At 47.5% G+C, this 288,358-nt stretch overlaps 4 protein-coding genes across 4 annotated transcripts; 3 read left to right on the forward strand and 1 right to left on the reverse strand.

Annotated features, from left to right (window-relative positions):
* Positions 1-69,361: 69,361 nt before the first annotated feature.
* On the forward strand, positions 69,362-188,422 carry LRRC24 (leucine rich repeat containing 24). The gene is made up of 6 exons (XM_040433322.1): positions 69,362-69,437; positions 81,854-82,246; positions 182,161-182,338; positions 183,377-183,655; positions 183,864-184,032; positions 186,150-188,422. The coding sequence occupies exons 3-6, from the start codon at positions 182,171-182,173 to the stop codon at positions 187,154-187,156; spliced, it is 1,623 nt and encodes a 540-aa protein (XP_040289256.1). The 5' UTR covers positions 69,362-69,437; positions 81,854-82,246; positions 182,161-182,170; the 3' UTR covers positions 187,157-188,422.
* A 54,820-nt stretch (positions 188,423-243,242) lies between these two features.
* On the forward strand, positions 243,243-253,811 carry LOC121002049. Its single transcript, XM_040433351.1, has 2 exons — positions 243,243-243,444; positions 251,681-253,811. Exon 2 carries the CDS (start codon positions 251,728-251,730, stop codon positions 252,922-252,924), a length of 1,197 nt encoding a protein of 398 aa, XP_040289285.1. The 5' UTR covers positions 243,243-243,444; positions 251,681-251,727; the 3' UTR covers positions 252,925-253,811.
* Positions 253,812-272,794: 18,983 nt separating this feature from the next.
* LOC121001618 (fucolectin-5-like) lies at positions 272,795-275,460 on the reverse strand. Its single transcript, XM_040432781.1, has 3 exons — positions 275,382-275,460; positions 273,173-273,382; positions 272,795-273,075 (listed from the first exon to the last, which is right to left on the reverse strand). Exons 1-3 carry the CDS (start codon positions 275,458-275,460, stop codon positions 272,795-272,797), a joined length of 570 nt encoding a protein of 189 aa, XP_040288715.1.
* A 2,742-nt stretch (positions 275,461-278,202) lies between these two features.
* On the forward strand, positions 278,203-288,206 carry LOC121001621 (the record flags this gene model as incomplete). The annotated part of the gene is made up of 4 exons (XM_040432785.1): positions 278,203-278,287; positions 284,313-284,770; positions 285,702-286,421; positions 286,932-288,206. Coding segments are annotated over exons 1-4 (2,538 nt in total), but the record flags the coding sequence as incomplete, so codon positions are not given.
* Between the last annotated feature and the right edge of the window lie 152 nt (positions 288,207-288,358).

The following is a 288,358-nucleotide window of genomic DNA, read 5'->3' on the forward strand; positions in this document are numbered from 1 at the left end:
ATAATACTGCTCCTATGTACAAGAATATAACTACTATTATACTGCTCCTATGTACAAGAATATAACTACTATAATACTGCCTCCTATGTACAAGAATATATCTACTATAATACTGCTCCTATGTACAAGAATATAACTACTATAATACTGCTCCTATGTACAAGAATATAACTACTATAATACTGCCTCCTATGTACAAGAATATAACTACTATAATACTGCTCCTATGTACAAGAATATAACTACTATAATACTGCTCCTATGTACAAGAATATAACTACTATAATACTGACCCCTATGTACAAGAATATAACTACTATAATACTGCTCCTATGTACAAGAATATAACTACTATAATACTGCCTCCTATGTACAAGAATATAACTACTATAATACTGCTCCTATGTACAAGAATATAACTACTATAATACTGCTCCTATGTACAAGAATATAACTACTATAATACTGCTCCTATGTACAAGAATATAACTACTATAATACTGACCCCTATGTACAAGAATATAACTACTATAATACTGCTCCTATGTACAAGAATATAACTACTATAATACTGCCTCCTATGTACAAGAATATAACTACTATAATACTGCTCCTATGTACAAGAATATAACTACTATAATACTGCTCCTATGTACAAGAATATAACTACTATAATACTGCCTCCTATGTACAAGAATATAACTACTATAATACTGCTCCTATGTATAAGAATATAACTACTATAATGATCTTTTTATTTTAAAACAGGCAACAAAATATTACAATACACTTACAATAAAATCATAGAAAAGAATAAATATAAAGTGACATCACAACACATTATACAATTGCTGACACATGGATGTTCCTCCAGTAGACGTTATTGCGGTTATTTTTCAGGTCTTTCTTATATATCATCTTCAGACTTTCTAGGATATTATATAAGATTTTATCACAGGTCAGGAGCTCTCTGTTGATGACCAGGCAGCACCGCGCACACCACAGATGGTACATGGTCACCACATTCACTACATACAGGGAACTTCTGCTGTATTGTCTGAGATCTGGGGGGAAGTCTCCATACAAGAGCTGATTATACGGCTGCCCCACTAGATGTGGTAACTGAAGGGACAGTGACACGGCCTCCCATACCTGGACACTGAACGGACAGTCCAGCAGAAGATGCTCCATAGTCTCCAGTACCTGATGGCATTGCTCTCTAGGGCAGGATCTGTCTGGCACATTTCTACACTTTAGATTTTCCCTGACATACATTTTTCCATGAAATGCCAGCCATGACACATCCTTCATGTGAGCGGGGACTCTGGGGTCCTCCAGGATTTTCACAGCCTGTTTTACATCCAGGTTCGGGGCGTTCCTCAGCTGGATATGGGCACTAAACTGAGATATCAGCAGGTTCTTATACATCTCTTTCCTACTGAACTGCTTTACCTCACCATACAAGATTTTCCATTTAATGATCTTGCTAATTGCTTGTACCGCGTACCAAGAAACGTTATTCTTAATGCGCCCCGAGATCCTCTTAATGGGGTCACCTACCGACCACACAGACACAAACTGCTGGATCTGGTTCTTAAACAGACGACTCCACGGCTTCACCTCTAAACTCTTACAAAATGAGAAATTCTTCATCAGAAACATGAGGTTAAAGAAGAGCTCTGGGCAGGGCATGGACAGGCCGCCCTCCTTCTGGGGAAGATAGACAATGTTCCTCCTGACTATATTCACCCTATTACCCCACAAGAAGTGGAAGAAGATATTGGTCAGTCTGGTAAGTAACTTATCGGGCACTGGGAACACCACACTGACATAGAGGAATAGCGGGAGCAGGAAGCTTTTCAGCAGGCGGATCTTCTCCTGATAAGTCAGCTTCCAGTGCCTCCAGCACTGCACCTTCTGCTCACACCCCGCCAGCTTCTCCTCCCAGTTCACCTTCCCATCATCTACAGTTCCAAAATGAACCCCCAAAATCTTTATCTTGCCCTGCACTGTTCTAAAGGGCACTGAGAAGACCCCACGGTCACCCCCCAGGCACAACGCCTCGCTCTTATCCATATTCACAGCAGAATTCGACACTAGAGAGAAAGCTGCTATCTCCTGTTGTAGGGCCACACAGTCCTCACTAGACGAGACCAGAACCGTCACATCGTCCGCATAAGCACAGAACTTTATGTTCACTCTTTTACTCTGTAGGTGACATTCCAACCCCAAAAGATTTCTATTATCCTGCAACTTTCTTAAAAAAGGATCCAGACTGAAGACGTACAATAATGGGCTTAGAGGGCAGCCCTGCCTTACACCAGACATGATCCTAAAGGGCTCTGCCAAGTGACCATTAATCAGAGGCTGGCTTACCGCCTCCTTATAGAGAACCTGCAGCCATTGTACAAAGCGTGCAGGAAGGCCGTACTCCAACAACACCTGGTACAGGTAGTCATGATGGACTCTGTCAAAGGCCTTGCTCTGGTCTAACCCCACCACATATGCTCCTCCACTGTGCTGCCTGATGTAGGTCACCGCTTCCCTCACCAGCAGCAATGAGTCCTCTATAGTCCGGCCTTTCACACCACACGTCTGGTTGGAGATGATCAGGTCATCTGCCACCGTACTCAGCCTGTGATACAAGATCTTGGCCAAGACTTTATAATCAGTGTTTAATAAAGACAATGGACGCCAGTTTTTTAAGTCTTTTAGATTTCCTTTCTTTGCCAGGAGAACCAGAACAGATTTATACTGTGACTGTAGAAGTTCCCTGGCAGAGAGACAATCATTATAGACCTGCGCCAGGTCTGGGGCTAATATATCTCTGAACTCCTTATAGAATTCACTGGTCAGACCATCCAGGCCCGGGCTCTTCTTGGTTTTTAAGGAGTCAATGCTCCTCTTCACCTCCTCCTCAGTTATTGGCTCGGCCAAGCCATCTGCTTGTGCATGATCTAGTTTAGGGAGTTTGACGCCTTTCAGGTAAGTTCTGATACTGTCACCACTTATCTGACGGCCATTAAACAGATTTTTGTAATAATCTCCAATAATCTTGTGGAGTTTACTTTGATCTGACTGCTCTGGCCCCTCCTCATCTAACAGGCTGGTCATAAGCTTCTTATTAACCCTGTTTTTACAGGCAATATAGGGGTCTGGGTTGTGAACCCCCCAATTATCGAACTGCCCCTCTGCTTTGAGAGACTTGAGGCGGTCATACTGCAGCTCTCGCATCTCCTGCTTTATCTGGCTGACGTACTTACCATCTATCTTCTCACCACTATTGATCTTACCATATAACCTGCTTAACTTCAGCCTCAGTGCAGAATACCTCATATACTCCACATTACTACGCCTCCTCGCAGCACGTATCAGAAACTGCTTGATATCACCCTTCATACACTCCCACCACTCCGCTGTGTCATCACACATACACTGGGTGGTCCTCCGGTCATTATAGAAGGTGGTAAAGGCCTCTCTGAACCCTCTCTGAAAATCTTGCAGCACCGAGCTGTTCACCTTCCAGTAGCCCCTACCACAGACCACGGCCCCGGCCAGATCCAGCGTGACACTCACCATACTATGGTCAGAGAACTCTATGGGACTCGTCCTGTAGTCAGAGCTCCTAACTTCACGTTTTATATACACCCGGTCTATTCTACTGGCGTTACCGGCCTTATGGTAAGTGTAGGCTCTATTGGAGCCACGCAAACCATAAGGATCCACTAAATGAGCCTGCTGGACAATATTGTTAAGGAAGTTCTCATCATATCTCAGTTGCTTATGACTACTGGAACGGTCCACATTACAGGAGACACTATTAAAATCCCCACACATTATAAACACCCTGGATGTAAAACAATATGGCTTCATCTGCTGGAATAATTCCCTCCTCTCCTTTCTAGTCTGAGGAGCATAGACATTAATGACTCTATAGTACACAGTGTCCAGTATAAAATCCAGCATCAAGCAGCGGCCCGAACAGATCTCCAGGACTCTCTCCACCTCAACTTCTATCTTATTGAAGAGAATCGCCACACCGTCATTTCTCTCCAGCCCGAAGGACCAGAAAGATGCTCCCTGTCTCCAGTCTCTCTTGGCTGCAAACACCTGAGCATTGCTCTTCAAATAAGTCTCCTGTAAGAAGAAGATATCAGATCTCTCCTGAGACAGACGCTGGTAGATCGCCTGCCGCCTGTTCTTAGTCTTTACACTGTTCACATTTATAGAGCTGATTCTCAGCCTCATCCAGGTCACTTAGGTTTTCTTATTCTTTTTCCTCTTTCCACTACTGTGACCTTTAGAACCCCATCTTTTGGTGGACACTGAAGGGTCAGGTTCATCTTCCAGAGGGTCACCATCAGGGTTATGTGAAGAAACATAGTCCATTTCAACCTTTTCTTCTGACTCTTCTTCCCCTAGCGCCCCGTACTGCCCGGAGGTTATGGCCAGCACTGGCGGATCCGGGGTTTTCTTTGCTGTAGTGCTGTTCTTTCTTTTTATAGTCTGAAACCCGTCTTCATCCACAGAGGACCTCCTGAGCTTCCTGAGCCCTGCAGCTGGGCCATCAGGCTTTGTAGACGTAGAGGGCAGTTCTTTAGGTGGTTTGACAGCTAGTTTACTGGTCACTTTACTCTGCAGATGAGAATTCTCTTCAGTGGCTGGTACTTGTAGTGCTACAGATGGTACTTTAGCTTCCACAGCAGGATTTCAGGATTTCAAAGTCTTTTCAATAGCTGGTACTTGTGGTTCAGCAGATGTTGGTACTTGTAATGGAGTAGTTTGGCTATCAGTCTCCAACTCTGCCGGTACTTGTAGTGCATCAGCAGGGTCAACACTCTCTACAGCAGGGTCACTAGCATTACTTCAGCAGGACGATTACCAGTTTCTGGGGCTGTATCTGCTCTTGCAGTGACATCCTCCTGACCTTCCTCCATGGCCTCTGAGAAGATCTCAACACTGCCTTTATTATGATCTGCATGCGACATTCCCGGAACGTATGACCAGATCCTAAACACAGGTTACAGATGACTGGACCTGTACAGTCGTCCTTTGAATGACCAAACTGTCCGCAAAATGAGCACTTTATACGGGAGCAGTTGATGGCGAGGTGCCTGCCCCCACATCTGTGACACAGCCGCGGCTGACCGGGGTAGTAGCATATCCCTCTCTCTGAGCCCAGGTAGAAGGAGTGCGGCAGATGTCTGGTCACACCATTGTTCTGCGCTAGTTGTACCATCACGGTGTATCCGCCATTCCAGATGTCCTCCTTATCATAGATTTTTCCGGGATGACTCTTCAACATACACTGTCTGCTCAGCCAATGCTCCAGATCTGCCAGCGCCACCACCTCAGACTGGAACAAGATGGTGGCCTTCACTACCTGAGGCTTGGACAGCTGGATCACCTGTAGATGCTCCCAGATTGACTGCTCCTTCGTGTCATTGTATATGTTCCAGAATAAGTCCAGATCATACTGAAGCTTAAAGCTGATGTCATAGATCCTGCTGGAGGGGATATGGATCAGGGCGTACACCTCAGAGGCCTTAAATTTCATGAAGTCCTTCAGAAGAACTTTCCCTATATACAGTCTGGAGGGGAGGCTATCTTCTGGACCCGTATACTTAATCCGTACAGCATTCCTTCTCTGAGGTGGAGGGTTAGCCGGCCTTGTAACATTGGAGAACAGTCTCCTGAATTGTGGACGGTCAGCAGGAGGATCAGTGCTGGGCCTCTCCTCTACAGGCTTACTGACTCCAGATTGTCCTGCAGATCCACCTGTGTCTGCTCCAGACTGCTGTGCACCCGACACTGCGGACGGCTGAGGGTCCTGTATACTGACCTCCATGTCTGCTCCAGTCTGTGTAGTCGTCTCCTCTGAAAGCTGATCGAGCGGGGTCTCATCCACAGCACTGAGCAGGGTCTCAATCACAGCACTGAGCGGGGTCTCAATCACAGCACTGAGCGGGGTCTCCTCCACAGCACCTAGCGGGGTCTCCTCCACAGCACTGAGCAGGGTCTCCCCCACAGCACTGAGCGGGGTCTCCCCCACAGCACTGAGCGGGGTCTCCCCCACAGCACCGAGCGGGGTCTCCCCCACAGCACCGAGCGGGGTCTCCCCCACAGCACTGAGCGGGGTCTCAATCACAGCACTGAGCAGGGTCCCGTCCACAATGTCCATACATGAAGCACTCTCCTGCTCACACACAGGGTTGCTGCTCTCATTCACTTCAGCAGAGTTACAAGCTGAGTCCACTGCAATTAACTCCTTGTTGGATGGCTCACTTTGCTCCATAGTATTCCCAGCATTTTCAGAGACTGACTGCTCAGACCCCATACATAGTGACCCTGAAAGCAGTGACCCTCCAGGCGCTGCACCCACACATCTCTGAGGGTGTCCTTGCTTCACCATATTATGCACATTGCTGTAATCTTTCCTTTTTATTTCTATGATTTCTTTCATCTTCACATTCTGGGCTCTGGCCTCCCTCTTTTTCTCCATTGCCCAGCTTTCCACTTTAGGTATTGTGTTTTTACCTTTATCTAATTTATCTTTTAATATATCCAGTTCACGTGTGCAGTCATCCAGGCATTCATACTTCATCAGCTTTTTCTTGGGATCAGCCTCTGTCTTTATCTCATCTCTTAACTTAGAAATGCGCCTTTCCAGTTTAAATAAACTTGTCTTTGTCACAGTTGTACTAAATCCAGAAGCACTACAAGATTCAGTTGACTCACCAGCCACCATTTCCAGATCATCGCTTCCAAGATCTCCATGCTGCAGGCCACACTCCAAGCTCTGGGCTTTCCCAGGATCATCAGCCCAGCTCCCCTCCCCTCCACCTGGGTCAGAAGCCATGCCCCCTCCCTGCAGGGAGCTCAACAGCACACGTCTATCCTCTCCTATGGACAAGAATAGAACTACTATAATACTGCTCTTATGTACAAGAATATAACTACTATAATACTGCTCCTATGTACAAGAATATAACTACTATAATACTGCTCCTATGTACAGGAATATAACTACTATAATACTGCCTCCTATGTACAAGAATATAACTACTATAATACTGCCACCTATGTACAAGAATATAACTACTATAATACTGCTCCTATGTACAAGAATATAACTACTATAATACTGCTCCTATGTACAAGAATATAACTACTATAATACTGCTCCCATGTACAAGAATATAACTACTATAATACTGCCTCCTGTGTACAAGAATATGACTACTATAATACTGCTCCTATGTACAGGGATATAACTACTATAATACTGCCTCCTATGTACAAGAATATAATTACTATAATACTGCCTCCTATGTACAAGAATATAACTACTATAATACTGCCTCCTATGTACAAGAATATAACTACTATAATACTGCTCCTATGTACAAGAATATAACTACTATAATACTGCCTCCTATGTACAAGAATATAACTACTATAATACTGCTCCTATGTACAGGAATATAACTAGTATAATACTGCTCCTATGTACAAGAATATAACTACTATAATACTGCCTCCTATGTACAAGAATATAACTAGTATAATACTGCTCCTATGTACAAGACTATAACTACTATAATACTGCTCCTATGTACAAGAATATAACTACTATAATACTGCTCCTATGTACAAGAATATAACTACTATAATACTGCCTCCTATGTACAAGACCATGACTACTATAATACCGCCTCCTATGTACAAGAATATAACTGCTATAATACTGCCTTCTATGTACAAGATCATAACTACTATAATACTGCCTCCTATGTACAAGAATATAACTACTATAATACTGCCTCCTATGTACAAGAATATAACTACTATAATACTGCTCCTATGTACAAAAATATAACTACTATAATACTGCTCCTATGTACAAGAATATAACTACTATAATACTGCTCCTATGTACAAGAATATAACTACTATAATACTGCTCCTATGTACAAGAATATAACTACTATAATACTGCTCCTATGTACAAGAATATAACTACTATAATACTGCCTCCTATGTACAAGAATATAACTGCTATAATACTGCTCCTATGTACAAGAATATAACTACTATAATACTGCTCCTATGTACAAGAATATAACTACAATAATACTGCTCCAATGTACAAGAATATAACTACTATAATACTGCTCCTATGTACAAGAATATAACTACTATTATACTGCTCCTATGTACAAGAATATAACTACTATAATACTGCTCCTATGTACAAGAATATAACTACTATAATACTGCTCCTATGTACAAGAATATAACTACTATAATACTGCTCCTATGTACAAGAATATAACTACTATAATACTGCTCCTATGTACAAGACTATAACTACTATAATACTGCCTTCTATGTACAAGAATATAACTACTATAATACTGCCTCCTATGTACAAGAATATAACTACTATAATACTGCCTCCTATGTATAAGAATATAACTACTATAATACTGCTCCTATGTACAAGAATATAACTACTATAATACTGCTCCTATGTACAAGAATATAACTACTATAATACTGCTCCTATGTACAAGAATATAACTACTATAATACTGCCTCCTATGTACAAGAATATAACTGCTATAATACTGCTCCTATGTACAAGAATATAACTACTATAATACTGCTCCTATGTACAAGAATATAACTACAATAATACTGCTCCAATGTACAAGAATATAACTACTATAATACTGCTCCTATGTACAAGAATATAACTACTATTATACTGCTCCTATGTACAAGAATATAACTACTATAATACTGCTCCTATGTACAAGAATATAACTACTATAATACTGCTCCTATGTACAAGAATATAACTACTATAATACTGCTCCTATGTACAAGAATATAACTACTATAATACTGCTCCTATGTACAAGACTATAACTACTATAATACTGCCTTCTATGTACAAGAATATAACTACTATAATACTGCCTCCTATGTACAAGAATATAACTACTATAATACTGCCTCCTATGTATAAGAATATAACTACTATAATACTGCTCCTATGTACAAGAATATAACTACTATAATACTGCTCCTATGTACAAGAATATAACTACTATAAACTGCTCCTATGTACAGGAATATAACTACTATAATACTGCTCCTATGTACAAGAATATAACTACTATAATACTGCTCCTATGTACAGGAATATAACTACTATAATACTGCCTCCTATGTACAAGACTATAACTACTATAATACTGCTCCTATGTACAAGAATATAACTACTATAATACTTCCTCCTATGTACAAGAATATAACTACTATAATACTGCCTCCTATGTACAAGAATATAACTAATATAATACTGCTCCTATGTACAAGAATATAACTACTATAATACTGCTCCTATGTACAAGAATATAACTACTATAATACTGCCTCCTATGTACAAGAATATAACTACTATAATACTGCCTCCTATGTACAAGAATATAACTACTATAATACTGCCTCCTATGTACAAGAATATAACTACTATAATACCGCTCCTATGTACAAGAATATAACTACTATAATACTGCTCCTATGTACAGGAATATAACTACTATAATACTGCCTCTTATGTACAAGAATATAACTGCTATAATACTGCTCCTATGTACAAGAATATAACTACTATAATACTGCTCCTATATACAAGAATATAACTACTATAATACTGCCTCCTATGTACAAGAATATAACTACTATAATACTGCTGCTATGTACAGGAATATAACTACTATAATACTGCTCCTATGTACAAGACTATAACTACTATAATACTGCTCCTATATACAAGAATATAACTACTATAATACTGCTCCTATGTACAAGAATATAACTACTATAATACTGTCTTCTATATACAAGAATATAACTACTATAATACTGCTCCTATGTACAAGAATATAACTGCTATAATACTGCTCCTATGTACAATAATATAACTACTATAATACTGCTCCTATGTACAAGAATATAACTACTATAATACTGCTCCTATGTACAAGAATATAACTACTATAATACTGCTCCTATGTACAAGAATATAACTACTATAATACTGCTCCTATGTACAATAATATAACTACTATAATACTGCTCCTATGTACAACAATATAACTACTATAATACTGCTCCTATGTACAATAATATAACTACGATAATACTGCTCCTATGTACAACAATATAACTACTATAATACTGCTCCTATGTACAATAATATAACTACTATAATACTGCTCCTATGTACAATAATATAACTACTATAATACTGCTCCTATGTACAACAATATAACTACTATAATACTGCTCCTATGTACAATAATATAACTACTATAATACTGCTCCTATGTACAACAATATAACTACTATAATACTGCCCTGTGTGTATAATGAATGTGTCGTATACACATTTCACCCTCCAGACATTTTTTGCTCCCAGATATTTGCGGTCAGTCTACCTTTTTTGTTTTGGACAGTGAAGAGTTAATGGCGGTGATTAGTGGCGGGCGTCCCTCCGGTGTCCGTGGCAGGTTTCATGCTGCCCTGACATGATCAGTATCCGGGCCCCTGGCTGTTCCTCCTCTTATCAGCAGAGATCGTGCTGTGACAGCTGCCCGCCGCTGTCTCCCCGAGGACTGTCAAGAGGCAGCAGAATGAGAAATGAGTCTTGTCTATGGCAGAAATCAGCCAGCATCGACATGCGGGTGGGGGGGCTGCGAGCGGCCGGGTCCGGTCTTATCTACAACGTCAGTCCTGTGTCTGACACAAGGATGAATCAATACATGTAACACGTGTGCAGCATCTCATGTAACTACCATGTAACGTCACTACCAGCAGTATGGGCGCCTCTACACATGCAGTACATACACATCTGATATACAGTCTATTGAGAAAGTCCTTGTAAAAGGAAATATTAATTATTGATATTTTGGGTATTCTTAATAATTAATATTCATAAGTAGGCATGAGTCGTTGTGGCGAAACCAACCTCGCCACTGGGTTTTGGAGAGGACTGGCTGCTGGCCTCTTGCCCCTGGATTATGGGCCATATACTAACTTTTAAACCCCTGAACCTATTCAAGTGAATTTTGGATAGGTTTGTCCCCAAGTTATACTGTTTAAATTGATGTAAGTTATATGTATGGCCAATGTAAACTCACAAAGTTGTAACAATCTATAATAATTGTAACTTGTCAGCTTGGGAGGAAAATGCTGGGTGTGTTTCTATTGTGCCATTGTCCCATTGTATGTTTAAATGGTGATGTCTGTTCTGTAGTCCTCACATGTGTATTGGCGATCTCCCTTTGTCCTCAGAGATAATTGGATTGCTCCTCAGGTTGTCTCCGGGACAGAGAGGAGGAGACCATGATGCATTGTGGGGATATGTTGTATTTGTCCTATGTCACAGTCTTCATTCTGGTCCTCTGGGGGTGTGAACGATTGGTTGCTGTAGTTACATTGTATGTGTTGTAAATTATTGATTGGTTGTATTTCAAACCCCTGTGGGCAGTACTATGTTTGTGGTTTATGAATAAAAGAGGCTGTACGTGAAGTACAGTCAGACCACTGCTTGACCCTCAACACGGAGCCTTGTCTCGTTATTGGGGGGATCCGCTGTATGCTGTTTAGAGATTGATTGCCAGGAGTGTAAGCTGATTCCTGTTCGTCTGCTAGCAGCTATTCGTGAGGTTCCAGTTTGGAGTGCTATTTTGTATCCCGTTCGGGAGTTTGGTGTATCCTGCAGTAGCTGTGCCTGTCTCTCAGAAAGGGGCTTATCGCCTAAACGGATTATAACCCCTTGTCTGCTGAAACGGTCCGTTACAGTCGTCTATTGATGAATCCGCCTATTTATACTTTAAATGAAACCTTACCTCTGTTGCACTTACACTTTCCCTGAACTACAGTACAGACCAAAAGTTTGGACACACCTTCTCATTCAAAGAGTTTTCTTTATTTTCATGACTATGAAGGCATCAAAACTATGAATTAACACACGTGGAATTATATACATAACAAACAAGTGTGAAACAACTGAAAATATGTCATATTCTAGGTTCTTCAAAGTGGCCACCTTTTGCTTTGATTACTGCTTTGCACACTCTTGGCATTCTCTTGATGAGCTTCAAGAGGTAGTCCCCTGAAATGGTCTTCCAACAGTCTTGAAGGAGTTCCCAGAGATGCTTAGCACTTGTTGGCCCTTTTGCCTTCACTCTGCGGTCCAGCTCACCCCAAACCATCTCGATTGGGTTCAGGTCTGGTGACTGTGGAGGCCAGGTCATCTGGCGCAGCACCCCATCACTCTCCTTCATGGTCAAATAGCCCTTACTTTCAAAGTTTTCCCAATTTTTCGGCTGACTGACTGACCTTCATTTCAGTAATGATGGCCACTCGTTTTTCTTTACTTAGCTGCTTTTTTCTTGCCATAATACAAATTCTAACAGTCTATTCAGTAGGACTATCAGCTGTGTATCCACCTGACTTCTCGTCAACGCAACTGATGGTCCCAACCCCATTTATAAGGCAAGAAATCCCACTTATTACACCTGACAGGGCACACCTGTGAAGTGAAAACCATTTCAGGGGACTACCTCTTGAAGCTCATCAAGAGAATGCCAAGAGTGTGCAAAGCAGTAATCAAAGCAAAAGGGGGCTACTTTGAAGAACCTAGAATATGACATATTTTCAGTTGTTTCACACTTGTTTGTTATGTATATAATTCCACATGTGTTAATTCATAGTTTTGATGCCTTCAGTGTGAATCTGCAATTTTCATAGTCATGAAAATAAAGAAAACTCTTTGAATGAGAAGGTGTGTCCAAACTTTTGGTCTGTACTGTACGTGCGCTATCTTACTACTGCTACTATGGCGGCGACTACTACAATAAATGACTACACGCTGTACTTTGTATAATAAAATTAATTTATTAAAACAATTACACGTATACGGTCTGTTGATATACACTATTGTGGCGAAAATAACCTCGCCACTGTGTTCTGGAGGGGCCTGTTTGCTAGCCTCTTGCCCCAGGATTATGGCCCATACTAACTTTGAAGGAGAAGACAGACCGGCTGCACAGCTTAAATCTGTGGAACTGTTTTGGGCAGGAAAGCCATGCTTGCGGTCGGCCAAATGTGACCTCCATGGAATTCGGGAACCCCAGCTCGGATCTGGGTGATTTTTGGATATGTTGTTCACCCAGATCAGAGCTATCCATGGATTTATACATTATGGGGCTATGTGGGGTTTTGAGGTGTGTGACAGAACCATTTGTCTGTGGAATTGTATTGTATGTTATGTGAGGGTACCCAGATAGCTAATTTTATTGTATTTGTGTAGTCTGAGTGCCATTCACCTAATAATATGCACTCAGACTTGAGCTATCTGGGGATATGTTAAATGTCTGTGTTTACTGTAAGGGTTGTGACATTGTATGTTTAAATGGTGATTCCTGTCCTGTTGTCCCCACATGTGTATTGGCGATTTCCCTTTGTCCTGAGAGATAATTGAATTACTCCTCGGGTGTCTCCAGGGCAGAGAGGAGAAAACCATGATGCATTGTGGGGATGTATTGTGTCTGTGTATCCTGAATTGCTGCATATCTGTCCTGTGTCACAGCCTTACATCTGGTCCCCTAGGGGAGTGTCCACCAGATGGGGACCTGCATAAATACGGGCGGGCAGCCCTCAATAAAGAGTTGCTGTTTTACACTCAACATAGAGCCTCGTCTCATGTGTGTGAGGATTGCTATACGTGTATACTCCCCTGGCTATTACTCCTAGCTCTTGGAAGAGCTGTTCCTGTTCCTGGTGTCCTCGGGAGGCACTGGGAGCATTTATCAACGGAGGTACCCGGTCGGGGTGCCAGGAGATCCGTTACAACTATAACTATATATATTTATATCAAAGGACATATAAATATATATACTTATGGTCGCACACAGAATAAATCAGAACAGCACTATAATACACCTTAACTACTCTACACACAGTGCAATATATTCCACAATTCCTCCCCAAATCTACCTATGACTCCTTATTCACACATGTAGCAACAGCCCACCCAACCTGATTGCACTCTGTCCCTATGGGGGAGACACAAATGGTGGCACTGCAAGGGTTAATACATGCAGGCCAAGGCAGTGAAACACAATATGGCACTACAAGGGACATGCAGGCTATGGATATGTTCAAGAGGCAGTGGGAATACAGGGCAGTGACTGCAGGGGTACAGGGTTAGTGGGTTGTAGGTATAGGGCTACAAGGCCAGCAGGGTAGGGGTTAAATGAAGATAATGCAGAGAGGGTAAATGAGGTAGGGAATAAGGAGTTAAATGCGTTGGTGGTATAGTGGTTATTGATACTTAGCCAGCTTGTTGTCCAGGGGATGATTCTTCTATGTCAGGGGGCTGCATGGCTCAACTGAAGAGCGCAGTGCCGCCGTACTATTTAAATCCGGCAGCACTTGCTCCTGTGCAGCTTGTGCTGTGGTGTGCGCGCACGCCACAGGCAAGGACACGTGGGCCAGCGCGGCAATATGACGTCGCCGCACCAGCCCGCGCGTAGCTGCATGCGCCGGCAGAGGGACGCGCAGCGCTCTTCCCGGCGTGAGAATGCTTTCATCCTCCTCCCTGTAAAGCACCTGCATACCCCAAGTGCTGTAATTACCGCACCGGGGGCATGTGACAAATAGAGGCAGGGGAACATTTGTTCCCCTATCTCTGTTTGTTAAACATCTCCAGCAGGGCTGGAGATGTTTATCAAAAGGCAAAAGGATTTTGATGATCCCTTGCCCTTTGAAGTGACCCAAGGCTGGCCATAATTGTCCAGCCATCTGGCGTTACTCCCTCCCGCAGAAATGCAGGAGGATTATGCTGGAGGGGGAGGGGCACTCGGATTGGGGGGGGGGGCAAGATTGGCCACATTTAGATTTATATAAGTATATACCATGCTCAAAAAAATAAAGGGAACACTTAAATAACACAATGTAACTCCAAGTCAATCACACTTCTGTGAAATCAAACTGTCCACTTAGGAAGCAACACTGAGTGACAATCAATTTCACATGCTGTTGTGCAAATGGAATAGACAACAGGTGGAAATTATAGGCAATTAGCAAGACACCCCCAATAAAGGAGTGGTTCTGCAGGTGGTGACCACAGACCACGTCTCAGTTCCTATGCTTCCTGGATGATGTTTTGGTCACTTTTGAATGCTGGTGGTGCTTTAACTCTAGTGGTAGCATGAGACGGAGTCTACAACCCATACAAGTGGCTCAGGTAGTGCAGCTTATCCAGGATGGCACATCAATCGAGCTGTGGCAATAAGGTTTGCTGTGTCTGCCAGCGTAGTGTCCAGAGCATGGAGGCGCTACCAGGAGACAGGCCAGTACATCAGGAGACATGGAGGAGGCCGTAGGAGGGCAACAACCCAGCAGCAGGAACGCTACCTCCGCCTTTGTGCAAGGAGGAACAGGAGGAGCACTGCCAGAGCCCTGCAAAATGACCTCCAGCAGGCCACAAATGTGCATGTGTCTGCTCAAACGGTCAGAAACAGACTCCATGAGGGTGATATGAGGGCCCGACGTCCACAGGTGGGGGTTGTGCTTACAGCCCAACACCGTGCAGGACGTTTGGCATTTGCCAGAGAACACCAAGATTGGCAAATTCGCCACTGGCGCCCTGTGCTCTTTACAGATGAAAGCAGGTTCACACTGAGCACATGTGACAGACGTGACAGAGTCTGGAGACGCCGTGGAGAACATTCTGCTGCCTGCAACATCCTCCATCATGACCGGTTTGGCATTGGGTCAGTAATGGTGTGGGGTGGCATTTCTTTGGAGGGCCACACAGCCCTCCATGTGCTCGCCAGAGGTAGCCTGACTGCCATTAGGTACCGAGATGAGATCCTCAGACCCCTTGTGAGACCATATGCTGGTGCGGTTGGCCCTGGGTTCCTCCTAATGCAAGACAATGCTAGACCTCATGTGGCTGGAGTGTGTCAGCAGTTCCTGCAAGACAAAGGCATTGATGCTATGGACTGGCCCGCCCGTTCCCCAGACCTGAATCCAATTGAGCACATCTGGGACATCATGTCTCGCTCTATCCACCAACCTCACGTTGCACCACAGACTGTCCAGGAGTTGGCAGATGCTTTAGTCCAGGTCTGGGAGGAAGGAGATCCCTCAGGAGACAGTCCGCCACCTCATCAGGAGCATGCACAGACGTTGTAGGGAGGTCATACAGGCACGTGGAGGCCACACACACTACTGAGCCTCATTTTGACTTGTTTTAAGGACATTACATCAAAGTTGGATCAGCCTGTAGTATATATAGAAAAAGTATGTGAACCCTTTGGAATGATATGGATTTCTGCACAAATTGGTCATAAAATGTGATCTGATCTTCATCTAAGTCACAACAATAGACAATCACAGTCTGCTTAAACTAATAACACACAAAGAATTAAATGTTACCATGTTTTTATTGAACACACCATGTAAACATTCACAGTGCAGGTGGAAAAAGTATGTGAACCCTTGGATTTAATAACTGGTTGAACCTCCTTTGGCAGCAATAACTTCCACCAAACGTTTCCTGTAGTTGCAGATCAGACGTGCACAACGGTCAGGAGAAATTCTTGACCATTCCTCTTTACAGAACTGTTTCAGTTCAGCAATATTCTTGGGATGTCTGGTGTGAATCGCTTTCTTGAGGTGATGCCACAGCATCTCCATCGGGTTGAGGTCAGGACTCTGACTAGGCCACTCCAGAAGGCGGATTTTCTTCTGTTTAAGCCATTCTGTTGTTGATTTACTTCTATGCTTTGGGTCGTTGTCCTGTTGCAACACCCATCTTCTGTTGAGCTTCTGCTGGTGGACAGATGGCCTTAAGTTCTCCTGCAAAATGTCTTGATAAGCTTGGGAATTCATTTTTCCTTCGATGATAGCAATCCGTCCAGACCCTGACGCAGCAAAGCAGCCCCAAACCATGATGCCCCCACCACCATACTTCACAGTTGGGATGAGGTTTTGATGTTGGTGTGCTGTGCCTCTTTTTCTCCACACATAGTGTTGTGTGTTTCTTCCAAACAACTCAACTTTGGTTTCATCTGTCCACAGAATATTTTGCCAATACTGCTGTGGAACATCCAGGTGCTCTTGTGCAAACTGTAAACGTGCAGCAATGTTTTTTTTTTGGACAGCAGTGGCTTCCTCGGTGGTATCCTCTAATGAAATCCATTCTTGTTTAGTGTTTTACGTATCGTAGATTCGCTAACAGGGATGTTAGCATATGACAGAGACACTTGTAAGTCTTTAGATGACACTCTAGGATTCTTCTTCACCTCATTGAGCAGTCTGCGCTGTGCTCTTGCAGTCATCTTTACATGACGGCCGCTCCTAGGGAGAGTAGCAGCAGTGCTGAACTTTCTCCATTTATAGACAATTTGTTTTACCGTGGACTGATGAACAGCAAGGCTTTTGGAGATACTTTTATATATGAGGAGGTAAGTTCTAGACTTGACAGCGGTGAATCAATGGATGTCGTATATCTGGACTTCTCCAAAGCATTTGACACTGTACCACTGTATATAAAATGAGAATGCTTGGACTGGGAGAAAACATCTGTAAGTGGGTAAGTAACTGGCTCAATGATAGAAAACAGAGGGTGGTTATTAACGGTACATACTCAGATTGGGTCACTGTCACTAGTGGAGTACCTCAGGGGTCAGTATTGGGCCCTATTCTCTTCAATATATTTATTAATGATCTTGTAGAAGGCTTGCATAGTAAAATATCAATTTTCGCAGATGACACTAAACTGTGTAAAGTAATTAACACTGAAGAGGACAGTATACTGTATATATACTACAGAGGGCAGTATACTGTATATACTACAGAGGACAGTATACTGTATATATACACTACAGAGGACAGTATACTACTACAGAGGGATCTGGATAGATTGGAGGCTTGGGCAGATAAGTGGCAGATGAGGTTTAACACTGACAAATGTAAGGTTATGCACATGGGAAGGAATAATGCAAGTCACCCGTACATAGTAAATGGTAAAACACTCGGTAACACTGACATGGAAAAGGATCTAGGAATTTTAATAAACAGCAAACTAAGCTGCAAAAACCAGTGTCAGGCAGCTGCTGCCAAGGCCAATAAGATAATGGGTTGCATCAGAAGGGGCATAGATGCCCGTGATGAGAACATATTCCTACCACTTTACAAATCACTAGTCAGACCACACATGGAGGACTGTGTACAGTTCTGGGCTCCAGTGAACAAGGCAGACATAGCAGAGCTGGAGAGGGTCCAGAGGAGGGCAACTAAAGTAATAACTGGAATGGGGCAACTACAGTGCCCTGAAAGATTATCAAAATTAGGGTTATTCACGTTAGAAAAAAGACGACTGAGGGGAGATCTAATTACTATGTATAAATATATCAGGGGTCAGTACAGAGATCACTCCCATCATCTATTTATCCCCAGGACTGTGACTGTGACGAGGGGACATCCTCTGCGTCTGGAGGAGAGAAGGTTTGTACACAAACATATAAGAGGATTCTTTACGGTAAGAGCAGTGAGACTATGGACTCTTTACTGTAAGAGCAGTGAGACTATGGACTCTTTTCTGTAAGAGCAGTGAGACTAGTGACTCTTTACTGTAAGAGCAGTGAGACTATGGACTCTTTACTGTAAGAGCAGTGAGACTATGGACTCTGTACTGTAAGAGCAGTGAGACTATGGACTCTTTACTGTAAGAGCAGTGAGACTATGGACTCTTTACTGTAAGAGCAGTGAGACTATGGACTCTTTACTGTAAGAGCGGTGAGACTATGGACTCTTTACTGTAAGAGCAGTGAGACTATGGACTCTTTACTGTAAGAGCAGTGAGACTATGGACTCTTTACTGTAAGAGCGGTGAGACTATGGACTCTTTACTGTAAGAGCGGTGAGACTATGGACTCTTTACTGTAAGAGTGGTGAGACTATGGACTCTGTACTGTAAGAGCAGTGAGACTATGGACTCTTTACGGTAAGAGCGGTGAGACTATGGAACTCTCTGCCTGAGGAGGTGGTGATGGTGAGTACAATAAAGGAATTCAAGAGGGGCCTGGATGTATTTCTAGAGCGTAATAATATTACAGGCTATAGCTACTAGAGAGGGGTCGTTGATCCAGGGAGTTATTCTGATTGCCTGATTGGAGTCGGGAAGGAATTTTTTATTCCCCTAAAGTGAGGAAAATTGGCTTTTACCTCACAGGTTTTTTTTGCCTTCCTCTGGATCAACTTGCAGGATAACAGGCCGAACTGGATGGACAAATGTCTTTTTTCGGCCTTATGTACTATGTTACTATGTTACTAACCCTTTCCAGCTTTATGCAAGTCAACAAGTCTTAATCGTAGGTCTTCTGAGAGCTCTTTTGTGCGAGGCATCATACACATCAGGCAATGGTTCTTGTGAAAAGCAAACCCAGAACTGGTGTGTGTTTTTTATAGGGCAGGGCAGCTGCAACCAACACCTCCAATCTCATCTCATTGATTGGACTCCAGTTGGCTGACACCTCACTCCAATTAGCTCTTGGAAATGTCATTAGTCTAGGGGTTCACATAATTTTTCCACCTGCACTGTGAATGTTTACATGGTGTGTTCAATAAAAACATGGTAACATTTAATTCTTTGTGTGTTATTAGTTTAAGCCGACTGTGATTGTCTATTGTTGTGACTTAGATGAAGATCAGATCACATTTTATGACCAATTTGTGCAGAAATCCATATCATTCCAAAGGGTTCACATACTTTTTCTTGCAACTGTATATATATATATGTAATGTGGGGATTCGCTCTGGTAGGCAGCTGAGCAGACGCAGTATAGAGGCAACCACAAAGTCTTTAACTTAAATAGTTCCGTGTTTATTCACACAAAAGGCAAAACCAAATAACAGTTTGCAGTATTGGTGTATGTTCACAACATGGAAAGTCCACAGAACACAAACCTTCACCTGGTTAGCAGTTTTTCATCAGCCATCCACAGCAGGCTTTAGGGGCCTGTTTTCCAGCAATGCGGCTCTCAGCCCTTTAGCACGGCACACCTCATGCAGATCCCAAAACCACAGCATCTCCATAGCTTCACTGTGAAGTGGAGAATAATCCACACAGCTGAGACTGCTGGCTGGGTTTTTATCCCAGCCAAAACCCGGCCTGGAGCGTGGGGAGTAGCCACCCACCCACTATGCACTTTGGCTGCTCCCAGTAAGAGCCGGCCCGGATCGGCTCTACAGCCATACTAAATAACAAATAGTGTCAGTCAGCACTAGCTGCCGCTGACACTTAAAATTACCGGCCCTTACCTCACCGAGGCCAGGAATCTCAGTGACACATACCTTGCGCCTTCCTACAATATATACACACAGCAGACCATGCCCAAAACCTGGGCACGTACCCCACATATATATCCTGGGCATATTATCTTTTTCTGCTTCTGTGAACACAAAATATAACAGTTATATGACATCCAAAACATGAAGTCACAGTACGTAACTCTTCTTTTGTCTCTAACACATAAACATAGGAACTGTATTAAGGCTATTGGCAGGCTTAGCTGTATAAACATATAAGCTATATTAGCAACCTAGGACAGGTCTTAGCTGGCCAGCTACACTCCCACCAAAATTACCTAAAATTCTATGTTCTTAGTGGTAGGACTTGAAAAAGAATTTTCCATCAGGTTCTCAACTTCCAAATGTCTTTTATCACTCTCAAATAGAACAACTATCTTCTGTATAGGACGTTCCAACTTGAGTGGAGTAGTGAGAAGTTTTCTTTTTTTGTCAAGTTTTGAGTCTCCTATTTGTAACAACACTCTTCTTACTAGTTTGTCTTCATCCTTTTGAACTTCTAGAACTTTGGCCAATTTCCATGGACTTCTAGGTAAATCTTCTTCTTTCACTAACACTATGTCACCAACTTGGACATTTCTTCTGGGTGTTTGCCATTTACTTCTTAGCATAACAATGGTTAAAGTGGCTGCAGCGCTCACCTCTGCCTTTAATCCACGAAGCACGGAAAAAAAGGCCAGAACTGGGCCTTATAGGATATCCAATAAAAAGAGGAAGTCCAGCTTCTTACGGAATAAAAAATAGTTCTTTATTGGCTCATCATATAAAATCACAGGAAAATGACATAGTGACGCGTTTCGGGCTACAAAATCCAGCCCTTTATCAAGACGTCTTGTGTCAATGTGATGCCAATGTTCTGGATTTGTTATTTCCTGAATTTTCTTACCTCTGTACAAAGATATGGAATCTTCGAGCTTCGAACTTGTGAGTCTGTCCAAAAATATTCTTTGTCTATTTTCAATTCCAATTCTTCTCTGAGAAACTTGCTTGCTGATGCTGAAACTACAGCTGCTGTCAGTTCAAGTCTTGTTAATGTCTGAATACTGGTAGGTGCAACTCTGGTCTTCCCAATAACCAGGGCACAGTGTATCTTTTCTTCTCCTACTCTGATATAGGAGCACTGACCATAACCATAACTACATAACCATAACTACTGGCATCGGAAAAGTGATGAAGTTCTATTTTCTTGTACTTTCCGAAATCATGAGGTACAAAAACATCTGGGTATCCGAACTTCTCTCAAGTTTTGCAAGTCTATTATCCAACTCTCCAACCTTTGCTTCAAATTTTCAGGTATGGGCTCATCCATCCTAACTTCTGTCTACATAATTCTTGCAGTATTTCTTTTGCTCTGAGGATTACTAGGGCCAAGAATCCCAATGGATCAAATATAGAAGCCACTGCGGAAAGAATGGTTCGTCTAGTTGCAACTTTCTCTTCAATAGATACTTCAAAGAAGAACTTGTTGTTCTCTACATTCCATCCCAATCCAAGTACGTTCTGAACTGGAAGATGATCATAATTGAGATCTACATTCTTCATTGTTGCTGCACGTTCAGAGTCACTGATGGATTCCAGAATTTCTCTGTGGTTTGAGATGAATTTGTGAAGGCGCAGGTTTCCTCTTGCTCATAACTCTTGGCTTTCTTTCACTAGTTTGATTGCAGATTCTGTAAGACCATCATCTACATAAAAGTTTTTCTTCAGAAAATTTGTTGCTGATGGGCAATCCTTTTCATTCTGATTAGCCAGATACTTCATACCATAATTGGCGCAACCTGGAGATGATACTTCTCCGAACAAGTGTACTTTCATTCTGTATTCTGCTGGCTCTGTATCTCCGTCCTCCCACCATAGAAACCTCAGGAAGTCTCTATCTTCATTCTTCACATGAAACTGGTGGAACATCTTTTCAACGTCACACATGACCGCTACAGGATACTTTCTGAATATACAGAGTACTCCAGGAGGAGTGTTTGTAAGATCTGGTCCTTTTAGTAGATGATCATTCAATGCAACACCATTGCACTTTGCTGAGCAATCAAATACTACTCTAATCTTATCTGGTTTCTTTGAGTGGTAAACATCTTGATGTGGGATGTACCACACTTCTCCTTCTTTAGGCTGATTATTAACTTTCTCTGCATGTTCTTCTTCAAGGATGCCTTCCAAGAATTTCAAATAATCCTGCTTGAGTTTGGGATCTCTTCCAATCTTTTTCTTCAAACATTTCAATCTTGCTAGGGCAAGATTTCTGTTATTTGGCAGAAGAGGTCGTTATCTAAAAGGTAAGGGCATTTCAAGATGACCTTGTTGATTTTGCTGAATACTTTCTTCTAGAGTGTGTACGAACTTTATGTCTTCTTGAGATAAACTCTTTTCTTTGGAACTTATGTCTGCAAAGTCGGATTCAAGGATCTTGATTATTTTTGCTGGACTTACAGTTGGTAACTCTTGGACAGATATTCGATGACACAATCCTGTCACCTGTCTTGAGTTTGCGATCTGCTGTTTTCCTCCAACAACACCCCATCCTAGATCAGTTTGAACAGCATAGGCTTCATGTAGTGGTATAGGATGGTGTCCTTTGCAAACGCTGCATGTGGCCTTATTCTTACACTCCTTAGTAACATGGCCTTTTCTTAGACATCCGAAACACAGTTGGCTATCCAGTACAAACCTTTTTTTTTTTTCTGGGGACTTCGCCTTCAATTGTTGGCACTTATGTATGGAGTGGTTCTCTCCACAGAACATACACTTAAAGGTAGTCACATAGCGATTCCATCTAGAAGCCACTTCTTCAGGTAGCTTAGTTAGCATCCTGTGGTTTTCTAGATAATCGTTCAGTACTTCTAGTTCTCGTACATGTGGGATGGCATTGCTGCATGCTTGCAGGAAGTCACCATACTTTTGGAGTTTGAAGTGTTCTTTAGGACCTATTTTAGGCCAGTTATTCAGTTTCTCTCTAAAGGCTCTTTGTAGTAAGAAAGGATGACCATATCTTGCATTCAATTTTTCCCAAGCCTGTTTGTTGGCTTCTTCGTCTTTTCTATAGAGTTTACCTTCAAGAACTTCCTTGGCTTCTCCACCAACATATCTCTGAAGGTAGAATAACTTGTTAACTGGACTGAAGCAATGATGCTCAATGATCATTTCAAAACGTGCCTTCCACTCTATGAACGTCAGTACGTCTCCTGAAAATACAGTGGGTTCTGGAACGGGAAGTCTAGCTATGACTGTTCTCTGGTCTTGCTGGGACAATGGTTGTAACACTCTCCTGAGCATTGCAGTGACATCTAGGAATAGAATCACCCGGTTCTATTTTCTCACTTTGTTCTGAACTAAGTGAGTCCTTTTCTTCATCTTTTCCGGTAGAGATAGAGGGTAAATTCACACACCTTTTTCCTAACACTGGACTAGGCCTCTCTGTCTTTCTGAGCAGGGATGGCAGGATTATAACTTATTTCTTCACTACATGCTGGAGATTTCCTTCCATTCTCCTGGGCATATGAAGGAAAGTAGGAGTCTGTTTCTTCACTTAGTACATATTTGAACCTATGATTACTCTGACTCATATCCTCCTCATGTACTCTGAGTCTGGCTTCTATGATCTTAACTTCTTTCTGCCTTTCAAGACTTTTCATCTGTTGGCGCTGTGCCTCTATTTCAGCTTCCATCTGATGATGTTGTGCATCCTTTTCAGCTTCCTTTTCAGCCATCAGTTGGTGCTGCGCCTCGATGGCAGATTACATTTCAATTTCTGCTCTCTTGACAGCAAGTTGTTCAGCTAATTCCTTTCTTTTGGCTGAAGTATTTGAGGACTCTGATATATGGGTGGCGCTTCTGCTAGCGAAGGAAGTCACACTTGAGATTGTGGTACCACCTAAGGACCGAGAATAGTCTCTCATAAAAAGCTTGTTCATTCTACTTCTTGCTTTAACTTCATCATAGTTTTCTGCAGATTATAGTTCTCTCATGAGCTTTACCAAATCTTTAGTGACCGCAGTACATGTGTCCATGTTCCTTACAATATCCTGGGAAGGTATCGTAAATGACCGCAGGTTGACATATGCTGCCATGAGCTCTGATTCAGATTCTTCTACCGTCTCTACCATATCACTCAAGTTCCCTTTTATACTTTCTTGCTTTACCTTTTTACGAATATCTTTAATGTATAATTTCCATTTATCATACATTCTGGCAAACTTTTTTCCTTTTAATGCTGCTTCTTGCTCCAAATTTTCCAGTATCTTTGGGGTCAATTTTCTGGCAAGTGATGAACGTCTTAGTTCACTAGCTTGAGCTATATTTGTTTGAGGCAAGACTAATGCTATATCAGACTCTTCTACCTCAGACAGGTTCCCTTGCTCTTCAACTTCTACTCTATCTATCTTTGTATCCTCTAACAGTGGCATGGCAATACTAGGTTCAGACATTTTACTTTAAATGCAATACCGACAATCAATACGAATATTAAGAGTCCTTTCACTTTAAATGCAATATTGACAAATGCATATACAAATGACTTTCACTTTAAATGCTTTAGAGTCCGTGTAATACAAACTGTCCTCTATTTTTATTTAAAGTCTCTTATTTCTGAACACAAAAATGTCTCTTTTTGCCAAAGCCTATATGCAATGATAAGTAATAAAAGGAAAGCTCTGACCTTATTCTGAAGAGCAGGAACAAATGCCAATCTTAAGGGAGACGTGTCCTTCCTTGATGTGATGCGATGCTCTGTGCAGACTTGCGATGCTTTGTGATGACTTGCGATGATCTGTGATAACTTGCGATGCGCTGGCTGCGATACGCTGCTGCAGGCTTTGGGCCTAGTGGCGGGAAACTAGCTGACTGCAGTACATGGCCTCTTCGTGGATAGCGGTGCAGGCACTCTAGCTCTGGACTTTGGCCTCCCACCATGCGTCTCCTTCTCTCTCTAGGGATCACAGGAGATTTGGCGCTCTTTCTCTTACTATCTTGCTTTTGCCGTTCTGCCACTTTAAGAGTCGGCTGCAGTTTGACTAATGCACACATTCTATGGCCTCTATGGTAGCTCCGCTGAGATGTCTTTGCTTGCTCCCTCAGGGAACAGTTGCTGCGCGGCGGTATATGCTGGTGCTCCGCTGCTCTAATGCGCTCTTTACTGTGCAAGTCAGTGCTCCAGACTAAAAAAAATTATCAAGGAGCCATTGGCTCCTAACCTGAAGAATTTAGGAGCCAAATTAGATTTTTAGTCGCCAAATTTAAAATACATATAATTATAATATAACAGATACTGGAGATCCTGGTAGACCGATGAACACGCCAGTGTGAATAGAGCCCTAACGTCAGAACCTGATCAGAAAAGGAATAATTTGAAAAACCGAGGCCTCCGCTATGTTGTCATGACACGTGGGCTCTGGCTCTTCCTGTTACAGCACCATGGAGACTCACCTCAGCTCCACCCAAATTCACCTGCCGTTCCTGTCTGTTTCTCCAGGAGTCTGAGATGACAGCAGGTCACCTATGCCCATGTCCCGCCGCAATATTCAGCTATAGCGCGGCAGCCCTGTTGCAAATGGTGACAAGGCTAAAAAGTCTTGTCGCCATCTGCAAATTTTAAGGCGCATTGGCGACCATTTTGGTCGGCATCTGGAGCGCTGCAAGTTGAGGAGCGCTATCACTTCACCCTCTGAGGATTATAGTTCCACTGTGGCAGGTGCAGCACTATGAAGTGCCTTTTGCGCTGTGGCATTGGAAGAATTTTGATATCTCTGACTTTTAGTCTAACCAGACTGTATATTACTCTGTAATTCCTCTAGCACCGTTCTATGGAAACAGTAGGTTTAACCACCTCAGGACCGCCGTACGCAGGATTGCGTCTTTGCGGCGGTCCTGTTGTTCTGGGTGGACGCGCCGGTGCGTCCTCTCGCGAGACGCGAGATTTCCTGTGAACGCGCGCACACAGGCGCGCGCGTTCACAGGATCGGAAGGTAAGAGAGTGGATCTCCAGCCTGCCAGCGGCGATCGTTCGCTGGCAGGCTGGAGATGTGATTTTTTTAACCCCTAACAGGTATATTAGACGCTGTTTTGATAACAGCGTCTAATATACCTGCTACCTGGTCCTCTGGTGGTCCCCTTTGTTTGGATCGACCACCAGAGGACACAGGCAGCTCAGTAATATGTTGCACCAAGCACCACTACACTACACCCCCCCCCCCGTCACTTATTAACCCCTTATTAGCCCTTGATCACCCCTGATCACCCCATATAGACTCCCTGATCACCCCCCTGTCATTGATTACCCCCCTGTCATTGATCACCCCCTGTAAAGCTCCATTCAGATGTCCGCATGATTTTTACGGATCCACTGATAGACTGATCGGATCCGTAAAAATCATACGGACGTCTGAATGCAGCCTTACAGGGGAGTGATCAATGACTGTGGTGATCACCCCATATAGACTCCCTGATCACCCCCCTGTCATTGATTACCCCTCTGTCATTGATCACCCCCCTGTAAAGCTCCATTCAGATGTCCGCATGATTTTTACGGATCCACTGATAGACTGATCGGATCCGTAAAAATCATACGGACGTCTGAATGCAGCCTTACAGGGGAGTGATCAATGACTGTGGTGATCACCCCATATAGACTCCCTGATCACCCCCCTGTCATTGATTACCCCTCTGTCATTGATCACCCCCCTGTAAAGCTCCATTCAGATGTCCGCATGATTTTTACGGATCCACTGATAGACTGATCGGATCCGTAAAAATCATACGGACGTCTGAATGCAGCCTTACAGGGGAGTGATCAATGACTGTGGTGATCACCCCATATAGACTCCCTGATCACCCCCCTGTCATTGATTACCCCTCTGTCATTGATCACCCCCCTGTAAAGCTCCATTCAGATGTCCGCATGATTTTTACGGATCCACTGATAGACTGATCGGATCCGTAAAAATCATACGGACGTCTGAATGCAGCCTTACAGGGGGGTGATCAATGACAGTTGGGTGATCACCCCATATAGACTCCCTGATCACCCCCCTGTCATTGATCACCCCCCTTGTCATTGATCACCCCCCTGTCATTGATCCCCCCCCCCCCCCCCCTCTGTAAGGCTGCATTCAGTCTTTTTTTTGGCCCAAGTTAGCGGAATTTTTTTTTTTTTCTTACAAAGTCACATATTCCACTAACTTGTGACAAAAAATAAAATCTCACATGAACTCACCATACCCCTCACGGAATCCAAATGCGTAAAATTTTTTAGACATTTATATTCCAGACTTCTTCTCACGCTTTAGGACCCCTAGAATGCCAGGGCAGTATAAATACCCCACATGTGACCCCATTTCGGAAAGAAGACACCCCCAGGTATTCCGTGAGGGGCATATTGAGTCCATGAAAGATTGAAATTTTTGTCCCAAGTTAGCGGAACGGGAGACTTTGTGAGAAAAAAATAAAAAATATCAATTTCCGCTAACTTGTGCCAAAAAAAAAAAATTTCTATGAACTCGCCATGCCCCTCATTGAATACCTTGGGGTGTCTTCTTTCCAAAATGGGGTCACATGTGGGGTATTTATACTGCCCTGGCATTCTAGGGGCCCCAAAGCGTGAGAAGAAGTCTGGTATCCAAATGTCTAAAAATGCCCTCCTAAAAGGAATTTGGGCACCTTTGCGCATCTAGGCTGCAAAAAAGTGTCACACATCTGGTATCGCCGTACTCAGGAGAAGTTGGGGAATGTGTTTTGGGGTGTCATTTTACATATACCCATGCTGGGTGAGATAAATATCTTGGTCAAATGCCAACTTTGTATAAAAAAATGGAAAAAGTTGTCTTTTGCCAAGATATTTCTCTCACCCAGCATGGGTATATGTAAAAAGACACCCCAAAACACATTCCCCAATGTCTCCTGAATACGGCGATACCAGATGTGTGACACTTTTTTGCAGCCTAGGTGGGCAAAGGGGCCCACATTCCAAAGAGCACCTTTCGGATTTCACTGGTCATTTACCTACTTACCACACATTAGGGCCCCTGGAAAATGCCAGGGCAGTATAACTACCCCACAAGTGACCCCATTTTGGAAAGAAGACACCCCAAGGTATTCCGTGAGGGGCATGGCGAGTTCCTAGAATTTTTTATTTTTTGTCACAAGTTAGTGGAAAATGATGATTTTTTTTTTTTTTTTTTTTTTCATACAAAGTCTCATATTCCACTAACTTGTGACAAAAAATAAAAACTTCCATGAACTCACTATGCCCATCAGCGAATACCCTGGGGTCTCTTCTTTCCAAAATGGGGTCACTTGTGGGGTAGTTATACTGCCCTGGCATTCTAGGGGCCCAAATGTGTGGTAAGGAGTTTGAAATCAAATTCTGTAAAAAATGACGAGTGAAATCCGAAAGGTGCTCTTTGGAATATGGGCCCCTTTGCCCACCTAGGCTGCAAAAAAGTGTCACACATCTGGTATCTCCGTACTCAGGAGAAGGTGGAGAATGTGTTTTGGGGTGTCATTTTACATATACCCATGCTGGGTGAGAGAAATATCTTGGCAAAAGACAACTTTTCCCATTTTTTTATACAAAGTTGGCATTTGACCAAGATATTTATCTCACCCAGCATGGGTATATGTAAAAAGACACCCCAAAACACATTCCCCAACGTCTCCTGAATACGGCGATACCAGATGTGTGACACTTTTTTGCAGCCTAGGTGGGCAAAGGGGCCCACATTCCAAAGAGCACCTTTCGGATTTCACTGGTCATTTACCTACTTACCACACATTAGGGCCCCTGGAAAATGCCAGGGCAGTATAACTACCCCACAAGTGACCCCATTTTGGAAAGAAGACACCCCAAGGTATTCCGTGAGGGGCATGGCGAGTTCCTAGAATTTTTTTTTTTTTGTCACAAGTTAGTGGAAAATGATGATTTTTTTTTTTTTTTTTTTTTTTCATACAAAGTCTCATATTCCACTAACTTGTGACAAAAAATAAAAACTTCCATGAACTCACTATGCCCATCAGCGAATACCCTGGGGTCTCTTCTTTCCAAAATGGGGTCACTTGTGGGGTAGTTATACTGCCCTGGCATTCTAGGGGCCCAAATGTGTGGTAAGGAGTTTGAAATCAAATTCTGTAAAAAATGACGAGTGAAATTCGAAAGGTGCTCTTTGGAATGTGGGCCCCTTTGCCCATCTAGGCTGCAAAAAAGTGTCACACATCTGGTATCTCCGTACTCAGGAGAAGGTGGGGAATGTGTTTTGGGGTGTCTTTTTACATATACCCATGCTGGGTGAGAGAAATATCTTGGCAAAAGACAACTTTTCCCATTTTTTTATACAAAGTTGGCATTTGACCAAGATATTTATCTCACCCAGCATGGGTATATGTAAAAAGACACCCCAAAACACATTCCCCAACTTCTACTGAATACGGAGATACCAGATGTGTGACACTTTTTTGCAGCCTAGGTGGGCAAAGGGGCCCACATTCCAAAGAGCACCTTTCGGATTTCACTCGTCATTTTTTACAGAATTTGATTTCAAACTCCTTACCACACATTCGGGCCCCTAGAATGCCAGGGCAGTATAACTACCCCACAAGTGACCCCATTTTGGAAAGAAGAGACCCCAAGGTATTTCGTGATGGGCATAGTGAGTTCATGGAAGTTTTTATTTTTTGTCACAAGTTAGTGGAATATGAGACTTTGTAAGAAAAAAAAAAAAAAAGAAAAAGATCATCATTTTCCGCTAACTTGTGACAAAAAATAAAAAGTTCTATGAACTCACTATGCCCATCAGCGAATACCTTAGGGTGTGTATTTTCCGAAATGGGGTCATTTGTGGGGTGTTTGTACTGTCTGGCCATTGTAGAACCTCAGGAAACATGACAGGTGCTCAGAAAGTCAGAGCTGCTTCAAAAAGCGGAAATTCACATTTTTGTACCATAGTTTGTAAACGCTATAACTTTTACCCAAACCATTTTTTTTTTACCCAAACATTTTTTTTTAATCAAAGACATGTAGAACAATAAATTTAGAGCAAAATTTATATATGGATGTCGTTTTATTTGCTAAATTTTACAACTGAAAGTGAAAAATGTCATTTTTTTGCAAAAAAATCGTTAAATTTCGATTAATAACAAAAAAAGTAAAAATGTCAGCAGCAATGAAATACCACCAAATGAAAGCTCTATTAGTGAGAAGAAAAGGAGGTAAAATTCATTTGGGTGGTAAGTTGCATGACCGAGCAATAAACGGTGAAAGTAGTGTAGGTCAGAAGTGTAAAAAGTGGCCTGGTCTTTCAGGGTGTTTAAGCACTGGGGGCTGAGGTGGTTAAAGAGCACAACAAATGCTTCAAATAACTTCTTTATTAACTTCAACTTTTCTTCATATATAACACTGCCGCCTCTGCAGCAGATAGTCCATGTACAAAACACGTGTTGAAAAGATATCACAAAATGGCGGTATGCATAAGATGGCGGTTCAACTGTTCAATCTTGTCATTCAACATAAAATGGTGGATATATTTCTCTCTTCAGTAACTCTACTGTCACCTTAAGTTATTTAAGCACTTGATGATCTCTCTGAGAGGTATATCTGAGGTCTAACAGTTCTACTTCCTCAACTGGGTTTGCAGTTTGCAGTAACTATTTGCAGATTGGTTGAGTATGATCTGGTGTGGTTGTATGCAATTTGGATTGCAATATGGAATTTGAATTTGGATTGTGAACTTTGTAGTTTGCAATTGTATGGTTGCAATTGAATTTGGTTTAATTTGGTGGGACTGTAAGTAAACACATATATATCTAATTCAGTATACAGTTCTAAACACAATACTAACAATATGAACATTATATAACTGTTCTAAATACCTATTTTGGCCTCTTGTTACCATAAAACTGGACTCTGACTGGAACTGTGTGTCTGTTCAGCTCCTCTCTCTGGTGAATAATGATTCTAGCAGCAGGAGCTGGGGTAATTTCCCAGACAGGCTGTGTGTGAGGCTGGCTGTGATTGGTGAAAACTCTTGCTGTATGAGAAGCTGGCTGTGATTGGTCTAGACTTCTGCCCAGCAACAACAGATTAACACTATGCTTTCTGTTGTTTCTGCTGTGTCACTGAGCTTACCTCACATACAATATGAATCTTAAAGGCATATTATCTTTTTCTGCTTCTGTGAACACAAAATATAAGTTATATGACATCCAAAACATGATGTCACAATAAATAACTCTGCTTTTGTCTTTAACACATAAACATAGGAACTGTATTAAGGTTATTAGCAGGTCTAGCTGTATACACATACACTCACCTAAAGAATTATTAGGAACACCTGTTCTATTTCTCATTAATGCAATTATCTAGTCAACCAATCACATGGCAGTTGCTTCAATGCATTTAGGGGGGTGGTGCTGGTCAAGACAATCTCCTGAACTCCAAACTGAATGTCAGAATGGGAAAGAAAGGTGATTTAAGCAATTTTGAGCGTGGCATGGTTGTTGGTGCCAGACGGGCCGGTCTGAGTATTTCACAATCTGCTCAGTTACTGGGATTTTCACGCACAACCATTTCTAGGGTTTACAAAGAATGGTGTGAAAAGGGAAAAACATCCAGTATGCGGCAGTCCTGTGGGCGAAAATGCCTTGTGGATGCTAGAGGTCAGAGGAGAATGGGCCGACTGATTCAAGCTGATAGAAGAGCAACGTTGACTGAAATAACCACTCGTTACAACCGAGGTATGCAGCAAAGCATTTGTGAAGCCACAACACGCACAACCTTGAGGCGTATGGGCTACAACAGCAGACGACCCCACCGGGTACCACTCATCTCCACTACAAATAGGAAAAAGAGGCTACAATTTGCACGAGCTCACCAAAATTAGACTGTTGAAGACTGGAAAAATGTTGCCTGGTCTGATGAGTCTCGATTTCTGTTGAGACATTCAAATGGTAGAGTCCGAATTTGGCGTAAACAGAATGAGAACATGTATCCATCATGCCTTGTTACCACTGTGCAGGCTGGTGGTGGTGGTGTAATGGTGTGGGGGATGTTTTCTGGGCACACTTTAGGCCCCTTAGTGCCAATTGGGCATCGTTTAAATGCCACGGGCTACCTGAGCATTGTTTCTGACCATGTCCATCCCTTCATGACCACCATGTACCCATCCTCTGATGGCTACTTCCAGCAGGATAATGCACCATGTCACAAAGCTCGAATCATTTCAAATTGGTTTCTTGAACATGACAATGAGTTCACTGTACTAAAATGGCCCCCACAGTCACCAGATCTCAACCCAATAGAGCATCTTTGGGATGTGGTGGAACGGGAGCTTCATGCCCTGGATGTGCATCCCTCAAATCTCCATCAACTGCAAGATGCTATCCTATCAATATGGGCCAACATTTCTAAAGAATGCTATCAGCACCTTGTTGAATCAATGCCACGTAGAATTAAGGCAGTTCTGAAGGCAAAAGGGGGTCCAACACCGTATTAGTATGGTGTTCCTAATAATTCTTTAGGTGAGTGTATAAGCTATACTAGCAACCTAGGACAGGTCTTAGCTGGCCAGCTACAGTGCCTCCACACAATCCTGTCTCTGAGCTCTACAGGCAGTTCTCTCCTCCTCATGGCTTGGGTTTTGCTCTGATGCATTGTCAGCTGTGATAGCTTATAGAGACAGGGCTGTGTCCTTCCAAATATGTCCAATCCACAGAATTTACCAAAGGTGACTCTAATCAAGGTGTAGAACGTTTCAGAGATGATCCAGAGAAATGTCACGTGTCAGAGGAAAGGGGCTGAAGACTTCTGTCCTGAGTAAAGGGCCTGAATACTTATGTCCTGAGTAAAGGGCCTGAATACTTATGTCCTGAGTAAAGGGCCTGAATACTTATGCCCCGAGTAAAGGGACTGAATACTTATGCCCTGATTATAGCACAGTACATACATACCTCCCTGTACACATGCAGTACATACATACACTCCCTGTCCACATGCAGTACATACAGTGCCTTGAAAAACTATTCTATGACTTTTTTGGGGGGGTATTTTGGTGCCTCACAACCTGGAATTAATATGGATTGTTTAAGGATTTGCATCATGTAATTTACAGAACATGCTGACAACTTTGAAGATGTTTTTTTATTTTTTATTGTGAAGCAAACACAATAAGTCAATGTGCATAAATATTCACCCCCCTAAAGTCAATACTTTATAGAGCCACCTTTTGCGGCAATCACAGCTCCAAGTCTCTTTGGATAAGTCTCTATGAGCAGTCGCCACATCTTACCACTGGGATTTTTGCCCATTCCTCCTTGCAGAACTGCTCCAGCTCCTTCAGGTTGGATGTTTGCGCTTGTGAACAGCAATCTTTAAGTCTGACCACAGATTTTCCATTGGATTGAGATCTGGGCTGTGACTCGGCCATTCCAACACATTTACATGTTTTCCCTTGATAAAGACGCCCTAAATTAGGGCATTTAAGATACACTCTGGTGTTCCAAATCAATGTACCCCCCCAGGGGTTAATATCCACGCGTGGCTGAGAGACTAGACGCTGACACATAGATGGTCAATGCAATCTCTAACTTTATTACATGGGGTAAGCCGTATATACATCTTCAGAAGAGGGCAGTCCTCTCTGAGGCTAAAACATTGTTTCATTGGTCTAAAAGGAAGAAGAGATAAGAGAGAGGAGATAATACACCTGCATCTGCGCACTGGGCCCTACTTTGGAATGTGAACTAATGTAAACATCTGGTTACCATCGCCATTTTGTAATGGCTTCTATTCTAACAATAATACTGCATACGTCATATGTGACACTTCAAAGAGGTGCTTCTCTATAGGCAGTGAATAATATATACATATCATCAAGACATATGATTGGCTTACGCATTCCAACACACTCTATGGGACACCTGTAGAAAGATGAGAAACCAGACACCTCTCACAGCACAGCTCTTTGCCCCCCTCTCTTCTACAGTCTTGAAACAAAGAAAGGGGTGGGAGGAAGGCACTCGGAAAAGAAAAAGTTAACTCATTACAGTCCTAGAGATACAAAATATAGAATAAAATTCACACATCTTTAACACCCTTAAACCACTTAAGTGTTGCTTTAGCATTGTGTTTGGGGTCATTGTCCTGCTGGGAGGTGAACCTCCGTCTTAGCCTCAGATCACGCACAGAGTGGGACAGGTTCTGCTCAAGAATGTCCCTGTATATAGCACCATCCATCTTTCCCTCCACTCTGACCAGTTTCCCAGTCCCATCCCCCCAGCATGATGCTGCCACCATCATGTCTCACTGTGGGGATGGTGTTCTTTTGGTGATGTATTGGGTTTGTGCCAGACATAGCGTTTTCTTTGATGGCCGAAAAGTTACATTTTAGCTGAAAGTAATGGCTTTCTTCTGGCCACTCTGCCATAAAGCCCAACTCTATGGAGCGTACGCATATTGCCGTCCTATGTACAGATACTCCAGTCTCTGCTGTGGAACTCTGCAGCTCCTCCAGGGTTATCTTAGGTCTCTGTGCTGCCTCTCTGATTAATGCCAACCTTGCCCGGTCCGTGAGTTTTGGTGGGCGGCCATCTCTTGGCAGGTTTGCTGTTGTGCCATGTTCTTTCCATTTGGTTACAATAGATTTGATGGAGCTCCTGGGGATCATCAAAGATTTTGATATTTTTTTTTATAACCTAACCCTGACTTGTACTTCTCAACAACATTGTCCCTTACTTGTTTGGAGAGTTCCTTGGTCTTCACGGCAGTGTTTGGTTAGTGATGCCTCTTGCTTAGGTGTTGCAGCCTCTGGTGTGTATATGTAATGACAGATCCTGTGACACTTAGATGACATCATTTCACTAATTATGTGACTTCTGAAGGTAATTGGTTGCACCAGAGCTTTTTATGGGCTTCCTAACATAGGGGGTGAATACATACGCACAGGACAATTTTCTGTTTTCTATTTCTAAACAATAGTTTTATTTATATATGTTTCTAATTTTGCTTCACCAACTTAGACTATTGTGTTCTGATCCAACACATAATATTCAGATTAACAAAACATTAAACTTAAAGAGGACCTTTCACTAGAATAAAACATCTAAACTAACTATACAGACATGGAGAGCGGCGCCCAGGGATCTCGCTGCACTTACTGTTATCCCCGGGCACCGCTCCGTTCTCCCGGTATAGCCTCCGGTATCTTCATAGTTAGGCTCCACCCAGGGAAACCTGCCGGCGTCTCATTCTTCCATGCTGTAGCGCTGGCCAATCGCAGCGCTCAGCTCATACCCTGAGAGAAAAAAAGCCTCTCAGGCTATGAGCTGAGCGCTGCGATTGGCCAGTGCTACAGCATGGGAGAATGAGACGCCGGCAGGCTCAACTGGGTGGAGCCTAACTATGAAGATACCGGATGCTATACCGGGAGAACGGAGCGGTGCCCGGGGATAACAGTAAGTGCAGGGGGATCCCTGGGCGCCGCTCTCCATGTCTGTATAGTTAGTTTAGATGTTTTATTCTAGTGAAAGGTCCACTTTAAGGCTGTAATGTACCATAATACGAAAAAAGTCATGGAGGGTGAATACTTTTGCAAGGCACTGTACATACACTCTCTGTACACATGCAGTACATACATACACTCCCTGTACATATGCAGTGCATACAGACACTCCCCGTATACATGCAGTACATACTGTAACATTGTCTGTGGTAAAGTACTGGAGGGGGTTTTACAGATTGCTCAGATGGGTGAGATAGAAGGAATCCAGAAGGTCATATGATTTTAACAAAGTATAGTTTGCTGAAACTGGTTTATTCAGACTTTATTTATAGGATGGATTTTTTTTGCAATAGTAGTTAGAAATAGTAGAGGGACCTACCATTCCACCCCACTCCAGTACAGCTATTACCTCTAGCCTGACATGTTCTCAGGTGCAGTCACTGTCAGAGCCTTGAAGATGGAAGATCTATCTCCTCTGAAAGCCTGATCTCCTTGTGACTTGTGCCTAGCTGAGGCAGATACACCGTTTGGTAAGTGCCCAGATGGGAAAGGTCTTTTGAATTTGTGATTTGTGTTTATTTTTGGTGCCGTGGCTTCACCCAAGTGATTGTACAACTTGGTGGTCCTGGAGTCTCCTGGATGCTAAATAAAATAAAGTAGACTGTTAAACACTGCTGAGTCAAGTGAAGTTAGTCACCGCTGGCCCTGTTCACACACGCAGATCTCTACAATTGGTAGAGGTATACAAATTAAAAGTTGCTAAGGACAAGGGCATGATAAAAAAATTTATGACATCAAGGCCTACCTGTCACGAGGGTATCAAGAGCCACGTCTGACTCCGTTATACCCGGGGTCAGGAAGTCGCAGCGGGTGGCTGCGCGCTCTATATCTAAAGATCACGTTGTTTCTTAGTGATTGTTTTCTGTGTTTGCCTTGCTATCCTTTTTGTCTCTCTCAGGGATCCGTAGCTTCTCCTCTTCAGCTGTTTCGTGTCTGCCACTCCCTACCTCCTTATATTCTCCCCTCACACTTCTCTAGTTGCCAGTTATAGAGCTTCCTGCCTGGACATCTATACTGACCCACTGGAGTGGTTAATCCTGGTTGTCGTTCCAGAGTACTACCCTCCGGATCCCTGTTGGGCTTCTTGTTGTCTCCTGTTGTCGCCCACCTGGGAATATATGTTGAGTCTGTGTTGTCTGTCCTCCCCTTGGTGTTTTCCCTTAGAGTCAGTGGTGCGGACTAGTGTTCCCATCGCCCTGTTCACTACCTAGGGCTCAGCTCAGGGAAAGCCAGGGCTTTAGGCACGTGATCGGCGTACGGGTGAGGAACCCGTCTAGGGACGTCAGGGCAGCCAGGTGCCAGCCGCCAGGTGAGTCAGGGGTCACCATCTTCCCTCTCACTTGGGCAGGGCCTTCCTCGTTCCCTCCCTCTGTGTCACGTATGTGATAGCCACGCCGACCGTGATATTATAACTGGCCCTTACTTTTTGAGAAAAAAATAAATAAAAATTTTTATAATTTTTTGTTTGTTGTTTTTTTTTTCTCTCTCTACTTAGAATCCAATATGGATCCTATTGATGCCTTGGCAGAACAGCTTCAAAGCCTGTCTTTGGAGGTGGCAGGATTGAAGGCGTCTGTTCTCCAACAACAGCAGCAAATGCAGCAGACCGCACCCCCAGCGGTTGCTATGGGTAACCAGGTTGTCACTGAGCCCAAGGTTGCTCTTCCCGACAGATTTTCTGGGGGAAGGGACAAATTTGCGACGTTCCGTGAGGCCTGCAAATTATATTTTAAGTTGCGCCCTTACTCCTCAGGTAATGAAGAACAGCGGGTAGGGATTGTCATTTCCCTGCTTCAGGGGGACCCACAATCCTGGGCGTTCTCGTTACCCAATGGTTCCCAGGCTCTCCGGTCAGTGGAGGGATTTTTTGGGGCTTTGGGTCTCATATATGATGACCCTGACCGAGTCGCCCTGGCTGAGTCGAAGTTACGGAGACTCCTACAGGGAGATCGGTCAGCAGAGGAATATTGCTCAGAGTTCCGTAGGTGGGCTACGGATACTCAGTGGAACGACCCGGCTCTCAGGAGTCAGTTCTGCTCTGGGTTATCTGAAAGGGTTAAGGATGCACTGGCGCTCTATGAGACCCCCCTTTCCCTTGATGCTGTTATGTCCCTCTCTATCAGAATAGATAGACGTCTTAGGGAGAGATCGAAAATTCCGGAGCAATTGGTAACCCCTCCCAAGCAGCAGTCAGCCTGTACTGACTTAGATGAGCCTATGCAGCTAGGCGGAACTTCTCGTCAGGCCTGTCCTCCTGAGGTTCGCCGTAGGGGGGGGGCTTGTTTTTTCTGTGGGGGGAGGGGTCATTTCATTAATGTCTGTCCCTCCTTTCTCAAAAACAAAAGACCGTCGGAAAACTACTAACCCCGGGCTGTGCGGAGGATGTCAGCCGGGGGGTATACGTTTCCTCCATACGAACATCTCAATTTGTGTTACCAGCGGTCATTGTTTTTGGTGTTAAGACGGAGTCTGTTTCTGTTTTTCTTGACAGTGGAGCAGGGGTAAACTTGATAGATGCCCATTTTGCCCGCACTATGGGTTTGTCTCTCTGTACGCTGCAGAGACCTATTCCCGTATTCGCTATAGATTCTGCTCCTCTGTCTCAGAGAAACCTCACCCACATTGTTCGTAATTTACACCTTCGGGTAGGGGACCACCATAATGAGTGTCTTTCATGTTACGTTCTGGAGGGCCTTCCCTCTCCGGTGGTATTGGGTCTTCCCTGGTTGGTAGCGCACAATCCAGTGGTGGATTGGCAGGCCAGGGAGATATTGGAGTGGAGTGAGCATTGCAGAGAGAATTGCTTAAATAACAATTGCTTAATCGCCTCCATAGCTTCCCTACCTACATTTATTTCGGACTTTGAGGACGTTTTTTCTGAAAAGGGTTGTCAGAAACTACCACCTCATCGTCCTTATGATTGCCCGGTTAACCTGATTCCCGGGGCAAAATTACCCAAGTCCAGGTTGTATAATCTTTCGGGTCCCGAGAGACAAGCCATGAAAGATTATATCTCCGAGAGTCTGGCTAAGGGACACATCAGACCCTCTTCTTCACCCGTGGCTGCAGGGTTTTTCTTTGTTAAAAAGAAAGATGGGGGCCTGCGTCCTTGCTTAGATTTCCGTGAGTTAAACCAGATAACCATCCGTGACCCATACCCTCTTCCTCTCATTCCTGACCTTTTTAATCAGATTGCGGGTGCTAAGTGGTTCTCCAAACTTGATCTTAGGGGGGCCTACAATCTGATTCGTATCAGGGAAGGGGATGAGTGGAAGACAGCTTTTAACACCCCTGAGGGGCATTATGAAAATCTAGTTATGCCTTTCGGTCTGACCAATGCCCCTGCTGTCTTCCAACATTTCGTTAATGATATTTTTAGTCATCTCATCGGCAGGTTTGTAGTCATTTACCTAGATGATATCTTAATTTATTCGGCTGATCTGAAAACACATGAGGTGCATGTCAGGCAAGTACTGCAGGTCCTACGGACGAATAAATTATATGCGAAAATTGAAAAATGTGTCTTCGCTGTTCAGGAATTACAGTTCCTGGGATATCTATTATCTGCTTCAGGTTTCCGCATGGATCCTGGGAAGGTCCAGGCAATTTTAGATTGGGATCTTCCTGAGAACCTTAAAGCCCTACAACGGTTTTTGGGTTTCGCTAATTTCTATAGAAAGTTCATTAAAAATTATTCAGTGATCGTTAAACCCCTTACCGACATGACTAGGAAGGGGACGGATGTTTCCAAATGGTCTGACGCCGCTAAAGATGCATTTTCCTCTCTAAAGGAGAGGTTTACCTCGGCACCTGTTCTAATTCAACCTGATGTCTCCCAGCCTTTTATTGTCGAGGTAGATGCGTCAGAGGTGGGAGTGGGAGCTGTATTGTCTCAGGGTCCATCTCCTGGCAAATGGCGTCCTTGCGCTTTCTTTTCCAAAAAATTATCTTCTGCGGAGAAGAATTATGATATTGGAAATAGGGAACTGTTGGCGATTAAACTGGCGCTTGAAGAGTGGCGTCACTTCTTAGAGGGAGCAATCCACCCCGTCACGGTGATTACGGATCACAAGAACCTTCTGTACCTAGAATCGGCTAAGCGTCTCACCCCTAGACAAGCTAGGTGGTCGCTATTCTTTACCAGATTTAACTTTGTAATCACCTATCGTCCTGGGGCAAAAAATACCAAGGCAGACGCATTATCTCGTAGTTTCCCTGGAGGGGGTAATGTTTGTGATCCGGTACCTATTTTACAAAGAGGAGTGGTTGTCTCTGCTGTACACTCTGTTCTAGAGGGAAAGGTGTTAGAAGCTCAGGGGGACGCCCCGGCCTCTTGCCCCTCAGAGAAATTGAGCCTAACAGGAAGGTGAACCTTAAAGGCTATGGACACCTTTGGGTGCAATGTTTTTTTAATGATTGTATTTTACTCATTTTGAGATAAAAATACTTTTTTAATTGGTCTTTATTACAACTATTGAGCCATTCTGTCACAAAGGGTTAACTGTTTGTCTAGCTGTGGGAATGGTACTTTCACTTTGTGCCATCACCTAATAACCCTTATCTCTAAACTACTAAGAGGTCATAAACACTTATTTAAGCCACATTCTTATCAGTAAGATAAGAACTGAGCTATAATGAGTGTTTATAAGGTCAGAGAAAAGGAGCCCTCAGCTCCCTGCCTGACGGAAGATACAGAACCAGCTACTAGATAAACTCAAAGCTGTGCAGGGAAAATGGCTCAATATTTTTTTAAATAAAGACCTATTGAAAAAAAGTTTTTTTTAGCTCAAAATGGGTGCAATCCAAAAAAAATAAATAAACAAATTGCCACCAAAGGCATACAGGACACCAGAAGCACACAGAGAGGTGGTATCCTCTGAGGTCAAGCGCATACTTGATAAGGAGTCATTGAGGTTTCTACCAGTGAGTGGTCCAGACCAACTGTACTATTCCCAAAGCCCAATGGCCTGGAGAGTCTGTAATGACTTTCCAAAATTGAACAATGTTTTAAAATTTGATGCCAACCCCATGCCCAGAGAAGATGAACTGATTGGGAGGTTGGGTTGTGCAAGGTATATGACAGCTCTTAATCTCATGAAGGGTTACTGGCAGATACCATTGTCAGATGAGGCCAAGTCTGCGTTCTCCACTCCAGAGGGGCTGTTCTAGTATGTAGTGATGCCATTGGGATTATATGGAGTCCCTGCTACATTTCAGAGTTTGATTGACTTAATCTTGAGGCCACATTGTGAATATGCCAACGCTTACCTTGATAATTTGGTAATTTTTAGTTTGGACTGGTAAAGTCACCTCTGTATGGTACAGGCCACGATAGAGTTCCTGGTTCACACAGATGCTTCTGATACAGGCTTGGGAGCGTTTCTGTCAAAAGTGGTGAATGGTGGGGGGCGTGTCCAGAGGCCAACTAAGATGGCCGCTTAAGCGTTCGGCTCCCGCCTGCACCACTGCACTTAGGCTAGCGACACCTGAATCACCGGCCTCATAGGGAAAAAAACAGCTCCCCGGAGGTCCTCTCCTCCTCCCCGATTTCCCTCGCCACCCAGGATGCTGGAGGAGTGCTCCCAGAACGGCTCTCCCTGCGCGACGCTTCACTCAGCAGGGAGCCACCACCCTGGCATAACACTCGAGCGGGAGCGCGGAAAGACCCACCGGAGGGCAGAAACCAGACACCTTCCATCTCAGAGGTGGCCACATTATCAGGGGACCCTGTGCTCCAGAGGACTGGACTGGAGCTCTCCCCAGCTGCAAGAGAGTTCCTACCTCCCGCTCCTAAGCACCCAGGGGACAACATGGAGCACCTGGAGGGCAGTGAAAAGCAAAGAACGGAGGACTCAGGTACTGTGCCCTCACCCACCCCACGGATCTCAGCCTCCTCAGGCTCCCCTAGGAGACCACATATGGCCCTTTCTAAGGACCCCTGGTCTGCCCCTCCTGAGGGTACCACATGTGCCCTTGCCGTTAACCGCAGCAGCTCTCCATTCCCCAGAGACACCTGGGCTACATCACCAAGCCTTCCTCCGCTGGCTGCCATATCCTCCCCCGTTGCTTCTGATCCCCCACATTCCTGGAAAGTATACCTCAGCCAATTCCCTACAAAATAGGACTTTCGGATGCTCATATCTGAAGTTAAGGGGGCCTGCAGAGCGGAGATCGCCGCTGTCCGCACCGATATTAAGCATATTGTCGATCATGTGGACAGTACATCTCAGCCCTTCAGGAGTCTGTAACATCTCAAACAGTGGCTCTTAGGGAAATGGGTCGGCAACTAGAGGACCTTGACAACAGGGGTTGTAGAAATAATATTAGAGTCCAGGGTCTCCCGGAGGCAACTGGAGATGAGGACCTTTTTGTCACTTTGGAGGCTATTTTTAATATATTTCTTGTAGAGCCACCCTCGCACAAGATTAAATTGGACAGAGCCCACAGAGCGCTCAAACCCAAGGGCATCGCTGCTCGTCCCAGGGACATAATCTGCTGTGTCCATGATTACACTCTCAAAGAAGCCATTATGGCAAAGGCCCAGGCTCTACGCAATTTTGAATTTGACAGAGCCCCAGTGCGGCTTTTTCCTGACCTTTCCTGGCTTAGGGCTCTTTCACACTTGCGTTCTTGTCTTCCGGCATAGAGTTCCGTCGTCGGGGCTCTATGCCGGAAGAATCCTGAATGGAGAGAAATCCGTTCAGGATGCATCAGGATGTCTTCAGTTCCGGAACGGAACGTTTTTTGGCCGGAGAAAATACCGCAGCATGCTGCGCTTTTTGCTCCGGCCAAAAATCCGGAACACTTGCCGCAAGGCCGGATCCGGAATTAATGCCCATTGAAAGGCATTGATCCGGATCCGGCCTTAAGCTAAACGTCGTTTCGCCGCATTGCCGGACCCGACATTTAGCTTTTTATGAATGGTTACCATGGCTGCCGGGACGCTAAAGTCCTGGCAGCCATGGTAAAGTGTAGCGGGGAGCGGGGGAGCAGTGTACTTACCTTCCGTGCGGCTCCCCGGGCTCTCCAGAGTGACGTCAGGGCGCCCCAAGCGCATGGATCATGTGATCGCATGGTTCACGTCATCCATGCGCATGGGGCGTTCTGACGTCATTCTGGAGCGCCCCGGGAGCCGCACGGACTGTAAGTATACCGCTCCCCCGATCCCCGCTCCTACTATGGCAACCAGGACTTTAATAGCGTCCTGGGTGCCATAGTAACACTGAACGCATTTGGAAGACGGTTCCGTCTTCAAATGCTTTCAGTACACTTGCGTTTTTCCGGATCCGGCGTGTAATTCCGGCAAGTGGAGTACACGCCGGATCCGGACAACGCAAGTGTGAAAGAGGCCTTACCCTGCAAAAAAGAAGACACCTGCAGCCTCTTCTCACATTGCTACGAGACCGTCAAATAGCATACCGGTGGGGATTTCCATTTGCCTTGTCAGCGCATCAACAAGGTAAGTGTCAGGGAACCAGGGGGGCCGTTTCGCATCGGGTTCGCAGGCGCGGGCGGCGGGCGAAGATAGCTCCTCCTCTTTCTCCTGACAGGACACCTGACGTCAATGTGGCCAGTGCGCCTGCGCGAGTCGGACGCCGGGTGCGCGTACGCGGTACACAAGCCGTGTGCGCAGGGATACAAGCGTAGTGCACATGCTCCACTCCAGACCACAGGTGCTACTCAGGCTGGGGGAGGGCTTCAGCCTCCGTCACCGCCCTCAGCCTTATGATTGGCTTCTGACTAAGGAAGCCTCCTGGTTGCCCGGCAACCAGGGGGGCGGTCCTGGGTTCACTGTGTACTTAAAGCCAGTTAGAGCCTTGACTCATTGCTGAGTTATTCAACCTTATGGTGAACACCCAGCTCCCTCCTGTGAACCTGTTGTTTAATCTGACTTCCCAGCTACCGACTCCTTGCCTGTTTCCTTGATTACGAATTCTGCTGCCCGCCACGACCTGGAACTGGAACCGACTACCCGATTGGATTGACCTTTTTGTACTACGCTAATTTTTGGGATTATTTCGTCCCTGCCAAAGGATTCCATACCTGATCCACTATTCCAGTCCTGACATAATAACTCAGCCAAACCATGGAATCCGCGGGACCTGCAGACGGTGCCCCTTCTTTGTCCGAACAACTGACGATGATGGCGCAAGCCCTTCAGGACATGCAGGCCAGCCATGCACACCTATTAGGGAGAATGCGTGCCCAGGAGTTGCGCCAGGCCCAGTTCACTGCACTACCACCCTCACCTCCTCCCGCTCCACGCACCTCACTAGAAGTAGTGAACAGTGAACCAGCCGTAGCTCTACCAGAACGCTTTTCTGGAGACAGGAAGAAATGCCGTTCGTTTATTATTTCCTGCGAGCTACTGTTCTCCTTGAAACCCCGCACTTACTCCTCGGACTACGTCAAAGTACGGACAGCTATCTCCCTGCTCACGGGACCCCCACAGACCTGGGCCCATCAGCTCCTGCAAACTGATAGCCCAGTGCTGTCCTCTTGGGGCTCCTTTGTTTCCGCCATGCAGGCACTCTTTGACGACCCCCTGCGTGCTTTCACCTCTAGGGACACTCTCCGTTCCCTGCGACAAGGAAGGCGTCCAGTGGAGGACTACATTACGGAGTTCCGGGAGATCGCACCAGATACCGGACTCAATGAAGTGGCCCTTATCGACCAGTTCCGGATCGGACTGTCGGACCAATTAAAAGACGAACTCGCCCGTATCGGGGTCCCGGAGGTCCTGGAAGGGCTGATGAGCACGGTTACCCAACTGGACCGCCGTTTCCGGGAACGAAGGGCGGAGAGACAGCACACTTTGCCTCCTCCTGCACGGCGATCCAATCCTCTTCCCGTTTCAGTCCTTGGGCAATCCTCCACAGTGGGAGACCTCACCCCGGACGAACCAATGCAGGTCGGAGTAGTCAGGGGTCCTCCACTCTCAGCAGTTGAGAGGTCCAGAAGGCGGACTCTAAATCTCTGCCTCTACTGTGCCAAATCCAGGCATATGTTGAGAGACTGTCCTGTCAAACCACCTACAGGTAGGACTGTCAGTTCCGCTGTGTTCTTGAACATACCTGTATACCACGGTTCTTCACATCTAACTCTATGTGTTTCTCTGCAGCTGAACGGAACTGGCCATGAACTCACGGCCTTAATCGATTCGGGCGCAAGCAGCTGTTTTTTTTATTCAAAACTTGCCACGCAGCTAGGAATACCCTTGCGCCCCAAGGAACACCCATCCCGACTCCACATGGTGGATGGCAGTACATTAAAAACCGGACCTGTCTCTTTGGAATCACACCCTCTTACCCTTTCCATTGGTCGCCACCACCGTGAAGAGATCGTGTGGGACATCGTACCCTCTCCTTTATTTCCTGTTATCTTGGGCATCCCATGGCTTAGAAAGCACAACCCCCAAATAGACTGGGCCCTGGGACGTGTCACATTTCAGTCCTCTTATTGCATCTCCCACTGCATCTCCTCTGCTCCTGGCTCTCTGCTGGTCCTGGCCTCATCTTCCCGGGTATTACCTGCTAAATACGAAGAATATGCGGATGTCTTTGAGAAAGCAGGGGCAGACACCTTACCTCCCCACAGACCTTATGACTGCCCCAGTGATCTACTCCCCGGGGCCCCGCTGCCGTACGGACGGTTATACAACTTGTCTGAGCCCGAGACCCAGGCGCTGAGGGATTACATTGAGGAAAGCCTGGCGAAAGGCTTCATCCGCCCGTTCACCTCCCCAGTCGGTGCAGGTATCTTTTTTGTGGGGAAGAAGGACGGGGGTCTTCGGCCCTGTGTGGACTACCGGGGCCTTAACAACATCACCAGGAAAAATAAATACCCTCTCCCTCTCATCCCTGATCTCCTGGACCGAGTGAAGGATGTCAAAGTCTTCTCCAAGATCGACCTCCGGGGGGCCTATAATCTTGTGCGGATCCGTGAGGGCGATGAATGGAAGACGGCTTTTCGTTCCAGATTCGGCCATTATGAGTATCTGGTGATGCCCTTCGGGCTTTGCAACGCCCCAGCTACCTTCCAAAGCTTTATCAACGATGTCTTCCGTGACCTTCTGGACACATATGTGGTAGTGTATCTGGATGACATCCTTATTTTTTCCCACACACTCCAGCAGCATGAGAGACATGTGAAGGTAGTCCTCCAGCGCCTTCGGACACACCGACTCTATGGGAAGCTGGAGAAGAGCATTTTTGAGGTTCCTTCTATTGAATTCTTGGGATACATACTGTCCCCCGGAAAAGTGGAGATGGACCCCAAGAAGTTTCAGGCCGTCCTAGAATGGCCTATCCCACGAAACCGACGAATGGTCCAACAGTTCATCGGTTTCGCGAATTTTTACCGTCGCTTCATCCGGAATTTCTCGGCCATATGCGCTCCTATTATGGTCCTAACCTGGAACAACGTTCCATTTGTATGGACCCCTGCCGCTCATAAGGCCTTCCAAACCCTCCAAAGGCTTTTCACACAAGCTCCGGTACTGGCGCAGCCTGACACTGCTCTCCCCTTCTACCTGGAGACAGATGCCTCAGAGAAAGCCGTCGGGGCAGTTCTCTCCCAAAGACAAGGGGAGAAACAACTCCTACACCCAGTGGCGTTCTACTCCCGCAAGTTAACCAAGGCGGAACAAAACTACGATGTGGGCGAGAGGGAACTACTGGCCATAAAAAATGCGCTGGAGGAGTGGCGGCATCTGCTGGAGGGAGCCAAGCACCCGGTAACTGTCTATACTGATCACCGTAACCTAGAATACCTTCGTACTGCTAAGAGGTTACGGCCCCGGCAAGCCAGGTGGGCCCTCTTCTTTTCCCGCTTCACCCTCCAGATAACATATCGTCCTGGATCAAAGAATGGGAAGGCCGATACCCTCTCCCGTCTTCACGACACTGATGCCGTGTTTTCACCTCCAGAAACCATCCTTCCAAGCACCTACTTTTTGGCCACACAACATTCATTACTCGAAGAGATCCGACAAGCCAGCGTGACCTTACCGTCAGAAGCAGCACACCTGCCACAAAGGCAGGGTCTACGTTACCATCAGGGAAAGATCTACGTGCCTACTTCCCATCGGGTGCCGATCCTGCAACATCATCACGACCACCCAACCGCAGGTCACAGGGGAATACGCAATACCTTAGAGTACGTGCAAAGGCAGTTCTGGTGGCCTTCTCTAGCGGCGGATGTACGTTCCTTTGTGGGCTCATGCACCATCTGTGCCATGCACAAGAGACCGCACACCCGGCCAGTCGGCCCACTACAACCTCTACCCGTGGCAACAGTGCCCTGGACGGACCTCGCCATGGATTTCGTGGTGGACTTACCTCCTTCACAGGGCCACACTACGATCTTGGTTGTAGTAGATAGATGCACCAAGATGGCCCACTTTATTCCAACGACCGGCCTTCCAACAGCCCAACATACCTCAAAATTGTTTTTACAGCACGTGTTCCGCCTACATGGACTCCCCTCCTCTATTGTATCTGATCGGGGTTCGCAGTTCACCTCCCGTTTCTGGAGCCAATTTTGCCGCTGCCTCCACATCACCCGCAACCTGTCCTCTGCTTATCATCCCCAGTCCAACGGCCAGACAGAGAGGACGAACCAAACCTTGGAGCAATATCTCCGCTGCTATTCGTCATACCTACAAGACGACTGGGTGGACCTTCTCCCTCTGGCAGAATATGCATACAATCAACAGCAGCATACCTCTATGGGACTCTCGCCCTTTTATGCGAATTACGGGTACCATCCCTTGACTCTTCCAGACCTTCCGGTGGACATTCCCGTACCTGAAGTGGCCCAGCACCTCCGTCGTCTCCGGGGTTTGCTACGTACCCTAGTGCGGAAGCTCCGCACTACCCAGCAACAGCAAAAGACTCAGGCCGATCGGAGACGCACCGAGAGCCCCAAGTACAGAAGTGGGGATAGGGTATGGTTATCTTCTCAGCACCTTAAACTGACCTGCCCGTCCAAAAAATTGGGCCCTCGCTATTTGGGACCATTCACCATCGCCTCAATGGTCAACGACGTCGCGGCGAGACTAAACCTGCCTACTTCATTTACCATCCATCCGGTGTTTCATGTATCACTACTGAAACCCTACCGTGCCAACACCCTTGTGGGCAGAGTGCCGGTGCCACCCGCTCCCATTCAGGTGGATAACAATGATGAATATGAAGTCCAGGGGATCTTGGACTCCCGCAGACGCCGTGGAGTCTTGGAATACCTTGTCCACTGGAAGGGATATGGGCCAAAGGAGCGTTCCTGGGAACCAGCAGGTAACCTTCATGCAGACGCCAAGGTCCGCGCATTCCACAGGGCTCATCCTGATCGGCCATCCCAGGTTCGCGTCTGGCGGCCGCTCCTTCGTGGGGGGCTCTGTCAGGGAACCAGGGGGGCCGTTTCGCATCGGGTTCGCAGGCGCGGGCGGCGGGCGCAGATAGCTCCTCCTCTTCCTCCTGACAGGACACCTGACGTCAATGTGGCCAGTGCGCCTGCGCGAGTCGGACGCCGGGTGCGCGTACGCGGTACACAAGCCGCGTGCGCAGGATACAAGCGTAGTGCACATGCTCCACTCCAGACCACAGGTGCTACTCAGGCTGGGGGAGGGCTTCAGCCTCCGTCACCGCCCTCAGCCTTATGATTGGCTTCTGACTAAGGAAGCCTCCTGGTTGCCCGGCAACCAGGGGGGCGGTCCTGGGTTCACTGTGTACTTAAAGCCAGTCAGAGCCTTGACTCATTGCTGAGTTATTCAACCTTATGGTGAACACCCAGCTCCCTCCTGTGAACCTGTTGTTTAATCTGACTTCCCAGCTACCGACTCCTTGCCTGTTTCCTCGATTACGAATTCTGCTGCCCGCCACGACCTGGAACTGGAACCGACTACCCGATTGGATTGACCTTTTTGTACTACGCTAATTTTTGGGATTATTTCGTCCCTGCCAAAGGATTCCATACCTGATCCACTATTCCAGTCCTGACAGTAAGACAGCAACTCTTCGCTCCTTTTCAGATCTGCACCCTTTCTGTGAGATGTTGGGACTTCCTGTACCTGCAGTGATGGACTGGGAGATTGAACCCCCTCTCCCACCGCCGCCTCGGGTCTGATCCCAGGTGGCAAGGAAGAGAAGAGCGGGACCGAACGCGGGTTCATCCTCATCTGCACGGGGTCCCTCATCACCAGGGCATCGGTCACCTGACTGACCCCTATAACCTAAGTGGAGGGGGACGACCCTGATTCTGCCTCTACACTTCTCACACAAGCAGTAGTTTTCTTTTATTGCAGATATTCCACAAACCTAAGTCCTTATCGGCCTTTTGTATTAGCTATTTAGCCAGTTAATCCTTTAATGTTATCTTGTTTTCTTTTTTGTGGTGCGGGCCTACCCGAGCACTGGTTGACCTTAGAAGGTCTCGTTAGTCGGTATTTGCTCCGTAAGGAGCCTCTGTCAGTTGATCTCTGACACTGTGACCCCGGACGAGGCTCAGATTGTTGCCTCTAGCAGGGATATACATCCCTGGGAACCACCATTCATTGCTAGCGATATGTTTTTGCGTTTTGTCCTGTCTTGTGTTGTCTCTTGTTTCCATCCTCCTTTCTAGTCACACCACACTCTCAGGCCAACACATCTCCGACTCCTGGTCCCAGCACTGGAAGAGAACTTACCAGGCTTGAGGTTATTCAGCTACCGATCGAGGGACTGGCAGAGTTACATCTTGTGAATACTGGTGTGCTACATTCTTCCTGCACTCCACTCCCTCATACACCACCATGGTGCAGTGCGTAACCCTAAATATAAAGGGACTCAACTCCAACGCCAAGGGGAGGCTTGTGCTATTGGAGTTGAAATCCCTATAGGCAGACATAGTGTTTCTCCAAGAAACCCATTTTGACAGAAATTCTTTCTTTCGTTTTGCAACTCAATTATATCCCACTGCATACTCGCCCACCCAATTTGGATTTTAAGATTTTTACTAAAATATTGGCCTCTCGTCTGGATGCTTTTCTCCCCTCATTGATCCATAAAGATCAAGTAGGTTTTGTCCCATGTCGACAGGGCAGCGGAACATTGACTTGACGGAGGTGGTTGATAGCCCGGCGGAGGAGGCATTGCTTCTTAGTTTGGACGCTGAAAAAGCGTTTGACCGCCTGAGCTGGCCATTTATGCTTGCGACCTTGAAGGCATACGGTCTATCTGGCCGTTTTGTTCAGGCCATCTGGGGCTTATACTCCACCCCCGCGGCTACAATCAAGCTTCCGCACGCTGAGTCTCGAGCTATACACATAGCCAATGGGACAAGACAGGGTTGTCCCTTATCCCCCTTACTATTTGCAATGTGTATAGAACCTCTAGCGGCTAGAATTCAGGCTTGCCCAGATGTTAAGAGTATTATGGTCAGGGATAAAGAGTTTAAGCTGTCACTATATGCGATGTCCTCCTCACCCTCACTAAACTCCATATCTCCCTCCTGAATCTCCACTCCATATTACAAGAGTTTGGACGACTGTCGGGATATAAGGTCAACACCCATAAGAGGTTCGGACCCTGGAATATACGACTGCTATGTTTCAGGATAGGGTAGATCTATTCCATGCCATTTGGGATGTTTGGGACAATTACTGGGATAATAGGCAACACTGAGATGTGCCTAAGAGGATTATGTAACCCCCCTCCCCTCATCCCTTCCTCCTGATGTGTCTTTGTTTATATTGTCTATGTCTTTCTTTTCTCTGTTCTTATATTCTTAATGAAAGTGGATAGGATTCAGTGGGGATCACACACACCCTTGTAACAGATTTATATAGCTACTTCTTCAGGAATGTCCTTTTAACAGTAGGATACCGTCAAGTTGTTTCTTCTTTTTAATTTATTTTCAAATATCTGAGTACGACAAGATATTGGATTTTCATATAGCTTTTCATCTGATTTGCATTGCACATATCATCCGATGTTATATTACATGTTCTTTTGTCAAATACTAAGTATTTTCTGCCTGTTCACTTTGATTTGTACAATTGTGCACACAGTTGAAATTGACTTGTAATGTTGTATTCCAATAAAAATACAATTATATATATATATAAAAAAAAGTGGTGAATAGTGAGGAACATGCTGGAACTGGTTTATTCAGACTTTATGAGCTGTATTTTATTTTATTTTTTGAATGGTAGTTAGGATTGGTAGAGGGTCCTACCATTCCACCCCACTCCAGTACAGCTATTCCCCCTAGCCTGAGGTGTTACCAGGTGCAGTCACTGTGGAATAAACGGAGCCTTGGAGCTGGTAGACCTGTCTCAGCTGAAAGCCTGATGTCCCTGTGACTTGTACCTAGCTGAGGTAGATATACCGTTTAGTAAGTGCCCAGACAGGCAAGGTCTTTTAATTTGTGTATTTTTGTGATTTGTGTATTTTTTGTGTCATTCCTTCACCCATGTGATTGCACAACTTGGTGGTCCAGGAGTCTGCTGGATGCAAAATAAACTTATGTGGACTGTTTAACACTGCTGAGTCAAGTGAAGTCATTCACCACCAGCCCTGTTCACACACGCAGAGCCCTTCAATATGTACACGGAGCACACGTGCAGTGCATACATACACTGCACACATAGGGGGAGATTTATCAAAACTGGAGCAAAGGAAATCTGCCTTAGTTTTCCATAGTAACCAACTAGATTGATCCTTTCATTTTCCAAAGGAACTCTGAAAAATGAAAGGTGGAATCTGGTTGCTATGGGAAACTAAGACAGATTTCCTTTGCATCAGTTTTGTTAAATCTCCCTCATAGTACATAATGCAGTGTGCAAAGGTTTGGACACCTTGGTCAAAAAATTCCTGTTACTGTGAACAGTTCAGCAAGTCGAAGATGAAATGATCTCCAAGAGACATAAAGTTAAAGATGAAACAAACTTTTCTACATTTTAAGCAATATCAGTGGATTATTTTGGTTTTATACAATTTTAGAGTAAAAAAAGGAAAGGAACACCTTGTAAAAGTAATGGAACCCATTGATTTGAGAGCTCAGATAACTGTGACTGAGGCCTTAGACCTTAAATATCCTGTTAGGCCTCTTTCACACGGACGTCGCGTGTGAGGGCCGGACAGGATGCGGGTGCGTCGCGGGAAAATGCACGATTTTTATGTGCGAGTGCAAAGCGTTTTAATGCGTTTTGCACGCGTGTGAGAAAAATCGGCATGTTTGGTACCCAGACTCGAACCCGGACTTCTTCACAGAAGTTTGGGTTAGGTGTTATGTAGATTTTATTATCTTCCCTTATAATATGGTTATAAGGGAAAATAATAGTATTCTTAATACAGAATGCATAGTACAATAGGGATGGAGGGGTTAAAAAAATTAATAAATCATTAAACTCACCTCATCCACTTGTTCGTGCAGCCCGGCTTCTCTTCATGTGATGGACCATGTGATGAGCGCAGGGATGTCACCAAAGGTCCTTTTCCTCCCAGGTCATCAAAGAAGAAGAAAGAAGAGAAGCCGGCTGCGCGAACAAATGGAGGAGGTGAGTTTAATTATTTTTTATTTATTTTTACCCCTCCATCACTATTTTACTTAGCATTCTGTATTAAGAATGCTATTATTTTCCCTTATAATCATGTTATAAGGGAAAATAATAAAGATCGGTTCCTCATCCCGATCGTCACCTAGCAACCATGCGTGAAAATCGCACCACATCTGCACTTGCTTGCGGATGCTTGCGATTTTCACGCAGCCTCATTCACTTTTATGGGGCCTGCGTTGCGTGAAAAACGCACAATATAGAACATGCTGCAATTTTCATGCAAAGCACAAGTGATGCGTGAAAATCACCGCTCATGTGCACAGCCCCATAGAAATGAATGGGTCCGGATTTAGTGCGGGTGCAATGCGTTCACCTCACGCATTGCACCCGTGCGGAAAACTCGCCCGTGTGAAAGAGGCCTTAGTGTTAAGATTTGTTCACAATCATCATTAGGAAAGGCCAAGTGATGCAAATTTCAAAGCTTTATACCCGGACTCTAACCCAAAAACAGCAGCCATGGGTTCTTCAACATTTTGAAAATGAAAATGGTTGAGGCCCACAAGGCAGGAGAAAGCTATAAAAAATTGTCAAAGTGTCTTCAGGTTGCCAATTCCTCAGTTCGAAATGTTATTGAGAAATGGCAGTTAAAAGGAACAGAGGAGGTTAACAAAAGGTCTGGAAGACCAGGAAAAATGTCGGACAGCCAAATCAGAAGCCCGCTTTACTGCAAAAGGCATTCAGGAAGATTTACCAGCCTCTGGAGTTGTGGCATATTGTTCTACTATTCAGAGGCACCTGCACAAATAAGTCCTTCATGGAAGAGTCATCAGAAGAAAACCTTTCTTGCGTCCACTCCACAAAATTCAGAGTCAGAAGTTTGCAAAAGAACATCTAAACAAGCCTGATGTGTTCTGCAAACAAGACCTGTGGACCAATGAAGGTAAAGTAGAAACCTTTGGCCACAATGAGCAAAGGTATGTTTAGAGAAAAAAGGCCCCAGAATTTTATGGAAAAAACACCTCTCCAACCATTAGGCACGGGTCGAATAGATTATCCTTTGAGGTTGTGTTACAGCCAATGGTGGGGGGACATTTCACTGGTGGAGGAAAGAATGTATTCAATGAAATTCCAGCAAATTCTGGAAGCAAACATAACACCAGCTGTAAAAAAAATGGAAATGATCCTAAACAAACCAAAAATCCACAATAGACAACCTCAAAAGGTGCAGGCTGAAGGTTTTACCATGGTCCTCAAAGTCCCCTGATCTGCTGAAGGTATTACCATGGCCCTCACAGTCCCCTGATCTGATGAAGGTTTTACCATTGCCCTCACAGTCCCCTAAACATCATTAAAAATCTGTGGCTAGGCCTCAAAAGAGCAGAGCATGCAAGACGGCCCAGGAATCTCACAGAACTGGAAGACATCTGCAAGGAACAATAGAGGAAAATCCCTCAAACAAGAATTGAAAGGCTCTTTGAGGCTACAAAAAGCCATTACAAGCTGTGATACACACAAAAGGGGGCGAAACTAGGTACTAACCATGCAGGGGGCCCAAAGTTTTGCCTTATGTCTTTTTCCTTCTTTGTTATTTTGAAAATGTAAATTATGAAAATAAAATATATTCTTTTTGCTTGTTGCATCATCTCAGATAATGGGGGCATATTGCTAGGATATGCCCCGATTGTTCTGATTGGTGCAGGTCCCACTGCTGGGGCCTGCACCTATATCGTGAACGGAGCCCCGAAAGTGGTGGAGAATGCAAAGCGCATGTGCAGCTGCCCTCCATTCACTTCTATGGGGCCACTGAAAATAGCCGAGCACAGGCTTGGCTATTTCTGTCAGGCCCATAGAAGTGAATGGGAGTGGTGGCTGGTCATGTACGGTGTGCTCCAATTCACTTCCATGGCAAGAGCGCTTGGTGGTGGCTGGACCCAGTGGTGGGACCCGCACTTATAAGACAATGGGGGCATATCCTAGCGATATTTCCCCATTGTCTGAAATGACAATACCCTTTTAAAATACAAAGGGAATGTGATATCTGTGACTTTATGCCTTTTGGCATTTGAACAAGTATTTTTCACCAGGGGTGCCCAAACTTTTGCATGCCACTGTATATATAGTACTACCACACGCATTTGTAGTCTTACTACAGTGTGGAGTTACATACCTTCAAACATACATTACCTCAGTATATGTTTTTGCAGTGGCCAGGTTTGGGGTGGCCCCAACGCTACATCGGGTCCCCCAGACACTGTTGAGGTGTCACCACGTGTTGCTGCTCTCCGGAAGCAATGGTAAGGAGTGGTGCACCCCAATAGGAAATAAGTCCAGAGAGTCAGGGTCTGCAGTAATCAGGGGGCTACTTTACTGGAGGAATTCAGGTGCCAAACAATACAGGCGAGGCATAGGGCCGGCTTCTCCAGTCTCCTCCCTAGGACCAGGCATAGGGCTGGCTTCTCCAGTCTCCTCCCTAGGACCAGGCATAGGGCTGGCTTCTCCAGTCTCCTCCCTAGGACCAGGCATAGGGCTGGCTTCTCCAGTCTCCTCCCTAGGACCAGGCATAGGGCTGGCTTCTCCAGTCTCCTCCCTAGGACCAGGCATAGGGCTGGCTTCTCCAGTCTCCTCCCTAGGACCAGGCATAGGGCTGGCTTCTCCAGTCTCCTCCCTAGGACCAGGCATAGGGCTGGCTTCTCCAGTCTCCTCCCTAGGACCAGGCAAAGGGCTGGCTTCTCCAGTCTCCTCTCTAGGATCAGGCATAGGGCTGGCTTCTCCAGTCTCCTCCCTAGGACCAGGCATAGGGCTGGCTTCTCCAGTCTCCTCCCTAGGACCAGGCATAGGGACGGCTTCTCCAGTCTCCTCCCTAGGACCAGGCATAAGGTTGGCTTCTCCAGTCTCCTCCCTAGGACCAGGCATAGGGCTGGCTTTTCCAGTCTCCTCCCTAGGACCAGGCATAGGGCTGGCTTCTCCAGTCTCCTCCCTAGGACCAGGCATAGGGCTGGCTTCTCCAGTCTCCTCCCTGGCAGAAGAAGGGTTTGATGCTGAGGAAAGGCCTGAGCTAGCTGTCCCTCTCTCAAAAGGCTGTTACCCTGGACAAAGGCTGGTGATCCAGGGTCTGTTGCAGAGTATCCCCATCTCAGTGTCTTCTTCTGGTCACTCAGTAGTCTGACAGAGTCTCCCCTCCAAGCACTGATCCCTAACTGCAGAACACTAGGGGCTCTGACTGCTCTCCTTATATACCATCTCTAGCTAGACTAGAACCTTCTAGTGGGAGGGGTGGAGTGGAGAAGCTCAGCACAAACAGATACAATGTTACACTTTCCGTCTCTCATAGACTTACATTAGAGCTTCAATGTTACTCAATGGCAATGACACAGAAGATTTTCCAGACACAAACAGGCGTTCAGACATAACAACAGAGCTAACACCAGACATTCACAAGGTCAGACTGTCTGGTTTTTGTGGTAACAACGTCTGGTGTTTTCCCTCCAAAACATGCTCTTCTTTAAACCCTATGGCAGCTGTGGGAAATTACCAGCTTCATATACAAAGTCTCTAAAGTCTCTCAGTATTCATTAACCCTTTCCACAGCGCTGTGCAAATACAGTGTAAATTAACAGGATATATATCGCAGCACATATATAAAATGCAGTTACACAGTATTAAACACTATATGTCAGTGCAAGTTAACCCTTTAAAGTGAAATAAAGTAAGGAGTTGATGTCTTTGCAAAGGGGAAACAGGGGCAAATGTCCAGACACCTAGTAACTGCACATACATGTGGTGTCATATATACACATCTACTGCACACAGTCATGGGATCGGAACGTCCACTTTACGAGTCAGAGGATATTGGAGGCAGTTTCTGAATTAAATTCCTGGTAATATGCTCACAGGACACGGACATCTTGCTGGACAAGAAGAGGTTAGTGTCAGGAAGCTGCTGCCAAGGCGCAGACACGCATGATAAGAGTCTAGCTTCCCTCTGTACACACTAGTCAGACCGCACATGGAGTATTGTGTACCGCACTGTGTATGAGGAAGAGATGGCGGGACTAGAGGGGGTGCAGAGGAGGGAATTATAGGAACGGGCGGAGCTCAGGACAAGACAGGTTATCAGACTTGGGGTCATTAAAAAGACGCCTTAGGGGCGACCTAGACGGCACAGAGGAGCGGCTGCAGTGACCAGGACAAGATGGCGTCCTCTGTGGGATAATGTTTCATCATCGGTGGGATTCTTCACTGTAAGAGCGGTGAGACCGCAGCGCTCTGCAGAGGAGGCTGTGAGGAGGGGCCGGGATGTGTGGAGCGCAGAAATAATATTATAGGTTACAGACGATGACCCCGGGGTATTCTGACTGACGGACGGGAAGGAATCGGCTGCTCTCTCATAGGAGCTTCTCTCGTCCTCTGGATCCACACTGGATCACAAATCATACACCAGTATACACATACACTATATACCAGCATACACTTACTACATGGATACACACCATATACCAGCACACACTTACTACATGGATACACATACACTATATACCAGCACACACTTACTACATGGATACACACCATATACCAGCACACACTTACTACATGGATACACATACACTATATACCAGCACACACTTACTACATGCATACACACTATATACCAGCACACACTTACTACATGCATACACATACACTATATACCAGCACACACTTACTACATGGATACACATACACTATATACCAGCACACACTTACTACATGGATACACATACACTATATACCAGCACACACTTACTACATGGATACACATACACTATATACCAGCACACACTTACTACATGAATACACATACACTATATACCAGCACACACTTACTACATGAATACACACTATATACCAGCACACACTTACTACATGCATACACATACACCATATACCAGCATACACTTACTACATGCATACACATACACTATATACCAGCACACACTTACTACATGCAGACACACTATATACCAGCACACACTTACTACATGGATACACACTATATACCAGCACACACTTACTACATGCATACACACTATATACCAGCACACACTTACTACATGGATACACACTATATACCAGCACACACTTACTACATGCATACACACCATATACCAGCACACACTTACTACATGAATACACACTATATACCAGCACACACTTACTACATGAATACACACTATATACCAGCACACACTTACTACATGAATACACACTATATACCAGCACACACTTACTACATGAATACACATACACCATATACCAGCACACACTTACTACATGCATACACATACACACCATATACCAGCACACACTTACAATATGGATACACATACACTATATACCAGCACACACTTACTACATGAATACACACTATATACCAGCACACACTTACTACATGAATACACATACACCATATACCAGCACACACTTACTACATGAATACACATACACCATATACCAGCACACACTTACTACATGCATACACATACACTATATACCAGCACACACTTAGGCCTCATGCACACGACCGTTGTGTGCATCCGTGGCCGTTGTTCCGTTTTCCGTGAATTTTCTGCGGACCCATTGACTTTCAATGGGTCAGTTGAAAACTCGGAAAATGGACCGTTGTTCATCCGCGGCCGTGATCCGTGTTTCCTGTCCGTCCAAAAAATATGACCTGTCCTATTTTTTTGACGGACAACGGTTCACGGACCCATTCAAGTCAATGGGTCAGTGAAAAAACATGGATGCACACAAGATTGGCATCCGCGTCCGTGGTCTGTGGCCGTAGGCTACTTTCACACAGACGGGTCCGCAGATCCGTCTGCATAAAAGCTTTTTCAGAGCTGAGTTTTCACTTCGTGAAAACTCAGATCCGACAGTATATTCTAACACAGAGGCGTTCCCATAGTGATGGGGACGCTTCTAGTTAGAATATACTACGAACTGTGTACATGACTGCCCCCTGCTGCCTGGCAGCACCCGATCTCTTACAGGAGGCTGTGATCCGCACAAATAACCCCTCAGGTGCCGCACCTGAGGGGTTAATTGTGCGTATCATAGCCCCCTGTAAGAGATCAGGTGCTGCCAGGCAGGAGGGGGCACCCCCCCTCCCTCCCCAGTTTTAAATTCATTGGTGGCCAGTGGGCCCCCTCCCTCCCCTGTATTACTGTACATTCATTGGTGGCCAGTGGGCCCCCCCTCCCTCTCCTGTATTACTGTACATTCATTGGTGGCCAGTGCGGCCCCCCCTCCTAATTAAAATCCCCCCCCCCCATCATTGGTGGCAGTGGAGAGTTCCGATCGGAGTCCCAGTTTAATCGCTGGGGCTCCGATCGGTAACCATGGTAACCAGGACGCTACTGCAGTCCTGGTTGCCATGGTTACTTAGCAATTTTTAGAAGCATTATACTTACCTGCGAGCTGCGATGTCTGTGATGGCCGGGCGCTCCTCCTACTGGTAAGTGACAGGTCTGTGCTATAGGCAATGCGCCGCACAGACCTTTCACTTACCAGTAGGAGGAGCGCCCGGCCGTCACAGACATCGCAGCTCGCAGGTAAGTATAATGCTTCTAAAAATTGCTAAGTAACCATGGCAACCAGAACTGCAGTAGCGTCCTGGTTGCTATGGTTACCGATCGGAATCCCAGCGATTAAACTGGGACTCCGATCGGAACTCTCCGCTGCCACCAATGATGGGTGGGGGGATTTTAATTAGGAGGGGGAGGGAGGGGGGGCCCACTGGCCACCAATGAATGTACAGTAATACAGGGGAGGGAGGGGGGCCCACTGGCCACCAATGAATGTACAGTAATACAGGGGAGGGAGGGGGGGCTGCACTGGCCACCAATGAATTTAAAACTGGGGAGGGAGGGGGCTGTGCCTCCTCCTGCCTGGCAGCACCTGATCTCTTACAGGGGGCTATGATACACACAATTAACCCCTCAGGTGCAGCACCTGAGGGGTTAATTGTGCGGATCACAGCCCCCTGTAAGAGATCGGGTGCTGCCAGGCAGCAGGGGGCAGTCATGTACACAGTTCATAGTATATTCTAACCTGAAGCGTCCCCATCACTATGGGAACGCCTCTGTGTTAGAATATACTGTCGGATATGAGTTTCACGATCTAATTCAAATCCGATGGTTTATTCTAACATAGAGTCGTTCCCATGGTGATGGGGACACTTCAAGTTAAAATATACCATCGGATTGGAGAAAACTCCGATCCGATGGCATAATAGGGACTCCTGACTTTACATTGAAAGTCAATGGGGGACGGATCCGTTTGCAATTGCACCATATTGTGTCAACGTCAAACGGATCCGTCCCCTTTGACTTGCATTGTAATTCAGGACGGATCCGTTTGGCTCCGCACGGCCAGGCGGACACCAAAATGACTATTTTGGATCCTCCAAAAATCAAGGAAGACCCACGGACGAAAAAGCGGTCACGGATCACGTAACAATGGAAATCCGTTTTGCGGACCGCAAAAAAAACCTGTCCGTGTGCATGAGGCCTTACTACATGGATACACATACACTATATACCAGCACACACTTACTACATGGATACACATACACTATATACCAGCACACACTTACTACATGAATACACATACACTATATACCAGCACACACTTACTACATGCATACGCATACACTATATACCAGCACACACTTACTACATGGATACACATACACCATATACCAGCACACACTTACTACATGCATACACATACACTATATACCAGCACACACTTACTACATGCAGACACATACACTATATACCAGCACACACTTACTACATGAATACACATACACTATATACCAGCACACACTTACTACATGGATACACATACACTATATACCAGCACACACTTACTACATGGATACACATACACCATATACCAGCACACACTTACTACATGCATACACATACACTATATACCAGCACACACTTACTACATGCAGACACATACACTATATACCAGCACACACTTACTACATGCATAGACATACACTATATACCAGCACACACTTACTACATGCAGACACACCATATACCAGCACACACTTACTACATGGATACACATACACCATATACCAGCACACACTTACTACATGCATACACATACACTATATACCAGCACACACTTACTACATGCATACGCATACACTATATACCAGCACACACTTACTACATGCATACGCATACACACCATATACCAGCACACACTTACTACATGCATACACATACACACCATATACCAGCACACACTTACTACATGGATACACATACACACCATATACCAGCACACACTTACTACATGCATACGCATACACTATATACCAGCACACACTTACTACATGCATACGCATACACACCATATACCAGCACACACTTACTACATGCATACACATACACACCATATACCAGCACACACTTACTACATGCATACACATACACACCATATACCAGCACACACTTACTACATGCAGACACATACACACCATATACCAGCATACACTTACTACATGCAGACACACCATATACCAGCACACACTTACTACATGCAGACATATACCAGCACACACTTACTACATGGATACACATACACCATATACCAGCACACACTTACTACATGAATACACATACACTATATACCAGCACACACTTACTACATGCAGACATATACCAGCACACACTTACTACATGGATACACATACACACCATATACCAGCACACACTTACTACATGCAGACATATACCAGCATACACTTACTACATGCAGACATATACCAGCACACACTTACTACATGGATACACATACACCATATACCAGCACACACTTACTACATGAATACACATACACTATATACCAGCACACACTTACTACATGCAGACATATACCAGCACACACTTACTACATGGATACACATACACACCATATACTAGCACACACTTACTACATGGATACACATACACTATATACCAGCACACACTTACTACATGGATACACATACACTATATACCAGCACACACTTACTACATGCATACACATACACTATATACCAGCACACACTTACTACATGCATACACATACACTATATACCAGCACACACTTACTACATGCAGACACACCATATACCAGCACACACTTACTACATGGATACACATACACCATATACCAGCACACACTTACTACATGCAGACACACTATATACCAGCACACACTTACTACATGGATACACATACACCATATACCAGCACACACTTACTACATGGATACACATACACTATATACCAGCACACACTTACTACATGGATACACATACACCATATACCAGCACACACTTACTACATGCATACACATACACACCATATACCAGCACACACTTACTACATGAATACACATACACACCATATACCAGCACACACTTACTACATGCATACACACCATATACCAGCACACACTTACTACATGGATACACATACACTATATACCAGCACACACTTACTACATGCAGACACACCATATACCAGCACACACTTACTACATGGATACACATACACCATATACCAGCACACACTTACTACATGCAGACACACTATATACCAGCACACACTTACTACATGCATACACATACACTATATACCAGCACACACTTACTACATGCATACACATACACTATATACCAGCACACACTTACTACATGCAGACACACCATATACCAGCACACACTTACTACATGGATACACATACACCATATACCAGCACACACTTACTACATGCAGACACACTATATACCAGCACACACTTACTACATGCATACACATACACCATATACCAGCACACACTTACTACATGCAGACACACTATATACCAGCACACACTTACTACATGCATACACATACACTATATACCAGCACACACTTACTACATGCATACACATACACTATATACCAGCACACACTTACTACATGCATACACACCATATACCAGCACACACTTACTACATGGATACACATACACCATATACCAGCACACACTTACTACATGGATACACATACACACTGTATCCTATCATACATTACTTGATACATTAGTACTGCTCCGGTGTAGATGCATATGATGCAGATTTTGTAGAACATGGTTCTTGGCAATAAGTGATATCTCTCCCCTCATTCACAATTTTTAGGATGCTTTTTCGTACTGTAATTGCATTCTCTTTTTACCTATATAATACTGCCATATAGAGAAGAGGTAAAAAGTGAAGTCTCTGGTAGTTCAGGTCAGTGAAAGTTTATATGTTCTACTGTCAGGTTACTCCTAAGACTCCAGTCTACAGGACCCCATGCAGCGACCCCCACAGAAGGAAACACAGAGACTGTAGCATTTTCCTCTTCCTCCCTCTTACAGCATGCAGTGTCACACACAGGCCGGGGATGTAGCATGATCCCCCTCCTTTACTCTCGCAATATGAGCCTCCTTTCTGCAGCTTCATCCCCCCCTCCTCTCTCACAATATGAGCCTCCTTTCTGCAGCTTCATCCCCCTCCTCTCCTCTCACAATATGAGCCTCCTTTCTGCAGCTTCACCCCCCTCTCCTCTCTCACAACACGAGCCTCCTTTCTGCAGCTTCATCCCCCTCCTCTCACAATATGAGCCTCCTTTCTGCAGCTTCATCCCCCCTCCTCTCTCACAATATGAGCCTCCTTTCTGCAGCTTCATCCCCCTCCTCCCCTCTCACAATATGAGCCTCCTTTCTGCAGCTTCATCCCCCTCCTCTCTCACAATATGAGCCTCCTTTCTGCAACTGTCTCCCCCTCCTCCCTATTCACAATATGAGCTTCCTTCTGTAGCTTACTCCCCCTCTAATGAGCAGCATCCTCCCCTCTCACAACATAAGAAGCATCCTTTTGCAGCTTCCTCCCCCTCTTCCTCTCTCACAATGTGAGACTCCTTTCTGCAGCTTCATCTCCCTGCTCCCATCTCACAATATAAATCCCCATTCTACAGATTTCGCCTCCTCCTCCCCTCTCACAATATTACCTTCTTTCTGCAGCTTCATCCTCCTCCTCCCCTCTCACAATATTACCTTCCTTCCGCAGCTTCATCCCCCTCCTCCTCTCTCACAATATGAGCCTTCTTTCTGCAGCTTCATCCCCCTCCTCCCTGTCTTCACTTTACTGTATTACTGATTTCTACAAGGTATTTATAAGAACAGGTGAACTTTAAGGAATGTCGCCTTATTCCACTGACTGGGAATTTCAAGGAATTTCAGGCGGCTTCGGACATCTATTTCCAGTGATGTCGGACTCCTAGACTTTCTAGTGAGTTCAGCACAACTTACTTCCCTCTTAGTCGTTCTCCGGCAGAAGTGAAGGGCAAATCATTTCTGTACTTTGGTGCCAATTTTGGTTTGGCCGAGAGCCAGCATCATGGTCACATTGAGCTGCGCACATCCTGAGGCTCAGTGCATTCCTGCGGGGGGCGCTGCTGTTCCCAGGGTTCTAGCCGTGACCCTATAGAAACAACATGTAATGAGCTCAGGTCATCTATGGGCGCCGCACCACTCTGACCCTGGTACTAGACCGGGTGATGCCAGTCTCATCACTTGGCAGGTTGTCATGTATACCTCATTATAACCCCTATCATGTGCTCCAGGATGGAGGGGATGATGGGTGTCACAGGAAAAGCCATTCTCTGGATCCCACCCAAGGAACAGACCGATTCCTGTTAATGTCAGATTTCTATTCTGCTTGTAACCCCTTCACTGCCTCTCCCCCTCTCACTGCCTGTCACTGTCTCACTGCCTGTCACTCCCTCTCACTGCCTGTCACTGTCTCGCTGCCTGTCACTGTCTCACTGCCTGTCTCTCCCTCTCACTGCCTGTCACTGTCTCGCTGCCTGTCACTGTCTCACTGCCTGTCTCTCCCTCTCACTGCCTGTCACCCTCTCTCTGTCTGTCTCCCCCCCTCTCACTGCCTGTCTTTCCCTCTCACTGCCTGTCTCTCCCCCTTTTACCTCCTGTCACCCCTCTCACTGTCTCTCCCCTTCTTTCTGCCTGTCTCCCCCTCTCACTGTCTGTCTCATCCTCTCACTATGTCTCCTCGTCTCAGTATCTGTCTCTCCCTCTCTCTGCCTGTCTCTTCCCCTCTAGCTGCCTGTCACCATCTCACTGTCTGTCTCCCCCTCTCACTATCTGTCTCTCCCCCTCTCGCTGCCTGTCTCCCCTCTCTCGCTGCCTGTCACCCTCTCACTGTCTGTCTCCCCCTCTCTCTGTCTGTCTCCCCCTCTCTCGCTGCCTGTCACCCTCTCTCTGTCTGTCTCCCCCTCTCTCGCTGCCTGTCTCCCCGTCTCGCTGCCTGTCACCCTCTCTCTCTCTGTCTGTCTCTCCCCCTCTCACTGTCTGTCTCTCCCCCTCTCGCTGTCTGTCTCCCCGTCTCGCTGCCTGTCACCCTCTCTCTCTCTGTCTGTCTCTCCCCCTCTCACTGTCTGTCTCTCCCCCTCTCGCTGCCTGTCACCCTCTCTCTCTCTGTCTGTCTCTCCCCCTCTCGCTGTCTGTCTCTCCCCCTCTCACTGTCTGTCTCTCCCCCTCTCGCTGTCTGTCTCTCCCCCTCTCGCTGTCTGTCTCTCCCCCTCTCGCTGTCTGTCTCTCCCCCTCTCACTGTCTGTCTCCCCGTCTCGCTGCCTGTCACCCTCTCTCTCTCTGTCTGTCTCTCCCCCTCTCGCTGCTTGTCACCCTCTCGCTGTCTGTCTCTCCCCCTCTCGCTGCCTGTCTCCCCCTCTCGCTGCCTGTCACCCTCTCTCTCTCTGTCTGTCTCTCCCCCTCTCGCTGTCTGTCTCTCCCCCTCTCACTGTCTGTCTCTCCCCCTCTCGCTGCCTGTCACCCTCTCGCTGTCTGTCTCTCCCCCTCTCTCTGTCTGTCTCTCCCCCTTTCACTATCTGTCTCTCCCCCTCTCGCTGCCTGTCACCCTCTCGCTGTCTGTCTCTCCCCCTCTCACTATCTGTCTCTCCCCCTCTCACTATCTGTCTCTCCCCCTCTCGCTGTCTGTCTCTCCCCCTCTCACTATCTGTCTCTCCTCTCTCACTGTCTGTCTCTCCCCCTCTCGCTGCCTGTCACCCTCTCACTGTCTGTCTCCCCCTCTCACTGTCTGTCTCCCCCTCTCGCTACCTGTCACCCTCTCTCTCTCTGTCTCTCCCCCTCTCACTGTCTGTCTCTCCCCCTCTCTCTGTCTGTCTCTCCCCCTCTCACTGTCTGTCTCTCCCCCTCTCTCTGTCTGTCTCTCCCCCTCTCACTGTCTGTCTCTCCCCCTCTCGCTGCCTGTCTCTCCCCCTCTCACTATCTGTCTCTCCCCCTCTCACTGTCTGTCTCTCCCCCTCTCGCTGCCTGTCTCTCCCCCTCTCACTATCAGTCTCTCCCCCTCTCACTGTCTGTCTCTCCCCCTCTCGCTGCCTGTCACCCTCTCACTGTCTGTCTCTCCCCCTCTCTCTGTCTGTCTCTCCCCCTCTCACTGTCTGTCTCTCCCCCTCTCGCTGCCTGTCTCTCCCCCTCTCACTATCTGTCTCTCCCCCTCTCACTGTCTGTCTCTCCCCCTCTCGCTGCCTGTCACCCTCTCACTGTCTGTCTCTCCCCCTCTCTCTGTCTGTCTCTCCCCCTCTCTCTGTCTGTCTCCCCCTCTCTCGCTGCCTGTCACCCTCTCACTGTCTGTCTCTCCCCCTCTCTCTGTCTGTCTCTCCCCCTCTCGCTGCCTGTCACCCTCTCACTGTCTGTCTCTCCCCCTCTCTCTGCCTGTCTCCCCCTCTCGCTGCCTGTCACCCTCTCACTGTCTGTCTCTCCCCCTCTCTCTGTCTGTCTCTCCCCCTCTCTCTGTCTGTCTCCCCCTCTCTCGCTGCCTGTCACCCTCTCACTGTCTGTCTCTCCCCCTCTCTCTGTCTGTCTCTCCCCCTCTCGCTGCCTGTCACCCTCTCACTGTCTGTCTCTCCCCCTCTCTCTGTCTGTCTCTCCCCCTCTCACTGTCTGTCTCTCCCCCTCTCACTGTCTGTCTCTCCCCCTCTCACTATCTGTCTCTCCCCCTCTCGCTGCCTGTCACCCTCTCACTATCTGTCTCTCCCCCTCTCACTATCTGTCTCTCCCCCTCTCACTGTCTGTCTCTCCCCCTCTCGCTGCCTGTCTCTCCCCCTCTCGCTGCCTGTCTCTTCCCCTCTCGCTGCCTGTCTCTCCCCCTCTCGCTGCCTGTCACCCTCTCACTGTCTGTCTCCCCCTCTCGCTGTCTGTCTCTCCCCCTCTCACTGTCTGTCTCCCCCTCTCGCTGCCTGTCACCCTCTCTCTCTCTGTCTGTCTCCCCCTCTCGCTGCCTGTCTCTTCCCCTCTCGCTGCCTGTCTCTCCCCCTCTCGCTGCCTGTCACCCTCTCACTGTCTGTCTCCCCCTCTCGCTGTCTGTCTCTCCCCCTCTCTCTGTCTGTCTCTCCCCCTCTCGCTGTCTGTCTCTCCCCCTCTCACTGTCTGTCTCTCCCCCTCTCGCTGCCTGTCTCTCCCCCTCTCACTATCTGTCTCTCCCCCTCTCGCTGCCTGTCACCCTCTCACTGTCTGTCTCTCCCCCTCTCTCTGTCTGTCTCTCCCCCTCTCGCTCTCTGTCTCTCCCCCTCTCACTATCTGTCTCTCCCCCTCTCGCTGCCTGTCACCCTCTCGCTGTCTGTCTCTCCCCCTCTCACTATCTGTCTCTCCCCCTCTCACGATCTGTCTCTCCCCCTCTCGCTGCCTGTCACCCTCTCGCTGTCTGTCTCTCCCCCTCTCACTATCTGTCTCTCCACCTCTCGCTGTATGTCTCTCCCCCTCTCGCTGTATGTCTCTCCCCCTCTCACTGTCTGTCTCTCCCCCTCTCGCTGCCTGTCTCTCCCCCTCTCGCTGCCTGTCACCCTCTCTCTCTCTGTCTGTCTCCCCCTCTCGCTGCCTGTCTCTTCCCCTCTCGCTGTCTGTCTCTCCCCCTCTCACTATCTGTCTCTCCTCCTCTCGCTGTCTGTCTCCCCCTCTCACTGCCTGTCTCCCCCTCTCGCTGCCTGTCTCTCCCCCTCTCCCTGTCTGTCTCCCCCTCTCTCGCTGCCTGTCTCCCCCTCTCACTGTCTGTCTCTCCCCCTCTCACTATCTGTCTCTCCCCCTCTCGCTGCCTGTCACCCTCTCGCTGTCTGTCTCTCCCCCTCTCACTATCTGTCTCTCCACCTCTCGCTGTCTGTCTCTCCCCCTCTCACTATCTGTCTCTCCACCTCTCGCTGTATGTCTCTCCCCCTCTCGCTGTATGTCTCTCCCCCTCTCACTGTCTGTCTCTCCCCCTCTCGCTGCCTGTCTCTCCCCCTCTCGCTGCCTGTCACCCTCTCTCTCTCTGTCTGTCTCCCCCTCTCGCTGCCTGTCTCTTCCCCTCTCGCTGTCTGTCTCTCCCCCTCTCACTATCTGTCTCTCCCCCTCTCGCTGTCTGTCTCCCCCTCTCACTGCCTGTCTCCCCCTCTCGCTGCCTGTCTCTCCCCCTCTCTCTGTCTGTCTCCCCCTCTCTCGCTGCCTGTCTCCCCCTCTCGCTGCCTGTCTCTCCCCCTCTCTCTGCCTGTCTCCCCCTCTCGCTGCCTGTCTCTCCCCCTCTCGCTGTCTGTCTCCCCCTCTCACTATCTGTCTCTCCCCCTCTCTCTGTCTGTCTCCCCCTCTCTCGCTGCCTGTCTCCCCCTCTCGCTGTCTGTCTCTCCCCCTCTCGCTGTCTGTCTCTCCCCCTCTCACTGTCTGTCTCTCCCCCTCTCGCTGTCTGTCTCCCCCTCTCTCGCTGCCTGTCTCCCCCTCTCACTGTCTGTCTCTCCCCCTCTCGCTGTCTGTCTCTCCCCCTCTCACTGTCTGTCTCTCCCCCTCTCTCTGTCTGTCTCCCCCTCTCTCGCTGCCTGTCTCCCCCTCTCTCTATCTGTCTCCCCCTCTCTCGCTGCCTGTCTCCCCCTCTCGCTGTCTGTCTCTCCCCCTCTCGCTGCCTGTCTCCCCCTCTCGCTGCCTGTCTCCCCCTCTCGCTGCCTGTCTCCCCCTCTCGCTGTCTGTCTCTCCCCCTCTCGCTGCCTGTCTCTCCCCCTCTCGCTGCCTGTCACCTGCAGGTCTCTAGAACCTGGGAGCTCCTGGAGAATCTGCTGCTCCTTGTTTATCCCTCGCAGGGGGCGGGGCCTAGTGCTGACAGAACATCAAATGTATCAACAATTAAAGGGCAAGAACAAACCATGGTCCTGGGTACCTGATGGCTGGGAGTTATAGGGGCTGATCACTATGGGGGTAGTAGTTATTGGGGTGGTTGGAGTGGGGTTGCAGTTATTCGGGTGATTACCATGTGGGTGGTAGTTATTGGGGTGATCACTGTGAGGGTAGTAGTTATTGTTGTGATCACTATGGGGGTGGTAGCAGTGAGGGTGATCACCATGGGGGTGGTAGTTATTGAGTTGATTGGAGTGGGGGTTACTGGGGTGATCATGATGGGGGTGGTAGTTATGGGGGTGGTAGTTATGGGGGTGATCATGATGGGGGTGGTAGTTACTGGGGTGGTAGCTATTGAGTTGATTGTAGTGGGGTAAGGGTTGCAGTTATCAGAGTGATCACTATGGGGGTGGTAGTTACTGGGTGCTGAGAGGATGAGTATCCGGGGGCTCAGGGCTGAGTGCGGCCGGTCCCCGGATTGGGGGGGGGGGGGGGGGGGGGGGGGGGGGGGGGGGGCGGTGACGCGGCGGCTCCGGTTGGCCGGGATCTGTGATGTCACCGGCGCTGTCTCCAGTCGGAGGAGGCGGCTGCGGCTGAGCTGTCAGAGCTGCTCCGGGCATGGACGAGGGAGACACGGGCAGAAGGTGAGCACCGAGCGGGGACCCCGAGAGCCCAGGCCAGGGGGTCCTAAAGACCTGTCCGTACACCCGACACCCTGCACTGAGCCGTCCTGCTGCACCTTGTCTGCTCCCTACACACACAGCGGCGCCCCCCCCCGTAGATGTACACACACCTGTCCCCCCTCTCTGGTAGATGTACACACACCTGTCCCCCCTCTCTGGTAGATGTACACACACCTGTCCCCCCCTCTCTGGTAGATGTACACACACCTGTCCCCCCTCTCTGGTAGATGTACACACACCTGTCCCCCCTCTCTGGTAGATGTACACACACCTGTCCCCCCTCTCTGGTAGATGTACACACACCTGTCCCCCCTCTCTGGTAGATGTACACACACCTGTCCCCCCTCTCTGGTAGATGTACACACACCTGTCCCCCCTCTCTGGTAGATGTACACACACCTGTCCCCCCTCTCTGGTAGATGTACACACACCTGTCCCCCCTCTCTGGTAGATGTACACACACCTGTCCCCCCCTCTCTGGTAGATGTACACACACCTGTCCCCCTCTCCGGTAGATGTACACACACCTGTCCCCCCCTCTCTGGTAGATGTACACACACCTGTCCCCCCCCCCCCGTAGATGTACACACACCTGTCCCCCTCCTCTCTCCGGTAGATGTACACACACCTGTCCCCCTCCTCTCTCCGGTAGATGTACACACACCTGTCCCCCCCCCGTAGATGTACACACACCTGTCCCCCTCCGCTCTCTGGTAGATGTACACACACCTGTCCCCCCTCTCTGGTAGATGTACACACACCTGTCCCCCTCTCTCTGGTAGATGTACACACACCTGTCCCCCCCCCCCCCCGTAGATGTACACACACCTGTCCCCCCCTCTCTGGTAGATGTACACACACCTGTCCCCCCCCCCCCCGTAGATGTACACACACCTGTCCCCCTCTCTCTGGTAGATGTACACACACCTGTCCCCCTCCTCTCTCTGGTAGATGTACACACACCTGTCCCCCTCTCTGGTAGATATACACACACCTGTCCCCCTCTCTCTGGTAGATGTACACACACCTGTCCCCCCCCCCCCCCCGTAGATGTACACACACCTGTCCCCCTCTCTCTGGTAGATGTACACACACCTGTCCCCCTCCTCTCTCTGGTAGATGTACACACACCTGTCCCCCCCCCCCCCCCCGTAGATGTACACACACCTGTCCCCCTCTCTCTGGTAGATGTACACACACCTGTCCCCCTCCTCTCTCTGGTAGATGTACACACACCTGTCCCCCCCCCCCCCGTAGATGTACACACACCTGTCCCCCCCCCCCCCGTAGATGTACACACACCTGTCCCCCCCCCCCCCCGTAGATGTACACACACCTGTCCCCCCCCCCCCCCCGTAGATGTACACACACCTGTCCCCCTCTCTCTGGTAGATGTACACACACCTGTCCCCCCCCCCCCCCCCCGTAGATGTACACACACCTGTCCCCCTCCTCTCTCTGGTAGATGTACACACACCTGTCCCCCTCTTTCTTGTAAAAGTATACACACCTGCCATGTTGTGGATCTTTCCGGTTTTGCTTGCGCTCTTTGTATATGGGGTGTGTATATTTCCTCCGGCCCCTGCTCTCTTTGCCGGCTTTGTCCTCTCCATTGTTTCCCGGGTGGGACATGTTTGGGACCTCTCAGAAGCTCTGCACATAAGCAGCACACATGGCAGCAGTTGTACCTGAGGTGTTAACGCTCGGCTTTTCTCCTCAGTAATGTGGTCATTCATCATACTCCATTAATGCTGTTGTGGCTGTCTGTATCCGGCCATAGCTATTGTATTAACCCTTAAGGTGCCGGAGGAGAGATGTGATCCAGGCGTCCATCTATATGAGCCTCGCTCTGTCACCTGGACATGGTCACAGTCCCACAGAAGAACCTGAATGTGACTGCTGTGAACGTACACGTTATGGTGACACAACCGATAGAGATCATATCCTGACGTCTGACTGGGCTCGCCCAAGGCGAAACTCGATATCAGCCACAAATGTAGGCAGCTCCTGAGCATTCAGTGGTATTCCAGCTCACCCTTCCTTTAAGGCCTCTTTCACACGACAGTATGGCTTTTTCAGTGTTTTGCGGTCCGTTTTAAACGGATCCGTTTTTTGTTTCCATGTGTTTCCGTTTCCGTTCCGTTTTTCTGTATGGCATATACAGTAATTTCATAGAAAAAATTGGGCTGGGCATAACATTTTCAATAGATGGTTCCGCAAAAAACGGAACGGATACGGAAGACATACGGATGCATTTCCGTATGCGTTCCGTTTTTTTGCGGACCCATAGACTTTAATGGAGCCACGGAACGTGATTTGCGGCCAAATATAGGACATGTTCTATCTTTCAACGGAACGGAAAAAACGGAAATACGGAAACGGAATGCATACGGAACACATTCCGTTTTTTTTTGCGGAACCATTGAAATGAATGGTTCCGTATACGGACCGTATACGGAACGCAAAAAACGGACCGCAAAACGGAAAAAATAAACGGTAGTGTGAAAGAGGCCTAACAGATTGTTTCCTCTCAGTGGACTTGTATGTCAGACTTGGTAATGACATGGAGAGCAGAGACTTTTCTAGTGGATGTCGTCTCCAGCTCAGATAACACTGTTTTCTGGCTATTTTGACCACTAGGTGGCAGTAGTGGTTGTGGCATTACTGCCACCTGCTGGTGGTCAGTGGTGATTTGGAGCTGCAGTGAGGGTCGGGAATTCTACAATATGAATATTTGAAATTTTCTTGTGGCTGGGATTTTCAGAACAATGTGAGTGTGACCTGTGACCATCACTAATATATTACCGGTGTCATTATTCTGCAGAAATCGGACAGGCGGTCACAAGTTCTCTGCTCCTGCTTTATGTAATGACAAAAAAAGTGAGAACACCATCAATCGTCAGTTTCTCTGCTAATTACAGACGGGCAACAATTGTGTAACCCAGAGTGTTCTTAAAGGGCAACACCATTTACTACATGTAGAAACTGGAATACCGCCAGACTGTGTCTTAATCACAATGAAGAGGGTTTATCACATGGGGTTTTCTAACTCTCCTGTTCTTATTGTCACCTAAAAAATACATTTACTTATGAGGCAAATGGAAAATACGGGAAAGGAAACTGACCAAACACTATTACAATACTGTCCACTATGTACACGAATATAACTACTATAATACTGCTCCTATATATAAGAATATAACTACTATAATACTGCCTCTTATGTACAAGAATATAACTACTATAATACTGCTCCTATGTACAAGAATATAACTACTATAATACTGCTCCTATGTACAAGAATATAACTACTATAATACTGCTCCTATGTACAAGAATATAACTACTATAATACTGCTCCTATGTATAAGAATATAACTACTATAATACTGCTCCTATGTACAAGAATATAACTACTATAATACTGCTCCTATGTACAAGAATATAACTACTATAATACTGCCTCCTATGTACAAGAATATAACTACTATAATACTGACCCCTATGTACAAGAATATAACTACTATAATACTGCTCCTATGTACAAGAATATAACTACTATAATACTGCTCCTATGTACAAGAATATAACTACTATAATACTGCCTCCTATGTACAAGAATATAACTGCTATAATACTGCTCCTATGTACAAGAATATAACTACTATAATACTGCTCCTATGTACAAGACTATAACTACTATAATACTGCCTCCTATGTACAAGAATATAACTACTATAATACTGCTCCTATGTACAAGAATATAACTACTATAATACTGCTCCTATGTACAAGAATATAACTACTATAATACTGCTCCTATGTACAAGACTATAACTACTATAATACTGCTTCTATGTACAAGAATATAACTACTATAATACTGCTCATATGTACAAGAATATAACTACTATAATACTGCCTCCTATGTACAGGAATATAACTACTATAATACTGCTCCTATGTACAAGAATAAAACTACTATAATACTGCTCCTATGTACAAGAATATTTCTACTATAATACTGCCTCCTATGTACAAGAATATAACTACTATAATACTGCTCCTATGTACAAGAATATAACTACTATAATACTGCTCCTATATATAAGAATATAACTACTATAATACTGCCTCTTATGTACAAGAATATAACTACTATAATACTGCTCCTATGTACAAGAATATAACTACTATAATACTGCTCCTATGTACAAGAATATAACTACTATAATACTGCTCCTATGTACAAGAATATAACTACTATAATACTGCTCCTATGTACAAGAATATAACTACTATAATACTGCTCCTATGTACAAGAATATAACTACTATAATACTGCCTCCTATGTACAAGAATATAACTACTATAATACTGCTCCTATGTACAAGAATATAACTACTATAATACTGCTCCTATGTACAAGAATATAACTACTATAATACTGCCTCCTATGTACAAGAATATAACTACTATAATACTGCTCCTATGTACAAGAATATAACTACTATAATACTGCTCCTATGTACAAGAATATAACTACTATAATACTGCTCCTATGTACAAGAATATAACTACTATAATACTGCTCCTATGTACAAGAATATAACTACTATAATACTGCTCCTATGTACAAGAATATAACTACTATAATACTGCCTCCTATGTACAAGAATATAACTACTATAATACTGCCTCCTATGTACAAGAATATAACTACTATAATACTGCCTCCTATGTACAGTACAGACCAAAAGTTTGGACACACCTTCTCATTCAAAGAGTTTTCTTTATTTTCATGACTATGAAAATTGTAGATTTACACTGAAGGCATCAAAACTATGTGTAACGGTCGCGTACACACACACACAGGGGGGAGGGAAGTGACCACTGCGCTCCACCCTTACCCCTGGCCCTGCCTACTTGCCTCGCGAGTCCTAATGACAGGGGACAACTGGACGGCAATCCCTAACTTGGATTAAGTGCAGGGATGACAGACAGACAAACAACAGAACGTGAATGGACCGAGTCAATACCAGGAAAGCTACAAAGTACAAATGGAGCAAGCAGAGAGTTGTCAGGAGAAGCCGGGGTCATAAATACCAGGAGAGACGTGAAGTACCAAAGGAGCAGGCAGAGGATAGTCAGGAATTCAGCAGGAGGTAAGTACGCCAGGAAAGACCAAATCACAGGTGCAACCTAAATTAACACGCAACCTGTAGCCAGCAGGCTGCCTGTATTTATAGTGGGGAGTGAGGGTCATGTGATGTGGCCAGCGTCACATGACCGACAGAACAACCAGTCGAGCACCGAGTGATCAGCTCGGCGCTCAAGGCAGACTAGGAGCCGGGAGCCACCCAGCTAGTAAAGCCACCCTGGGAATGAGGTCAAACACAGATCCTCATTCCCAAAGCTAAGCAACACTTCTGCGGGCAATGGGGGACCGAGTGCACCTTCGGAACCCCGTTACAGTACCTCCCCTTTTACGAGGGGCCACCGGACCCAAGACTTCAGGCGATGGCTTTTCAGGGTGTTCTAAATGAAACTTTCGAACAAGTCTAGGAGCATGAACCTCCCTGGCAGGTACCCAAGATCTCTCTTCAGGTCCATACCCCTTCCAGTGAATCAGATACTGCAAGGAATTACGCACCTTCCTGACATCCACTATTTTAGACACCACATACTCGACAGCATCATTAACAAGAACCGGCGGAGGCGAGGCTTTTGATAGTACTACCGGTTCAAAATATTTTTTAAGTAGAGACTTATGGAACACATTATGAATGTGGAATGACTCGGGCAGCTCCAACCTAAAAGATACCGGGTTAATCACTTCCGTGATCTTATATGGTCCAATAAAACGAGGAGCAAACTTTTTAGAATCTACCTTAAGAGAGAGATTATTGGAGGACAACCATACCTTATCCCCAACCTGAAAATTCACCCCCCTTGAACGTCTCCTATCGGCCTTGAGTTTCTGAGAACTTTGAGCCTTTTTTAAGTTCGATTGAACCCGGGCCCAAACTGTGCACAGTTAAGAGGAGAGCCTATCCGCCTCAGGGTTAGAGGAGGAGACGGATGACCCAGAATGAAAACGGGGATGGAAAGCATGGTTACAAAAGAAAGGTGAAACCCCAGCAGAAGAATTGACACGGTTATTCAAAGCAAATTCAGCCAATGGAAGAAATTTCACCCATAATTGCTGGTCATCAGCAACATACGACCTCAAGAATTGTTCGACAGACTGATTAAGGCGTTCAGTCTGCCCATTACTCTAAGGGTGGTAGGCAGAGGAAAAAGACAATGAAATTTTACATTTTTGACAGAAGGCCCTCCAGAATTTGGACCCAAACTGCACACCCCTGTCAGAAACAATATTTTCCGGGATACCATGCAATCGAACAATTTCTTTCACAAAAATAGACGCCAGGGTTTTGGCATTCGGGAGTTTAGACAGGGGAATGAAATGGACCATCTTGCTAAACCTATCGACCACTACCCAAACTACAGTCTTACGCTCCGCCGGCGGTAGGTCAGTTATAAAGTCCATCGAGATATGGGACCAGGGTCTACTGGGAATGGGTAGGGGTCGTAGGTTACCACCACAGCGAGTCCTAGGTGTCTTGGACCTGGCACAAACCTCACAGGCTGACACGTAGGACTTGACATCCCTAGTTAGAGTGGGCCACCAATAAGCTCTAGAAACCAGATCCTTAGTGCCCTTAACACCCAGATGTCCACAAAAGGCAGAATCGTGACACTCACCCAACAGCTGGAGACAAAATTGTACGGGAACAAACAACTTATCTGTTGGGGTGGATACCGGTGCCAGATGTTGTTCAGACCTAATGCGAGCCGAGATATCCTGGGTAAGAGCTGCTAAGAAGATTTTTGCTGGGAGGATGGATTCAAGTGGTACCTCAGTAGGTTGAAAAGCCTGGAAGCTCTGAGATAATGCGTCCGCCTTCACATTTTTACTTCCCGGCCTGAACGTGATGGAAAAATCAAAATGAGTAAAAAACAGAGCCCATCTGGCTTGACCGGGATTCAACCTCTTAGCAGACTCGAGAAACATAAGGTCTTTATGGTCAGTGACAACAGTTACACAATGCCTTGCCCCCTCCAGAAAATGCCTCCACTCCTCAAATGCCCATTTAATGGCCAGCAGCTCCCTATTCCCTATGTCGTAGTTTCTCTCCGTGGGAGAGAATTTCCTGGAGAAGAAGGCACATGGTCTCAGATTAGTGAGGCTAGCAGGACCTTGTGAAAGGACTGCTCCTGCGCTGTCCTCGGACGCATCAACCTCCACAATAAAAGGTTTCTCCTGATCAGACTGGATCAGAATGGGAGCGCTACTGAATGCCTTTTTTAATTTTTCAAATGAAGAAATGGCCTCAGTAGACCAATTCTCCAAATCCGCCCCTTTCTTAGTAAGGTCGGTCAACGGTTTAGCAATTACGGAAAAATTCATAATAAATTTACAATAGTAATTGGGGAAACCTAAGAACCGCTGTAAGGCCTTTAAGGATGAAGGTCTTACCCATTCCTTAATTGCTAGTACCTTACCAGGATCCATCTTGAAGGCGTGAGGAGTCAGAACATGCCCTAGAAACAGAATCTCCTGTACACCAAAGACATATTTCTCTTGTTTAGCGGATAGCTGATTCTCCCTCAACACCTCTAATACTCGTTTAACATGAGACACATGGGATTCGAAGTCAGGAGAGAATATCAAAATGTTGTCAAGATAGACAATACCAAATTTACCTAAGAACTCCCTAAGAATGTCATTCATGAAGTTTTGGAACACAGCTGGGGCATTGCTGAGTCCAAAAGGCATCACCTGATATTCAAAGTGTCCTACCGGAGTATTGAACGCCGTCTTCCATTCGTCTCCCTCCTTGATTCGGATTAGATTGTATGCCCCTTTCAGGTCAATTTTGGAAAACCAGGTTGCCCCCAGAACCTGGTTAAATAAATCCGGAATCAATGGGAGGGAGTATCTATTCTGGACAGTGATTTTATTTAATCTCCGGTAATCGATACATGGCCTAAGACCACCATCTTTTTTCTTAACGAAGAAAAACCCCACCCCCATAGGAGAGACAGAAGGTCTAATATGCCCTTTACCAAGGCTCTCCTTAATATAATCTTCCATGGCCTTGCGTTCGGGCATAGAAAGATTATAAATTCGTCCTTTAGGAAACTTGGCCTCCTCTACTAGCTCTATGGTACAATCATAAGGTCTATGGGGGGGGGGGGTAGAACCTCCGGGGTTGGTGATGAGAATACATCAGAATATTCTCTAACAACAGAGGGTAAAGTATCAGACTTTACTGAGACCCCAGCCTGTACCACGGACAAGCACGAGTCACACTTAGGCCCCCATCTCACCAACTCCCCATTGGACCAATCTATAGTGGGGTTATGTAGTCGGAGCCAAGGCAACCCTAGTACCACCTCAGCAGGTAGGTTCTCCAGGACTAGAAGCGAACATCTCTCTGAGTGGCACACACCCACGGTTAGAGAAATCTCCGAGGTACATAAGCTCACCGTACCACCAATAAGAGGAGTAGCATCAATAGCCATGACATGGATAGGAGTTGGTAAGGAAAACATAGGAATACCCAATCTTACAGCATACACAGAGTCAATAAAGCTAGCCGCTGAGCCAGAATCAATAAAGACCTTACCCGGCCATTTATCTATTCCCAGAGAAATCGTAATGGGTACCGAAAGCTTACATTTAGAAAATTCAGGGTGTACCTGGTCTTTAGGTTGCCTTGCCTTAGGAGACTTGACAGAGAGGACCTTCTTAGGACACTGGTTGATCCAATGGTCAGGCTCTCCACAGTAAAAGCATTCTCCACGTCTGCGGCGAAGATTCCCTCGGGTCATGCCAACCTGCATGGGTTCCTCGGTGGAGACCTCAGCATTGTCTCTGGGATAGGCCTCTGGCTGGACCACCATCTGGGAAGAGAACTGTTGTTCCTGTCGTCTCTCTCTAACCCGTCGGTCAAGTCGGACAACAAGGGTCATCATCTCCTCTAAGGTCTCTGGAAGTTGATAACTGACCAGAAGATCCTTTAATTTATCAGACAGACCTGACCTGAACTGACTCTTCAGGGCTGGTTCGTTCCATCCTGAGGGGGGACACCACCTTCTGAATTGGGTGCAATAATCCTCCGCTGGTAAATTGCCCTGAACCAGTGCCTTTAGAGCCGTCTCGGCTACTAGAGCCCTGTCTGGTTCATCATAGAGGGTACCCAGGGCCTGAAAGAACCCCTCCACAGAATATAAACAACTGGCGCCAGCAGGTAAAGAGAACGCCCAGTCCTGGGGATCACCCTGTAATCGGGAAATTATAATGCCCACGCGTTGACTCTCGGGGCCAGAGGACACAGGGCGCAAACGGAAGTAAAGTTTACAACTCTCCTTCAAAGAGAGAAACTTCTTCCGGTCTCCAGAAAAGGGTTCTGGGAGCTTAATCTGGGGCTCAAAATGCGGACTGGAGGCCTGAGGAGTGGAAGAACCTTGCCCTAACTCAAATGAACTGAGTTTTTCCCCTAACTCCTGCACCATCTGCGTCAGATTAGAGACATGGTCAGTAAGGGTCACCAGAGGATTCATAATACAGTGGTTATTGGGCCTGTTAATCTGTAACGGTCGCGTACACACACACACGGGGGAGGGAAGTGACCACTGCGCTCCACCCTTACCCCTGGCCCTGCCTACTTGCCTCGCGAGTCCTAATGACAGGGGACAACTGGACGGCAATCCCTAACTTGGAATAAGTGCAGGGATGACAGACAGACAAATACGTGAACGGACCGAGTCAATACCAGGAAAGCTGCAAAGTACAAATGGAGCAAGCAGAGAATTGTCAGGAGAAGCCGGGGTCATAAATACCAGGAGAGACGTGAAGTACCAAAGGAGTCAGCAGAGGATCGTCAGGAGGAGGCCTGGGTCAGAATACCAGGAGAGCAGCAAAGTACACAAGGAGCAGGCAGAGGATGGTCAGGAATTCAGCAGGAGGTAAGTACGCCAGGAAAGACCAAATCACAGGTGGAACCTAAATTAACAGGCAACCTGTGGCCAGCAGGCTGCCTGTATTTATAGTGGGGAGTGAGGGTCATGTGACGTGGCCAGCGTCACATGACCGACAGACCAACCAGTCGAGCACCGAGTGATCAGCTCGGCGCTCAAGGCAGACTAGGAGCCGGGAGCCACCCAGCTAGTAAAGCCACCCTGGGAATGAGGTCAAACACAGATCCTCATTCCCAAAGCTAATCAACAGTTCTGCGGGCAATGGGGGACCGAGTGCACCTTCGGAACCCCGTTACACTATGAATTAACACATGTGGAATTATATACATAACAAACAAGTGTGAAACAACTGAAAATATGTCATATTCTAGGTTCTTCAAAGTAGCCACCTTTTGCTTTGATTACTGCTTTGCACACTCTTGGCATTCTCTTGATGAGCTTCAAGAGGTAGTCCCCTGAAATGGTCTTCACTTCACAGGTGTGTCCTGTCAGGTTTAATAAGTGGGATTTCTTGCTTTATAAATGGGGTTGGGACCATCAGTTGCGTTGAGGAGAAGTCAGGTGGATACACTGCAAAACTTTGAAAGTAAGGGCTATTTGACCATGAAGGAGAGTGATGGGGTGCTGCGCCAGATGACCAGGCCTCCACAGTCACCGGACCTGAACCCAATCGAGATGGTTTGGGGTGAGCTGGACCGCAGAGTGAAGGCAAAAGGGCCAATAAGTGCTAAGCATCTCTGGGAACTCCTTCAAGACTGTTAGAAGGCCACTTCAGGGGACTACCTCTTGAAGCTCATCAAGAGAATGCCAAGAGTGTGCAAAGCAGTAATCAAAGCAAAAGGTGGCTACTTTGAAGAACCTAGAATATGGCATATTTTCAGTTGTTTCACACTTGTTTGTTATGTATATAATTCCACATGTGTTAATTCATAGTTTTGATGCCTTCATAGTCATGAAAATAAAGAAAACTCTTTGAGTGAGAAGGTGTGTCCAAACCTATAATACTGCCTCCTATGTACAAGAATATAACTACTATAATACTGCTCCTATGTACAATAATATAACTACTATAATACTGCTCCTATGCACAAGAATATAACTACTATAATACTGCCTCCTATGTACAAGAATATAACTACTATAATACTGCTCCTATGCACAAGAATATAACTACTATAATACTGCCTCCTATGTACAAGAATGTAACTACTATAATACTGCTCCTATGTACAAGAATATAACTACTATAATACTGCCTCCTATGTACAAGAATATAACTGCTATAATACTGCTCCTATGTACAAGAATATAACTACTATAATACTGCCTCCTATGTACAAGAATATAACTACTATAATACTGCTCCTGTGTACAAGAATATAACTACTATAATACTGCTCCTATGTACAAGAATATAACTACTATAATACTGCTCCTATGTACAAGAATATAACTACTATAATACTGCTCCTATGTACAAGGATATAACTACTATAATACTGCCTCCTATGTACAAGAATATAACTACTATAATACTGCTCCTATGTATAAGAATTAAACTACTATAATACTGCTCCTATGTACAAGAATATAACTACTATAATACTGCCTCCTATGTACAAGAATATAACTACTATAATACTGCTCATATGTACAAGAATATAACTACTATAATACTGCTCCTATGTACAAGGATATAACTACTATAATACTGCCTCCTATGTACAAGAATATAACTACTATAATACTGCTCCTATGTATAAGAATATAACTACTATAATACTGCTCCTATGTACAAGAATATAACTACTATTATACTGCCTACTATCTACAAGAATATAGCTACTATAATACTGCTCCTATGTACAAGAATATAACTACTATAATACTGCCTCCTATGTACAAGAATATAACTACTATAATACTACCTCCTATGTACAAGAATATAACTACTATAATACTTCTCCCTATGTACAAGAATATAACTACTATAATACTGCTCCTATGTACAAGAATATAACTACTATAATACTGCTCCTATGTACAAGAATATAACTACTATAATACTGCCTCCTATGTACAGGAATATAACTACTATAATACTGCTCCTATGTACAAGAATATAACTACTATAATACTGCTCCTATGTACAAGAGTATAACTACTATAATACTGCTCCTATGTACAAGAATATAACTACTATAATACTGCCTCCTATGTACAAGAATATAAATACTATAATAGTGCTCCTGCTATGCTGCTATTATACCGCCTCCTCCTGTATTTATTATGTGATTGTAATTTATGTAGTTTTCCTTCCTCCTCAGGTTGGTGATTTCTCGTCCTCGGAGCTTACAGTCCGTGTGATAGTGAGACCTTTTTGTTTTTATTGTGTCTTGGCGCTGCTCCATCCTGTCTGTGGGGATACAAGGCCTGCATACAGCACTGTTTGGCGGTACATAATCAGGTATCTGTCCTCGCTGCAGTTGGGATGTGGATTCTCCTGGAACTTGATCTGCAATGTTCTTGACTTGCTGGAGGGCAGCGAAGGTTGCGGTGAGGTGGAGACAGTCAGCATGATTGTGCCCCCGGCCTCGTCGTCTTTGCACTTCACCATCATTGGGAATATGGAGATTTTCAGGAAGTGCGGTCTGTCCAGCTTCAATTGCTCTGTGCATCTGCAGGACTGAAGTTCCTATAGGATCAGCGCCTCACAGGAGGTAGGTGGCACCAGAGGCCTCAGTTGTCGCCACTTTTGAGTGTGATTTTCGCAGCCTCAGCATTTTGGTTTCGTTACTGTTGCTTGGCTATTTCTAAGTTTTAACTGTATGTAGGAAAGCTGGGTGAGGTGCGGTATGGTCGGTACTTGATCCTGTATCCATTGGCTGATATATCAGTGTGTGGGCGATAACATATACAGTCATGTGAAAAAATTAGGACACCCTTTGAAAGCATGTGGTTTTTTGTAACATTTTTAATAAATGGTTATTTCATCTCCGTTTCAACAATACAGAGAGATTAAAGTAATCCAACTAAACAAAGAAAAGTGAAGAAAAGTCTTTTCAAGATCTTCTGTAAATGTCATTCTACAAAAATGCCTATTCTAACTGAGGAAAAAGATAGGACACCCTTGCCCCTAATAGCGAGTGTTACCTCCTTTGGCTGAAATAACTGCAGTGAGACGGTTCTTGTAGCCATCTACCAGTCTTCGACATCGGTCTGAGGAAATTTTACCCCACTCCTCAATGCAGAACTTTTTCAGCTGTGAGATGTTTGAGGGGTTTCTTGCACGTACAGCCCTTTTCAAGTCACCCCACAGCATCTCAATGGGATTCAAATCTGGACTTTGACTTGGCCATTCCAGGACTCTCCATTTCTTCTTTTTCAGCCAATCTTTGGTTGATTTACTAGTATGTTTTGGGTCATTGTCATGTTGCATGGTCCAGTTCCGCTTCAGCTTTAATTTTCTAACTGATGGTCTCACATGTTCTTCAAGCACCTTCTGATACACAGTAGAATTCATCGTGGATTCTATGATGGTGAGCTGACCAGGTCCTGCTGCAGCAAAGCAGCCCCAAACCATGACACTTCCACCTCCATGCTTCACAGTTGGTATGAGGTTCTTTTCTTGGAATGCTGTGTTTGGTTTACGCCAAACATGTCCTCTGCTGTTGTGTCCAAATAATTCAATTTTGGACTCATCTGTCCAAAGAACATTATTCCAGAAGTCCTGGTCTTTGTCAACTTTATCGCTGGCAAATGTCAGTCTGGCCTCGATGTTTCTCTTGGAAAGCAAAGGTTTCCTCCTTGCACACCTCCCATGCAAGTTAAACTTGTACAGTCTCTTTCTGATTGTAGAGGCATGTACTTCTACATCAACAGTAGCCAGAGCCTGCTGTAGTTCTCGAGATGACACTTTAGGGTTTTTGGATACCTCTTTTAGCATCTTGCGGTCTGCTCTTGGGGTGAACTTGCTGGGGCGACCAGTCCTGGGCATGTTGGCAGTTGTTTTGAAAGCCCTCCACTTGTAGACTATCTTCCGGACAGTGGAATGGCTGATTTCAAAATCTTTTGAGATCTTTTTAAATCCCTTCCCAGACTCATAGGCTGCTACAATCTTTTTTCTGAAGTCCTCTGACAGCTCTTTTGCTCTCACCATGGTGCTCACTCTCACTTCAACAGTCAGGAGCACACCAAACTAAATGTCTGAGGTTTAAATAGGGCAAGCCTCATTCAACATGCAGAGTAACGATCTACTAATTATGTGCACCTGGTGTGATATACCTGTGTGAGATCTGAGCCAATTTAAGAGGGAATACATGTGAGGGTGTCCTATCTTTTTCCTCAGTTAGAATAGGCATTTTTGTAGAATGACATTTACAGAAGATCTTGAAAAGACTTTTCTTCAGTTTTCTTTGTTTAGTTGGATTACTTTAATCTCTCTGTATTGTTGAAACGGAGATGAAATAACCATTTATTAAAAATGTTACAAAAAACCACATGCTTTCAAAGGGTGTCCTAATTTTTTCACATGACTGTAACTGCAGACTGTAGCCTCACTTCCAGCCTGATTTCTCTGATGTGATGGATGGGACGTGGCAGTATATGTGGACAAACAGTGCTGCCATTTCTGCTCACTTATTACTGCTATACAGCGCAACGTTAATACTGCCATATACAAAATGTGCAGAACCCACATATAGTGCCTGAAAAAGCCCACAGAATATTGAAATTCAGCCCCCAAGTAATGCTACTCCATAATCAGCATAAAGAAGTCTTCAGCCCTAGAGCTGAAATCTCACAGCATTCCCTAATGGTTCAGTGTCAGCTTAGAAGATGCTTTGCTGATTTATCATATTTTTTGCTTTATAAGATGCACTCAGACCCCCATCAGAGCTCATATCAGCCCACTCAGACCCCCATCAGACCTCATATCAGCCCAATCAGACCCCCATCAGACCTCATATCAGCCCACTCAGACCCCCATCAGACCTCATATCAGCCCACTCAGACCCCCATCAGACCTCGTATCAGCCCACTCAGACCCCCATCAGACCTCATATCAGCCCACTCAGACCCCCATCAGACCTCGTATCAGCCCACTCAGACCCCCATCAGACCTCGTATCAGCCCACTCAGACCACCATCAGACCTCGTATCAGCCCACTCAGACCCTTATCAGATCCCAGAGTAGCCCATCAGACCCCCATCAGGCCTCAGATTAGCCCATCAGGCCTCATATTAGCCCATCAGGCCTCAGATTAGCCCATCAGACCTCAGATTAGCCTATCAGACCCCAGAGTAGCCCATCAGACCTCAGATTCAGACCTCAGATTCAGACGCCAGATTAGCTCATCAGTACACCCAATCCGACCTCACATTAGCCCATCAGTACTCCCAGACCTCACATTAGCCCATCAGTACCCCCAGACCTCAGATTAGCCCATCAGTACCCCCAGACCTCAGATTAGCCCATCAGTATCCCCAGACCTCAGATTAGCCCATCAGTACCCCCAGACCTCAGATTAGCCCATCAGTACCCCCAGACCTCAGATTAGCCCATCAGTACCCCCAGACCTCAGATTAGCCCATCAGTACCCCCAGACCTCAGATTAGCCCATTAGTACCCCCAGACCTCAGATTAGCCCATCAGTTCCCCCAGACCTCAGATTAGCCCATCAGACCCCAGATTAGCCCATCAGTACCCCCAATCTGACCACAGATTAGCCCATCAGTACCCCCAGACCTCACATTAGCCCATCAGTACCCCCAGACCTCACATTAGCCCATCAGTACCCCCAGACCTCAGATCAGCCCATCAGTACCCCCAGACCTCAGAATAGCCCATCAGTACCCCCAGACCTCAGATCAGCCCATTAGTACCCCCAAACCTCAGATCAGCCCATCAGTACCCCCAGACCTCAGAATAGCCCATCAGGTACCTCCAGACCTCAGAATAGCCCATCAGTACCCCCAGACCTCAGAATAGCCCATCAGTACCCCCAGACCTCAGAATAGCCCATCAGGTACCTCCAGACCTCAAAATAGCCCATCAGGTACCTCCAGACCTCAAAATAGCCCATCAGGTACCGCCAGACCTCAGAATAGCCCATCAGGTACCCCCAGACCTCAGATCAGCCCATCAGCACCCCCAGACCTCAGATCAGCCCATCAGGTACCTCCAGACCTCAGAATAGGCCATCAGTACGCCCAGACCTCAGAATAGTCCATCAGGTACCTCCAGACCTCATAATAGCCCATCAGTACCCCCAGACCTCAGAATAGCCCATCAGTACCCCCAGACCTCAGAATAGCCCATCAGGTACCTCCAGACCTCAGATCAGCCCATCAGGTACCTCCAGACCTCAGATCAGCCCATCAGGTACCTCCAGACCTCAGAATAGCCCATCAGGTACCTCCAGACCTCAGAATAGTCCATCAGGTACCTCCAGACCTCAGAATAGCCCATCAGGTACCTCCAGACCTCAGAATAGCCCATCAGGTACCTCCAGACCTCAGAATAGCCCATCAGGTACCTCCAGACCTCAGAATAGCCCATCAGGTACCTCCAGACCTCAGAATAGCCCATCAGGTTCCTCCAGACCTCAGAATAGCCCATCAGGTACCCCCAGACCTCAGATTAGTCCATCAGTACCCCCAGACCTCAGATTAGCCCATTAGTACCCCCAGACCTCATTTTAGCCCATCAGTTCCCCCAGACCTCAGATTAGCCCATCAGACCACAGATTAACCCATCAGACCCCAGATTAGCCCATTAGTACCCCCAGACCTCAGATTAGCCCATTAGTACCCCCAGACCTCATTTTAGCCCATCAGACCTCAGATTAACCCATCAGACCCCAGAATAGCCCATCAGTACCCCCAGACCTCAGAATAGTCCATCAGGTACCTCCAGACCTCAGAATAGTCCATCAGGTACCTCCAGACCTCAGAATAGCCCATCAGGTACCTCCAGACCTCAGAATAGCCCATCAGTACCCCCAGACCTCAGAATAGCCCATCAGTACCCCCAGACCTCAGAATAGCCCATCAGGTACCTCCAGACCTCAGAATAGTCCATCAGGTACCTCCAGACCTCAGAATAGCCCATCAGGTACCTCCAGACCTCAGAATAGCCCATCAGGTACCTCCAGACCTCAGAATAGCCCATCAGGTACCTCCAGACCTCAGAATAGCCCATCAGGTACCCCCAGACCTCAGAATAGCCCATCAGGTACCCCCAGACCTCAGATCAGCCCATCAGTACCCCCAGACCTCAGATCAGCCCATCAGGTACCTCCAGACCTCAGAATAGTCCATCAGGTACCTCCAGACCTCAGAATAGTCCATCAGGTACCTCCAGACCTCAGAATAGCCCATCAGTACCCCCAGACCTCAGAATAGCCCATCAGGTACCTCCAGACCTCAGATCAGCCCATCAGGTACCTCCAGACCTCAGACTAGCCCATCAGGTACCTCCAGACCTCAGAATAGTCCATCAGGTACCTCCAGACCTCAGAATAGCCCATCAGTTACCTCCAGACCTCAGAATAGCCCATCAGGTACCCCCAGACCTCAGATCAGCCCATCAGTACCCCCAGACCTCAGATCAGCCCATCAGTACCCCCAGACCTCAGATCAGCCCATCAGGTACCTCCAGACCTCAGAATAGCCCATCAGTACCCCCAGACCTCAGAATAGTCCATCAGGTACCTCCAGACCTCAGATTAGCCCATCAGACCCCAGATTAGCCCATCAGTACCCCCAATCTGACCACAGATTAGCCCATCAGTACCCCCAGACCTCACATTAGCCCATCAGTACCCCCAGACCTCACATTAGCCCATCAGTACCCCCAGACCTCAGATCAACCCATCAGTACCCCCAGACCTCAGATCAGCCCATTAGTACCCCCAAACCTCAGATCAGCCCATCAGTACCCCCAGACCTCAGAATAGCCCATCAGGTACCTCCAGACCTCAGAATAGCCCATCAGGTACCTCCAGACCTCAGAATAGCCCATCAGTACCCCCAGACCTCAGAATAGCTGATCAGTACCCCCAGACCTCAGAATAGCCCATCAGGTACCTCCAGACCTCAGATCAGCCCATCAGGTACCTCCAGACCTCAGATCAGCCCATCAGGTACCTCCAGACCTCAGAATAGCCCATCAGGTACCTCCAGACCTCAGAATAGTCCATCAGGTACCTCCAGACCTCAGAATAGCCCATCAGGTACCTCCAGACCTCAGAATAGCCCATCAGGTACCTCCAGACCTCAAAATAGCCCATCAGGTACCTCCAGACCTCAGAATAGCCCATCAGGTACCCCCAGACCTCAGATCAGCCCATCAGCACCCCCAGACCTCAGATCAGCCCATCAGGTACCTCCAGACCTCATAATAGCCCATCAGTACCCCCAGACCTCAGAATAGCCCATCAGTACCCCCAGACCTCAGAATAGCCCATCAGGTACCTCCGGACCTCAGATCAGCCCATCAGGTACCTCCAGACCTCAGATCAGCCCATCAGGTACCTCCAGACCTCAGAATAGCCCATCAGGTACCTCCAGACCTCAGAATAGCCCATCAGGTACCTCCAGACCTCAGAATAGCCCATCAGGTACCTCCAGACCTCAGAATAGCCCATCAGGTTCCTCCAGACCTCAGAATAGCCCATCAGGTACCCCCAGACCTCAGATTAACCCATCAGTACCCCCAGACCTCAGATTAGTCCATCAGTACCCCCAGACCTCAGATTAGCCCATTAGTACCCCCAGACCTCATTTTAGCCCATCAGTTCCCCCAGACATCAGATTAGCCCATCAGACCTCAGATTAACCCATCAGACCCCAGATTAGCCCATTAGTACCCCTAGACCTCAGATTAGCCCATTAGTACCCCCAGACCTCATTTTAGCCCATCAGTTCCCCCAGACCTCAGATTAGCCCATCAGACCTCAGATTAACCCATCAGACCTCAGATTAACCCATCAGACCCCAGAATAGCCCATCAGTACCCCCAGACCTCAGAATAGTCCATCAGGTACCTCCAGACCTCAGAATAGTCCATCAGGTACCTCCAGACCTCAGAATAGTCCATCGGGTACCTCCAGACCTCAGAATAGCCCATCAGGTACCTCCAGACCTCAGAATAGCCCATCAGTACCCCCAGACCTCAGAATAGCCCATCAGTACCCCCAGACCTCAGAATATCCCATCAGGTACCTCCAGACCTCAGAATAGTCCATCAGGTACCTCCAGACCTCAGAATAGCCCATCAGGTACCTCCAGACCTCAGAATAGCCCATCAGGTACCTCCAGACCTCAGAATAGCCCATCAGGTACCTCCAGACCTCAGAATAGCCCATCAGGTACCTCCAGACCTCAGAATAGCCCATCAGGTACCCCCAGACCTCAGAATAGCCCATCAGGTACCCCCAGACCTCAGATTAGCCCATCAGTACCCCCAGACCTCAGATTAGTCCATCAGTACCCCCAGACCTCAGATTAGCCCATTAGTACCCCCAGACCTCATTTTAGCCCATCAGTTCCCCCAGACCTCAGATTAGCCCATCAGACCTCAGATTAACCCATCAGACCCCAGATTAGCCCATTAGTACCCCTAGACCTCAGATTAGCCCATTAGTACCCCCAGACCTCATTTTAGCCCATCAGTTCCCCCAGACCTCAGATTAGCCCATCAGACCTCAGATTAGCCCATCAGACCTCAGATTAACCCATCAGACCTCAGATTAACCCATCAGACCCCAGAATAGCCCATCAGTACCCCCAGACCTCAGAATAGTCCATCAGGTACCTCCAGACCTCAGAATAGCCCATCAGGTACCTCCAGACCTCAGAATAGCCCATCAGTACCCCCAGACCTCAGAATAGCCCATCAGTACCCCCAGACCTCAGAATAGCCCATCAGGTACCTCCAGACCTCAGAATAGTCCATCAGGTACCTCCAGACCTCAGAATAGCCCATCAGGTACCTCCAGACCTCAGAATAGCCCATCAGGTACCTCCAGACCTCAGAATAGCCCATCAGGTACCTCCAGACCTCAGAATAGCCCATCAGGTACCCCCAGACCTCAGAATAGCCCATCAGGTACCCCCAGACCTCAGATCAGCCCATCAGTACCCCCAGACCTCAGATCAGCCCATCAGGTACCTCCAGACCTCAGAATAGGCCATCAGTACGCCCAGACCTCAGAATAGTCCATCAGGTACCTCCAGACCTCAGAATAGCCCATCAGTACCCCCAGACCTCAGAATAGCCCATCAGTACCCCCAGACCTCAGAATAGCCCATCAGGTACCTCCAGACCTCAGATCAGCCCATCAGGTACCTCCAGACCTCAGATCAGCCCATCAGGTACCTCCAGACCTCAGAATAGCCCATCAGGTACCTCCAGACCTCAGAATAGTCCATCAGGTACCTCCAGACCTCAGAATAGCCCATCAGGTACCTCCAGACCTCAGAATAGCCCATCAGGTACCCCCAGACCTCAGATCAGCCCATCAGTACCCCCAGACCTCAGATCAGCCCATCAGTACCCCCAGACCTCAGATCAGCCCATCAGGTACCTCCAGACCTCAGAATAGCCCATCAGTACCCCCAGACCTCAGAATAGTCCATCAGGTACCTCCAGACCTCAGAATAACCCATCAGTACGCTCAGACCTCAGAATAGTCCATCAGGTACCTCCAGACCTCAGAATAGCCCATCAGTACCCCCAGACCTCAGAATAGTCCATCAGGTACCTCCAGACCTCAGAATAGCCCATCAGTACGCTCAGACCTCAGAATAGCCCATCAGACCTCAGATCAGACTACAACTTCTCGTTGTATTGGGGCATTAATGAGTCGACATCTGTACTTATTGAGTCGTGAGACGAGTCGTGGAGGAAGAAAAGAAGGTTTATTACGGTCTGAGGTGCGAGGCACAGCTTGTCTGCGGATACCTCAGTCATGCCCCAGGAGAATTTCTCATCCAGTACCCCTCTCAGGGCGCCTTCCTCCATACAAGGGGTAGCGAGGGGTTAACCATGTCTGTATCCTGCAAAACCTGTGAAGAAGATGTACTGAAGGCAATGTCAGGGGGTGAATACTTATGCAATGCTGGTAGGATCTAGATGTTGAATATTTGGGGGGAGGGGGGTTCCATTTTAGAAGAGTGCACCCCCAATGAATGCTCTATTTTCTCCTGACCGGTCAGTCGGTGTCTTTTGTTGACGCCTGTCTACATGGCGGACTGTCAGAGGTGATGGCAGGGGGCCACCAGCGAGGAGAAGACCTGACGTAAGAGCTGCTGGCCGGACCCCAGAAGACAATAGACTCCTCAACCAGCAGCACCTCACCAAGTACACCGCCATATATCGTGAGAGCCGCCGTCCAAGAAACATTAAAGGCTCTTAATTACTCCGCGCTCTGTCGGCTGGAGACAAACTGTGCCCTTCACCTGATGCTGCACCAGTAAGGGGGTCTGCACCTGATGCTGCTCCAGTAAGGGGGTCTATACATGATGCTGCTCCAGTAAGAGGTCTTCACCTGATGCTGCTCCAGTAAGGGGGTCTGCACCTGATGCTGCTCCAGTAAGGGGGTCTGCACCTGATGCTGCTCCAGTAAGAGGGCCTGCACACGATGCTGCTCCAGTAAGGGGGTCTGCACCTGATGCTGCTCCAGTAAGGGGATCTGCACCTGATGCTGCTCCAGTAAGGGGATCTGCACCTGATGCTGCTCCAGTAAGGGGGTCTGCACCTGATGCTGCTCCAGTAAGGGGGTCTATACATGATGCTGCTCCAGTAAGAGGTCTGCACCTGATGCTGCTCCAGTAAGGGGGTCTGCACCTGATGCTGCTCCAGTAAGGGGGTCTGCACCTGATGCTGCTCCAGTAAGGGGGTCTGCACCTGATGCTGCTCCAGTAATGGGGTCTGCACCTGATGCTGCTCCAGTAGGGGGGTCTGCACCTGATGCTGCTCCAGTAAGGGGGTCTGCACCTGATGCTTCTCCAGTAGGGGGGTCTGCACCTGATGCTGCTCCAGTAAGTGGGTCTGCACCTGATGCTGCTCCAGTAAGGGGGTCTGCACCTGATGCTGCTCCAGTAAGGGGGTCTGCACCTGATGCTGCTCCAGTAAGGGGGTCTGCACCTGATGCTGCTCCAGTAAGGGGGTCTGCACCTGATGCTGCTCCAGTAAGGGGGTCTGCACCTGATGCTGCTCCAGTAAGGGGGTCTGCACCTGATGCTGCTCCAGTAAGGGGGTCTGCACCTGATGCTGCTCCAGTAAGGGGGTCTGCACCTGATGCTGCTCCAGTAATGGGGTCTGCACCTGATGCTGCTCCAGTAGGGGGGTCTGCACCTGATGCTGCTCCAGTAAGGGGGTCTGCACCTGATGCTTCTCCAGTAGGGGGGTCTGCACCTGATGCTGCTCCAGTAAGTGGGTCTGCACCTGATGCTGCTCCAGTAAGGGGGTCTGCACCTGATGCTGCTCCAGTAAGGGGGTCTGCACCTGATGCTGCTCCAGTAAGGGGGTCTGCACCTGATGCTGCTCCAGTAAGGGGGTCTGCACCTGATGCTGCTCCAGTAAGGGGGTCTGCACCTGATGCTGCTCCAGTAAGGGGGTCTGCACCTGATGCTGCTCCAGTAAGGGGGTCTGCACCTGATGCTGCTCCAGTAAGGGGGTCTGCACCTGATGCTGCTCCAGTAAGGGGGTCTGCACCTGATGCTGCTCCAGTAAGGGGGTCTGCACCTGATGCTGCTCCAGTAGGGGGGTCTGCACCTGATGCTGCTCCAGTAAGGGGGTCTGCACCTGATGCTGCTCCAGTAAGGGGGTCTGCACACGATGCTGCTCCAGTAAGGTGGTCTATACCTGATGCTGCTCCAGTAAGGGGGTCTATACCTGATGCTGCTCCAGTAAGGGGGTCTATACCTGATGCTGCTCCAGTAAGAGGTCTGCACCTGATGCTGCTCCAGTAAGGGGGTCTATACCTGATGCTGCTCCAGTAAGGGGGTCTATACCTGATGCTGCTCCAGTAATGGGGTCTATACCTGATGCTGCTCCAGTAAGAGGTCTGCACCTGATGCTGCTCCAGTAAGGGGGTCTGCACCTGATGCTGCTCCAGTAAGGGGGGCTACACCTGATGCTTCTCCAGGAAGGGGTCTGCACCTGCTGCTGCTCCAGTAAGGGGGTCTGCACCTGATGCTGCTCCAGTAAGGGGGTCTTCACCTGATGCTGCTCCAGTAAGGGGGTCTGCACATGATGCTGCTCCAGTAAGGGGGTTTGCACATGATGCTGCTCCAGTAAGGGGGTTTGCACACGATGCTGCTCCAGTAAGGGGGTTTGCACATGATGCTGCTCCAGTAAGGGGGTCTATACCAGATGCTGCTCCAGTAAGGGGGTTTGCACCTGATGCTGATCCAGTAAGGGGGTCTATACCTGATGCTGTTCTAGTAAGGGGGTTTGCACACGATGCTGCTCCAGTAAGTGGGTCTGCACTGATGTTTCTCGATTATGGGGGTCTGCACCTGATGCTGCTCCAGTAAGGGGGTCTGCACCTGATGCTGCTCCAGTAAGAGAGTCTGCACCTGATGCTGCTCCAGTAAGGGGGTCTACACATGCTGGCTGCTCCAGTAAGGGGGTCTGCACATGATGCTGCTCCAGTAATGGGGTCTGCACCTGATGCTGCTCCAGTAGTGGGGTCTGCACCTGATGCTGCTCCAGTAAGATGGCCTACACACGATTCTGCTCCAGTAAGGGGGTCTGCAAATGATGCTGCTCCAGTAATGGGGTCTATACCTGATGCTGCTCCAGTATGGGGGTCTGCACCTGATGCTTCTCCAGTAAGGGGGTCTGCACCTGATGCTGCTCCAGTAATAGGGTCTGCACATGATGCTGCTCCAGCAAGGGGGTCTATACCTGATGCTGCTCCAGTAAGGGGGTCTGCACCTGATGCTGCTCCAGTAAGGGGGTCTATACCTGATGCTGTTCTAGTAAGGGGGTCTGCACATGATGCTGCTCCAGTAAGGGGGTCTGCACTGATGTTACTCGATTATGGGGGTCTGCACCTGATGCTGCTCCAGTAAGGGGGTCTGCACCTGATGCTGCTCCAGTAAGAGAGTCTGCACATGATGCTGCTCCAGTAAGTGGGTCTGCACTGATGTTACTCGATTCTGGGGGTCTGCACCTGATGCTGCTCCAGTAAGAGGGTCTATACCTGATGCTGCTCCAATAAGAGGGCCTGCACATGATGCTGCTCCAGTAAGGGGGTCTGCACCTCATGCTGCTCAAGTAAGGGGGTCAGCACCTGATGCTGCTCCAGTAAGTGGGTCTGCACTGATGTTACTCGATTATGGGGGTCTGCACCTGATGCTGCTCCAGTAAGAGGGCCTGCACATGATGCTGCTCCAGTAAGGGGGTCTGCACCTGATGCTGCTCCAGTAAGGGGGTCTGCACCTGATGCTGCTCCAGTAAGGGGGTCTGCACCTGATGCTGCTCCAGTAAGGGGGTCTGCACCTGATGCTGCTCCAGTAAGGGGGTTTGCACATGATGCTTCTCCAGTAAGGGGGTTTGCACATGATGCTGCTCCAGTAAGGGGGTTTGCACATGATGCTGCTCCAGTAAGGGGGTTTGCACATGATGCTGCTCCAGTAAAGGGTTCTGCACCTGATGCTGCTCCAGTAAGGGGGTTTGCACATGATGCTGCTCCAGTATGGGGGTTTGCACATGATGCTGCTCCAGTAAGGGGGTTTGCACATGATGCTGCTCCAGTATGGGGGTTTGCACATAATGCTGCTCCAGTAAGGGGGTTTGCCCATGATGCTGCGCCAGTAAGGGGGTCTGCACCTGATGCTGCTCCAGTAAAGGGGTTTGCACATGATGCTGCTCCAGTATGGGGGTTTGCACATGATGCTGCTCCAGTAAGGGGGTTTGCACACGATGCTGCTCCAGTAAAGGGGTTTGCAGACGATGCTGCTCCAGTAAGGGGGTTTGCACACGATGCTGCTCCAGTAAGGGGGTTTGCACATGATGCTGCTCCAGTAAGGGGGTCTGCACCTGATGCTGCTCCAGTAAGGGGGTTTGCACATGATGCTGCTCCAGTATGGGGGTTTGCACATGATGCTGCTCCAGTAAGGGGGTTTTCACATGATGCTGCTCCAGTAAGGGGGTTTGCAAATGATGCTGCTCCAGTAAGGGGGTTTGCACATGATGCTGCTCCAGTAAGGGGGTTTGCACATGATGCTGCTCCAGTATGGGGGTTTGCACATGATGCTGCTCTAGTATGGGGGTTTGCACATGATGCTGCTCCAGTAAGGGGGTTTGCACATGATGCTGCTCCAGTAAGGGGGTCTGCACCTGATGCTGCTCCAGTAAGGGGGTTTGCACATGATGCTGCTCCAGTATGGGGGTTTGCACATGATGCTGCTCCAGTAAGGGGGTTTGCACATGATGCTGCTCCAGTAAGGGGGTTTGCACATGATGCTGCTCCAGTAAGGGGGTTTGCACATGATGCTGCTCCAGTAAGGGGGTTTGCACATGATGCTGCTCCAGTAAGGGGGTTTGCACATGATGCTGCTCCAGTATGGGGGTTTGCACATGATGCTGCTCCAGTATGGGGGTTTGCACATGATGCTGCTCCAGTAAGGGGGTTTGCACATGATAGCTACTCAAGGACTGAACCGCAGCACAAATCTTGGGTTCAGTCCGAAGGTGTAGCTGCATAGAAGAACCGGGTGTTAGGTGCTGGAGCCAGCAGCTGTGTGCCAGGTTGCTCTGGGGCAATGGCCATGGCAGCAGAGGGGTCAGATGATGGGAGATCAGATAATGGGGCGGGGGGGAAGGAGGTAAAGGAGTTCAGATGAGGGGACAATGTTGGGAGGTTCTCCTTCCTCCTTGGACCTCCTGGGTTCCTTCGTCAGGCTCCTTCAGCTCCATCTTGCACTTTTCCTTCTGATTCCTCTGTGTCTCCATAAGACTTCTTTGTGCCGATCCCTCTTGGTTCTCAGCTCGGCCGAACCCGCCATATATTTCCTCTGTGTCCCTTCACTCTCTGCTCGGTCACTTCTGCTGCTCCTCTAACCATTTACAACTCTGACCTAGTCCTTTTCACACATCTGTGGGTTTGTTACATTGTGTCAGCAGCACATATCTCTCCTCTGCCCTGATACAGAGCAGGTGTGTGATCAGGACTAGACCCAGGTGGAGTTTCAGCCTCCAAATGTAACCTAGACTGTCCCCATCCACTGACAGCAAACAGAGATCCTGAAAATGAGGAATTGAAACACAGTCTATTAAGAAGTCACAGAACATTTCATTCTGCACCAGAATGAAATCTTATTCTCAGAAGACGGAGCGGACATTAGGATAGATTAAATGTATGTAGAGACGGGCGGCACAGCAAGCAGAGCACAGCAAAACTCCACTGGTTCTCCTGTTCATGTACACTGACGGTGGTGCACAGCTGAAAAATAGGTATATGTTATTATGTAGGCAATAGCAATGAAGAAAAATAGCCTGTGGCACTCACCAGTGTATTGTGTCAGATCAATGTTTATTTCACCAAGAGCATGGCATGGGGCAGACAGGTAACTACACGCACCAAACAGCGGCGGCCGTTTCGCACTACATTCGCTTCATCTGGCTGTGTGTCAGCGCGTCCATTTGCGCCGCCCCTTTAAAGGTATTGGTGCTGTGTGTTGCCATGACAACGGGCAACAACAATGCACCTACCTAACGGGTCAAAACATTTCATAACACATAGAGACCAATGCAGAACATAATTATGATCCAAAACAAGGCGGCAATCTCACATCCAATCAGAGGAATACACTTACAGTTGCACGAAAAAGTATGTGAACCCTTTGGAATGATCTGGATTTCTGCACAAATTGGTCATAAAATGTGATCTGATCTTCATCTAAGTCACAACAATAGACAATCACAGTCGGCTTAAACTAATAACACACAAAGAGTTAAATGTTACCATGTTCTTATTGCACACACCATGTAAACATTCACAGTGCAGGTGGAGAAAGTATGTGAACCCTTGGATTTAATAACTGGTTGAACGTCCTTTGGCAGCAATAACTTCCACCAAACGTTTCCTGTAGTTGCAGATCAGACGTGCACAACGGTCAGGAGTAATTCTTGACCATTCCTCTTTACAGAACGGTTTCAGTTCAGCAATATTCTTGGGATGTCTGGTGTGAATCGCTTTCTTGAGGTCATGCCACAGCATCTCCATCGGGTTGAGGTCAGGACTCTGACTGGGCCACTCCAGAAGGCGGATTTTCTTCTGTTTAAGCCATTCTGTTGTTGATTTACTTCTATGCTTTGGGTCGTTGTCCTGTTGCAGCACCCATCTTCTGTTGAGCTTCAGCTGGTGGACAGATGGCCTCAAGTTCTCCTGCAAAATGTCTTGATAAACTTGGGAATTTATTTTTCCTTTGATGATAGCAATCCGTCCAGGCCCTGACGCAGCAAAGCAGCCCCAAACCATGATGCCCCCACCACCATACTCCACAGTTGGGATGAGGTTTTGAGGTCGGAGTGCTGTGCCTCTTTTTCTCCACACATAGTGTTGTGTGTTTCTTCCAAACAACTCTACTTTGGTTTCATCTGTCCACAGAATATTTTGCCAGTACTGCTGTGGAACATCCAGGTGCTCTTCTGCAAACTGTAAACGTGCAGCAATGTTTTTTTTGGACATCAGTGGCTTCCTCTGTGGTATCCTCCCATGAAATCCATTCTTGTTTAGTGTTTTACGTATCGTAGATTCGGTAACAGGGATGTTAGCATATGACAGAGACTTGTGTAAGTCTTTAGCTGACACTCTAGGATTCTTCTTCACCTCATTGAGCAGTCTGCGCTGTGGTCTTGCCGTCATCTTTACAGGACGGCCACTCCTAGGGAGAGTAGCAGCAGTGCTGAACTTTCTCCATTTATAGACAATCTGTCTTACCGTGGACTGATGAACAGCAAGGCTTTTGGAGATACTTTTATAACCCTTTCCAGCTTTATGCAAGTCAACAATTCTTAATCGTAGGTCTTCTGAGAGCTCTTTTGTGCGAGGCATCATTCACATCAGGCAATGCTTCTTGTGAAAAGCAAACCCAGAACTGGTGTGTGTTTTTTATAGGGCAGGGCAGCTGTAACCAACACCTCCAATCTCATCTCATTGATTGGACTCCAGTTGGCCGACACCTCACTCCAATTAGCTCTTGGAGATGTCATTAGTCTAGGGGTTCACATACTTTTTCCACCTGCACTGTGAACGTTTACATGGTGTGTTCAATAAAAACATGGTAACATTTAACTCTTTGTGTGTTATTAGTTTAAGCCGACTGTGATTGTCTATTGTTGTGACTTAGATGAAGATCAGATCACATTTAATGGCCAATTTGTGCAGAAATCCATATCATTCCAAAGGGTTCACATACTTTTTCTTGCAACTGTAAATCATTTCTGTCATTTAAGCCAAGTTCACCTAGTACCTGGGTGCGCAGAATCCACTTTGCTTCCCTGCAGGAGGAGGCGATGTCTGTCTCCTCCCTGAGGAGGTGCGGGCACGGTCTCCAAGCCTGCAAAGGAGATGCAATCTACACTACCTGCGTGAGCAGTCCTTATGTGATCTATGAACCTGGGGCAACCCTTTCCTGTCTTTACAGAATTAAAATGTCCCCTCACTCGTTCAAACATACACCTGATTGTCTTCCCAACATAGAATCTGCCGCAATTGCAGAGCAACAAGTAAACCACGTACGTGCTCCTGCAATTAATAAAGCTACAGATTCTATGTTGGATCCCTGCAAACTGGATACACTTCTTTTGGGAGTTATATTTACACAGCGAACCCTTTGGTAGCTTCTCTGATAGCCAATTATAGCTTCTAACAGGGGCAAACCTGCTCCTTACAAGCTTGTCCCTAATTGTAAGGCTTTTCCTAAAGGATATGAGTGGTTTGTGTTCAGTGAGTTCATTCAGGGTTGTATCTCTACTCAAAATATCCCAATTTTTTTAATATTACAGAACGAATACGTTCAGCCATAGGACTATATTTAAAGGAGAATGCGAACCTGGAACTCGCATCCCTGTCCTGTACCTGTCTGCTCCTGTCATTGCTTTTATGGAGTAGAGCACTTGGAGAGAAGGTCTCTTCGACTTTCTCCATATCTTTATCTAGTGATTCCTCTGCATAACCTCTTTCCACCAGGCGTTGTTTCACCTGTTTATGATAGCCCTCATCCTTACTATTTATTCTTCCGAGTCTGATGAATTGGCCGTATGGTGGTGGAGCAAGGAATTGGTCGCCGTGGGCTTCCTGAAGCCCTCCGTGACCAATCCGTCGCTCCCAACCACATCCAAAAACTCCAAACGTGTTCCCCCAAAATTCAAGGTAAATGTCATTACCTCGTCATTTGTATTCAAGTATTCCACAAATCTTTTACACTCGACCTCTGTACCTTCCCACACTATAAACACATCATCCACAAACCGTAAAAACGTTTTCAGATGGGATAAAAAAGGATTAGAGATTGAAAAGACAAATCTGTCCTCCAATCTAGCGAAGGTACAGGAGACGGAGGTCCCCATAGCCCTACCCAACTTTTGCCTGAACCACTCATTTCCAAACCTAAACACGTTATTGGTTAAAATAAACTCCAGTGCTTCACCAATGAACTCACAAAACATACTGTTCTTTCCTAGGTCAGTTACGATGTCAAGGAGCGCCTCCACACCCGCACCGTGTGCGATGCGGGTGTAGAGGCTTTCCACATCAAGAGACTCCAATTGGTACCCCTTTTGCCAGGGTATCTCTTTAAGAGCCAGTAAAAATTCATTGGTGTCCCTGAGGTATGCGGGGCACTTACCAAAGCAGGTCTCAATCACTGAGCCAATCCCCAACACGATAGGACGTCCCGGGGGCTTGCTCAGCGATTTGTGGATCTTCGGGAGGAAGTACCATGATGGCTTAGCTGGAAATGAAGGTACCAATTCATCCATCATATTTTTTGCAAGGAAACCCAATTCCACATATTTTGATACCAGGCATCTGAGCTTTCCTTGGATATTGGCTATGGGGTCACCCCGTTCCTTTTCATAAATGAGTGTGTCCCCTAAATGTCTGAGGGAGTCACTCACATAATATTCCCTAGACATGAGTACTACATTGCCCCCCTTGTCCGCCGGCTTTACTATCACATCATTTCCTGAGCACAGCCATTGCAATGCTTTCTGTTCCTCGCGATCGATGTTGGACTGCGCCTTGGAGTATAGTACAGCCCTAACATCTCGCATCACCTGATGCTGAAAAATGTCAATACTACTGCCTGCGGGCCTAGGGGGGCAATACTACTGCCGGCGGGCCTAGGGGGGCAATACTACTGCCGGCGGGCCTAGGGGGGCAATACTACTGCCGGCGGGCCTAGGGGGGCAATACTACTGCCGGCGGGCCTAGGGGGGCAATACTACTGCCGGCGGGCCTAGGGGGGCAATACTACTGCCGGCGGGCCTAGGGGGGCAAAAAGTGGACTTTACACCTCCTGTAAATGAGACTCTGGGGGTATCACTGGGACTAGCCTCAATGAGTGTTGTCCCCATAAGAAACTCTAAACAGTCCAATTCATCTTCATCAAACTTAGTGGACACATTAAAGCCAACAGGGTTAGGACGGACTGGTATTTCTCCTTGGGTGCGAGGGACAGTTGATTGCGGTGTGTCCTTGAACATTTTGTGCAAATGGAGTTTCCTAGTTGCTTTGAACAGGTCCACTTCGAATGTAACTGGGTCGAACTGTTCAGTAAGGCTGAATCCGAGCCCCCGACTGAGAACTTGGACACAGCCCGGTGGCAATACAAGATCCGTAAGATTAATCACTAAGTTCTCATTTGGCGGTGCGGAGGTAGTTATTTCCTCCAAGACACTTGTTTCTTTTCCCGCTCTGATTTTCTGATCCCTTTTCGTTTTGGTTTTTCTGCGGCCCCTAAAGGGCCACCTGTCTCACTCATAACATCTGTTGCCATCTGATTGGGTTCGTCTGATATACTTGAGTCCGAATCCGTCGTCCAATAGTCATTATTTTGCCGGCGGTTCGGTTTTCTTTGTTGTCTGAACCTCCTACCTATGTTCCAGTCAAAGATATGTCCAGATTCATAATCCTGTTTGTCTCTCACAAATTTGTCTCTTTTTCTCTCCTTTACTTCAGCCTGGATTACCGTAAATTTTTTATCAAATGCTTCCAGTTGACTCTCAGACATTCTCGACTCTAATTCAGCTTTAGCTTTATTCAATTCCTCTTATATTTTATCATACTCTTTAATGTCCCTTTGCAACACTGTTTCCAAAATTTGCAAGGAGAAGTTCACATGTAATTGTTGCCATTCCTTCAAAAACATTTCATCCTTTTCATATTGTGCAGGATATTTGTAAATTCTTAACCCCTCTCGGCACTCTTTCGCTTTCCTTGTAGGATTTCAGCGCGTTTACTGTCCAAAAAAGGCGTATCTCCTTGTCGGCCAATTGCGTCACTTTAGCTTCTGGCGATCGAGTGCTGAGGTTCTGCAAAAAGTCTCTATTGTTACACTGCGTCAAGAAATCGTCTGCCCCTTCTCTGCCATCTAATACGGATGAAGCAGACATGTCGGATGCCATTATAAATAATACGCTTGCACTTGTGATTGCGCGGCCGGGTGCAGCGTGCCCAAAAAGCCCAGAACAAAGTCCTAATCAATTAAACGCAGGTAGAGACGGGCGGCACAGCTGCTCGGACTCAGACCCTTTTAAACAGCAAGCAGAGCACATTAGGATAGAGCTGGGGCCCCCAAACCAAAGGTGCTCTTAAAGGGGCAGGCACTGTGTAAGCAGATCCATTCAGGAGTACAGATCTTAGAGCTTGTCCTAGGAGCTTACAATCTTTGGGGTGTTACTGTCTGTCGCTCCGTGGGGGGCGGCAGACTGTGGGTGAAGCAGGAGTGGTGGGGTGTGCCGGCCGCACTGTGGGTGCTATGGGTGAGCACCATCCCCATCATGTGTGGTGTATCCACAGGGTCACTAAGCTGCTCCTGTAACTCCCAAGCATCGGCTAAGACTGTCTGTTGCCCATAGCAACCAATCAGAGCTCAACTTTAATATCCTAAACTTCTCTGGAAGAATGAAAGCTGTGTCCTGATTGGTTGCCGGGGCCCTTAGATGTGTATCGCGTGTGACACGTGCATCTGCCTTAGAAAAGTTGAAAATTTTAGTACACATCTATTCATGTAAAAAAACATGGGCCTTTTTCCTCTTTCAGTACGCGCTTTTCTAAAAATCGGCGCAGTTACCATGGCTGCAGTTACTGTGACACATGCGCCTGTTAATAGTTTTGGCTATGGCAGACTATGGCACCTGGCAGATGCTGCATGCTCAGTGTGAACAGAGCCTTATATCTGAGAGTTAGCTACGTGAGATGATGGCAGCGCGTGTGACTTTAACAATCGCAGAGAAGACGCCAGACATAAGCTATTGATTTTACCACCTATAAGCAGAGGATCCATTAAACAGAATGGCTTGTACTGTATGATAATAAATGATGAGGGTTGTGGTGCTTCTCTTGGATCCAGCGGTCGATGTGACCGCCCATATAGAACAGTCATCTTTCTAGGGTCCTGAGAGAAGAACTACAACCCAGCGATCCAGAGGAAGGAAAAGACGTCCGATCACCCGTGGAGATCGGACGTCACCCAGGATCACATCCATCCGACTATTACTGCTGACACCAGCTGCTCCAAAGAGCTCACAGTCTAAAGAAAGGAATCCTCTCTATGTACACCCCCGACTCTAGAGGAGCGCAGGGGCGGAGAGGAGCGCAGGGGGCGGAGAGGGAGAGGAGCGCAGGGGGCGGAGAGGGAGAGGAGCGCAGGGGGCGGAGAGGGAGAGTAGCACAGGAGGTGGAGAGGCAGAGGAGCGCAGGGGCGGAGAGGGCGAGGAGTGCAAGGGCGGAGAGGAGCGCAGCGGGCGGAGAGGGAGAGGAGCGCAGGGGGCGGAGAGGGAGAGGAGCGCAGGGGGCGGAGAGGGAGAGGAGCGCAGGGGGCGGAGAGGGAGAGGAGCGCAGGAGGTGGAGAGGGAGAGGAGCGCAGGCGACGGAGAGGGAGAGGAGCGCAGGGGGCGGAGAGGGAGAGTAGCGCAGGAGGTGGAGAGGGAGAGGAGCGCAGGGGGCGGAGAGGGAGAGTAGCGCAGGAGGTGGAGAGGGAGAGGAGCGCAGGCGACGGAGAGGGAGAATACCGCAGCGGGAAAGAGGAGTGCAGGGGCGGAGAGGGAGAGGAGTGCAGAGGTGGAGAGGAGCGCAGGGGCGGAGAGGGGCGCTGGGGCGGAGAGGGAGAGGAGCGCAGGGATGGAGAGGAGTGCAGATGTGGAGAGGAGGGCAGAGGACGGAGAGGGACAGGAGCGAAGGGGGCAGAGAGGGAGAGGAGCGCAGGGGCAGAGAGGAGCGGAGAGGGAGAGGAGTGCAGTGTTGGAGAGGATCGCAGGGGGCAGGGGCGGAGAGGGAGAGGAGCGCAGGGGTGGAGAGGAGCACAGAGGTGTAAAGGAGCGCAGGAGCGGAGAGGAATGCAGGGGTGGAGAAGGAGAGGAGAGGAGGGCAGAGGTGGAGAGGAGGGCAGAGGTGGAGAGGAGGGCAGAGGTGGAGAGGAGGGCAGAGGTGAAGAGGAGTGCAGAGGCAGAGAGGAGCGCAGTGGCGGAGAGGGAGAGGAGCGCAGGCGGTGGAGAGGTGCGCAGGGGCAGAGAGGGGTGCAGAGGTGGAGAGGAGCGCAGAAGCAGAGGTGATGAGGAGTGCAGAGGTGGAGAGGAGCGCAGGGGACAAAGAGGGAGGGGAGCGCAGGGGGTGGAGAGGGAGAGGAGCGGAGCGGCAGAGAGGGAAGGAGCGCAGGGATGGGAGAAGCACAGAAGGTGGAGAGGGAGAGGAGTGCAGGGGGGTGGAGAGGAGCACAGGAGAGGGAGAGGAGTGCAGGGGGCGGAGAGGAGCGCAGGGGCGGAGAGAGAGCGAGGGAGAGGAGCGCTGGAGCAGAGAGGAGTGCAGGGGCGGAGAGGGAGAGGAGCACAGAGGTGGAGAGGAGTGCAGGGGCGGAGAAGAAGAGGAGCGGAGAGGTAGAGGGAGCTGAGAGGCGGAGAGGTGGAGGAGCTCAGGGGACGGAGAGGGAGAGGAGCGCAGGGGCATAGAGGGAAAGGAGCGCAGGGGGGGAGAGGAGCTCAGAAAGGGAGAGGAGTGCAGGGGCGAAGAGGGAGAGGGAGACATAACAGGTTACAGCAGCACTCGGTATAACAGGTTACAACGGCACCAAGTGTTACAATAGCATTTAGCACATACATTTTAAGTGTAGAAATATAGCTTACAGTTGGATAAGTGGAAACAGTGAGATCTGAGGAGGAGCAGTGAGTTGCAATTGGTGGAGTATGTGACCTGTGGCATAGCGGCCCTGCTGCTGTCATCAATCTCCCTTTCCCCCTATTAGCGCTGTATTATACATAGCGGATAAAAGGATGCGTTATGCAGATTCAGAGGGTTCTGTTAGTATTCAGCTGTGGGGGGGGCAGTCTGCTTTTAATGAGAGGGAGAGGAGTGCGGAGGTGGAAAGGAGTGCGGAGAGGGAGAGGAGCACAGCTGGCAGAGAGGGAGAGGAGCACAGGGGCGGAGAGGTAGAGGAGCGCAGGGGTGGAGAGGAGTGCAGGGGCCGAGAGGGAGAGGAGTGCAGGGGCGGAGAGGAGCAGAGAGGGAGAGGAGTGCAGAGGTGGAGAGGATCGCAGGGGGCAGAGAGGGAGAGAGGAGCGCAGGGGCGGAGAGGGAGAGGAGTGCAGGGGTGGAGAGAAGCACAGAGGTGTAAAGGAGTGCAGGAGCAGAGAGGAATGCAGGGTTGGAGAAGGAGAGGAGTGCAGAGGTAGAGAGGAGCGCAGGAGCCGAGAGGAGCACAGGGGCGGAGAGGGAGAAGAACGCAGGGGGCGGAGAGGAGCATAGGGGGCGGAGAGGAGTGCCGAGGTGGAGAGGAGCGCAAAAGCAGAGGTGGAGAGGAGCACAGAAGCAGAGGTGGAGAGGAGTGCAGAGGTGGAGAGGAGCGCAAGGGATGGAGAGGGAGAGGAGCGCAGGGGGTGGAGAGTGAGAGGAGCGCAGGCGGAGGAGAGGGAGAATAGCGCAGCGAGGGAGAGAAGTGCGGGGGCGGAGAGGGAGAGGAGTGCAGAGGTGGAGAGGGAGAGGAGCGCAGGGGGCGGAGAGGAGCGCTGGGGCGGAGAGGAGCGCAGGGATGGAGAGGAGTGCAGAGGTGGAGAGGAGTGCAGAGGACGAAGAGGGACAGGAGTGCAGGGGGCGGAGAGGGAGAGGAGCGCAGGGGCATAGAGGAGTGCAGAGGTGGAGAGGAGCGCAGGGGACGGAGAGGGAGAGGAGCGCAGAGGCGGAGAGGAGCGCAGCGTCGGAGAAAGAAGGAGCACAGGGATGGAGAGAGGCACGGGGTGGAGAGGAGTGCAGAGGCAGAGAGGAGCGCAGTGGCGGAGAGGGAGAAGAGCGCAGGGGGCGGAGAGGAGCATAGGGGGCGGAGAGGAGTGCAGAGGTGGAGAGGAGCGCAGAAGCAGAGGTGGAGAGGAGCACAGAAGCAGAGGTGGAGAGGAGTGCAAAGGTGGAGAGGAGCGCAAGGGATGGAGAGGGAGAGGAGCGCAGGGGGTGGAGAGGGAGAGGAGCGCAGGCGGAGGAGAGGGAGAGGAGCGCAGGCGGAGGAGAGGGAGAATAGCGCAGCGAGGGAGAGAAGTGCGGGGGCGGAGAGGGAGAGGAGCGCAGGGGGCGGATAGGAGCGCAGGGGGCGGAGAGGAGCGCTGGGGCGGAGAGAAGCGCAGGGATGGAGAGGAGTGCAGAGGTGGAGAGGAGTGCAGAGGACGAAGAGGGACAGGAGCGCAGGGGGCGGAGAGGGAGAGGAGCGCAGGGGCATAGAGGAGTGCAGAGGTGGAGAGGAGCGCAGGGGACGGAGAGGGAGAGGAGCACAGAGGCGGAGAGGAGCGCAGCGTCGGAGAAAGAAGGAGCACAGGGATGGAGAGAGGCACGGGGTGGAGAGGAGTGCAGAGGCAGAGAGGAGCGCAGTGGCGGAGAGGGAGAAGAGCGCAGGGGGCGGAGAGGAGCATAGGGGGCGGAGAGGAGCATAGGGGGCGGAGAGGAGTGCAGAGGTGGAGAGGAGCGCAGAAGCAGAGGTGGAGAGGAGCACAGAAGCAGAGGTGGAGAGGAGTGCAGAGGTGGAGAGGAGCGCAAGGGATGGAGAGGGAGAGGAGCGCAGGGGGTGGAGAGGGAGAGGAGCGCAGGCGGAGGAGAGGGAGAATAGCGCAGCGAGGGAGAGAAGTGCGGGGGCGGAGAGGGAGAGGAGCGCAGGGGGCGGATAGGAGCGCAGGGGGCGGAGAGGAGCGCTGGGGCGGAGAGGAGTGCAGAGGTGGAGAGGAGTGCAGAGGACGAAGAGGGACAGGAGCGCAGGGGGCGGAGAGGGAGAGGAGCGCAGGGGGCGGAGAGGAGCGGAGAGGTGGAGAGGAGCGCAGGGGACGGAGAGGGAGAGGAGTGCAGGGGATGGAGAGGAGCGTTTGGGACGGAGAGGGAGAGGAGCGCAGGGGGTGGAGAGGGAGAGGAGCGCAGGGGGGTGGAGAGGAACGCAGGGGGATGGAGAGAAGCGCAGGGGTGGAGAGAGAGTGGAGCGCAGGGGCGGAGAGAGAGCGAGGGAGAGGAGCGCTGGAGCAGAGAGGGAGAGGAGAGCTGGAGCAGAGAGGGAAAGGAGTGCTGGAGCAGAGAGGAGTGCAGGGGCGGAGAGGGAGAGGAGCACAGAGGTGGAGAGGAGAGCAGAAGCGGAGAAGAAGAGGAGCGGAGAGGGAGAGGAGTGCAGGGGCAGAGAAGAAGAGGAGGGGAGAGGTAGAGGGAGCTGAGAGGAGGAGAGGTGGAGGAGCTCAGGGGACGGAGAGGGAGAGGAGCGCAGGGGCGGGAGGGAGAGGAGCGCAGGGGCGGAGAGTGAGAGGAGCGCAGGGGCATAGAGGGAAAGGAGCGCAGGGGGGAGAGGAGTTCAGAAAGGGAGAGGAGTGCAGGGGCTCAGAAAAGGAGAGGGAGACATAACAGGTTACAGCAGCACTCGGTATAACAGGTTACAGCGGCACCAAGTGTTACAATAGCATTTAGCACATACATTTTAAGTGTAGAAATATAGCTTACAGTTGGATAAGTGGAAACAGTGAGATCCGAGGAGGAGCAGTGAGTTGGAATTGGTGGAGTATGTGACCTGTGGCATAGCGGCCCTGCTGCTGTCATCAATCTCCCTTTCCCCCTATTAGCGCTGTATTATACATAGCGGATAAAATGATGCGTTATGCAGATTCAGAGGGTTTTGTTAGTATTCAGCTGGGGGGGCAGTCTGCTTTTAATGAGAGGGAGAGGAGTGCGGAGAGGGAGAGGAGCGCAGCGGGCAGAGAGGGAGAGGAGCACAGGGGGCGGAGAGGAGCGCAAGGGCAGAGAGGGAGAGGAGCGCAAGGTGGAGAGGAGCTCAGGGGCGGAGAGGAGCACAGAGGTGGAAAGGAGCGCAGGAGCGGAGAGGAGTGCAGGGGCGGAGAGGGAGAGGAGCGGAGAGGGAGAGGAACGCAGGGGCGGAGAGGGAGAGGAGTGCAGAGGTGGAGAGTAGCGCAGGAGCCGAGAGGAGTGCAGGGGCGGAGAGGGAGAGGAGTGCAGAGGTGGAGAGTAGCGCAGGAGCCGAGAGGAGTGCAGGGGCGGAGAGGAAGAGGAGTGCAGAGGTGGAGAGTAGCGCAGGAGCCGAGAGGAGCGCAGGGGCGGAGAGGAAGAGGAGCGGAGAGGGAGAGGAGCGCAGTGGCGGAGAAGGAGAGGAGCGCAGGGGCGGAGAGGAGGGCAGGGGCATAGAGGGAAAGGAGCACGGGGGCGGAGAGGACCAGAGAGGGAGAGGAGCGCAGAGGCAGAGAGGAGTGTAAGGGCATAGAAGGAAAGGAGCGCAGGAGGGAGAGGAGCTCAGGGGTTGAGAAGAGTGCAGAGAGGGAGAGGAGTGCAGGAGAGGAGCTCAGAAAGGGAGAGGAGTGCAGGGGCGAAGAGGGAGAGGGAGACATAACAGGTTACAGCAGCACTCGGTATAACAGGTTACAGCGGCACCAAGTGTTACAATAGCATTTAGCACATACATTTTAAGTGTAGAAATATAGCTTACAGTTGGATAAGTGGAAACAGTGAGATCCGAGGAGGAGCAGTGAGTTGCAATTGGTGGAGTATGTGACCTGTGGCATAGCGGCCCTGCTGCTGTCATCTATCTCCCTTTCCCCCTATTAGCGCTGTATTATACATAGCGGATAAAATGATGCGTTATGCAGATTCAGAGGGTTCTGTTAGTATTCAGCTGTTGGGGCGGCAGTCTGCTTTTAATGACAGATTCTTGCCTTCATTATCTCCCTCTGATTCCTGAATTATTCCCTTCCTTGGGGATCCCTCGGATATGTTGTGGGGTGCAGGTACTGAGGCTGCTGCTGCAGTGTGGTGTAACTGTCAGTGTGTAGAGGAGACGAGAAGTAATATAAATACGACTTGTTTGTCTTTATTTACACGCCGCCGTCTGCGCTCCCACTAGGCATTTCATTAGAGCTGCAGCCGTTTGGAGGCGGCGGACTGTAAATCTGCTTGTAGCTGCACCAGTAAATTACTGCAACATTGAACACGTATTAAATGCGGTGCTGGGAGAAAAAAATCTGCGCTGACCGCCTAACACAGCGCAGTACCAGAGGCGAAACTGACTGCTGAGGAGCACACATCCCCCATAACAGTGTCATCTGCAAATCCTCCGTAACAATGTCATCCACAGATCCCCCATAACAGTGTCATCTACAATTCCTCCATAACAATGTCATCCACAGATCCCCCATAACAGTGAAATCCACAGACCCCCATAACAGTGTCATCCACAGATCCTCCCATAACAGTGTCATCCACAGACCCCCATAACAGTGTCATCCACAGACCCCCATAACAGTGTCCTCCACAGACCCCCATAACAGTGTCATCCACAGGTCCCCCATAACAGTGTCATCCACAGGTCCCCCATAACAGTGTCATCCACAGGTCCCCCATAACAGTGTCATCCACAGGTCCCCCATAACAGTGTCATCCACAGGTCCCCCATAACAGTGTCATCCACAGGTCCCCCATAACAGTGTCATCCACAGGTCCCCCATAACAGTGTCATCCACAGGTCCCCCATAACAGTGTCATCCACAGGTCCCCCATAACAGTGTCATCCACAGGTCCCCCATAACAGTGTCATCCACAGGTCCCCCATAACAGTGTCATCCACAGATCTTCCATAAGTGTCATCCACAGATCCCTTATAATAGTGTCATCCACAGATCCCCCATAACAGTGTCATCCACAGATCCCCCATAACAGTGTCATCCACAGATCCCCCATAACAGTGTCATCCACAGATCCCCCATAACAGTGTCATCCACAGATCCCCCATAACAGTGTCATCCACAGATCCCCCATAACAGTGTCATCCACAGATCCCCCATAACAGTGTCATCCACAGATCCCCCATAACAGTGTCATCCACAGATCCCCCATAACAGTGTCATCCACAGATCCCCCATAAGTGTCATCCACAGATCCCCCATAACAGTGTCATCCACAGATCCCCCATAACAGTGTCATCCACAGATCCCCCATAAGTGTCATCCACAGATCCCCCATAACAGTGTCATCCACAGATCCCCCATAACAGTGTCATCCACAGATTCCCCATAACAGTGTCATCCACAGATTCCCCATAACAGTGTCATCCACAGATCCCCCATAACAGTGTCATCCACAGATCCCCCATAACAGTGTCATCCACAGATCCCCCATAACAGTGTCATCCACAGATCCCCCATAACAGTGTCATCCACAGATCCCCCATAACAGTGTCATCCACAGATCCCCCATAACAGTGTCATCCACAGATCCCCCATAACAGTGATCTCCACAGATCCCCCATAACAGTGATCTCCACAGATCCCCCATAACAGTGATCTCCACAGATCCCCCCATAACAGTGATCTCCACAGATCCCCCATAACCATGATCTCCACAGATCCCCCATAACCGTGTCCTCCACAGATCCCCCATAACAGTGTCATCCACAGATCCCCCATAACAGTGTCATTTACAGATCCCCCATAACAGTGTCATCCACAGATCCCCCATAACAGTGTCATCCACAGATCCCCATAACAGTGTCATCCACAGATCCCCATAACAGTGTCATCCACAGATCCCCATAACAGTGTCCTCCACAGATCCCCCATAACAGTGTCATCCACAGATCCCCCATAACAGTGTCATCCACAGATCCCTGATAATAGTGTCATCCACAGATCCCCCATAACCGTGACCTCCACAGATCCCCCATAACCGTGACCTCCACAGATCCCCCATAATAGTGCATCCACAGATCCCCCATAACAGTGCATCCACAGATCCCCCATAACAGTGTGTATTCCACAGATCCCCATAACAGTGTCCTCCACAGATCCCCTATATCAGTGTCCTCCACAGATCCCCCATAACAGTGTCATCCACACATCCCCCATAATAGTGTCATCCACAGATGTCCCACCTTATATTCCCTTCTGTCATTACTGTCTATTTTCCTCCCACTCTCTACCCTTTTAATTACCCCCCCCTCCCCATAGTACCACTGCCTTTGCCAGCTTTTGTGACCCTTCCTCTATCCACCCCCCTTCCAGTCTTACATGTGTACCGTGAAGTGGAGGTGAGTTTGCTGCGGGGGTGTCTGACGCTCATTATATGATTCCTTATTACAGAGCGCAGGCTGAGGCCCCGTTATACAACAGCTCCAAGTGTCAATAAGACACGAGCGGTTTATACAATGGTTTGCGGTCACCGTGTCATTATCTCCTGGAGCCGCCGCCTTGTTCACAGTAATGAGTGTGAATGACGTTCACTAATGAGGCCAGGAAACTGGCAAAGTGGCCACCATCACCGCTCCTTTGGTAGAGACTTACCTCCTGCCGGAACAGAAGAGACCTATGGCTAAAATTCAGCATCTCCAAGTCAAGTGAGAGTCAGGAGCCACCATTCATATGAGAGAGCTGTCCACCCCGCTGGCAGTGGTGTACCTTCCACAGAGCATGCGACTGTGGGGCCCAGAGCTGAGCCCATCCTCTTGGTACAACGAGCTGCAGCCACCACAAAGGGGAGCAGTATTTATGTATGTGTAAATCTGCCTTTAGGCAGCTCAGTCTGTGGCAGGCACTGATATATTGTGCTGCTATGTCCACAGTGTTCCAGTGTTCTCTTCCTCTCCCAGCAGGATGGGCAGCTTCTCTTCCTCCTCCATGGGGCTGAAGTCTGGGCAGAGATCAGACAGTCTCCTAAAGTGGATGTGCCTCACTGCTGAGTATTTGGGACAGTATATCAGGAAGTGGGCCTCATTCTCCACCGCCTCCAGGTGGCACTGCTGGCACATTCTGCTTTCTCTAGGCATGTAGCTCTGTCGATGCCGTCCGGAATCGATGGCCAGGCTGTGGGCGCTCAGTCTATAGCGACTCAGGATTTTCCCGTCTCTGGGGTTCCCTAGTTTTTCCAGATATGGGGCCAGTTTGTAGTCTCTCTGCAGGCTCTGGTACACCGTCAGCTTCTGGGATGCTCTCACCTCCTTCCTCCATTCACTGACGTATTCCTCTTGTCTCTTGTTTACTGTGTTCCTGATCCTGGCTTTGTGAGGTGGTGTGGGGTGATTATCTGGTCGGGCTAGATTTCATTAAGTTGATTTTGGGGCTTTGCCTTGCCTGGGATACCTTGGTGTAGCAAGGCTTTATGGTGATGGGAGCCTTCACTACTACCATGTAGATGGCCCCAGAATGATAGCGCCCTCTTCTGGATTGTAAAGTGTAGAGGGAATCTGCCCAGCTCCCCTCGACAGGCACTGTTAGAGGTGCTCCGATGGACATGGAGGAGATGCTTACAGAATTCCAGGTGGAATATTTCTGTTGAGCTGGAATCCCATCTTGACCAGTCCGGGTATGTCTGAGGGTCCCAGACTTCACTGCCATACAGAAGGATTGGTGCAATGATGGAGTCAAAGATTTTAAGCCAGACCCTCACTGGTGCTTTGAGGTGCATCAGTCGTCTTCTGATGTTGTAGAAGGTCTTGCATGCTTTGTCTTTCAGCTCCTCAATGGCTGATTTGAAGCTCCCAGTTTGGTCAATTATCAGGCCCAGGCAGGTGTACCTGTAGGTGTTGTAAGAGGGTGGTTGTGTAGCGTGAAGGTAGGGGGCCTGGATAACTTTGTTTTCCTTCTCTAGAACACCATAGTGTTGGTCTTTTTTAAATTGATGGGAAGGGCCCATGTGGTGCTGAATTTTTCCAGAACGAATAGTTGGTGTTGGAGACCTTTCTCAGTTGGTGATAGTAGGAGAAGGTCATCCGCATACAGGAGAAATTTTACCTCGGTGTCAAGGAGGATGAGACCTGGTTTTGAGGAAGACTCCAGAGCAGCTGCCATCTCATTGATGTAAATGTTGAAGAGAGCTGACTCCTCGGCTCCGCTGGAAGTAAGCCGTTCTTTTCCCATTTACCTTCACGCTGCATTGGTTTTCGGTGTAGGAGCTTTTGATGACGTTGTATATCTTTCCTCCTATTCCGCTCTCCAATAGCTTCAGAAGCAATCATGGGTACCACACCGAGTCAAAGGCCTTTTTGAAGTCCACGAAACAAGCGTATATCTTTCCCTGCTTTGTGTTGTGGACATGGCTCTGGATGAGGCGGTGCAGGGTGTAGACGTGGTCTGTGGTGCGGTGGTTTGGGATGAACCCTGGTTGGCTTTTACTTAGTAGTCACAGAAAATAATGCACTATAATAGTAGATGCAAGCATAACATATGGACTAAGCCCTCACTCTATTGATAAAATCTGAGACACTTGGTCAATACATTTTGATCAAAACACATCTAAGCCCACCTACCAAGCGACAAGGTGGTCTCAGTTCAGGCGGGTCCTACGCTAAACCTGCCTATGCTGTTATGCATTTATGTTCAGGAGCGCAGACCCCGCACAAATAGTGTGTTGCTCCTAGTTACCTCCATGTGCAACAGCAACCGGTGGGAGGAGGAGCGGCACAGCTATATGTACCACCTTCATCAAGGTCGCCTATTAGATACTACTCCCATGCACATGAATACTACTCCCAAGATAGGAGCGTATTCACAAATGAAGGTGCTACTCCTTCAAGACAAGTTAAACAAATCAGGACCCGCCTGAACTGAGATCACCTTGTCGCTTGGTAGGTGGACTTAGATGTGTTTTGATCAAAATGTATTGACCAAGTGTCTCAGATTTTATCAATAGAGTGAGGGCTTAGTCCATATGTTATGCTTGCATCTAACATTCATTATCCTATCGTGCAGGATGTTTTATATATATTTTTTTTTTTCGTGATTTGCTTTGACTTAGTACATTGTGCTGGATGAGAAAGCCGAGGATTCTCTGGTTTAGGATACTGGTAAATAGTTTCCCCAGATTGCTGCTGACACATATCCCTCGGTAGTTGGCCGGGTCATACCTGTCCCCGCTCTTGTATATTGGGATTATGACACCTTGGTTCCAAGCTCGGGGGAAGTAGCCAGCGCTCAGTTTTGCTATGGCTGCCTGTATTGCTGGTGGGTTGTACTTAATCATTTCGGGTAGGATGCCATCTGTGCCGCTGGCTTCCTTACCTCTTATGGTTGATATTCTCTCTGATATCTCCTGCAGTGTTATGGGTGAGTCTAGAGGGTTTTGGAAATCTTTAAGTATCTCTTCCATGCTCTTCAGTTTTGACCTCATTTGTTCTTGGTCTGGGTTACGTTCTTCTTTTGGGATGTCTCTGTAGAGGTCTCTGAAATACTGGAGCCGGATGTTGCCGTCCTGAATATGGAGGTTGTTTTTCTTCTCATTTGTGCCCAGGTGGTTCCATAGTTCCCAGAAGGAGTTATCTTGCAGGGCATCTATCTATCTATTATCTATCTATATCTATTATCTATCTATATCTATCTATCTATCTATCTATCTATCTATCTATCTATCTATCTATATCTATTATCTATCTATTATCTATCTATCTGTTATCTATCTATCTATCTATCTATCTATCTCATATCTATCTATCTACCTCTTATCTATCTATTATCTATCTATCTGTTATCTATCTATCTATCTATCTATCTATCTCATATCTATCTATCTACCTCTTATCTATCTATTATCTATCTATCTATCTATCTATCTATCTATCTATCTATTATCTATCTATTATCTATCTATATCTATTATCTATCTATTATCTATCTATCTGTTATCTATCTATCTATCTATCTATCTACCTCTTATCTATCTATTATCTATCTGTTATCTATCTATCTATTATCTATCTATTATCTATCTATCTATCTATCTATCTATCATCTATCTATTATCTATCTATCTATTATCTATCTATTATCTATTATCTATCTGTTATCTATCTATCTATCAATCATCTATCTATCTATCTATTATCTATCTATCTATCTATCTATTATCTATCTATCTATCTATCTATCTATCTATCTGTTATCTATCTATCTATCTATTATCTATTATCTATCTATTATCTATCTATTATCTATCTATCTATTATCTATCTATCTATTATCTATCTATCTGTTATCTATCTATCTATCTATCTCCTATCTATCTATCTATCTATCTATCTATCTATCTATCTATCTATCTATCTATCTATCTATCTATTATCTATTATCTATCTGTTATCTATCTATCTATCTATCTATCTATCTATCTATTATCTATCTGTTATCTATCTATCTATCTATCTATCTCCTCTATCTATTATCTATATATCTATTATCTATCTATCTATCTATCTATCTATCTATCTATTATCTATCTATTATCTATCTATATCTATTATCTATCTATTATCTATCTATCTATCTATCTATCTATCTATCTCATATCTATCTATCTACCTCTTATCTATCTATTATCTATCTGTTATCTATCTATCTATTATCTATCTATCTATCTATCTATCTATCTATCTATCTATTATCTATCTATTATCTATCTATTATCTATCTATATCTATTATCTATCTATTATCTATCTATCTGTTATCTATCTATCTATCTATCTATCTACCTCTTATCTATCTATTATCTATCTGTTATCTATCTATCTATTATCTATCTATCTATTATCTATCTATCTATCATCTATCTATTATCTATCTATCTATTATCTATCTATTATCTATTATCTATCTGTTATCTATCTATCTATCAATCATCTATCTATCTATCTATCTATCTATTATCTATCTATCTATCTATCTATTATCTATCTATCTATCTATCTATCTGTTATCTATCTATCTATTATCTATCTATTATCTATTATCTATCTATTATCTATCTATTATCTATCTATCTATTATCTATCTATCTATTATCTATCTATCTATCTATTATCTATCTGTTATCTATCTATCTATCTCCTCTATCTATTATCTATATATCTATTATCTATCTATCTATCTATCTATCTATCTATCTATCTATCTGTTATCTATCTATCATCTATCTATCTATCTATTATCTATCTATTATCTATCTATATCTATTATCTATCTATTATCTATCTATCTGTTATCTATCTATCTATCTATCTATCTCATATCTATCTATCTACCTCTTATCTATCTATTATCTATCTGTTATCTATCTATCTATTATCTATCTATCTATTATCTATCTATCTATCTATCTATTATCTATCTATTATCTATCTATCTATTATCTATCTATTATCTATTATCTATCTGTTATCTATCAATCATCTATCTATCTATCTATTATCTATCTATCTATCTATCTATTATCTATCTATCTATCTATCTATCTGTTATCTATCTATCTATTATCTATCTATTATCTATTATCTATCTATTATCTATCTATTATCTATCTATTATCTATCTATTATCTATCTATCTATTATCTATCTATCTATTATCTATCTATCTATCTGTTATCTATCTATCTATCTCCTCTATCTATATCTATTATCTATCTATCTGTTATCTATCTATCTATCTCCTATCTATCTATCTATCTATCTATCTATCTATCTATTATCTATCTGTTATCTATCTATCTATCTATCTATTATCTATCTGTTATCTATCTATCTATCTATCTCCTCTATCTATTATCTATCTATCTATCTATCTATCTATCTATCTATCTATCTATCATCTATCTATCTGTTATCTATCTATCTATCTATCTATCTATCTATCTATCTATCTATTATCTATCTATCTATCTATCTATCTATCTATCTATCTATCTGTTATCTATCTATTATCTATCTATCTATTACCTATCTATCTATCTATCTATCTATCTATCTATCTATTACCTATCTATCTATCTATCTATCTATCTATCTATCTATCTATTACCTATCTATCTATCTATCTATTACCTATCTATCTATCTATCTATTACCTATCTATATATCTATCTTATGTATATCTAATATCTATCTGAAAGAATTTAGGTGAAAAAGGGAAATGTGGTTTGCACGGTTATGTTCTACGTCTGGTCTCCAGATGGTGAGTAACTAGTGCTGCCCCATTGATGGGGTGACTAGGTGTGGATGATTCCATCTATCACCGCTTTAGGGTACTGTCACACTTGCGTTGTTGGATTCCGGCAGGCAGAACTGCCTGCCGGATCCAGAAATCCATATATAGCATTTGTAGACAGATCCGGATGCGTATCTAGCTGACAAACGCATTGAAATACCGGATCCGTCTCTCCAGTGTCATCCGGAAAAACGGATCTGGTATTTATTTTTTTCTAATTTTTAAAGGTCTGCGCATGCGCAGATCGGGAAATTGGATCTGGTTTTCCGGAACACTTAGTACCGGATCCGGCATTAATACATTTCAATCGAAATTGATTCCAGATCTGGCATTCAAGTGTTCCGGAATTTTGGCCGGAGAAAATACTGCAGCATGCTGCTGAATTTTCTCCGGCCAAACACTGTAAGGCCTCTTTCACACGTGCATGGCGTGTTAGGGCCGGAAAAGATGCGGGTGCGTTGCGGTAAAATGCGCAATTTTTCAGCGCGAGTGCAAAGCGTTTTAATGCGTTTTGCACCCGCGTGAGAAAAATCGGCATGTTTGGTACCCAGACCCAAACCCGGACTTCATCACTAGGTGTTGTGTAGAGTTTTATTATTTTCCCTTATAACATGGTTATAAGGGAAGATAATAGCATTCTGAATACAGAATACATAGTACAATAGGGCTGGAGGGGTTAAAAAAAAAAAAAAAAGTTAAATTACCTGCACCATAGCTGCCGGTCTCTGTTCTATCTTCAGGACCTGGCAAAAGACCTGTGGTGACGTCACTGTGCTCATCACATGGTCCAATCACATGTTTCATCACCATGGTGAGGGACCATGTGATTGGACCATGTGATGTGACTTCACCACAGGTCCTTAGCCGGCAGCTCAACATTACAGAAGAAGACAGAGATCCGCAACTACGCGATCAAGTGGACTCGGTGAGTTAAATTTTTATTTATTTTTAACCCCTCCATCACTATTTTACTTTGCATTCTGTATTTATAAGGAAAAATAATACAGATCGGGTCCCCAGCCCGATTGTCACCTAGCAACCATGCGTAAAAATCGCACCGCATCCGCACTTGCTTGCACTTTTCACGCGGCCCCATTCACTTCTATGGGGCCTGCGTTGCGTGAAAAACGCAGAATTTAGACCATGCTGCGATTTTTATGCAACGCACAAGTGATGCGTGAAAATCACCGCTCATCTGCACAGCCCCATAGAAATGAATGGGTCCGGATTCAGTGCGGGTGCAATGCGTTCACCTCATGCATTGCACCCGTGCGGAAAACTCGCCCGTGTGAAAGAGGCCTAAGAGTGACGGAACTGAAGACGTCCTGATGCTTCCTGAACGGCTCGCTCTCCATTCAGAATGCATTAGGATTAAACTGAAGCGTTTTTTTTCCGGTATTGAGCCCCTAGGACGGAACTCAATACCGGAAAAGAATAACGCAAGTGTGAAAGTGCCCTTACTATGTTACTTCATGGTGTGACTAAATATGGTTAATGCCATTACCACAGATATACTTGTCCTATATATCACCGGTGTAAGATAACAGTATTTATGGCTCTGGCAGTAATATATATCCTTTATGTCTGATATATACTGCTGTGTCTTTAGCTATGACACCATTCATCACGGGATCTGTCTTTATAAATCACATGAGCATCCATGATCCTCGATGAAGATGATAGTGAGGAGGGTGATGTCATCGGACCTGAAGATCACATGTGCGCTCCACCTGGATGGCGGAAGTGTGCGCGTCATTTGCGCATGCGCAGTACACTAAGTGCTACGCCGAAATCCACCCGCTGCACCGTGATCCATGCTGGCTAAGTGTCCACATATCTATGTTTTTACCTTCGCACATGAGCAATTAGGAGACTTCATGAATTTCAGAGACACCTGTATGAACCTGGAAAAGGGGGTATAGGGCGGCTCTGCCTCCGATTGGGGATAGCACGGTGCTCCAAACTGATGTCGCACTCTGAGCACCGAAAATCTTCTTTGTACCTGTATGAACCTGTCTACAGTATCCAGCCATGGGCGGTAGACTTATATCCTGTAATCCTGTATGGGCACATCTTCTCTAGGTTCAGTTGTATTGTGAACCCTATTCATACGCACTGAGCACCGATGTATAATGTCACTGCTTCAGAAGGTCCCAGTGAGCGGACCGGGTGGGTGATCCAAATACTTGGGAAGTGCTGTGGAATGTTTTCTTTTATATTTTTGGAGGTTGAATCACTTCCACAAGCGCTGGCTCCCCTCTACAACATCTCATGCTGTGCTGTTCACATCTCTGTACTTGATATCTATCATCGATCTCATATCAATCATCGATCTCATATCTCTATCTATATCATATCTCTATCTATATCATATCTCTATCTATATCATATCTATCATCGATCTCATATCAATCATCGATCTCATATCTCTATCTATATCATATCTATCATCGATCTCATATCTATCTACCTCTTCTCTACCTCCTCATCAGATGTTGTGGTCAGGGGGCGTCTGGCTCGGATCTTCCTGGAGGGATCTGTGTTCTGCCATATTTTTCATGCTCTAATAACGCCACTCGCTTTCTGTATTTTAGAAGCACAGAAGGGGGGATGGGGTGCGTCGGGGGAGGGTGTGGGGTCAGAATCCCCCAGAATCCAGGCTGCAGGGTATTGCTGGGAGGATGACGTCACCTGATGCTCCATCCATTATTTATCAGCACAAAGGTAAATAGGAAATCGCCTCTAAGGGACCCACATCTTCTGGACGTCACCGAGGACAGCGCCGACCACCAGCTGCTCCAGGTACATCCAGAGCTGCACTGACAACCAACAGAATGGAAACCAGGTCACTGTAGTATAAGGTGTCTGATCACATGTCAGTATATCAGTGATGTCATCAGCAGGGGGCGGGGCTGTGACTACCTCTCAGACAGGATATACAGGCAGGTTGTCAGCAGTAATAGATGTTCCTGTAGTATAAGGTGTGATCTCATGTCTGATCACATGTCAGTATATCAGTGATGTCATCAGCAGGGGGTGGGGCTGTGTCAGTGATGTCATCAGCAGGGGGCGGGGCTGTGACTACCTCTCAGACAGGATATACAGGCAGGTTGTCAGCAGTAATAGATGTTCCTGTAGTATAAGGTGTGTGGTCTCATGTCTGATCACATGTCATTATATCAGTGATGTCATCAGCAGGGGGCGGGGCTGTGACAACCTCTCAGACAGGATATACAGGCAGGTTGTCAGCAGTAATAGATGTTCCTGTAGTATAAGGTGTGTGATCTCATGTCTGATCACAGGTCATTATATCAGTGATGTCATCAGCAGGGGGCGGGGCTGTCAGCAGTAATAGATGTTCCTGTAGTATAAGGTGTGTGATCTCATGTCTGATCACATGTCATTATATCAGTGATGTCATCAGCAGGGGGCGGGGCTGTGACTACCTCTCACACATGATATACAGGCAGGTTGTCAGCAGTAATAGATGTTCCTGTAGTATAAGGTGTGTGATCTCATGTCTGATCACATGTCATTATATCAGTGATGTCATCAGCAGGGGGTGGGGCTGTGACTACCTCTCAGTCAGGATATACAGGCAGGTTGTCAGCAGTAATAGATGTTCCTGTAGTATAAGGGGTGTGGTTCTCATGTCATTATATCAGTGATGTCATCATCAGGGGGCGGGGCTGTGACTACCTCTCAGACAGGATATACAGGCAGGTTGTCAGCAGTAATAGATGTTCCTGTAGTATAAGGGGTGTGATCTCATGTCTGATCACATGTCATTATATCAGTGATGTCATCAGCAGGGGGCGGGGCTGTGACTACCTCTCAGACAGGATATACAGGCAGGTTGTCAGCAGTAATAGATGTTCCTGTAGTATAAGGTGTGTGATCTCATGTCTGATCACATGTCATTATATCAGTGATGTCATCAGCAGGGGGCGGGGCTGTGACAACCTCTCAGACAGGATATACAGGCAGGTTGTCAGCAGTAATAGATGATCCTGTAGTATAAGGTGTGTGATCTCATGTCTGATCACATGTCAGTATATCAGTGATGTCATCAGCAGGGGGCGGGGCTGTGACTACCTCTCAGACAGGATATACAGGCAGGTTGTCAGCAGTAATAGATGTTCCTGTAGTATAAGGTGTGTGATCTCATGTCTGATCACATGTCAGTATATCAGTGATGTCATCAGCAGGGGGCGGGGCTGTGACTACCTCTCAGACAGGATATACAGGCAGGTTGTCAGCAGTAATAGATGTTCCTGTAGTATAAGGTGTGTGATCTCATGTCTGATCACATGTCATTATATCAGTGATGTCATCAGCAGGAGGCGGGGCTGTGACTACCTCTCAGACAGGATATACAGGTAGGTTGTCAGCAGTAATAGATGTTACTGTAGTATAAGGGGTGGATCTCATGTCTGATCACATGTCAGTATATCAGTGATGTCATCAGCAGGGGGCGGGGCTGTGACTACCTCTCACACAGGATATACAGGTAGGTTGTCAGCAGTAATAGATGTTACTGTAGTATAAGGGGTGTGGATTACATGTCTGATCACATGTCATTATATCAGTGATGTCATCAGCAGGGGGCGGGGCTGTGATAACCTGCATCTGAATATTTAGTATTAATCTGTAATATAGGGTTGTCATCTCCTGTGTTGTTCTATACAGAACTGTGCAAAAGTTTTGGGCAAGTGTAGAAAGAATGCTGCAAATTAAAAATGGTTTCACTAATAGAAGTGTTAAAGGGGTTCTCCAGGATTTATATATTGATGTCCTGTATGAGGAGGCCACAGAGGTTCGGTGAGCACCGCGGTCTCCTCGCAGCGTATTAACCACAGCGCCGTACATTGTACAGTGGCCATGCTCGGTATCACACCTCAGCCCTATTTATGTGGATGGGGAAGAGCTGGGCCCAGGACATGTGACATCACGGTCTACTGTCAAGAAGAGAGTAAGTGCTTGCGGTCCCCTTCTGCAGCTGATCGGCGGGGACCCCCAGTGAGCTTGTGTTGAGGTTAGGTCATCAATATGTAAATCTTGGACAAGTCCTTTAATGGTTTATTTTTATCAATGAACAAAAAGTAAAGTGAATGAAGAAAAAAAAAATGTAAATCCAGTCGGTATCTGGTGTGAGCGCCGTCACCTCTGGCGTCAGCTCTTCTAGGGACATTATATATATATACATACATGTACAGTGGCATGCAAAAGTTTGGGCACCCCTGGTCAGGGAACTGCGAGGGCCATGGTAAAACCTTCAGTATTTCAGGGTACTGTGAGGACCATGGTGAAACCTTCAGCAGATCAGGGGACTGTAAGGGCCATGGTGAAACCTTCAGCAGATCAGTGGACTGTGAGGGCTATGGTAAAACCTTCAGCAGATCAGGGGACTGTGAGGACCATGGTGAAACTTTCAGCAGATCAGGGGACTGTGAGGACCATGGTAAAACCTTCAGCAGATCAGGGGACTGTGAGGCCATGGTAAAACCTTCAGCAGATCAGGGAACTGTGAGGGCCATGGTAAAACCTTCAGTAGATCAGGGGACTATGAGGACCATGGTGAAACCTTCAGCAGATCAGGGGACTGTGAGGGCTATGGTAAAACCTTCAGCAGATCAGTGGACTGTGGGGGCCATGGTAAAACCTTCAGCAGATCAGGGGACTGTGAGGGCCATGGTAAAACCTTCAGCAGATCAGGGGACTGTGAGGGCCATGGTAAATCCTTCTGCAGATCAGGGGACTGTGAGGGCCATGGTAAAACCTTCAGCAGATCAGGGAACTGTGAGGCCATGGTAAAACCTTCAGCAGATCAGGGAACTGTGAGGACCATGGTAAAACCTTCAGCAGATCAGGGGACTGTGAGGGCCATGGTAAAACCTTCAGCAGATCAGGGGACTGTGAGGCCATGGTGAAACCTTCAGCAGATCAGTGGACTGTGAGGGCCATGGTAAAACCTTCAGCAGATCAGGGGACTGTGAGGGCCATGGTAAAACCTTCAGCAGATCAGGGAACTATGAGGCCATGGTAAAACCTTTAGCAGATCAGTAGACTGTGAGGCCATGGTGAAACCTTCAGCAGATCAGTGGACTGTCATAGCCATGATAAAACCTTCAGCAGATCAGGGGACTGTGAGGGCTGTGGTAAAACCTTCAGCTTGCACCTTTTGAGGTCGTCTGTTGTGGATTTTGAGGTGTGTTTAGGATCATTATGCATTTGTAGAAGCCATCCTGTTTTCAGCTCTAGATTTTTTACAGTTGGTGTGTTTGCTTCCAAGAATTTGCTGGCATTTCACTGACTCCATTCACCCATGAAATGTTCCCCCTTGTCACTGGCTGCAACACAACCCCAAAGCATGACTAATTCCCCCCCCCCCCCCCCAATGCTTGGTGGTTGAAGTGGTGTGCTTTTCATGAACATTTGTGCCCTTTTTTTCTCCAAACATACTTTTGCTCATTGTGGCCACATAGGTCCATTTTACCCTCATCGGTTTACAGGACTTGTTTCCAAAATCCATCAGGCATGTTTAGATGTTTTTTCTTCTGATGCTGAATTTTGTGGTGAGGACGTAGGAGAGGTTTTTTTCATAGCTGTGCAGGTGTCACTGAACAGTAGAACAGTGTTCCACAACTTCAGAGTCTTTTATTCCTGATGGTCTTTTGCAGTCAAGCAGGGGTTCTGATTGGCCTTTCTAGCAGTCCTACGAGCAGCTGTCTCTAAAATTTTTCTTGGTCTGTTCCTGGTAAGGCCTCATGCATACAAACGTATTTTCTTTCTGTGTCTGCTCCGTTTTTTTTGCGGACCGTATGCTGAACCATCCATTTCAATGGGTCCGCAAAAAAAATGGAAGGTACTCCGTGTGCATTCCGTTTCTGTATGTCCGTATTTCCGTTCCGCAAAAAAATAGAACATGTCCTATTATTGTCTGCATTACGGACAAGGATAGGACTGTTCTATAAGGGGCCAGCTGTGCCGTTCTGCAAAATACAGAATGCACATGGATGTCATCCGTATTTTTTGTGGACCACAAAATACATACGGTCGTGTGCATGAGCCCTAACTGCTATTTTTTAATTACATTTTGAACTGAGGAAAACGCAACCTGAAAATGCTTTGCTATCTTCTCATAGCCACCTTCTGCTTTGTCGGCCTCAACCATTTTCATTTTCAGAGTCTTTGGCAGCTGCTTAGAAGATTCCATGGCTGATGTTTTTGGGACAAGGTTAGAAGAGTCTGGGTATTTATAAAACTTTGAAATTTTCATCACCTGGCCTTTCCTAATGATTATGTAAGAAAGGGTTAAAGCCTTAAAGGATTATTCTGTTTGTTTCAAATTATCTCCTATCCACAGGGACCCCTACCGGACACAATAACAGGTACTTGTACCCCCTGCTGCCCCCCAAATCGGCCGGTTGCACATGCACGTGGTCTTTCCATTCATTTCTATGGGAGTTCTGGAGATAGCCAGCTCTCCACTATCTCCAGAACTCCCATATTCATTCATAGTCATATTCATAAATATTTTTTTCTATCTTTTCATCTGACAACACAGAAGATCTGAAACTTTGATACAATGTAAAGTAGTCAGTGTACAGCTTGTATAACAGTTGTAAGGTATCTCTGTCTCAGGGGTCGGCAAAGACAGACTTCTCATCAAACAGGGGGGTTTTCAAGCTCAAACAGCGCTTCATTTGTCCCACAGCACATCACACTTCCAAGTTTGGCATCACTCGGCACCATGAAGTTGCAGCTTCACATCACTCGTGTCACATCAACACAAAACAACAAACACTTGATCGTGGGGAAAACCCATCAAATCATAACATACATCTCCTGTAATATATATGACGAGGTCTTTCACCGCCTCACACTGTTTAAATTGGGCGTGCCCTCAAAATAACTCTATGCTTGGCCGGTCCAGCGCCTTTACTCTCAGTTTCTTTAGTAAGTCAGTGGTCGTCTTGGAGGTATTTGTGGTCGTTATCATGTTGGATACTGCCCTGCGGCCCAGTTTCAGAAGGGAGGGGATCACGCTCTGCTTTAGTACGTCACAGTACATGTTGGCATCCATGGTTCCCTCAATGAACTCTAGCTCCCCACAACCAGCAGCAATCATGCAGCGCCAAACCAAGACACTCCCGCCACCATGCTTGACTGTGGGCAAGACGCACTTGTCTTTGTGCTCCTCACCTGGTTGCCGCCACACACGCTTGACAATATCTGTACCAAATAATTTTATCTTGGTCTCATCAGAACCCAGGACGTGGTTCCAGTAATTCATGTCCTTAGTCTGCTTGTCCTCAGCACACTGTTTGCGGGCTTCTTGTGCATCATCTTTAGAAGAGGCTTCCTTCTGGGATGACAGCCTTGCAGACCAATGTGATGCAGTGTGCGGCGTATGGCCTAAGCACTGACAGGCTGACCCCCCACCCCTGTAACCTCTGCAGCAATGCTGGCAGCACTCATACAACCTCTAGATATGACGCTGAGCACTGACAGGCTGACCCCCCACCCCTGTAACCTCTGCAGCAATGCTGGCAGCACTCATACAACCTCTGGATATGACACTGAGCACTGACAGGCTGACCCCCCCCCCCCTCTGTAACCTCTGCAGCAATGCTGGCAGCACTCATACAACCTCTGGATATGACGCTGAGCACTGACAGGCTGACCCCCACCCCTGTAACCTCTGCAGCAATGCTGGCAGCACTCATACAACCTCTGGATATGACGCTGAGCACTGACAGGCTGACCCCCCACCCCTGTAACCTCTGCAGCAATGCTGGCAGCACTCATACAACCTCTAGATATGACGCTGAGCACTGACAGGCTGACCCCCCACCCCTGTAACCTCTGCAGCAATGCTGGCAGCACTCATACAACCTCTGGATATGACACTGAGCACTGACAGGCTGACCCCCCCACCCCTCTGTAACCTCTGCAGCAATGCTGGCAGCACTCATACAACCTCTGGATATGACGCTGAGCACTGACAGGCTGACCCCCCACCCCTGTAACCTCTGCAGCAATGCTGGCAGCACTCATACAACCTCTGGATATGACGCTGAGCACTGACAGGCTGACCCCCCACCCCTGTAACCTCTGCAGCAATGTTGGCAGCACTCATACAACCTCTGGATATGACGCTGAGCACTGACAGGCTGACCCCCCACCCCTGTAACCTCTGCAGCAATGCTGGCAGCACTCATACAACCTCTGTATATGACGCTGAGCACTGACAGGCTGACCCCCCACCCCTGTAACCTCTGCAGCAATGCTGGCAGCACTCATACATCCTCTGGATATGACGCTGAGCACTGACAGGCTGACCCCCCACCCCTGTAATCTCTGCAGCAATGCTGGCAGCACTCATACAACCTCTGGATATGACGCTGAGCACTGACAGGCTGACCCCCCACCCCTGTAACCTCTGCAGCAATGCTGGCAGCACTCATACAACCTCTGGATATGACGCTGAGCACTGACAGGCTGACCCCCCACCCCTGTAACCTCTGCAGCAATGCTGACAGCACTCATACAACCTCTGGATATGATGCTGAGCACTGACAGACTGACCCCCCACCCCTGTAACCTCTGCAGCAATGCTGGCAGCACTCATACAACCTCTGGATATGACGCTGAGCACTGACAGGCTGACCCCCCACCCCTGTAACCTCTGCAGCAATGCTGGCAGCACTCATACAACCTCTGGATATGACGCTGAGCACTGACAGACTGACCCCCCACCCCTGTAACCTCTGCAGCAATGCTGGCAGCACTCATACAACCTCTGTATATGACGCTGAGCACTGACAGGCTGACCCCCCACCCCTGTAACCTCTGCAGCAATGCTGGCAGCACTCATACATCCTCTGGATATGACGCTGAGCACTGACAGGCTGACCCCCCACCCCTGTAATCTCTGCAGCAATGCTGGCAGCACTCATACAACCTCTGGATATGACGCTGAGCACTGACAGGCTGACCCCCCACCCCCTTTAACCTCTGCAGCAATGCTGGCAGCACTCATACAACCTCTGGATATGACGCTGAGCACTGACAGGCTGACCCCCCACCCCTGTAACCTCTGCAGCAATGCTGACAGCACTCATACAACCTCTGGATATGATGCTGAGCACTGACAGACTGACCCCCCACCCCTGTAACCTCTGCAGCAATGCTGGCAGCACTCATACAACCTCTGGATATGATGCTGAGCACTGACAGGCTGACCCCCCACCCCTGTAACCTCTGCAGCAATGCTGGCAGCACTCATACAGCCTCTGGATATGACACTGAGCACTGACAGGCTGACCCCTCACCCCTGTAACCTCTGCAGCAATGCTGGCAGCACTCATACAACCTCTGGATATGACGCTGAGCACTGACAGGCTGACCCCCACCCCTGTAACCTCTGCAGCAATGCTGGCAGCACTCATACAACCTCTGGATATGACGCTGAGCACTGACAGGCTGACCCTCCACCCCTGTAACCTCTGCAGCAATGCTGGCAGCACTCATACAACCTCTGGATATGACGCTGAGCACTGACAGGCTGACCCCCCACCCCTGTAACCTCTGCAGCAATGTTGGCAGCACTCATACAACCTCTGGATATGACGCTGAGCACTGACAGGCTGACCCCCCACCCCTGTAACCTCTGCAGCAATGCTGGCAGCACTCATACAACCTCTGGATATGACGCTGAGCACTGACAGGCTGACCCCCCACCCCTGTTACCTCTGCAGCAATGCTGGCAGCACTCATACAACCTCTGTATATGACGCTGAGCACTGACAGGCTGACCCCCCACCCCTGTAACCTCTGCAGCAATGCTGGCAGCACTCATACAACCTCTGGATATGACGCTGAGCACTGACAGGCTGACCCCCCACCCCTGTAACCTCTGCAGCAATGCTGGCAGCACTCATACAACCTCTGGATATGACGCTGAGCACTGACAGGCTGACCCCCCACCCCTGTAACCTCTGCAGCAATGCTGGCAGCACTCATACAACCTCTGTATATGACGCTGAGCACTGACAGGCTGACCCCCCACCCCTGTAACCTCTGCAGCAATGCTGGCAGCACTCATACAACCTCTGGATATGACGCTGAGCACTGACAGGCTGACCCCCCACCCCTGTAACCTCTGCAGCAATGCTGGCAGCACTCATACATCCTCTGGATATGACGCTGAGCACTGACAGGCTGACCCCCCACCCCTGTAATCTCTGCAGCAATGCTGGCAGCACTCATACAACCTCTGGATATGACGCTGAGCACTGACAGGCTGACCCCCCACCCCTGTAACCTCTGCAGCAATGCTGGCAGCACTCATACAACCTCTGGATATGACGCTGAGCACTGACAGGCTGACCCCCCACCCCTGTAACCTCTGCAGCAATGCTGACAGCACTCATACAACCTCTGGATATGATGCTGAGCACTGACAGACTGACCCCCCACCCCTGTAACCTCTGCAGCAATGCTGGCAGCACTCATACAGCCTCTGGATATGACACTGAGCACTGACAGGCTGACCCCTCACCCCTGTAACCTCTGCAGCAATGCTGGCAGCACTCATACAACCTCTGGATATGACGCTGAGCACTGACAGGCTGACCCCCACCCCTGTAACCTCTGCAGCAATGCTGGCAGCACTCATACAACCTCTGGATATGACGCTGAGCACTGACAGGCTGACCCTCCACCCCTGTAACCTCTGCAGCAATGCTGGCAGCACTCATACAACCTCTGGATATGACGCTGAGCACTGACAGGCTGACCCCCACCCCTGTAACCTCTGCAGCAATGCTGGCAGCACTCATACAACCTCTGGATATGATGCTGAGCACTGACAGGCTGACCCCCCACCCCTGTAACCTCTGCAGCAATGCTGGCAGCACTCATACAACCTCTGGATATGACGCTGAGCACTGACAGGCTGACCCCCCACCCCTGTAACCTCTGCAGCAATGCTGGCAGAACTCATACAACCTCTGGATATGACGCTGAGCACTGACAGGCTGACCCCCCCACCCCTGTAACCTCTGCAGCAATGCTGGCAGCACTCATACAACCTCTAGATATGACGCTGAGCACTGACAGGCTGACCCCCCACCCCTGTAACCTCTGCAGCAATGCTGGCAGCACTCATACAACCTCTGGATATGACGCTGGAGCACTGACAGACTGACCCCCCACCCCTGTAATCTCTGCAGCAATGCTGGCAGCACTCATACAACCTTCTGGATATGACCGCTGAGCACTGACAGACTGACCCCCACCCCTGTAACCTCTGCAGCAATGCTAGCAGCACTCATACAGCCTCTGTATATGACGCTGAGCACTGACAGGCTGACCCCCCCACCCCTGTAACCTCTGCAGCAATGCTGGCAGCACTCATACAACCTCTGTATATGATGCTGAGCACTGACAGGCGGACCCCCCACCCCTGTAACCTCTGCAGCAATGCTAGCAGCACTCAAATACAGCCTCTGTATATGACGCTGAGCACTGACAGGTAGCGGACCCCCCACCCCTGTAACCTCTGCAGCAATGCTGGCAGCACTCATTACAACCTCTGTATATGACGCTGAGCACTGACAGGCGGACCCCCCACCCCTGTAACCTCTGCAGCAATGCTGGCAGCACTCATACAACCTCTGATATGACGCTGAGCACTGACAGGCTGACCCCCCACCCCTGTAACCTCTGCAGCAATGCTGGCAGCACTCATACATCCTCTGGATATGACGCTGAGCACTGACAGGCTGACCCCCCCACCCCTGTAATCTCTGCAGCAATGCTGGCAGCACTCATACAACCTCTGGATATGACGCTGAGCACTGGACAGGCTGACCCCCCACCCCTGTAACCTCTGCAGCAATGCTGGCAGCACTCATACAACCTCTGGATATGACGCTGAGCACTGACAGGCTGACCCCCCACCCCTGTAACCTCTGCAGCAATGCTGACAGCACTCATACAACCTCTGGATATGATGCTGAGCACTGACAGACTGACCCCCCACCCCTGTAACCTCTGCAGCAATGCTGGCAGCACTCATACAACCTCTGGATATGACGCTGAGCACTGACAGGCTGACCCCCCACCCCTGTAACCTCTGCAGCAATGCTGGCAGCACTCATACAACCTCTGGATATGACGCTGAGCACTGTGAGGCTGACCACCACCCCTGTAACCTCTGCAGCAATGCTGGCAGCACTCATACAACCTCTGGATATGACGCTGAGCACTGACAGGCTGACCACCACCCCTGTAACATCTGCAGCAATGCTGGCAGCACTCATACAACCTCTGGATATGACGCTGAGCACTGAAAGGCTGACCCCCCTCCCTGTAACCTCTGCAGCAATGCTGGCAGCACTCATACAACCTCTGGATATGACACTGAGCACTGACAGGCTGACCCCCCCCCCCCTCTGTAACCTCTGCAGCAATGCTGGCAGCACTCATACATCCTCTGGATATGATGCTGAGCACTGACAGGCTGACCCCCCACCCCTGTAACCTCTGCAGCAATGCTGGCAGAACTCATACAACCTCTGGATATGACGCTGAGCACTGACAGGCTGACCCCCCCACCCTGTAACCTCTGCAGCATTGCTGCAGCACTCATACAACCTCTGGATATGATGCTGAGCACTGACAGGCTGACCCCCCACCCCTGTAACCTCTGCAGCAATGCTGGCAGCACTCATACAACCTCTGGATATGACGCTGAGCACTGACAGGCTGAACCCCCCACCCCTGTAACCTCTGCAGCAATGCTGGCAGCACTCATACAACCTCTAGATATGACGCTGAGCACTGACAGCTGACCCCCCACCCCTGAACCTCGCAGCAATGCTGGCAGCACTCATACAACCTCTGGATATGACGCTGAGCACTGACAGACTGACCCCCCACCCCTGTAATCTCTGCAGCAATGCTGGCAGCACTCATACAACCTCTGGATATGACGCTGAGCACTGACAGACTGACCCCCACCCCTGTAACCTCTGCAGCAATGCTAGCAGCACTCATACAGCCTCTGTATATGACGCGTGAGCACTGACAAGGCTGACCCCCCACCCCTGTAACCTCTGCAGCAATGCTGGCAGCACTCATACCTACCTCTGTATATGAGGCTGAGCACTGACAGGCGGACCCCCCACCCCTGTAACCTCTGCAGCAATGCTAGCAGCACTCATACAGCCTCTGTATATGACGCTGAGCACTGACAGGCGGACCCCCCACCCCTGTAACCTCTGCAGCAATGCTGGCAGCACTCATACAACCTCTGTATATGACGCTGAGCACTGACAGGCTGACCCCCCACCCCTGTAACCTCTGCAGCAATGCTGGCAGCACTCATACAACCTCTGGATATGACGCTGAGCACTGCGACAGGCTGACCCCCCACCCCTGTTACCTCTGCAGCAATGCTGGCAGCACTCATACATCCTCTGGATATGACGCTGAGCACTGACAGGCTGACCCCCCACCCCTGTAATCTCTGCAGCAATGCTGGCAGCACTCATACAACCTCTGGATATGACGCTGAGCACTGACAGGCTGACCCCCCACCCCTGTAACCTCTGCTGCAATGATGGCAGCACTCATACAACCTCTGGATATGACGCTGAGCACTGACAGGCTGACCCCCCACCCCTGTAACCTCTGCAGCAATGCTGACAGCACTCATACAACCTCTGGATATGATGCTGAGCACTGACAGACTGACCCCCCACCCCTGTAACCTCTGCAGCAATGCTGGCAGCACTCATACAACCTCTGGATATGACGCTGAGCACTGACAGCTGACCCCCCACCCCTGTAACCTCTGCAGCAATGCTGGCAGCACTCATACAACCTCTGGATATGACGCTGAGCACTGTGAGGCTGACCACCACCCCTGTAACCTCTGCAGCAATGCTGGCAGCACTCATACAACCTCTGGATATGACGCTGAGCACTGACAGGCTGACCACCACCCCTGTAACATCTGCAGCAATGCTGGCAGCACTCATACAACCTCTGGATATGACGCTGAGCACTGAAAGGCTGACCCCCCTCCCTGTAACCTGCAGCAATGCTGGCAGCACTCATACAACCTCTGGATATGACGCTGAGCACTGACAGGCTGACCCCCCCCCCTCTGTAACCTCTGCAGCAATGCTGGCAGCACTCATACATCCTCTGGATATGATGCTGAGCACTGACAGGCTGACCCCCCACCCCTGTAACCTCTGCAGCAATGCTGGCAGCACTCATACAACCTCTGGATATGACACTAAGCACTGACAGGCTGACCCCCCCCCCCCCTCTGTAACCTCTGCAGCAATGCTGGCAGCACTCATACAACCTCTGGATATGACGCTGAGCACTGACAGGCTGACCCCCCACCCCTGTAACCTCTGCAGCAATGCTGGCAGCACTCATACAACCTCTGGATATGACGCTGAGCACTGACAGGCTGACCCCCCCCTGTAACCTCTGCAGCAATGCTGGCAGCACTCATACAACCTCTGGATATGACACTGAGCACTGACAGGCTGACCCCCCACCCCTGTAACCTCTGCAGCAATGCTGGCAGCACTCATACAACCTCTGGATATGACACTGAGCACTGACAGGCTGACCCCCCACCCCTGTAACCTCTGCAGCAATGCTGGCAGCACTCATACAACCTCTGGATATGACACTGAGCACTGACAGGCTGACCCCCCACCACTGTAACCTCTGCAGCAATGCTGGCAGCACTCATACAACCTCTGGATATGACGCTGAGCACTGACAGGCTGACCCCCCCCCTGTAACCTCTGCAGCAATGCTGGCAGCACTCATACAACCTCTGGATATGACGCTGAGCACTGACAGGCTGACCCCCCACCCCTGTAACCTCTGCAGCAATGCTGGCAGCACTCATACATCCTCTGGATATGACGCTGAGCACTGACAGGCTGACCCCCCACCCCTGTAATCTCTGCAGCAATGCTGGCAGCACTCATACAACCTCTGGATATGACGCTGAGCACTGACAGGCTGACCACCCCCCCCCCTGTAACCTCTGCAGCAATGCTGGCAGCACTCATACAACCTCTGGATATGACGCTACACTGACAGGCTGACCCCCTCACCCCTATGATCTCTGCAGCAATGCTGGCAGCACTCATACAACCTCTGGATATGACGCTGAGCACTGAAAGGCTGACCCCCCCCCTGTAACCTCTGCAGCAATGCTGGCAGCACTCATACAACCTCTGGATATGACACTAGCACTGACAGGCTGACCCCCCCCCCCCCCCCTGTAACCTCTGCAGCAATGCTGGCAGCACTCATACAACCTCTGGATATGACGCTGAGCACTGACAGGCTGACCCCCCACCCCTGTAACCTCTGCAGCAATGCTGGCAGCACTCATACAACCTCTGGATATGACGCTGAGCACTGACAGGCTGACCCCCCCCTGTAACCTCTGCAGCAATGCTGGCAGCACTCATACAACCTCTGGATATGACGCTGAGCACTGACAGGCTGACCCCCACCCGTAACCTCTGCAGCAATGCTGGCAGCACTCATACAACCTCTGGATATGACGCTGAGCACTGACAGGCTGACCCCCTCCCTGTAACCTCTGCAGCAATGCTGGCAGCACTCATACAACCTCTGGATATGACACTGAGCACTGACAGGCTGACCCCCCACCCCTGTAACCTCTGCAGCAATGCTGGCAGCACTCATACAACCTCTGGATATGACACTGAGCACTGACAGGCTGACCCCCCACCCCTGTAACCTCTGCAGCAATGCTGGCAGCACTCATACAACCTCTGGATATGACACTGAGCACTGACAGGCTGACCCCCCACCCCTGTAACCTCTGCAGCAATGCTGGCAGCACTCATACAACCTCTGGATATGACGCTGAGCACTGACAGGCTGACCCCCCACCCCTGTAACCTCTGCAGCAATGCTGGCAGCACTCATACAACCTCTGGATATGACACTGAGCACTGACAGGCTGACCCCCCACCCCTGTAACCTCTGCAGCAATGCTGGCAGCACTCATACAACCTCTGGATATGACGCTGAGCACTGAAAGGCTGACCCCCCTCCCTGTAACCTCTGCAGCAATGCTGGCAGCACTCATACAACCTCTGGATATGACACTGAGCACTGACAGGCTGACCCCCCCCCCTGTAACCTCTGCAGCAATGCTGGCAGCACTCATACAACCTCTGGATATGATGCTGAGCACTGACAGGCTGACCCCCCACCCCTGTAACCTCTGCAGCAATGCTGGCAGCACTCATACAACCTCTGGATATGACACTAGCACTGACAGGCTGACCCCCCCCTGTAACCTCTGCAGCAATGCTGGCAGCACTCATACAACCTCTGGATATGACGCTGAGCACTGACAGGCTGACCCCCCACCCCTGTAACCTCTGCAGCAATGCTGGCAGCACTCATACAACCTCTGGATATGACGCTGAGCACTGACAGGCTGACCCCCCCCCCTGTAACCTCTGCAGCAATGCTGGCAGCACTCATACAACCTCTGGATATGACACTGAGCACTGACAGGCTGACCCCCCACCCCTGTAACCTCTGCAGCAATGCTGGCAGCACTCATACAACCTCTGGATATGACACTGAGCACTGACAGGCTGACCCCCCACCCCTGTAACCTCTGCAGCAATGCTGGCAGCACTCATACAACCTCTGGATATGACACTGAGCACTGACAGGCTGACCCCCCACCCTGTAACCTCTGCAGCAATGCTGGCAGCACTCATACAACCTCTGGATATGACGCTGAGCACTGACAGGCTGACCCCCCCACCCCTGTAACCTCTGCAGCAATGCTGGCAGCACTCATACAACCTCTGGATATGACGCTGAGCACTGACAGGCTGACCCCCCACCCCTGTAACCTCTGCAGCAATGCTGGCAGCACTCATACATCCTCTGGATATGACGCTGAGCACTGACAGGCTGACCCCCCACCCCTGTAATCCTCTGCAGCAATGCTGGCAGCACTCATACAACCTCTGGATATGACGCTGAGCACTGACAGGCTGACCCCCCACCCCTGTAACCTCTGCAGCAATGCTGGCAGCACTCATACAACCTCTGGATATGACGCTACACACTGACAGGCTGACCCCCACCCCTGTGATCTCTGCAGCAATGCTGGCAGCACTCATACAACCTCTGGATATGACGCTGAGCACTGAAAGGCTGACCCCCCCCCTGTAACCTCTGCAGCAATGCTGGCAGCACTCATACAACCTCTGGATATGACACTGAGCACTGACAGGCTGACCCCCCCCCCCTGTAACCTCTGCAGCAATGCTGGCAGCACTCATACAACCTCTGGATATGACACTGAGCACTGACAGGCTGACCCCCCCCCCTCTGTAACCTCTGCAGCAATGCTGGCAGCACTCATACAACCTCTGGATATGACGCTGAGCACTGACAGGCTGACCCCCCACCCCTGTAACCTCTGCAGCAATGCTGGCAGCACTCATACAACCTCTGGATATGACGCTGAGCACTGACAGGCTGACCCCCCCCTGTAACCTCTGCAGCAATGCTGGCAGCACTCATACAACCTCTGGATATGACGCTGAGCACTGACAGGCTGACCCCCCACCCCTGTAACCTCTGCAGCAATGCTGGCAGCACTCATACAACCTCTGGATATGACGCTGAGCACTGACAGGCTGACCCCCTCCCTGTAACCTCTGCAGCAATGCTGGCAGCACTCATACAACCTCTGGATATGACACTGAGCACTGACAGGCTGACCCCCCACCCCTGTAACCTCTGCAGCAATGCTGGCAGCACTCATACAACCTCTGGATATGACACTGAGCACTGACAGGCTGACCCCCCACCCCTGTAACCTCTGCAGCAATGCTGGCAGCACTCATACAACCTCTGGATATGACACTGAGCACTGACAGGCTGACCCCCCACCCTGTAACCTCTGCAGCAATGCTGGCAGCACTCATACACCTCTGGATATGACGCTGAGCACTGACAGGCTGACCCCCCCCCCCTGTAACCTCTGCAGCAATGCTGGCAGCACTCATACAACCTCTGGATATGACGCTGAGCACTGACAGGCTGACCCCCCACCCCTGTAACCTCTGCAGCAATGCTGGCAGCACTCATACAACCTCTGGATATGACGCTGAGCACTGACAGGCTGACCCCCCACCCCTGTAACCTCTGCAGCAATGCTGGCAGCACTCATACAACCTCTGGATATGACGCTGAGCACTGACAGGCTGACCCCCACCCCTGTAACCTCTGCAGCAATGCTGGCAGCACTCATACAACCTCTGGATATGACGCTGAGCACTGACAGGCTGACCCCCCCCCCCTGTAACCTCTGCAGCAATGCTGGCAGCACTCATACAACCTCTGGATATGACGCAGCACTGACAGGCTGACCCCCCACCCCTGTAACCTCTGCAGCAATGCTGGCAGCACTCATACAACCTCTGGATATGACGCTGAGCACTGACAGGCTGACCCCCCACCCCTGTAACCTCTGCAGCAATGCTGGCAGCACTCATACAACCTCTGGATATGACGCTGAGCACTGACAGGCTGACCCCCCACCCCTGTAACCTCTGCAGCAATGCTGGCAGCACTCATACAACCTCTGGATATGACGCTGAGCACTGACAGGCTGACCCCCACCCCTGTAACCTCTGCAGCAATGCTGGCAGCACTCATACAACCTCTGGATATGACGCTGAGCACTGACAGGCTGACCCCCCACCCCTGTAACCTCTGCAGCAATGCTGGCAGCACTCATACAACCTCTGGATATGACGCTGAGCACTGACAGGCTGACCCCCCACCCCTGTAACCTCTGCAGCAATGCTGGCAGCACTCATACAACCTCTGGATATGACGCTGAGCACTGACAGGCTGACCCCCCCCCCTGTAACCTCTGCAGCAATGCTGGCAGCACTCATACAACCTCTGGATATGACGCTGAGCACTGACAGGCTGACCCCCCCACCCCTGTAACCTCTGCAGCAATGCTGGCAGCACATACAACCTCTGGATATGACGCTGAGCAGTGACAGGCTGACCCCCACCCTGTAACCTCTGCAGCAATGCTGGCAGCACTCATACAACCTCTGGATATGACGCTGAGCACTGACAGGCTGACCCCCCACCCCTGTAACCTCTGCAGCAATGCTGGCAGCACTCATACAACCTCTGGATATGACGCTAGCACTGACAGGCTGACCCCCCACCCCTGTAACCTCTGCAGCAATGCTGGCAGCACTCATACAACCTCTGGATATGACGCTGAGCACTGACAGGCTGACCCCCCACCCCTGTAACCTCTGCAGCAATGCTGGCAGCACTCATACAACCTCTGGATATGACGCTGAGCACTGACAGGCTGACCCCCCACCCCTGTAACCTCTGCAGCAATGCTGGCAGCACTCATACAACCTCTGGATATGACGCTGAGCACTGACAGGCTGACCCCCCACCCCTGTAACCTCTGCAGCAATGCTGGCAGCACTCATACAACCTCTGGATATGACGCTGAGCACTGACAGGCTGACCCCCCCCACCCCTGTAACCTCTGCAGCAATGCTGGCAGCACTCATACAACCTCTGGATATGACGCTGAGCACTGACAGGCTGACCCCCCACCCCTGTAACCTCTGCAGCAATGCTGGCAGCACTCATACAACCTCTGGATATGACTGAGCACTGACAGGCTGACCCCCCACCCCTGAAACCTCTGCAGCAATGCTGGCAGCACTCATACATCTGGATATGACGCTGAGCACTGACAGGCTGACCCCCCACCCTGTAACCTCTGCAGCAATGCTGGCAGCACTCATACAACCTCTGGATATGACGCTGAGCACTGACAGGCTGACCCCCCACCTGTAACCTCTGCAGCAATGCTGGCAGCACTCATACAACCTCTGGATATGACGCTGAGCACTGACAGGCTGACCCCCCACCCTGTAACCTCTGCAGCAATGCTGGCAGCACTCATACAACCTCTGGATATGACACTGAGCACTGACAGGCTGACCCCCCACCCCTGTAACCTCTGCAGCAATGCTGGCAGCACTCATACAACCTCTGGATATGACGCTGAGCACTGACAGGCTGACCCCCCACCCTGTAACCTCTGCAGCAATGCTGGCAGCACTCATACACCTCTGGATATGACGCTGAGCACTGACAGGCTGACCCCCACCCCTGTAACCTCTGCAGCAATGCTGGCAGCACTCATACACCTCTGGATATGACGCTGAGCACTGACAGGCTGACCCCCCACCCCTGTAACCTCTGCAGCAATGCTGGCAGCACTCATACAACCTCTAGGATATGACCTGAGCACTGACAGGCTGACCCCACCCCTGTAACCTCTGCAGCAATGCTGGCAGCACTCATACAACCTCTGGATATGACGCTGAGCACTGACAGGCTGACCCCCCACCCTGTAACCTCTGCAGCAATGCTGGCAGCACTCATACAACCTCTGGATATGACGCTGAGCACTGACAGGCTGACCCCCACCCCTGTAACCACTGCAGCAATGCTGGCAGCACTCATACAACCTCTGGATATGACGCTGAGCACTGACAGGCTGACCCCCACCCTGTAACCTCTGCAGCAATGCTGGCAGCACTCATACAACCTCTGGATATGACGCTGAGCACTGACAGGCTGACCCCCACCCCTGTAACCTCTGCAGCAATGCTGGCAGCACTCATACAACCTCTGGATATGACCTGAGCACTGACAGGCTGACCCCCCACCCCTGTAACCTCTGCAGCAATGCTGGCAGCACTCATACATCCTCTGGATATGACGTGAGCACTGACAGGCTGACCCCCACCCCTGTAACCTCTGCAGCAATGCTGGCAGCACTCATACATCCTCTGGATATGACGCTGAGCACTGACAGGCTGACCCCCCACCCCTGTAACCTCTGCAGCAATGCTGGCAGCACTCATACATCCTCTGGATATGACGCTGAGCACTGACAGGCTGACCCCCCACCCTGTAACCTCTGCAGCAATGCTGGCAGCCCTCATACATCCTCTGGATATGATGCTGAGCACTGACAGGCTGACCCCCACCCCTGTAACCTCTGCAGCAATGCTGGCAGCACTCATACAACCTCTGGATATGATGCTGAGCACTGACAGGCTGACCCCCCACCCTGTAACCTCTGCAGCAATGCTGGCAGCACTCATACAACCTCTGGATATGACGCTGAGCACTGACAGGCTGACCCCCCACCCTGTAACCTCTGCAGCAATGCTGGCAGCACTCATACAACCTCTGGATATGACGCTGAGCACTGACAGACTGACCCCCCACCCCTGTAACCTCTGCAGCAATGCTGGCAGCACTCATACAACCTCTGGATATGACGCTACACACTGACAGGCTGACCCCTCACCCTGTAACCTCTGCAGCAATGCTGGCAGCACTCATACAACCTCTGGATATGACACTGAGCACTGACAGGCTGACCCCCACCCCTGTAACCTCTGCAGCAATGCTGGCAGCACTCATACAACCTCTGGATATGACGCTGAGCACTGACAGGCTGACCCCCCACCCCTGTAACCTCTGCAGCAATGCTGGCAGCACTCATACAACCTCTGGATATGACGCTGAGCACTGAGAGGCTGACCCCCCCCCACCTCTGCAGCAATGCTGGCAGCACTCATACAACCTCTGGATATGATGCTGAGCACTGACAGGCTGACCCCCCCCCACTCCTGTACCTCTGCAGCAATGCTGGCAGCACTCATACAACCTCTGATATGACGCTGAGCACTGACAGGCTGACCCCCCACCCCTGTAACCTCTGCAGCAATGCTGGCAGCACTCATACAACCTCTGGATATGACGCTGAGCACTGACAGGCTGACCCCACCCCTGTAACCTCTGCAGCAATGCTGGAAGCACTCATACAACCTCTGGATAGACGCTGAGCTGACAGGCTGACCCCCACCCCTGTAACCTCTGCAGCAATGCTGGCAGCACTCATACAACCTGAGCACTGACAGGCTGACCCCCCACCCCTGAACCTCTGCAGCAATGCTGGCAGCACTCATACATCCTCTGGATATGACGATGAGCACTGACAGGCTGACCCCCACCCTGTAACCTCTGCAGCAATGCTGGCAGCACTCATACAACCTCTGGATATGACGCTACACACTGACAGGCTGACCCCCACCCCTGTAACTCTGCAGCAATGCTGGCAGCACTCATACAACCTCTGGATATGACGCTGAGCACTGACAGGCTGACCCCCCCCCCTGTAACTCTGCAGCAATGCTGGCAGCACTCAAACACCCCTGGATATGACGCTGAGCACTGACAGGCTGACCCCCCCACCCCTGTAACCTCTGCAGCAATGCTGGCAGCACTCATACAACCTCTGGATATGACGCTGAGCACTGACAGGCTGACCCCCACCCCTGTAACCTCTGCAGCAATGCTGGCAGCACTCATACAACCTCTGGATATGACGCTGAGCACTGACAGGCTGACCCCCCACCCCGTAACCTCTGCAGCAATGCTGGCAGCACTCATACAACCTCTGGATATGATGCTGAGCACTGACAGGCTGACCCCCCACCCCTGTAACCTCTGCAGCAATGCTGGCAGCACTCATACAACCTCTGGATATGACGCTGAGCACTGACAGGCTGACCCCCCCCACCCTGTAGCAATGCTGGCAGCACTCATACAACCTCTGGATATGACGCTGAGCACTGACAGGCTGACCCCCACCCCTGTAACCTCTGCAGCAATGCTGGCAGCACTCATACAACCTCTGGATATGACGCTGAGCACTGACAGGCTGACCCCCCACCCCTGTAACCTCTGCAGCAATGCTGGCAGCACTCATACAACCTCTGGATATGACATGAGCACTGACAGGCTGACCCCCCACCCCTGTAACCTCTGCAGCAATGCTGGCAGCACTCATACAACCTCTGGATATGACGCTGAGCACTGACAGGCTGACCCCCACCCCTGTAACCTCTGCAGCAATGCTGGCAGCACTCATACAACCCTGGATATGACGCTGAGCACTGACAGGCTGACCCCCCACCTCTGTAACCTCTGCAGCAATGCTGGCAGCACTCATACAACCTCTGGATATGACGCTGAGCACTGACAGGCTGACCCCCCACCCTGTAACCTCTGCAGCAATGCTGGCAGCACTCATACAACCTCTGGATATGACGCTGAGCACTGACAGGCTGACCCCCCACCCTGTAACCTCTGCAGCAATGCTGGCAGCACTCATACACCTCTGGATATGACGCTGAGCACTGACAGGCTGACCCCCACCCCTGTAACCTCTGCAGCAATGCTGGCAGCACTCATACAACCTCTGATATGACGCTGAGCACTGACAGGCTGACCCCCACCCCTGTAACCTCTGCAGCAATGCTGGCAGCACTCATACAACCTCTGGATATGACGCTGAGCACTGACAGGCTGACCCCCCACCCCTGTAACCTCTGCAGCAATGCTGGCAGCACTCATACAACCTCTGACATGACGCTGAGCACTGACAGGCTGACCCCCCACCCCTGTAACCTCTGCAGCAATGCTGGCAGCACTCATACAACCTCTGGATATGACGCTGAGCACTGACAGGCTGACCCCCCCACCCCTGTAACCTCTGCAGCAATGCTGGCAGCACTCATACAACCTCTGGATATGACGCTGAGCACTGACAGGCTGACCCCCACCCCTGTAACCTCTGCAGCAATGCTGGCAGCACTCATACAACCTCTGGATATGACGCTGAGCACTGACAGGCTGACCCCCCCACCCTGTAACCTCTGCAGCAATGCTGGCAGCACTCATACAACCTCTGGATATGACGCTGAGCACTGACAGGCTGACCCCCCACCCCTGTAACCTCTGCAGCAATGCTGGCAGCACTCATACAACCTCTGGATATGACGCTGAGCACTGACAGGCTGACCCCCCACCCCTGTAACCTCTGCAGCAATGCTGGCAGCACTCATACATCCTCTGGATATGACGCTGAGCACTGACAGGCTGACCCCCCACCCCTGTAACCTCTGCAGCAATGCTGGCAGCACTCATACATCCTCTGGATATGACGCTGAGCACTGACAGGCTGACCCCCCACCCCTGTAACCTCTGCAGCAATGCTGGCAGCACTCATACATCCTCTGGATATGACGCTGAGCACTGACAGGCTGACCCCCACCCCTGTAACCTCTGCAGCAATGCTGGCAGCACTCATACATCCTCTGGATATGACGCTGAGCACTGACAGGCTGACCCCCCACCCCTGTAACCTCTGCAGCAATGCTGACAGCACTCATACAACCTCTGGATATGACGCTGAGCACTGACAGGCTGACCCCCCACCCTGTAACCTCTGCAGCAATGCTGGCAGCACTCATACAACCTCTGGATATGACGCTGAGCACTGACAGGCTGACCCCCCACCCTGTAACCTCTGCAGCAATGCTGGCAGCACTCATACAACCTCTGGATATGACGCTGAGCACTGACAGACTGACCCCCACCCTGTAACCTCTGCAGCAATGCTGGCAGCACTCATACAACCTCTGGATATGACGCTACACTGACAGGCTGACCCCTCACCCCTAACCTCTGCAGCAATGCTGGCAGCACTCATACAACCTCTGGATATGACGCTGAGCACTGACAGGCTGACCCTCCACCCTGTAACCTCTGCAGCAATGCTGGCAGCACTCATACAACCTCTGGATATGACGCTGAGCACTGACAGGCTGACCCCCACCCCTGTAACCTCTTCAGCAATGCTGGCAGCACTCATACAACCTCTGGATATGACGCTGAGCACTGACAGGCTGACCCCCCACCCCTGTAACCTCTGCAGCAATGCTGGCAGCACTCATACAACCTCTGGATATGACGCTGAGCACTGAGAGGCTGACCCCCCACCCCTGCAACAATGCTGGCAGCACTCATACAACCTCTGGATATGATGCTGAGCACTGACAGCTGACCCCCCCACCCCTGTAACCTCTGCAGCAATGCTGGCAGCACTCATACAACCTCTGATATGACGCTGAGCACTGACAGGCTGACCCCCCACCCCTGTAACCTCTGCAGCAATGCTGGCAGCACTCATACAACCTCTGGATATGACGCTGAGCACTGACAGGCTGACCCCCACCCCTGTAACCTCTGCAGCAATGCTGGCAGCACTCATACAACCTCTGGATAGGACGCTGAGCACTGACAGGCTGACCCCCCACCCCTGTAACCTCTGCAGCAATGCTGGCAGCACTCATACAACCTGAGCACTGACAGGCTGACCCCCCACCCTCGAAACCTCTGCAGCAATGCTGGCAGCACTCATACAACCTCTGGATATGACGCTGAGCACTGACAGGCTGACCCCCCCCCTGTAACCTCTGCAGCAATGCTGGCAGCACTCATACAACCTCTGGATATGACGCTGAGCACTGACAGGCTGACCCCCCACCCCTGTAAACTCTGCAGCAATGCTGGCAGCACTCATACAACCTCTGGATATGACACTGAGCACTGACAGTCTGACCCCCCCCCCACCCCTGTAACCTCTGCAGCAATGCTGGCAGCACTCATACAACCTCTGGATATGACGCTGAGCACTGACAGGCTGACCCCCCACCCCTGTAACCTCTGCAGTAATGCTGGGAGCACTCATACAACCTCTGGATATGACGCTGAGCACTGACAGGCTGACCCCCACCCCTGTAACATCTGCAGCAATGCTGGCAGCACTCGTACAACCTCTGGATATGACGCTGAGCACTGACAGGCTGACCCCCACACCCCTGTAACCTCTGCAGCAATGCTGGCAGCACTCATACAACCTCTGGATATGACGCTGAGCACTGACAGGCGACCCCCCACCCCTGTAACCTCTGCAGCAATGCTGGCAGCACTCATACAACCTCTGGATATGACGCTGAGCACTGACAGGCTGACCCCCACCCCTGTAACCTCTGCAGCCATGCTGGCAGCACTCATACATCCTCTGGATATGACGCTGAGCACTGACAGGCTGACCCCCACCCCTGTAACCTCTGCAGCAATGCTGGCATCACTCATACAACCTCTGGATAGGACGCTGAGCACTGACAGGCTGACCCCCCACCCCTGTAACCTCTGCAGCAATGCTGGCAGCACTCATACAACCTCTGGATAGGACGAAGAGCACTGACAGGCATGAACCCCCCACCCCTGTAACCTCTGCAGCAATGCTGGCAGCACTCATACAACCTCTGGATAGGACGCTGAGCACTGACAGGCTGACCCCCCAAGCCCCTGTAACCTCTGCAGCAATGCTGGCAGCACTCATACAACCTCTGGATATGACGCTGAGCACTGACAGGCTGACCCCCACATCCCTGTAACCTCTGCAGCCATGCTGGCGCACTCATAATCCTCTGGATATGACGCTGAGCACTGACAGGCTGACCCCACCCCTGTAACCCTCTGCAGCAATGCTGCAGCACTCATACATCCTCTGGATATGACGCTGAGCACTGACAGGCTGACCCCCCACCCCTGTACCTCTGCAGCAATGCTCGCAGCACTCATACAACCTCTGGATATGACGCTGAGCACTGACAGGCAGACCCCCACCCCTGTAACCCTCTGCAGCAATGCTGGCAGCACTCATACAACCTCTGGATAGGACGCTGAGCACTGACAGGCTGACCCCCCACCCTGTAACCTCTGCAGCAATGCTGGCAGCACTCATACAACCTCTGGATATGACGCTGAGCACTGACAGGCTGACCCCCCCCATGTAACCTCTGCAGCAATGCTGGCAGCACTCATACAACCTCTGGATATGACGCTGAGCACTGACAGGCTGACCCCCCACCCCTGTAACCTCTGCAGCAATGCTGGCAGCACTCATACAACCTCTGGATATGACGCTGAGCACTGACAGGCTGACCCCCACCCCTGTAACCTCTGCAGCAATGCTGGCAGCACTCATACAACCTCTAGATATGACGCTGAGCACTGACAGGCTGACCCCCACCCCTGTAACCTCTGCAGCAATGCTGGCAGCACTCATACAACCTCTGGATATGACGCTGAGCACTGACAGGCTGACCCCCCCCCTGTAACCTTGCAGCAATGCTGCAGCACTCATACAACCTCTGGATAGACTGTCCTGAGCACTGACAGGCTGACCCCCCACCCCTGTAACCTCTGCAGCAATGCTGGCAGCACTCATACAACCTCTGGATATGACGCTGAGCACTGACAGGCTGACCCCCCCACCCCTGTAACCTCTGCAGCAATGCTGGCAGCACTCATCAACCTCTGATATGACGCTGAGCACTGACAGGCGGGCCCCCCCACCCCTGTAACCTCTGCAGCAATGCTGGCAGCACTCATACAACCTCTGGATATGACGCTGAAGCACTGACAGGCTGACCCCCACCCCTGTAACCTCTGCAGCCATGCTGGCAGCACTCATACATCCTCTGGATATGACGCTGAGCACTGACAGGCTGACACCCCACCCCTGTAACCTCTGCAGCAATGCTGGCAGCACTCATACAACCTCTGGATAGGACGCTGAGCACTGACAGGCTGACCCCCCACCCCTGTAACCTCTGCAGCAATGCTGGCAGCACTCATACAACCTCTGGATAGGACGCTGAGCACTGACAGGCTGACCCCCCACCCCTGTAACCTCTGCAGCAATGCTGGCAGCACTCATACAACCTCTGGATAGGACGCTGAGCACTGACAGGCTGACCCCCCACCCCTGTAACCTCTGCAGCAATGCTGGCAGCACTCATACAACCTCTGGATATGACGCTGAGCACTGACAGGCTGACCCCCACACCCCTGTAACCTCTGCAGCCATGCTGGCAGCACTCATACATCCTCTGGATATGACGCTGAGCACTGACAGGCTGACCCCCACCCCTGTAACCTCTGCAGCAATGCTGGCAGCACTCATACATCCTCTGGATATGACGCTGAGCACTGACAGGCTGACCCCCCCACCCTGTAACCTCTGCAGCATGCTGGCAGCACTCATACAACCTCTGGATATGACGCTGAGCACTGACAGGCTGACACCCACCCCTGTAACCTCTGCAGCAATGCTGGCAGCACTCATACAACCTCTGGATAGGACGCTGAGCACTGACAGGCTGACCCCCCACCCCTGTAACCTCTGCAGCAATGCTGGCAGCACTCATACAACCTCTGGATACTGACGCTGAGCACTGACAGGCTGACCCCCCCCATCCTGTACCTCTGCAGCAATGCTGGCAGCACTATACAACCTCTTGATATGACGCTGAGCACTGACAGGCTGACCCCCCACCTCATTGTAACCTCTGCAGCAATGCTGGCAGCACTCATACAACCTCTGGATATGACGCTGAGCACTGACAGGCTGACCCCCACCCCTGTAACCTTGCAGCAATGCTTGCAGCACTCATACAACCTCTGGATAGGACGCTGAGCACTGACAGGCTGACCCCCCACCCCTGTAACCTCTGCAGCAATGCTGGCAGACTCATACAACCTCTGGATATGACGCTGAGCACTGACAGGCTGACCCCCCACCACCCTCGAAACCTCTGCAGCAATGCTGGCAGCACTCATACAACCTCTGGATATGATGCTGAGCACTGACAGGCTGACCCCCCACCCCTGTAACCTGTGCAGCAATGCTGGCAGCACTCATACAACCTCTGGATGTGATGCTGAGCACTGACAGGCTGACCCTCCACCCCTGTAACCTCTGCAGCAATGCTGGCAGCACTCATACAACCTCTGGATATGACGCTGAGCACTGACAGGCTGACCCCCCCACCCCCGTACACCTCTCCAGCAATGCTGGCAGCACTCATACAACCTCTGGATATGACGCTGAGCACTGACAGGCTGACCCCCCACCCCTGTAAACCTCTGCAGCAATGCTGGCAGCACTCATACAACCTCTGGATGTGATGCTGAGCACTGACAGGCTGACCCTCCACCCCCTGTAACCTCTGCAGCAATGCTGGCAGCACTCATACAACCTCTGGATATGATGCTGAGCACTGACAGGCCTGACCCTCCACCCCTGTAACCTCTGCAGCAATGCTGGCAGCACTCATACAACCTCTGGATGTGACGCTGAACACTGACAGGCTGACCCCCCACCCCTGTAACCTCCGCAGCAATGCTGGCAGCACTCATACAACCTCTGGATATGACGCTGAGCACTGAGAGGCTGACCCCCCACCCCTGTAACCTCTGCAGCAATGCTGGCAGCACTCATACAACCTCTGGATATGACGCTGAGCACTGACAGGCTGACCCCCCACCCCTGTAACCTCTGCAGCAATGCTGGCAGCACTCATACAACCTCTGGATATGACGCTGAGCACTGACAGGCTGACCCCCCACCCCTGTAACCTCTGCAGCAATGCTGGCAGCACTCATACAACCTCTGGATATGACTCTGAGCATGACAGGCTGACCCCCCCACCCCTGTAACCTCTGCAGCATTGCTGCAGCACTCATACAACCTCTGGATATGACGCTGAGCACTGACAGGCTGACCCCCCACCCCTGTAACCTCTGCAGCAATGCTGGCAGCACTCATACAACCTCTGGATATGACGCTGAGCACTGACAGGCTGACCTCCCAGCCCTGTAACCTCTGCAGCAATGCTGGCAGCACTCATACAGTCTCTGGATATGACGCTGAGCACTGACAGGCTGACCCCCCACCCCTGTAACCTCTGCAGTAATGCTTGGCAGCACTCATACAACCTCTGGATATGACACTGAGCACTGACAGGCTGCCCCCCCACCCCTGTAACCTCTGCAGCAATGCTGGCAGCACTCATACAACCTCTGGATATGACGCTGAGCACTGACAGGCTGACCCCCCACCCCTGTAACCTCTGCAGCAATGCTGGCAGCACTCATACAACCTCTGGATATGACGCTGAGCACTGACAGGCTGACCCCCCACCCCTGTAACCTCTGCAGCAATGCTGGCAGCACTCATACAACCTCTGGATATGACTCTGAGCACTGACAGGCTGACCCCCCCACCCCTGTAACCTCTGCAGCAATGCTGGCAGCACTCATACAACCTCTGGATATGACGCTGAGCACTGACAGGCTGACCCCCCCCACCCCTGTAACCTCTGCAGCAATGCTGGCAGCACTCATACAACCTCTGGATATGACGCTGAGCACTGACAGGCTGACCTCCCATCCCTGTAACCTCTGCAGCAATGCTGGCAGCACTCATACAGTCTCTGATATGACGCTGAGCACTGACTGGCTGACCCCCCCACCCCTGTAACCTCTGCAGTAATGCTGGCAGCACTCATACAACCTCTGGATATGACACTGAGCACTGACAGATGACCCCCCCACCCCTGTAACCTCTGCAGCAATGCTGGCAGCACTCATACAACCTCTGGATATGACGCTGAGCACTGACAGGCTGACCCCCCACCCCTGTAACCTCTGCAGCAATGCTGGCAGCACTCATACAACCACTGGATATGACACTGAGCACTGACAGGCTGACCCCCCCACCCCTGTAACCTCTGCAGCAATGCTGGCAGCACTCATACAACCTCTGGATATGACACTGAGCACTGACAGGCTGACCCCCCCACCCCTGTAACCTCTGCAGCAATGCTGGCAGCACTCATACAACCTCTGGATATGATGCTGAGCACTGACAGGCTGACCCCCCCCATCCCTGTAACCTCTGCAGCAATGCTGGCAGCACTCATACAACCTCTGGATATGACACTGAGCACTGAGAGGCTGACCCCCACCCCGTAACCTCTGCAGCAATGCTGGCAGCACTCATACAACCTCTGGATATGATGTGGAGCTCGTGCACTTAGCTTCTCTGGTCGACCATGGCGAGGCCTCTTCTGAGTGGAACCTGTCTTGTTAAACAGCTGTATGGTCTTGGCCACCGTGCTGCAGCTCAGTGTCAGGGTGTTGGCGGTCTTCTCATAGCATAGGCCATCTTTATGAGAGTTCTTTGCTATGAGGAGCCATCTTGAACTTCCAGTGACCAGTATGAAAGAGAGTAAGAGCAATAACATCAAATGTAACCCACCTGCTTCCCATTCACACCTGGGACCTTTTAACACTAACAAGTCACGTGACACCGGGAGGGAAAATCGCTAATTGGGTACAATTTGCCCATTTTCACTTAGGGGTGCACTCACTTTTGTTGCCAGCAGTTTAGACATTAATGGCGGTGTGTTGAGTTATTGTGAGGGCACGCCCAATGTACACTGTTATACAAGCTGCACACTGTCTACGTTACATTGTATCAGAGGGTCAGAGCTTCAGTTTTGTCCCATGAAAAGATGGAAGAAAATATTTACAAAAATTAGAGGGGTGTACTGACTTTTGTGAGATACTGTATGTACCTAGAAGAGCTGACGCCGGAGGTGATGGCGTTCACACCAGATACCGACTGGATTTACATTTCTCTTTTCTTCATTCACTTGATAAACATTTCTATTAGTGAAAGCATTCTTACTGCACAGTATTTTCCCCACGCCTAAAACTTTTGCACAATACTGCATATACTGTATGTACTTGGTGTGTATATTAGGGGAGTATCTCCCGTTTGTCGGCCATCTTTAAAGCACTGCTCCCTTGTACATAAATACTTGTGTTCTTCCTGTGCACGCTCTCTTTTCGTTATGAAGGTCAGCATGTGGGTAATTACGTGGGCGTTCTGCAGGGTCATCTTAATTGCCTTTTCCTGGTGGTTTTGACTAATGAAATCTAATGAGGCTTTTTATAGAGCTGACAAGAATCATCCGTCCTTCCACTGGTAACATGATTAAGAAATGAATTACTGATTGCGCTGCGGTTGGCGGTGGTGGGGACGCGTTTAATCCTCCTCATTAGTTCCCGGCAGCATTTAGTATTAGCTGGAAATCTTCGTGTTCTACAAGTTTAATCAACTTCTAGCAAGTTTCATTACAGGACACTGGGCGTGAGGCAATAATCTGCAGAATGGCTCGTTAGTCCAGGATTACTGGCTTCATTGGTCCATGATTAGCGGCCTCATTGGTCCAGGATTAGCGGCCTCGTTGGTCCAGGATTAGTGGTCTCATTGGTCCAGAATTAGTGGTCTTATTGGTCCAGAATTAGCAGCCTTGTTAGTTCAGGAATAGCAGCCCCATTGGTCCAGGATTAACAGCCTCACTGGTCTAGAATTAGCAGCCTTGTTGGATCAAGATTATTGGCCTCATTGGTCTAGGATTAGTGGCCACATTTATCCAGGATTAGCAGCCTCATTTATCCAGGATTAGAGTCCTCATTGGTCCAGGATTAATGGCCTCATTGGTCTAGAATTAGCAGCCTCGTTGGCCCACGATTAATGGCCTAATTGGTCTAGAATTAGCAGCCCCATTGGCCCACGAATAATGGCCTCATTGGTCTAGAATTAGCAGCCCCATTGGACCACGAATAATGGCCTCATTGGTCTAGGATTAGCAGCCTCATTGATCCAGGATTAAGGACCTAATTTTTCTAGAATTAGCAGCCTCGTTGGCCCATGATTAATGGCCTCATTGGTCTAGGATTAGCGGCCTCGTTGATCCAGGATTAATGGTCTCATTGGTCTAGGATTATTGGCCTTGTAGTTCCAGAATTAGTGTCCTCTTTGGTCCAGGATTAAAGGCATCATTGGTCCTGGACTAATGTTTTCCGAGCCTCCTTCTTGTTGATGTCATGTACTGTAAATTGGCCATTGCTGAGTTGGTAATTTGGTTGAATGACGTATTGACTGGATAGAATGGTCACTGGTGGGTCTCTGCAGAGTATGTTGGATTGTTCTCTTAATGTCAGACCTTCTGCCACTGTTTGAATGCTTGACCCCTCAGCCTGGCCATGGTCAATTCAGGATATGTAGATAACTCCCAGGGGCAAATTAAATATTGCACCCTAAAGCTCTTATCTGAGGCTTAGTAGATCTGCAGGATTTTTATGATTAGTAGTCACTCATCTTTTCGTCTCCATCGATTGGGGCGTCTTCATTAGGATGGCAACTTTAATGTATCAGAGTCCCAAGAATTATAGAAATGAAGGTCAAGGATATAAATGGCAGCAGGAAACCCATGGCAATCCCTTGACGTCTGGTCAAGTGTGGGATCGTCTCAGTGGCGTAGCTATAGGGGTTGCAGGGGGTTGCGATTGAGACTGGACCGCTAAGCCAGGGGGGCTCACAGGGCCCCCTTACTAGTGGTGTACCGCTAATTACCACTTTATGAGACCCAATGCATCTTATAAAAGGAATACTAGTGAGTGTTTCCATTTTAGAAGTGCTCACTAGTGTGCAGGAGGCTGGTGGGGAGAGGTGAGTGAAGCACTGCCTGTACTTACCCCTCTTCCCTGGTCTCCTCAGGGCCCGCGCTGAACTGTTCTGACTGTGTACAACATCAGGACTGTACGCAGTCAGGACAATGCTGCGCGGGCCCCAAGATGACCAGGTGCTGAGAATACCGAAGAGAATGCCAGACCTGTAGAGTGGAGGCTGAGGAGGAGAGGTAAGATAATTTATTTACTTTGGATCTGATCTGAGGTCTGATATGGGGGGGGTCTTAGGATCTGATACTGTGGCCTGATCGGAGGTCTGATGTGAGGTGTGACATGAGGGTCTGATCTGAGATTGGATATGAGGGGCCAATATGGAGGTCTGAGGGGAGGTCTCATCTGAGGTTTGATATCGGGGTCTGATATGGGGGTTTGATATGAGATCTGATATAAAGGTCTGATATGTGGGTCTCATCTGAGGTGTGATATGTGGGTCTCATCTGAGGTGTGATATGGGGGTCTGATCTGAGGATTTGATATGGGGGTCTGCTCTGAAAGGTAAGAGGGTATTTTTTGTACTGGCTCACATTATAGGGGATATTTTTGTATTGGAAAATATAAGGTGGTAGTTTTTGTACATTTTAAGGGGGTAGTTTTTGTACTGGTGCACATTATAAGGAGAATTATTACTACTGGGGAACTATGAGAACATGACTACTAGTATGTGCACTATGGAGGCATAATTACTATTGGGGGCACTTTTAACACTAAGTGCACTCTGGAAGATAATTATTTCTATTGGTGGGACTTTGGGGAGCACTATTACTGTTGGGGCACCCTGGCACAGTATCAGATTAGCACAATTATTTTTTGGGGACATTATGTTTCAACTATTAGTGTCAGGGACTCTATTTAATGGGCGCAGTTATATTTTAGGGCACTGTTTGCCAATAATCATTAATGGTGGCACTATCTGTGTGGTACTAGTAGATAGTATTTTCAGGTGGGCTGTTGTTTCTGTAGTATAGTATTGGGGAGCACAGCGGGCACAGTATTGGAGTGTTCGAAAGGTGGGAGGATGATAAAAAAGTAGGAAACTAAGATGTCTTTTTGATTAAACTCTGCAGAGACATGAGATGCTGAAAGAAATCATCATGGCGGTCTGGTCCGAATGGAGAAGATGAGGAAAGAGACCATCAGAGGAGACGTCACTGGATGTGAGAGATAGGTGCCGCTCTATTACCCTGTTTGTTCTGTAGTGTTCACCAGGAGGGCTGGACGGAGGGGCATAGGTTGAGAATTATTATTTTTTGCCTGAGGCAGCAGAAAGGCCAGGTGCACCCCTGCCCCTGGCCACAAAGCACTGCGAGAAGGGGGCCCAAGCTGAACTCTTGCACTAGTGCCCATGAGCTTTTAGCTACACCCCTGGATCTTCTTGTTTATGACCAGATAAAAACTGAGAAAACTAGGAGATAATGTGACAAAAGACATTAAATAAAGTTCATTGCACAAGGTTCAGTTTTTTGGATAAATTTACAATTTCAGGGATTCGGGGTTAATATGCGGGTCTGTCAGTGAGTGAACACCGTGGGTTATCAGCGTCTCCAGCCGAATCTGGAAACGTCTCGACTTGCTGGTTCATCTTGCTCCTGGCACACAAAGCACTCTGGTCAGAAACTGGGCCAAGAGACTTTACCCTGCCAACTGGGCCCAGGGCACCTGCCATCTGGCGTACAGTACCTCATGGATCTTTGTGTGGAGCCAAGATTCAAGCTCTACACATTCACGATAAGATAAATGAATAAACATGGTGGACGGGGGACTCTCCACACTTCTGTGGTGATCTAGAGCACTGTATTAGCACATCCTGTGCACAGCCTGTATATAGGAGTAGTATTGTAGTAGTTATATTCTTGTACATAGAAGCAGTATTATAGTAGTTATATTCTTGTACATAGGAGCAGTATTATAGTAGTTATATTCTTGTACATAGGAGCAGTATTATAGTAGTTATATTCTTGTACATAGGAGCAGTATTATAGTAGTTATATTCTTGTACATAGGAGTAGTATTATAGTAGTTATATTCTTGTATATAGGAGCAGTATTATAGTAGTTATATTCTTGTACATAGGAGCAGTATTATAGTAGTTATATTCTTGTACATAGGAGCAGTATTATAGTAGTTATATTCTTGTACATAGGAGCAGTATTATAGTAGTTATATTCTTGTACATAGGAGCAGTATTGTAGTAGTTATATTCTTGTACATAGAAGCAGTATTATAGTAGTTATATTCTTGTACATAGGAGCAGTATTATAGTAGTTATATTCTTGTACATAGGAGCAGTATTATAGTAGTTATATTCTTGTACATAGGAGCAGTATTATAGTAGTTATATTCTTGTACATAGGAGTAGTATTATAGTAGTTATATTCTTGTATATAGGAGCAGTATTATAGTAGTTATATTCTTGTACATAGGAGCAGTATTATAGTAGTTATATTCTTGTACATAGGAGCAGTATTATAGTAGTTATATTCTTGTACATAGGAGCAGTATTGTAGTAGTTATATTCTTGTACATAGAAGCAGTATTATAGTAGTTATATTCTTGTACATAGGAGCAGTATTATAGTAGTTATATTCTTGTACATAGGAGCAGTATTATAGTAGTTATATTCTTGTACATAGGAGCAGTATTATAGTAGTTATATTCTTGTACATAGGAGTAGTATTATAGTAGTTATATTCTTGTATATAGGAGCAGTATTATAGTAGTTATATTCTTGTACATAGGAGCAGTATTATAGTAGTTATATTCTTGTACATAGGAGCAGTATTATAGTAGTTATATTCTTGTACATAGGAGCAGTATTATAGTAGTTATATTCTTGTACATAGGAGTAGTATTATAGTAGTTATATTCTTGTACATAGAAGCAGTATTATAGTAGTTATATTCTTGTACATAGGAGCAGTATTATAGTAGTTATATTCTTGTACATAGGAGCAGTATTATAGTAGTTATATTCTTGTACATAGGAGCAGTATTATAGTAGTTATATTCTTGTACATAGGAGCAGTATTATAGTAGTTATATTCTTGTACATAGGAGTAGTATTATAGTAGTTATATTCTTGTACATAGAAGCAGTATTATAGTAGTTATATTCTTGTACATAGGAGCAGTATTATAGTAGTTATATTCTTGTACATAGGAGGCAGTATTATAGTAGTTATATTCTTGTACATAGGAGTAGTATTATAGTAGTTATATTCTTGTACATAGGAGGCAGTATTATAGTAGTTATATTCTTGTACATAGGAGCAGTATTATAGCAGTTATATTCTTAACCATATTTCTTTTTATTGAAAGAAAAAGAATCAGGGCCATGACCCACACAAGACAGTACATTGACAACAATATGGTACAAAATAGTTTTCCAGCATACATGTCAAGTGTAAGCAATACAAAACAGTCATTATCATTGACCCTAGAGTGATATCCAAGAAAAGAAAAGAAAAGAAGGGGGAGGGGGGGGATCAGGAAGGGAAGGAGGGGAGGGAAACAAGGAAGTAATAAACTTCTGCTCTATTATGTAAAGTTTCTATAGACTTTCCATGGAGACCACAATTTTAGGAAGCGAGGGCGTGAGTTATTTTCCCAGTGCGCTAGCTCCTCAAAACGGTAGATCTGGTCTACTTTATCAGTCCACATAAGGAGAGTAGGTGGGGAGTCATTCTTCCACAAAAAGGGGATAAGTAATTTAGCTGCTGTGAGCAGCATCGTTGGAAGGTCGTGTTTGGTGGGTGTGAGGGAATTGTTCGGACACCATAGCAAGATAAGCTTTGCATCCAGTGATATTTTAGTATTACATATTTGATTAACTAAAGCCTCAATTAAGGTCCAGAACGGTTGAATCTTTTGGCAGAGCCACCAAATATGTGACAAGGAGCCAGTGTCCAGGCCACATCTCCAACATTTTTCGGAAATTTCTGGGTTCAGTTTATGCAAGAATTCAGGTGTTTTGTACCATCTACACAGGAGTTTAAAGGAATTCTCCTGAATCCTCACACAACGATTGAAGCCGTGTGAATGAGCTAGTATGAACGCTTTCTCTGGCTCTGTAAGGGATATGGAGAGCTCTCGTTCCCATGAGACCACAAAACGAAGCTCCGGGGGCAGGGAGGAAAGCATTTCTTTATACATCTGAGATAATGGTCTAAGGGGGGGTTTGGTAGCCAAGACCTTCTTTTCAAGCCAGGAGGGCGAGCTACTATCAGAAAATGGCCCGGTACACAATTTGGTATCTCTCTGGAAATTTGCTAGGTGAAAAAAGGGTGCTGTTTTGACCTCAGGGAGGTCCATTACTGAATCCCATTTTAAACAGCCATCCGGGAGAAGGACATCCCGCAGAGGAATATCAGCGAGCTTAGACCAAATCCCGGAGGGGTTTAACACAGTTGGATGGATGTGGCTTTGTAGTAGTCTAAGCGGCATACGAGTGTTAGGGAAGCTAAAGGCACGGGACTGAACCATTTTGGACCATTCCACCAACATGCCTTTCCAAATCGGGGACGTATAACAATGATTAGCAGAGATAGGTCTAATACCCCATAAAGTAAGCAATTCTTGATTGGACAATAGTGCATTTTCAAGACGAGAGCAAAGAGAGCTAGATTGGCGAGACATAATAGTTACGCATCTGCCTAGTTGTACAGCAGTATAATAAAGCTTCACATCTGGCATCCCAAAGCCTCCGAACCTCATATCCCTTGTGAGGACAGAGTAAGCAATACGAGGTGACTTGCCATTCCAAAGAAAGCGTGTGAATACCCTACGTATTTCAGTAAAATATGAATTTGGAAGCCAAATAGGGAGAGATTGTAGCAAATACAGAAATTTGGGAAGGATAAAGGTCTTGATGTAATTTTTCCGTCCCACCCAGGAGACAAATGGGAGTTTCAGGTTTTGAAGATGTGTCCGGACCGTTTGAAGGAGCGGCATGTAGTTAAGGGAAGCCAGATCCTGGACATTAGCCGAAACATGAGTACCTAAATACACAATGTCTCTGGAGGCCCAAGTGAATGGAGTAGCACGTTTAAGATCATTAATCACTGTTTGTGGACAAGAGATATTGAGAGCCATGGATTTCCCATAGTTAATTTTAAAATTTGATATAAACCCAAAATCTTCAAATATGAACAGCAATCTGGGCAAGGCTTCTCTGGGGTTTGAGGTCATGATTAAAAGGTCATCCGCGAATGCTGCAGCAACGTGTGTACAAGATCCTATTTGTAAGCCCTTTATCTCTGGGTCCATTCTTATTCTACATAAAAGGGTCTCCATCACTAAGATGAATAGTGCAGGAGATAAAGGGCATCCCTGCCTTGTCCCGTTAGTGATGCGAAATGGTGGTGACAGTGTTCCATTAACTTTGACCATGGCAGAGGGGGTCGAGTATAACGTATAAATGGCAGTAATGAATTGGTCAGGTAGGCCAAACCTCGACAGGGCCCGCGACATATAATGCCAACTGACCCTGTCGAAGGCCTTTTCCGCGTCAGTACTTACTAGTACCAAGGGCTTAGATGTTCTTTTAGCCCAATTTACAAGATGAAGAAGCCTTATTGTATTTTCTGACCCCTGTCTGCCATGGACAAAACCCACCTGATCCTCATGGACGATGTCAGGCAGCACATCCTGAAGCCTAGTGGCCAATATCTTCGCCCACCACTTCACATCACAGTTTAGCAGAGAGATCGGCCTATAGTTGCTGCAGCATGTCGGATCCTTATTCTCCTTATGTAGGACAGTAATGTGTGCCAATAAGGAATGAGGGGCAAGGGAGCCACCAGTGAGAAGGTAATTGCACAGATCCCTGAAGCGGGGAATTAGAACATCTTTGAAGGATTTATAATAAGTGATGGGGAACCCATCTGGTCCTGGGCTTTTGCCCGAGGGGATGGACATGAGTACTTTGTGAATCTCTAGATCAGTGACAGGTCTAGTCAGATGAGATGCCTTGGCCTGGGTTATAGAGGGAAGATCTAGATTCTGTAGGAATTTATCAGTAGCTTCTGAGAGATCACTAACAGATGCACCATCTGGGGGGGGTAGATTGTATAGGGTCTCATAAAAAGCACAGAATGCCTTAGCTATATCTGGGGTAGATTTATGTATTTTGCCTTTGGGGTCTTTAATAGAGGAAACAAAGGAGTCAGAGAGCTGCTTCTTGGCAATCGCCGACATCAGTCTGTTTCCTCTATCCCCATGTGCATAGGCTTTAAATCGTGAGCGTAGGATCAGCTTTGCAGAGGTTATATTTAATAGGTTTTTTAAGTGTACTCTGGCTTCTGTAAGTTCGGTCAGGGTGCGTTTAGCCTGTGATTCCTTGTGAGAGGATTCAAGGCAAGCAATCTTCGCTAGCAAAGCGTCTAATGCCTGCGTTCTTTGCTTTTTTACATAGGCCCCTAGTGCAATTAGTTCCCCCCTTATAACTACCTTATGGGATTCCCATAGTATGGAAGGAGAAGGCTGGGAATCTGGTGTATCGTTTAGCGCAAAAAATTCGGAAAGCGAGGCCTTGATTTTGCACACGTGGGTGGGGTCCAAAATCAAGGTGTCGTTCAAACGCCATAGGCGTTCTTTTCTCTGTGGTCCGGACAGGGAGAAGTTAATGATAACAGGGGCATGATCGGATAACGTAATACTACCAATCCGGGCTCCAGAGACATTGCGAATATGTGAGTCAGACAAGAACAAATAATCTAATCTATGGAATGACATCTTGGCATGTGAATAAAATGTGTAGTCTCGGCCATTGGGGTTCATAGTACGCCAAACATCAAGGACCTTTAATTTTCTCAGGGAAGTTCTATGGAATGACATCTTGGCATGTGAATAAAATGTGTAGTCTCGGCCATTGGGGTTCATAGTACGCCAAACATCAAGGACCTTTAATTTTCTCAGGGAAGTTTTAAGCCTTTTTAAAAGCTTATAGGACACAGACGGTCTCCCCACTGACGTGTCCATTGCCGGTTCCAGGGCAACATTGAAGTCGCCTCCCAAAACTAACAGTCCATCAGAAAAAGATGACAATAGAGCGAGGGTCTGAACGAGCCATGGTACTTGGCCTCTATTAGGCGCATATAGATTGGCGAATGTAACTGGAGAGTCACCAACTACCCCCTTTACAAAAATATACCTGCCCTCAAGATCCGCTGAAGTAGCGGTATGCTTAAAGGGAAGGTTTTTGTGTATAGCTACACTGACACCTCTACTGGCGGAATCATGAGTACTATGAAACCACTGAGCAAACTTCCTAGGAGGAAGATTAGGAATTTTATTTGTCCTGAAATGTGTCTCTTGCAGGAAGGCTACCGAGACTTTATCCCTCAGAAGGAGAGAGATGGTTTGAGACCTTTTGCATGGCTCGTTCAGCCCATGTGCGTTCAGAGAGGCGACTACAATCGAGGACATGACAGTATACGTACTAGAGAGAAAAGGCACAAATTACCCATGAAAATATCTAAGAGAGCATAGCATGTATGAGCAGGATGAGGGAAGGAGGGAAAAAGGGAACATGTAAAATAAAATAAATTAAGAAACATAACCATCAACATGTTGGACTGGTAAAAAACCAGCTCAAAAGAAATATTCATCTAGAAAAAAGGGTAGGTGTTTACTTATCACCAACCAAGACAGGATTGGATTGGCGAGGGGGCAAGTAAAACACCTTACGGTCTACCACAAAAAAGGAGACCAATAACATAAAATGCTTCCAGCACCGGAGTCTATCCGGACATTCCCCTGCAATTGGGGAGAGAAAAAATTGTCTATTTGGAGGCAGAGTTCCAAAACATCAGAAAAGTGTCCCGGTTAAAGCGTGACTTCTTGTAAAAACTCTGAACCATATATGTAAAGTATGCCACAAAACAGGACGATCAGAGAAAAGGCCACTACCTTCTATGTAAACAATAAACTCTGAACCTAAGAGACAGTCATCTCTAATGTAGAAAAATAAGGTAGGCCATATTATTAGCAGCTCATGCTAACAGGAGAGAACAACCAAAGTCACCTTGGTTTGGGCTCAAGTGAGGGCCCTGTCCATCTTGCTGCGTCCCAAGCGATCTGGCTTACTTGCGGATGCCGTCTGCCAAGAAGACATACGTGGCGGGATAGGTAGGGGGCCATCTTGATCGGCTGGTAGCCACGAGGGGATCTCCACAGGAGGGACATCCAAGGACCTCCAGACAGACTCCAGGTCTCCCGGTGAGCGCACTGTTAGCAGCTTTCCATTCCTGGAGATCGCCAGCCCAAAAGGGTATAACCATCTAAACGGGGTCGACGTCTTCTTGAGGACTTCCAGGAGAGGCTTAAATAAGCGCCGCTTAGCCAGAGTAGAAGGCGCTAGATCCTGGAACATCTGGATCGGCGTATTTTCATATTCTAGCACCTCCATTTCTCGCTGCCTTTTCAGTAGTGCCGCGGTGTCTACATAACTTAGTAGGCCGCAAATCACGTCTCGTGGTGGTTCTTGAGGTTTAGGCCTAGGGCGCAGCGCCCTGTGTATGCGCTCCACCACTATTCCCTCTGCTCTTCCCGGTTCAAGCATTTTGGAAAATAACTCACGCGCCACTGTCGGCAAGGCCTCTGCCGCAATAGATTCAGGTAGGCCGCGTATGCGGATGTTGCGCCGGTGACTCCGGTTTTCTTGGTCTTCTAGCTTCAGGAAGGCGTCATTTAGTAAGGCTTTGTGTGACGCTAGCACCTCTGAGGCTTTGCCTTCATAGGCTATGATGTCTTCCTGCTTGCTTTCTAGCGTAATCACTCTCTGGCCTAGTTGCTTCATATCGTCCTTTATGTCTGCTAGATCCTGTTTGAGAGGCGTAAGGGCAGATTCAAGAACCCGACGAAGGGTCCGTTCAGAGAGAGGCGGGTCTCTGGGCCTTCCATCCGAAACATCGGAGCCGCTGCCTGCATCTGAAAGTTCTCCTGCGTCGGAGTCATTAGCAATAGACGCCGCCATATTGGCGCCTTTCTGCACGGCAGCTTTTGATGTTCTCCGGAGAAACTTCTCCATCTCTGGTTGTTTAGTATGCCTCAGGGACGGTTCTGTGCTTCTTCTGGTCTTGTCTTTGCCAGGTTTCCCCATAATAAGGCAATTTATAAGCTTAAATAGGGTAAATGAGCCGGAATGCTGGAGGAGCTCAAGCTCGTGCGGCCATTCAGCAGCGTTATAGCAGTTATATTCTTGTACATAGGAGCAGTATTATAGTAGTTATATTCTTGTACATAGGAGGCAGTATTATAGTAGTTATATTCTTGTACATAGGAGCAGTATTATAGTAGTTATATTCCTGTACATAGGAGCAGTATTATAGTAGTTATATTCTTGTACATAGGAGGCAGTATTATAGTAGTTATATTCTTGTACATAGGAGTAGTATTATAGTAGTTATATTCTTGTACATAGGAGGCAGTATTATAGTAGTTATATTCTTGTACATAGGAGCAGTATTATAGCAGTTATATTCTTGTACATAGGAGCAGTATTATAGTAGTTATATTCTTGTACATAAGAGCAGTATTATAGTAGTTATATTCTTGTACATTGGAGCAGTATTATAGTAGTTATATTCTTGTACATAGGAGGCAGTATTATAGTAGTTATATTCTTGTACATAGGAGCAGTATTATAGTAGTTATATTCCTGTACATAGGAGCAGTATTATAGTAGTTATATTCTTGTACATAGGAGGCAGTATTATAGTAGTTATATTCTTGTACATAGGAGCAGTATTATAGTAGTTATATTCCTGTACATAGGAGCAGTATTATAGTAGTTATATTCTTGTACATAGGAGGCAGTATTATAGTAGTTATATTCTTGTACATAGGAGTAGTATTATAGTAGTTATATTCTTGTACATAGGAGGCAGTATTATAGTAGTTATATTCTTGTACATAGGAGCAGTATTATAGCAGTTATATTCTTGTACATAGGAGCAGTATTATAGTAGTTATATTCTTGTACATAAGAGCAGTATTATAGTAGTTATATTCTTGTACATAGGAGGCAGTATTATAGCAGTTATATTCTTGTACATAGGAGCAGTATTATAGTAGTTATATTCTTGTACATAGGAGGCAGTATTATAGTAGTTATATTCTTGTACATAGGAGGCAGTATTATAGTAGTTATATTCTTGTACATAGGAGCAGTATTATAGTAGTTATATTCTTGTACATAGGAGCAGTATTATAGTAGTTATATTCTTGTACATAGGAGCTGTATTATAGTAGTTTTATTCTTGTACATAGGAGCAGTATAATAGTAGTTATATTCTTGTACATAGGAGCAGTATTATAGTAGTTATATTCTTGTACATAGGAGCAGTATTATAGTAGTTATATTCTTGTACATAGGAGCAGTATTATAGTAGTTATATTCCTGTACATAGGAGCAGTATTATAGTAGTTATATTCTTGTACATAGGAGCAGTATTATAGTAGTTATATTCTTGTACATAGGAGCAGTATTATAGTAGTTATATTCTTGTACATAGGAGCAGTATTATAGTAGTTATATTCTTGTACATAGGAGGCAATTTTTATTAGTATAAACAAGCAAAAATACAATAATACATTTCAAAATAAGAATGAACAAACAATTATTAAACTGAAATCATACATATCATCAAAATAATAAATTTATAATAATAACTTTAACTTAAGAGTCCATTGCAAATAAATGGGAGAAAAGATGAATAAATAAACATAATTTCAGGATACATGAACCAAAAATTACTCCAAATATACATTCCTCCATAATTTTTCATTCTCGCCCTTTCTCCTAACTTCTATAGATCTGATCCACCTTAGCTCCGACAGGATGAGGTTTACGGCTTTCTCATGATTGAAGGGCTCACTGTGGATGGACACTCTTGTTCTTGTATGCCAGTGATAGTATTTAACGATGGTAATAATCAGATGCATGGTCCCACGGTCAATGTCAGCTACCTGTGATGTCACACCATATACAATGTCTGGGTAGGTCAGAGACTGCAGTCTTGGGATTTTTAGCTTGCTGGTTATCTCCTGCCATATCTGTCGCCCTCCCCAGCACTCGGTTATAAAATGTTCCATAGTCTCCTCCTGCTGACAGCCCAAGGGACACATGCGATCTTGAACACTCAGGAACTTTAAATTGCCTCTGACAAAAAGCTTCCCATGGAATGACAGCCAGGCAATGTCAAACAACTTTGCAGGAAGCCTTGGTCCGTTGAGGAACCTAAGACTTTTCTGCAAGGTGGCTGTTGTGCAGTCTCTCAGTGCTGGCTGCAAGTTATAGAAGGTCCTACAGATCCTTATATAGAGATCCTTCCTGGTCTTAGTCTCCAGATACACCTTGTCTATTCCCCATTTCTTCATACACTTTAGACCATATTCCAGGTACTGGGGGAGGAAGCCACGAGTAAACCGACCCCTCTTGAGACTGCCGCCTCGCACCCAAGACTCTGCAAAAGGCAATATCCAGTCCCTGACACTGTTCACCCACAGGGAGCTGCTGTTTGAGTCCAGGCAACCAAAATTAACTTTCAGAAACATGGAGTCAAAGAACACCCTTGGATTTAACATATCCAGCCTACCCTCTCTCCTCTGTAGGTAGGTGATCTCTCTTTTTATTGGGTTCAACCTGTTCCCCCACAAAAGTTGGAAGAACAGGCTAAAGAGCCTAGCCGAGAAAGGTTCTGGCAAAGGAAAGACAACAGAGACGTACAAGAAGACGGGGACCAGGTAAGTCTTCAACATAGTAACCCTTTCTCTATAGGTCAGCCTCCAGTTCTTCCATCGCTGAACCTTTGCATTTCCGGAATCCAACTTTTCTTCCCAATTTAGTTTGGCATTATCTTCCCTCCCAAATTTGACCCCAAGGATTTTAATATAGGTGGAGGCCTTTGCAAATTGTGGCAGATCAAAGTCTGGATCAGTACTTAAAGTCCAGAGAGCTTGACTCTTCTCAAGGTTGACTAGAGACCCTGAGGCCTCCGAGTAGCTTCTGATGGCTGCAGACAACATCTCCACCTCTCGAGGCTCAGATATCACCACAGTCACATCATCCGCATAGGCAACTACTTTCAAAGGCAAGCAGTGGGGGACCAGCACCCCCTGAAAATCACACTCCTGTAGTGACCTCAGGAACGGGTCCAAGGCAAACACATACAGCAGTGGACTCAAAGGGCAACCCTGTCTCACCCCTGCCTCTACTTCAAAAGTGTCCCCTTGCCAACCATTGATTAGAGGAAAGCTCTTCGCCTCACAATATAAAGTTTTCAGCCAATCTACAAATTGTCCTGGAATACCGTACTTTGACAAAGTGGCCCATAGATACTCGTGATCCACTCTGTCAAAGGCTTTAGCCTGGTCCAGACCTACAACATATCTCCCACACCTCAGAGCTTTACATCTCTCAAACATCTCCCTTATCGAGATGACTGCTCCAGAGATGTTCCGCCCTTTTACTGTGCCAAACTGACAGCCTGCCAACAGTGCCCGGGACAAACAGACTAACCTAGAGAACAGGATTTTTGCCAGAATCTTCCTGTCGACATTCAAGAGGGCAATCGTCCTCCAGTTCTTGATGTCACTAGGCTCCTTACCTTTAGACAGCAGAATTAGCGAGGACACCCTCATGGACGGAGGCATCAGGTGATTTTCTAGACAATTTTTGTACACGTCCACGAGGATTGGGGCCAAGTGGTCTCTGAACTTCTTATAGAATTCTGCTGTTATACCATCTGGACCTGGTGCCTTCTTCAGATGTAACTGATCAATGGCCACTTTAACTTCCTCCACCGTTAATTCTGCTGTCAAAGGAGAAAAGTCCACATCATTAGTATCAGGGCCTGGAGTTGCCTCCAAGAATTGAGTCATCTTCTCTTTATCCAAAACCTTCTTCTGAAATAAGTCAGCATAGTAAGATCTCACCACCCCCAGGATACCCTCCCGAGATTCCTGCAAAACACCCTGGGAGTCAGTGAGACCTGCCACCGATTTATTAGCCACACGTTCCCTGCAATTCTCAAAGGGATCAGGAGCCCCTAAGGTCCCATAATCCCGTTCCAGAACCAGGGAGGTGTACCTGCTGTACTGATACTGCCTTATCTCAGATTTCAGTCGGTCGATCTTTTGTTTTTCATCCCCACCCGCCGAATACAGTGACTCCAATTCTTTCCGCAGCCTGAGATACTGGCTATACTTACTCTTCCCTCTTTTAACTGACAGTCTCTGTAAGAGGGATCTGATCTCCACCTTGACATCCTCCCACCAGTCGGCCACGTTGTTATAAAAGTCCACTCTCTGTAGCTGAACCTGGAAAAGAGAGTGGACACAATCCTGGACATAGACATCATCCAGGAGGCTGGAATTAAGCCTCCATAGCCCTCTACCAATATCAGAGCGTCTAGTGGCTCCCAAGCAAAAAAACAAAGCCAGGTGGTCAGAGTAGGGGACGACCTTCTCACTTATCCCGCTAACAGTCTCTGTGGGGTTCACAAATGCCATGTCGATTCTACTGCTTCTGTCAGCACAAGAATATGTGAAGTTTGGCTTTCTGCCACCCCCTGTGAAGACATCACTTAGGCCAGCCTGCGATATTATGTTACTTAAGACTCTGGAGTCTCTGACCACCGCTCTGCCCGAGGACCGGTCACCTGATGACAAAGTGACATTAAAGTCCCCCGCCATTACCACAGGTATAGAGGTAAAAAGATACTGCTTCACATCATTAAACAGCTGGATTCTCTCAGCCACTGTCTATGGGCCGTAGATGTTAATAAAGCGGAGCCGTCTACCATGGATGGTCACTTCCAGCACCAGGCACCTTCCCATAGCTACCTCCGTTAACCTGTGCACAGTCACGTCATTAGTGTTAAACAATATGGCCACCCCGGCATAAGGCTCCACAGCCAGCGACCAGTAAGAAGGACCGGACCGCCATTCACTCTCAGCCTCACGTAGATGCCCCAAGGTGTTCAAACGTGTCTCCTGCAGAAAGATGACATCTGCATCCAGGTATCTGAGGTGATCGTATACCGCGTGTCTGGTCCTTCTTACTTTGATGCTGTTCACATTGCTCGAAGCAACTTTTAGAAAAAAAACAGCCATCACAAGACAACAGAGAAAGAGCAGATAAGTGACTCCCATCATCATAGGTCAGGATCAGAGGCTTCCTGCCTACTACCGGTCTCCATATCTGACTCTACAGGGGCTTCTACAGGAGGGGGCTTCTTCTTTGTTGGGGGGTCCCCTGTGTCTGCCTCACACTCATTATCTATTCTGTGTTGCTCTTCCTCATAATCCCCATCAGACTCTGATAACGCCTCATATCTGTTTGATAGGACCATGACGCCTGCACCGGTACTGACTTTTTTCCTGGTGTTTTGGCCCAGGTTATGTTCCTCCTCAGACTTACGGGAAGACTTATCTTTTTTCCTCCTTTTGTTCCTCTTGGCCTCTTCATATACAGAAGGTGATACAGAGGCGGCTGCCTGAGACTGGTCCTGAGTGACCACCTCCATGGTGCCCTGTGTGTTCTCTGAAGGCTGAGGTTCGGGTGTTGTCTCACCTGACCCCTGTTGTACCTCGTGCCTCGCCAGTATGGTCCCTGACATCAAAGCCTCCTCCTCTATAGCGTCTGCGGCCTCCACTAACTCCTCATCTGGAAGCTCCCTGCATACGTTATGCCAGGCATCTGGGCAATCCTTATGTGAGTGGCCTATCTGTCCGCAGAGATTGCATCTAACGTTCTTACACGTGGCACTCAGATGGCCGAGCTCACCGCACAGGTTGCACTTGACCACTGTGCACACATTTGCCACATGACCGACCTTGCCACACTTGAAGCACTTTCTAGGTTGCCCAGGATAGAAACAGACGCCCTTCTCTCTACCGATAAAGAAGGAGTTAGGGAGATGTAAGGTGATGTTATTGTGCTGGCGCAGCTTCACCAGCACCTTCCACCCTCCAGTCCAGACACCATCATCGTCCCTGTTCTTAGTGAGGTCGGACACGAGGTCACAGTGCCTCCGGAGCCACACCACAATGTCCTGGGGAGGAACAGATTCATTCCAGAAAATAACATTCACAATAACAGTGTCTGGCTTGGAAATGGGAATGAAAATGAACTTATTCCAGCCCTCGGTGTCTCTAACCCTGGCAAAGTTTGCCCAGAACCTATCCAGACTAGACATAAGCTTAAAGCTGACATCATAGCCCTGCCTGTCTGGTAGATTTATCACCGCCAGGATGTCCTCTGGAGCAAACCCCATCTGGTGGCACAGGAGTTCCCTCACCACAAACCTCCTATCGGGGAGGTCTTCTTTGGTGCCTCGGTGTTTAAACCTCACCACGTTCCTCCTCTTAAACGCCTGGCCTGTATAGCCTGCACTGGAGGTGAAGGATGGAGCGCCGCGGCTCCAGGCATTTCTGGGAGGATCCTGACGGGGCTCACTACCCTGAGTATTGGGGCGAGTGTCTCCACTAGAGGGGCCTGACGGGGGGGCACTACCCTGAGTATTGGGGTGCGCGTCTGCACTAGAGGGGACAGTCTCATCCGATGTGGGTTGTGTTAAGGGGGGGAAATTACAGACATCATTCTGTACACCTTCCTGACCGCCATCCACCTCTATATCCCACACAGACTGTACAGTATCCCCAGCCCCCAACCCCTCAGGTACAATATCAATGTCCCCGGTGTGTGCCCCAGTAACAGAGCTCTCCTGCGTCTCCGCATCACCCTGACCCATGGATACATGTCCACTGTCCTGCCGTTGGGCTGGCTCTGCTAGGACTTGTGGTGCCACATATCCAGGATGTTGCTCAGGGACAGCTGAAGGTTCTTGCGGCTGCACTTGCCCACCTCCCTTCTGGAAAGAGAAACTTGCAGGCTTCAGTATTAGTTGTGTCACTCGCCGGGGCTCATCTGGGGACACGGACCCTGATTGTGCTCTAGAGGAGCGGGATCCAGAGTCACTGTTCTGTCTCTGCTGTGAGAAGCGTTCCTGGTTCCCGTAGGACTCGGCCAGGGGCCCCATCCTCTCCAGGACACAGTCCATCTCCTTCACCACCTGTGCCAGCTCTATGCTCAGTGAGTGCAGCTTGGTATCATACAAGGTGTTACTATCGGGGTGCGCAGTTTTCAGGTTATATACACAGTCTATCTGCATCTGCAGCAGTTGTTTGTGGTGCTTTAACTCCTCCATTCTCCTTACCAGAGCCGGGATCTCCTCCGCCATCTGCAGCTCAGGTGCTCGCGTGGTCTCCTTCACCTGCTGTCCTGGTCGGGGCAGGGGTCCAGGCTGTTTGGATTCACCGGTCTCCTGCAGCTTTGCCTTTCCAGCTTTACTGCTAGTACTTGCAGTTGCATCTGCTGAGGCCTGTTCACACTTTGCAGTGTTTGTAGACATGGCATTCCTGGTTACCTGTAGAGGCATTGCTGCAGATCTGGTGCGGCCTTGGCAGGCCATGCTGGAAGCCACAACTTGCTGTTTCAGGTTTTCTTGCAATGTTTGTTTCTCCAGTGACGTCCGTCTCTGTCTGTGTGCAGGAGAGGGGAGCTGCTCACCTGCTGCACGGCCTGTGCTCATCACCTCTGCACCTTGCTGGCTGGACTTGGGATCCGCTTGCATCTTCACTGCACTCACTTTCTTCTCTTCTTCTTTCTTCAGAACAACAATATTTCCTTCATTCTGCTGCTGACTGGAAACTTTGGGATTAGTATCCACTTTAGGAATGGTTTGGGAGTTTTCTCCCAGTGTAGGCCTGGAAGCCTGGGCCTTGCTGAGGGAAGTTCCCCGCCCGGGCTGGCCACACCCTGGGCTCTGGACAGACATCCACAGGCTCAGGAGAGCTACTCACACACGTCCTCACAGCTAGGAGGCAGTATTATAGTAGTTATATTCTTGTATATAGGAGCAGTATTATAGTAGTTATATTCTTGTACATAGGAGCAGTATTATAGTAGTTATATTCTTAACCATATTTCTTTTTATTGATTGAAAAATTCAGGGCCGTGACCCACACAAGACATTACATTGATGACAATATGGTACCAAATAGAATCCAGCATACATGTCAAGTGTAAGCAATACAAAACAGTTGTTATCATTGACCCTAGAGTGATATCCAAGAAAAGGAAGGGGGAGGGGGGAGATCAGGAAGGGAAGGAGGGGAGGGAAACAAGGAGGTGATAAATTTCTGCTCTATTATGTAAAGTTTCTATAGACTTTCCATGGAGACCACAATTTTAGGAAGCGAGAGCGTGAGTTATTTTCCCAGTGCGCTAGCTCCTCAAAACGGTAGATCTGGTCTACTTTATCAGTCCACATAAGGAGAGTAGGTGGGGAGTCATTCTTCCACAAGAAGGGGATAAGTAATTTAGCTGCTGTGAGCAGCATCGTTGGAAGGTCATGTTTGGTGGGTGTGAGGGATTTGTTCGGACACCATAGCAAGATAAGCTTAGCATCCAATGATATCTTAGTGTTGCATATTTGATTAACTAAATCCTCAATTAAGGTCCAGAACGGTTGAATCTTTTGGCAGAGCCACCAAATATGTGACAAGGAGCCAGTGTCCAGGCCACATCTCCAACATTTTTCAGAAATTTCTGGGTTCAATTTATGCAAGAATTCAGGTGTTTTGTACCATCTACACAGGAGTTTAAAGGAATTCTCCTGAATCCTCACACAACGATTGAAGCCGTGTGAATGAGCTAGTATGAACGCTTTCTCTGGCTCTGTAAGGGATATGGAGAGCTCCCGTTCCCATGAGGCCATATAACGAAGCTCCGGGGGCAGGGAGGAAAGCATTTCTTTATACATCTGAGATAATGGCCTAAGGGGGGGTTTTGTTGCCAAGACCTTCTTTTCAAGCCAGGAGGGCGAACTACTATCAGAAAATGGTCCGATACACAATTTGGTATCTCTTTGGAAATTTGCTAGGTGGAAAAAGGGTGCTGTTTTGACCTCAGGGAGGTCCATTACTGAATCCCATTTTAAACAGCCATCCGGGAGAAGGACATCCCGCAGAGGAATATCAGCGAGCTTAGACCAAATCCCGGAGGGGTTTAACACCGTTGGATGTATGTGGCTTTGTAGTAGTCTAAGCGGCATACCAGTGTTAGGGAAATTAAAGATACGGGACTGAACCATTTTGGACCATTCCACTAACATGCCTTTCCAAACCGGGGACGTATAACAATGATTAGCAGAGATAGGCCTAATACCCCATAAAGTAAGCAATTCTTGATTGGACAATAGTGCATTTTCAAGGTGGGAGCAAAGAGAGCTAGATTGGCGAGACATAATAGTTACGCATCTGCCTAGTTGTACAGCAGTATAATAAAGCTTCACATCTGGCATCCCAAAGCCTCCGAACCTTCTATCTCTTGTGAGGACAGAGTAAGCAATACGTGGTGACTTGCCATTCCAAAGAAAGCGTGTGAATACCCTACGTATTTCAGTAAAATATGAATTTGGAAGCCAAATAGGGAGGGATTGTAGCAAATACAGAAATTTGGGAAGGATAAAGGTCTTGATGTAATTTTTCCGTCCCACCCAGGAGACAAATGGGAGTTTCAGGTTTTGAAGATGTGTCCGGACCGTTTGAAGGAGCGGCATGTAGTTAAGGGAAGCCAGATCCTGTACATTAGCCGAAACATGAGTACCTAAATACACAATGTCTCTGGAGGCCCAAGTGAATGGAGTAGCACGCTTAAGATCATTAATCACTGCTTGTGGACAAGAGATATTGAGAGCCATGGATTTCCCATAGTTAATTTTAAAATTCGATATAAACCCAAAGTCTTCAAATATGAACAGCAATCTGGGCAAGGCTTCCCTGGGGTTTGAGGTCATGATTAAAAGGTCATCCGCGAATGCCGCAGCAACGTGTGTACAAGATCCTATTTGTAAGCCCTTTATCTCTGGGTCCAATCTTATTCTACATAAAAGGGTCTCCATCACTAAGATGAATAGTGCAGGAGATAAAGGGCATCCCTGCCTTGTCCCGTTAGTGATGCGAAATGGTGGTGACAGTGTTCCATTAACTTTGACCATGGCAGAGGGGGTCGAGTATAACGTATAAATGGCAGTAATAAATTGGTCAGGTAGGCCAAACCTCGACAGGGCCCGCGACATATAATGCCAACTGACCCTGTCGAAGGCCTTTTCCGCGTCAGTACTTACTAGTACCAAGGGCTTAGATGATCTTTTAGCCCAATTTACAAGATGAAGAAGCCTTATTGTATTTTCTGACCCCTGTCTGCCATGGACAAAACCCACCTGATCCTCATGGATGATGTCAGGCAGCACATCTTGAAGTCTAGAGGCCAAGATCTTCGCCCACTACTTCACATCACAGTTTAGCAGAGAGATCGGCCTATAGTTGCTGCAGCATGTCGGATCCTTATTCTCCTTATGTAGGACAGTAATGTGTGCCAATAAGGAATGAGGGGCAAGGGAGCCACCAGTGAGAAGATGATTGCACAGGTTCCTGAAGCGGGGAATTAGGATATCTTTGAAGGATTTATAATAAGTGATGGGGAACCCATCTGGTCCTGGACTTTTGCCCGTGGGGATGGACATGAGTACTTTGTGAATCTCTAGATCAGTGACAGGTCTAGTCAATTGAGATGCCTTGGCCGGGGTTATAGAAGGGAGATCTAAGTTCTGTAGGAATTTATCAGTAGCTTCTGAGAGATCACTAACAGATGCACCATCTGGGGGGGGTAGATTGTATAGGGTCTCATAAAAAGCACAGAATGCCTTAGCTATATCTGGGGTAGATTTATGTATTTTACCTTTGGGGTCCTTAATAGAGGAAACAAAGGAGTCAGAGAGCTGCTTCTTGGCAATCGCCGACATCAGTCTGTTTCCTCTATCCCCATGTGCATAGGCTTTAAATCGTGAGCGTAGGATCAGCTTTGCAGAGGTTATATTTAATAGGTTTTTTAAGTGCACTCTAGCTTCAGTTAGTTCGGTCAGGGTGCGCTTAGCCTGTGATTCCTTGTGAGAGGATTCAAGGCGAGCAATCTTCGCTAGCAAAGCGTCTAATGCCTGCGTTCTTTGCTTTTTTACATAGGCCCCTAGTGCAATTAGTTCCCCCCTTATAACTACCTTATGGGATTCCCATAGTATGGAAGGAGAAGGCGGGGAATCTGGTGTATCATTTAGCGCAAAAAATTCGGAAAGCGAGGCCTTGATTTTGCACGCGTGGGTGGGGTCCAAAATCAAGGTGTCGTTCAAACGCCATAGGCGTTCTTTTCTCTGTGGTCCGGACAGGGAGAAGTTAATGATAACAGGGGCATGATCGGATAACGTAATACTACCAATCCGGGCTCCAGAGACATTGCGAATATGTGAGTCAGACAAGAACAAATAATCTAATCTATGGAATGACATCTTGGCATGTGAATAAAATGTGTAGTCTCGGCCATTGGGGTTTATAGTACGCCAAACATCAAGGACCTTTAGTTTTCTCAGGGAAGTTTTAAGCCTTTTCAAAAGCTTATAGGACACAGACGGTCTCCCCACTGACGTGTCCACTGCCGGTTCTAGAGCGACATTGAAGTCGCCTCCCAAAACTAACAGTCCATCAGAAAAAGATGACAATAAAGCGAGGGTCTGAACGAGCCATGGTACTTGGCCTCTATTAGGCGCATATAAATTGGCGAATGTAACTGGAGAGTCACCAACTACCCCCTTTACAAAAATATACCTGCCCTCAGGATCCGCTGAAGTAGCGGTATGCTTGAAGGGAAGGTTTTTGTGTATAGCTACACTGACACCTCTACTGGCGGAATCATGAGTACTATGAAACCACTGAGCAAACTTCCTGGGAGGAAGATTAGGGATTTTATTTGTCCTAAAATGTGTCTCTTGCAGGAAGGCTACCGAGACTTTATCCCTCAGAAGGAGAGAGATGGTTTGAGACCTTTTGCATGGCTCGTTCAGCCCGTGTGCGTTTAGAGAGGCGACTACAATTGAGGACATGACAATATATGTACTAAGGAGAAAAAGCACATATTATCCATGGAAATATCTGAGAGAGCATAGCATATATGAGCAGAGTGAGGAAAGGAGGGGAAAGGGGAACATGTAAAATAGAATAAAATAAAATAATATAAAATGAGAAAGATAACCAGCAACATGTCAGGCTGGTATAAAACCAGCTCAGATGAAATATTCATCTAGAGAAAAGTAGGTGCCTACCTATCACCATCCAAGACAGGGTTGGATTGGCGAGGGGGCAGGTAAAGCACCTTTTGGTCTACAACAAAAAGGGGAGACCAACAACAAAAAAATACTTCCAGCACCGGAATCTATCCGGACATTACCCTGCAAATAGGGAAAGAAAAAGTTGCCTTCATGGAGGCAGAGTTCCAAAACAGCAGAAGAGTGTCCCGGTTAAGGTCTGACGTCTCATACATAACTCTAAGCCAAAAGCAAAAAAGTAAAAAATTGGCTCAAAAACAGAACAATCGTGAACAGGCCACTACCTTCCGCATAAAACACTATGCCGAGGGGCCGGGAGACAGTCATCTCTTATAGTGGAAAAATGAGGTAGGACCTAATATTGGCAGTCCATGTTAGCAGACAAATAGTACCAATGTCACCTTGGTTTGAGCTCAGGTAAGGGCTCCGTCCATCCTGCTGCGACCCAAACGATCTGACTTGTTTGCAGATGCCATCTGCCAGGAGGACACACGTGGCGGGATAGGCAGGGGGCCATCTTGATCGGCTGGCAGCCACGAGGGGATCTCCACCGGAGGGACATCCAGGGACCTCCAAACTGACTCTAGGTCTGCGGGGGAGCGAACTGTAAGCAGCTTTCCATTCCTGGAGATCGCCAGCCCAAAGGGATATAGCCATCTGAACGGGGTCGACGTCTTCCTGAGGACTTCCAGTAAGGGCTTAAATAAGCGCCGCTTAGCCAGGGTAGATGGCGCTAGATCCTGGAACATCTGAATCGGCGTATTCTCATATTCTAGTACCTCCATTTCTCTTTGCCTTTTCAACAGTGCCGCGGTATCTACAAAACTTAGTAGGCCGCAAATCACGTCACGTGGCGGTTCTTGAGGTTTGGGCCTAGGGCGCAGCGCCCTGTGTATGCGCTCCACCACTATTCCCTCTGCTCTTTCAGGTTCAAGCATCATGGAAAATAACTCACGCGCCACTGTCGGCAAGGCCTCCGTCGCAATAGATTCAGGTAGGCCGCGGATGCGTATGTTGCGCCGGCGACTCCGGTTCTCCTGGTCTTCCAGTTTCAAGAAGGCATCATTCAATAGGGCCTTGTGAGATGCTAGCACCTCTGATGCTTTGCCTTCATAGGTCAAAATGGCTTCTTGCGTGCCTTCTAATGTGACCACTCTCTGGCCTAGATGTTTTATGTCGTCTTTGATGTCCGCCAGATCTTGTTTGAGAGGCGTAAGGGCCGATTCAAGAACCCGGCGAAGGGTCCGCTCCGATAGAGGCGGATCTCTGGGCCTTCTATCTGAAATATCAGAGCCGCTGCCCGCATCAGAGAGTTCTCCTGCGTCGGAGTCATGAGCATTAGACGCCGCCATATTGGCGCCTTTCTGTGTGGCAGCTCTCGGCGTTTTCCGGAGAAACTTCTCCATCTCTGGCTGTTTGGAGTGCCGAGGGGTCGACTCTGAACTTCCTCTGATCTTCTCCTTGCCAGGTTTCCCCATAATAAAGTAAATTATAAGCTTATATAGGGTTAGTGAGCCGGAATGCTGGAGGAGCTCAAGCTCGTGCGGCCATTCAGCTCTATAGTAGTTATATTCTTGTACATAGGAGCAGTATTATAGTAGTTATATTCTTGTACATAGGAGCAGTATTATAGTAGTTATATTCTTGTACACAGAAGCAGTATTATAGCAGTTATATTCTTGTACATAGGAGGCAGTATTATAGCAGTTATATTCTTGTATATAGGAGCAGTATTATAGTAGTTATATTCTTGTACATAGGAGCAGTATTATAGTAGTTATATTCTTGTACATAGGAGCAGTATTATAGTAGTTATATACTTGTACATAGGAGCAGTATTATAGTAGTTATATTCTTGTACATAGGAGCAGTATTATAGCAGTTATATTCTTGTATATAGGAGCAGTATTATAGTAGTTATATTCTTGTACATAGGAGCAGTATTATAGTAGTTATATTCTTGTACATAGGAGCAGTATTATAGTAGTTATATACTTGTACATAGGAGCAGTATTATAGTAGTTATATTCTTGTACATAGGAGCAGTATTATAGTAGTTATATTCTTGTACATAGGAGCAGTATTATAGTAGTTATATTCTTGTACATAGGAGCAGTATTATAGTAGTTATATTCTTGTACATAGGAGCAGTATTATAGTAGTTATATTCTTGTACATAGGAGGCAGTATTATAGTAGTTATATTCTTGTACATAGGAGCAGTATTATAGTAGTTATATTCTTGTACATAGGAGCAGTATTATAGTAGTTATATTCTTGTACATAGGAGCAGTATTATAGTAGTTATATCCTTGTACATAGGAGCAGTATTATAGTAGTTATATTCCTGTACATAGGAGGCAGTATTATAGCAGTTATATACTTGTATATAGGAGCAGTATTATAGTAGTTATATTCTTGTACATAGGAGCAGTATTATAGTAGTTATATTCTTGTACATAGGAGCAGTATTATAGTAGTTATATTCTTGTACATAGGAGCAGTGTTATAGTAGTTATATTCTTGTACATAGGAGCAGTATTATAGTAGTTATATTCTTGTACATAGGAGCAGTATTATAGTAGTTATATTCTTGTACATAGGAGCAGTATTATAGTAGTTATATTCTTGTACATAGGAGCAGTATTATAGTAGTTATATTCTTGTACATAGGAGCAGTATTATAGTAGTTATATTCTTGTACATAGGAGGCAGTATTATAGTAGTTATATTCTTGTACATAGGAGCAGTATTATAGTAGTTATATTCTTGTACATAGGAGCAGTATTATAGTAGTTATATTCTTGTACATAGGAGCAGTATTATAGTAGTTATATTCTTGTATATAGGAGCAGTATTATAGTAGTTATATTCTTGTACATAGGAGCAGTATTATAGCAGTTATATTCTTGTACATAGGAGCAGTATTATAGTAGTTATATTCTTGTACATAGGAGCAGTATTATAGTAGTTATATTCCTGTACATAGGAGGCAGTATTATAGCAGTTATATACTTGTATATAGGAGCAGTATTATAGTAGTTATATTCTTGTACATAGGAGCAGTATTATAGTAGTTATATTCTTGTACATAGGAGCAGTATTATAGTAGTTATATTCTTGTACATAGGAGCAGTATTATAGTAGTTATATTCTTGTACATAGGAGCAGTATTATAGTAGTTATATTCTTGTACATAGGAGCAGTATTATAGTAGTTATATTCTTGTACATAGGAGCAGTATTATAGTAGTTATATTCTTGTACATAGGAGGCAGTATTATAGTAGTTATATTCTTGTACATAGGAGCAGTATTATAGTAGTTATATTCTTGTACATAGGAGCAGTATTATAGTAGTTATATTCTTGTACATAGGAGCAGTATTATAGTAGTTATATTCTTGTACATAGGAGCAGTATTATAGTAGTTATATTCTTGTACATAGGAGCAGTATTATAGTAGTTATATTCTTGTACATAGGAGCAGTATTATAGCAGTTATATTCTTGCTTTCCTTACACTGACACAATTCTGTTTAAGTCTTTACTATTTATTTTACAGATGTTACATTCATATTGTGACATTGACATTTGATCTGTCTCTGCACTTTTACAATGAGAATTTTAGTTCGATTCCTTTTTTCCCTTTTATTCTCTATAAATGATACATTAAGCATTGTTTATTTCCTTTGTGTAAATGTTGTGTATTTGGGTCAGTACAGTACCTGGGGAATATATGGAGTCTTGTGTTGGAGAGTCTTCAGGTTCTAGTCATTGCTCGGCCACAAGTCTTGTGTCTTTTATTGTGGTGTTTTTTTGTTTGGGTTTTTTGTCTTTTGAGTAAATGGCTATTCTCGCAGTCATTAGTGTCTGCACTCTTGCATCAGTGCGTGTTGGGTTGTTAGTTGCCTTATCGAGGTGACATCTCTGCCTCCACGGCTGTGCCCTTAGTTTGGAGATGTTGTAAATCAAGAAATATTGAATCAAGGATATAGTGACCATGAAATGGGTTCAGTTGTAAATTTAACCCTAATCAAGGGTGTCTGTGGGAGCCGGCACAACTATATGTACCACCTAATCAAGGACGCCTGTGGGAGCCCGCACAACTATATGTACCACCTAATCAAGGACGCCTGTGGGAGCCCGCACAGCTATATGTACCACCTAATCAAGGGCGCCTGTGGGAGCCCGCACAGCTATATGTACCACCTAATCAAGGGCGCCTGTGGGAGCCCGCACAGCTATATGTACCACCTAATCAAGGGCACCTGTGGGAGCCAGCACAGCTACAGTACAGACCAAAAGTTTGGACGCACCTTCTCATTCAAAGAGTTTTCTTTATTTTCATGACTATGAAGGCATCAAAACTATGAATTAACACATGTGGAATTATATACATAACAAACAAGTGTGAAACAACTGAAAATATGTCATATTCTAGGTTCTTCAAAGTAGCCACCTCTTGCTTTTGATTATTGCTTTGCACACTCTTGGCATTCTCTTGATGAGCTTCAAGAGGTTGTCCCCTGAAATGGTCTTCCAACAGTCTTGAAGGAGTTCCCAGAGATGCTTAGCACTTGTTGGCCCTTTTGCCTTCACTCTGCGGTCCAGCTCACCCCAAACCATCTCGATTGGGTTCAGGTCCGGTGACTGTGGAGGCCAGGTCATCTGGCGCAGCACCCCATCACTCTCCTTCATGGTCAAATAGCCCTTACTTTCAAAGTTTTCTCAATTTTTCGGCTGACTAACGGACCTTCATTTCTTAAAGTAATGATGGCCACTCGTTTTTCTTTACTTAGCTGCTTTTTTCTTGCCATAATACAAATTCTAACAGTCTATTCAGTAGGACTATCAGCTGTGTATCCACCTGACTTCTCCTCAACGCAACTGATGGTCCCAACCCCATTTATAAGGCAAGAAATCCCACTTATTAAACCTGACAGGGCACACCTGTGAAGTGAAGACTATTTCAGGGGACTACCTCTTGAAGCTCATCAAGAGAATGCCAAGAGTGTGCAAAGCAGTAATCAAAGCAAAAGGTGGCTACTTTGAAGAACCTAGAATATGACATATTTTCAGTTGTTTCACACTTGTTTGTTATGTATATAATTCCACATGTGTTAATTCATAGTTTTGATGCCTTCAGTGTGAATCTACAATTTTCATAGTCATGAAAATAAAGAAAACTCTTTGAATGAGAAGGTGTGTCCAAACTTTTGGTCTGTACTGTATATGTACCATCTAATCAAGGTCACCTGTGGGAGCCGGGCCAGCTATATGTACCACCTAATCAAGGGTGCCTGTGGGAGCCGGGCCAGCTATATGTACCACCTAATCAAGACCGCCTGTGGGAGCCCGCACAGCTATATGTACCACCTAATCAAGGTCGCCTTTGGGAGCCCGCACAGCTATATGTACCACCTAATCAAGGGCTCCTGTGGGAGCCCGCACAGCTATATGTACCACCTAATCAAGGGCTCCTGTGGGAGCCTGCACAGCTATATGTAGCACCTAATCAAGATCGCCTGTGGGAGCCCGCACAGCTATATCTACCACCTAATCAAGGTCGCCTTTGGGAGCCCGCACAGCTATATGTACCACCCAATCAAGATCGCCTGTGGGAGCCAGCACAGCTATATGTACCACCTAATCAAGGGCGCCTGTGGGAGCCGCACAGCTATATGTACCACCTAATCAAGGTCACCTGTGGGAGCCTGCACAGCTATATGTACCACCTAATCAAGGCTGCCTGTGGAACCCGCACAGCTATATGTACCACCTAATCAAGGGCACCTGTGGGAGCCAGCACAGCTATACGTACCACCTAATCAAGGGCGCCTGTGGGAGCCCGCACAGCTATATGTACCACCTAATCAAGGCCGCTGTGGGAGCCCGCACAGCTATATGTACCACCTAATCAAGGCTGCCTGTGGAGCCCGCACAGCTATATGTACCACCTAATCAAGATCGCCTGTGGGAGCCTGCACAGCTATATGTACCACCTAATCAAGATCGCCTGTGGGAGCCTGCACAGCTATATGTACCACCTAATCAAGATCGCCTGTGGGAGCCTGCACAGCTATATGTACCACCTAATCAAGGTCGCCTGTGGAGCCCGCACAGCTATATGTACCACCTAATCAAGGGCACCTGTGGGAGCCCACACAGCTATATGTACCAGCTAATCAAGGGTGCCTGTGGGAGCACGCACAGCTATATGTACCACCTAATCAAGATTGCCTGTGGGAGCCCGCACAGCTATATGTACCACCTAATCAAGGGCGCCTGTGGGAGCCCGCACAGCTATATGTACCACCTAATCAAGGGCGTCTGTGGGAGCCCGCACAGCTATATGTACCACCTAATCAAGATCGTCTGTGGGAGCCCGCACAGCTATATGTACCATCTAATCAAGGTCACCTGTGGAGCCCGCACAACTATATGTACCACCTAATCAAGGTCGCCTGTGGGAGCCTGCACAGCTATATGTACCACCTAATCAAGATCGCCTGTGGGAGCCTGCACAGCTATATGTACCACCTAATCAAGGGCACCTGTGGGAGCCCGCACAGCTATATGTACCACCCAATCAAGATCGCCTGTGGGAGCCCGCACAACTATATGTACCACCTAATCAAGATCGCCTGTGGGAGCCTGCACAGCTATATGTACCACCTAATCAAGATCGCCTGTGGGAGCCTGCACAGCTATATGTACCACCTAATCAAGATCGCCTGTGGGAGCCTGCACATCTATATGTACCACCTAATCAAGGTCGCCTGTGGGAGCCTGCACAGCTATATGTACCACCTAATCAAGGGCGCCTGTGGGAGCCCGCACAGCTATATGTACCACCTAATCAAGGATGTCTGTGGGAGCCCGCACAGCTATATGTACCACCTAATCAAGGGCGCCTGTGGGAGCCCGCACAGCTATATGTACCACCTAATCAAGGGCGCCTGTGGGAGCCCGCACAGCTATATGTACCACCTAATCAAGGGCACCTGTGGGAGCCCGCACAGCTATATGTACCACCTAATCAAGGGCACCTGTGGGAGCCCGCACAGCTATATGTACCACCTAATCAAGGGCGACCTGTGGGAGCCAGCACAGCTATATGTACCACCTCATCAAGGGCACCTGTGGGAGCCAGCACAGCTATATGTACCACCTAATCAAGATCGCCTGTGGGAGCCAGCACAGCTATATGTACCACCTAATCAATATCGCCTGTGGGAGCCTGCACAGATATATGTACCACCTAATCAAGGTCGCCTGTGGGAGCCCGCACAGCTATATGTACCACCTAATCAAGGTCGCCTGTGGGAACCCGCACAGCTATATTTACCACCTAATCAAGATGGCCTGTTAGATAGGAGGGGCAAAAAGTGCACAAAAATGCTAATCTCCAGATAATAGGAGCGCATTCACCCTTGAAGGTGACACTCTTTCAAGAGCTTAAATTCATCAAAAATCACAGAAAAATATATAAAACATCCTGCATGATAAGATAACTAAATATGTGGATGTCCATGGCAACATTTATAAAGAAAAAATCATGGAAAAGAATGCACTAACACAATAGATACAAACATTATACAGGGAGTGCAGAATTATTAGGCAAGTTGTATTTTTGAGGATTAATTTTATTATTGAACAACAACCATGTTCTCAATGAACCCAAAAAACTCATTAATATCAAAGCTGAATATTTTTGGAAGTAGTTTTTAGTTTTAGCTATTTTAGGGGGATATCTGTGTGTGCAGGTGACTATTACTCTGCATAATTATTAGGCAACTTAACAAAAAACAAATATATACCCATTTCAATTATTTATTTTTACCAGTGAAACCAATATAACATCTCAACATTCACAAATATACATTTCTGACATTCAAAAACAAAACAAAAACAAATCAGTGACCAATATAGCCACCTTTCTTTGCAAGGACACTCAAAAGCCTGCCATCCATGGATTCTGTCAGTGTTTTGATCTGTTCACCATCAACATTGCGTGCAGCAGCAACCACAGCCTCCCAGACACTGTTCAGAGAGGTGTACTGTTTTCCCTCCTTGTAAATCTCACATTTGATGATGGACCACAGGTTCTCAATGGGGTTCAGATCAGGTGAACAAGGAGGCCATGTCATTAGATTTTCTTCTTTTATACCCTTTCTTGCCAGCCACGCTGTGGAGTACTTGGACGCGTGTGATGGAGCATTGTCCTGCATGAAAATCATGTTTTTCTTGAAGGATGCAGACTTCTTCCTGTACCACTGCTTGAAGAAGGTGTCTTCCAGAAACTGGCAGTAGGACTGGGAGTTGAGCTTGACTCCATCCTCAACCCGAAAAGGCCCCACAAGCTCATCTTTGATGATACCAGCCCAAACCAGTACTCCACCTCCATCTTGCTGGCGTCTGAGTCGGACTGGAGCTCTCTGCCCTTTACCAATCCAGCCACGGGCCCATCCATCTGGCCCATCAAGACTCACTCTCATTTCATCAGTCCATAAAACCTTAGAAAAATCAGTCTTGAGATATTTCTTGGCCCAGTCTTGACGTTTCAGCTTGTGTGTCTTGTTCAGTGGTGGTCGTCTTTCAGCCTTTCTTACCTTGGCCATGTCTCTGAGTATTGCACACCTTGTGCTTTTGGGCACTCCAGTGATGTTGCAGCTCTGAAATATGGCCAAACTGGTGGCAAGTGGCATCTTGGCAGCTGCACGCTTGACTTATCTCAGTTCATGGGCAGTTATTTTGCGCCTTGGTTTTTCCACACGCTTCTTGCGACCCTGTTGACTATTTTGAATGAAACGCTTGATTGTTCGATGATCACGCTTCAAAAGCTTTGCAATTTTAAGAGTGCTGCATCCCTCTGCAAGATATCTCACTATTTTTGACTTTTCTGAGCCTGTCAAGTCCTTCTTTTGACCCATTTTGCCAAAGGAAAGGAAGTTGCCTAATAATTATGCACACCTGATATAGGGTGTTGATGTCATTAGACCACACCCCTTCTCATTACAGAGATTCACATCACCTAATATGCTTAATTGGTAGTAGGCTTTCGAGCCTATACAGCTTGGAGTAAGACAACATGCATAAAGAGGATGATGTGGTCAAAATACTCATTTGCCTAATAATTCTGCACGCAGTGTATATGGACTAAGCCCTCGCTCTGATCTGATAAAATCCGAGACTCTCAGCCAATATATTTTGATCAAAACACATCTGTGCCCACCTACCCGTGCCAATATGGCCGAACATCGGAACAGCTTGAAAAAGGGCACGGACAGAAAGGGCCCGAAGCGTCGCACTGATGTGTATTGTGTACCACTGGTGTTGAAATGAATTATTTAAAACAAGCAAATTTCTAAATGACTTTATTGGCGTGCTGTAGATAATGGTCTGCACTGCACTAGAATACTTGCGGTGCACGTGTCAGCGGGCAGGCATCCCAACGAGCAGTATAAAAGAAGAAGACTGGCACTCGCGAGTGCCAGTCTTCTTCTTTTATACTGTTTATTGGCGTGCTGTCTCCAATACATATCAAAGTGTGAACAAGCCTTAACCCTTGACAGGCAACTTAAGGTCTGAGACCTCAAAGTTATCCGAGCGCTCCGATCTCCATTTTTGCATATTACTCCTTTCCTTTTTTCACTCTAAAATTGTACAAAGCCAAAACAATACACTGATATTGCTTAAAACGTTCACACTTCACTTATTGCTTAAAGGGGTTTTCCGAGATTTTTTTTTTATTGATAACCTATTCTTTGGATAGGTCATCCGTATCTGACTGGTGGGAGCCCGACACCTGGGACCTCCGATGATCAGCTATTTGAGAAGGCAGTGCCGCCACCTCCTTCTCTCTGCTTTTCTTAGGCCAGTGACGACACGGTCATCGATCACGTGGCCTAGAAACAGCCGTGCTTGGTGAGCTGGGAGAAGGCAGGAGCGCTGGTACCTTCTCAAAACAGCTGATCGGCGGGGGTCCCGGGTGTCGGACCCCCACCGATCAGATACTGATGACCTATACAGAGGACAGGTCATCAGTAAAAACAAAATCTTGGAAAACCCTTTTAACAGTAATTTTGACCAGGGGTGCTCAAACTTTTGCATATTTCTGCTGTTTTTGTGTATTGAAAAAAAATGTGGTTGTAGCATTTTTGCGTATAACTTGGGATTGGTCTTCTTCTCTGTTGGCAGCCGCACTAAAATGGCCTCATCCGATTCTTCCTTCATCGTTGTCGTCATTTTGCTTCCGACGCTCCTGACCCAACATGTTCAAGCTTGTCCAGCCGAGTGCCGCTGTTACAGTATGACCGTAGAGTGCGGGTCCAAGGGTCTGAAGAACATTCCGGCCAATATCCATCCCTCCACTCAGGTGCACTCTTCTTTTCTGAACCACTTTCCGTCAATCCTGGTATAGTTTCATTTAACTCTGACCAAGTCAAGCTTTCAGTTCTACATTTTCCACCATTCTAGGTTAGAAAGTGAAGGATCTTGGTGACTTTCAATATCATCACTGCAGAACATCTGATGGAGTTTTTCTGAGCAGCTACTACAGTTGTAATTTGCAATGTAGTGGCCGTCATTTCCCCTGACAACATTTGCATCTGTCAGCTTATGTTGTTGGCAGGTAGTGCCAGACATTTTTCAGTTGCACTTGGCCCAATTTTACCAACACAGTTGAATTATCATTGATACATGGCAAGCAGCCATTTTTCCATCATGCAGTTAGTGCATTAATAAATTGCCCTCACCGTATATTAGGACCGCACCACAGAATTATAGAAGGGAAGGTGCTCACATTGGTGTCTGATCTCAGCCCAGTCTCCACCGTTACGTGAGGAAGAACTGTAAGTGATCCGCATAATGGATGCACAGATGTGGACTGAATACTAGGGAGACACCACAGGATGGAAAGTCTCATGTAATGTGAGAGATATATTGAGTTATTAGTCAAAGCTACAGACGATCATAATGTTCAGTAATTTATTCTTGTGGCGCCAACATTTCCTGGAAAAATCTGTGTAATCATCTGACAGAAAGGTGAACAAGCAGCTGCATCGGGATGCAGTAGACAGGATGGTAATTATGAAATGTTAATGAGTCGCCAAAAAAAGGATAATGGACTTTGAGGACCATGCTGTGGTCCTTACGTCCAGTTCATGGGGTTAGCATGGAAGACTTGGCTGAGAGCAGATGTTCGGAACGTGCATGGGTCTCGATGACAGGAACCTTTCTGATTGAGGTTAAGGATATTAATGATGTGCATTCGGATAAACGTCATCCATTAACAGTGTGCTCCAGTAAGGTGGCATTCAGGATGATGAACTGTGAAGGCACATGGTAGAGCAGGTCTAGAGGGTTGTGGGTGTTGACGTGAAGTCATGAACACTTCTCTCTTTTCTCTCCTCAGACCGTGTTTCTGCAGGATAATGCAATATCTCAGATCCAACAGCAGGACCTGTCTTCTTTATCGGGCCTCCAGTATTTGTATATCCAGAATAATACCATCTCTGGCCTGGAACCCGGAGCCTTCAAAGCTCAGCAGCATCTGGTGGAACTTGCTCTAAATGGAAACCGCATCCATCTTATCAACAGCAGCATCTTCAAAGGACTGGATCACCTGCGGGTCCTGTACCTGGCAGGAAACCAGATCACCAGACTGCTGGCATACACATTCTCGGACCTGCAGGTAGAATAACAGATCTAACTCCGGTCCCACACAGTCCCTCTTGTTATGCTATTTTGGCCACCCACCAACCATCGCTAGAAGGTTCATTGCTGAAACCACTACATATCATAATCCTATACATTTAGCAAGTATTTTCACATCATCCACTATCTTTGTATTGTAGAATACATACGAGTGCCAAATCATGTTATTTTTATACTGTTTTCAGAGACTTCAGGAGCTGCATTTGCAGGAGAATGACATTGAGACCCTCCAGGAGCAGGCCTTCTTAGGACTTTCCTCCCTCGCTCTCCTTGACCTCAGCAAGAATAATCTGCGCACCATAAGTCGTGCAGCACTCCGGCCTCTGATTAGCCTGCAGGTGCTACGACTAACAGGTACTGGACCCCATGTGATCCCCGATATGCCTGTAATGAACCAATCTGTCAGAAGTCACCTGTAGTACTGTTCTCTGCCACTTTATTCATGGAGCATCTGTTCTGTGGACACATGTGGAACAGCTCCCCCCCCCCCTCCCCAGCTGAAAGGTCAAATACAAACAAAAAAACTTCCATATCATTATTGATATTATAATATATTAATATAATATTGATCTGTGCAATGATTCAGAGGGTAAAGTCCTCAGACACGGAAGACGCCTCTATCCCTACGTTGGAGGAGACCTACAGGGAGTGCAGAATTATTAGGCAAGTTGTATTTTTGAGGATTAATTTTATTATTGAACAACAACCATGTTCTCAATGAACCCAAAAAACTCATTAATATCAAAGCTGAATATTTTTGGAAGTAGTTTTTAGTTTGTTTTTAGTTTTAGCTATTTTAGGGGGATATCTGTGTGTGCAGGTGACTATTACTGTGCATAATTATTAGGCAACTTAACAAAAAACAAATATATACCCATTTCAATTATTTATTTTTACCAGTGAAACCAATATAACATCTCAACATTCACAAATATACATTTCTGACATTCAAAAACAAAACAAAAACAAATCAGTGACCAATATAGCCACCTTTCTTTGCAAGGACACTCAAAAGCCTGCCATCCATGGATTCTGTCAGTGTTTTGATCTGTTCACCATCAACATTGCGTGCAGCAGCAACCACAGCCTCCCAGACACTGTTCAGAGAGGTGTACTGTTTTCCCTCCTTGTAAATCTCACATTTGATGATGGACCACAGGTTCTCAATGGGGTTCAGATCAGGTGAACAAGGAGGCCATGTCATTAGATTTTCTTCTTTTATACCCTTTCTTGCCAGCCACGCTGTGGAGTACTTGGACGCGTGTGATGGAGCATTGTCCTGCATGAAAATCATGTTTTTCTTGAAGGATGCAGACTTCTTCCTGTACCACTGCTTGAAGAAGGTGTCTTCCAGAAACTGGCAGTAGGACTGGGAGTTGAGCTTGACTCCATCCTCAACCCGAAAAGGCCCCACAAGCTCATCTTTGATGATACCAGCCCAAACCAGTACTCCACCTCCACCTTGCTGGCGTCTGAGTCGGACTGGAGCTCTCTGCCCTTTACCAATCCAGCCACGGGCCCATCCATCTGGCCCATCAAGACTCACTCTCATTTCATCAGTCCATAAAACCTTAGAAAAATCAGTCTTGACGTTTCAGCTTGTGTGTCTTGTTCAGTGGTGGTCGTCTTTCAGCCTTTCTTACCTTGGCCATGTCTCTGAGTATTGCACACCTTGTGCTTTTGGGCACTCCAGTGATGTTGCAGCTCTGAAATATGGCCAAACTGGTGGCAAGTGGCATCTTGGCAGCTGCACGCTTGACTTTTCTCAGTTCATGGGCAGTTATTTTGCGCCTTGGTTTTTCCACGCGCTTCTTGCGACCCTGTTGACTATTTTGAATGAAACGCTTGATTATTCGATGATCACGCTTCAGAAGCTTTGCAATTTTAAGAGTGCTGCATCCCTCTGCAAGATATCTCACTATTTTTGACTTTTCTGAGCCTGTCAAGTCCTTCTTTTGACCCATTTTGCCAAAGGAAAGGAAGTTGCCTAATAATTATGCACACCTAATATAGGGTGTTGATGTCATTAGACCACACCCCTTCTCATTACAGAGATGCACATCACCTAATATGCTTAATTGGTAGTAGGCTTTCGAGCCTATACAGCTTGGAGTAAGACAACATGCATAAAGAGGATGATGTGGTCAAAATACTAATTTGCCTAATAATTCTGCACGCAGTGTATAATACAACTACATGTCAGGTAGCAGGTGTATCCTTCATATTTTACAAATTTCACTGCCCCTTTACACATGACATCCTGCTATAGGTGATGATTTGTGTATTTATCTATAATATTACACTTATAAGAAGGTGATTTTAGGGTTAAAACGCTAACTCTTTTTAAAAAAGATGATTTTTTTACATGGACAGGATGACATTGTTTTGGTGGGAGCAACTATGATAGAACTTCATGCTTTGATATCTCACCGTCCATTCTTTTTACTTTGACTACTTATTTCTGTTTTCAGAAAACCCTTGGAGATGTGACTGTGCCCTCCATTGGCTCCGGACATGGATAAAAGAAGAAGGAAAACGTCTTCTAACTTCTTTGGACAAGAAACTCATCTGCTCTGAACCACCGAGATTGTCCCACCAGAGTTTGCTGGACATCTCCGGTAACAGCCTTGTCTGTATCCCTCCCATAGTCCTTGTAGACCCTATGGAGCTTACAGCTCGTCTAGGGGATGAACTTCGTGTCTCTTGTCGAGCTACGGGGTATCCTCAGCCACTGGTAACTTGGAGGAAAGTCGCCCATGCTCGCTCAAGTCCACAGAGAGGTCATTTGAAGTCCACGAGCAGCAGAACCTTTGAGTTGAGCGAAAGAAGTGTAGGGGAGCAGTTTGACTCTGACACAGGAAGCGGGATGCTCCTACTGAATAATATCACCATGTCTCATGCTGGGAAGTACGAGTGTGTGGCTTCTAATCCTGGGGGAACAGCAAAGGTCTTGTTTCACCTGACTGTCAACCTGTCCAACCAGCAGTCCCGCTCGTACACGTCTGTGGATATCAGCCAGGAGCCTCTGTATGACATGGAGAGCATGGAGTTCACTGCCCTAAGCATGGCCACTCAAACTGCCATTGCCATTGGCATCTCCTTGCTGGCCATGACTGCCATGCTTCTGATGGTCATGATCTACAGAAAGCACCACAAAAGAAAAAAGTCCAAAAAGGAGGAGAACATCCTGTACGTCAATGACTATTCAGATGGGCCCACTACGTTTGCCCAGCTGGAAGAGTACAGGGATGAACGTGGACACGAGATGTTTGTCATAGACAGAAACAAGGCTCATTTTCCAACCTACAAGGACCCCGAAGGGCTGAGCAGCTTCACCGCTCTGACAGAGCTGACTGACGATCTGCAGGAGCAAGGAACTCAGACGCTGGAGGCGGAGGCTGAGCGTCAGATCAATGACATTTTCATGAACCAGAGCTTTCTGTTCCAGCAGCAGATCGCTTATGAAATACACTGTTAAAGAACAATCTATTTCGATGTGCTAAAGGTTGTAGTTGTGATGTGTCGGGAAGGGGGGAGGGGTGGAAAAGAAAAAACTGCTGCAGATTCAGATTTTAATACCGCTTCTATTTTCTACAGAATAGTCAGTCGCGTGGCTCCATAAGGGCCCCACAGGCAGCCCCTACAGGAGCTCTTTTTGGGTTCTTCGTCTTTTTAGCTGGTAGAGACATCTCATTGCTGTCTTGGCTGGTGGAGCATCGGTGACGTGCTCCACCAGAGCTCACAGCCTTCCCGAGAAGTCCTTGATTCTTACGTGTGTCAGACAGATCTGCCCCTCGCTTGCTCGGCTGTCACTGGTAGCATTTTAATATTGCTGTCTGACACTTCCAGGAGACGCTGAGCCCGGATGGCGGCGCGGGTTCACCAAGCTCCTCGCAGCTGCTGTCATCGCACTTCTTCACATGGAAGGCAGAGATCTGAGTGTTAACAGCTCCCGACTGATGGGAGACGTGCGCCGCCCGCACCGCACTGCCAGATGACAAATCCTTCTCCTGTCATTTCACAACATCTGATTTTTCTTGCATTTGAACTCTTCTTTCAGACTCTGCTTGATAAGAAGCTGCTGGAACTGTCAGCGTTTCCCCAAGACGACTGCCGGGCCCCTTAGATAATGGGCTCCTCTGTTCTCACTTCAGAAGTTCTGGTTTGTCACAATCGTATCCAGTCCGGACAATCCTCCGCTAGCTGAACACATCAGCAGCACAAATCTCTCTCCCGATAGTCTGCTACAATGTATCAGCGCAGGTAACATGTATCAGGCTGTTCAGCTTCCAGAGGATTGTCCAGAACGAGTACAATTGTAAGGTTGGCCGTAACCATTAGACAGCTGATGGCCAAATGTACGTGCGCCTGGCTGCTCTCGCTCCTGGACCCCCAGTAAACATGTAGGTTTGGTTCGGCCAAGTGCATGTGTTCTCAATGATGAGACGGAATAAAAGGGGTTGTCCAACTCTGAGGGTCCCCCCGCTGCCATCAGTGCACTTTGATCCCAGCGTGTAAACTTCCTACATGGAGCGGGACACATGTGTCACTGCCCTAATAACTGGTTGTGGCATGGACGTGTCCTCAAGCAGCATCTGACCCGGTGGTCACAGCTGTGGCCCGCCATTGAGTGCAGCGGTGCGCGTGTCCTCGTCTGTGTCAGAAGTGCAGTGAGGACAGTCGTGGATCCACAGAACAGGTAAGTGTGCTTCCTGTCATTGGCAGACAACTCTGCTGATATGGCTTATCTCCACTGAAAATGAAAGGATGGGGCATGCTGAACTCCAACTGCCCTGTCCTCTGCTGTCACAAGCAGGTCTGGGGATGTGACTCCGTCCTCCGCAGGACTATTACCACAGCGTAGTCCACGCAGGCCGTGAGCTGACAACACTACAGCAGGATTTCATAAAGGGTTAAGTGTCGTTACACAACAGTAAGAGCAATCTGTAATAACCTATGTGTCGCTGCATTCATAGCAGAGCTGTCGTCATGGAAACAGCCCTATTATTACAAAGTCCTATGTATCCGGGAGCAGCGGCCAATGCTATACATGGGGGGGGGGTGCAGCCCTTTACACTGGTCACAGGCTGTCCACAAAGGGTTAATTCTACGGCGGACCCATCGTTTCCAGCCACAGCCGAAGAGTATTCTGATAATGAAGGAAGCTCCAGTCTAAGGGAAAGGATATGGTGCGACCTGAATCCACTTCAGTATATATACGAATGGAGGGAGGAGCACATTGTGAAATAGAGTTACAACCGGAATGCAGGAATTGCTTCACATTTTATACTGGGCTGCACTTACAATTCTGCAGCTTCAGAGCTGAAATCTCCCAGCATTTACTGCTCATTCAGTGTCTGCAGAACTAGTTCTTGTGATTTGCATTCTAGGAAGTGTCAACCTTACACCAGGCTCTGTAGTCATCTCACGTAGGCTGTAAGGAAGTGTCTGCTCGTAAGCAACCAGCAGAATAGTGATTGCAGCTCTGGAGCATAATACAGGATGTAACTCAGGATCAGTACAGGATAAGTAATGTATGTACACAGTGACTCCACCAGCAGAATAGTGAGTGCAGCTCTGGAGTATAATACAGGATGTAACTCAGGATCAGTACAGGATAAGTAATGTATGTACACAGTGACTGCACCAGCAGAATAGTGAGTGCAGCTCTGGAGTATAATACAGGATGTAACTCAGGATCAGTACAGGATAAGTAATGTATGTACACAGTGACTGCACCAGCAGAATAGTGAGTGCAGCTCTGGAGTATAATACAGGATGTAACTCAGGATCAGTACAGGATAAGTAATGTATGTACACAGTTACTACACCAGCAGAATCGTGAGTGCAGCTCTGGAGTATAATACAGGATGTAACTCAGGATCAGTACAGGATAAGTAATGGTTGTACACAGCGACTGCACCAGCAGAATAGTGAGTGCAGCTCTGGAGGATAATACAGGATGTAACTCCGGATCAGGAGTTTTTGAAATGATTTGATGTAGATTAAAGGGGTTGTCCAAGTGTTTAATACTGATGACCTGTCCACAGGATAGGTCATCAGTATGTGATCGGTTCAACTCCTGGCATCCCCACCAATCAGCTGTTTAAGATACTGTGGCCTCCTCCCAGCCAGTGGCGTACATAAAGAAGTAAGGGCCCCATAGCAAGGTGTAACGGATCCCCTTCCGTTAATGGACGCTTCCTAGCTTGCGCCGAGGACCACAAGCACCGCACTGGACACCACAACCACCGCAGACTCCACAACCGCCGTAGCTTAACTGGAGCCGCGCCGTCTTCCTTCCACCCTGAATGAACCTCCAGCATTCAGGACCGTGTGGGAAAGATCTCTCCTCCAGGGAATATGCAGAGCATAGCAATCCCCAGTGTGATACAGCAATTCCCTCCAATAACGAGAGGAGGCTGCGTTTTGAAGGGTTAGAAAAACATGAACTGAACTGAACTCTTTATTGAGGGCTACCCGCCCGTATTTATGCAGGTCCCCATCTGGTGTACACGCCCCCAGAGGACCAGAAGGGAGACTGCGACAGAGGACAGATACAACATATCCCCACAATGCATCATGGTTTCCTCCTCTCTGCCCTGGAGACACCCGAAGAGCAATTCAATTATCTCTCAGAACAAAGGGAGACCACCAATACACATGTGGGAACAACAGGGCAGGAATTACCACCCAAATACACAAAATCCTCCCTTCTGTCTGGGATATAATTATGGATTAACATAACTATCACAGACAGTAAAAATACAGTTTTTAAACATACACTGTAACTTTAAAACCATACATTCCATCTCCATAAAAATTACATATTTAAACTCGGCATACATCAAACATAAACACTTCCAAAAATCACACAAATCCCTCCAGCGGATCAAAAGTTTAGTGGAAGTCCTTTATGACCGACCGCAAGCACAATTTCCTGCCCAAAACAGTTCCATAGATTTGGGCTGTGCGGTCGGTCAATTTCATGCAGAAAAACGACTTTCTTCGAACGGGACTTAGTCTCTGGAGCTGAAAGTTCAGTATGGAAGAAGGTAATATGTCCCGGGGCCATAGTCGTAGGGCAGGAGGCTAGCCATAAGTCCTCTACAATGCCCAGTGGCAAATGGCAGTTCGTCACACAAGGATCAAACCAGGCCCCCCACACACGACAGAAGGGGTTCTGCCTAAACCCCTTTCAGTGACCCTTGGGCCATTTTTCACAGCCTCATTTGATAAAGGTTGTTTTTTAGAGGGTAGTCCTGCCCAAGTTTTCACCTCCAGTAGAAGAGGAGATGATCCCAACTAAGACTGGCCCCCCTCTTGCCCCGGGGCCCCATAGCATCGCATGGTTTGCCGCTATGGTAGTTACACCCCTGCTCACAGCTTACCAATCACAGCGCTGTACATTGTATAGTGGCTGTTCTTGGTATTGCAGCTCAGCCCCATTTACTTGAATGAGACTGAGCTGCGCCTACGCCATGTGACCAATGAACGTGACCTCATTGGCCTAGGAAGAGGCTGTGGCAGTCCGGAGTGGCGGCATGGTCTCTTCAAACAGCTGATCAGCGGGGGCCCCCACCTATTAGATACTGATGGAGCACCTATCATGAGGGTAACCCCTTTAATTCTGTATGTTTGTGCTTCAATCATGGTCTTACCCTTTAAGGTTTCTTTTCATGTCACTGTCTGAAAAACTCATTCTATTCATATATAAACTCTCTGCTGCCCCTGCAGGTCAGTATTTGGTATTATAGCAGTCTGTAAGGCCAATGTCGGAATAGCATCGAGAAGTTACAACCTTTGCGAGGCAGAAGTGTGCTCAGAACAGTTGTCACTTCCCTTCCTAGCTTTCCTTGGCAACTCAAGTGCATTATCAAGCAGATGTGACACTAAGCACAGTTTAAAGAGAATACGAAATATGTGCTCCACCCTGAGGCATGATGGGAGTGATATCACAGTAAAATGCATATCTGTTATAGAAGGTCTCATTACGGCAGCAGTGATGTAAAGGTCAGGGCTGCCCTTCTGTAGCTCATCATATGTAGAAGCAGACCCCAATATTGGGGTCTCTGTGTCCCTCTGTCCCTTTGAGCTCTATGTATAAAACGCTGTCAGGGAGGGTAGAAGTAGTGTACAGCTGGGAAGGGCAGAAGAGGCGTCCAGTTGGGAAGGGCAGAAGAGGCGTTGGGAAGGGCAGAAGAGGCGTTGGGAAGGGCAGAAGAGGCGTCCAGTTGGGAAGGGCAGAAGAGGCGTCCAGTTGGGAAGGGCAGAAGAGGCATCCAGTTAGGAAGGGCAGAAGAGGCGTCCAGTTGGGAAGGGCAGAAGAGGCGTCCAGGTGGGTAGGGCAGAAGAGGCGTCCAGGTGGGTAGGGCAGAAGAGGCGTCCAGTTGGGAAGGGCAGAAGAGGCGTCCAGTCGGGAAGGGCAGAAGAGGCGTCCAGTTGGGTAGGGCAGAAGAGGCATCCAGTTGGGAAGGGCAGAAGAGGCGTACAGTTGGGAAGGGCAGAAGAGGCGTACAGTTGGGTAGGGCAGAATGACCCTACAGTCAGTAGGGTAGTAGAAGAAGAGGTGCAGAGCAGTGGAGGAGGTTGGAAGAGGCCCACCCCCTGTGGGAGGGGGAAGGGGAGGTCGTAAGAGGCGCACAGCTGGGGAGAGGGCAAAAGAGGTGCACAACTAGTGGGGGGGGGGGGGCGAAAGAGGCCCACAGCCGGATGGGAGGGTGACCGAGGCCCACAGCCGGATGGGAGGGTGACCGAGGCCCACAGCTGGGGGAGGCAGGGGTGGTGGGGGGCAGAAGAGGAGCACAGCTGTGGAGTATGTCGGAAGAGGCCCACAGCTAGAGGGGATGGCGGAAGGAGGATTCAAGGAGTGTACAGTTTGGGAGGAGGGCAGAAGAGGCTACAGCCAGGAAGACGTACAGGGGAGAATATGTGTTCAGTGGGGGGAGGGTAGAAGAGCCATACAGCCATAGAGGGAAGAACAGACACAAGGCGAGGAAGGGCAGAGGAGCTGCTCAGCCAAAAACAGTCATACTCTTTGTGAAAAACATTTTGTTACCCCAGGTTTATTTCAATGTTTTATTTGGGAATAAAGGTTTGCAACGACTTTTCTATGGAATAAATGTGTGTCTCTTTCTTTCCTCTTGGAAAAAAAATGAGAATACATATAATACAATTACCTCCTTAAAGGGATACCCTCGGACAACCCCTGTCAATACACGCTAGGAGGATAAAAAAAAAAAAAATCACCCCACAATACTGGCCATAATTCAGAGCTTGATGGCAAAAAACACATCTCTTCTTCTTTTATGTCTGAGAAATGAGGAGACCGAATGCTGGAGTTTTGGGAGAAGGTTTCCCCATTCTTGCCTGATGTAAGATTCTCGCTGCTCGACAGTCCTGGGTCGTCTTAGCTGGCTTTTTCGTTTCATGATGACCCAAATGTTTACTACTGGTGAAAGGTCTGGACTGCAGGTGGCCAGTTCAGCACTCGGACTCTTCTTCTGTGAAGCCATGCCATTGTGATGGATGCAGTTTGGCATATGCAAGGCCTTCCCTGAAAGGGGTGCTGTCTGGATGGAGCAGATGATGTTCTAGAATCTCCATATACTGTTCAGCATCCAGATGTGTAAGCTACCCACACCATAGCCACTAATGCAACTCCATATAATCAGAGATGCAGGCCTCGGAACGACATTGATAACAAGCTGGATGGTCCCTCTCATCTTGAGTCTGCAGAAGACGACATCTGTGGTTCCCAAAAATTTTTTACATTTTGCTTTGTGTGACCACGGAACAGTTTTCTATTTTGTCTCAGTCCATTTTAAGTGAGTTTGGCCCATTGAAGACGACGGTGTTTTTGGATCACGCTGACGTAGGACTTCTTATTAGCATGAGATTTCACAGACAGTGATTTGTAGAAGTTATTTCCAGTACAGACTCGGGCTTGCTTTTAATGCAGTGCCACCTGAGGGCCCGTAGATCCTCCAGCACTGACCGTCGGACTTGTCCTTTACACACTTGGATTTCTCTGAGTCTTTGAATGCTATCATGTACTGTAGATGGTGTGACCTTCAAAGTCTTTGCAAATTTGCATCGAGGAACTTTTTTCTAAAATTGTTCCACAAATTTTAGATGCAGTTTTTCTCCGATTTTTCAACCTCTGCTCATCTTTGCTTCCGACTAGATTCTACCTCTCTGACGTGTTCTTTTTATACCCAGTCATGTGGATTCGCAGCACATTGCTCCTCCATCTGTTTATTAGTACCACTTGCTTTTTCAGCCTTTTCTTGCCCCTGCCCCATCATTCCGTTTTAACTTTTGTGGAATTGGGGTTATAATATAAGGCTCATTATCTGCAGACCGGAGCGGCCCTTCCCTCTGAGGCCCCTGTATTTGCAGCGGTGTATACAGAATGATTTCAATGTGATGTGAATGTCGGCGGCGTACGCTGCCCCTCCCCGCTCCTCCAGCAAAGCTGCCTCTGATCTCCAGTAATGATAACACTTAGCTAATGCAGCGGCCGATCAGACAGCATTTAGCTTAAAAGCGGATCTCCGTCAGTGCATCAAACACGCAGTAAAATCTGCCTTTTAAACCCAAGCAATGACTTCTCCTGCAGACGACGTGCTGAATTAAGTAACACGACAGAATCCTCTCTACATCCCCCGACATGAAAGCTCTCAGCCACTACTCCCAATTAAGCTGAAGGACATTGGGCTCTCGGAGGCCCTGCTGTGTCTGGATAATCTGCATCTTACTGAATGTGAACACAGGAGGATGAGCGCGGCTGCAGATGGTGGAATTAGGCGCAAATATACTGTAACTTTAACGCCTCTCCTAAAATACTCTGTGCTGCTAGAGGATCCCGCTCAATCTGGTATATAAACTCCCACATGACCAGCACACTGTTCTCCTGACCTCCTCTGTGCTGCTGAAGATGGCTGCTCCGTGACATGATCAGCTATCACTAGAATCACCTGTTGTGTAGGTTCCTCTCATGCCTCCAAGACTGCGTCCCCCCCGAGGCACAGACTCACAAGAAGTGGTCCAGCATTAAAGGGGTATTACCATCTCAGTACAGGTCCCCGGATCTCCTCCTGTCTGGGTGTGGCTGCCAGAGACAGTGATGGTTTCAACGACCCCCTGGCCACCACATGCAGGTAGGATGGGATCGGAGGGGGACCAGTTCTAGAGATAGTTTTGGGTCCTGAACGTGATCCGCTTCTGTTGATATGCCATAAATATTTGGAATGTAAAACCTAAACTTCTTTTTAGCAATTTGCTGAACAGTTGCTCTTCTGTAGGATCGGACCAGATGGACTAGCCTTCAGTCTCCATCAATGTGACATCAATCCTCCAGTTGTCTTTCCTTGGAGAACTTTTGGTAGGTGCTAATCTTTCACATCCCACAACGCTGGCCATTCTGGAGATGTTCTGCCCCAATCGTCTACACGCCACAATTTGGCCCCAGGCAGTTGTATTTTTCCTGCTTCCAACGTATTAACGTTGAACATGTTGACTTGCTGTCTAATGCACTCACTGCCCCCAGATAGAAATGTTGGATTGCTGCAGCACTCGTCCTGCAATGATTACAGGTGTGGTCCGATTAGACACTGGGTATAAAAGTGCTTTCACCTCTCCGCTCTAAAAAGGCTCTCAGTGGCTACTTTTGGGTACTGTACCTATTGGCGAGATTGTTGACTGATGTAGACATGCCTCTATGATGCACTTAAATACATTTTGGCCAGTTTACAGACTTTGGGAGGAGGCATCATTGGACTGAGAGAAGCAGGAAGGTCATTTTGACAAACTGCCCGCCACCTAAGCAGTTCTGACCTAGCTGTTAGGAGGTGTTGAAAGCAGTGGAGAGGGCATGCACATATGGTGAACAGGCTCCGGGCAGCCAAGACAGGCCACCAGTACAGAGGATCATCTGACCCGCTGACAGGCATGAGCAGCTCCCACAGTTTCGTTGTCCACCGACCAGACCACCTTCATTACACACCCCAGTCTCTGTCCAGACCATTCCCAGACACGTAGCAGATGGAAATTTGGTGTCATGGAGCCCAATACTTGTCCTGCCACTGTTGCCTTAGTTTTCAGTCCTGTCGTGAACGAGAAACCTTGACTGCTACAGACTGGAACCATATTGTCTTTAGTGATGAATCCAGGTTCTGTTTGGATTCCTACAACACTTGGGTTAGATTATGGAGGCTTGATGGTGAGCACTTGAATCCTGCCTTTGCTGTGGAGCGACACATTGCCCTATCTGCTCGTGTGATGATCGGGGGAGCCAACACATACGACAGTCAATCACCCCTAGTGGCGATACGAGGGACAATAATAGCTCAGCGATATTTGCAAGACAGGGTTTACAGGGAATGTCTCCTTCGGATTACAACACTTCCTTAGCTGCCCGGGTACCTGATTTATCTCCAATCCAGCAATTATGGGACCATCTGGAATGCCAGCTTCAGCAACCTGCAAGTGTGCAGGATCTACAGGCCCACCTGTAACATCTCTGGGCAAACATGCTGCAAGATACCATAAGGAACCTGTATGCCTCCATGCTCAACCGTATCTCATTGTGTTTCCAGGCTAGAGACCATATCCCATCTTGTATCCAGACCAGAGGCCGTATCGCATCTTGTATCCAGGCTAGAAGCCGTATCGCATCTTGTATCCAGGCTAGAAGCCGTATCGCATCTTGTATCCAGGCTAGAAGCCGTATCGCATCTTGTATCCAGGCTAGAAGCCGTATCTCATCTTGTATCCAGGCTAGAGACCATGTTTCATCTTGTATCCAGGTCGTATATCCTCTTTCATCCAGACTAGTGGCCGTATCTCATCCTGTATCTAGGCTAGAGTAGGGTTGCGCGATTTTATTTTGATGATGATATATAGCACGATAAATTCCCATTTAAAAGAAAAAAAACACTTGGGGCTACAAGGAGACATTATACTGTATGAGGGGGAAAACTTATGTCTCCTTGTTTCCCCCATGCATCATAATGTCTCCTTTTTGCCCCCATAAAGTATGATGCCTCCTTGTTGCCCCATACATTATAACGTCTCCTTGTTCCCCCATAAAGTATAATGTCTCCTTGTTGCCCCCATAAAGTATAATGTTGCCCCCGTACATTATAATGCCTCCTTGTTCCCCCATGAAGTATAATGTTTCCTTGTTGCCCCCATAAAATATAATGTCTCCTTGTTGCCCCCATACATTATGTTTTCATGTTGCCCCCATACATTATGTTTTCATGTTGCCCCCATACTGTCACGGCTGTATGTGGGCAACAATAGTAATACACAGTACAGAGCTACTGACTGGACCCAGAACTAGGGAGGATAACGGGTGACCCCTGTCCGACCCTCAACGCTCTCCCTATTCTGCTAAAGCACATGCCCGGATCCAAATGGCGGAAAGAGGCATGCCCACGTGCCTAAGACTAATGACCACTGTAACCCCTACAATAGTGGAAGGGGCACGGCCACCAGTGCCCTACTCAGTATATGGAGGGAACCGTGGCCACCTCAGATCCAGTCAGAAAATAAACAGGAACACAACAATGTCTGCACACTTAGCTGACGGTGTTGCAGCCGCAGAGAAGACGGATCCAAGGACAGGCTGGCAATATCCAGAGTGCTAGCTGCAGCAGAACACAGGTCCAGTGAACTGATAGCTACAAGTGAAGATACTAAAGCCAGAGCTACAACTGAAGTGAGAACTATAATCCACATCCTATCATAGGAGGAGGGGTGATATAAAGAGAGGAAAATCAAACACATGAAGGACAGCTGTGGTGAAAGAAACCAAAAGTAAACAGAGTAGTGAGAACTCCTCCCAGCTCTAGTAGTGACATCATCACAGGGGTGGAGAAACAGAGCTGTGAGAACGTCCCAAAGCTCTGGTAGTGACAGTACCCCCCCCTCTACGGGTGGACTCCGGACACCCAGGACCCACCTTCTCAGGATGAGCCCTATGAAATGCCCTGATGAGGCGAGTGGCTTTAATGTCCGACACCGGAACCCACATCCTCTCCTCAGGACCATAACCCTTCCAATGAACGAGGTACTGAAGAGAACCGCGGACCATGCGAGAGTCCACAATTCTGGAAACCTCAAACTCCAGATTGCCATCAACCAAAATCGGAGGAGGAGGCAAAGAGGAGGGTACCGTGGGCTGGACATATGGTTTTAAGAGAGATCTGTGAAATACATTATGTATCTTCCAAACCCGTGGAAGATCAAGACGGAAGGCAACAGGATTGATGACTGACAAGATTTTATAAGGCCCAATAAACTTGGGACCCAATTTCCAGGAGGGAACCTTCAACTTAATGTTTCTAGTAGACAACCACACCAGATCACCCACATTCAGGTCCGGACCAGGCACACGTCTCTTATCAGCCACACGCTTATACCTCTCACTCATCTTTTTAAGATTACCCTGAATCTTTTGCCAAATGGTAGACAAAGACGAGGAAAATCTCTCCTCCTCAGGTAAACCAGAAAGAGCCCCTCCCGAGAATGTCCCAAACTGTGGATGGAACCCATATGCACCAAAGAATGGTGACTTATCAGAAGATTCCTGACGACGGTTGTTCAGAGCAAACTCAGCAAGAGGGAGAAATGAACACCAATCCTCCTGGTTCTCTGAAACAAAACAGCGCAAATATGTCTCCAGATTCTGATTGAGGCGCTCAGTCTGACCATTCGACTGCGGATGAAAAGCAGAAGAGAAGGACAGCCGAACCCCCAGGCGAGAACAGAAAGCCTTCCAGAACCTGGACACAAACTGCGTGCCTCTATCGGAAACAATATCAGAGGGAATGCCGTGCAATTTAACAATATGGTCGACAAAAGCTTGCGCCAACGTTTTAGCATTAGGTAAACCAGGGAAAGGTACGAAATGAGCCATCTTGCTAAAACGGTCCACCACCACCAGGATCACCGACTTCCCCGAGGAACGAGGAAGATCCGTGATAAAGTCCATGGACAGGTGTGTCCAAGGACGGGAAGGAATGGGTAACGGGAGAAGGGAACCTGAAGGCCGTGAACGAGGGACCTTAGCGCGAGCGCACGTCTCACAAGCAGCCACAAAACCCTCCACCGACTTACGAAGAGCCGGCCACCAAAATCTCCGAGCAATGAGATCCACCGTGGCTCTACTCCCGGGGTGACCAGCAAGAACCGTATCATGATGCTCCTTAAAGAGTTTGTGACGTAGCTCAGGAGGCACGAACAACTTCCCAGAAGGACAATGGGCAGGTGTCTCAGTCTGGGCAGCCTGGACCTCGGCCTCCAAATCGGAATATAGAGCAGAAACAACTACCCCCTCCGCCAAAATGGGACCCGGGTCCTCGGAGTTTCCTCCTCCCGGAAAACAGCGAGAGAGAGCATCAGCCTTCACATTTTTTATCCCAGGTCGGAATGTAACAACAAAATTGAATCTGGAGAAGAACAGAGACCATCTGGCCTGTCTCGGATTCATACGCCTGGCCGACTCCAAGTATGCCAGATTCTTATGGTCGGTAAAAACGGTGATAGGGTGCCTGGCCCCCTCCAACCAATGGCGCCATTCCTCGAAAGCCAACTTGATGGCCAACAACTCCCTATCGCCCACATCATAGTTTCTCTCTGCCGGGGAGAGTTTTTTAGAGAAAAAGGCACAGGGTCGCCACTTGGCAGGGGAAGGGCCCTGGGACAAAACCGCACCCACACCCACCTCGGAAGCATCCACCTCAACAATAAAAGGTAAGGAAACATCGGGATGCACCAAGACGGGAGCAGACGCAAAATTCTCTTTAATCTTAGAAAAGGCTGCAAGCGCCTCCTCCGACCAAGAGGAAAAATCCGCCCCCTTTTTTGTCATGTCAGTGAGGGGTTTGACAACAGAGGAATAATTCAAAATGAACTTTCTGTAATAGTTCGCAAAACCCAGAAAGCGCATCAATGCCTTCTGATTCTCAGGAAGCTCCCACTCAAGTACAGCACGGACCTTCTCGGGATCCATGCGAAAACCAGAAGCAGAGAGGAGAAAACCCAGAAATTGAATCTCCGATATCATAAAAAGACATTTCTCCAGCTTGGCGTACAATTTATTTTCCCGCAGAATCTGCAGAACCTGAAAAAGATGATCCTGATGGGTCTGAACATCAGGGGAAAAAATCAAAATATCATCAAGATACACCAATACAAATTTCCCCATTAAATGATAGAAAATACTATTAACAAAATGCTGAAAGACGGCCGGAGCATTCATCAGGCCGAAAGGCATAACGAGATTCTCGAAATGCCCGTCAGGGGTATTAAAGGCCGTTTTCCATTCATCCCCCTCTCTGACCCTGACCAGGTTGTACGCGCCTCTCAAATCCAATTTGGAAAACACCTTGGCCCCAACAATTTGATTGAAGAGGTCCGGGATCAGAGGAAGGGGATAGGGATCGCGAATCGTGATACGGTTCAGCTCCCTAAAATCTAGGCAAGGTCTCAGAGAGCCATCTTTCTTTTTAACAAAAAAAAAACCCGCGGCCACAGGTGACTTTGAGGGACGAATATGCCCCTTTTCGAGACTCTCGGAGATGTAAGTTCGCATAGCGATTCTTTCCGGTTGTGAGAGATTGTAGAGGCGTGCTTTTGGCAGCTTGGCGCCGGGAATGAGGTTAATGGGACAGTCAAACTCCCGGTGAGGAGGTAGCTCCTGAACACCGCTCTCGGAAAACACGTCAGAGAAATCAGAGAGAAATGATGGCACCGTTTTAGTAGACACCTCTGCAAAAGTCGCTGTGAGACAATTCTCTCTACAAAAGTCACTCCACTCATTTATTTGCCTTCCTTGCCAATCAATAGTGGGGTTATGTCTAGTGAGCCAGGGTAACCCCAAAACTAGAGGAGACGGCAATCCGTTAAGGACAAAACAAGATATATCCTCCACATGAGTGTCACCTACAGCTAGCCAGATATTGTGAACAATGCCTTTCAGAGATCTCTGTGAGAGTGGAGCAGAGTCAATAGCAAAAACAGGTATATCTTTATCTAATGTGCAAACCTGAAAACCATGCATGGCTACAAATTGAGTGTCAATAAGATTGACGGACGCTCCACTATCGACAAAAATCTCACAAGAAATGACTTTGCTCTCTAGCGCCACCCTGGCAGACAGGAGAAAACGGGAACTGCAGGTCAGAGGAAAAGCATCAAATCCTACATCAACTTTGCCCAAAGTAGCAGATGAAGCAGAACTTGATGATTTACCTTTTGAGATTTTTCTCTTATTATCGCTCTTAGTACGGTTCAAGAATCTCCTAGATGGACAAACATTTGCCAAATGACCTATGCCCCCACAACAAAAACAGACCATACTCTGAGGACTAAATCCTCTTTTATCAGGGGCAAGTCGAGCTAGCTGCATGGGCTCCTCCTCAGAGGGGAGCGAGACAGGATGAGGCCCCTGCACACTGAATGAGTCCGCACCACTTCCCCTAGACTGACAATGGCTGGACAGAGAGGTCTCGTTTCTTTCTCTTAGACGCCTGTCAAGGCGTACCGCCAATGACATGGCAGACTCTAAGGACGCTGGTCTCTCATGGAAAGCAAACGCATCTTTTAATCTCTCCGAGAGACCATGACAGAACTGACTCCGGAGTGCAGCATCATTCCAACCCGAATCAGCTGCCCATCTCCGAAATTCAGAACAATAAAGCTCCGCAGACCGTTTGTTCTGGCATAAAACACGTAGGTTAGATTCGGCCAGAGCAACACGATCCGGGTCATCATAAATCTGCCCCAGGGCCGCAAAAAATCCCTCCACGGATCGAAGGGAGGGATCCCCTGATGGCAGCGAAAAAGCCCAAGTCTGAGCATTACCCCTGAGCAGGGAGATGACAATCCTCACCCTCTGCTCTTGATTACCAGAAGAGTGAGGACACAAGCAAAAATGGAGTTTGCATGCCTCTCTGAAACGAACAAAATTCTCACTGCCCCCGGAGAACGTCTCCGGAAGTGAGACCTTTGGCTCGCAACAGACTCCATGAGCCGGAGCAGGGCCCAATGCTTGAAGCTGAGTCATAGATTGACGGAGATCCGCTACTTCCAAAGAAAGACCCTGCATGCGGTCAACCAGGCCAGAAAGCGGATCCATGTCAAAAAAGGACGGTTTTGGTGGATTATAATGTCACGGCTGTATGTGGGCAACAATAGTAATACACAGTACAGAGCTACTGACTGGACCCAGAACTAGGGAGGATAACGGGTGACCCCTGTCCGACCCTCAACGCTCTCCCTATCCTGCTAAAGCACATGCCCGGATCCAAATGGCGGAAAGAGGCATGCCCACGTGCCTAAGACTAATGACCACTGTAACCCCTACAATAGTGGAAGGGGCACGGCCACCAGTGCCCTACTCAGTATATGGAGGGAACCGTGGCCACCTCAGATCCAGTCAGAAAATAATCAGGTACACAACAATGTCTGTACACTTAGCTGACGGTGTTGCAGCCGCAGAGAAGACGGATCCAAGGACAGGCTGGCAATATCCAGAGTGCTAGCTGCAGCAGAACACAGGTCCAGTGAACTGATAGCTACAAGTGAAGATACTAAAGCCAGAGCTACAACTGAAGTGAGAACTATAATCCACATCCTATCATAGGAGGAGGGGTGATATAAAGAGAGGAAAATCAAACACATGAAGGACAGCTGTGGTGAAAGAAACCAAAAGTAAACAGAGTAGTGAGAACTCCTCCCAGCTCTAGTAGTGACATCATCACAGGGGTGGAGAAACAGAGCTGTGAGAACGTCCCAAAGCTCTGGTAGTGACACATACATTATGTTTTCATGTTGCCCCCATACATTATAATGCCTTCTTGTTGTCCCCATACATTATAATGTCACCTTGTTGCACCAATACATTATCATTTCTTTTTGTTGCCCCTATACAGTAGATAGTAATGTCTCCTTGTTACCCACCATAGTATCGGGGCCGCACGAGGTCATTACTGTATATTGTGTGGGGCCAAAAAGGAGACTTTATAATGTATGGGGTTTAAACAGTAAGATTCCCCTGTGTTGCCTCCATACATTATAGTAGTGTCTTATTGTGGCACCACTGTCTCACATCATGTAATGTGGCCCAGGATTTAGAACTGAATGGGTCTGCATTCAATCCGCAAAAAATGAAGATCGGATACGGACCAAAATTTTGGTCGTGTGCATGAGGCTTTAAAGACCTATTTGGATGGACATTACACAGAGTGCTGCTAAACATCCAGGGTAATAGAGCGCCCCCTACCTCTTACATCCAGTGACATCTCTGATGTAGATGTTCTCTTTCCTCATCTTCTCCATTCAGAGATCAGACCGCCATGATGACTTCTTCCAGCCTCATCTGTCTCAGCAGAGTTTGACACAGAGACATCTTAGTTTCCTCACTTTTCAATCATCCACCCCATCCTGGTGCACCACCATCATAATTCTGCTGCTATCCCCAATACTGTGCCCGCTGTGCTCCCCAATACCCACAAACACTATACTGCAGAAATAATACTGCCATACAGATAGTCCACCCCCGATAGCTCAGACTGCCCTCAATAGTAATAGTGACCCCACAGTACCCCAAATATTAATAATGCCCCCATAGGGCATTAAAATACCCTATAGTGAACTAATTTATCTAATGCTCTCCCCCGCTAGTATAATGCCCCCATATAAAATGCTCTTCCTCTCTTGTATAATGTCCCTGTATCTAATGCTCTCCTCCCGTAGTAAAATGCTCCATATATAATGCTCTCCCCCTCTAGTATAATTCCCCTATATCAAATGCTGTCCTCCTCCACTATAATTCCCCCATATATAATGCTCTCCCCCCATAGTATAATGCCCCCATATAAAATGCTCTCCCCCTCCAATATAATGCCCCCACCATATATAATGCTCTCCACTGTAGTATAATGCCCCATATATAATGCTCTCCCCCTCTAGTTTAATGCCCCCATATGTAATGCTCTGCTCCTTTAGTATAATGCCCCTGAGGAGTATTAGATCCAGCCTTTAGTGAAACAGTCTACCATTACCACAGTGTATAACATCCAGCCTCTAGCCATGTAGTCTACCATTACCACAGTGTATAACATTCAGCCCCTAGCCATCCAAACTACCGTTACCACAGTGTATAACATCCAGCCTCTAGCCATGCAGACTACCATTACCACAGTGTATAACATCCAGCCTCTAGCCGTGCAGTCTACCATTACCACAGTGTATAACCTGCAGCCTCTAGCCGTGCAGTCTACCATTACCACAGTGTATAACATCCAGCCTCTAGCCATGTAGTCTACCATTACCACAGTGTATAACATCCAGCCTCTGACCGTGCAGTCTACCATTACCACAGTGTATAACATTCAGCCCCTAGCCATCCAAACTACCGTTACCACAGTGTATAACCTGCAGCCTCTAGCCGTGCAGTCTACCATTACCACAGTGTATAACATCCAGCCTCTAGCCATGTAGTCTACCATTACCACAGTGTATAACATTCAGCCCCTAGCCATCCAAACTACCGTTACCACAGTGTATAACATCCAGCCTCTAGCCATGCAGACTACCATTACTACAGGTGTATAACATCCAGCCTCTAGCCATGCAGACTACCATTACCACAGTGTATAACATCCAGCCTCTAGCCATGCAGTCTACCATTACCACAGTGTATAACCTGCAGCCTCTAGCTATGCAGTCTACCATTACCAGAGGTGTATAACATCCAGCCTCTAGCCATGCAGACTACCATTACCAGAGGTGTATAACATCCAGCCTCTAGCCATGCAGACTACCATTACCACAGTGTATAACATCCAGCCTCTAGCCATGCAGACTACCATTACCAGAGGTGTATAACATCCAGCCTCTAGCCATGCAGGTAAAACCATTACCAGAGGTTTATAACATCCAGCCTCTAGCCATGCAGACTACCATTACCACAGTGTATAACATCCAGCCTCTAGCCATGCAGACTACCATTACCACAGTGTATAACATCCAGCCTCTAGCCATGCAGACTACCATTACCAGAGGTGTATAACATCCAGCCCCTAGCCATGCAGACTACCATTACCAGAGGTGTATAACATCCAGCTTCTAGCCATGCAGTCTACCATTACCTCAGTGTATAACATCCAGCCCCTGCCATGCAGTCTACCATTACCAGAGGTGTATAACATCCAGCCCCTAGCCATGCAGACTACCATTACCACAGTGTATAACATCCAGCCTCTAGCCATGCAGTCTGCCATTACCAGAGGTGTATAACATCCAGCCTCTAGCCCTGCAGTCTACCATTACCACAGGTGTATAACATCCAGCCTCTAGCCACGGCAACTTTGCCACAAAGTGGATACCACGTAAAGTTACAGAGCTGGGTCACCAAGTGCTGAGGAGCAAGTGCATAAAAGTAATCAACTATGGAACTGTCTTACACCCGATTCTGGTTCACATGTTTAGCCTGGTTAATTTACGGAGGAGTTTTTATTTCATTAACTTTCCTTAATGTTCAAAGTTCCTGCTCTTCTGTGCTGGTGATAGTGTATTAATTGCTTTCGCTTCCAGATTCTTAGTATCACGTTCTAGTCTATTTGTGTTTAGTCACTGCATTCTGAGACTTGTGGTTCTTCTGCTTTTTATTGCTGTTAGCATTGAGGTTTGTTGTGTGTTTGCTTTTTTGGCTATCCTGCTGAGCTGTACTGCAGAGCAGGGTCAGATCTGTAGTGTCTACTTCTGGTCACTGTCATTCACCGCTCTCTACCTGAATCCATGGCCATCTCCTGTATGACTTCCATCTCTTCTTCATCTGGTGCCATCATCTATCGGGGTCATTATTCCTGTGTATTTCTTGCCTCCCAGTGTCGATACATGCTTCTTATATTTTTTGTGACCATTCCGTTGTTATACAATTCGTCCTACTGTAGGTCCGGGAGTATCCGAGTACAAAACCAAACAGTTAGTACTCGGAAAAGTACTGCTATAGGTGAAGTCCAGTACTGCGGTGTCGTTAAACAGGCCAGAAGTGTGTCCCTTCAGCCTCCATCTGGCCCATCAACCTTTTATAGCTGTACTGGTGTCTGACAGAAGGAAGAGGATAACTAACAAGCCAACTAGCTCTCCCGACTGTGCGCCTCACCATCACTTTTACATTTCTGGTGGCAAAGTCCAACCTCATAGCTGGAGCTACCTAATGTGAGCAGAACATGACACCACCAGCCTGCATCAGCGACACAAAACAGAATGGGCCCAAGTTGCCTGCACCAAATTCTGACCCATCTGTAGGCCACCGCAAGAGCTCGTCGGAGCAAGGAGTTCCCCCAGTCTTGCTCCATGCAGTATTGATGACTTGACTGTCATCCTGCAATCACAGCTGCGTCCTCTCCACCTCCATCCCCTTCATGTCATTGATGCTGATGCTTCGTTGTCTTGAAGCCTCACTTGAGAGAAGAGGCGGTGTGTGAGGCGCCCGCTCGGAAATATGAAGATGATTTACATGATACTATGACAAGAGGCAGCTCCTGAGGACATCGGTCTGTGTGATCAAAATCTCAAGGAGGAGTGGAGAGGCTGGGGCTTATTTTGGAGAATCATGGTTGGAAGTTCTCTGCGGTGAGTCCTGTGCATTCATACGATGCTGCTCGGAGTTACGTACGTCCAAAGCTTATGAGAAGTAGGACATTTTATTCCAGGTGGTCACTCCACAGATGACATACTGTCATGGACTGAAGGCGGGATGATGATGATTATGGGTGATGGTCTGCTACAAGAAACAAAACGGACATTGTTGGAAAGCAGCAGGTGTAAAAGTTTTCGTGTAAGACAGAGAACAAGGCCTGAGGTGTCTGTAGGACTGGAGGCCGCTCTGGGGGTTGTAAATACATGGTGAAGAGCCACACAGCAAAGGCTCGGGGACAACGTCCACCAAGGGCGCTTTCAGACGGATGTATACAGTTTAGAATGGACTGAACACCGAGCCTCTGAACAGGTATCTTCACATGAGAGATCTTCTGCATGGACCATCATTCTGTGCAGACAAGAAGATGATGCCATGTTCTAACTTTGTCCGTTTTCCCCGCAAGACTTAATCCTTTAAATCAGGGTGCAGCAACCTTCGGTACGCCAGCTGCTGTGAAACTACAACTCCCAGTATGCACATTTGCTCAGCTACTCTTGTAACTCCTATAGTGGTGAATGGAGGATTCTGGGAGTTGTAGTTTGAGAATAGCTGGAGTGTCGGAGGTTGCTGATCCCTGCTTTAAATAAAAAACTGAGCACACATGGACGCGGTCCTGGTCTGAATTTACGGAAAGAAGTTGAAGAGTGCAGAGGTAAACGCCCGCTCAGAATGAAGGAACTTAGGCTGTAGTTTAACGGGTTGTCTGACCAAAATAAAATAAAAAAAAGTACTGGTGCCTGGAAACTGTCCTGCATGTGTCCTAGGGAGTCGGGACTGCTCAGCCTCCTCCAGGCACCACTTTCCATTGCTATGAGTAATGATGTGTGCTGTGAGATGGACATCAGTGTCCTCAACGTGAACATGCACTCAATAAAAATACAATGGGGAAATGTATCAAACCTGGTGCCAAGGTGACTGGAGCTCAGCAACCAATCAGATTCCAGCTCTCAGAGGCCTCTGTGAAAAATGAAGAAGCAAAATAATGCACAGAACTTCGCTGAGACACCGAGTTACAGTGTAAATGACAACCACCCATTGTCATAGACTGATGTATTCCTGAAGAAAAAGACACAACACTGCCCCCACATGGCTGAAGAGAAGTACTGCAGTAACTCATGTACTAAAACAATAATAAAACAGTCTATTGCTCCCTGTTATCAGCCATTTCAGGGGAGAGGATGACTGTAGGACAGGAGAATACAATCTATTGCCCCTGTTATCAGCCATTTCAGGGGAGAGGATGACTGTAGGACAGGAGAATACAGTCTATTGCCTCCTGTTATCAGCCATTTCAGGGGAGAGGATGACTGTAGGACAGGAGAATACAGTCTATTGCTCCCTGTTATCAGCCATTTCAGGGGAGAGAATGACTGAAGGACAGGAGAATACAGTCTATTGCTCCCTGTTATCAGCCATTTCAGGGGAGAGGATGACTGTAGGACAGGAGAATACAATCTATTGCCGCCTGTTATCAGCCATTTCAGGGGAGAGGATGACTGTAGGACAGGAGAATACAGTCTATTGCCCCCTGTTATCAGCCATTTCAGGGGAGAGGATGACTGTAGGACAGGAGAATACAGTCTATTGCCCCCTGTTATCAGCCATTTCAGGGGAGAGGATGACTGTAGGACAGGAGAATACAGTCTATTGACCCCTGTTATCAGCCATTTCAGGGGAGAGGATGACTGTAGGACAGGAGAATACAGTCTATTGCTCCCTGTTATCAGCCATTTCAGGGGGAGAGGATGACTGTAGGACAGGAGAATACAGTCTATTGTCCCCTGTTATCAGCCATTTCAGGGGAGAGGATGACTGTAGGACAGGAGAATACAGTCTATTGCTCCCTGTTATCAGCCATTTCAGGGGAGAGGATGACTGTAGGACAGGAGAATACAGTCTATTGCTCCCTGTTATCAGCCATTTCAGGGGAGAGGATGACTGTAGGACAGAAGAATACAGTCTATTGACCCCTGTTATCAGCCATTTCAGGGGAGAGGATGACTGTAGGACAGGAGAATACAGTCTATTGCTCCCTGTTATCAGCCATTTCAGGGGGAGAGGATGACTGTAGGACAGGAGAATACAGTCTATTGTCCCCTGTTATCAGCCATTTCAGGGGAGAGGATGACTGTAGGACAGGAGAATACAGTCTATTGCTCCCTGTTATCAGCCATTTCAGGGGAGAGGATGACTGTAGGACAGGAGAATACAGTCTATTGTCCCCTGTTATCAGCCATTTCAGGGGAGAGGATGATTGTAGGACAGGAGAATACAGTCTATTGCCCCCCTGTTATCAGCCATTTCAGGGGAGAGGATGACTGTAGGACAGGAGAATACAGTCTATTGCTCCCTGTTATCAGCCATTTCAGGGGAGAGGATGACTGTAGGACAGGAGAATACAGTCTATTGCCCCCTGTTATCAGCCATTTCAGGGGAGAGGATGACTGTAGGACAGGAGAATACAGTCTATTGCTCCCTGTTATCAGCCATTTCAGGGGAGAGGATGACTGTAGGACAGGAGAATACAATCTATTGCCCCCTGTTATCAGCCATTTCAGGGGAGAGGATGACTGTAGGACAGGAGAATACAGTCTATTGTCCCCTGTTATCAGCCATTTCAGGGGAGAGGATGACTGTAGGACAGGAGAATACAGTCTATTGCCCCCCTGTTATCAGCCATTTCAGGGGAGAGGATGACTGTAGGACAGGAGAATACAGTCTATTGCCCCCTGTTATCAGCCATTTCAGGGGAGAGGATAACTGTAGGACAGGAGAATACAGTCTATTGCCCCCTGTTATCAGCCATTTCAGGGGAGAGGATGACTGTAGGACAGGAAAATACAGTCTATTGCCCCCTGTTATCAGCCATTTCAGGGGAGAGGATGACTGTAGGACAGGAGAATACAATCTATTGTCTCCCTGTTATCAGCCATTTCAGGGGAGAGGATGACTGTAGGACAGGAGAATACAGTCTATTGCTCCCTGTTATCAGCCATTTCAGGGGAGAGGATGACTGTAGGACAGGAGAATACAGTCTATTGCTCCCTGTTATCAGCCATTTCAGGGGAGAGGATGACTGTAGGACAGGAGAATACAGTCTATTGCCCCTGTTATCAGCCATTTCAGAGGAGAGGATGACTGTAGGACAGGAGGATACAGTCTATTGCCCCCTGTTATCAGCCATTTCAGGGGAGAGGATGACTGTAGGACAGGAGAATACAGTCTATTGCCCCCTGTTATCAGTCATTTCAGGGGAGAGGATGACTGTAGGACAGGAGAATACAGTCTATTGCTCCCTGTTATCAGCCATTTCAGGGGAGAGGATGACTGTAGGACAGGAGAATACAGTCTATTGCTCCCTGTTATCAGCCATTTCAGGGGAGAGGATGACTGTAGGACAGGAGAATACAGTCTATTGCTCCCTGTTATCAGCCATTTCAGGGGAGAGGATGACTGTAGGACAGGAGAATACAGTCTATTGCTCCCTGTTATCAGCCATTTCAGGGGAGAGGATGACTGTAGGACAGGAGAATACAGTCTATTGCCCCCTGTTATCAGCCATTTCAGGGGAGAGGATGACTTTAGGACAGGAGAATACAGTCTATTGCTCCCTGTTATCAGCCATTTCAGGGTGGAGGATGACTGTAGGACAGGAGAATACAGTCTATTGCTCCCTGTTATCAGCCATTTCAGGGGAGAGGATGACTGTAGGACAGGAGAATACAGTCTATTGCCCCCTGTTATCAGCCATTTCAGGGGAGAGGATGACTGTAGGACAGGAGAATACAGTCTATTGCTCCCTGTTATCAGCCATTTCAGGGGAGAGGATGACTGTAGGACAGGAGAATACAATCTATTGCCCCCTGTTATCAGCCATTTCAGGGGAGAGGATGACTGTAGGACAGGAGAATACAGTCTATTGCTCCCTGTTATCAGCCATTTCAGGGGAGAGGATGACTGTAGGACAGGAGAATACAGTCTATTGCTCCCTGTTATCAGCCATTTCAGGGGAGAGGATGACTGTAGGACAGGAGAATACAGTCTATTGCTCCCTGTTATCAGCCATTTCAGGGGGAGGATGACTGTAGGACAGGAGAATAGTCTATTGCTCCCTGTTATCAGCCATTTCAGGGGAGAGGATGACTGTAGGACAGGAGAATACAATCTATTGTCCCTGTTATCAGCCATTTCAGAAGAGAGGATGACTGTAGGACAGGAGAATACAGTCTATTGCTCCCTGTTATCAGCCATTTCAGGGGAGAGGATGACTGTAGGACAGGAGAATACAGTCTATTGCCCCCTGTTATCAGCCATTTCAGGGGAGAGGATGACTGTAGGACAGGAGAATACAGTCTATTGCCCCCTGTTATCAGCCATTTCAGGAGAGAGGATGACTGTAGGACAGGAGAATACAGTCTATTGCTCCCTGTTATCAGCCATTTCTGGGGAGAGGATGACTGTAGGATAGGAGAATACAATATATTGCTCCCTGTTATCAGCCATTTCAGGGGAGAGGATGACTGTAGGACAGGAAAATACAGTCTATTGCCCCCTGTTATCAGCCATTTCAGGGGAGAGGATGACTGTAGGACAGGAGAATACAATCTATTGTCTCCCTGTTATCAGCCATTTCAGGGGAGAGGATGACTGTAGGACAGGAGAATACAGTCTATTGCTCCCTGTTATCAGCCATTTCAGGGGAGAGGATGACTGTAGGACAGGAGAATACAGTCTATTGCTCCCTGTTATCAGCCATTTCAGGGGAGAGGATGACTGTAGGACAGGAAAATACAATCTATTGCCCCCTGTTATCAGCCATTTCAGGGGAGAGGATGACTGTAGGACAGGAGAATACAGTCTATTGCCCCTGTTATCAGCCATTTCAGAGGAGAGGATGACTGTAGGACAGGAGGATACAGTCTATTGCCCCCTGTTATCAGCCATTTCAGGGGAGAGGATGACTGTAGGACAGGAGAATACAGTCTATTGCCCCCTGTTATCAGTCATTTCAGGGGAGAGGATGACTGTAGGACAGGAGAATACAGTCTATTGCTCCCTGTTATCAGCCATTTCAGGGGAGAGGATGACTGTAGGACAGGAGAATACAGTCTATTGCTCCCTGTTATCAGCCATTTCAGGGGAGAGGATGACTGTAGGACAGGAGAATACAGTCTATTGCTCCCTGTTATCAGCCATTTCAGGGGAGAGGATGACTGTAGGACAGGAGAATACAGTCTATTGCTCCCTGTTATCAGCCATTTCAGGGGAGAGGATGACTGTAGGACAGGAGAATACAGTCTATTGCCCCCTGTTATCAGCCATTTCAGGGGAGAGGATGACTGTAGGACAGGAGAATACAGTCTATTGCTCCCTGTTATCAGCCATTTCAGGGTGGAGGATGACTGTAGGACAGGAGAATACAGTCTATTGCTCCCTGTTATCAGCCATTTCAGGGGAGAGGATGACTGTAGGACAGGAGAATACAGTCTATTGCCCCCTGTTATCAGCCATTTCAGGGGAGAGGATGACTGTAGGACAGGAGAATACAGTCTATTGCTCCCTGTTATCAGCCATTTCAGGGGAGAGGATGACTGTAGGACAGGAGAATACAATCTATTGCCCCCTGTTATCAGCCATTTCAGGGGAGAGGATGACTGTAGGACAGGAGAATACAGTCTATTGCTCCCTGTTATCAGCCATTTCAGGGGAGAGGATGACTGTAGGACAGGAGAATACAGTCTATTGCTCCCTGTTATCAGCCATTTCAGGGGAGAGGATGACTGTAGGACAGGAGAATACAGTCTATTGCTCCCTGTTATCAGCCATTTCAGGGGGAGGATGACTGTAGGACAGGAGAATAGTCTATTGCTCCCTGTTATCAGCCATTTCAGGGGAGAGGATGACTGTAGGACAGGAGAATACAATCTATTGTCCCTGTTATCAGCCATTTCAGAAGAGAGGATGACTGTAGGACAGGAGAATACAGTCTATTGCCCCCTGTTATCAGCCATTTCAGGGGAGAGGATGACTGTAGGACAGGAGAATACAGTCTATTGCCCCCTGTTATCAGCCATTTCAGGGGAGAGGATGACTGTAGGACAGGAGAATACAGTCTATTGCCCCCTGTTATCAGCCATTTCAGGAGAGAGGATGACTGTAGGACAGGAGAATACAGTCTATTGCTCCCTGTTATCAGCCATTTCTGGGGAGAGGATGACTGTAGGACAGGAGAATACAGTCTATTGCTCCCTGTTATCAGCCATTTCAGGGGAGAGGATGACTGTAGGCCAGGAGAATACAGTCTATTGCTCCCTGTTATCAGCCATTTCAGGGGAGAGGATGACTGTAGGACAGGAAAATACAGTCTATTGCCCCCTGTTATCAGCCATTTCAGGGGAGAGGATGACTGTAGGACAGGAGAATACAATCTATTGTCTCCCTGTTATCAGCCATTTCAGGGGAGAGGATGACTGTAGGACAGGAAAATACAGTCTATTGCCCCCTGTTATCAGCCATTTCAGGGGAGAGGATGACTGTAGGACAGGAGAATACAGTCTATTGCTCCCTGTTATCAGCCATTTCAGGGGAGAGGATGACTGTAGGACAGGAGAATACAGTCTATTGCTCCCTGTTATCAGCCATTTCAGGGGAGAGGATGACTGTAGGACAGGAAAATACAATCTATTGCCCCCTGTTATCAGCCATTTCAGGGGAGAGGATGACTGTAGGACAGGAGGATACAGTCTATTGCCCCCTGTTATCAGCCATTTCAGGGGAGAGGATGACTGTAGGACAGGAGAATACAGTCTATTGCTCCCTGTTATCAGCCATTTCAGGGGAGAGGATGACTGTAGGACAGGAGAATACAGTCTATAGCCCCCTGTTATCAGCCATTTCAGGGGGGAGGATGACTGTAGGACAGGAGAATACAGTCTATTGCCCCCTGTTATCAGCCATTTCAGGGCAGAGGATGACTGTAGGACAGGAGAATACAATCTATTGCTCCCTGTTATCAGCCATTTCAGGGGGGAGGATGACTGTATGACAGGAGAATACAATCTATTGTCCCCTGTTATCAGCCATTTCAGGGAAGAGGATGACTGTAGGACAGGAGAATACAGTCTATTGCCCCCTGTTATCAGCCATTTCAGGGGAGAGGATGACTGTAGGACAGGAGAATACAGTCTATTGCTCCCTGTTATCAGCCATTTCAGGGGAGAGGATGACTGTAGGACAGTAGAATACAGTCTATTGCTCTCTGTTATCAGCCATTTCAGGGAAGAGGATGACTGTAGGACAGGAGAATACAATCTATTGCCCCTGTTATCAGCCATTTCAGGGGAGAGGATGACTGTAGGACAGGAGAATACAATATATTGCTCCCTGTTATCAGCCATTTCAGGGGAGAGGATGACTGTAGGACAGGAGAATACAGTCTATTGCTATCTTTTATCAGCCATTTCAGGGGAGAGGATGACTGTAGGACAGGAGGATACAGTCTATTGCTCCCTGTTATCAGTCATTTCAGGGGAGAGGATGACTGTAGGACAGGAGAATACAGTCTATTGCCCTCTGTTATCAGCCATTTCAGGGGAGAGGATGACTGTAGGACAGGAGAATACAGTCTATTGCCCCCTGTTATCAGCCATTTCAGGGGAGAGGATGACTGTAGGACAGGAGAATATAATCTATTGCTCCCTATTATCAGCCATTTCAGGGGAGAGGATGACTGTAGGACAGGAGAATACAGTCTATTGCCCCCTGTTATCAGCCATTTCAGGGGAGAGGATGACTGTAGGACAGGAGAATACAATCCATTGCTCCCTGTTATCAGCCATTTCAGGAGAGAGGATGACTGTAGGACAGGAGAATACAGTCTATTGCTCCCCTGTTATCAGCCATTTCAGGGGAGAGGATGACTGTAGGACAGGAGAATACAATCTATTGCTTCCTGTTATCAGCCATTTCAGGAGAGAGGATGACTGTAGGACAGGAGAATACAGTCTATTGCCCCCTGTTATCAGCCATTTCAGGGGAGAGGATGACTGTAGGACAGGAGAATACAGTCTATTGCCCCCTGTTATCAGCCATTTCAGGAGAGAGGATGACTGTAGGACAGGAGAATACAATCTATTGCTCCCTGTTACCAGCCATTTCAGGGGAGAGGATGACTGTAGGACAGGAGAATACAGTCTATTGCCCCCTGTTATCAGCCATTTCGGGGGAGAGGATGACTGTAGGACAGGAGAATACAGTCTATTGCCCCCTGTTATCAGCCATTTCAGAGGAGAGGATGACTGTAGGACAGGAGAATACAGTCTATTGCCCTCTGTTATCAGCCATTTCAGGGGAGAGGATGACTGTAGGACAGGAGAATACAGTCTATTGCCCCCTGTTATCAGCCATTTCAGAGGAGAGGATGACTGTAGGACAGGAGAATACAGTCTATTGCCCCCTGTTATCAGCCATTTCAGAGGAGAGGATGACTGTAGGACAGGAGAATACAGTCTATTGCCCTCTGTTATCAGCCATTTCAGGGGAGAGGATGACTGTAGGACAGGAGAATATAATCTATTGCCCCCTGTTTTCAGCCATTTCAGGGGAGAGGATGACTGTAGGACAGGAAAATACAGTCTATTGCCCCCTGTTATCAGCCATTTCAGGGGAGAGGATGACTGTAGGACAGGAGAATACAGTCTATAGCCCCCTGTTATCAGCCATTTCAGGGGGGAGGATGACTGTAGGACAGGAGAATACAGTCTATTGCCCCCTGTTATCAGCCATTTCAGGGCAGAGGATGATTGTAGGACAGGAGAATACAATCTATTGCTCCCTGTTATCAGCCATTTCAGGGGGGAGGATGACTGTAGGACAGGAGAATACAATCTATTGTCCCCTGTTATCAGCCATTTCAGGGGAGAGGATGACTGTAGGACGGGAGAATACAGTCTATAGCCCCCTGTTATCAGCCATTTCAGGGGGGAGGATGACTGTAGGACAGGAGAATACAGTCTATTGCTCCTGTTATCAGCCATTTCAGGGGAGAGGATGACTGTAGGACAGGAGAATACAATCTATTGCTTCCTGTTATCAGCCATTTCAGGAGAGAGGATGACTGTAGGACAGGAGAATACAGTCTATTGCCCTCTGTTATCAGCCATTTCAGGGGAGAGGATGACTGTAGGACAGGAGAATACAGTCTATTGCCCCCTGTTATCAGCCATTTCAGAGGAGAGGATGACTGTAGGACAGGAGAATACAGTCTATTGCCCCCTGTTATCAGCCATTTCAGAGGAGAGGATGACTGTAGGACAGGAGAATACAGTCTATTGCCCTCTGTTATCAGCCATTTCAGGGGAGAGGATGACTGTAGGACAGGAAAATATAATCTATTGCCCCCTGTTTTCAGCCATTTCAGGGGAGAGGATGACTGTAGGACAGGAAAATACAGTCTATTGCCCCCTGTTATCAGCCATTTCAGGGGAGAGGATGACTGTAGGACAGGAGAATACAGTCTATAGCCCCCTGTTATCAGCCATTTCAGGGGGGAGGATGACTGTAGGACAGGAGAATACAGTCTATTGCCCCCTGTTATCAGCCATTTCAGGGCAGAGGATGACTGTAGGACAGGAGAATACAATCTATTGCTCCCTGTTATCAGCCATTTCAGGGGGGAGGATGACTGTAGGACAGGAGAATACAATCTATTGTCCCCTGTTATCAGCCATTTCAGGGGAGAGGATGACTGTAGGACGGGAGAATACAGTCTATAGCCCCCTGTTATCAGCCATTTCAGGGGGGAGGATGACTGTAGGACAGGAGAATACAGTCTATTGCTCCTGTTATCAGCCATTTCAGGGGAGAGGATGACTGTAGGACAGGAGAATACAATCTATTGCTTCCTGTTATCAGCCATTTCAGGAGAGAGGATGACTGTAGGACAGGAGAATGCAGTCTATTGCCCCCTGTTATCAGCCATTTCAGGAGAGAGGATGACTGTAGGACAGGAGAATACAGTCTATTGCCCCCTGTTATCAGCCATTTCAGGGGAGAGGATGACTGTAAGACAGGAGGATACAGTCTATTGCTCCCTGTTATCAGCCATTTCAGGGGAGAGGATGACTGTAGGACAGGAGAATACAGTCGATTGCTCCCTGTTATCAGCCATTACAGGGGAGAGGATGACTGTAGGACAGGAGAATACAGTCTATTGCCCCCTGTTATCAGCCATTTCAGGGGAGAGGATGACTGTAGGACTGGAGAATACAGTCTACTGCCCCCTGTTATCAGCCATTTCAGGGGAGAGGATGACTGTAGGACAGGAGAATACAGTCTATTGCTCCCTGTTATCAGCCATTTCAGGGGAGAGGATGACTGTAGGACAGGAGAATAAAGTGTATTGCCCCCTTTTATCAGCCATTTCAGGGGAGAGGATGACTGTAGGACAGGAGAATACAGTCTATTACCTCCTGTTATCAGCCATTTCAGAGGAGAGGATGACTGTAGGACAGGAGAATACAGTCTATTGCCCTCTGTTATCAGCCATTTCAGGGGAGAGGATGACTGTAGGACAGGAGAATACAGTCTATTGCCCCCTGTTATCAGCCATTTCAGGGGAGAGGATGACTGTAGGACAGGAGAATATAATCTATTGACCCCTGTTATCAGCCATTTCAGGGGAGAGGATGACTGTAGGACAGGAGAATACAGTCTATTGCCCCCTGTTATCAGCCATTTCAGGGGAGAGGATGACTGTAGGACAGGAGAATACAGTCTATAGCCCCCTGTTATCAGCCATTTCAGGGGGGAGGATGACTGTAGGACAGGAGAATACAGTCTATTGCCCCCTGTTATCAGCCATTTCAGGGCAGAGGATGACTGTAGGACAGGAGAATACAATCTATTGCTCCCTGTTATCAGCCATTTCAGGGGGGAGGATGACTGTAGGACAGGAGAATACAATCTATTGTCCCGTGTTATCAGCCATTTCAGGGGAGAGGATGACTGTAGGACAGGAGAATACAGTCTATAGCCCCCTGTTATCAGCCATTTCAGGGGGGAGGATGACTGTAGGACAGGAGAATACAGTCTATTGCTCCCTGTTATCAGCCATTTCAGGGGAGAGGATGACTGTAGGACAGGAGAATACAGTCTATTGCCCTCTGTTATCAGCCATTTCAGGGAAGAGGATGACTGTAGGACAGGAGAATATAGTCTATTGCCCCCTTTTATTAGCCATTTCACCTCGGGGAGAGGATGACTGTAGGACAGGAGAATACAATCTATTTCTCCCTGTTATCAGCCATTTCAGGGGAGAGGTTGACTGTAGGACAGGAGAATACAATCTATTGCCCCCTGTTATCAGACATTTCAGGGGAGAGGATGACTATAGGACAGGAGAAGACAGTCTATTGCCCCCTGTTATCAGCCATTTCAGGGAAGAGGATGACTGTAGGACAGGAGAATACAATCTATTTCTCCCTGTTATCATGCATTTCAGGGGAGAGGATGACTGTAGGACAGGAGAATACAGTCTATTGCTCTCTGTTATCAGCCATTTCAGGGAAGAGGATGATTGTAGGACAGGAGAATACAATCTATTGCTCCCTGTTATCAGCCATTTCAGGAGAGAGGGTGACTGTAGGACAGGAGAATACAGTCTATTACTCCCTGTTATCAGCCATTTCAGGGGAGAGGATGATTGTAGGATAGGAGAATACAGTCTATTGCCCCCTGTTATTAGCCATTTCAGGGGAGAGGATGACTGTAAGACAGGAGAATACAGTCTATTACCCCTGTTATCAGCCATTTCAGGGGAGAGGATGACTGTAGGACAGAAGAATACAGTCTATTACTCCCTGTTATCAGCCATTTCAGGGAAGAGGATGACTGTAGGACAGGAGAATACAGTCTATTGCCCCCTGTTATCAGCCATTTCAGGGGAGAGGATGACTGTAAGACAGGAGCATACAGTCTATTGCTCCTGTTATCAGCCATTTCAGGGGAGAGGATGACTGTAGGACTGGAGAATACAGTCTATTGCCCCCTGTTATCAGCCATTTTAGGGGAGAGGATGACTGTAGGACAGGCGAATACAATCTATTGCCCCCTGTTATCAGCCATTTCAGGGTAGAGGATGACTGTAGAACAGAATACAGTCTATTGCTCCCTGTTATCAGCCATTTCAGGAGAGAGGATGACTGTAGGACAGGAGAATACAATCTATTGCACCCTGTTATTAGCCATTTCAGGGAAGAGGATGACTGTAGGACAGGAAAATACAGTCTATTGCCTCCTGTTATCTGCCATTTCTGGGGAGAGGATGACTGTAGGACAGGAGAATACAGTCTATTGCCCCCTGTTATCAGCCATTTCAGGGGAGAGGATGACTGTAGGACAGGAGAATACAGTCTATTGCCCTATCAGCCATTTCAGGGGAGAGGATGACTGTAGGACAAGAGAATACACTCTATTGCCCCCTGTTATCAGCCATTTCACCTCGGGGAGAGGATGACTGTAGGACAGGAGAATACAGTCTATTGCCCCCTGTTATCAGCCATTTCAGGGGAGGGGATGACTTTAGGACAGGAAAATACAGTCTATTGCCCCCTGTTATCAGCCATTTCACCTCGGGGAGAGGATGACTGTAGGACAGGAGAATACAGTCTATTACTCCTTGTTATCAGCCATTTCAGGGGAGAGGATGACTGTAGGACAGGAGAATACAATCTATTGCCCCCTGTTATCAGACATTTCAGGGGAGAGGATGACTGTAGGACAGGAGATGACAGTCTATTGCCCCCTGTTATCAGCCATTTCAGGGAAGAGGATGACTGTAGGACAGGAGAATACAATCTATTTCTCCCTGTTATCACCCATTTCAGCAGAGAGGATGACTGTAGGACAGGAGAATACAGTCTATTGCCCCCTGTTATCAGCCATTTCAGGGAAGAGGATGACTGTAGGACAGGAGAATACAATCTATTGCCCCCTGTTATCAGCCATTTTAGGGGAGAGGATGACTGTAGGACAGGAGAATACAGTCTATTGCTCCCTGTTATCAGCCATGTCAGGGGAGAGGATGACTGTAAGACAGGAGAATACAATCTATTGCTCCCTGTTATCAGCCATTTCAGGGGAGAGGATGACTGTAGGACAGGCGAATACAATCTATTGCCCCCTGTTATCAGGCATTTCAGGGTAGAGGATGACTGTAGGACAGAATACAGTCTATTGCTCCCTGTTATCAGTTATTTCAGGAGAGAGGATTACTGTAGGACAGGAGAATACAGTCTATTACTCCCTGTTATCAGCCATTTCAGGAGAGAGGATGACTGTAGGACAGGAGAATACAGTCTATTACTCCCTGTTATCAGCCATTTCAGGAGAGAGGATGACTGTAGGACAGGAGAATATAATCTATTGCCCCCTGTTATCAGCCATTTCAGGGGAGAGGATGACTGTAGGACAGGAGAATACAGTCTATTTCCCCCTGTTATAAGTCATTTCAGGGGAGATGATGACTGTAGGACAGGAGAATACAATCTATTGCCCCCTGTTATCAGACAGATCTCCCCGGGGAGAGGATGACTGTAGGACAGGAGAATACAGTCTATTGCCCCCTGTTATCAGCCATTTCAGTGGAGAGGATGACTGTAGGACAGGAGAATACAGTCTATTGCCCCCTGTTATCAGCCATTTCAGGGGGGAGGATGACTGTAGGACAGAATACAGTCTATTACTCCCTGTTATTAGCCATTTCAGGGGAGAGGATGACTGTAGGACAGGAGAATACAATCTATTGCCCCCTTTTATCAGCCATTTCAGGGAAGAGGATGACTGTAGGACAGGAGAATACAATCTATTCCCCTCTGTTATCAGCCATTTCGCCCTGGGGAGAGGATGACTGTAGGACAGGAGAATACAGTCTATTGCCCCCTGTTATCAGCCATTTCAGGGGAGATGATGACTGTAGGACAGGAGAAAACAGTCTATTGCCCCCTGTTATCAGCCATTTCAGGGGAGAGGATGACTGTAGGACAGGAGAATACAGTCTATTGCTCCCTGTTATCAGCCATTTAAAGAGAGAGGATGACTGTAGGACAGGAGAATACAGTCTATTGCTCCCTGTTATCAGCCATTTCAGGGGAGAGGATGACTGTAGGACAGGAGAATACAGTCTATTGCCCCCTGTTATCAGCCATTTCACGGAAGAGGATGACTGTAGGACAGGAGAATACAGTCTACTGCCCCCTGTTATCAGCCATTTCAGGGGAGAGGATGACTGTAGGACAGGAGAAAACAATCAATTGCCCCCTGTTTCAGCCATTTCAGGGGAGAGGATGACTGTAGGACAGGAGAATAAATCTATTGCCCCCTGTTATCAGCCATTTCAGGGGAGAGGATGACTGTAGGACTGGAGAATACGATCTATTGCCCCCTGTTCCCAGCCATTTCAGGGGAGAGGATGACTGTAGGACAGAATACAGTCTATTGCTCCCTGTTATCAGCCATTTTAGGAGAGAGGATGACTTTAGGACAGGAGAATACAGTCTATTCCCCCCTGTTATCAGCCATTTCAGGGGAGAGGATGACTGTAGGACAGGAGAATACAGTCTATTGCCCCCTGTTATCAGCCATTTAAGTGGAGAGGATGACAGTAGGACAGGAGAATACAGTCTATTGCCCTATCAGCCATTTCAGGGGAGAGGATGACTGTAGGACAGGAGAATACAGTCTATTACTCCCTGTTATCAGCCATTTCAGGAGAGAGGATGACTGTAGGACAGGAGAAGACAGTCTATTGCTCCCTGTTATCAGCCATTTAAGTGGAGAGGATGACTGTAGGACAGGAGAATACAGTCTATTGCCCCCTGTTATCAGCCATTTCAGGGGAGAGGATGACTGTAGGACAGGAGAATACAGTCTATTGCTCCCTGTTATCAGCCATTTCAGGGGAGAGGATGACTGTAGGACAGGAGAATACAGTCTATTGCCCCCTGTTATCAGCCATTTCACGGAAGAGGATGACTGTAGGACAGGAGAATACAGTCTATTGATCCCTGTTATCATCCATTTCAGGGGAGAGGATGACTCTAGGACAGGAGAATACAGTCTATTGCTCCCTGTTATCAGCCATTTCAGGGTAGAGGATGACTGTAGGACAGGAGAATACAGTCTTTTGCTCCCTGTTATCAGCCATTTCAGGGGAGAGGATGACTGTAGGACAGGAGAATACAATCTATTGTCCCCTGTTATCAGCCATTTCAGGGGAGAGGATGACTGTAGGACAGGAGAATACAATCTATTGCCCCCTGTTATCAGCCATTTCAGGGGAGAGGATGACTGTAGGACAGGAGAATACAATCTATTGCCCCCTGTTATCAGCCATTTCAGGGGAGAGGATGACTGTAGGACAGGAGAATACAGTCTATTGCCCCCTGTTATCAGCCATTTCAGGGGAGAGGATGACTGTAGGACAGGAGAATACAGTCTATTGCTCCCTGTTATCAGCCATTTCAGGGGAGAGGATGACTGTAGGACAGGAGAATACAGTCTATTGCCCCCTGTTATCAGCCATTTCAGGGGAGAGGATGACTGTAGGACAGGAGAATTCAATCTATTGCCCCATGTTATCAGCCATTTCAGGGGGGAGGATGACTGTAGGACAGGAGAATACAGTCTATTGCCCCCTGTTATCAGGGTGGGAGTAACAGTTGGGGTGATGACCGTATGTAGACACAACATGTCATTCTGTAGTCTTTATATATAGAACACATTCTTCACCTTTCCTCCCCAGGTGAGACCGCACACGCTCTTCTACTCGGTCTCCAGTCACCTGCAGAGTCTTCTCCCCTCATCAGATGATAGCGACTAAACTCCAGACACGAAACGGACCTTCTGTTGTCACACTATCACGTGACATTTCTAGGTCACGTGGGTCGGCAGCCAGCGCGTGCTTCTATTACAGTGCTACTATTACAGTAGGAAGGTTAGGCATGGCTGCTCTGCGCACCAGCGTCTTTAGCACTGACAGGGGAGAGTGTCTGCCTGAGAGGTACATGTGAAGCCTGGGGGCTGACATTTCTGTTAGGGGGGGACTGTCCTGTGGGATGGGGGACTACGATGTGAGATTGTATGATGGGGGGCTGCTGTGTGGGATGGGGTGGGACTACGGTGTGAGATTGTATGATGGGGGGCTGCTGTGTGGGATGGGGTGGGACTACGGTGTGAGATTGTATGATGGGGGGCTGCTGTGTGAGATGGGGGGATTAAGGTGTTCGATTGTATGATGGGGGGCTGCTGTGTGGGATGGGGTGGGACTACGGTGTGAGATTGTATGATGGGGGGCTGCTGTGTGAGATGGGGGGATTAAGGTGTTCGATTGTATGATGGGGGGGCTGCTGTGTAGGATGGGGGGACTACGGTGTGAGAGGGGGCTGACATGTGGGATGGGGGGACTACGGTGTGAGAGGGGGGCTGCCATGTGGGATGGGGGGACTACGGTGTGAGAGGGGGCGCTGCCATGTGGGATGGGGGGACTACTGTGTGAAATTTGTATGATGGGGGACTATGGTGTGAGATTGTACGATGGGGGGCTGCTGTGTGGGATTGTATGATGGGGGGGCTGCCATGTGGGATGGGGGGACTACGGTGTGAGATTGTATGATGGGGGGCTGCTGTGTGAGAGGGGGGCTGCCATATGGGATGGGGGGGACTACGGTGTGGGATTGTATGATGAGGGGGCTGCTGTGTGAGAGGGGGGCTGCCATATGGGATGGGGGGGACTACGGTGTGGGATTGTATGATGGGGGGCTGCTGTGTGGGATTGTATGATGAGGGGGCTGCTGTGTGGGATTGTATGATGGGGGGGCTGCCGTGTGGGATTGTATGATGGGGGGGCTGCCGTGTGGGATTGTATGATGGGGGGGCTGCCGTGTGGGATTGTATGATGGGGGGGCTGCCGTGTGGGATTGTATGATGGGGGGGCTGCCGTGTGGGATTGTATGATGGGGGCTGCCATGTGGGATTGTATGATGGGGGGCTGCTGTGTGGGATTGTATGATGGGGGGCTGCTGTGTGGGATTGTATGATGGGGGGCTGCTGTGTGGGATTGTATGATGGGGGGCTGCCATGTGGGATGGGGGGGACTACGGTGTGGGATTGTATGATGAGGGGACTGCTGTGTGGGATTGTATGATGGGGGGCTGCCGTGTGGGATTGTATGATGGGGGGGCTGCCGTGTGGGATTGTATGATGGGGGGCTGCTGTGTGGGATTGTATGATGGGGGGCTGCTGTGTGGGATTGTATGATGGGGGGCTGCTGTGTGGGATTGTATGATGGGGGCTGCCATGTGGGATGGGGGGGACTACGGTGTGGGATTGTATGATGGGGGTGGGTCGGCAGTCAGCGCGCGCTTCTATTACAGTGCTACCATTACAGTAGGAAGGTTTGGCATGGCTGCTCTGTGCACCAGCGTCTTTAGCACTGACAGGGGAGAGTGTCTGCCTGAGAGGTACATGTGAAGCCTGGGGGCTGACATTTCTGTGAGGGGGGACTGTCCTGTGGGATGGGGGACTACGATGTGAGATTGTACGATGGGGGGCTGCTGTGTGGGATAGGGGGGACTACGGTGTGAGATTGTATGATGGGGGGCTGCTGTGTGGGATGGGGTGGACTACGGTGTGAGATTGTATGATGGGGGGCTGCTGTGTGGGATGGGGGGGACTAAGGTGTGAGATTGTATGATGGGGGGCTGCTGTGTGGGATGGGGGGACTACGGTGTGAGAGGGGGGCTGCCATGTGGGATGGGGGGACTACGGTGTGAGAGGGGGCGCTGCCATGTGGGATGGGGGGACTACTGTGTGAAATTTGTATGATGGGGGACTATGGTGTGAGATTGTACGATGGGGGGCTGCTGTGTGGGATTGTATGATGGGGGGGCTGCCATGTGGGATGGGGGGGACTACGGTGTGAGATTGTATGATGGGGGGCTGCTGTGTGAGAGGGGGGCTGCCATATGGGATGGGGGGGACTACGGTGTGGGATTGTATGATGGGGGGCTGCTGTGTGGGATTGTATGATGGGGGGGCTGCCATGTGGTATGGGGGGGACTACGGTGTGAGATTGTATGATGGGGGGCTGTTGTGTGAGAGGGGGGGCTGCCATATGGGATGGGGGGGACTACGGTGTGGGATTGTATGATGGGGGGCGGCCATGTGGGATGGGGGGACTACGGTGTGGGATTGTATGATGGGGGGCTGCCGTGTGGGATTGTATGATGGGGGCTGCTGTGTGGGATTGTATGATGGGGGGGCTGCTGTGTGGGATTGTATGATGGGGGGGCTGCCGTGTGGGATTGTATGATGGGGGGCTGCCATGTGGGATGGGGGGGACTACGGTGTGGGATTGTATGATGAGGGGACTGCTGTGTGGGATTGTATGATGGGGGGCTGCCGTGTGGGATTGTATGATGGGGGGGCTGCCGTGTGGGATTGTATGATGGGGGGCTGCTGTGTGGGATTGTATGATGGGGGGCTGCCATGTGGGATGGGGGGGACTACGGTGTGGGATTGTATGAAGGGGGTGGGTCGGCAGCCAGCGCGCGCTTCTATTCCAGTGCTACCATTACAGTAGGAAGGTTAGGCATGGCTGCTCTGCGCACCAGCGTCTTTAGCACTGACAGGGGAGAGTCTGCCTGAGAGGTACATGTGAAGCCTGGGGGCTGACAATTCTGTGAGGGGGGACTGTCCTGTGGGATGGGGGACTACGATGTGAGATTGTACGATGGGGGCGCTGCTGTGTGAGATTGTATGATGGGGGGCTGCTGTGTGGGATGGGGGGACTACGGTGTGAGAGGGGGGCTGCCATGTGGGATGGGGGACTACGGTGTGAGAGGGGGCGCTGCCATGTGGGATGGGGGACTACGGTGTGAGAGGGGGCTGCCATGTGGGATGGGGGGACTACGTTGTGAAATTTGTATGATGGGGGGACTATGGTGTGAGATTGTATGTTGGGGGGGCTGCTGTGTGGGATTGTATGATGGGGGGGCTGCCATGTGGGATGGGGGGGACTACGGTGTGAGATTGTATGATGGGGGGCTGCTGTGTGAAAGGGGGGCTGCCATATGGGATGGGGGGGACTACGGTGTGGGATTGTATGATGGGGGGCTGCTGTGTGAAAGGGGGGCTGCCATATGGGATGGGGGGGACTACGGTGTGGGATTGTATGATGAGGGGGCTGCTGTGTGGGATTGTATGATGGGGGGCTGCCATGTGGGATGGGGGGGACTACGGTGTGGGATTGTATGATGGGGGGGCTGCTGTGTGGGATTGTATGATGGGGGGCTGCCATGTGGGATTGTATGATGGGGGGCTGCCGTGTGGGATTTTATGATGCGGGGGCTGCCGTGTGGGATTGTATGATAGGGGGGCTGCCGTGTGGGATTGTATGATGGGGGGGCTGCCGTGTGGGATTGTATGATAGGGGGGCTGCCGTGTGGGATTGTATGATGGGGGGGCTGCTGTGTGGGATTGTATGATGGGGGCTGTTGTGTGGGATTGTATGATGGGGGGGCTGCTGTGTGGGATTGTATGATGGGGGGGCTGCTATTTGGGATGGGGGGGCTACGGTGTGAGATTGTATAATGGGGGGCTGCTGTGTGGGATGGGGGGGACTACAGTGTGAGATTGTATGATGGGGCTGCTGTGTGGGATAGGGGGGACTACGGTGTGAGAGGGGGGGCGCTGCCATGGGGGGACTACGGTGTGAAATTTGTATGATGGGGGGACTATGGTGTGAGATTGTAAGATGGGGGCTGCCATGTGGGATGGGGGGGACTATGGTGTGGGATTGTATGATGGGGGCTCTGCTGTGTGAGAGGGGGGCTGCCATATGGGATGGGGGGGACTACGGTGTGGGATTGTATGATGGGGGGCTGCTGTGTGAGAGGGGGGCTGCCATATGGGATGGGGGGACTACGGTGTGGGATTGTATGATGGGGGGCTGCCATGTGGGATGGGGGGGACTACGGTGTGGGATTGTATGATGGGGGGCTGCTGTGTGGGATTGTATGATGGGGGGTTGACATTTGGGATTGTATGATGGGGGGTTGCCGTTTGGGATTGTATGATGGGGCGGCTGCCGTGTGGGATTGTATGATGGGGGGCTGCCGTGTGGGATTGTATGATGGGGGGGCTGCCGTGTGGGATTGTATGATGGGGGGGCTGCCATGTGGGATTGTATGATGCGGGGGGCCCCGTTTAATATTGTATGCAAGGGGGGCCGTATAATATTGTATGCAAGGGGGGGGCGTATAATATTGTATGCAAGGGGGGGCGTATAATATTGTATGCAAGGGGGGGCGTATAATATTGTATGCAAGGGGGGGCGTATAATATTGTATGCAAGGGGGGGGCGTATAATATTGTATGCAAGGGGGGGCCGTATAATATTGTATGCAAGGGGGGGGGCGTATAATATTGTATGCAAGGGGGGGCCGTATAATATTGTATGCAAGGGGGGCCCCGTATATTATTGTTTGCAGGGGGGGCCCCTTATAATATTGTATGCAAGGGGGGGCCCGTATAATATTGTATGCAAGGGGGAGCCCGTATAATATTGTATGCAGGGGGGGCCCGTATAATATTGTATGCAAGGGGGGCACCGTATAATATTGTATGCAGGGGGGCCCTGTATAATATTGTATGCGGGGGGGGGGCCCCGTATAATATTGTATGCAAGGGGGAGCCCCGGATAATATTGTATGGGGGGGGGGGGGCCCGTATAATATTGTATGCAGGGGGGGCCCCGTATAATATTGTATGCAGGGGGGCCCCCATATAATATTGTATGCAGGGGGGCCCCCGTATAATATTGTATGCAGGGGGGCCCCCGTATAATATTGTATGCAGGGGGGGCCGTATAATATTGTATGCAGGGGCGGGGCCCCGTATAATATTGTATGCAGGGGCGGGGCCCCGTATAATATTGTATGCGGGGGGGCCCCGTATAATATTGTATGCGGGGGGGGGGCTGTATAATATTGTATGCGGGGGGCCCGTATAATATTGTATGCAGGGGGGGCCCCGTATAATATTGTATGCAGGGGGGGCCCCGTATAATATTGTATGCAGGGGGGCCCCCGTATAATATTGTATGCAGGGGGCGGGCATTGTAATATTGTGCAGAGAGGGGGCTGAGTAATATTGGATGCAGGGGGGGTACTGCGTGATTTGGTATGTGGGGGGGGGGCGCAATGTGATTTTGTTTGCGGGCTGCTATCTGGGGAGGCCACGTTGTATGTCACATGTTTTACTAAATAGAACAGGTTTTCATCTTCTCCGCACCCGATATTTATTCTTATATATTTTCTACTGTACAAGTCAAAGTAAAAGCTGCAGGTTTTACTGTTTTTAATAAAAACTTATTGTTGAACCAAAAAAATATTTATTCTATATTTTTATGTTCATTTCTCATTTTTTTAATTAATTATTTTTTATTGCAGTTCTTCTGTATTCTCGGAGCTTGTAGCTGTGCATAGAGACGGACGCAGACGTCCATAACGGTCAGTGTTGAGTGAAGCTTCAGATGCTTCATTCAAAACGTGGGAATAATACTGTACAGTGATCCGTCTCCGTACAGTCTTAGAATGTATGGGCTTCTCGGAGCCGAAGTAAGTTATTCACGAAGTTGCGCGAGACTCCATTGAATAACTCAGTTAGTTGATTTTTAAAGTGGAAAAACACTTTAAAACTTTAATCAGAACTCTGCTTCGGTTCAGAGGTTCTAGACGGGACCGAAGCCGAGTTCGGTTTTAAGTTTTAAAGTGTTTTTCGACTTAAAAAATCAATACCTGAGTTATTCAGTGGTGTCTCGCGCAACTTCATGAATAACTAACCTCGGCTCCTCGGAGCCCATACATTCTAAGACTGTACATAGACTAATCACTGTACAGTATTAATCCGAAGTTTTAAACGAAGCGACTTCGGATGAAGCCTCCAACGCTCACTGCCCTTGACACCAACAATGGCCTAACAGACGCACACATTACTCCGCCCTGCAGATCCGTGAGGAGCAGCATTTACCGCTACAAGGGGACTCCCTGTACAATGCTCTAACCCCTTTCTGACCACCCAACGTAAATATACAGTCCTGATCAAAAGTTTAAGACCACTTGAAAAATGGCAAAAACTCATATTTAGCATGGCTGGATCTTAACAAGGTTCCAAGTAGAGCTTCAACATGCAACAAGAAGAAATGGGAGTGAGACAAAACATTTTTTGAGCATTCAATTAATAAAAACAACGAATAAACTGAAACAGGCTGTTTTTCAGCTGATCAAAAGTTTAGGACCACACCTCCAAATAAAAATGAAACCCCCCCAAAACAGAAATCCAACCTCCAAACATGAACTCAGTAATGAGTAGCTCCGCCGTTATAGTTTATCACTTCTATTCGTTTCGGCATGCTTGATGCAAGCGTTTCCATGAGGTGAGCGGGAACATTTCTCCAAGTGGTGAAGATGGCCGCACGAAGGGCATCTACTGTCTGGAACTGTTGTCCATTTTTGTAAACTTCCCTTGCCATCCAACCCCAAAGGTTCTCAATTGGATTTAGATCAGGGGAACACGCGGGATGGGCCAAAAGAGTGACGTTATTCTCCTGGAAGAAGTCCCTTGTCCTGCGGACATTGTGTACTGTAGTGTTGTCCTATTGAAAAACCCAGTCGTTACCACACAGATGAGGGCCCTCAGCCATGAGGAAGGCTCTCTGCAACATCTGGACATAGCCAGCGGCCGTTTGACGCCCCTGCACTTCCTGAAGCTCCATTGTTCCACTGAAGGTAAAAGCCCCCCAGACCATTATGGCGCCCCCTCCACTGTGGCGCGTATAAAACATCTCGGGTGGGATCTGCTTGTCATGCCAGTAACGTTGGAAACCATCAGGACCATCAAGGTTACATTTTTTCTCATCAGAGAATAAAACTTTCTTCCACCTTTGAATGTCCAATGTTTGGTGCTCTCTTGCAAAGTCCAAACGAGCAGTTCAAGGAGACGAAGTCTTTGAAGACGTTTTTTGTTTTTGAAGCCCTTCAGTCTCAGATGCCGTCTGATGGTTATGGGGCTGCAGTCAGCACCAGTAAGGGCCTTAATTTGGGTCGAGGATCGTCCAATGTCTTGACGGACAGCCAATTGGATCCTCCGGCTCAGTGCTGAGGACATTTTTTTGGGATCTTCCACTTGACTTTTTTGTTCCATAACCCTCAGGATCATTTAAAGGGTTTCTACCACCAGAAATACCGTTATGTAGCTGATATAGCGATGCGCTAATGTCAGCACTACATAACAGTATGTTTCTAACATTAGTCCCTGCAGCCGTTTTTGAAAAAAAAGCACTTTTATTATATGCTAATGAGCCTGTAGGTGCTATGTGGGCGTAAAATCAGCACCTAGAGGCTCGGTCCACTCACGCTTTATCCCGCCCAGGTCCAGTGTTCTGCCCGCCCAGCTCCTCTTGATTGATGCCACTGTTCCCTGCATCGTTGGCGAAATCCCGCGCCTGCGACGTTCTCTTCGGCGCAGTGAGTGAAGGCCGCTCTCCTGATGCCAGCCTTCTCACTGTGACGTATTCGGTGCAGGCGCAGTGAGGAATCCGGCACCAGAATCGCATCATTCACTCACTGCGCCGAAGACAGAAGTGAACGGCGCAGGCGCGGGATTTCGTCAACGATGCGGTGGACGTGCCATCAATCAAGCAGGGCGGGATAAAACGTGAGTGGACGGAGCCTCTAGGTGCTGATTTTACGCCCACATAGCACCTACAGGCTCATTAGCATATAATAAAAGTGCTTTTTTTAGAAAAACGGCTGCAGGGACTAATGTTAGAAACATACTGTTATGTAGTGCTGACATTAGCGCATCGCTATATCAGTCCGCTACATAACAGTATTTCTGGTGGTAGAAGCCCTTTAAGAAATTCCAAATGACTGTCTTCCTGCGTCCCACCTCAGCAGCGATGGTGGCTGTGAGAGACCCTGCTTATGCAGTTCAACAACCCGACCACCTTCAAAAAGGGAGAGTTTTTTTGCCTTTGCCATCACAACGTGTGACTACCTGACAGGAAATGACAATGAATCCACATCTTTTCACAGATTTGGCCTTTTAAAGGCATGTGGTCCTAAACTTTGGATCAGCTGAAAAACAGCCTGTTTCAGTTTATTCGTTGTTCTCATTAAATTGAATGCTCAAAAAATGTTTTCCCTCCCTCCCATTTCTTCTTGTTGCATGTTGAAGCTCTACTTGGAACCTTGTTAAGATCCAGCCATGCTACATAGGATTTTTTGCCATTTTTCAAGTGGTCTTAAACTTTTGATCAGGACTGTACCTCGGTGGGTGGGTATTTAAATATGGCAGCTGCTTGCGAGCACCATAGCTGCTGTTTTAACCCCTTAAGGACCCATGACGTACATGTACGTCATATCTTGATGGGACTTAAAGACCCATGACGTACATGTACGTCATGAGGTCTGGGGGAACATCGGGGTGGAATCGCTGCACCATGGCCGCTCTTACCGGCAGGCAGCTATGTCGGGAAAGAGCAGCTCCAAGCGCTGCGATTGGATGATCAATGTGTCGGTCACATCGCAGGACATGAAGCTGTCAGCAGCTGCGGGGAGGGTCGGGAGGAGGTCAGGGGACAGTGGCTGGTGCTGAACTGGTCAGCACCGGTCACATCCGAGGTAAGGCAGTGTTTTGGGTCCCCTGCCAGCGCTGCGATTATCTGAAACAATGCTCCAGCCAATGGCAGCGCTATAGCTGCACAGGAAGAGGCAGAACGTCCCTGCATGCAGCCATTCTAGCTGGTGACTGCTTGCAGAGAGGTTCTGTGCTGCTGTGGCTTGCTGGGACTTGTGCTGCACCACCACTACGAATTTAACGCCTTTGCTGCTGAAAAGAAGAAAGAACAACAACATCTGGAATAGCTGCACAATTCTTTTTTATTTTTATTTGCAGCGGTTCCAGATCCCTCCGTTCCTGTCCCTTCTCACCCCCCGTCCCCCCCCATCCTTTTTTTAACGGACACCATTTGGTCCGTGCACTTTTTTTGGTATTTTATTTTATTTTTTTAACCATTTTCCAGCTCTGCATCACTTTTTCTGTGTGCGAGCTGTGACCGCCAAGTGCTTTTCAGTGCATACCTGCCTGATCAGCACCTGCGGATTATTTGTGCAGATTTTTTTCATATTTAATTTTTTGGGGTTAAAAAAGAACTGGTAGTTAGGGCTTTATATAAATATATATAGAGTTATATATTTATATATATATATATATATATACACAGTACAGACCAAAAGTTTGGACACACCTTCCCATTCAAAGAGTTTTCTTTATTTTCATGACTATGAAGGTATCAAAACTATGAATTAACACATGTGGAATTATATACATAACAAACAAGTGTGAAACAACTGAAAATATGTCATATTCTAGGTTCTTCAAAGTAGCCACCTTTTGCTTTGATTACTGCTTTGCACACTCTTGGCATTCTCTTGATGAGCTTCAAGAGGTAGTCCCCTGAAATGGTCTTCACTTCACAGGTGTGCCCTGTCAGGTTTAATAAGTGGGATTTCTTGCCTTATAAATGGGGTTGGGACCATCAGTGGCGTTGAGGAGAAGTCAGGTGGATACACAGCTGATAGTCCTACTGAATAGACTGTTAGAATTGGTATTATGGCAAGAAAAAAGCAGCTAAGTAAAGAAAAACGAGTGGCCATCATTACTTTAAGAAATTAAGGTCAGTCAGTCAGCCGAAAACTTTAAAAGTAAGGGCTATTTGACCATGAAGGAGAGTGATGGGGTGCTGTGCCAGATGACCTGGCCTCCACAGTCACCGGACCTGAACCCAATCGAGATGGTTTGGGGTGAGCTGGACCGCAGAGTGAAGGCAAAAGGGCCAACAAGTGCTAAGCATCTCTGGGAACTCCTTCAAGACTGTTGGAAGACCATTTCAGGGGACTACCTCTTGAAGCTCATCAAGAGAATGCCAAGAGTGTGCAAAGCAGTAATTAAAGCAAAAGGTGGCTACTTTGAAGAACCTAGAATATGACATATTTTCAGTTGTTTCACACTTGTTTGTTATGTATATAATTCCACATGTATTAATTCATAGTTTTGATGCCTTCATAGTCATGAAAATAAAGAAAACTCTTTGAATGAGAAGGTGTGTCCAAACTTTTGGTCTGTACTGTATATATAGATATAAGTAAAATGTTTAGCCTATGTAGTAACGTTTTATGCGATCTGTGGTGCTCTGCAGCACGCACAATCAGTAGTGTGCTCAGTAGCATCTGCACATTAGAGGGTTCACATTTGTGTGTGAAAAAATAACTGCAGTTAGTGGTAGTTAGTTTTAGTTAGTTAGTTAGGCCTCTTTCACACGTTGTCCAGATCTGTCGTGCACTCCATTTGCCGGAAGTGCCCGCCGGATCCGTAACAACGCAAGTGAACTGAAAGCATTTGAAGACGGATCCGTCTTCAAAATGCGTTCAGTGTTACTATGGCAGCCAGGATGCTATTAAAGTCCTGGTTGCCATAGTAGTAGTGGGGAGCGGGGGAGCGGTATACTTACAGTCCGTGCGGCTCCCGGGGCGCTCCAGAATGATGTCAGAGCGCCCCATGCGCATGGATGACGTGATCCATGCGATCACGTGGTCCATGCGCTTGGGGCGCCCTGACGTCACTCTGTAGCGCCCCAGGAGCCGCACGGACGGTAAGTATACTGCTCCCCCGCTCCCCACTACACTTTACCATGGCAAACAGGACTTTGGTTACCATGGCTGCCAGGACACTATTCAGAAAAAGCTAAATGTCGGCTCCGGCAATGCGCCGAAACAACGTTTAGCTTAAGGCCGGATCCGGATTAATGCCTTTCAATGGGCATTAATTCCGGATCCGGCCTTGCGGCAAGTGTTCAGGATTTTTGACCGGAGCAAAAAACGCAGCATTCTGCGGTATTTTCTCCGCCCAAAAAACGTTCCGTTCCGGAACTGAAGACATCCTGATGCATCCTGAACGGATTCCTCTCCATTCAGAATGCATTAGGATAAAACTGATCAGGATTCTTCCGGCATAGAGCCCCGACGACGGAACTCTATGCCGGAACAGAACAACGCAAGTGTGAAAGAGCCCTTAGATATATATATATATATATCTATCTATCTCAATTTCAGTTAGTGTCAGTTTAGATTTCAGCACGAACGCACCATCTGCGTACGTGCATTTTGCAACCACTGAGCACCGATCAGTAGTGTCCATTACTGATCGCGACTGCTCAATTTGCTCTACAAGTAATTTTTTTTTTTTGCAGAAAATGTTTTTGTTTTTTTAGAACTTTTCTTCTGATCTTAAATTTCACATTTATTAAAAGCCCCTTCACGTGTGAAAACACTACATACACTCCCCACACTAAATAAAGGTTTACACGTTTCACACCCCAATAAAATAAAAATGTCCCATTCATCCCAACGACTATACTCAGCTGAAGAGGCATACGCCATGCTTGCCTCCGATACAGAGTCTGCCAGTGGGGAAGAGGAGGATGCCACTTTCCTCTACTCCCTCATCATCATCCGCTGATGAGGGACCCTTTAGAACAGGCATGCTCAACCTGCGGCCCTCCAGCTGTTGTAGAACTACAACTCCCACAATGCCCTGCTGTAGGCTGTTCGGGCTTGCTGGGAGTTGTAGTTTTGCAACAGCTAGAGGGCCGCAGGTTGAGCAAGCCTGCTTTAGAAGGTGCCACAGGGTAGCAGCGGAGGCAGCCCCCCAGAGTGAGCCCACATGGACCCCACCCCCTGACGATTATCAGCCCCAAATTCCGGAGTTCGTGGGCCACTCAGGAATTCTGATAGATTGTACGGACTTCACTGAGCTAGATTTTTTCAAAATCTTCTTCTCTGAAGATTTTGTAAATCTAATGGTGGCCCAAACCAACTTATACGCCCAACAATTCATTGCTCAGAAACCTAGTTCGCCATACGCTAGACCCCTAGGTTGGACCGCAGCAGAGATGATGAAGTTTTGGGGACTCGTGCTGCACATGGGCGTAGTAAAGAAGCCAAATGTTAGACAATATTGGAATTCTGACATTTTCTACCAGACTCCAATTTACAGTCAGACCATGACCCGGAAGCGGTTTGAATGGCAGCAAAAATCCATGTCTGCCAATTCAGGCCTGCAAAAAACATATTTTGCACTTTGCCTGTAGAGGCCTGCTGTGCGCCAATACAGCAGACTACGAGCACATATGGGGTGTTCGCAAAATGGGGAACATATACTGGGGTGCATTTTCTCCTTTAACCCCTTGTGTAAGTGAAAAATTGGGGTCTGCTAGTAATTTTTCATTTTTACAAATGTGTGCTTTGAAATCCTCTCTCTAGTATTTCTGCCTTCTGTGAGACACCTGTTTGGTATAAAAGTACCCTTTCCACCACTTAAAATGTTCGTACGGGGGTGTAGTTTCTGGAATGGGGTCTCTTTTGGGGGCTTCCACTCTAGGGCCACCTCTGGGTGTCTTCATATGCGACATAGCTCCCAATTACCATTCCAGCTAAATCCTCTCTCCTAACCGCCATATGGTGCTCCTTCCACTCTGAAGCCTGCCGTGCGGCTATACATCATGTGGGGTGCATTTTGTCCTGTTACCCCTTGTGAAAGTGAAAAATGTGGGTGTAAAGCAACTGTTTCTGGAAAAATTGTGTGTGGTAGACAGAGGTAGATTTGGTTAGCAAATGTTTGGCAAAAGAAAATCATTTCTAGATTCGTCCACTAGTAACATGTCCGCTCCTGCCGCCATTGCAAACCCACCACAGCCAGACATCATCTCCTGCACCTTATCCGTCATGTTCCACACTGTCACTGCTGCAACCAACTGCTACTACAACTGCAAGGCCAGACATCTTCTGCACCTGTATTGCGGTCTGGTGTATAAGAAATAGACAGTTCACTGTGAGCAGGCTAAACTCCATGTCTGAAGAAGACCTCACCAGCAGGAGAACCTCTCTGTTTATAACACATAGAAAAGGTCCGTCTGGTGTATGGGAAATAGACATTACACTGTTAGCAGGCTAAACCCCATGTCTGAAGAGGACCTCACCAGCAGGAAAACTTCTCTGTATATAACAAATAGAAAAGGTCCGTCTGGTGTATAGGAAATAGACAGTTCACTGTGAGCAGGCTAAACCCCATGTCTGAAGAAGACCTCACCAGCAGGAGAACTTCTCTGTATATAACACATAGAAAAGGTCCGTCTGGTGTATGGGAAATAGACAGTTCACTGTGAGCAGGCTAAACTCCATACCCGAAGAGGACCTCACCAGCAGGAGAAGCTCTCTGTAGGTAACACATAGAAAAGGTCCGTCTGGTGTATGGGAAATAGACATTACACTGTGAGCAGGCTAAACTCCATACCTGAAGATGCTACAATCTCTCGTCAAAAAATACGTGGATGTTGGCTTTTTAGCCAAAAATATGTTGGATAAACTTGTTCCTCTATCTCCGGCAAAGCCATCTTGGTATTTTCTTCCAAAGGTGCATAAGTCGCTGAGCCACCCCCCGGGACGCCCCATCGCGGGGATTGGCTCAGTGACTGAGCCTTTATCCAAGTATTTGGAGTGGCTTCTAAGACCAGTACTCAGCAGCGCCCCTGCCTATCTCAGGGACACTAATGATTTTCTGTTGGCCCTGAAGGAAATCTACTGGCAGAAGGATTACCAACTCGTATCACTCGATGTGGAGAGCCTCTACACCCGCATCCCTCATGATGCGGGTGTTGAGGCTATTCTCGACATCGTGGCGAACGTGGGTAAGGGCCCTGTATACTGTGAGTTTGTTGGGCAGGCGTTGAGGTTCATTTTGATGAACAATTTTTTCCAATTTGGTGACGACTGGTTTAGACAAAAGCTCGGTACGGCAATGGGGACCCCCGTCTCCTGCACCTTTGCTAATATATACCTCGCCAGACTTGAGGACAGGTATATTTACTCTGTCACTAACCCTTTTCTTTCTAAATTGAAAGTTTACTTACGTTATGTGGATGACGTTTTTATAGTCTGGGAGGGTACAGAAAAAGATTGCAAAGAATTTGTTGATTATGTGAATAAAAATGACATGGGCATGACCTTCACCATGAATTTTGGAGGAAATAGGTTGGAGTTCCTGGATGTGGCTGTCCTGGTGGTAGGCGACGAGTTGGTCACGGAGGGCTTTCGCAAGCCCATGGCGACCAACTCCTTGCTCCACCATGACAGCTTCCACCCACTGAGTGTTAAAAAGGCCGTACCGTACGGGCAGTTCATCAGGTTGAGACGCATCAATAGTAGAAACAGTGGTTACCATAGACAGGCTGATGATCTCAGACAACGCTTAATAAAGAGGGGTTACCCTGAAGAAGTATTAAGTAGAGATATGAAAAGAGTGGAGGATAATTTCACACAGGAGTGCCTTTTGAACAGTGGCAATAAAAAGAAGGATGGGGGCATTGATCCAGCTAAGGGTGCTAGATTTGCGTTCTCCTTCAAATACAGTCCAATGGCAGACCGTATTCGGTCTGTCATATTTAAGAACTGGGACGTTTTGAGGAGGGACGCAACTCTTAATGAGCTGACAGGACAGAGACCCCTCATCTCCTTCAGAAGGAGTCACACTATCAAGGACAAGTAGGCTACAGAAAGAGAAGAGCAAAAACTGGCTAAAAAGCAATTTGCCAAAAGGCAATTACAGGTGTGGAAATTGCTCACTATGCACGAATAATTCACAGAAAAAGAGTATTGAATTTGCTGGTATCAGGCACACTGTCAATACCTTTATTAACTGCCGCAGTACTTATTTAGTATATTTATTGTTGTGCACATGTGGGCGTTTTTACATCGGTAAAACTATCAGATGCCTGTTCGAACGAGTGAGAGAACATTTCAATTCTGTCAAGACAGGGAAAGGTTGTCCCAGGTTTATAGAACATATTAGAAGTGCCCATGACAGTGACACGAGTTGTGTCTCTTTTTCTGGCCTTGAAACCGTGTCCGCCCCTCTGCAGGGAGGAGATAGACATCGCCTCCTCCTGCAGAGAGAGGCTAAATGGATATTGCGAACACAAGCCTTAGGGGAATTGGGACTCAATGATAGGAACGATCTAAGTCCATTTTTGTGAATGTCTCAATATGCCAAGCTGTTTGTTGTGCAGGTTTGTATATGTTCCTTTGTTTTTTGCACTTACATTGTTTTTATATTGTGTCTGTAAATGTATTCCCTTATCAACACATCACCTGGATGCTGACGCAGCCTGATCTGTCGATTCTTGACAGCTGCCTGCGCCAGCATTTAAGAGGAGTGATACGTGGACACGCATTGACGCACAGCCAGAAGAAGCGCATTTGGCGCGAAACGGCCGCCGCTGATCAATGCGTGTGTTTTGAATTGTCCGCCCCCTGCCTGATGTAGCATCCGAGTAATAAAGTTGCTGATTTTCCACACGGGTGAGTGCCGCTGTCTTGTTCTTTTCTACATTACCGTGATCCATACCTGAAGAGGACCTCACCAGCAGGAGAACCTCTCTGTAGGTAACACATAGAAAAGGTCCGTCTGGTGTATGGGAAATAGACAGTTCACTGTGAGCAGGCTAAACTCCATACCCGAAGAGGACCTCACCAGCAGGAGAAGCTCTCTGTAGGTAACACATAGAAAAGGTCTGTCTGGTGTATGGGAAATAGACAGTACACTGTGAGCAGGCTAAACTCCATACCTGAAGAGGACCTCACCAGCAGGAGAACCTCTCTGCAGGTAACACATAGAAAAGGTCTGTCTGGTGTATGGGAAATAGACAGTTCACTGTGAGCAGGCTAAACTCCATGCCTGAAGAGGACCTCACCAGTAGGAAAACCTCTCTGTAGGTAACACATAGAAAAGGTCCGTCTGGTGTATGGGAAATAGACAGTTCACTGTGAGCAGGCTAAACTCCATGTCTGAAGAGGACCTCACCAGCAGGAGAACCTCTCCGTATATAACACATAGAAAAGGTCCGTCTGGTGTATGGGAAATAGACAGTTCACTGTGAGCAGGCTAAACTCCATACCTGAAGAGGACCTCACCAGCAGGAGAACCTCTCTATAACACATAGAAAAGGTCCGTCTGGTGTATGGAAAATAGACAGTTCACTGTGAGCAGGCTAAACTCCATACCTGAAGAGGACCTCACCAGCAGGAGAACTTCTCTGTATACAACACATAGAAAAGGTCCGTCTGGTGTATGGGAAATAGACAGTTCACTGTGAGCAGGCTAAACTCCATGTCTGAAGAGGACCTCACCAGCAGGAGAACTTCTTTGTATATAACACATAGAAAAGGTCCGTCTGGTGTATGGGAAATAGACAGTTCACTGTGAGCAGGCTAAACTCCATACCTGAAGAGGACCTCACCAGCAGGAGAACCTCTCTGTATATAACACATAGAAAAGGTCCATCTGGTGTATGGGAAATAGACCGTTCACTGTGAGCAGGCTAAACTCCATACCTGAAGAGGACCTCACCAGCAGGAGAACCTCTCTGTATATAACACATAGAAAAGGTCCGTCTGGTGTATGGGAAATAGACAGTTCACTGTGAGCAGGCTAAACTCCATGTCTGAAGAGGACCTCACCAGCAGGAGAACCTCTCCGTATATAACACATAGAAAAGGTCCGTCTGGTGTATGGGAAATAGACAGTTCACTGTGAGCAGGCTAAACTCCATGCCTGAAGAGGACCTCACCAGCAGGAGAACCTCTCTGTATATAGCACATAGAAAAGGTCCGTCTGGTGTATGGGAAATAGACCGTTCACTGTGAGCAGGCTAAACTCCATACCTGAAGAGGACCTCACCAGCAGGAGAACCTCTCTGTATATAACACATAGAAAAGGTCCGTCTGGTGTATGGGAAATAGACAGTTCACTGTGAGCAGGCTAAACTCCATACCTGAAGAGGACCTCACCAGCAGGAGAACCTCTCTATAACACATAGAAAAGGTCCGTCTGGTGTATGGGAAATAGACAGTTCACTGTGAGCAGGCTAAACTCCATACCTGAACAGGACCTCACCAGCAGGAGAACCTCTCTATAACACATAGAAAAGGTCCGTCTGGTGTATGGGAAATAGACAGTTCACTGTGAGCAGGCTAAACTCCATGTCTGAAGAGGACCTCACCAGCAGGAGAACCTCTCTGTATATAACACATAGAAAAGGACCGTCTGGTGTATGGGAAATAGACAGTTCACTGTTAGCAGGCTAAAATCCATACCTGAAGAGGACCTAACCAGCAGGAGAAGCTCTCTGTATATAACACATAGAAAAGGTCCATCTGGTGTATGGGAAATAGACAGTTCACTGTGAGAAGGCTAAACCCCATGTCTGAAGAGGACCTCACCAGCAGGAGAAGCTCTCTGTATATAACACATAGAAAAGGTCCGTCTGGTGAATGGGAAATAGACAGTTCACTGTGAGCAGGCTAAACCCCATGTCTGAAGAGGACCTCACCAGCAGGAGAACCTCTCTGTATATAACACATAGAAAAGGTCTGTCTGGTGTATGGGAAATAGACCGTTCACTGTGAGCAGGCTAAACTCCATACCTGAAGAGGACCTCACCAGCAGGAGAACCTCTCTGTATATAACACATAGAAAAGGTCCGTCTGGTGTATGGGAAATAGACAGTTCACTGTGAGCAGGCTAAACTCCATGTCTGAAGAGGACCTCACCAGCAGGAGGACCTCTCTGTATATAACACATAGAAAAGGTCCGTCTGGTGTATGGGAAATAGACAGTTCACTGTGAGCAGGCTAAACTCCATGTCTGAAGAGGACCTCACCAGCAGGAGAACCTCTCTGTATATAACACATAGAAAAGATCCGTCTGGTGTATGGGAAATAGACAGTTCACTGTGAGCAGGCTAAACTCCATGTCTGAAGAGTACCTCACCAGCAGGAGAACTTCTCTGTATATAACACATAGAAAAGGTCCGTCTGGTGTATGGGAAATAGACAGTTCACTGTGAGCAGGCTAAACTCCATGTCTGAAGAGGACCTCACCAGCAGGATAACCTCTCTGTATATAACACATAGAAAAGGTCCGTCTGGTGTATGGGAAATAGACCGTTCACTGTGAGCAGGCTAAACTACATGTCTGAAGAGGACCTCACCAGCAGGAGAACCTCTCTGTATATAACACATAGAAAAGGTCCGTCTGGTGTATGGGAAATAGACAGTTCACTGTGAGCAGGCTAAACTCCATACCTGAAGAGGACCTCACCAGCAGGAGAACCTCTCTGTATATAACACATAGAAAAGGTCCGTCTGGTGTATGGGAAATAGACAGTTCACTGTGAGCAGGCTAAACTCCATACCTGAAGAGGACCTCACCAGCAGGAGAACCTCTCTATAACACATAGAAAAGGTCTGTCTGGTGTATGGGAAATAGACATTACACTGTGAGCAGGCTAAACTCCATACCTGAAGAGGACCTCACCAGCAGGAGAACCTCTCTATAACACATAGAAAAGGTCCGTCTGGTGTATGGGAAATAGACCGTTCACTGTGAGCAGGCTAAACTCCATGTCTGAAGAAGACCTCACCAGCAGGACAACCTCTCTGTATATAACACATAGAAAAGGACCGTCTGGTGTATGGGAAATAGACCGTTCACAGTGAGCAGGCTAAACTCCATACCTGAAGAGGACCTCACCAGAAGGAGAACCTCTCTGTAGGTAACACATAGAAAAGGTCTGTCTGGTGTATGGGAAATAGACAGTTCACTGTGAGCAGGCTAAACTCCATGTCTGAAGAGGACCTCAGCAGCAGGAGAACCTCTCTGTATATAACACATAGAAAAGGTCCGTCTGGTGTATGGGAAATAGACAGTTCACTGTGAGCAGGCTAAACTCCATGTCTGAAGAGGACCTCAGCAGCAGGAGAACCTCTCTGTATATAACACATAGAAAAGGTCCGTCTGGTGTATGGGAAATAGACAGTTCACTGTGAGCAGGCTAAACTCCATGTCTGAAGAGGACCTCACCAGCAGGACAACCTCTCTGTATAACACATAGAAAAGGTCCGTCTGGTGTATGGGAAATAGACAGTTCACTGTGAGCAGGCTAAACTCCATACCTGAAGAGGACCTCACCAGCAGGAGAACCTCTCTGTATATAACACATAGAAAAGGTCCGTCTGGTGTATGGGAAATAGACAGTTCACTGTGAGCAGGCTAAACTCCATACCTGAAGAGGACCTCACCAGCAGGAGAACCTCTCTATAACACATAGAAAAGGTCTGTCTGGTGTATGGGAAATAGACAGTTCACTGTGAGCAGGCTAAACTCCATGTCTGAAGAGGACCTCACCAGCAGGAGAACTTCTCTGTATATAACACATAGAAAAGGTCCGTCTGGTGTATGGGAAATAGACATTACACTGTGAGCAGGCTAAACTCCATACCTGAAGAGGACCTCACCAGCAGGAGAACCTCTCTGTATATAACACATAGAAAAGGTCCGTCTGGTGTATGGGAAATAGACAGTTCACTGTGAGCAGGCTAAACTCCATACCTGAAGAGGACCTCACTAGCAGGAGAACCTCTCTATAACACATAGAAAAGGTCCGTCTGGTGTATGGGAAATAGACAGTTCACTGTGAGCAGGCTAAACTCCATGTCTGAAGAGGACCTCACCAGCAGGAGGACTGATGGGGCCACATGCTGAGCTTTCCTTTGACCATGATGACGGTGAGATCACAGGTTCCCGCCAGACTCTTGCGATCTTAATACTTTGATGGGAACATTTCACAGATAACTCTTGATGAATAGAGAATTTGAGCCGATACGTTAGTTTTCTCGTACACTGGAAGGCGGACATTTCTCCGTGATTAGAGGCTCATCTGCAGCATCATCTGAGCTCAGACCTTGTTCTCACAGGACTCGGGCTGAAGGGCGTCCATGATACGGATTCATGTTTTATGGTGATATTAAATAGTTAGGCCTCCTGCACACAAACGGTTTTTGTGTCCTTTTGGCAGAAGGCTTTTTCAATTCCATATATGGAAACCATTAATTTCAATGGGTCCGCAAAAAAACGGAATGTACTCCGTATGCATTCAGTTTCCGTTTTTCAGTTCATGTCATGTCCCGTGGCTCCATTCAAGTCAATGGGGCTGTAAAATGAACGGATACAGAATGCACCCGTATGTTTTCCGTATTTGTTCCATTTTTTGCGGAACCGTCTATTGAAAATGTTATGCCCAGCCGAATTTTAGAATGTAATTACTGTATATGCCTTGTTTAAGTTCCTCAAAAAACGCAAACCAAACGGAAAAACGGAACGGAAACTGAGACAGTACTGAAACAAAAAAAATGTCAAAACGGATCCTTTTAAAACGAACCGCAAAACCATCCGGTCTTCTGCAGGGGGCCTTATAAGGATTAAAAATAAAAAAGAGATTTTCTACCACTCATCTGTTCAACTTTATTTGGCAAAATTAATTGTAATGGATCACATACCACAAAGGGTTAAGAAGGTCCTTACGGAGTATGGAGTTTAGTCAATTCTGAATCTGCTAAATCCAATCATAGTTCCGGACCTGACCACCAGGGGGCCGAGAGGTCCGCGCCGTGTCTGGAGTTTAGCCAAATCACTGTTCCGGACGCGTCCACTAGGGGGCCGAGAGGTCCGTGCCGTGCATGGAGTTTAGACAGCTCTTAGAGAGCTGGCTATTTCCCATACTGCAAAAGGACCAGGTCCGTTTGGTGTCTGGAGTTTAGACACAAGCCTCATCAGACCCTCCTACACCTCACAGAGTGCACCAACATGACGCACCGTCCACTTCCGGCGGCTTCAGCTGACTTCCGGGAGCAGTAACATGGCGGCTGTCGTACCATTTTTATTACCATAGAGAAGTCCATGACGTCCTGCGCTGAATATGGACTCTGTAATTTCACGGAACTTTATTAGAACAGAACAAACTGTTCACAACTGAGGTATATATCTGTGTACACGGGGGGACATGTCGGAGTGTAGTCAGTGATGTGTATATATATGTGAGGAGCAGTGTATAGTCAGGGTGTATATATATGTGAGGAGCTATAGAGGAGCAGTGTATAGTCAGGGTGTGTATATATATATATGTGAGGACCTATAGAGGAGCAGTGTATAGTCAGGGTGTATATATGTGAGGACCTATAGAGGAGCAGTGTATAGTCAGGATGTGTATATATGTGAGGACCTATAGAGGAGCAGTGTATAGTCAGGGTGTATATATATGTGAGGACCTATAGAGGAGCAGTGTATAGTCAGGATGTGTATATATGTGAGGACCTATAGAGGAGCAGTGTATAGTCAGGGTGTATATATATGTGAGGACCTATAGAGGAGCAGTGTATAGTCAGGGTGTATATATGTGAGGAGCTATAGAGGAGCAGTGTATAGTCAGGGTGTGTATATATATATATGTGAGGACCTATAGAGGAGCAGTGTATAGTCAGGGTGTATATATGTGAAGACCTATAGAGGAGCAGTGTATAGTCAGGGTGTGTATATATGTGAGGACCTATAGAGGAGCAGTGTATAGTCAGGGTGTGTATATATGTGAGGAGCCTATAGAGGAGCAGTGTATAGTCAGGGTGTGTATATATGTGAGGACCTATAGAGGAGCAGTGTATAGTCAGGGTGTGTATATATGTGAGGAGCCTATAGAGGAGCAGTGTATAGTCAGGGTGTGTATATATGTGAGGAGCCTATAGAGGAGCAGTGTATAGTCAGGGTGTGTATATATGTGAGGACCTATAGAGGAGCAGTGTATAGTCAGGGTGTGTATATATGTGAGGACCTATAGAGGAGCAGTGTATAGTCAGGGTGTATATATATGTGAGGACCTATAGAGGAGCAGTGTATAGTCAGGATGTATATATGTGAGGACCTATAGAGGAGCAGTGTATAGTCAGGGTGTATATATATGTGAGGACCTATAGAGGAGCAGTGTATAGTCAGGGTGTATATATATGTGAGGACCTATAGAGGAGCAGTGTATAGTCAGGGTGTATATATGTGAGGACCTATAGAGGAGCAGTGTATAGTCAGGGTGTGTATATGTGAGGACCTATAGAGGAGCAGTGTATAGTCAGGGTGTGTATATGTGAGGACCTATAGAGAAGCAGTGTATAGTCAGGATGTATATATGTGAGGACCTATAGAGGAGCAGTGTATAGTCAGGGTGTATATATATGTGAGGACCTATAGAGGAGCAGTGTATAGTCAGGGTGTATATATATGTGAGGACCTATAGAGGAGCAGTGTATAGTCAGGGTGTATATATGTGAGGACCTATAGAGGAGCAGTGTATAGTCAGGGTGTGTATATGTGAGGACCTATAGAGGAGCAGTGTATAGTCAGGGTGTATATATGTGAGGACCTATAGAGGAGCAGTGTATAGTCAGGGTGTATATATGTGAGGACCTATAGAGGAGCAGTGTATAGTCAGGGTGTATATATGTGAGGACCTATAGAGGGGAGCAGTGTATAGTCAGGGTGTATATATGTGAGGACCTATAGAGGAGCAGTGTATAGTCAGGGTGTGTATATGTGAGGACCTATAGAGGAGCAGTGTATAGTCAGGGTGTGTATATGTGAGGAGCCTATAGAGGAGCAGTGTATAGTCAGGGTGTGTATATGTGAGGACCTATAGAGGAGCAGTGTATAGTCAGGGTGTGTATATATGTGAGGACCTATAGAGGAGCAGTGTATAGTCAGGGTGTATATATGTGAGGACCTATAGAGAAGCAGTGTATAGTCAGGGTGTATATATGTGAGGACCTATAGAGGAGCAGTGTATAGTCAGGGTGTATATATATGTGAGGACCTATAGATGAGCAGTGTATAGTTAGGGTGTGTATATATGTGAGGACCTATAGAGGAGCAGTGTATAGTCAGGGTGTATATATATGTGAGGATCTATAGAGGAGCAGTGTATATATGTGAGGACCTATAGAGGAGCAGTGTATAGTCAGGGTGTATATATATGTGAGGAGCCTATAGAGGAGCAGTGTATAGTCAGGGTGTGTATATATGTGAGGACCTATAGAGGAGCAGTGTATAGTCAGGGTGTATATATATGTGAGGACCTATAGAGGAGCAGTGTATAGTCAGGGTGTATATATATGTGAGGATCTATAGAGGAGCAGTGTATATATGTGAGGACCTATAGAGGAGCAGTGTATAGTCAGGGTGTATATATATGTGAGGATCTATAGAGGAGCAGTGTATAGTCAGGTATGTATATATGTGAGGACCTATAGAGGAGCAGTGTATAGTCAGGGTGTATATATATGTGAGGATCTATAGAGGAGCAGTGTATATATGTGAGGACCTATAGAGGAGCAGTGTATAGTCAGGGTGTATATATGTGAGGACCTATAGAGGAGCAGTGTATAGTCAGGGTGTGTATATATGTGAGGACCTATAGAGGAGCAGTGTATAGTCAGGGTGTATATATATGTGAGGACCTATACAGGAGCAGTGTATAGTCAGGGTGTGTATATATGTGAGGACCTATAGAGGAGCAGTGTATAGTCAGGGTGTGTATATATGTGAGGACCTATAGAGAAGTAGTGTATAGTCAGGGTGTGTATATATGTGAAGACCTTTAGAGGAGCAGTGTATAGTCAGGGTGTATATATGTGAGGAGCAGTGTATAGTCAGGGTGTGTATATGTGAGGACCTATAGAGGAGCAGTGTATAGTCAGGGTGTATATATGTGTGAGGACCTATAGAGGAGCAGTGTATAGTCAGGGTGTGTATATATGTGAGGACCTATAGCGGAGCAGTGTATAGTCAGGGTGTATATATGTGAGGAGCCTATAGAGGAGCAGTGTATAGTCAGGGTGTGTATATATGTGAGGACCTATAGAGGAGCAGTGTATAGTCAGGGTGTATATATGTGAGGACCTATAGAGGAGCAGTGTATAGTCAGGGTGTATATATGTGTGAGGACCTATAGAGGAGCAGTGTATAGTCAGGGTGTGTATATATGTGAGGACCTATAGCGGAGCAGTGTATAGTCAGGGTGTGTATATATGTGAGGACCTATAGAGGAGCAGTGTATAGTCAGGGTGTATATATGTGAGGAGCCTATAGAGGAGCAGTGTATAGTCAGGGTGTGTATATATGTGAGGACCTATAGAGGAGCAGTGTATAGTCAGGGTGTATATACAGTCATGTGAAAAAATTAGGACACCCTTTGAAAGCATGTGGTTTTTTGTAACATTTTTAATAAATGGTTATTTCATCTCCGTTTCAACAATACAGAGAGATTAAAGTAATCCAACTAAACAAAGAAAACTGAAGAAAAGTCTTTTCAAGATCTTCTGTAAATGTCATTCTACAAAAATGCCTATTCTAACTGAGGAAAAAGATAGGACACCCTCACATGTATTCCCTCTTGAATTGGCTCAGATCTCACACAGGTATATCACACCAGGTGCACATAATTAGTAGATCGTTACTCTGCATGTTGAATGAGGCTTGCCCTATTTAAACCTCAGACATTTAGTTTGGTGTGCTCCTGACTGTTGAAGTGAGAGTGAGCACCATGGTGAGAGCAAAAGAGCTGTCAGAGGACTTCAGAAAAAAGATTGTAGCAGCCTATGAGTCTGGGAAGGGATTTAAAAAGATCTCAAAAGATTTTGAAATCAGCCATTCCACTGTCCGGAAGATAGTCTACAAGTGGAGGGCTTTCAAAACAACTGCCAACATGCCCAGGACTGGTCGCCCCAGCAAGTTCACCCCAAGAGCAGACCGCAAGATGCTAAAAGAGGTCTCCAAAAACCCTAAAGTGTCATCTCGAGAACTACAGCAGGCTCTGGCTACTGTTGATGTAGAAGTACATGCCTCTACAATCAGAAAGAGACTGTACAAGTTTAACTTGCATGGGAGGTGTGCAAGGAGGAAACCTTTGCTTTCCAAGAGAAACATCGAGGCCAGACTGACATTTGCCAGAGATAAAGTTGACAAAGACCAGGACTTCTGGAATAATGTTCTTTGGACAGATGAGTCCAAAATTGAATTATTTGGACACAACAGCAGAGGACATGTTTGGCGTAAACCAAACACAGCATTCCAGGAAAAGAACCTCATACCAACTGTGAAGCATGGAGGTGGAAGTGTCATGGTTTGGGGCTGCTTTGCTGCAGCAGGACCTGGTCAGCTCACCATCATAGAATCCACGATGAATTCTACTGTGTATCAGAAGGTGCTTGAAGAACATGTGAGACCATCAGTTAGAAAATTAAAGCTGAAGCGGAACTGGACCATGCAACATGACAATGACCCAAAACATACTAGTAAATCAACCAAAGATTGGCTGAAAAAGAAGAAATGGAGAGTCCTGGAATGGCCAAGTCAAAGTCCAGATTTGAATCCCATTGAGATGCTGTGGGGTGACTTGAAAAGGGCTGTACGTGCAAGAAACCCCTCAAACATCTCACAGCTGAAAAAGTTCTACATTGAGGAGTGGGGTAAAATTTCCTCAGACCGATGTCGAAGACTGGTAGATGGCTACAAGAACCGTCTCACTGCAGTTATTTCAGCCAAAGGAGGTAACACTCGCTATTAGGGGCAAGGGTGTCCTATCTTTTTCCTCAGTTAGAATAGGCATTTTTGTAGAATGACATTTACAGAAGATCTTGAAAAGACTTTTCTTCAGTTTTCTTTGTTTAGTCGGATTACTTTAATCTCTCTGTATTGTTGAAACGGAGATGAAATAACCATTTATTAAAAATGTTACAAAAAACCACATGCTTTCAAAGGGTGTCCTAATTTTTTCACATGACTGTATATGTGAGGACCTATAGAGGAGCAGTGTATAGTCAGGGTGTATATATATGTGAGGACCTATAGAGGAGCAGTGTATAGTCAGGGTGTGTATATATGTGAGGACCTATAGAGGAGCAGTGTATAGTCAGGGTGTATATATATGTGAGGATCTATAGAGGAGCAGTGTATAGTCAGGTATGTATATATGTGAGGACCTATAGAGGAGCAGTGTATTGTCAGGGTGTGTATATATGTGAGGATCTATAGAGGGGAGCAGTGTATAGTCTGGGTGTATATATGTGAGGACCTATAGAGATGCAGTGTATAGTCAGGGTGTGTATATGTGAGGAGCCTATAGAGGAGCAGTGTATAGTCAGGGTGTGTATATATGTGAGGACCTATAGAGAAGCAGTGTATAGTCAGGGTGTATATATGTGAGGACCTATAGAGAAGCAGTGTATAGTCAGGGTGTATATATATATGTGAGGACCTATAGAGGAGCAGTGTATAGTCAGTGATGTGTATATATGTGAGGACCTATAGAGGAGCAGTGTATAGTCAGGGTGTGTATATGTGAGGACCTATAGAGGAGCAGTGTATAGTCAGGGTGTATATATATATGTGAGGACCTATAGAGGAGCAGTGTATAGTCAGGGTGTATATATATGTGAGGATCTATAGAGGAGCAGTGTATAGTCAGGTATGTATATATGTGAGGACCTATAGAGAAGCAGTGTATAGTCTGGGTGTGTATATATGTGAGGACCTATAGAGGAGCAGTGTATAGTCAGGGTGTATATATATGTGAGGACCTATAGAGGAGCAGTGTATAGTCAGGGTGTGTATATATGTGAGGATCTATAGAGGGGAGCAGTGTATAGTCTGGGTGTATATACAGTACAGACCAAAAGTTTGGACACACCTTCTCATTCAAAGAGTTTTCTTTATTTTCATGACTATGAAGGCATCAAAACTATGAATTAACACATGTGGAATTATATACATAACAAACAAGTGTGAAACAACTGAAAATATGTCATATTCTAGGTTCTTCAAAGTAGCCACCTTTTGCTTTGATTACTGCTTTGCACACTCTTGGCATTCTCTTGATGAGCTTCAAGAGGTAGTCCCCTGAAATGGTCTTCCAACAGTCTTGAAGGAGTTCCCAGAGATGCTTAGCACTTGTTGGCCCTTTTGCCTTCACTCTGCGGTCCAGCTCACCCCAAACCATCTCGATTGGGTTCAGGTCCGGTGACTGTGGAGGGCAGGTCATCTGGTGCAGCACCCCATCACTCTCCTTCATGGTCAAATAGCCCTTACTTTCAAAGTTTTCCCAATTTTTTGGCTGACTGACTGACCTTCATTTCTTAAAGTAATGATGGCCACTCGTTTTCCTTTACTTAGCTGCTTTTTTCTTGCCATAATAGAAATTTTAACAGTCTATTCAGTAGGACTATCAGCTGTGTATCCACCTGACTTCTCCTCAACGCCACTGATGGTCCCAACCCCATTTATAAGGCAAGAAATCCCCCTCATTAAACCTGACAGGGCACACCTGTGAAGTGAAGACCATTTCTGGGGACTACCTCTTGAAGCTCATCAAGAGAATGCCAAGAGTGTGCAAAGCAGTAATCAAAGCAAAAGGCGGCTACTTTGAAGAACCTAGAATATGACATATTTTCAGTTGTTTCACACTTGTTTGTTATGTATATAATTCCACATGTGTTAATTCATAGTTTTGATGCCTTCAGTGTGAATCTACAATTTTCATAGTCATGAAAATAAAGAAAACTCTTTGAATGAGAAGGTGTGTCCAAACTTTTGGTCTGTACTGTATGTGAGGAGCCTATAGAGAAGCAGTGTATAGTCATTGTGTATATACACTCACCTAAAGAATTATTAGGAACACCTGTTCTATTTCTCATTAATGCAATTATCTAGTCAACCAATCACATGGCAGTTGCTTCAATGCATTTAGGGGGGTTGTCCTGGTCAAGACAATCTCCTGAACTCCAAACTGAATGTCAGAATAGGAAAGAAAGGTGATTTAAGCAATTTTGAGCGTGGCATGGTTGTTGGTGCCAGACGGCCGGTCTGAGTATTTCACAATCTGCTCAGTTACTGGGATTTTCACGCACAACCATTTCTAGGGTTTACAAAGAATGGTGTGAAAAGGGAAAAACATCCAGTATGCGGCCGTCCTGTGGGCAAAAATGCCTTGTGGATGCTAGAGGTCAGAGGAGAATGGGCCGACTGATTCAAGCTGATAGAAGAGCAACGTTGACTGAAATAACCACTCGTTAGAACCGAGGTATGCAGAAAAGCATTTGTGAAGCCACAACACGCACAACCTTGAGGCGGATGGGCTACAACAGCAGATGACCCCACCGGGTACCACTCATCTCCACTACAAATAGGAAAAAGAGGCTACAATTTGCACGAGCTCACCAAAATTGGACTGTTGAAGACTGGAAAAATGTTGCCTGGTCTGATCAGTCTCGATTTCTGTTGGGACATTCAAATGGTAGAGTCCGAATTTGGGGTAAACAGAATGAGAACATGTATCCATCCTCTGATGGCTACTTCCAGCAGGATAATGCACCATGTCACAAAGCTCCAATCATTTCAAATTGGTTTCTTGAACATGACAATGAGTTCACTGCACTAAAATGGCCCCACAGTCACCAGATCTCAACCCAATAGAGCATCTTTGGGATGTGGTGGAACGGGAGCTTCGTGCCCTGGATGTGCATCCCTCAATTCTCCATCAACTGCAAGATGCTATCTTATCAATATGGGCCAACATTTCTAAAGAATGCTATCAGCACCTTGTGGAATCAATGCCACGTAGAATTAAGGCAGTTCTGAAGGCAAAAGGGGGTCCAACACCGTATTAGTATGGTGTTCCTAATAATTCTTTAGGTGAGTGTATATGTGAGGAGCCTATAGAGGAGCAGTGTATAGTCAGGGTGTATATATATGTGAGACACCTATAGAAGAGCAGTGTATAGTCAGGGTGTGTATATATGTGAGGACCCATAGAGAAGCAGTGTATAGTCAGGGTGTGTATATATGTGAGGACCTATAGAGGAGCGGTGTATAGTCAGGGTGTGTATATATGTGAGGCACTTATAGAGTAACAGATTATAGTCAGGATGTGTATATATGTAAGGTACCTATAGAGGAGCGGAGTATTCAGGTACGTGTAGATATATGAGGCACCTCAAGATAATGTTTGTGTGTGTATATATATCTATATATCTGGAGGATCTAAGTATAGACTGTATGTAGAAGAGCAGCCTATAGAAGGCTTACCTGTGTTTTTATTGATGTTTCATCGATCTTGTATACTTGATGTACAGTTAGTATCTTATGTGTATGATCTTCTATGTCCTGTTAAATTTCCAGGAGTGACTCCTTAGGATCCTCGTGTCTCTTTGTAATGTCCTTGAAAGATGTCCCGAGAAAGAAAGCTTTTCCGGCAGGACCCATCTTCAGGATCAGAAGGTTCCTCTGAGTCCAGCTGTTCATCCTCTCAGGATGGTTTCTCCATGTCTGCTAAATCAGGACCCAGAGGTCACAGGGCTAAGAACCAGGGTTCCTTCCCCTTTAGCCTCTTGCCTATTGACTGCCAGCTCCACGTCTTCTCATTCCTCTCTGAAGTAGAGAAGTGCACGGCTGCCATGGTCTGCTCGAACTGGAGTAAACTCATGCGTACGCCACGCCTTTGGAGGGTGGCGGACTTCATGAGGCTCGGGGCTGTCCTCTCGGGCATGGACGGGGTGCTGGTTTCGGTGAGAGAGTTTGAGCGGTGGAAGGAGTGGGTGCACCAGTATGCTTACCATCTCACGTCCCGCAGTGCCAGCTTGTTGGTCCTTCGGGCTAGTTTTGATTTGGGAGACCAGAGAACCAAATGGGCCAACTTCCTCCTCCAGTTTCTTGATAGCGTTCACTGTGGAGACCTTCAGGAGTTGGAGCTGAATTGGACATTGACGCATCTGGAGCCTCTTGATATTTACCCTCCCGGTAGCATGGCTCAAATATGTCTAGCCAAGACAGATCAATTTAACAGCTTCCAGACTCTTTTTGAACGCCTCACCCGTACATCCCCCAAACTGAGCCGCATGAAGCTGCCATTTGATTGGTCAGAACATTCAGTAACGCTTCTCACACACTTCCAGCATCTCAACACGTTAGAACTGAACTATTTCTGGGTTTTTAAGAGTGTCCGGCCGGAAACCATGCAACAGCTTACACGGTCGCTTCCGAAGCTGAAGACCTTAATTCTTCAGGTTCTGGTTCCTGTGAAGGACTTGGGAGTATCTTACCCTATGGAGTCTAAGTCTCTAGAGTTTTTAGATGTGTCTCAGAGTCGGGGACTGGTGTTCAGCCACCTGGATTTACCATCCCTGAAAGAACTTAAGGTTAAGAAAACCATCAGGGGAATCATCTTGAATCGTAGAACCCGCGTTGCCCTTCAAACCCGATGGTCGTGTTTGTACGACTTACTGAAGTTTGGCACTCCGAAACTTCAAATGTTTAACGCACACACGTTGCTTCCGAACTGGCAGACACAGACTTACCCAGAACTCAATGAGGTCCTGCTACAGTCTTGTTATTGCATTCAACACACGGACACGTGGCTGCTCTGAGCAGGTCCTCCTACCCATCAGTATATGGTCAATACATCTCAGGAACCCATCATAGGACTAATCTCATTAAAATCTATCGTGTACCTAGTCCTGAGGAAAACCATCTCGTGCCACAAAAGCACTGATACCTTCATTAGACCCTAAGGGCTGTATTACACCAACAGATATTCTGACAGATTGTCTGACCAATCATTCTTCAGATGGCCGTTTACACAGACAGATCTTTTGTTATTCACACCAACTATTGGTCTGATTGGAAAGAAATTGGTCAGATAATCAGTTGGTATAAAACAGCCTTAAATAAAGCTTGAGTTGATCATTTCACTGAAGGTATCAAAGTCATTCCTGGTCCAAAATCAAAAACTTCTTGATATTGTTTAGGTCTTTTTTTATAAGTATCTTTTTCTTAGTGATAACCATTATCTTCATCCTTAAAAATACCATAGTTGTCACTAAGGTTCTGAATTGACCACCTAGCTTTACTTGGTGGATCTACCAGTTACCATTTTTAACCTCATTCAGTAGCAAGACTCAAAGGTCTATTTACAGTGGATTTTTTAGCTGGTGGCGGAGGGACGTGCTGATTTTTCGTAATGGGAAATATTGGGGTGCTGGGGTGGGTGAGACCAAGACTCTCATCTTCGACCTTGAGGTCTCCAGCTGCAGTGCTCACCTGATAGGCCATAAAATGGCATATTCTGATTGTTTAAAGAAGGATCTGGGGAAATACTAGCATTGACCATTCCTAGTTGTGCGGTGAGGGCCTGGAAGCTCACAATCTAGTCTCGAAGAAGCTTCTGTGCAATTTTTTTCTTCATTCGCCAATTTATAAGGTTACACATTAAATGTGAATAATGTTTTATTAAAGATATTGCTGCTTCTATTTATTTCCAGTGTCTTGCAAAAGTATTCCACCTAGCAACGTCCCTTCCCCCACCGGTCAACCTACTGTTGAACGATGCATTTTTTGTTAGCATTTTTAAGTACTCAACCTCTTTAGATTTGTACTTTTACTGCAAAACCATCTTTCATATGGTGGGGCATTTTCAGAAGCTTTCTACACTATTTGGGTTTATCTTTGCACATTTTTCCAGACAGATCTGCTCCTGGTTGCTGGATGACCCTTGTGGCCACAGATTCTTGAGCTGGATGAGATGTGGCCCGACCTTTTTTTTTTTTTTCCTCCGGATCATTGTCCTTCTGGAAGGTGATGTTTCTCCCAGGCAGCAGTGTTTTAGAATACAGTAGGTCAAATTCTCCTCATGGTCATGCAGCCCCCCCCCCCCTACATGTGTCAGTGGTGTTTGCTGAAGATTGGCCAGTGTTATGTTTTGTCCCCTCTGATTACAAGTCCCTGTCCCACATTGTAGCCAGATCACCATGGCGCCATGATGTGGTTTATCTTGCGTAATGGCTTCTTTCTTGCTGCTCTCCCATACAGTTGTAGTCAGAGCTCTTCATCTGGGTTTGCTGCAGTCTCGGCCACCGGACTGTATGGCTTCTTTGTAGTGATTGACTACCATCTGCTGCTTTCCTCACAAGTTGTCTTCTTGCCCTGATGCTGAGTGTTGAGGGACGACCTGGTCTAGGCCGTGCAGGGTGATGATGATGACGATTTATCTTTGGTGTTGTGGGATGGCCTGATCTTGGCAGTGTGGGATGATGATGACGATTCATCTTTGGTGTCCTCACTGAGTGTTGTGGGATGGCCTGTTCTTGGCAGTGTGGGATGATAATGATACAGCTTCTGTCTCTTCACTGAGTGTTGAGGGACAGCCTGGTCTCCGCAGTGCAGAGTGATAGTGATGATCCGTGTCCCATCTTCTGAGTGTTGAGCGGAGGCCTTGTCTCAGCAGTGCGGGCTGATGATGACGATACAATGTCTGTCTCTTCACTGAGTGTTGACGGACGGTCTGGTCTATGTAGTGTGGAGTGATGGTGATGATCCATGTCCCTTCTTCTGAGTGTTGTAGGACAGTCTGGTCTCAGCAGTGAATGGGGGGGAATGCAGATGGTGGCAATTCATGTCCCATCTTCTGAGTTTTGAGGGATGGCCTGGTCTCAACAATGCAGATGATGATAACAATGCAGCTTCTTTCAAAACATTGAGATGTTGGGAGTCCAGAACTTGTTCTGTCATTTCTTCTTTGTGCCCTAGAAAAGCTGTCCCATAATAGTATGTTCACACGTGGCAGATTTGTTAGGGTAATACCTCTTATCTGTGTAATCTTGTGAGGGTGCATATTTGATAAAACTTGAAAAGTAATGACTTGGATTTTTAGATTGGAGAATGGACCGTCATGTGAGAATAATACTCAGTGCTAAAGGGGTTGTAGACTTTTCCAAAGCATTGTATAAAGTACAAGGATAAAATGGACTCGCAGAACAGATGACTCCACATGGAATAGCGCAGCATTGCCCTCACTGTACTGGTTACTTGGTTCTGCGGCAGACGGGAGGGCCACACTTTAACCCCAGATTTTTCATTTTTGTGTTTTCATTCCTCCCTGCCTTCCCAGAGAATAACTTTATTTTTCCATTCACATAGCCATAGAGCTTGTTTTTTGCAGAAAAAGTTGTACTCACTAATGGCATCACTTAATATTGCATTCAATGTAGTGGGAGACAGGGAAAAAATTACAAGTGGGTTGGAATTGGGGAAAAAATGCCACAGTTTTATGGGTTTTGTCTCTGCAGCGTTCTCTGTTAGGTAAACCTGACCTGATACCCTCATTCTCCAGGTCATTACGATTACAGTGATATCGTGTTTATATACCATATTTTTCGGACTATAAGACGCACCTGACTATAGGACGCACACAGGTTTTAGACAACAGAAAATAGTGGAATTAAAAATATTTCCTTCTAATTAAAACTTCCCTGGTGTTCCAAGGCAGTGGTGCTTTTACACAGGTGATAAGCGGCTCTATGAGTGTTCATGTGTAAGTGTGGCAGCATTTATAGGCCAGTCACCTCTTATACGAGCCTAAAAAAAATCACAATTGTCAGCAGCACACCTGTGTAAATGGGATGTACTGTCGACAATATGTCTGATCTATGGAGGCTAGCTGTACCGGCCTCCCCCTCCTCTCCTTCATGCTTCGCTGCTCACACAAGACCCTTTCTCTGCCTGTTCTGCAAGTGCCACAAACTTAGAAAATATGCTTTTACTGTACTGACTGCTCCTGCCTCATTGCTTCAGCAGCAATAACAATGTGTATTTATTACTACTGAAGCAGCCGGTAGGAACATAGAACAAAGTGCTGGGAGCTGAGTATCGGCAGTGAGAGGAGTGCAGAGCAGGACAGGCTTGGGGAGTGGAGCGCAGAGCAAAGCACCTAAAGGTGCTCAAGTGTAGACCAGTCCGAAGCTGCTGAGAGTTCTTCCTTCGTCTTGTAGTCCACAAAATATGGTAATTTATGGGTTTTGTTTTTACATCATCCCTTATGAGATAAAACTGTTTTCTTCTTTCTCCGGGTCAGAACGATTACAGCAATAATACATTTATATCGTTTTATGGGTTTTGTTTTTACAGCGTTCCCTATGAGATAAAACTTGTTCTCTACTTTCTCTGCGTCACAATGATTACAGTAGAAACAAAGTAGTGGGTTCAGCACTCGGGTCTTGAATAAAACCATACATTTTGTATTTGAAATATTTTTTTAAAAGTCCAAAAATGGCACACAGCAGGACATCTCCCCACACCAGTCCACTTGTTTCGGACTGTACTCATCATACGGATTTTCCTGTCATAGACGCAGCCTTTCCCCAGCGATCTCCCCATTGTAGACACAACCTCTCCCCAGGGATCTCCCGATTATAGATGCAACCTTTTTCCAGCGATCTCTCCATCATAGACGCAACCTTTTTCCAGCGATCTCTCCATCATAGACGCAACCTCTCCCCATCGATCTCCCCATTGTAGACACAACCTTTCCCCAGCGATCTCCCCATTAGAGACTCAACCTCTCCTCAGCGATCTCCCCATCATAGACACAACCTTTCCCCATCGATCTCCCCATTAGAGATGCAACCTTTCCCCTGCGATCTCCCCATTAGAGATGCAACCTTTCCCCTGCGATCTCCCCATTAGAGATGCAACCTTTCCCCTGCGATCTCCCCATTAGAGATGCAACCTTTCCCCTGCGATCTCCCCATTAGAGACGCAACCTCTCCCCTGCGATCTCCCCATTAGAGATGCAACCTTTCCCCTGCGATCTCCCCATTAGAGATGCAACCTTTCCCCTGCGATCTCCCCATTAGAGATGCAACCTTTCCCCTGCGATCTCCCCATTAGAGATGCAACCTTTCCCCTGCGATCTCCCCATTAGAGATGCAACCTTTTCCCTGCGATCTCCTCGTCAGACACATCGCTGGGCTTTTTCTGTCATAGACGAAGCCTTTCCCCAGCGATCTCCCCATTGTAGACCCAACCTTTCCCCAGCGATCTCCCCATTAGAGACTCAACCTCTCCTCAGCGATCTCCCCATCATAGACACAACCTTTCCCCATCGCTTCTGATTACAACTCTGCTTTCCTTTTGTTCATTCGAGGCTCCATTCTCGAGTTATGATACTTTCTCTTTAAGTTAGTCCTTTCGTGCCATGGGGGCGTCACAATTACTGCACCCTAACTCCTCTCCTTTCTGTGGCCAGCCCCTTCTGATTGCAAAGGGGAGGGGCTTGGGTGCAATAAGAGCAATGGTGCTACCCTTGTTGCACGAAAGGCTTAATTTACATATTAAGAAAAAGTATTGTAAAGCCTTATTCACACATCAGTGTTTGGTCAGTGACTTTCATAAGTAATTGTTTGCTAAAACCAGGATTGTAGCCTCCACAGACATAAGGAAGAGATCGGCACCTGTTCTGTGTTTAGAGCCGCACCTGGTTTTGGCTCAAAATCACTGATGGAAATCACTGACTGAACACTGACGTGTGAATGAGGCATAACTCTGGAGCAGAGTCCTGGATGAACAAAAGAAAAACAGCCTTTCAATCAGATGAAGCCCAGCTCTGTGTCTATGATGTATCCCCCTAGGTATACAGATGCATTTTTAAAACTTTCCCTGGGCAAACGCACCCTATATTTCCTTAATGTTAGAGGAGTCCTGCCCTTCAGCCTATCCTTTTGGTGACCAGAGCTTAGATGGTTTGAGGTTAATTTTCAGTCTCTTCAAACAAATGCAAAATGGAGCCTAACAATCCCATAATCCTCCACTTGCCTTGCTCAAAGAATGAATATGAGGCCATAACCCAGCATGAGGCTATCCACTGTCCAGCACAGCTCGGTCATTAACTCTTTGAAGCACCACACGTGAATATCAGAAACGCAAAAATGCATATGTTTGTCACATGTATATTTATGTGTTCATCTTATACCTCCGACATGTCCATAGGCTTCCATGCACCCAACGCATGTCAAGAGCCTTGGCCTACCTTCATTTCACCATATAGGAAACCTTTGTCTCCTACACTACAACTTTGCAGAGGAGCACATTGAATAGACCGCACTGCATACATTTTTTGGAGCTTATGGGCGACATGACCCAACCATGACTAGACAATGAGATGCTCCCGATGTTTGGAGCGAAATGTCTTCTAGGAGGGTGGTCTGCTCAAAGATGGCCAGGATGCATAATATATGTGAATCTGGACTGGATAAGTGGCCGTCTTCTCATACCTCCAACATGGGCTGTAGACGAGATGATCCGATATATACAGGACACAAGGTCCAATCCCTACAGGGCAGTCAAAAAGGCCATCGTCAGTGGTGATATATAAGGCCAATTAACCTGCGTCTTATACCCTGCCTGGAACCCAGTTTTCAATGGAGAAAGGGTTGGGTGAAATTGTTATGACAAACTAGACATTAGCGCTCAATGCCAGTCTGCTGCATCTAAAGCCGACAATATATTTAACTGTGTTGGGAAAAGAGCGGCTTCTGGAGAAAACAGAATTATTGGACCCTTTTATAAAAACTGGTGCAGTCCAGTTCTGGGCAGGTTGGGCATCCCTGGTCTAGAGCCAGACCTGATTCACTCAAGCCTCAGATGTACGTCACGCAGTCGCACATCATCCACAGATGTACGCCACGCAGTCGCACATCATCCACAGATGTACGCCACGCAGTCGCACATCATCCACAGATGTACGCTGTGCAGTCATTTGTGTGTCGCAGACATATTTTCAGTAACATAGTAACATAGTTTATCAGGCATCAGAATAACTCCCTGGATCAATGACCCCTCTCTAGTAGCTATAGCCTGTAATATTATTACACTCCAGAAATACATCCAGGCCCCTCTTGAATTCCTTTATTGTACTCACCATCACCACCTCCTCAGGTAGAGAGTCCCATAGTCTCACTGCTCTTACTGTAAAGAGTCCATAGTCTCACTGCTCTTACAGTAAAGAGTCCATAGTCTCACTGCTCTTACAGTAAAGAGTCCATAGTCTCACTGCTCTTACAGTAAAGAGTCCATAGTCTCACCGCTCTTACAGTAAAGAGTCCATAGTCTCACCGCTCTTACAGTAAAGAGTCCATAGTCTCACTGCTCTTACAGTAAAGAGTCCATAGTCTCACTGCTCTTACAGGAAAGAGTCCATAGTCTCACTGCTCTTACAGGAAAGAGTCCATAGTCTCACTGCTCTTACAGTATAGAGTCCATAGTCTCACTGCTCTTACAGTATAGAGTCCATAGTCTCACTGCTCTTACAGTATAGAGTGCATAGTCTCACTGCTCTTACAGTAAAGAGTCCATAGTCTCACTGCTCTTACAGGAAAGAGTCCATAGTATCACTGCTCTTACAGTATAGAGTGCATAGTCTCACTGCTCTTACAGTAAAGAGTCCATAGTCTCACTGCTCTTACAGGAAAGAGTCCATAGTCTCACTGCTCTTACAGTATAGAGTCCATAGTCTCACTGCTCTTACAGTATAGAGTGCATAGTCTCACTGCTCTTACAGTAAAGAGTCCATAGTCTCACTGCTCTTACAGTAAAGAGTCCATAGTCTCACTGCTCTTACAGTATAGAGTCCATAGTCTCACTGCTCTTACAGTATAGAGTCCATAGTCTCACTGCTCTTACCGTAAAGAGTCCCATAGTCTCCCTGCTCTTACAGTAAAGAGTCCATAGTCTCACTGCTCTTACAGTAAAGAGTCCATAGTCTCACTGCTCTTACTGTACAGAGTCCATAGTCTCACTGCTCTTACAGTAAAGAGTCCATAGTCTCACTGCTCTTACTGTACAGAGTCCATAGTCTCACTGCTCTTACAGTATAGAGTCCATAGTCTCACTGCTCTTACCGTAAAGAGTCCCATAGTCTCCCTGCTCTTACAGTAAAGAGTCCATAGTCTCACTGCTCTTACAGTAAAGAGTCCATAGTCTCACTGCTCTTACTGTACAGAGTCCATAGTCTCACTGCTCTTACAGTAAAGAGTCCATAGTCTCACTGCTCTTACATTAAAGAGTCCATAGTCTCACTGCTCTTACATTAAAGAGTCCATAGTCTCACTGCTCTTACAGTAAAGAGTCCATAGTCTCACTGCTCTTACAGTAAAGAGTCCATAGTCTCACTGCTCTTACAGTAAAGAGTCCATAGTCTCACTGCTCTTACAGTAAAGAGTCCATAGTCTCACTGCTCTTACAGTAAAGAGTCCATAGTCTCACTGCTCTTACAGTAAAGAGTCCATAGTCTCACTGCTCTTACAGTAAAGAGTCCATAGTCTCACTGCTCTTACAGTAAAGAGTCCATAGTCTCACTGCTCTTACAGTAAAGAGTCCATAGTCTCACTGCTCTTACAGTAAAGACTCCATAGTCTCACTGCTCTTACAGTATAGAGTCCATAGTCTCACTGCTCTTACAGTATAGAGTCCATAGTCTCACTGCTCTTACAGTAAAGAGTCCATAGTCTCACCGCTCTTACAGTATAGAGTCCATAGTCTCACTGCTCTTACAGTACAGAGTCCATAGTCTCACTGCTCTTACAGTAAAGAGTCCATAGTCTCACTGCTCTTACATTAAAGAGTCCATAGTCTCACTGCTCTTACATTAAAGAGTCCATAGTCTCACTGCTCTTACATTAAAGAGTCCATAGTCTCACTGCTCTTACATTAAAGAGTCCATAGTCTCACTGCTCTTACTGTAAAGAGTCCATAGTCTCACTGCTCTTACAGTATACAGTCCATAGTCTCACTGCTCTTACAGTATAGAGTCCATAGTCGCACTGCTCTTACAGTATAGAGTCCATAGTCTCACTGCTCTTACAGTAAAGAGTCCATAGTCTCACTGCTCTTACAGTATAGAGTCCATAGTCTCACTGCTCTTACAGTAAAGAGTCCATAGTCTCACTGCTCTTACAGTATAGAGTCCATAGTCTCACTGCTCTTACAGTATAGAGTCCATAGTCTCACCGCTCTTACAGTATAGAGTCCATAGTCGCACTGCTCTTACAGTATAGAGTCCATAGTCTCACTGCTCTTACAGTATAGAGTACATAGTCTCACTGCTCTTACAGTATAGAGTCCATAGTCTCACTGCTCTTACAGTAAAGAGTCCATAGTCTCACTGCTCTTACAGTATAGACTCCATAGTCTCACTGCTCTTACAGTACAGAGTCCATAGTCTCACTGCTCTTACCGTAAAGAGTCCATAGTCTCACTGCTCTTACAGTATAGAGTCCATAGTCTCACTGCTCTTACAGTAAAGAGTCCATAGTCTCACTGCTCTTACAGTAAAGAGTCCATAGTCTCACTGCTCTTACAGTAAAGAGTCCATAGTCTCACTGCTCTTACAGTAAAGAGTCCATAGTCTCACTGCTCTTACAGTAAAGAGTACATAGTCTCACTGCTCTTACAGTATAGAGTCCACAGTCTCACTGCTCTTACAGTAAACAGTCCATAGTCTCACTGCTCTTACAGTAAAGAGTCCATAGTCTCACTGCTCTTACCGTAAAGAATCCTCTTCTATGTTTGTGTACAAACCTTCTTTCCATGCAGAGAATGTCCCATCATCCCAATCCTGAGAATAAATAGATGATGGGAGTGATCTCTGTACTGACCCCTGATATATTTATACATAGTAATTAGATCTCCCCTCAGTCGTCTATTTTTCTAAAGGGAATTACCCCAATATTGATAATCTTTCAGGGTACTGTAGTCCGCCCATTCCAGTTATTACTTTAGTTGCCCTCCTCTGAACCCTCTCCAGCTCTGCTATGTCTGCCTTGTTCACAGGAGCCCAGAACTGTACACAGTCCTCCATGTGTGGTCTGACTAGTGATGTGTAAAGTGGTAGGACTATGTTCTCATCACCGCCATCTATGCCCTTTTTGATATAACCCATTATGTTATTGGCCTTGGCAGCAGCTGCCTGACACTGGTTTCTACAGCTTAGTTTGCTGATCACTAAAATTCCTAGATCCTTTTCCATGTCAGTGTTACCGAGTGTTTTACCATTTAGTATGTACGGGTGACTTGTATTATTCCTTCCCATTTGCATAACTTTACATTTGTCAGTGTTGAACCTCATCTGCCACTTATCTGCCCAAGCCTCCAGTCTATCCAGATCCCTCTGTAGCAGTATACTGTCCTCTGTAGTATATATACAGTATACTGTCCTCTGTAGTATATATGTACAGTATACTGTCCTCTGTAGTGTATATACAGTATACTGTCCTCTGTAGTATATGCAGTATACTGTCCTCTGTAGTATATATACAGTATACTGTCCTCTGTAGTATATATGTACAGTATACTGTCCTCTGTAGTGTATATACAGTATACTGTCCTCTGTAGTATATGCAGTATACTGTCCTCTGTAGTATATATACAGTATACTGTCCTCTGTAGTATATATACAGTATACTGTCCTCTGTAGTATATATACACAGTATACTGTCCTCTGTAGTATATATACAGTATACTGTCCTCTGTAGTATATATACAGTATACTGTCCTCTGTAGTATACATACACTGTATACTATCCTCTGTAGTAAATATACAGTATACTGTCCTCTGTAGTATACATACACAGTATACTAGCCTCTGTAGTATATACACAGTATACTAGCCTCTGTAGTATATATACAGTATACTGTCCTCTGTAGTATATATACAGTATACTGTCCTCTGTAGTATATATACAGTATACTGTCCTCTGTAGTATATATACAGTATACTGTCCTCTGTAGTATATATACAGTATACTGTCCTCTGTAGTATATATACAGTATACTGTCCTCTGTAGTGTATATACAGTATACTGTCCTCTGTAGTGTATATACAGTATACTGTCCTCTGTAGTGTATATACAGTATACTGTCCTCTGTAGTGTATATACAGTATACTGTCCTCTGTAGTGTATATACAGTATACTGTCCTCTGTAGTGTATATACAGTATACTGTCCTCTGTAGTGTATATACAGTATACTGTCCTCTGTAGTGTATATACAGTATACTGTCCTCTGTAGTGTATATACAGTATACTGTCCTCTGTAGTGTATATACAGTATACTGTCCTCTGTAGTGTATATACAGTATACTGTCCTCTGTAGTGTATATACAGTATACTGTCCTCTGTAGTGTATATATACAGTATACTGTCCTCTGTAGTGTATATATACAGTATACTGTCCTCTGTAGTGTATATACAGTATACTGTCCTCTGTAGTGTATATACAGTATACTGTCCTCTGTAGTGTATATACAGTATACTGTCCTCTGTAGTGTATATACAGTATACTGTCCTCTGTAGTGTATATACAGTATACTGTCCTCTGTAGTGTATATACAGTATACTGTCCTCTGTAGTGTATATACAGTATACTGTCCTCTGTAGTATATATACAGTATACTGTCCTCTGTAGTATATATACAGTATACTGTCCTCTGTAGTATATATACAGTATACTGTCCTCTGTAGTAGTATACTGTCCTCTTCAGTGTTAATTACTTTACACAGTTTAGTGTCATCTGCGAAAATTGATACTTTACTATGCAAGCCTTCTACAAGATCATTAATAAATATATTGAAGAAAATAGGGCCCAATACTGACCACTGAGGTACTCCACTAGTGACAGTGACCCCTCCAGTACTGACCCCCTGAGGTACCCCACTAGTGACAGTGACCCCTCCAGTACTGACCCCTGAGGTACTCTACTAGTGACAGTAACCCCCCCTAATACTGACCCCTGAGGTACTCCACTAGTGACAGTGACCCAATCTGAGTGTGTACCGTTAATAACCACCCTCTGTTTTCTATCCCTCAGCCAGTTACTTACCCACATACAGACATTTTTTCCCAGTCCGAGCATTCTCATTTTATATACTAACCTTTTATGAGGTACAGTGTCAAATGCTTTGGAGAAGTCCAGATATACCACATCCATTGATTCGCCGCTGTCAAGTCTAGAACTTACCTCCTCATAGAAACTGATTAAATTAGTTTGACATGACCAATTCCTCATGAAGCCATGCTGATATGGCGTTATTTCCGTTGATATGCTCTAACATAGCATCTCTTAGAAAACCTTCAAACAATTTACCCATGACAGATGTTAAACTTACCGGCCTCTAGTTTCCAGGCTCTGTTTTTGGACCCTTTTTGAATATTGGCACCACATTTGCCATGCGCCAATCCTGTGGGACATTCCCTGTCAGTATAGAGTCCTTAAATATCAGAAATAAGGGTCTGGCTATGACATTACTTAATTCTCTTAGGATACGGGGGTATATGCCATCTGGTCCTGGTGTTTTGTCTGTTTTAATCTTTATATGTCACTGTTGTACTTCTTCCTGTGTCAGACAGGGCACTTCTAATGGGGAATTTACTTTTACATTCTGCATGTCATCTGACAATTTATTTTGCTTAGTAAATACAGTGGAGAAAAAAATATTTAACAGCTTTGCTTTCTCCTCGTCGCTGTCTGCAACTTCCCCCTCATTGCTCTGTAGAGGGCTGACACCTTCAGATTTATACTTTTTACCATTTATATAATTGAAGAACATTGTAGGGTTAGTTTTGCTCTCTTTGGCAATGAATCTCTCGGTCTCTAGTTTGGCCGCTTTTATTAGTTTTTTACATTCTATTTTTTTTACTTACAGTTTTTCAGTGCTTCCTCGCTACCCTCCTGTTTTAGTGATTTGAATGCTTTCTTTTTGTCATTTATTGCTTTCTTTACAGTTCTATTTATCCACATTGGTTTCTTCTTGTTCCTTAACCCTTTATTCCTATAAGGTATGTACCTCTCACAATTAGATTTTAGGATGCTTTTAAAAATATCCAATTTTGTTGCTGTATTTTTATTTTTGAGGACTTTGTCCCAGTTAGTTAGGCCTATGGCCTCTCTTAGTTGGCTAAATTTAGCTTTTTTGAAGTTTGGTATTTTTGTTCCTCTCTGAAGAAACCCTCTTTTGAATGATAATTGGAAGGTTATTACTTTATGGTCACTATTTCCCCGGTGTCCCCCCACCTGCACATCTGTTGTTCTGTCAGGTCTTTTGGTTAATACTAAGTCCAGCATGGCCGTCCCTCTAGTCGGGTCCTGAACCAGTTGGCAAAGGTAGTTGTCTTTGGTTATTGCCAATAACCTATTATCTTTGTGATACCATCCTCCATGATAAGGAATGTATACAGTATATATTCACCCAGCTGTCAGCACCTCGTACACATGGTGCGGAGGATCCTGACTTTCTAGCTTCACTTCATATATTTGTCTCCTTTCATTATCATGAAAACTGTGCAGTGTACACGAGATTCTGACTGTGCTACCCCCTAGTGGTGAAATGTCAGATCTCTCCCCCCCTTCATTACTTCTTTCATGCACAATCCGCAGGCCATGCAGATTCACCGGTGAGTTAAACCGTGCATTGTGACAGCGTGTGTGGCAGATTTTTGCAAGTGTAAAGCCAGCCTGACAGGGTATGTTCACATGGTGCAGAAAAGCTTCAGATTTTCCACAGTGTATTACAGCACCAACAAACGGAAACGTAAACCACAGCGCGAGAAAAAAAAAAAGAAAACTGACAGACAATTGTACCTCCGCCCCACCAGTTAGTTTCCTCTACAGGTTTTACCTCCGCCCCACCAGTTAGTTTCCTCTACAGGTTTTACCTCCGCCCCACCAGTTAGTTTCCTCTACAGGTTTTACCTCCGCCCCACCAGTTAGTTTCCTCTGCAGGTTTTAACTCCGCTCGGCCGGTCAGTTTACGCTGCAGGTTTTACCTCCGCTCGGCCGGTCAGTTTACGCTGCAGGTTTTACCTCCGCTCGGCCGGTCAGTTTACGCTGCAGGTTTTACCTCCGCTCGGCCGGTCAGTTTACGCTGCAGGTTTTACCTCCGCTCGGCCGGTCAGTTTACGCTGCAGGTTTTACCTCCGCTTGGCCGGTCAGTTTACGCTGCAGGTTTTACCTCCACCCCTACCGGTCAGTTTACACTGCAGGTTTTACCTCCGCTGGTCAGTTTACGCTGCAGGTTTTACCTTCGCCCCGCCGGTCAGTTTCCGCTGCAGGTTTTACCTCCGCTGGTCAGTTTACGCTGCAGGTTTTACCTCCGCTGGTCAGTTTACGCCTGCAGGTTTTACCTCCACACCGCCGGTCAGTTTCCACTGCAGGTTTTACCTCCACTGGTCAGTTTGCGCTGCAGGTTTTACCTTCTCCCCGCCGGTCAGTTTCCGCTGCAGGTTTTACCTCCGCCGGCCAGTTTCCTCTGCAGGTTTTACCTCCACACCGCCGGTCAGTTTACACTGCAGGTTTTACCTCCGCTGGTCAGTTTACGCCTGCAGGTTTTACCTCCACACCGCCGGTCAGTTTCCACTGCAGGTTTTACCTCCACTGGTCAGTTTGCGCTGCAGGTTTTACCTTCTCCCCGCCGGTCAGTTTCCACTGCAGGTTTTACCTCCACTGGTCAGTTTCCGCTGCAGGTTTTACCTCCACACCGCCGGTCAGTTTACACTGCAGGTTTTACCTCCGCTGGTCAGTTTACGCTGCAGGTTTTACCTCCGCTGGTCAGTTTCCGCTGCAGGTTTTACCTCCACACCGCCGGTCAGTTTCCGCTGCAGGTTTTACCTCCGCCGGTCAGTTTCCGCTGCAGGTTTTACCTCCGCCGGTCAGTTTCCGCTGCAGGTTTTACCTCCGCCGGTCAGTTTCCGCTGCAGGTTTTACCTCCGCCGGTCAGTTTCCGCTGCAGGTTTTACCTCCGCCGGGAAGTTTCCGCTGCAGGTTTTACCTCCGCCGGTCAGTTTCCGCTGCAGGTTTTACCTCCGCCCCGCCAGTCAGTTTCTTCTGCAGGTTTTACCTCCGCTGGTCAGTTTACGCTGCAGGTTTTACCTTCGCCCCGCTGGTCAGTTTCCGCTGCAGGTTTTACCTCCGCTGGTCAGTTTACGCTGCAGGTTTTACCTCCGCTGGTCAGTTTACGCTGCAGGTTTTACCTCCGCTGGTCAGTTTACGCCTGCAGGTTTTACCTCCACACCGCCGGTCAGTTTCCACTGCAGGTTTTACCTCCACTGGTCAGTTTGCGCTGCAGGTTTTACCTTCTCCCCGCCGGTCAGTTTCCGCTGCAGGTTTTACCTCCGCCGGCCAGTTTCCTCTGCAGGTTTTACCTCCACACCGCCGGTCAGTTTCCACTGCAGGTTTTACCACCACTGGTCAGTTTCCGCTGCAGGTTTTACCTCCACACCGCCGGTCAGTTTACACTGCAGGTTTTACCTCCGCTGGTCAGTTTACGCTGCAGGTTTTACCTCCGCTGGTCAGTTTCCGCTGCAGGTTTTACCTCCACACCGCCGGTCAGTTTCCGCTGCAGGTTTTACCTCCGCCGGTCAGTTTCCGCTGCAGGTTTTACCTCCGCCGGTCAGTTTCCGCTGCAGGTTTTACCTCCGCCGGTCAGTTTCCGCTGCAGGTTTTACCTCCGCCGGTCAGTTTCCGCTGCAGGTTTTACCTCCGCCGGTAAGTTTCCGCTGCAGGTTTTACCTCCGCCGGTCAGTTTCCGCTGCAGGTTTTACCTCCGCCCCGCCAGTCAGTTTCTTCTGCAGGTTTTACCTCCGCTGGTCAGTTTACGCTGCAGGTTTTACCTTCGCCCCGCCGGTCAGTTTCCGCTGCAGGTTTTACCTCCGCTGGTCAGTTTCCGCTGCAGGTTTTACCTCCGCCGGTCAGTTTCCGCTGCAGGTTTTACCTCCGCCGGTCAGTTTCCGCTGCAGGTTTTACCTCCGCCGGTCAGTTTCCGCTGCAGGTTTTACCTCCGCCGGTCAGTTTCCGCTGCAGGTTTTACCTCCGCCGGTCAGTTTCCGCTGCAGGTTTTACCTCCGCCGGTCAGTTTCCGCTGCAGGTTTTACCTCCGCCCCGCCAGTCAGTTTCTTCTGCAGGTTTTACCTCCGCTGGTCAGTTTACGCTGCAGGTTTTACCTTCGCCCCGCCGGTCAGTTTACGCTGCAGGTTTTACCTCCGCTGGTCAGTTTCCGCTGCAGGTTTTACCTCCGCTGGTCAGTTTACGCTGCAGGTTTTACCTCCGCTGGTCAGTTTACGCCTGCAGGTTTTACCTCCACACCGCCGGTCAGTTTCCACTGCAGGTTTTACCTCCACTGGTCAGTTTGCGCTGCAGGTTTTACCTTCTCCCCGCCGGTCAGTTTCCGCTGCAGGTTTTACCTCCGCCGGCCAGTTTCCTCTGCAGGTTTTACCTCCACACCGCCGGTCAGTTTCCACTGCAGGTTTTACCTCCGCTGGTCAGTTTACGCTGCAGGTTTTACCTCCGCTGGTCAGTTTCCGCTGCAGGTTTTACCTCCACACCGCCGGTCAGTTTCCGCTGCAGGTTTTACCTCCGCCGGCCAGTTTCCGCTGCAGGTTTTACCTCCACACCGCCGGTCAGTTTACACTGCAGGTTTTACCTCCGCTGGTCAGTTTACGCTGCAGGTTTTACCTCCGCTGGTCAGTTTCCGCTGCAGGTTTTACCTCCACACCGCCGGTCAGTTTCCGCTGCAGGTTTTACCTCCGCCGGTCAGTTTCCGCTGCAGGTTTTACCTCCGCCGGTCAGTTTCCGCTGCAGGTTTTACCTCCGCCGGTCAGTTTCCGCTGCAGGTTTTACCTCCGCCGGTCAGTTTCCGCTGCAGGTTTTACCTCCGCCGGTAAGTTTCCGCTGCAGGTTTTACCTCCGCCGGTCAGTTTCCGCTGCAGGTTTTACCTCCGCCCCGCCAGTCAGTTTCTTCTGCAGGTTTTACCTCCGCTGGTCAGTTTACGCTGCAGGTTTTACCTTCGCCCCGCCGGTCAGTTTCCGCTGCAGGTTTTACCTCCGCTGGTCAGTTTACGCTGCAGGTTTTACCTCCGCTGGTCAGTTTACGCTGCAGGTTTTACCTCCGCTGGTCAGTTTCCTCTGCAGGTTTTACCTCCACACCGCCGGTCAGTTTCCACTGCAGGTTTTACCTCCACTGGTCACTTTACGCTGCAGGTTTTACCTTCTCCCCGCCGGTCAGTTTCCGCTGCAGGTTTTACCTCCACACCGCCGGTCAGTTTACACTGCAGGTTTTACCTCCGCTGGTCAGTTTACGCTGCAGGTTTTACCTCCGCTGGTCAGTTTCCGCTGCAGGTTTTACCTCCACACCGCCGGTCAGTTTCCGCTGCAGGTTTTACCTCCGCCGGTCAGTTTCCGCTGCAGGTTTTACCTCCGCCGGTCAGTTTCCGCTGCAGGTTTTACCTCCGCCGGTCAGTTTCCGCTGCAGGTTTTACCTCTGCCCCGCCGGTCAGTTTCCGCTGCAGGTTTTACCTCTGCCCCGCCAGTCAGTTTCTTCTGCAGGTTTTACCTCCTCCCCGCTGGTCAGTTTCCTCTGCAGGTTTTACCTTTGCCCTGCTGGTCAGTTTACCCTGCAGGTCAGTTTCCTCTGCAGGTTTTACCTCTGCCCCGCCAGTCAGTTTCCTCTGCAGGTTTTACCTCCACTGGTCAGTTTGCGCTGCAGGTTTTACCTTCTCCCCGCCGGTCAGTTTCCGCTGCAGGTTTTACCTCCGCCGGCCAGTTTCCTCTGCAGGTTTTACCTCCACACCGCCGGTCAGTTTCCACTGCAGGTTTTACCTCCGCTGGTCAGTTTACGCTGCAGGTTTTACCTCCGCTGGTCAGTTTCCGCTGCAGGTTTTACCTCCACACCGCCGGTCAGTTTCCGCTGCAGGTTTTACCTCCGCCGGCCAGTTTCCGCTGCAGGTTTTACCTCCACACCGCCGGTCAGTTTACACTGCAGGTTTTACCTCCGCTGGTCAGTTTACGCTGCAGGTTTTACCTCCGCTGGTCAGTTTCCGCTGCAGGTTTTACCTCCACACCGCCGGTCAGTTTCCGCTGCAGGTTTTACCTCCGCCGGTCAGTTTCCGCTGCAGGTTTTACCTCCGCCGGTCAGTTTCCGCTGCAGGTTTTACCTCCGCCGGTCAGTTTCCGCTGCAGGTTTTACCTCCGCCGGTCAGTTTCCGCTGCAGGTTTTACCTCCGCCGGTAAGTTTCCGCTGCAGGTTTTACCTCCGCCGGTCAGTTTCCGCTGCAGGTTTTACCTCCGCCCCGCCAGTCAGTTTCTTCTGCAGGTTTTACCTCCGCTGGTCAGTTTACGCTGCAGGTTTTACCTTCGCCCCGCCGGTCAGTTTCCGCTGCAGGTTTTACCTCCGCTGGTCAGTTTACGCTGCAGGTTTTACCTCCGCTGGTCAGTTTACGCTGCAGGTTTTACCTCCGCTGGTCAGTTTCCTCTGCAGGTTTTACCTCCACACCGCCGGTCAGTTTCCACTGCAGGTTTTACCTCCACTGGTCACTTTACGCTGCAGGTTTTACCTTCTCCCCGCCGGTCAGTTTCCGCTGCAGGTTTTACCTCCACACCGCCGGTCAGTTTACACTGCAGGTTTTACCTCCGCTGGTCAGTTTACGCTGCAGGTTTTACCTCCGCTGGTCAGTTTCCGCTGCAGGTTTTACCTCCACACCGCCGGTCAGTTTCCGCTGCAGGTTTTACCTCCGCCGGTCAGTTTCCGCTGCAGGTTTTACCTCCGCCGGTCAGTTTCCGCTGCAGGTTTTACCTCCGCCGGTCAGTTTCCGCTGCAGGTTTTACCTCCGCCGGTCAGTTTCCGCTGCAGGTTTTACCTCTGCCCCGCCAGTCAGTTTCTTCTGCAGGTTTTACCTCCTCCCCGCTGGTCAGTTTCCTCTGCAGGTTTTACCTTTGCCCTGCTGGTCAGTTTACCCTGCAGGTCAGTTTCCTCTGCAGGTTTTACCTCTGCCCCGCCAGTCAGTTTCCTCTGCAGGTTTTACCCTCACCCCGCCGGTCAGTTTACATGTTTTTTTTTTATCAGAATACAGATGCCATTTCGTCAGCACTCTGCTGCTACCTTACCGTATCTGCTAGGTGTGAACATATCCTTGGTGAGTGTTCCCGCCATTGTGTTCACAGATGGCAGATTCAGCCACATCACCCGCCTTTTTATGTTTTTCGTGCAGATGTTTTCCGCCTTTTATTTTGGGCCAAGAACAAACTGACTGCTTTTTTTCTGCAATGAGAGACTCAAAACGCTCCAGAGCAGAAAAAATCTGCAGACGGCTCTTCTGGCACATGCCGCCCCGCTCCCCCGGTATACATCCCGCAGCTGTTGCCGGCCGCCCGGATAATCCGGCACGCTCACCTCCAGGCAGATTCAATGGGGCCCGGGGCGATGAGACTTAATGATCCGCATCTCATCCAATGTGACAGTAATCCCACTGCTGAATCCTCGGCTCAGGTGCCAGGATGTGACCAGGCAACACCAGCGGATGCCAACATATCAGTCAGCGCCAATCCCCCCCCCCCCCCAACTGCTGGGAATGGTCTTAAAGGGCCGGTGTCCTCTACATGTCCTGAAACTTACCAGTTTTAGTTTAACCTTTAGACCTCTGCTGGCAGTCAGTGAATGTGAACACCTAGATGATGGAGTCGAAGAACTGTTCACCTCTGCTGAAGGGTTACAATGTGTCAGCGCAGGTGCGGTATTCTCAGCTCACCTGCAGACATAAATAATGCCGCCATATACTGGAGCAAGACACAGAGGGATCGGGAACATAGTAACCTAGTACATAAGGCCGAAAAAAGACATTTGTCCATCCAGTTCGGCCTGTTATCCTGCAAGTTGATCCAGAGGAAGGCAAAAAACCCTGTGAGGTAGAAGCCAATTTTCCTCACTTTAGGGGAATAAAAAATTCCTTCCCGACTCCAATCAGGCAATCAGAATATCTCCCTGGATCAACGACCCCTCTCTAGTAGCCATAGCCTGTAATATTATTACACTCCAGAAATACATCCAGGCCCCTCTTGAATTCCTTTATTGTACTCACCATCACCACCTCCTCAGGCAGAGAGTTCCATAGTCTCACTGCTCTTACAGTATAGAGTCCATAGTCTCACTGCTCTTACAGTAAAGAGCCCATAGTCTCACTGCTCTTACAGTAAAGAGTCCATAGTCTCACTGCTCTTACAGTATAGAGTCCATAGTCTCACTGCTCTTACAGTAAAGAGTCCATAGTCTCACTGCTCTTACAGTAAAGAGTCCATAGTCTCACTGCTCTTACAGTAAAGAGTCCATAGTCTCACTGCTCTTACCGTAAAGAGTCCATAGTCTCACTGCTCTTACAGTATAGAGTACATAGTCTCACTGCTCTTACAGTAAAGAGTCCATAGTCTCACTGCTCTTACAGTAAAGAATCCTCTTCTATGTTTGTGTACAAAGCTTCTTTCCTCCAGACGCAGAGGATGTCCCCTCGTCACAGTCACAGTCCTGGGGATAAATAGATGATGGGAGTGATCTCTGTACTGACCCCTGATATATTTATACATAGTAATTAGATCTCCCCTCAGTCGTCTTTTTTCTAACGTGAATAACCCTAATTTTGATAATCTTTCAGGGAACATTGACTTTATTCCCATCGTGAGCATCGTCCACAAGCGGGACACCAAACACCTCCGCCTCACACAGCAACAGGTATTCGCTGCGGCTGGGCATGACGATGGAGACGTAGCGTCCCTCTATACTGTAGTAGCAGTAGCTTTCTTTTGAGATGTCCTGGACAGTGGCGCACCTAAGAGAGACAAAACCACAAAACGCTACATGGAGTCTACACGACCATCCGCCTTCCTGTATGTGGTAGTAACTGCTGTACGTAAAGTCACCCAAGGGCGGCACTATTCAGCCATGTTGTATACCCCGGCGGCTCCTCAGCCACTGAACTCACAGTTTACTCATGTTGTAGTGGTCGGAGTTTCCAATTCAGATCTGGGCTCCGAGCAGCAGTCCTGGCGAGGCGGATCCTGCCAATCTTGTGGGGTCTTTTCAGGTCCAGCCTCCACCAGGCTGGCTTGTTGTATCCCGTGTGTGTACAGAAGCCTGCAGAGAAGAACCCTCTGCGGACACCATCCACTGCGAGTTTCGGGTTCCCTCCTGTGTACACCAAGCTCTGGCAGACGGTGGCGTTCAGTGCAACATTTCTCTCTACAATAAGAGAATTCGGATACAAATACGACTGCGAGAATCAAGACTGAGCCCCCACAGCACCCATAAAAAGTATTGGGGCCACAGCCAAGGGGAGGGGGAGCGCAGGGGCCACAGCTGAGGGGATAGATATAGGAGGTTGTATGATGTAGCAAACAGCAGCATATGTCTTGTGACTGGGGGTCAGGCCTCCACCACTCTGCAGATATGGGAATCTAAGAAGTTGATCTCAGCTGAACTTCATTGTACAACCCTTGCAGAATATTACAAGCGCAAGACGATCCCCAGGGGACTACGAGTCCATCTTCGTCTGACCTTGTTCCCTACCAATACCGAATATTGCAACAAATTCAAAACCATTCTAAATAAATGTTCATTGGACATCATTATACTCAACATTGAGTTCCTGCAGACAGCAATACAAGAGTCCAAAGAGAAACTCAAGACCATCGAGACACAACTATTATCTACTACCTCCACTTCTGAATGGTCCGAATTAAAAAAGAAGATTGACAAAATACTAGAAGAACACAAAAAATACTTGGAAAACACTAAATGCACCAAGTTCATTCGCGAAGGGATGACCATCAACTAAACAGAATCTACCGGTGGCAATAGCAAGATACATTCAAAAGAATACGGCTACACCGCCTACACAGACTATGGTTCCTTCTCCTCAGGCAGCGAAAGATCCATAGGCTATCGTCAATAGCGGGTTTTTTTCGCATACGGGGCCCATCGGCCAAGAAGAAGAACCAACGCATACGCCGAGGGAGGGGCACCCATCGACCCAAATTCCGCCGGAATACAGACTCAATCACAGGTAGGAACCTTGTCGTGAACATTTCATCTCGAACTCTATCACCAGCTGAACTAAACGTACTATCTAAAAGTCTGTCATTTAGTCCATATGACAACCTACGTCACTTTTCCCTAGAGCAAGAACTTCAAAGCCCGTTTTTCACAACACCATACACCACCTCCAGTCTCCACATCCCCAACCACGCTGTCCATTAAATCATTAGGCTTAAAAAATAAAAGTAACTTCATGCCTCCCAAAACTTACCATGGGGTCAAGGCCTTTATCGATCTTATGAATTGTGAAATCAACACAAACATCTCAGCGCTAAAACAAGGCATTCTACACACCCCAAAATACTTGAAAAGTGAAGAACACATTGCCCTTAATACACTCCAACTCGATAAATCTATTACCATTACACCTGCCAACAAAGGTGGCGCAATAGTCGTAATGGACACTTCAGCCTACATTCAGGAAATAAAAAGACAGTTGACAGACACGAACAAGTTCTTTATAACCCCACCTTTCAACTTAAAGGATATCACCTCTTTCCTAGACCACCATCTTCAAATAGGGACTATTGACAAAGCAACATACACGTACCTACTCAACGAAAACCCCATTCTACCAGTATTTTATACATTACACAAAATTCACAAAAACTTAACCCATCCACCGGGAAGACCAATTGTAGTCTCCACAGATTCTTTACGCCCACCTTTTATCTATATTTTTGGAGAAAATACTAACTCCCCTAATCAAAGAAACACGTTCCTTCCTTTTAGACATCCCACTTTCTGTCTGTTAACTCAAATCTCAAACATTCCGCCTGAAAGCATACTTGTGACACTTGACGTCAATAGCCTATATACCTAAATCTCCCACGAGAAAGGCTTTTTAGCCAATACATCGCTCCTGCTAACCTCAGAACTATCTCCATCAGCCCAAACTTTCTGCATACAACTGTTACGCTTTGTTTTACAACATAATTACTTTGTTTGTTGATGACTTCTACATCCAAAGAAAAGGGACCGTGATGGGCGCGAATGTAGCGCCACTGTATGCTAACACATTCATGGCTAAGTTTGAAAATGATTGGGAATATCCAAACAACTTATTCCAAACACATGCTTTAGTCTGGCACAGATACATCGACGATGTATTCTGCATTTGGAAGGGCGACGTAATCTCCTTTACCGACTTTCTCCATTACATAAATGGGGTAGACCAAGATCTGCGATTCACACTCCATCAGCTTTTTGGACACCGTGATCATAAAAACATCTCAGGGCACATTAACTCCCGACCTCTATACAAAACCCACCAATCGAAATACACTGCTCCATTACTCAAGCTGCCACCCGCACACTACAAAAAAGTCCTTACCACGATCTCAATTCCAAAGAGTTGCCAGTATCGTGAAAGAGCCTCCTCTCCGCAATCAACGTTTGAACGAGATGTCCCAAAAATTTGAGGATAGGGGCTATCCTACATCCTTACTTAAAAAGGAACAATTCCTTGTCCCACATATACCATCCACAAACAAGGTGACTCCCCCCTTGCCCCTCCTCCCACTGGTTGTCACTTACCATCCCATGATACAGAGAATTCAGTCTATAATACAGAAACATTGGCCCCTCCTTCAACAATCATACCCAGACATTCCAGAATTTCAGAACCCCATACGAATGTGCTATAAAAGACCTCAGAACCTCGAAGACAAACTTGTACAGGCTGACGTTGGTCCTCTTAAAGGGTTTCTACCACTTCGTTTTCACATAATTAGCTTTCAGACACTAGCGATCCGCTAGTGTCTGCTCTACCAAACAATCCTAATATAATAGCTTTTTGTGCAGCCGTTTCGCAAAAAAACGAACTTATATTGATATGCTAATGAGCCTATATGTGCTATGCGGGCGTCTTTTCAGCACCTAGAGGCTCGCTCTACCTTCACCAAATGCCGCCCAGTGCGTCCCTCCAGCCCGACCATCTCCTCCGGAATGCGATCCTCCCTGTGAGCCAGCGGACGAATTCTCGCGCATGTGCCGTGCGCGTCTGTATTCTGAGCATGCGCAGTGAATGTCTGACCGCTCCCTGCTCAGACATCTCCACTGCGCCTGCGCCGATGACGTCATAGTGCTCCGAGGAACAGGCCCAGTGGAGATGTCTGTGCAGAAAGCGGTCAGACATTAATTGCGCCTGCGCCGAATACAGACGCGCACGGCACATGCACGAGAATTCGTCCGCTGGCTCACAGGGAGGATCGCATTCCAGAGGAGATGGGCGGGCTGGAGGGACGCGCTGGGCGGCATTTTGTGAAGGTAGACTGAGCCTCTAGGTGCTGAAAAGACGCCCGCATAGCACCTAGAGGCTCATTAGCATATCAATATAAGTTCGTTTTTTAGCGAAACGGCTGCACTAAAAGCTATTATTATAGCATTGTTTGGTAGAGCAGACCCTAGCGGATCGCTAGTGTCTGAAAGCTAATTATGTGAAAATGAAGTGGTAGAAACCCTTTAACCCCTTAAACCCGCCCTAAAACAAATGACATTGGCACCCTTAAACCCACCCTAAAACAAATGACATTGGCACCCTTAAACCCACCCTAAAACAAATGACATTGGCACCCTTAAACCCGCCCTAAAACAGATGACATTGGCACCCAAAAAACATATCCCTGTCTCAATTGCGCGCAATGCACAAACGTCATCAAAGGCAACATAATCATACATCCCCACTCAGGTAAAGTTTACCATCCAAAAGGCTTTTTCATATGCACTTCGTCTTATGTAGTCTACTTAATCAAGTGTCCGTGTGGCCTCGCATACGTGGGCAAAACCACCCAAAGTGTGCGAGATCGCATCTCCAAACACAAATCTGACATTCACTGCCACAAAACTGAACAGCCCATTCCACACCATTTCATCTCTGCAAAACACCAAATCAATCAACTTAAATTCCAGTCACTCCTGCGAGACGTGGAGGTAACCGGACCATACACTTGAAACAAAAGGAAGCCTTTTGGATATTTGAACTTAACACCCTCACACCACGGGGACTAGATAGAGACTTTTTGATATCTGTATCTTATGACTAACGCCTTTTGTGATGAATCTGTTTATTTCATCAAGAGTTTACCGAAATGTGCGGTTTTTTGATATGTTATTCTAATGTTCTCTGTCACTAATTCTATTTACTTTTTATTTCCCACAGACGAAATGATCCCAGTCAGACAGGTAGTATCTGATCTAACAAAATAAGTATAGATCAATCAATATAGATTATACTTCATAACTTAGTGTATACATGGATCATTATATGTTTCCCTCATTAGCGTACCACCATTTGACTATAACTTCCTTATTTACATCTCTACAGCATCCTCTGGGCCCATAACATTTCTTCCTTTAGTACATAAGCTACCATACACCCAGTACACAGTGTGCCAGTTCCCACTCTGCACATCTGACCCTTACTGCGCATGCGTGTGATGACGTAAGGTACTGGTCCCAGTATAATTATGGAGATAATTATGACACTTTTATGATGTAACATCTTTACGTGACTATTTTCTTTTCTCTTGTCTATAAAAATTTTTGGCCGTGAACAAGGTCTGAGTGCAGACCGAAACGTTGGCCGGTGGCTAAAATATAATCATATTTGGATGGATTAATAAATAAGTTTGCAACAGAAAATACGAGTGTCGTGGTCCTTTCTATATCTTATGAGCTTTAAAACTACCACTGAGGACCGCCTACATCCCAGAGGTGTGCCGTTCCGAATTCCACCACTCTGCAGCCCTGGATTATGTTTGTGTCAGTTTGCACTGCTATAGTATTCTATTCATGCGCCAGGATGAGCAGAGCTTCAGTTCCTTCCCATCAGTATCTCAGTAATGTAAATGCAGAGACGTGAAGAAGAGAATCCCAGAGGCAGATTTCAGATCGAGGATCCACTTACCATCGGCCACAATTTACAACCTTCCAGAAACTGAGGAAAAGCCAAAGCGGAGTGAATCATGGGGAGAAGCATGTCTGCAGGAGAGGAGCCTGGAGGTCCTACCACCTGGAGAAGGTACATGTGGAGATCAGCTTCAGCCCCAGGTGAGGTGAGCTGCCCAGTGATGACGGGTGCAGCCAGGACCTGGACTGGAGTCACTGGGATCCTACCCCCGCAGAGAGATCGTCCACGTCTGTCAGCTCCCGTACAGGCTCCATAGGACTCCGGGGGCACATTTACTATAGTGTTTGCGCCTGTTTTTAGGTGTAAATACGCTGTTTTAGGGCTCATGCACACTACTGTAGCCTGTAAAACGGATACTGGCCACGCGTGTTCTGCGTTTTGTGTAATGGAACGTCTTGGCCACTATAGAACAGTCCTGGGACATTTTCTATTTTTTGTGGGGCTGCGGAACGGACATAACGCGTGCTGTCCGCATCTTTTGTGGCTCCATTGAAGTGAATGGGTCTGCGTCTGACCCGCACAAAATGTGGAAAAAAAGTAAGTTTGTGTGCATGAGGCCTCAGACTCTTATTGTTGCACACAAAAGTATATATTTTTTTCCCGTTTGCGTTCTGTATACGCTGCGTATACGGAACCATTCATTTCAATGGGTCCACAAAAAAAACGGAAGGTACTCCGTATGCCTTCTGTTTCCGTTTTTCCGTTCCGTTCACAGATAGAACATGTCCTATTAGGGTCCATTCACACGTCCGTATGTGTTTTGCGGATCCGCAAAACACGGACACCAGCAATGTGCATTCCGCATTTTGCAGACCGCACATCGCCGGCACTCTCATAGAAAATGCCTTTTCTTGTCCACAATTGCGGACAAGAATAGGACATGTTCTATTTTCCCTTACGCCCATGACAGCACCCTTGAGAGACCGCCTCCATCCAGAACAGGAAACAGAAACTTTCGTGGAGAGCACTTAAAGAGGGATACCTCCCCTATGCCACCAGTTTTCTGTTTCCTGTCCTATGGATAGGACGTTTTGTGGACAGCTGGATTAGGCTGCAGGAGCCCCGCAGGCGCTTTATTATGGGGGTTACCTTTTGTGGCATAAGTCTTCTCTAGGAGCCGCCTACTAAGTCTGGGATTCATCCTTCTGGGTCCTGGATAGTTTATCGGGCCGGTATTCCTGGGCAGTCCCATCATAACCGAAAGGGGATGCTGACACGCCGGATCCTCCTGGCGGTGTTCAGGGGTCCGGGGCTTTACTCTGCCTTCCTCCCTGTCTCGAAGCTTACAGAGGCAGGGGGGGGGCGAGGTTTGAGTTATTTGCGTGCCCTAAATCCAAAGGGAGGGAATGTGCTGTGTACAAGAAAAAGCTTGCCCCTTCTTGGTCTAAGTTACTGTGTCAGCATTGTGTGAACAAAGTGGTAGAAGAGGAATCCCCATCTTTACTTCAAAGTATGAAAGATATTGTTACATCTGAAGTTTCGGATTCAATGAAAATGTTTAGGAAATGCATCCCTTCCTCGGCCTCGGGCAGAGTCACGCTAGTATAATATCCGATTTGGACTCTTCAGATGAGAATGAGCAGGGAGAAATCCTGGAAAATTCAAGCTGATCTTCAGATGAAGAAGCCATGAGCAGACCTCTATTTTCCCCTGAGGATACGGAATCCCTACTGAAAGCTATTAGAGCTACTATGAAAGTGGATGTTCTCAAGGAACCAAAGTCTGTCCAGGACATAATGTTTGGTGACCTGGGGCACAAAAGGTCAAGAGTTTTTCCTTTAAATGAAAACATAAAATATTGAATTCAAAGAGAATGGATTAAACCTGATAAGAAATTCTTTATTTCTAAGAATGTAAAAAGAAAATACCCTTTTGATGAGGGAGACTCCTCCTGTTGGAATAAGGCTCCTAAGCTTGACTCCCCTATCGGCAAAATGTCAAAAAAGGCGGCCTTACCTTTTGAGGATCTTGGTAGTTTAAAGGATCCTATGGACAGACGTGCAGAGGCATACCTTAAAAAAGCATGAGAAGCCTCGACCCAAGCATTTAAACCAAATATTGCTACTACCTCTACTGCCAGGTCGTTAAAATTATGGCTACAAGAGCTGGAGTCCCATATCCAAGGTAAAACCCCTAGGGACCAATTACTAGAAGTATTTCCTGCCATCCTTAAAGCAGTGGACTTTATTTCCGATGCTTCTGCAGATGCCTTAAAGTTAAGTGCCAGGTCAGCTGCTCTATCCAATTCTGCGAGAAAAGCTATTTGGCTTAAAGGATGGTCAGGTGACACAGGTTCAAAGAATAAACTTTGCTCTACCCCATGCCAGGGAGATTATCTCTTTGGACCTGTTTTGGATGACCTTTTAGAAAAGGCTTCTGATAACAAAAAGTGTTTTCCTGTTTCTAGACCTCCAAAAAAACGCAGGAACAAAAAACCTTACAACACAGACAGAAGGCAGAATTTTTGACAAGAAAACAAAAATGGAAAGAATAAGGGATTCCTCTTTAACACTCAATCTGCTTCAAGGTCCAAGAACAGTCTGCAATGACGATTTCTGCCCAGTGGGGGGAAACCTTCTCTATTTTTTCGGGTATGGGAAGAGATCTCGTTAAGCTCGTGGATATTAGGCATCATAAAAGACGGGTTCTGTCTAGAGTTTGCCCCCCCCCCCCCCCCCCCACCGGAAAGATTAAAAATGACAAATATAGTTCAAATTTCCGCAAGAAACCTGGCTCTAAGACAAGAAATATTTTTTCTAATAGAAAAAAGCGCCCTGGTTCCTGTTCCAGACTCTCAAAAGGGCAGGAGTTTTTATTCATCCATTTTTCTGGTACCCAAACCGGACGGGTCATTCAGGATGATCTTAAATCTGAGGGACTTGAATCATTTTCTGAAATACAAAAAATTCTAAGTGGAATCTGTACAGTCCACAATAGAGCATCTCTACAAAGACTGCGTCATGGCCACCATAGACCTAAAAGAAGCAGTATCCATGGAAGGTCAAATTCATCACTTCCAATACAAAGCGCTTCCGTTTGGAATATCCCAGGCCCCCAGACTCTTTACAAAAGTAATGGCAGAGGTTATGGCCCACATAAGAGAAAGAGACGTTCTGGTCATCTCTTATTTGGATGACCTCCTGGTGGTGGCGGAATCCGGAGATCTGCTTAACCTCTCATCTTCTGGAAGTAATAGAAATCTTGACAAAACTAGGATGGCAAATAAACTGGGATAAGTCAAATCTGATACCTTCCCAAAGATGTGTGGTTTCTGGGTCTAATCATGGATTCAGTGAACCAGTGTTGTTTTCTTCCTCAACACAAAGTATCCCAAATAAGAGAAGACGTGTGGTCCCTTGTAACCTCAAAGAATCGAACCATCAATCACGGGATAACAGTATTGGGCAGAATGACCTCCACAATACCTGCGGTCAATTGGGCCCTTTTTCGCTCCTGGTCTCTTCAGTGGCAGGGATCACTATCCCCATTAGACGCCCCACTTTCCCTGACCCCTCAGGTGATTCAATCTCTAACCTGGTGGCTAGAACCTGCAAATCTGTCTCAGGGCCTACATTGGGATCCCCAGGAGGAGATATCCATCACTACGGATGCCAGTCCGTCTGCGTGGGGCACTTATTGTCAGGGGGTATGGAGCTCGATAGAGAGCCAGGACTCCCAGAATATGAGGGACCTCAGAGCAGTCCTATTAGCGCTAAGAGAATTCCTACCCAAAATACAAGGGAAAGGAATAAAAATCTTTTCAGACAACGCCACGGTCATTTCTTATTTAAACAGGCAAGGAGGAACCAAATCAAAAAACCTTATGTCCTTAACCGCAGACATTTTCTCCCTGGTCATTCCTTACGTTCCCTTCGTCAAAGCTGTACATTTAAAGGGAGTAGAGAACAAGGTGGCAGACTTTCTAAGCAGAAACCAGTTAGATCAAGGAGAATGGTGCTTAAACCAAGAAGTCTTCAGCCAGATAATTCAACTTTGGGGTCCTCCTCAAATAGACCTCTTTGCGACCAGACAACAAAAAATGCAACCTATTCTTTTCCCTAAATCTGGAAGATTCCCCGACAGTTATAGATGCGTTCTCCCTTCCGTGGCCAAATTAGCTTCTGTACGCCTTTCCTCCTCTAAGACCCCTTCCGAGGGTATTATAGAAGTTGAGGCAGAAACGGACAAGGCTTACTCTAATCGCCCCCTTTTGGCCAAGGAGGACCTGGTTCACTTCGTTGAGGAAACTTTCCCTGACAGATCCCCCAAAAAATAATGAAAAAATATCCCTCCTTAAGTGCTCTCCACAAAAGTTCCTGTTTCCTGTCCTGGATGGAGGCGGTCTCTCAAGGGTGCTGTCATGGGCTCATGGAAAAGTGATTACCGGTAAGTAACCTTAAATTTTTTGCGGAACGGAAGTGCGGATCCGCAAATGTAGATGCAGACAGCACATTCCACCCCAATTGAAAATGAATGGGTCTGCACCTGTTCCGCAAAATTGCGGACCCATTTTGAGGACGTGTGAATGGACCCTTATTGTCCGCATAACGGACAAGGATAGTACTGTTCTATCGGGGGTCAGCTTTTCCGTTGCGCAAAAAACGGAATGCACATGGACGTCATCCGTATTTTTAGCGGATCCATTTTTTGCAGACCGCAAAATTCTGAAAAGCCATACGGTCGTGTGCAAGAGGTCTTAGTCGCATTCACTACTGAAATTGCGCTTGTTTTTGATGCTTTTGCGCCTCGTTCGACTATTTCGATTTTTCAGACTTATTCAGAAGTTTTCTAACTTTTGCGACTTTTTTTCCGACCTATTTATGTAGGTGCGCCTTTTTTGCACCTGAATTTATCTCATTTCTATTCCACACCAGTCTGGCGGACTTTTCTTCATCAGTTTTTTGCATTTAAAGCAGGACTTTCCGGGAGACATCCTGTCATATGAACCTGTCGTACTGAAAAACAACCACCAGAGGGAAGACCGATAAATCTATTCAAATTAATCAACGTCTGTGCGACTTTTAACCCCTGCTACCCCAGGCCAGTTTTCACCCTCCTGCCCAGACCATTCTTTGCCCCTTGTGTCACTTTATGTGGTAATAACTTTGGAACACTTTTACTTATCCAAGCTGTGAAGGACTTTTATGCAATTGCCTATATGCTTCAGTTTGATTCTCTCCCTGCTATTTTGAGGACTATATTGTTCGGTTCCAAATGTCAAGAATGAATGTATTCGTGTACCGGACAATGATGTTGAGATTATGTTTGTATGTGGGATAGAAAGTACTTGTGTGAAATTGTTAAGAATTGTAAATGTTCTGGCCAGCAGATAATTGAGCTGTGTGTATTGGTAAAACTCAATTGTCTAGCCTGGCCCAGAGGAGGAGTTTTAGGATAATTGAGCTGTGTGTATTCTTAAAACTCAATTATCTAGTCTGGCCCAGAGGAGGAGTTTTTGCTGCATAAATTGTGAGTTCTGTGTACCAGTAAATCAGTCTTGTTCCAGCATTAAGTTGACTCATGTGTGGATTATTCGGCGATTCCAGGGATATTCCTACTCGTGGAATATTGGGTGATTTTCTTTTATGGGAAGAAGGGAATGCTTGACGAGGATATTTTCTACTACCGTCACAATTGGTGGCAGCAGCGGGATTTTCCCTTCTACTTTCCTTTACACCAGGATTCCAAGCAGACACTGGGAACAGTGAATGGAAGGCTGGTACACCCCGCTTAAAAGAAAAACACTGAAAGAACTACTGGAAGTCCGTGGAAGGATTGCTAGCAACAAAACCAAGCGGGTCATTATAGCAGAATTAATGGAGCTAGACCAGGAGAACTTGGTTGCAGCAACGCCAGCAGTACAAGAGATGGGGACACCAGTGATTCAGGAGGAGGAATCACCAGCCAACAAGGCAATGAGAGAGAAGCTAGCATGGTTCGGTCCGAACCCAACGGCGGATGTGGTGCTGAAAGTGATGAACCTGTTAGCGGAGGAGGCTAAACAAATAAGAGACGCAGAGCTACAGTTAAAATTGGCAGCAGTCCAACAAGCAGCCGCACATTCTCCAAACAGTGAGTACAGCACAGCAGACACAAGGAAGATTCTGTTTAGCGCTTTTAAAGCTTTTGATGAAAAAGACTGTGACATTGATAATTACCTGGCAGATTTTGAGCGACAATGTAACCTGCACCGTATAGATAGAGGAGAGTGGGTCGCAATATTGTCAGGCAAACTGTCAGGCAAAGCTTCTGATGCTTTCCGGACCGTGCCAGAGCAGGAGATCCATAGCTACGACAGGGTTAAAGAAGTGCTCCTGGCTCGTTATGCAGTAACCCCAGAGTCCTACCGACAAAAGTTCAGGGACTCACGCAAAACCACGAAAGACTCTTACGTGGAATGGGCATGCCAGTTATCCCTGTCGGCCTCTAACTGGGTCAACAGCAGCCAGGCCACCTCCGCAGAGGACATTTTACAACTAATGCTCCTGGAACAATTTTACAATCACATCCAGACGGATGTCAAAGACTGGGTGAGAGATCGCAGGCCCATGACTCTACCAGAGGCCGCTAAGTTGGCGGATGAATATGCGGATACTCGCAAGACGAACCCGGTCACACCACGGGTACAACCTCCACGACCAACGGTGCCCTCACACCCACCAGCCGCTAGATACCAACCTCCTAACAGACCGGTGACATCTAGCCCTCGCTATCCACGCCAGGAGGACAATGAACAACGCTGCTTCCGGTGCAAACAGCTGGGTCAATACAAGCAGAATTGCCCCATGGACAACAACACCAGGTCAAATTGGTCTCGACCTGGGTACCGCCCACCAGCAGCAGCCCATTGTGTAGACTCGGCTTGGGATCCCCAGGAACTGGGTCAGGAAGAACCATTGGGCACCCTTTACGAAGCCCTCATGGTACAATCTGTTATTACGGACAACAGGAAACACCATTGTCAGCTGGTCATGGTTAACGGAAAAAACCGCCCGGGGATTAAGAGACAGTGGGGCAACCATCACGTTGGTACAAAGACACCTTATTAAGGCATCAGAGAAACCGGGGAAATCAATTGCTGTGAGAGTGGCAGGGGGAGCAGTATACCGTATTCCTACTGCACAGGTACACCTAGACTGGGGTGCGGGAGCTGGCAATGTTCATGTGGGCGTCATGAAAGACTTACCTTCTGAAGTCATCCTGGGCAACGACATTGGCCCCCTGACTTCGGCGTTCGCCTCTACCCCCGCTCAGGAGGCCCACGCAGTAACCACCAGAGCACAAAGTCGCGCTGCCGAGAGCCATCCGCTTCCTACTGAGACCCAGGTAAGCCAACCCAACCTACCCTTGACTGTAGAACCCCTACCCTGGGACACCCCAGAGGATTTTGGGCGGGAGGTGACCGGAGACCCTTCCCTCAGAAAGTATCGAGAGAAAGCCAGGAGGGGCCAAGGGGGGTTAGAGAAGGAGCAATTTATCTGGGAGGAAGGCCGCTTGTACAGGCTCACCGAGACCCGGGGTAATACACCAGGGCCTAAGCAAAAACGCCAGCTGGTAGTTCCCCGGAAATACCGCCAGGAGTTATTGAGGATTGGGCACGACGTACCCTTGGCAGGCCATTTGGGAATACGCAAGACAGGGTATCGGATAACCCAGAACTTCTTCTGGCCTGGGGTGTCCGACGACGTCAGGGCGTATTGTCAAACGTGCGAGGTATGCCAACGTATAGGTAAAAAGGGAGACCACCCAAAGGCTAAACTAGTTTCCATGCCCATTATTGAAGAACCGTTCACAAGGGTAGCCGTGGACATTATAGGGCCCCTGGCCCAACCTAGCCGTTCCGGCAAGCGGTATATACTCACCATAGTAGACTACGCCACCCGTTACCCCGAAGCGGTAGCTCTCTCTAACATACAGGCTGAGACCGTAGCAGAGGCCCTAGTTAAAGTATTTTCCCGAGTAGGCTTTCCCAAGGAGGTTCTGTCCGACCAAGGTACCCAATTCACGGCCGAGGTAACCCAGCAGATATGGAAAACCTGTGGAGTTAAATCCCTGACTAGCTCCCCATACCATCCCCAGACTAACGGCCTGTGCGAGCGCTTCAACGGAACGCTAAAGCAAATGTTGAAGTCGTTCACGGGGGCATACAAGGATTGGGAGCGATTCCTGCCACACCTTCTCTTTGCCTACCGAGAGGTGCCGCAGGAATCGACCGGATTCTCACCCTTCGAACTTCTCTATGGGAGGCGGGTGAGGGGGCCCTTAGATCTCATCAAGGATCACTGGGAGGGGCAGACAGAGATTGAGGGGACCCCGGTTGTACCTTATGTCCTGGAGCTGAGGGACCGCATGGAGGAATTAGCCCAGACAGTGCGAGAGAACCTCCGGGCGGCCCAACAGCGCCAGAGGGTATGGTATGACCGACGGGCTAGGCACCGGAGCTTTCAGATAGGCCAAAAGGTCATGGTATTAAGGCCGGTCCGAACAGACAAGCTCCAGGCCGCCTGGCAGGGCCCCTATAAAGTTATAGGACAGATATGCGACACTACCTACACGATAGCCAGCTGCGAGGATGAAGGTGTGAAACGAACCTTTCACATCAACATGCTCAAGGCCTATCAGGAACGGGCAGAGGAGGTAGCCGCTATCTGTGCACCAGCAGGAGAAGACACAGAGACCCTACCCCTTCCTGACCTATTGGGCAGTAACGAAGGGATGACCCAGATAAAGAAAGTCCAGCTAGGTGAAGAGCTGGAGCCGCAAGAGCGGGATCAAGCTGTCCGCTTACTAGAAACAAAACAGGCCACATTCTCTCAGGAGCCTGGATACACACTCCTAGCCATACACAAGGTAGAGACTCCAGGACAGGCACCCCTGAGACAGCCTCCCTACCGTATCCCCGAAGCAGTCCGGGAAGGGATGCGGAAGGAGATAGATGAGATGCTTCGGCTAGGCGTAATCGAACCCTCAGAAAGTCCTTGGGCCTCGCCGGTAGTCTTAGTGCCAAAGAAGGATGGGACAACCCGCTTCTGTGTAGATTACCGGCGCCTCAATGACAAGACAGTTACGGACGCCTATCCGATGCCACGGATGGACGAGCTGCTTGACCGTATCTCTGCAGGGAAGTATCTGACCACAATAGACCTATGCAAGGGATATTGGCAGATTCCCCTAGCAGAAGATGCCATACCCAAGTCGGCCTTCATCACCCCGTTCGGCCTATACCAATTCCGGGTTATGCCGTTCGGGATGAAGAACGCCCCGGCCACCTTCCAACGGATGGTGGATCAGTTACTTAGGGGTCTCCAGAGCTTTGCAGGCGCTTACCTGGATGACATCGCCATCCACAGCGATACCTGGGAAGCGCACCTAGAGCACGTAGGGGTAGTATTAGATAGGATCAGGGGGGCCGGGCTGACCCTGAAACCCGACAAATGTCACTTGGGTATGGGCGAGGTACAATATTTGGGCCACCGAGTAGGATGTGGTAAGCAACGGCCGGAGCCGGCTAAGATCGAGGCCGTTGCCAATTGGCCCACTCCCCACACCAAGACACAAGTCATGGCTTTCTTAGGCACAGCCGGCTATTACAGACGCTTTGTACCCGACTATAGTGCCCTGGCCAAACCCCTGACCGACTTGACCAAAAAGAAGCTACCCCGACAAGTCCTGTGGTCCCCGGAATGCGAGGTGGCTTTCCAAGCATTAAAGACTGCTCTGGTTAATGCTCCGGTGTTGGTTACCCCAGATCCTAACAAAAGATTTATTGTCCATACAGACGCTTCAATGTTTGGACTGGGGGCAGTACTAAGCCAGATCGGGGAGGATGGAGGAGAGCACCCGGTGGCATACCTGAGTCGGAAGCTGTTGCCAAGGGAGGTCAGTTATGCCACCATTGAAAAAGAGTGTTTGGCCTTGGTATGGGCACTCAAAAAGCTCACACCTTACCTTTATGGCCGGGCGTTCACTCTCATCACCGATCACAACCCCTTGGTGTGGCTTAACCGGGTTTCAGGGGACAACGCCCGTTTGCTACGCTGGAGCTTGGCCTTACAGCCCTATGACTTTACGATTCATTATCGCCCAGGCAAGCAAAACGGGAATGCCGATGGATTGTCACGCCAAACGGATTTAACCTCGGACTAAAAGCTCTGAACCCGTCAACCCTACTGGACCAGGAAAGGTCCAACCGAGTTGCCGGAGCAGGGAGA

Source organism: Bufo bufo, chromosome 5 (genome assembly GCF_905171765.1).
Source record: "Bufo bufo chromosome 5, aBufBuf1.1, whole genome shotgun sequence".
NCBI classification, from domain to species: domain Eukaryota; kingdom Metazoa; phylum Chordata; class Amphibia; order Anura; family Bufonidae; genus Bufo; species Bufo bufo.

Coding starts and splice junctions, on each gene's coding strand:
- LRRC24 (XM_040433322.1), top strand. CDS start 182,171: ATGGCCTCATCCGATTCTTCCTTCATCGTTGTCGTCATTTTGCTTCCG. Junction 182,339..183,376: donor ATATCCATCCCTCCACTCAG/GTGCACTCTTCT, acceptor TTCTCTCCTCAG/ACCGTGTTTCTGCAGGATAA. Junction 184,033..186,149: donor GCAGGTGCTACGACTAACAG/GTACTGGACCCC, acceptor TTCTGTTTTCAG/AAAACCCTTGGAGATGTGAC.
- LOC121002049 (XM_040433351.1), top strand. CDS start 251,728: ATGTCCCGAGAAAGAAAGCTTTTCCGGCAGGACCCATCTTCAGGATCA.
- LOC121001618 (XM_040432781.1), bottom strand. CDS start 275,460: ATGATCACGGTGTCCAAAAAGCTGATGGAGTGTGAATCGCAGATCTTG. Junction 273,383..275,381: donor TTATGTAATGGAGAAAGTCG/GTAAAGGAGATT, acceptor CTCTTATTGTAG/AGAGAAATGTTGCACTGAAC. Junction 273,076..273,172: donor CGCCAGGACTGCTGCTCGGA/GCCCAGATCTGA, acceptor ATGGCTGAATAG/TGCCGCCCTTGGGTGACTTT.